Here is a 288,358-nt window from a genome sequence, read left to right as displayed (position 1 = left end):
CATCTACCATCCCAAGTTCCATACTTAACCAAGTTTGGAGTTCCATTATCAGAATGCATGTCTTTAAACCTTTCCTTGAGTTCTAGGTATGGAAATTTGTTAGGTAAGCAATTAATGATAGTGGCTGCTATGATATCCTTTCTCATTAAGATAGGTTGCCCTTGAACCTTAGCATAATATTCACATCCAAACACAATTTTCTTCACATAAATATCTGGGGTTTCTATATCAAGTTTCTCGAAGGATCCTATATTGGTATACTTGGAAAGAAACATTTTATTCCTGAAATAAACAATTCAAGGTCTCACTAACGATTTTCCAGCCAAAACATAAACAAGGTTCAGTAATCGATAAGTTTGGTGGAATCAAACAATTCTTTATGCACTTGTAAATGTAACACTTAAACAATTAGCACATGCACATACATAACAATCAATTTCTTATCATTGACTAGCTACTAATGTACATATAATTCTATCTTATATGCCCTTCTTATACTACCCATCTCTCATAAACTAAAGCATTAGAATCATTTATATAACGAAATAAAAGAACGAAAATATAATAAAGTTATAACGTAGCGAATAAATTCGAGAATAAAGTTATTAATTCAAAAAGATTTATATTTCCTAATTAACGAATTCTAACTCGTGAAACAACTTTAAAAAAAAATTGAACTCCTTTTTAAAAAAAAAATGTATTCATATGATTTTTATTTATTTGTTTGAATAATAAATAATAAAAAATAAATGTCCAAAGTATCACTTTAACTTGGAAAAATAATTTGATTTCGAACGTAAATAAGGAATATCGTATATTTTCAAACAAGGTAAAATGAAATCGGCCCCCCAAAAAAGTACCAATTTTTGAACACTATAATCCGTAGAAGCTCGATTTTTAAGAAATCTATTTTAAATAACTAGGTAGTTAGGCGCCTAAAAATTTATTAAAGTAAAACCTTAGCTTCTAGATACCACTTTGTAACACCCCGACAATTCTCTCTTTTCTAAAATAATCTTTTAATATAAAACGTAGAGAATTATCAAGGCATTATCGCCCGTGTGAAAACGTAACGGCTTATTCAGAATTTTGCAGCGGAAAACATAAAACTAACTTTAGGTTTATAAATAATCGATTACAGATTTAGTCCAAAACCCATTTAACTGAAATAAGGAAATACGAATAGTACGACAAATTTCAAATTTAAGTTAACAAACCAAATCACTTAATAAAGCAAATCTAACTACAAGCTCTCTAATCCCGATCCCCAATGATGCATCATCTTCAAACCTGCAGATGGACAATGCTTATTGATCCTTAGAGACTGCTCACCAAGATTGGGTCATCACAGGATCAATAAGGCATAGCCATGATCAACATGCACAAGCAAAAGCACGTAATCAGCAAAGCTGAGTACTACATACTAAATCAATAATAATCCTAACATGATTCTATTAAACGAACAATCCTAACATGGTACTAAATAAAACATAAGCAAGGATAATCAAGATATATTGACTTGAAGACTATGTTTGACTGAACTAGACTCTTGTATCATTAACATTATTTAAATTGAAATAGTCAATGGACTGAGTTGTCTACTAGAAACTTCTTCTTCTTCACTAAGGAAGACGAGGTACGGGCGCGACTCCGTAAACCCCAATGACCTGCGATATCGAGGGACTTTTAAATAAAAATAGAACCGGTGATCAATCCGGCCCCAGAAAAAGCCATAGGCTACCCATGACCCCAACTCCTGATTGTCCGTCACTTTAGACGTGCACAGTCTAAAGCTATTGCTACTCATTTTCACTTTACATGACTTAACTTTTAATACTTGGTTATGACTCATCAAACATAAATATTATATTCAACAAGTAAACACAACTTCTTTTATCTTTGAATTAAACCAGTGATCACAACGTTCAACCAAGAGCCAATTCCAACTATTTTAATCCTTTCTTTATCCATATTTAAAAACCTTTATTAGGTATAAGGTTCAACTACCAAACAAGGTCCTCGGCCCTTATAAGGTAGTGAAAATCTAAAGAGGAACAACGATCAATAAAGATCTAAACCAATATTAAATAATATAAAGTTCCACAAAACCAACATGCTTGCATCAATATTCCATGCTAACATGATTCAATTCTTATAAATAAAGTCCTATGCTCAACGCATTAATTCAACGACATTGAACATGAAATTCCAACATAAACAAGTTCATAAATATATTCATCATATTCTCAATACAACACACATCCAAGCACACAGGTATGTACGTACCTTGTGTAAACAAACTGGTAGGCCACTTTAACGAATTCAAAAGTCACCCACAAAGAATTCTCCGCCTAAAATAATCAAGAAACGTACCCAAATCAATTCCTAATCATTGGCTACCATAACAAAGCATTCTAAATGAATCCTAAACATATTTAGAACATTCCCCAATATCAAAACTTAAACCTTTGATTTCCTAGCATCATAACTATTGAATTAGTGATTGAACTTCGTTGAAAACTCTTTGCAAACATCGTACTTTAAATTTTCAGCAATATAACTAATTTCAAACTACTCCAAAACATAATTAACATTCTTAAAATCATACAAATAATAGCTTTGATAATGTATAATCATTCTATTATGATTTTAGAACATTAAAACCTTAAAAATCCATACTTTAATAATTAAATTCCTTATTTCAATTCAACTATGTAATCTGAAAATTAAATTATCAATTAAGCATAATGTATAATCTGAAAATCTAACTTAATCATAAAAACTTATAATTTATATTCACGAAACATGAATTAAATTAATAAAACTTCATTAAAACTCTAAATTAAACGCAATTAACAAATCTGAAAATAATTAAATTAATTCAACAACATATAATCTGAAATTTCATAACTTAACTATAAAAATCATAAATTTAATTCAAGAAACATAAATTCAAATTAATTAAATTAATTAAAACATTTAAATAACTTAGGGTTTAAGAAAATAACCAAGAATTGAAGAGGAGAGAGGAGGCTGGCCGGCGAACAGGTGGTGGCTCGCGGCGAGGGCTGAGCACGGCGGTTGCGTGCGGTGGTCGCTGCGCGAATAGGTGGTGGTCAGCCACGAAAATCGAAGAGAACAAGCAATAAAAGGAACGAAAATAAAAGAAAAAGGGAGGATAAGGAGAAGGGGATGTTAACGTGCTAGACGGCGGGGCTGCGGCGAGGTGGTGGACGGCGGCGAGGGTGCTTGTGACTGCTGCTGCTGCGTGCGAAACCGACACGGCAGAGGGGAAGCGAGAACGACGAGACTATGAGAAAAGAGGAGCAAGGTAGCAGGAACTCGATGAAGAGGAAGAGGACGAAGGAGAGAACACGGCTTACCGGCGGGAGCGGTGGTGGTCCGGTGGCTGGGCAACAACGAGGACAACGGCGTGGGGAGATAATGGAGTTCTTGAGGGTTTTGATATTCACGTGAGTTTGGGAACAAGATGAGGTTTTGATTTTTACGTGAAATAGAAAAGGGGTTATGGGTTTAAACTATTGGGCTTTCCCAAGTGGGCTAGGACTAGAATTGAGGTTGATCGAATCCAAAAATAGTTAGGATTGTTTTTCCGAATTCAACGAGTTTTCCTAATTCAAATTCTTTTCAACATAAAATTCTAAAATTATTCTTGATTGCACAAACCGTTAAAATATTTAGAATATATTAAATAAAATTAAATATACATTAAATATATAAATATAATAAAGTTCAAAAATCGTTAAATATTTAGAACGTACTTAAAATACGTTAATTATATATTTATTACTAAAATTCATAAGTTCTATTTAAATATAAATAATAAAAAATATATTAATAAAATTTATAAATTTACGGGGGATTACAAGTTGCCTATGTAGGATTCGAACCTACATCATTGTGCTATCGCACAAAGCTCTACCAATTGAGCTAATAGGCATTGTCCCAAAACATCAAGCATTTACGACCATCACTTGTATTAACACCACACACGCAAAACTTCTAGCAGCAACCAAACATAGCAGAACCACTGCCCACCCCAGACTGACCCGCAACAACCCTCCCTGCAAAAGAAATAGCGTGCACAAGCAGCTATGCAACCACTTAAGACAAAAACCATTCTCTACAACAACTATACTACCCCATAATGTTGTCCATGAAAACACATCATACCTAACATGACCCGAATTGTCATAAAAACAGGCCAAAAATCAGACCCAAATCACATTCAGGAACATGTTAGATACAAGAAGAGAACATTGGAACATACCTTTCTAGTTTCAGAACATCTTGTTATGAAATTTAGAACATAAAATATCCATAAATAATAGCTTCTCTACAGGAAGGAACAGTATAAATTATGTTCTAAAAGGTGAAACTTAATGTTCTTAAAAGTGAGGCTTCATGTTCTAAAGAATTGAGATGATGAAATATCAAGCAATATTTGAAAGGATGTCACCTAAAAGTGTATTTTCGACAATTGGACTACAAATGGACTCCGGCGCTGATGTTTTATCGCTTTATAAACTAGTAATACGTAGTAAAAAATTATGTTCTAAAAGGTGAAACTTAATGTTCTAACAAGAGAAATTATATGTTCTAACAATTGAATTTATATGCTCTAACAAGTGAAGCTATATGTTCTATACATTATTCCTATATGTTCTAAGCATTTAAGCTATATGTTCTGCAAAGCAATGTACACACAAGTAAGAAAGGCAATAGACTAAAAAAAATTATCCTTCTACTCTACCCAATATATTCTACCAATATATATTTTGATGCACCTTCTCTATATTCTGCCGTGCTTTAAAATATGGCATGTTGAAAACTCTTCACATAGTTTATGAACAAACTAAATAACGAAACTAAGATCCGTATATATTTGTTATATAAAACATCGAGTCTCTTTTCATTCTTCCCAACCTCTACTCCTATCCCAACCCTACCCTCAAAACTTCCCCTGCTCTACCATATGGTACGTGTAGTAAAAAAAGATATGAAAGATTTTATTTGAATGATTCGCATATAAGTGGAGAGAGGAACAAGAGCTTACACATATCTCATAAGTGGACCACATTGAATTGATGGTTAGTAAAGTCAGAACATGAGCCACAACTAGTATTAACCATTGCCTAGATCCAAAAAATCGATAGACTCTATGAGCCACGTACTAAATATATTTGTTCTAAACCGTGAACAATATAAGCTATATGTTCTGTACATTATTCTTGTATGTTCTGTACAGATAAGCTATATGTTCTAACAAGATAAACTATATGTTCTAACAAGATAAGCTATATGTTTTGTACATTATTCCTATATGTTCTAATCAGTTAAGCTACATGTTCTAATCAGTTGAGCTACATGTTCTAATCAGTTAAGCTACATGTTCTAATCAGTTGAGCTATATGTTCTACATGTTCTAATCAGTTGAGCTATATGTTCTAATCATTATTCATATATGTTCTAATCAGTTAAGCTACATGTTCTAATAAGTTAAGCTACATGTTCTAATCAGTTGAGCTATATGTTCTAATCAGTTAAGCTACATGTTCTAGTCAGTTGAGCTACATGTTCTAATCAGTTGAGCTATATGTTCTAACAAAAAATATAACCACTAATATAGACTGGTCAATAACAAATGCACTATAAGCATAAAACATGAGCCTACATCTTTGTACCCACATTAGTCTTCAGAAAATGTCATTAAAAACATAGATGCAGAAGCCTATAGAAGTAATCTCATCAAATTCAAAACATGTGTACTTATAATTAGAACATATGCAATTATGATGTTCTACACAGCGAGATATGATGTTCTACACAGTGAGTTATGATGTTCTACATAGTGAGCTATGATGTTCTAAATTCTTAACCTTCATGTTCTGAAGTATTGAGAGTATAAAATATTACTCTAAATTGTTCATTATTGCGTTCATAAGTGATGGCGGACGATTGGCTACGTTGCTTTGGCGTGTTTATTCTCATTTTCTCTGTTTAAAAATTCAGAACATATAACTATTACTTTTAGAACATCATAAAATATCAAAAATAACGAAATATTTTGAAATTCTCAAATTAATTCAAAACCAGAAATTAAATTCTTATAAAAAAATACTAAAAGTTCATAAAATTCAGAACATCCACAATTGCAACAAACATTAAATATATGGAACATAAAAATTCACAAAATCGTTAAAAACATCCACAATTTCACAGACCAAATAATTACAAAATCAATTTCGAAATATTTCGAAAATAATAACAAAAATTTCGAAAATTAATAAATAAGTTTCACTAAAATTAAGCACCGAATACTTACTCTTGTGGATTCTCTGGATTGTTTGCTAGTTTGTCGTGCTTTTTTTTTTTGCTGAAAATCAAAAATTAACAAAAATTAACTTCAATAATGTATGAAAACAAAGAAAGAAGTTTGAAATTAGGTTAACAGTTTGTGTATTTTTCTTATCTTCGTCGTTTATATTTTTGTTTGTGCTCCAGTCATCCTCAATTGAACAAATTAGGTTAAAATTAGGGAAATTTGTTTAAGGAGAGAAGAAATATAGAACAATTGATATTGAATTTACCTTAAATCAACAATACACCGGCGATGAAGGAGGTTGATCAGCGGTTCTTTGAGCTTCGATGGTGGTTTTGTCGAGAGGAGAGAGAAAACGGTGAGAGAGAACAAGGAGTCGCGAGAGGGAGAAAGTGAAGAGAGAAGTTTAGAGAGAGAAAGTGGTTGGGGTTTATGAAAGAAACGTGGTTTTTATTTAGGAAAGATGGATGGTTGTTTCATCATTTAATCCTAACCATTAGATCGTATCTAATCCTACGATTAGATTCATTCTCATATATAGTAGTATACTCACATAGGGACCTATTTTCACATGATCCCTCCCCTATATATATATATATATATATATATGGAGTACTTGCTAACACGTAAACAATAGAGAAGTTCATGGAAATCATTTGAAGAGTTGAATTAGTCATAACTCATAAGTAATGCATGACCTTGGACTCCCTTAGTGAGTAGCTAATTCACGTTTCACCTTTTGACATAAGTCGCACAAATCAATAATTGTTGCTTAATTAAACAATCTTAATTTTTTCTACTCCGTACTATTTTAATTCTAAACAACCCCGCCGCCAAATCTTTACGTACTACTCCCTCCATTTCTTTTTGATGTATTCATTTGGAATCTGGTGTGGTTTTTAAGAAAATTAGAATATTGGTTTGTATGGGTATAAGTGTAATGACTGAGTGTAAGAGAAATGATTGGGTGTAAGAGATTATAATAAATAAAGGTGTGAGAAAATAATAAAGAAATAAGGTAAGAGAGATGAGTGATAATGATGGGTGATAAAGGATGTGAGAGAGTGGGTATATGGGGAAGGGAAAAGAATTAAATATTATGGGTGGGGAAAATTAGGTGGGAATATGGGTAGAATCTTTAGGTATTTTGGTAATTAGATAGAAATGTAAGGGTATTTTAGGATAAAATGTATGTCTAAAAATAGAATAGATTCTAAATGGATACAACAATATGAAACGCTTAAAATGGAAACGGATACAACAAAAAGAAACGGAGGGAGTACTTCATTTATTCTTATTTATACGACATAATAATTTAGTCACGTTTGCCAATACACGATTTAAAACATTAATGTTTTCAATTATGGATAAGAAAAAATTATAAAAAATTGATATTTAAAAAATATTTATTGAGACGAATCAAACAAGACCTCACACGACTATGTTTTTTCTTAAGTATAAACCCAAATTGAAATCAAAGGAACTTGTGTGAATATTGTCAAAACCCCAATTGTGTCATATAAATAAGAATAGAGGAAGTATTTAAAAAGCAAACCATAGATGATTATATGAGACGTGTCATCCCCTCCTTTCATCCATCAATATGAATTTTTTTTTCAATTTTTCTTTTTGTTGTTTGCCATAATTTACAGCTCAACGTCACTTCCACCCTATCTTCCTCATTCAATATCCACTCACTATTTAATTAATACACTTCCTCCGTTCCGTAAATTTCGCACCATTTGATTTTTTACACTATTCGCACTACGACTTTGGCCATTTTTTGTAATTCATATGTAAGAAAATTATAGTCATGTGGGGTCATGTTAGATTCGTGTCGATAAATATTTTCTAAATATTATTTTTTTATAATTTTTACTTACACACAATTTAAGATATTAAGAGTCAAATTAATGTATTAGAGAAGTAAAAGTCAGCCATGGTACGATATTTAAGGAACGGGAGAAGTATATCTATTCAACCATCTAACACTTTCACACTCAATATTAATACACCCTTTCATTTACATATATATCCGTTCAACCTTCAAATTTCACATATATTTAAATCATATATTTTCACCAATATTTCAAGCCTTCCTATAAATATAAAACTTTAAAAAATCGTTAAACAATTAATATTTCATACAAAATAACAACTACACTTTTTTAAAACGAGGTGAAGGACTAGTTAACATAAAAAAAACCATAGAAAAAAAGTCCAACAACCCTTGAGTTGTCCTTGACAGCCGTTTATAAAAGGACCATTCAACAAAGCAAAGTGGGACCCTTAACACAGCAGCCACCGTTAACCGGTGTCGGGCGTTAAATCTCAACCGTAAGTTCTACTCCCCAGACGCATATTTATAGTCTCGGTTGATCAAAAACACAAATTTTAAGAAAAATGAAATATTGTACATGGAAAAATGGAATAAAGTACAAATGATGATTGAGTTGTATGGAAAAGTGAAATAAAGTAAATGAGAAAGAATATATAGTACATAAACAATTGGAACATAGTACATGGGTGAGGTTTTCAATGCATTACTACATCTATATTTATTTAAGGGACACATTTGTCTTTTTCGACCATATTTATTTAAGAGATACACTTGCCATTTTTAGTAACTTATCAACCCCACCATCTAATTAAATAATCTATCTACACCCCACCCCTTCCCCCCACTCCCTAGAATGACACGGTCCCCACTTGTTTTTCTTATTAAAATATCTACTCAACCCCACTTGTTTTATTACTTTATTTTATTCAATTCTTCTTCTTAATACACGTGTACGGCCAAGTGTATCTCTTAAATAAATACGAAGGGAGTATTAATTAATATAGTACGGAGTACATGAGAAAGTGGAGACATTAATAGCCAAAATAGGAAACAAGACTATAATATTAGGATGCCCTATTTTGTAAACAGGACTATAATTTTGGGACGGAGAGAGTATTCCACCAAAAAGGGAATTATAATTTACCAAACGAATGGACCCTGGAACTCTATTTCTTAGACCGTGGCATCCTTGACTTTCGATGAAGTATAAAATAATTTTTTCTCTCATCCTTCTCCTTTTTTTCATCTCATCTTTCACTAACTTGATGTACCTTTTACTAAACTCTCTTTATTTTTTCTATAATCTTGACTCAAGATCATTAGTTTCTTTTACCTATTTTTTACTTTTACATATACCCCACTTCAAATTTACCTTCCAACACAATTATTAATTTTAACAAAATAATAAATATGAAATAAAACTACCATACAAATAATAAAAAAAATGTAATGTGTCAATTTAGAAAAAAAAATCATACAAAATTTTCTTTTTAAAAAAATATTAATAAAACAAAATAATGCACGTTGGCAGCAACATCTTTAACATAGTCATATAAATTGGAAACCAAAACGCAAGTTGCAGGCTAAATTGCCCCACACAGTCACTTGATTTGGGGTCACATATCCGAGCCGGGTCAAGTTAAAATAAATTTGACCCTTGTACATTGTCAACATTGTAGTCATTTTGTTCTGTCAATTATCACTTAACCATAGCTAAATGTAAACATTGTGTGTGCTATTAGGGTCTATTCATATTCTATTTTGTTTGACTTATTTTTAACTTATATTAGACAAAATAAGTTCATATAAATATAAATAAATCCAGTTAAGTTCAGATAATATAAATTCAGAAAAAATATTTTTTTTTCATACATTTTTACACACAAAAAAGTTTATTTAAAAAAAAAAAGTTTTTTCAGATAAAACAAGTCCACGCAATAAATTCAGGCAAAATAAGTCGAATAGATCGGAGCCTCAATATCATTTTTTAATTTTGAGTTTCCACTTCTAAGAAACTTGAAAAGAAAAAAACCCGACTTTGACCACCTAAAACCGACAAATTGTATTTTACAATCTAACAAAATTACTTTACCCCTTTTAACAACAAGATGGACGAAAATGTTATATGGGTCATATTTCAACGACTATATTTCTAAGTTACTTCTCTTCTCCCACATCTACCATTTGCCCTTGCTTCTTATTAATTCACATAATTTGGTAATATTTCTCAAATTGATAGATGCATAAATCTTTTCCAGTTTTGCAAAGGAGAATAAGCTATTTTAAAGGTATAATTTATGTAAAAAAGGGGCCCATATAACGTTCTTGTCCATCTTTTCGTTAAGAGGTGGTATAAACCATTTTTTGTAGGTGGTTAAATTCAATTTAATTGTCACAAAAAACAACACCTAGCGGGGCTGTAGGTTTTTACCACTAGAGGGCACTTTGAGAGAGGGTTCTTCACTAATCTCCCCCTGTACCAAAATTATAGTCCCGTTTCTATTTTTTGCTATTAAGGTCCTCATTTTCTCATAAAAAATGCATTGATAACACAAAAAAAATCAAGTATTTTCTCCGATTCTTAATTGTTGCAACATACCCCTTTACACGGTATTTAAGAAATTGATACTTTGGTGTGTTGCAACAATTGTGACATTTCCATTTTAGGGAAGTGTTGCAACTATATAGAAACAGAGGAATTACTATATTACACTTCCCTTGTACTATATTTCGTACTTTATTCCACTTTTTTCATACAAATTAATCATAATTTGTACCTTATTCCACTTTCCCATGTACTATATTTCATTTTTCTTAAAACTCGAATTTTTGATCAAACGGGACTATAAATATGGGACGGAGGGAGAAGTCCCTTAACTTTTTTTGTTTTAATGAAATGAAGAGTTCTATGTGCCATTGTTATAAATTTAGATAAGTCCAATCTAGTAAAAACAAAGGGTACGACATAATCTACATATATTAAAGGCGTTCTTAAGAATGCATATGTGTCACGTATAACCTTTCTTATTACGCCGTTTCACCACTAATTAGCATCATGACATGTCATTTACAACCAAAAAAAACGTGTAGCAAAGATCGAGCACCAAACCTCATTTGTTAAAAGTTAAACTTACTGCCATCTTAACCAACTACAACTTATGTTGTGTCTTTCCGTATAAACTTATACTTCATCCGTTCCGGAAATATCGCACCATGATTGACTTTTATTCCTCTAACCATTACTTTAACTCTTAATATCTCAAATCTTGTGCAAGTAAAATTATAAAAATTAATATTTAGAAAATATATGTCGATATGAATCTAACATGACCCCACATGACTAAAATTTTCTTACGTATGAATCACAAAAAATGGCCAAAGTCGTACTGTGAATAGTGTAAAAAAATATTTCAGAAATGGAGGAAGTATATTTTTTTTACAACAAATAATATATTGAAGTGAATGAAAAAAAGGAAATGGTTAATTTTATAAATGTATAATTATTATTCTTAGCTTAAGCTTCAAATTACAAAAAAACTCGGGGTAATAGAGTGAGACAGAAACATTAACAGAGGTTAAGTATATATATTTTTTTTGACAGTACATAGGTTAATTAATTAATCCCACCAATGATGAAGAAAATGGTTCGACTTTGTTTATTTAATTTAATTTTATTTATTTAATTAATTAATTAATTTATTTTTCTGACGTAGGGTTTCAGATTGCGAAAGTTGTTGATCGGTCGCTAATTTTATGTCACCACCACCAATTAAATGACAACACCATCTATACGAGACATATCACACTAGTTTATGACTAAAATAAGTTGAGAGTCAAGGTCAAAATAAGTAAAAATAGAGTGAAAAGGGGAAAAGATGGGAGAAAAAGCGCGTCAGTTTCGGCGTCGCGCCCTTGTTTTGTACTAGTACTTTCCTGGCACCTGCTTACCAGTTACCCCCATAAAGTCTTACATCTCAACAATAGCAGTAGTAAGCAGACTTGACTGGGTCTTGTTCAACGTTATAAATTAGTTCCATTCCACCACATTACAATTAACAATTAACAATTTAACAATTTGTAAGGGCGTCAATTTCATCTCATCACAATTCACATCTAACATTGGAAAACGGAGAGTTCGCTTTCCATCATCCTCGGCGATGGCAGATATTCAGATGGCGGCGGCGACAGGCGGTCAATTTCCTGAGTTTCCGGCTGTTTTCTCTCATGGAGGCCAGTTCATACAGTACAACATATTTGGGAACTTGTTTGAGGTTACTGCTAAGTATCGCCCGCCGATCATGCCTATTGGTCGTGGTGCTTATGGCATCGTCTGGTAATTATGTTTGTCTTAATTTTGTGCGAAATTCATTCTAATTTTTGAGTATTTGTTATTGGTAATTTTTCTGATATGTTTCTGGGGTTTCTTTTTGGGCAGTTCGGTGTTGAATTCGGAGACGAAAGAGATGGTTGCGTTGAAGAAGATAGCAAATGCATTTGATAATTACATGGATGCTAAGCGTACTCTTCGTGAGATCAAAATTCTTCGCCATTTCGATCACGAAAATGTTTGTTCTTCATATCTTTAATTTTTTTTGTTTGTTAAAATCAGAGTTGACACATATAATATCAACAGTATATATTTATATTAGTCTTTTTTTTTTGTTTTTGTTATATTCTTCTATAAAAATAGTTGTGGTATTTGTTAATTTGTAATATTTTAAGTGATCTTTCCAACTTTTCAAACCCAAAAGCCAATAATATGCCATATCAGTTTTAGGGGACTGAAAATGGTTGTCAAGGTATGGTTATATTTACTTGAATAAGTTACGGTTACAGTTCATCAGTTCACACGGCGACCCGTCTACATAATTGTTCTTGTGGATCCGTTTAATATCTTAAACAAAATACTCTGTTTTGTGAACTTAGGTTACTTGGTAGTTGAATGAGTTGACAAATATTTTCAATTAGGAAGTTTGTGTTGTACGTAGTATTTGATTTGCAAGTGCAAGCCTGAATCCCACAAAGATGAGTAATTAAAATCCTACTCGTAATTAATAATCTAATATGGGTTACTGGTGTTTTGGTATCAGATCATAGCATTAAGAGATGTGATACCTCCTCCTCTACGAAGAGAATTCACAGACGTGTATGTTGCAACAGAGCTAATGGACACTGATCTTCACCAGATAATTAGATCCCATCAGAGTTTATCAGAGGAGCATTCTCAGGTATTCTTTTATAAATATAAACACCAGTGTTAAGTTAATGTGCATTAAAATTCAGTATAATACTGTATATCATTTTTGCACTAATCACTTGCAATTGAAATGGTGTTGTATTAATCTTAATCTGTTAGTCGCTAAGTGTTAAAAAAAAAGTCAGGAGACTGACATTCATGTGCTATTTCTGTAAATATGTTATGTTCATCATATGCTTTTCGAAATCTCTTTACCAAAAATGGAAAATGATAGTGATCATTGTTGTACTTTGACGCATTTTTGAGAAATGATTCGAGTAACTTTGACCTACAATTAAGCATTCGCATACCATTGTGTGCTATACTTTGCTTTGACATTGTGTTCAGAGCTAATATCTTTTGGCAAATATATCTAGCAGTTATATTCTTCTTTGTCTTCAACATAACAATTACTTGGTCATTTGTGTATTGATTTTGGAACTTCACTCACAAATCACAAAATTCCATATATGGTTGCAGTACTTCTTGTACCAGATACTTCGTGGGCTTAAATATATCCATTCAGCAAATGTGATTCATAGAGATCTGAAGCCAAGTAATCTATTGATAAACGCAAACTGTGATCTCAAGATTTGTGATTTTGGTCTTGCACGCCCAACCTCAGAGAATGAACACATGACTGAATATGTTGTGACTAGATGGTATAGAGCACCAGAGCTTTTGCTCAATTCATCTGATTACACTGCTTCAATCGACTTGTGGTCTGTTGGCTGCATATTCATGGAACTCATGAACAGAAGGCCTTTGTTTCCTGGCAAGGACCATGTTCACCAAATGCGCCTCTTGACAGAGGTCACATTCTTAAACTAGAATCTTATTACTTATTAACTAGTACATTGTTTTTTTGGGTACTGATCCAAGTATTCTCTTCTTCTCAGCTTCTTGGGACACCAACTGAAGCTGATCTAGGGTTTCTTCAAAATGAGGATGCAAGAAGATATATCCGTCAACTTCCACCACAACCTCGTCAGGAATTAAAACAAGTTTTCCCTCACGTTAATCCCTTAGCAATTGATCTTATCGAGAAGATGCTCACATTTGATCCTACACGGAGAATTACTGGTAAATTTATTGTCATTACATTAGGCTATTTTCTTTCTCCAAACAATGTTTTTTCGTAAGTCTATTAATTGGTAGAAATGTTGTTTCTGGGGGTTTACAATCACAAATGAGTAGCAGTATCATTTTGTATTTTGGTATCGATCAGTTTGATAAAAGGTTTTACTTTTTAATGTTATGCAGTTGAAGAAGCACTATCGCATCCTTACCTTGCTAGATTACATGATATCGCGGATGAACCTACATGTCAAAAGCCATTCTCATTTGATTTTGAGCAACAAGCCTTGACTGAAGAACAGATGAAAGATATGATCCATCAAGAAGCTTCAGCACTCAACCCGGGATATGTATAGCATCTGTAACCGAGGAATCAACTCTTCTCTTGGGTCTGCTTGTTAACAGCAGCAGCATGATGGCTACAAATTTATTGGTACAGTGATATGTTTGATTTTTTTATAATTTAGGTAAATATGACATGTAATACTATAAACATGTAATTCTCGATATATATCAGCTTCCTGTATTTTGAGTAGTTCAGTTTGTGTAAAGCTTGCTAGAGAAAATGTAGTGTGGTAAGTTGAATCAAATGTACCTTCTTTTTTTATTTTTATTGTAACAGCTTTATCAATAATGTTGTTATTTGATTGGCAACTTATATTGTACAAGGTACTGAATTCAGTTTCGTACTTTCTTATGAATTCACTTTTTCTGGATTTCTCTTGTGCTAATAGCCTTGATACATGGATGAATTTGAGATCTTTTGTCATAGGAGCAACTTCATTCACATCTTTATTTCATATGCATTCTATGAATCGGAGATTGGTTCGTGTCAACATCAATAATCCCCAGTCAAGCTAGCGCATAACATGAAACTGAGCATACGACATCATCTTACTTTCTCCATTTCACCTTTTGAAACTGGTGTTGCATGATATTTGCATCTGCTTTTACATATCCTTTAAAGGAAAAAACTACCATTTCTATGACATTATTTCATCCTCCATATTCCCTACTACTTTGGCTCTGTTCTGTTCACCTTATTTCCACTTATTTCAGGAAAAATAAGTTCAAATAAGTTCAGAGAATAAGTTCAGGAAAAATAAGGGTTGACCAAGTATAATTTATAACTACAGTAAATTTTGATAAGCTCTAATAAGTTCAGATAAATTCAGTTCAGATAATTTCAGTAAAAATAAGTAAAAATCAGGTGAAAAAAAACAACAGTTTGTGAACCTTCCTAATTTCTATTTTGAGAGCGCATAATATAACTTTTGTTGTGATAATACGAAAATTAGAACAAACTTATATGGTAGATGAACTGATTGATGAACAATTGTTGCGTCGTGGACACCCACTGTCCTAAAAGACGATCCCGCGCTACCTCCCGGTGCAGTAGAACATAATGAGGTCGCGCTCCAGGATTAGCCGACTTTGTGTGCACTCCTAAAATCAGATGGAGTCAGAACATATGCCCAAAATCGAGAGCAATTTTGTGTGAGAGAAAGGAACGTGTTTGAGTTTCTGTAAATTTTGAATTGTATTTTTATTTTGGAAGGAACCGAAATTCTGATTAAGTAATCAGAACTTGATAAAATCTTTTGAAAAATGTTGAATATAAAACGTTTCATAAAATTAAGGTGGTAATATGAAAAAGTCCTTATGAGAAGGGTAATATAATAGTTCGGATTATTCCATAATAAACTACATGCAATTGGGATTAAAATGAGAATACCACCAATAGTTGGGATTATTTGTATTAAATTTTCCAATTCTTTATTGCTTTTCTCATCATTATAAATAAGTTCACATAAATCTGACTATATTATAACGCATAATAAGATAATTTCTGGACAATATCGACTATTCTGCTAGGTTCCTTAAATCAACCTAAAGCAACTATTCGCCATGTTGTTTAGTCTAAATTATTTTGTGCATTGAAATCAATTCAGATTAGTAATGTAGCATAACGCATGTCCCTAAGTTGATTCATGACAAAAAGTTCCAGTCTAATAAAGACGTATGAGGGCTGATACTGGACACTCTCCATATTAGTAAATTTATCCACGAACCCAACCTCCACTTTACGGATGAATGTTGGGGCGATTCTCATTCGAGGTCACAAGGGAATCAATTGCTACTGTGATCAAATACTCGAGTCACGGTAGATAACCTATCTTGGGTACTATTTTAGTTTTCTCCGACAAGGCTAAAACTGTCTGGCAGCTACATTAAACTAGTTAAGACAAGATAAGCTTTCTTCCTTAATCGTTAAATGGCACAACATGTAGAGGGAATAGTTAAATATCAAGTACAATACACATCCCATTCTTGCAGTGCATTTGGAAGTTGCATCCACATCGCTACCAATTTATCCCTGTGCGGTACCACCATGTCCACTGTGGAAAAGCTGCGCGGTACTGTTAAAAGAAAAAATTGTAAACACACCCTATGACGTGACATGGATGTCGATGGAGGCGAAGTTATGGAGATTTTATGTGTCATTTCCTCCCTATCTTGACAGGGAACGAATATTATGACCGTTAAGGGATAATAAATACGGGTATATTTTCTTTTTCGTATATATTGAAGCAATTGACGTCAAAGGTGGAAATGAGGTAGACGATATTCAATACCATCGCATCAAAATTTTACCGACTAAATTAGGTGATATCCACCATTATTAAAGTTATTGAAATATATACACTTGAATTCTCCCCTTTTTGTTTGCTTGATCCTCTATTCTTCTGTCGTTACACCACAACAACTTCCATTTCAAAAATGTTGGACGTCGCATCATCAAATTCTCTCACCTCCTCCTTAATACCACAATTTAGAGTTCAATTTACGCAACCCAGCCACCACCACTACGCAACCCTCAATTTTCCCAAAACCCACTTTAAACGCTGCCGTAATCTCATTGATTCATCTCTTCATCCTACTTCTAATTACATTCCTCAGGCTATTTTGTCTCAGAAGCTTCCTGAAGATTCCCCCTCCGCCGCCGACGCCACTAATCCCCTTCCTAGTATGTTTTTTTTGTGGATTTTTCTAAATTAATGTTTATACAATTATGATAAATTTGATTTTGCATGTAACTTTAAATTAATTTTATTTCCTGGGGTTGCAGGGCCTTTGACGTCCACTGTTGCTTCAAACTCTGATGGGTCCTCCCTTCGCGTTGCTTATCAGGTACTCCCTCCTTTTCATAATGTTCCTCACTTTTCCGCGGTCTCCAATGTACTAATAATTTTAATTTCGTATTAATAAAAATTATAAAAAATTGATATTTAGAAAATTTATATTGAAACGAATCCAATGATATCCCACCAGTTAACGTTTATAATCTTAATAATACATATGAATAGTAAACATGAGGAACATTATGGAACAGAGGGAGTACTTTATTTCTACCTCTTAATATGGATATGGAGTTTTTTGTTTCTTTCTTTCTGAATAAGTGTTTGTTGTTTGTTTTGGCTAACTAAGTGAAATTAACAGAATGTTAACAACGAAATCATGCCCTGATTCGAATGCGTTACACGACTGAATATGGGTTTAGACTGTTAGAGGCATTGAGTGTTTTTTTTTAACAATTTTATTATGGCTAATTGGAATGTGGTAGTGAGCATGGATTTAGAAAACAAAATTAGCTACTAATGACCTTGCGATACCATATGTCAATGATTTGGAGAAAAAACCTTATGTTTCATTAATATATCACAAGGTGTATACCAATTGCTTGTTGGTTCAGTGGTGATTGGGGCTGAACTTGGTAGGGAGAACCCGTGTTCGATCTCCGCAGCAACAATTGGGAGGGGACCGGAACCTAACCACCCAGAACTCGCCCCGAATCCGGATTAACCCTAAGGGTGAATCGGGTGCTAAAACCAAAAAAATATATCACATGGGGTTTGGTTATTTTACTCTCTCTATTCGTGAAGTCGACCTTTTGAGAGGTAAGTGATGAATTGATATGGAAGGATGTTGATGTTTTTGTATATACTACTCCCTCCGTCCCATAATATAGTGCCTGTCTTCCTAAAATGGTGTCCCTAAATGATGTGCCTATTTCTATTTTAAACCATTAATTTTTACTTTGAAAATTGTATTTTTTGACTTTTATTCAACCCATGTGCTTGATTTTTGTCTTTTTTAGGCCTATTTATTATGTACACACCTTTAATCTCTAATTTCTCTCTCCATAAAAGCCAACTAACATGTACTTTATCTTGAAAGAACAAATAATTATTGTTTTTATTATCAATGTTATACTTTACCTTAATAACCGTGATTTTGGTCAAACGGGCACTATATTATGGGACGGAGGGAGTATAAGAGAACATATTATAAGAGATTTTATATATTGGACTTCTAAACACTTCTCAAAACGGATGGAAGCTTATTTTGTTGAAGTGTTGCTTGTTTAGTGAGCCTATTTATTTTATGTCCATGTTAACTTTCTCTATTCCCGTTATTTTGGCGTGTAAAGCGGAGATAATGGAGATAGATTTGGTGGTGTGGCAAGGAGACCAATAAAATTTTCATTGGCTAACCTAGGAAGAAGTTTTCATTGAAAGCAAGATATGGATTGAGAGTAGTAGACATCTCAATATTAGGAATGAAGTTTACAAGACAGTGGATTTTACGGGTTTGTTAATCACGTGCAAGTGCTTAGAAAGGATTTTAGTGTGATGAAATGTGATGTAAAGAGGTTAAAGTTGGTGCATTGGTGTAGTTAGAAGGTTTCTTCTTCTTTCAATGGTGAGAATTTTGAAGTTTATCTAGCGGGTTTTCAACTTTTCTAGCTTGTGGTGGGTTTTCAGGTGAATATTGGGTCTAGGATGGTAGTGACAGGATCACTCATTAAAGGATGTGAATGTGGATGGTGCCTTGGGATGGTTATACAGTGCTTGTCATATGTATCCTTTTGTGCACTCCTTGGAAGAAGTTCCTATTATGAGAGTGTGGATTGGCTTTCTGAAGTAGAAGTATAATTGAAGATGTTGGCTTGATATTTTGTTGGCGTGAGGGCAAGAGTGCAAGACATAAAATGTAAAGAATACCGTTTTGTTACTTGAAGACAACTGTGAATTGACTTCTTTTCAAAGGCTATTAGAAATCGGGAGCCAAAAGACTCCTTCCGAAGCTTCTTACGAGTAAGAGTTAAGATTTTGAAATGAATTGGTGTAGTTTATGCCAAGTGCATGAGAATTGATTTTGGTACACCACTTGCTTGATTTTGGAACACCTTGTGTGTAGAGCACAATTTTTTTTATTCTCTCACAAGTAGTGTGCCAAATTTAATTAAGTGGTGTACCAAAATCAGTTTCCCAAGTGGAGGTTAGAGATCGCATCTGTTTGTTCATTGTTTGTGTCAGAGTTGGATTCAAATTTATAAGACCAAATATTTGCTTCTTACTTTGATATGAATCTAAACCCCTTGATTTGATTAAGAGATCTAAACTCAAAGTTAACCACGAATTACTAAACAAGCTGATTGTTTGATTAGCTAAGTATCTGGATATTTCAATTAGGAATCCAGTCTTAAAAGTCTCCATTGAATAACGAATCTAATAGACCATTCTTGACCTAATAGTTTTGAAAGACTACCTCCTGAATCACTCAGTCACAGTGTTTAAAAAAGCGCGCTTAAAGCACGCTTAAGCCCTGAAGCTCAAAGCTCTAGGGAAAAACGCTTAATTAGGTCTGAGCGAAGCTCTTGTGATTAAGCCCGCCGAAGCGCACTTAAGCGCATGAAGCCCGCGAAGTGCAAAAAGCACGCTTTTGGCGCTTCATTGAAATCCTTTTTTTTTATTTATTTATTTATTATTACCTTACGTTGAAAGCTTTTTTATATGTTGTTATTGTGTTTTGGACCACTCCCTATTAATCCTTAACAATAGAAAATATACCAATAGTCCAAAATAGAAGAAAAGAGAAGACAACAGTCGCAATAGCCGACCCTAGCTTCTAGCTTCTGGATAAAAACTATGTTATATGCTTTATTTTTATTAAAGCAAGGAGTAATATATTTTTGTTAAAGCAAGGAGTAATATATTTTTGGAAGCAAATATGATGTTTATATATTTTTGTGGTTATTTTAGTGAGATATATATTCATAATAGTAAAAATCTTTAATTCTTAAAAAGTGCGCTTCACTTCGATGAAGCCCGCGCCTTGCGCTTGCGCTTTGCGCTTAAGTTCTAGGACTCAATCGCTTTAGTGCGCTTTGCGCTTTTTTATACTCTTGATTTCAGAACTAAAAAGTAAGTAAACTCACAAAATAATTTGAAAATAAATTTTAACAAGATTAAAATCTATAATATGTCTAATTGTGAACCCACGCTAAAACAACTTTCCCCTCAAGTTGGACTTGTTATTCAACTTGGCGGCCCAATCAAGCAAAACTGTTTAGTGTCGAATTCAAGCCCGCAACACGCAGAACATCAAACACTGCTGCCCATTAAATCACTAGATGACAAAACCACTTTATGATAAGCATTGGAAACCAAGCCCACTTAGCTCACAACCTCAAAAACACATTGAAGAGTTGCAACACATAAATCCACTAAAGACGAAACTCAACCTTTAGCATTTAATTCAATAGTCCCCATTGATTTCTCAATTGACGTAGCAGCTCAAAATAAGAAAAAAAATATTGCGCAAACATCAGATTTGTGCACCTGATGAAGCCAACTGCCCCCAAATCACTAATTTTTAAACTAATCTGTAAAATTAACCAAATCCAATAATTGAAAAGATCAATCAATTGAATTGTTTTTAGTCGTCTTGCGGCACTTTCCGTGAAAAAAAGATCGTCTTGCGGCCCTGGATGAGGCAAGTGTCTAGGATTGTTTGCATTGCAATCTTTGGAAATGCTTGTGAAATGAAAGACTGAAGCATATTTTTTTATAGGAAAAGCTTATTTTCACCAAGCTTTTGGATTTTTTTGAGCTGATGTATTTTTCGTGTCAACTCATGGTTCCCATATGAAATTATTGCTAATTAGGTGTTTTAGACCAATTTAACTTTTTCTTTTACATGGTTAGAGCTGAGAAGTTTTAGCTCCATGCAGTAATATAATGGATCCATGCCCAATTGATTAGACAATCGCCAAAATCCATACCATGATCATTAATAACTCATCTCATCTTATCAAATAGGAAACTAGTCCAAATTGATATACTCCCTCTGTCTCCTGTTACTTTTTCTATTGTGGAAAAACACGGGTATTAAGAAAAGGCAAGTATTAAATGATTGACAATAAATGTTCATTGTTTATTGAAAAATCAAGTTCTTTCACCTCCCTTCGACATTCCAACCTTCTCCCCCCTCCCTTTAAGATTCTAACCCAGAAAACTCAACACCAACACCACTTTTTCGAGGAGAAAGAAATTGAAACATAGGTATCGTTCCACTTTCAAAAATTGCAAATGCAGTTGCAATCTTGGTACTGGCCACGTTGTCGCGGAAACGACTTGTAACGGATAAATAGAACGGATTGCGGTTAACGCGGTGTGAGTTATTTCTACAAATTCACATTAAAATGGTTTAAGCCTATTTATACTTTTAAGTTAAAAATATTTTTTCAACTCAAGATTACCAAATCTATCATAATACAAGGGTTAAATATTTAATGAAAAAACAATCACTCAAAATATCATTTTTCATAAACTACTTATTAATTACTCCCCTCGTCCCGATTTACTTGCACCACTTTCCATACAGAACCGTCCCAAATTACTTGCACCATTTCTATAAAAAGGTATGAACCCACAAGTTGTTCCCAAAATTCTTAAGCTCAATTGTACATCTAATCATGGTCAGTTGAGGGATCCTACATAAGTGGGGATTATATATATATATATATATATATATATATATATATATATATATATATATATATTCAGCTTCTTTTGTACTAGTATACGGATACCTGAATTCCTTAAAGCTGGATACTGGTGGACTGTTGAAATAAACGGGCATGCAAACTGCGAAGTAAAACTCCAATTCAGTAACATGTATTTAATGATGTATCTGAATGACATTTTAAAGCTTTATTTGAGTTTATCTAAACATAACCTATCTTTTAGTTTTTGTTCATCTCTTCTCTGTTTCCAAATATAATATTTTGTAGTGGGAAATTGCATTTGTTACTGATTTAGTGGTCTTCTGCAAACCCAGGGGGTTAGTGGTGCCTATAGTGAGCTTGCTGCGGAGACTGCTTATCCAAATTGTGAAGCAGTTCCATGTGACCAATTCGACACAGCTTTTGAAGTGAGTCCTTTGACTCATTTATTCTGAAATGTTTGCATGCTACATTGCTGTGTTATTGAAATTGTGGATGACCTTGCATAGTTGTTTAGCTAATTTATTCTAGATTTTCTTTCTTGCATGCTATAATATTGGAATAATAGATGACTTTGCAGTTATGTGATAAATTTGTTCTTGTGAATGCTATTGCAATTGCAACTTGCAAGAAGTAGATGGTACAACATGTCTAATGGTGCTTGATGTAGGCTGTCAACATAAGATAGTAGCATATGATTTCCATATTTTGTTTTTGTTTCTTGGGGCGTTCCTCTGGTGTTATCTTGGTTGGATGTTAAATTTGTCACTAAAGTAACTCTTTATATTGGTTATCAGGGGGATAGGATTATTGTGGTTGCTTACTTGCTTCTAGACAAAGATCCCCTCTCGAAGTAATAATAACTATGTGGGACAAATTAGGGGGAATAAGAGAAACATGTACAATTATTATACCTAGTTTCCATATCTGCTCTGAACCATGAATTGTGTTGTTATAAAGTACGTTTATTTGAATAAATAGACAATTTTTACTTGTATTTTGCTAACATATGCACTTATATCTCATCAGTTCCTCTTATTTTATTTGCAAATGGCCATTATATGCATGGATCACAAAGTCATTTTATGAATCGGTAAATGCTGTAAATCCTCTAGTGTATCACCAAGAACTTCTCAAGCCAATGCTTTCCTGAAAATATTAAGTTATTATTTGGAGCCATGAATAGGGACACTGTTGGTAAAACAGTTCTGTTGGCTTTGCCTATTTAAATACTACAATAGCTTCAGTTTTAGTTAGGTTCATATTAGTAATAGAACACCTAGGATTTGTCATAGTTTGGTGCTTTCTTGTTTTACTTTTCTGTTTTGTCATTGTTATTGCTGTTTCAAGGATGATATGCCCCAAAACATGAAAAGGTTAGGGAGTTGAGTGGGAGGAAGGGATAGAATGGACTAATTTTCAAGAGCATCACTTCAACAATGACGAGAGAAATCTACTACGTATTCACTTTATGATAATCCCACGGACATTTCTTATCCTTTGTTCCTTAGCTGGAACTCAATTATCGACATTGTTTTTGAAGTTGTTCGTCAAGGTTCAGCTTTTTGGCTCTTGATGGCATGTTATGCGTGCATATGCAATTAGGCTCACTTGACCACTTCCCCTTTTGTATAGGAAGGATAATAGAAAATCATGGTTTGATTGTTTTTCTTGTACCTGTACACTTCAACATGTGTTGTGATTTAGTGATTGGATTTTTGGCATTCCTATATTGTTCTGGGAGTCAACTGTCTGGTTCACAAAGCATGGATTCTGTTTTTCATGACTTGTGCCCTTTGCTGTAGGCTCTTGAGCGCTGGCTTGTTGATCGAGCAGTTTTACCAATTGAGAATTCTCTAGGGGGGAGCATCCACAGAAATTATGATCTTCTGTTGAGGCATAGATTGCATATAGTTGGAGAGGTGAAGCTTCCAATTCGGCATTGCTTGTTGGCCAATCCTGGTGTCAAGATTGACGATCTGAAAAGGGTGTTAAGCCATCCTCAGGTATCTCCCAATACAAATGCGAAGTTTCTTAGTTTCATATGATATGTGGACGAGTTTTGAAAGCAAAAAGTTTTGCAGGCCCTTTCTCAATGTGAGCACACATTAGCTAAGTTTGGAGTGACCAGAGAAGCTGTGGATGATACTGCTGGTGCAGCAAAGGTGAAATTCTTTCTTTCTCTGGATGCGCCTCTACGGAGTTCTCACTTTAGATATTTGAGGATTAATGAATACATAAGGATTACTGGAATTGACATTCATTAATCTCTAATATTCTGTATGTTTGCATTTAGAATTATTTTTTATCACAGTTACCTGTTTCGCGGCACCCCCGCCCCACAAACCGCGAATTGGTTCGTCCGTACCAATTCACGGTACGTCAGCGATCCAATTCGCGCTGGTTCGCGATCTGAATTGCCTTCATTGGCGTACCAAATCTGTAACCCTAAATCAGGTAATTGAATGCTGGGAAGACGAGAATAGAAAAATTAAGCTGGGGCTCACTATTTAATTGTTGAATTCCTTGGTAAAAGAAAAACTCAACCATGGCTGCTAGGCAGTTCTTCTTTCGATATTTATTTTGTTCCTGTGGTTTGTCTTCGACCCACATTATGGCAAAACATTCTATTATTTTTTTTAAAAATCCTTTCATTTCTTTTGTTGTTTCAATTGGGCTATTGGGCTTTGTCATTTTTTTTGAGAGTTGGGCTTTATCTTCTATACCCATCAAACCAAAAATTAACCCACCCCGCGAACCCGTACCACGTACCAATACGAACCGCGAATGCGTTAACTCTGCAGTCTGCACGAGATACACAGTCACATATTCGCGCATATATATGTATGTATTTGTAAATTTACTTTTTTGTAGGAAAATGTAAATATACCTCTAAAAGTTGCTATTTCTGGGAACTATTTTCTAATTTCTATAATTTATTTCCTGGGAACTTCTTTCTATAACTTATCTCGTGGGGAATTGTTTTTCACGACGGTTTTGAAGAATTCTTGTAAAAGACTCAGATGTCCTGACAGGAAGTCAAGCTGGCGCAATAAGACCTTAATTTATTTTATGATGAAAAATTCTACTTTCCGCCTTTACGGTACTGCCGTAACGTCCAAGGTATTGGCGGACCCATGTTAGGACCAAGGGGAGGAACATGCCACTCCTAGGGGGCAAAAATCTGAAAACGTACCAAAAGAAGATGAGGTTTATACTTAAAACCTGAACGTAACATACACAAAAAGGAGTGTGTGGCAGTTGTCGTTGAAGGGAATTAGTGTCATAAATAATGGCGCAAGAGGTCAGGGGCTGAGGACCATCACCGTCAATTTTGGTTCATTTTCATCTTATTTGTTTCTTTCCTTTACTTTTTAATTCTTTTTTTCGTAACAAATTTCTTTTCTATACTTTTTAATTATTTTTTGTCTAACAAATCCGTTGGCTGTCTGTTTAGCCTTTTTTTTTAAATTTTTTTTTTAATTCTGCACCAATCGAAGCATTTTCTGCATATTTTTTTCCATCTTCATATTTGAGTGCACTACACTATATTGACAAAAAAAACTACTTTGGCGAGAACAAAATAATTTCCATCAATTAATGCTATATCCTAACATTAGTCATTTCCAATTTGCACATTTTTTACACTTTTTATAAAAAATTCTCAATAAATTTGATCTTTGCGCCGCCTACAATCAACTAACACAATTTAACGTCATGAAAAAAAGATACTTACGAGTTATCCGTTTTCACTACCCAAAGTTACAACACTGATATTTTTATATTTCAAAAATGCTTTGGTGCCACTGTTTACCCCCCAAAATCTTGTGTCCTCCACAGGTCTAAGATCATGGTGCATTGGTGCCCCTATGCTTTTTGTCGTTTTTTTTCTTCCCTTCCTGTCCCTGCTTCCTATCCTTTCTCTCCTCTCTTTAACTTTTTAAGCTGTTATTTACGATTCTCTCACCCTGAAGGCAAACCTTACTAACCCATTCAATCGGGGAAAAATAATCCGGACCCTAAACACAGGTTAAACAGTTCTAATTTCAAGAATCTTTGTATTTCTTTGCCACAATAAATCCCTTTCGTGTAGGGCGTGAAAGAAAAGGATGCCCGTAAATGCCATTGTGTTTGGGAACCTTGTTAGTGAGAAATTTATGGATGAGGAAAAGAATGGGTTCTTAATTTTTTGAAAGCATAACTATAGTAATTTCTATTTTCACATATTAAATGTTTTATGAGCATTTGGGTTTCTTAATGTGGAAAACTATTGAGGTGTAAGTAAATCACAAGAGTCTTTAGATTATCTAAGCTTTTCATAGTTATTCCAGTGTTACCAAGGACTTAGTACGCTTCAATACGCGGTACGAATACGAGTACACAATTCGCCACCTAACTATGTTAAATTAGTTCAATGTGTTCCACAATACTAGTATGTAATACGTGTGTACTCAGTACGTAATATAGGTGTACTCAGTATGTAGTACGAGGGTGTAAATCACCGTGTTAGGTAACTTATTCCCATTGATTTTGAAAGGAAAACTATGGGAAACCTACTTAAGAACCAAAATTTGTTACTCCCATTGTTCTTGAATGTTAGTTATCTTTCTGTATTGAGTTGTTTTTGTTTGGTAGTCCCTTTTGGAATATTTCTTTATTTGTCCAATATTTATCCTCATTATACCTTTATAAATATCCAAACGGTTCACTTGCTTATTCTCAAGTAGACCTTTATCCACATTAACCCCTTAATTATTTCTCTCTCTTGCCCACATGAGTTAGATTCTATCGAGATTCATGTGACAAGTGTACGTATGTTGGATTGTATTGAATTCTAAAAGAGATTAACATTCAGGAATGGAGGGAGTATAAGATTCCATTGTCCACGTAGTTCAACACTTCTATTGTTCCATTTTTTTCTCTCCCACTAAACAAACATGCTATTGAGGAATAAATTGATATCTACTTATGTAATAAAAAATTTCATTGGTTAAACACAACCTGGAATTCTCAATTCCTTATTCAGCCTTTGCAGATTAGGGCTTCAATTAATTGTTGCTAGTTTTATATGCACGCGATGCGTGCGAAGATATATAAAAACAAACAAAACTATATTATGTATAAAAAAATTATTCGCAGAGTTTCTCTACAGAAAAGTTAGACATCAAAATAATCGGGGGATGTATTTTTATCATAGAGTTATTTGTGTCACTGAATTTTGTTTAAATTTTTTTAATTAAAATATGATTTATTTGTTACAATATAAAAATGTGGCACTGTAAAATGCTTGAAAGGAAAAAATAAAGTATGTGATTAATAAAGATTATATTTGGTTGTGATTAAGTGTTTTATTGTTACTTTCTTTTTTTTTTTCTTTTTGACTTTGTCTTTTTTGATTAAATCTGATTGACTAACTAATTTTCTTGTACGCGTTTTAATTTTATTTTACAATTAATGTTAATATAATTGGTAAGTAGTATTAAATTTGATTGATTAATTTCCTTTTATGTCTTTTTTGAGATTGCATGAACCAATCCATGATTTACATTAGACTTTCTTAATTGATAATTTACATTAAATAATCGGTTTTTAAATTAATTAAATTCAATGTCATAAAACAATCCACTTGTTTAAGTAATTCAATTTGATGATGAAGTTATGGAGGGTATTTTAAACTATTCTATAGGGGGACACCAAAAGACCATTTACGAAAATGACCTTAGGAGTTCCCTTATAGATTAGAGATAAATTAGGGCATAAAAGATTGAAGTAGCAGTAATTTAAGGTTTAAAGTAACAAAGATAAGGTAGGACTTTACTGTGAATACAAACAAATCTAGTCGCTTGATTACTTTTGTAGCTATATAATGTATACCTATAGTTTCTCAACCAATTGGCACTTCCATTTACAGTCCCCGCAAGTCAGTATTGATATTTAGCTGGAGGTTTATAGCATCCAAGTGTTGTGGTGCAGCGAAGTTAATTGTAAGTTCATTAAGTGGTTTAGAGAAGAAAATGCTTGTTAGCTAGATGGGGTTGTTGAAGTCACATATGTACCAACTGCCAGCCGATAAAGATAAATAGAGGCTTATCTTTAGGAATTAGAAGTTAAAATTGAAAGGGAAGAGGAGAGAGCATAAATGCAGCAGCATAATTGGCTGGCCTGTTCGCCATAATATATATTTTTTTCTCTGTGTGCAAGAAAATCTACAACAAAACCCAAAATGATCGAACAAAGACTATTGGATTACTTTGACCCCCCCCCCCCCCCCAAAGGTGGGTGAAATTTGGGATTAGTTTTTACATGCAACGGCACACACATAGTAGCATGTATAAATTCATAAGCACCTTTCGTATCATTCGCGTGCATTCAGAAATATGACTAAACTTGCTTCCTGGTTCCTTTAGAACAATTGTATTCTGCAAATTGAATCTGAATTTTTTTTCTGAGCTTTAAGTTTCAAATAATGAATTTATAAAAAGGTGTTAACTTTTCTTTTATGCTTATCCCCCTTAATAGTTTGTTGCATTCAACAAACTCCAAGATGCAGGAGCAGTTGCAAGTGTTGCTGCTGCAAGGATCTATGGCTTAAATATACTTGCTGAAGATATACAGGTTCCTAATAACTTATAGTTGACCCAAATTTATGGGATATTTATGGATGTGTTGGATGACCAATGTTCCATTTGTAGGATGATTCTGATAATGTCACTAGATTTCTAATGCTAGCAAGGGAACCCATAATTCCAGGGAGTGATAGGCCCTTTAAGGTAAGTCCTTGTTTGAAAATAAAGTTTAAAATGTTGAACAACTTTGAGCAAACTTGAACAACTGACTTCCTGCTCTTTGCTGTTGACCATAAGTGACTTGCTGATTTAAGTATTGATTTCAACTGTAGACAAGCATTGTTTTCTCGCACACAGAGGGTCCTGGCGCACTTTTTAAGGCTTTAGCTGTTTTTGCTTTGAGGCAAATCAATCTAACAAAGGTACTCATATTTTTCTAAGATTTATGTTTCTTTTTTACTGTCTAGGATAATTGATTGGCTATCCTCTTTTAAAATAAAAAATTCTCTATCGGTATGGTTCTAAACATGGTGTGACCTTAGTTTAAAAAAGCGCGCCGAAGGCTCAATCTCTCGCGCCTTAGCCATGACAGGCTCAGGCACCTACAAAAGGCGCCGCCTTATGCGCCTTTTCTCAGGCTCAAGCTCAAGGCGCATATGGTATAAGGCTCGAATTGCTAACGAGTATTACTTTTTTTTTTTTTCAAAAAAGGCCCAAACCATGTGATTTAAATGTCTCCCCAATAGTTAGAATTTACTATAACAAAAAGAGGAGAGATTAAACCCGAAAATTTCTCCTTTTTTGTTCTTGTCTCTTTCAAACCCTTCCTTTTTCTATTTTAAAGTAACTGATTCATGTAAGGTGTGGAACACTTTTTTTGAGAGTCTAAATTAAGAGTCAGTGACTTAGAAAGTTACCTGAACCTTCATTAATTCCTTTTTAACAAGGCTTTAAAATTTACTCTCCCCGTATAGAATTAATTGGTGCACTTTGACTGACACAGAGTTTAATGAAGGTGAATTGATTTTATTAAAATAAGATGTAAGTGGGGTAAATGGAGAATAAACAATTTTAATAAAAAATAGTGGGGGTATTAAATTATTTAAAGGAAAGAAAAGATTAGGAATAAATGATAAAATATTACTAGTGGGTTCCTTGGGGTAAGAAGGAAGTTATAAAATAAGGGGGGACATTTCCATAAATGGAAAGTGCACCAATTTAAAAAATACGGCCGATTATGGAAAATGCACCAATTAATTATATACGAAGGGTGTACTATACTTCCTCCGTTTATTATTTATTATTTTATTATTATTGCACCATTTGCAATTTACACTATTCACACAATCCCTTTTATCAATGTTTTGGGATTTATGCATAAGGAATTATGTAATCATGTGGGATCTTGTTAGATTCGTCTCGATATGTATTTTCAAAGTAATTTTTTATAATTTTAACTAAGGCATAATAAGAGATATTAATGGATAAAGTTTTGCATTGGCAAGCGTGAAACATTAAATGGTACAATAATAAAAGAACCGAGGAAGTAATAATAATTTGATTTTTTTTACAGAAAAATAAATACCACAAAAAATTAAAAGAATTTTACCAGGGACTTTTGCGCCTTGGTGCGCCTCACTCCTTTTAAAACTAAGGGTGTGACATTGTGCAGAAGGCTCTGTGGATTGTCACTTGTGTGATGTTAGCTTGGTAATTAATTACATTTCTTGTTTTGAAATTCTTGTACCAGATTGAGAGTCGGCCGCTGCGAAACAGCAACAATGGTTCTTCAAAGTAAATTTGCAACTCTTTTCCATGTTCCTTCTGTTTTTTTAATGAATGACTCGAATGTGAATGTGATATAATATTTGCTATTTTATCTGCAATTTAGCAGGTGTTTTGACTATCTCTTTTACTTGGATTTTGATGCATCTATGGCTGATCCCAATGCACAGAATGCCCTTAGACATCTTGGGGTATTGTCTCTTAAATCATTCATTATCTAGGTGTGACAAATGTTTTAAAAATAAATAAATTAAATTCCAGTATGTAACCGTCATCTCATCATGGCAGGAGTTTGCTACTCTTCTGCGAGTTCTAGGAAGTTATCCTGCAGACACAAGTAGGAGGTGATCGCCGAGGTCTCAGGTCTGGTAAGGTTTCATCTTTTCGGAAAGCAGTGATGCTTAGAAGACTCTTTTTGTTATATTCAATTCTTGTCCTTGGTCTATAACTGTAAATTCCATACATCACCACCATATGCATGAGATCAGCTTCGAAAATTTTGCTGGATTTTAAAGAGTCCAACCAGTAGTTTGATCTTACACAGTTATAGTATCCCTTGTATGAATTATTGAATTACATTGAATCTAGTGGACTTGTAGTTATGCATGCCGGTTGTTGTAATTGGAAACATCTTTAATGGACAGCCTAAAGCAAGTTAGAATAGGCTGTGACATATCAATCTTTTGGAACTTCTCATATGCTTTATGAGTTGAGTCACACAATGGGGGTTGTCATTATTGTTGCATCTTGAGGGGTGTCACTAGAATGTTACCTATTAAACTACAACGCCTAAGCAGTCAATCACCAGGAAAGAAATAGATCATTCACTAGGCAGAATGTAAAGGTATTGTAATATAATCCTGGAGTTGCGTGTGGTGACTTTATGTACTCAGCATTGACGGGTGTAGATACCATAGCGGGCAGTTACTTAGCTGAGAAAATAAAAATGTAATCATGTGGATGAAACTAATGATGCATATGGAAACCTGATACGGGAAGTAGAGATCAAATATGTGAGTGAGGTTTTATGGGTGGTGCATTTGTTTATCTTTACAGTTAGCTTGATGGGGAAGTAAGCCTGAATAATTATTTTGTTTGTTGATAATCAATAGTAATGCTAACTACAATCAACTGCTGCCTTGATGATAATTACATGGACTAAACGAGTGAGCATTTTTTCCTTTCCTTTTCTTTTATTTATTTTTTTGGGAGGGGGGGGGGGTGTTTGGGGGTCAATTTTGATTGGTTAAAAACATTGGACAGAGGATCCAGAACCAAGAAACAAGAAACTTGAAGTATATGGAGTATGGACTGTGTAATGATGCTCATTTCAAACGCGCTTGTCTATAGTTTCCATGTGAATATATCTCTTATACAGTAAAGTCAAGGATGGGGTTTTTCTATTTTCTTTTTTCTTTGTTTCAACTTGTTGTGATACTTGATGCTGTAGTTGAGTCAGGTTGGATGCATATTTTGATGGTCATATTTTCTTTATGTCATTTATACTTAAATTTTCAGTTATTACGAGGTTCAGTATTTAAATTGAGAGGTGGTATCATACTATCATGGATGGCTAACTTGTTACTTTCTAACGAGGTTTATCTAGATTGAATCATCATTCTTTTTGCAATAATGAGTTTTGTGCTTAGTTTCCGAAAACCTAGTTGTAATAACGGCTTTGTCTTCTCAAGAACTGTCATTGTTTTTTGTTTTTTTTTTTTGACAACTAAGAACTGTCATTGTGATTCTTAATAAATGTTAGTTGAATCGACTGATTATTGTTTCCGACCTTGGTGTAATATTTTAATGTTAAAAGTTGTCAAAAAGGGAAATTTAACTCCTAAAAAAATACGGCCATAATTACTAAATAGTTTATGTACTCTTAAAAAATTACAGAGGGAGTATTAAATACCATTTGTTCGATTGTGCGTATTCGTTCCCTTGAGAATGAGACAGAAAATATAATTTACAGTCTGGAACTCTGGATACCTTTAATTGTAAAACAAAAATGGCTTTTCTGTGAAAAAAGTTTAAGCTTTCTTTGGATATTCACTGTATTAAATATCATTGATAGGCTGTAAGAAGAGAGGATAGGAAAATTGTAAAACGTAGACGCCGTTAATTGATTTTGTGAAAGTGATATGCATTGTGAAATAAAATTTATAGTTTGGAACTCTGGATACCTTTCATTTTGAATGAGATGTAAACTGACTGTTAATTCTGATTGTTCTTGTACCCTTTGATACAGGGTTTTTTACTTCAAGCTTACTTGATTCCACAACAAGGTTTGCCGATGTTGCAATTTTGACTTCTCTGCAGCAGATCGATATCCAATTCTCTAATCGATGGTCAGATGTGCTTGATGGGGGGAATTAGGAAAGCTTTTTGAGCTTTATTTTTATTTTTATTTTAAGTAGCTTATGTGTCATAATTTTAAGATAGAAAATGGAGGAAAATTAATGGAGAGGAATCAACAGATATGCAACACGGTTACTTATGGTGTTTTCACTTACTGAGATGAATTATCAAGTTTATGCGGATTAAAATGGAGATCATGTATTCACTTGGGCGTAGATGCTCGAATACAGTGTTTTTTTTTCCTCCTTTACATAGATCATGTATTCACTTTTCACTATGGTAGAGTGTAAACTTCTCGTGCCTTTTTAAGTTCAAATGAAAGCCACAGTTTTTCTAACACCAGGAACTAAAAAAACGTCGATTCCCTCCTTGAAAAGTGAAACGAAGGGTGAAGCTAAAACAGAGGATGCACGAATGAAGAAATCGACGGTTTCATGACCACTGAAGCATTTTGAGCACAAATCTATCACCATAACTCAAACCATAGATCAAATTTCAACTTGTTACCATTATAAAGAAAAAAGTACCTAATTATTAGGATAAATTGTTTTTTTACCACCTAATAAAATAATTTTTTTTTTTTTTTATCACATAATAAACTAAAATATGTTTCTTACCACCTAAAAAAAAAATTAAAACTTATTTTTTACCACCTGAAAAATGGAAAAGTGTATGAAAATGTTATGTAGGGGGCGGCAATAACGGTAATACTTATTATATGTTATATTCTTCCACGATTTCATGTTTTAACTCTCTTCATTTCCTCAACTTCCTTATGTTTCATAAATTTCATAAATTTTCACCATCATTAATTCACAAAATTGACAAAATTTAATGAAAGTAAAACAAGAAGGGTGAAAGAGTTAAAGAAAATCATATAAGGAGGGTAAAAAATTAAAGAAAACTTGAATTAGATAGTCACACATAAAGGATTTATCTAAATTTTCTCTTTCAAGTGGTAAAAAACAAGTTTTAATTTTTTTTAGTTCGTAAAGTACAAGTTTTATTTTTTTAGGTGGTAAAAAAACAAATTTTTGATTTTTGTATGTAGGTGGACAATTTGTCCTAATTATTAGGACATATATTTGACCAAGGCCACACTTTTTTTGCCAAACAAGACAATAAAAATGGGACCTACGTAGTATGGAGTACTTTATTACAATGGTGATAAGTCAAAATTACCGTAGAACACTCATTGACAGACTGCCGCCACTCCAGTCAAAGCTGTAACAGAACAGCTATAGCAAAAATTTGTCACTACATCAGAGAATAGATGGACGGAAACTTGCATCATTTTTTTTGAAAATGAGATGAGACCCGAGACAAAATAGTGCAAGGATCAATTACACTATGCAAAATTTTGGGGAACATGGTATACAACTCCAAACTCTCAAAAGACTCAAACCAATCCTCAGTGTCTAAAGTTGGGTGTGATGATCAACAACCTTTTGCAATATAATCGCCTCAAACTTCTCCTCATCAATCCACTCGGAGCTTTGCCTACGGATAAGTTCTTTTTTATCCTCCTTTTTCCCCTCAATTGCCTTTTCTCTCATTCTCCAGTATTCAAGCTTCTCTCTTCTTTCTTTCATCTGCAAAATTCAAAGTGTTCATTAGATATATGAAACACAGTAAAAATTATACAGAGCACAAAGAATTATGAAGTCAATGATCGCAAGGTAGTAGAAGAATATGTATCCATCCAGTCACTCAATTCCTTGTCAACACCTTTGTGTTAATCACAGAACGCAAGGATTGTGTAGCTATTGAAAATGAGACCATTGAAGATAAATTTGAATCACAATAGAGGTCTAAAATATCTACAAAGCACAGCTACACACTCTCTCTCTCTCTCTCTCTGAACATGCTTTAATGTACGCACCACTTGATTTCACCACGGCTCATTCATCATTCAAGGTAGAGAGTAACTTATTCTCGGCGGAAACCTGCCTTTAGTTGTAGATATCCATCAGTTACATTCAACAAGCAACAAAACTGAGATGAGGCACTAGTTTATTTAGCTCATTTTGAGTATAATCTTCCATTCCTGAAAGAAGTGATCTTATTATGTGTAATCAAACGAAGTTTTTACTAGAATCTTTATCCTCCAAAATTTCTACTTCTGGTTATGGAAATGACTATGTTTCACAAGTGTAAAAGAAGTCTTCATGTCATAAAATGACCTCATGCATAAAGTTCATTTTTACCATCCAACTTCTTGTTATTTTCTTTTGAATCCTATGAGCTTAAATTGACACTAAGGGCTTGTTTGGCCAACCTTCTAGGAAACAATTTTTGTTTCTCAGAAATAATTCTATAGAAACTGTTTCTAGAGGAACACTTCTCAGAAATAAATTTGTTTGCCCATTCAATTTAAGAAGTGTTGAGAGTGATGGATAGCTCTGTTGGTTAGAGCTTCCATCCCGGTTTCAGGATCACCTGGGATCGATTCTCATCCCCGCCCTTGTGGCTCATTTGCACCAAAAAAAATAATTTTTTTTTTTAAGAAGTGTTTCTAAGAAATAGAAATATTTTTTTCATTGTTTGGCCCATTTATATTTCTAGAGTTTGTGACCATTTATCCATTTTTAACAATAAAGTAAACCTTGCTGAATATGTTTAACAAAACATGGCTCCATGTAAGATTATTATTGACAAAAAAATATTTACAACAAAAAAATTGCAAAAAAATAATAATATTATTGACAAAAAAAAAGTTTATTAGAATAATGACACATGTTCTCTCATTACTTTTTTCATCAACATTCCAGGAGCAACAGCTCCTCAAACAAAAGTTAACCATGCAAAATAATCCCACCTTTCCCAATTCTTACTTCAAACACTAATTCCCACCTTTATCAACAATATTCTGAACGAAAAATGCTCAATTATCTCAATAATACAGCCAATTCACAACCCCAAAATTAGCCTCATACCCTCCTCCTCCATTAATCCCCTTATTGATGTTGTACTTTTCAATTGTGCCGATCTCATTTGTATTTATTGGTTGGACTGAATTATTTGATCAACAATTCAATTTGAGTCTCTTGATGGGGGGAAAAGTATATACGCATCATTCTCACAATTGAATTCAGATCTGAATACATCTACGCATCATGATCCATGTATATTACATCTCAACCATCATCTATGCAAATAGTCTGAAAATAACCATCAATTGCTCACCATCCTCAAAAAGAGTGGGTATTTTATGTTAATTACTACCTCCATTCCTATATGTTCTTTATGGTTACTGTTTTCAAGCGAATTAAGGTAAAAGGAAGGGTGAGCAAGTGGGGTAGTTATTTGCAAGTGGCTGAAAATTACATCTTGTTTAAGTGTGAGAGTAGATGAATAAAAAAAAATCAGAATAGAGGGTTTAATTATGCAAGTGGGCCAATAAATGTTGCAAGTGGATGGGGGTTGTTTGGTTAGGAGAAGTCGATTACATTACAATCCTACTTATGGGGGTTGTTTGGTTAGGAGAAGTTTGAGGGGAAAAGAGCTTTTTGGGGTGAATTAGAGGTTTGACTTTTAGAAAAAGCTAATTGGGAGTGTTTGGTTAGGAGAGGATTGAAAGAGAGTTTTGAGGTGAAAAGGCTAATTTTGAAAAAGCTCAATATAGGAGCTTTTTGCAATTAGACTATTAGAGGTTTGAGAAAGTGGATGAAAATGCCTATTTTGTCCTACTATTGCCTACAATTAAAACCACTATCAACCTTGGTACCCTACATATTTTTCTCCTAAAAACATTGCCCATACTTTCTTTTTCATTTCACCCTATTTACTATATTCGATTTTTGTTATAATAAATTTTATATTAGTACTTTGAAGCAATTGAAGTATATTGCAATCATGCTTAAAATATCATTAGTAATATTTATCTATTTGAAAAATATATATTATTAAAAAAATTAAATTAAGAATAATTTTTTAAAAAAAAACTAAATTTATTTTATGGAAAAATTGTTTTTTACCACCTACAAAAATCGAAAAATTGTTTTTTACCACCTAAAAAATTAAAACTTGTATTTTACCACCTAAAAAAGTATTAAAACTTGTTTTTACCACATGAAAGCGAAAAAGTAGATGAAACACTTATGTATGGCTACCTGATTCAATTTCCCTCCAATTTTTTACACTCCATGTGTGATTTTCTTTAATTCTTTCACTCTTCTCTCTTTATTTCCATTAAATTTTGTAAATTTGGTGAAATAATGATGGTGAAAAATTATGTAAATTCATGGAACATAAGGAAGTTGGGGGAGAGAAGAGAGTTAAATACATGATATCGTGGAAGAATAGAAAATACAAGAGGTATTACCGTTATTGTGGCCCCCTACATAACATTTTCATACATTTTTCCATTTTTTAGTGGTAAAAAACAAGTTTAAAATTTCTTTTAGGTGGTAAAATACAATTTTTAGTTTTTTAGGTGGTAAAAAATAATTTTTTCAATTTTTTTAGATGGTAAAAAACAATTTACCCTTATTTTATTTAGTCAATGTTTATTAGAAAAATGTAAAGAAAAAAAATTTAACACAATAAACTATTTGTCTAATATTAATAAGAAACAAAGTATGCCAATGTCCTTAATGGTCATTTTACATATTAAATAGCTAACAACTACTCCATCTGTTCCATAATGTTCCTCATGTTTACTATTCATATGGTCAAAGTTTAAAAACTTTGACCGTATTTAATAGTATGATTAAGAGTATAAATGTTAACTTGTAGGATATCATTGGATTCGTTTCAATATAAATTTTCTAAATATCATTTTTTTATAATTTTTACTATTACGTAATTAAAATTATTAACGGTCAAAGTAGTGCATTTGAGACCGCGCATAGTGGAAAAGTGAGGAACATTATGGAACGGAGGGAGTATCAGCTAATTTACCAAACACTTTTACCTAAACAGCTAATGCAACCAGCTAGTCAAATCAGCTAATATAAACAGCTAACCGCTAACAGCTAGTCAAACCAGCTATCGGCTAACAGCTCCTAACCAAACAGGGACATAATATAGTGTACAATTGTAAGTATTGTATTCCAAAAATAGAATAAAGCATAAGTGTAAAGAACTTTCTGTAACGGACTTAAACGAAAAGCGTAATGTGTTTTTCAATGGAAGATATGAGAGAGAGAAGGGTCTTGCCATGGAAAAATGAGAAAGCACGAAGGGTACAACTATGTCTTTAGATAGGATGAGGGTGTCTATACTTTTCCTATCAACGGTAATATTTGCAACAAAAACATTCATTAAATGGGAGCAAAATAGCTCCCCGAGAAACCAAAACTAGAAGCCGGGAATTGAACTCTGTATCTAAATCTAAGGGGGTTGGGAAGTGATTTTGGCTTCTACAGAAACATAAACTACTTCCTCATATACCCTTGTTTTCCCTATTTTCTACTTTTTATGTCTAGAAACACTTTGAGAAGCTTGGCCAACCAGGTAATATTTGCAACAAAAACATTCATTAAATGGGAGCAAAATAGCTCACCGAGAAACCAAAACTAGAAGCCGGGAATTGAATTGAAGCCTCTGTATCTAAATCTAAGGGGGTTGGGAAGTGATTTTGGCTTCTACAGAAACATAAACTACTTCCTCATATACCCTTGTTTTCCCTATTTTCTACTTTTTATGTCTAGAAACACTTTGAGAAGCTTGGCCAACCAGGTAATAAGACCGTTCAAAGCTTGTATAGGCATTGAATCATAAATTCATGATACTTAGTTACAAGGGTATTCAACCAACAACAAAGTAACAAGGATAGGCTTTTTGTATTCCATATCTTTCATCCATTTTGATAATCTAGGTTGACAAAAACCATAAAGTTAACAAGGGAGGCTAAAACACAGAAAAAAGATATTCCCTCCGTCCCACATTACTTGTTACACTTTCAAATTAAAAATAACCCCGCAATTATTATAATGTTCTCTCTTCCCACTAAATTTTTTTAGTCCCCAGCCTCTCTCATTCAATTAAAACCCCAATAACTCCTATCACATCTATTTTTCAATTAAATAACAAATTGATAACCAAACAACCACTTATCACCTAAAATTTTGTGCAAAGATGAGTACGAGTATTGTGGGACGGACGGAGTAACCCTCTTTATTCAAAAAAATCTTCTTGAAAATGCCTCCACCAGCCATCCGTAACTGTCAAAAGTTTAAAATTTTACTAATTCCCTACTCTATTTTATTTTCTTTAGTAAGCCTAATATGCTACTTCATGGGTTTTGTACTTTCTCTCATAAGATAAGACATGGTAAAGCCCATGATCTTAAAAATAAATTCATCATCAACACATTTACACAAGGAACGACATTTACTCTTACAACACGAAACTGACTCATTTACATCACCAACATTATTTTCAAAGACAGACAGCCTAAGCTTTCATCCGAGTCTACCACATCCACGGTGCCAGCGTGACCAACACCTCCACCAATTATGTTCTTTCTTATTAAAGTCCTCGGTCTTTCTCTGAAACTTTACAAACCAATCATATAAGGAGTTGTTTGGTTGGGAGGTTTCAAGGGAAACGGATACAATGTCGCTGATTCTCTTTGATGAAGTTTGGTTGGTGGCTTTCTTATTTCCCTATCCGTTTTTTCTTTTAAGAGTTCCAAAATATCTCTAATGTGATTCCTATCTCCCCTTGGGAAGTTGGGAGTTGAGTTCCCCCATTTCCCTCAAGAATATCAGCAACTTGGACCAACTTTGATAACACCATAATCCTAGCTCCAATAGTGTTCCAGTCAACCACTAACCCCCTACCCCACCATCGCAGCCGCCCATGCCCCACCCTCGGAACGCCCGTTTAATCACCAACTCCAGCAACCCGAAACTTTTCTGACCCATCACCCAATTCCGCCCACCCACCACAGATTTAAACGAGCAGTGGTGGCTGAGCAATGTAGGCAGCGGGTGATGGTGGTGAAAGGGGAAGATTTAGATCTAAACAGATTTCCTCTTGCCAGTAGATGGATTTTCTAGTTGTCAATAGTAATAAGAGGTTGGTAAGTAGTGGAGAAGAGTGTTGATTTGTTGGACGGTGGTGGTGGTGTTGTTGAGGAAAATGACCGACTTTCTCTCTCTTTTTTTTTTTTTTGAGCCGTCAAACACTTGAAAAAAAAAACTGCTTACCTTCTCCAACCAAACAAGACAGGTAATTGGGGTTTTGTTTCTTTTCCTTTTGCCTCTCTTTCTTGTTTCCTTTCCTTTCCTTTCCACACAACAGAACCAAACAGCTAAAAGTCTAGCAAATGACATATCAAGGGTTTTACATTGGACATCAATACATAAGTCCCGTCAAAAAAATGAAAGAGGTGGTGAGAGAAGCCATAAGGAAAGAAAAGAGACGGAATAATTGAAGAGAGAGAGTCATATTACATTTCTGAAACTGAAATTGTGGAATGTGTGTATTTCCTTACTGAGTTGGTGACATAACCGCGTATATCAGATGTTAAGATGTGATGTAACAGAAGGCAAGTCCAAAGTCCTTTACAAAATGGCTTTTACCTACTCTCATGTGAGATGAACTGTTTCTGCTGCGACAACTGACAATCAAGGGCCTATTAATCCACTGATGACAAACACCAATGAACCTTGAATGTATCACCCAACGTACCTGAGTACCTCTCATCAAAGCCCTCTGTTAACTAAGGTAGTCCTCCATTCAATCCATCGAAAGATAACCTTTATTAAACAAGTGTTGTTATTTCCCACAAAGTGAGAAAAGTCGGACTACAACGAAGGGAAGGGAAATGCTTTCACCCATGTCATCTCTCAACAACAACATTGAAAGATGACATTTTTTAAACAAGTGTTGTTATTTCCCACAAAGTAAGAATAGTCACTACAACAAAGGGAAGGGAAATTATTTCATCTACATCATCAACAAAAAAAGTAACAAATAACAAATACTAACTCCTTTCCTAAAAGTTCTTTATGCCTTTGAAATATGTGTCCAAAGTATGAAAATTTTGACAGTAAATTCTCACTATTATATACATCAAAACGTTATCATGTAAGACCTTGATAGATTTGTCTCGTTGTGCATTTTCAAAATATCAACTTTTTGTAATTTTTTCACATATGGAAATGGATATTTTAGTGGTTAAATAAACAAATAGTAAGTGTAAAGAATTTTCAGGAACGGAGGTAGTAACAAATAACAAATTACAAATAATAAATAATAAATAACAATAACGATACTCATGAACCCAAACTTAATAATAATACTCATGAACTGAAATGAACTTAATTTAACTTAACTGCATTCTCCTAAATTGAACCGAATGCTCCTTAACTTAACTAAACTTATTTATCCTGAAATTAGGGACTAATAAATTCAAAAGAACAAGGCCTAACACATTGTGACGACTCGTGTGTACTTATGGATACTTCTATTTTGTTAAAAGAAAACACTCAAGTTGCTTCACATTCTAACCCATCATGGAAATCACATGTGCAACATAAAGAAGGTATATACGGCTAGATAGACTATCAACTAGTCAGAAGTACCAAAAAACATCCTGAGGGTTAAGTGCAACTAGTTACTTTTATTTTTCAAAATAAAAGTCCTTTTATTAATTCAGTTTAGAAGTTTTCACCTTCAGATTTTTTCTACAAGTTAGTAAAAGAATATACTTCGTATCTATTATATTTGGCCCTTCGAAAAAAAGAAGCACAAATGAGGAAGAAAACAATCATTCACTGGCTCCATTTTTCTATCAGTTATATCTCTTATTAACAGCCGGTATGTGAGTTGTTTTGAGCGGCTAAGCCTTCATATAAGAGAGGTTCTAAAGTTATGAAGAGTATGAACTGAACAGAAAAGGGGGCAAGCAACAACAGATGATAGACATTGGCGTAACGTATTAGAATATTCATTCTACTTTTGGAGGACGTGGGTTGCTAACAAGATTGCTCGCTGCGCATGTCATTAGGGAGTAGTGCGACTCATACAACTTTATTAATTATGGGCTAGTAACCATGATTAGACCTTAAATAATCTACTTGACCACTTTTCTGGCCCATTTGACCCAGCATGATCCTTGGAGAGCCTAAACTGAAGGTTAAGAATTAAAACTGCAAGTTCTTGCACGTTCATCCTCCTAAAGGAAAGTTATCTTCAAATTTTCAATATGGTAGGTAAAATAAGTCTTTTACAAATAGAACTTCCTGTCTTTTTCTTTCTTGGTATGTTCCACAACCAACGGTTAAAATTAGCTCTACAAATCGAGCAACTCCCTGGAGTGGAAGGTATACTGAAAAAACCAAGAAAGACACAATTGAGTTTTTCATTATCTGCCCTAATAGTATGAGACTATGAGTAGTACTTTTCTAATCTAAGCTATTAGAATACAATAGGCTTAGCCTTCTGCATACCCTAAGCAACTGCGATTATATCCTCATCCATAGTCCCTAACTTAATTTTTCCTCTTTTCACTTGCTTAAACTCAATTGTCCTCAAACACATTTAATTCATAAACAACATTCTTTTACTGCATACCATTTCATTTTTTCTGAATTTTTGCGGCTCCGCAAATTGAGTTGTAAAACCATAAAAACCTATCATTAAGGGGGTCTGCATCATTTCAACACATTCACATATTCATAGTAAAACATTGATGAACAATCAGTCTCCGTATTTTCGCACCTCTGACTTAAAATCCATCCTCAAACTAAGAATTCCCAACAACAATTTGCAGCATAACCGCACAAATTCCACAAACAACATAAATGAAAATGCAATTGAGGAGAGGGAATTAAACATTACCAGGGTATGGCGAAACTCCTGCTCAAACGCCTTACGCTCAGTAGCACGAACCTGAGCAGCAGCAGCCTTATATTTGTCTCGCTCCTCCCTCTGCCGGAGAATCTCAACCTTGCGGGCCTCGTCTTTCCGCAGCTGCTCCTCCCTCTGCAACTCCATCTCGTGGATGTACTGCTTGCGAAGCACCTTGACTTGCTTCGCGTAGTCACGGCGGAGGAAGGCGAGTTTTGCTTCGGCTTCTTTGGGGGTTTTCGGGGGTTCCCAGCTTCCGATTGTGTTGTTGGGTTTTAGGTATACCTGGTTTTGGCTGTGCTCCTTGTGATGTGACGGTTTGATGGTGGTGGATACGGTGGAGGAATGGCGGATGATGGTGGCTAAGTGGTGGTTGGATCGCCCGCTTCTGACTAGCGCCGCTGCCATTTCTATTTGTTGGTTGTGGGAGAGTGCCGATGAGAAGGAGAGAGGGTTCAGAACGAAAATGCATTTATCAATTATCAATTGGGTAAATAACGTGATATCTATACTATTATTAAATGTCCAAGGTAAGAAATGTCACGTTGTCAAACCCATGACCTCTGATTCATAATGTAAAGTTCTAACCATCTCTACAATGACATAACATATGACTCTAAAGTAATGAAAAAAGACAAAAGTCATTCTTATAAGTTCTAAAACTTTAATGCCCAATATATATTTGAATAATAACCTATTATAAAAAATTTACTTCATCTTTCTTAATTAATCAGATCATACGTAAAAAAAATTAATTGTTGTACTATTTCTTTAGCTAATCAATGGTGTGTTTTTCTAAAAAATATACTACTTCCTCTGTCCCGGAAATATCGCACCATTTGTTTTTCACACCATTCACACTACGATTTTGGCTATTTTTTGTGATTCATACGTAGAGAAATTTTAGTCATGTGGGATCATTTTAGATTCGTATCGATATATATTTTTTGAATATTAATTTTTAGTAATTTTTAGTTGCACACGATTTGAGATATTAAGAGTCAAAGTAATTGTTAGAGGAGTAAAAGTCAATCATGGTGCGATATTTCCGGAACCGAGAAAGTATATTTTTGTTATTCAATTTATAACAACTGTTTCTTTAAGAAATTTCTTATGTTTATAAGTGAATTAGAAAAAACAAAGTTTATACGGAGAACCAATCAAGTAAGACTTGCAAAAATAAAGTATTTGATCGTATGAACTATTCTAAAAACCTTCATATATTTGGAGCTGTAATATTGGCAACAAATTAAATAGAAAAATACATAAAGGTTTGCAAAGAAAACAATCATCAATCGAAAAAAATCAAATAACAAAAATAATAAAATTCGGGGCATCGCCCGGGCTACTAACTAGTTTTAGTAATTAAATCGGCAAGAAGAATACTTGGTAAATAAAAAACATTGGAAATAAAAAAGACTGAAAAAAGATTAATGTAATGAAGAAAATTTGAGATTATGAAAAACATACGAATTCAAGGGCTTCGTTTGGTTTGACGTACAGAGTAAAATATTTACATTAAAATAAATAAATTATGGAGAATATTTTATAAGGAAATTTGTCCATTTTTTATGGAGTCAAATATTCATTTGTTCTTTTGGCCGTGAAATGTAATGGATTAAATCAAAATGCCTCTTAATATCCTCCACTTTCTTTCCATGAAGTAGAAGATGGTCGTTCCGTTGTCGTCACGTTGTCGTTTTTGAGTCAATTGGAAACAATATCTCTACAATTGCAGATGTAAGGTTGCGTACGTATGACCCCCTACCCCACTTCTTGCGGGAGCCTCTTTGAGGCAATGGGTAATTGATAATGAACATTGTATAAAGAAAAATATAATTCTGAACTAGTTTTTCTTTGGTTGGTTCCATACCAATTCAGAGAAAAAGGAAAACACAATTTTAAAGTGGGTTTCTCTTCTTTTCAAATAGAAAAAGGTTTTTTCTTAGTGAGTTATGGAAAATTCTCATTAATACCCTCTTATTGGCTTTTGTCAACGATACATTTACTTTTAATTATATTGTCAACGGTACACTTAAACTGTTAACTACCCGACTATCTTCACTTTTTTCATTAAACAGTTTAACCATAATTAATGATTAGGATTAAAAATTAAAAATAATAAACAAATAAAAGTAATAAGCAGTAGGGGAAAAGACCCAATTAAAAAGAACGGAAATTTCATGAAATACCCCCGAGTTTTGCAATAATTCACCAAACGCCCATCAAGTTTCAATAATTCATAAAATACCACCCACAAATGACTTATTACCCCAAATACCCTTCCATGACGTCATCATCCCTAATTAACTCAATTAACATCTAATTAACCCACCCATTTACCCATTTTCCCTAAGTAACCCATTTTTTCCTAATTAACCCTTCTTCCGCCACTACCCCTTCTTCCGCCACCACCCCTTCTTCCTCTCCCTTCTTCCGCCACCACATAGCCCCCGTTTTCTCCCTCCTCGGCCCCATCACCGCCGCCACCACCTCGCCTCTGTTATCTCCCTCTCCTCGACCCCATCACCGCCGCCACCAATTCATGAAATACACTTCTGATTGCGAATTAATTTCGACAATGTGAATCAGATTTGACTAAAATCTCGTGGATTGATTCTCTTTAATCTGAATTGCTCAAATGTATGAACCAGCAACTCCAAAAATTGAAAACCCAGTTACACACCCAATCACCTAAACACGAACCCAGATAAAAAATGAACCATGATAAACACGAACCCATATCAAAGACGAAAGATTTGAACACGAACCCAGATTCTAACACCAACCCATAACCCAGATTTTAACACCAACATTCAATCAATTTGTGCGAGAATCGACATTCAATCAATTTGGGCGAAAATCGAAAACCCATCAATTTGGGCGAAAATCGACAAGCAAATGGAACTCGACAAGCATACTGTAATCCCCCGTAATTGTATACATTTCATTTATATAGTTTAACGTATATTTAATATATTTAAATAAGAATTTATGAATTTTGGAAATAAATATATAATTAACGTATATCTATTTATTACATTTTAATATTTTCAACGATTTACGTAATCGAAAATGATTTTAGAATTTTAAGTTGAAAAGAATTTGAATTACGAAAATTGATTGAATTTAGAAAATGATCCCTATTCAGTTTTGGATTCGAATCATAAAAGCTAAATCTTAATTCTAAGCCACTTGGAAAAGCCCAAACAATAAAACCCAAAACTCAATCTTTCCCTTTTTCCTATTTCACGTAAAAATAAAAATAAAAACTCAAAACCAAAACCCTTGCAAAACTCACGTGAGCTCTCAAAGCCTCAAGATCTTGCTTCTCTTCACGTCACTGCCGTCATTGTTGCTTCCCAGCCGCCGGAGCACCGTCGTGTTCTCGCCGCCGGTAATACTTCCTCCTCTCCCCTCTCGTCGTTCTCCTCCCTTTTGTTTCTTGTGTTCATTTTCTCACTTCCTCAACTCGCCGCTTCTGTTTGCTTGAACCAACGACAGCCGCCGCGGCCCAGCCGCGACCTTCAAACCAGCTCCACCGTCGCTTCTCCTACCACCACCATCCTTGTTGTGTTGTGCCGCCCTCCTGCTGCAGCGCCACTGCACTGGCCGTCGGCTTCTTCTTCTTTTTCTTTTCTCTTTGCTTGCTCCTCTCGCACGCACCACCACTAGCACGCGCCGCCCAGGCTTCTCTCGACCACCTGCGCCGCCGTCGCGCTGCCTCCGCGACCACCTGTTCATGCTGTCGTGCAGTCCGCCGCCGGCCAGCTCCTTATCTCCCTCTTTGGTTAATCCTTAAACCTTAAAGCTAATTAATGTTTTAATTATACTTTATCACTTTAATTCATGTTTTGGTTGAATAAGTTTATGATTTTTATGATTTAGTTACGAATTTCAGATTTTAATATTTGTTTAATTAATAATTTAATTTTCAGATTATATAATTGGTTTGAAACGAGAATTTGAATTAATTTTAAGGTTTTAATATTTTAAGTTCATGGTAGGATGATTATAAGTTATTAAATTATTATTTTTATGATTTTAGACATGTTGAATATATTTTGGAGTAGTTTTAAATCACCTTATATTGCTGGAAATTTGTAAAGGGCATGTTTATTGAAGTTTATGATAATTGGTGATCATTAGTGTAGTAATCACTATGCTAGGAGGTTTAGTAGCTAAGTATTGACATTGGGGAATGTTCTAATTATGTTTAGGAAGGGTTTGAAGCTCCCTAATGTTGCTGAAAATTCAATGTGAATTGATATGAGTTTATATTGGTTGTTGTTAGGTGGAGAATTCTCCGTAGGCGACTTTTGAATTATTAAAGTGGTCTCGCAGTTTGTTTACACAAGGTACGTACATACCTGTGTGCTTGGAATGTGTGCTAATTGTTGAAACCATGTTGAATTGTTGATGAACTTGGTTATGTTGATATCGTTGATGAATTTAGTCAGGTTGAATATTGCATGTTTAATACTGTTGGTTAGACATACTGAACCTATATTGCATTTTGAGGATTATAGCATGTTAGTATGGATGATTGATACAAACATGTTTGATTGAGAACACTAGATTACTTTGTATATAATTCAGATCAGTGGATTGTTGTTCCCTTTTAGCTTTTCACTACTTTATGAGGGCCGAGGACCTCATTTAGTAAGTTGAAACCTTATACCCATATACAGGGTTGATCAGTATTAAAGGAAGGATTGGAGTTAATTGGAATGAGTCTTGTTTGATGCCTTTGTGATCACTTACTTAATTCCAAGATAAAAACAGTTGTAAATAAATGTGGATTGTATGCCTTATGTAATTGTTGAGTCATAACAGGGTGTCAATTTGTAAATCATGTAAAGTGAAACTGAGTAGCAATAGCTTTAGACTGTGCACGTCTAAATTGACGGACAAACAGGAGTTGGGGTTCATGGTGGTAGCCCATGGCCTTTAATTCGGACCGGATTGATCACCGTGTCCTATTTTTATTCAAACGTTCCTCGATATCGCAGGTCACTGAGGTTACGGAGTCGCGCCCGTACCTCGTCTTCCTTAGTGAAGCCTCTAGCTAGAAAACTCGGTCCATTGTCTATTTCAACTAAAATAATATTATTGTTATTAAAGTCCAGTCTAGCCTAGTCTAGTTAAGTATGGTCGTCAAATTATCATGTTTTGTCTGCCCTTGTTTATGTTCATTAGTATCATGTTAGGGTTGTTCGTTAATAGTATCATGTTAGGATTATTATTGTTTTAGTATGTAGTACTCAGTTTTGCTGATTACGTGCTTTGTTTGTGCATGTTGATCATGGCTATGCCTTATTGATCCTGTGATGACCCAATCTTGGTGAGCAGTCTCTAGGGATCAATAAGCATCGTCCATTACAGGTTTGAAGGTGATGCATCATGGGGTTCGGGATTGAAGAGCTGTGTAGTTATTAAATTGTTTTGTTTTAAGTTTGATGTTGAATTTGTTTGGCCTGTTTTAAAGAGACTCGAACTTTGTTTTAATTAATTACGTTGACTTTGTTTTGTCGGTTGGTTTTGGATTTTATTCCGTAGTTGACTTATTTAAATTATTAAAGTTAGTTATTATGTTTTCCGCTGCAAAATTCTGAATAAGCCGATACGTTTTCACACGGGCGATAATGCCTTGATAATTCTCTACGTTTTATATAAAAAGGTTATTTTAGAAAAGAGGGAATTGTCGGGGTGTTACAAAGTGGTATCAGAGCTTATGGTTTTACTTTAATAAATTTTTAGGCGCCTAACTATCTAGTTATTTAAAATGAATTTCTTAAAAAATCGAGCTTCTACGTATTTATAGTGTTCAAAAAAATTGGTACTTTTTTTTTGGGGGGCCGATTTCCTTTTGTCTTGTTTGAAAGTATATAATATTTCTTATTTAAGTTCGAAATCAAATTATTTATTCGAATTAAAGTGACTTTCGAAATTTTTATTCTTTTTCTTATTATTTATTATTCAAAAAAATGAGTACAATTTTTTTTAGAAATTCAAATTTTTTAAAGTTGTTTCAAGAGTTAGAATTCGTTATTTAGGAAATATAAATCTTTTTCGAATTAATAACTCTATTTTCAAATTTATTCGCTACGCATTTCCTTAATTTATTTTACTTTATTTATTTTACATTTATATTTATGTTATTATTTTATGTTATAATTTTCTTATATTATCGTTCTTTTACTTTGTCATTTAAATTATTTCAATGCTTTAGTTTATGAGATATGGGTAGTATAAGAAGGGCATATAAGATAGAATTATATGTGCATTAGTAGCTAGTCAATGCTAGCATAAGAAATTGATTGTTATGTACGTGCGTGTGCTAATTGTTTAATGTTACATTTAAATGTGCATAAAAAAATTGTTTGCTTCCACCAAACTTATTGCATTATTGAACTTTGTTTATGATTTGATTGGAAAATAGTTAGTGAGACATGGAATTGTTTATTTCAGGAATAAAATGTGTCTTTCCAAGTATACTAACATAGGATCCTTCGAGAAAGATCGATATAGAGACCACTGATATTTTTGTAAGAAAGTGGTGTTTAGATATGAATATCTTGCTAGGATTCAAGAGAAACTCAATTGTACTAAGTGATCATGAAAATGAAATGAATTATGAGTCTGACATTAATAGTTACACCAGCTTTGAACGCACAATGCGTCATATATTAAGAACAGGAGATCCTGATAGGGATGAGGAAACCCTTCGTGAGTTTGACCGTGCTAGAGGGCATACTAGTTGATATTTATAATGTAGTGATACTAAGATAGAGGATGACAGAGAAAACTAGCTTAATATTTTAATGCTGGGGATGAGGATTAATTTAAATACGAGCCCTTTTACTCCAGAAAGCTATAAGAAATCAAAGAACAAGATTGATAATGTTTCCCTCTAAGATTGTTTCATTATTTATTTATGTTGGGAATAATGTGGGACAAGTCGTCCAACGGTAGTTTAAATTTAGTGCATAGCGCTTTTATTTTATTTTGGGACAAGTACGTTACTATGGTTTAGAAATTGTTATTAATATTCTTTTGAGGAATAAAAGTTTCTTTTGAGGAATACAAGTTTCTTTTGAGGAATTAAAGATAAATATTTAATTATCCAAGTGGTCAATGATTTAGTTTGGGCACGCGAAGATGAATAATTTCTTTTATTATTATTTGTGATGATTGAATTTGATTTGTTTTCCCTCGATCGGATGTCCTTTATGTGAATGTCGTTCACGAATGATCGAGGAGGATTATTTTGCAATGATTATTGCACCTTCGTAAATGATTGTTGCACTTTCGTAAATGATTTTATGTGAATATTGTTTATTGAGGCGATCTCTATGGTCAAATCAAATATTGCTTGATATAGAATGACGTGTAAGTAGTGTTTAGAACCTAAGATAGAGTATATTAATTTTAGGCCGTGTTATAGAATGACCAACAATAACGATTTAGTTGTTGCTATTCGCCTCTTGGCGGAAAAGCTGATCCAAGAGAGAACTGAGCGTTCCGATTCTACTAGGGACGTGTTCGAGAGACTAGCCAAAGTTAAGTCACCATACTTTAAGGGGAAAACTGATCTTACCTTTTTAGAGAACTGGGTTAGAGAGTTTGAGAAACGGTTTGGGGCTGTGAACTGTCTTGAGAACATGAGAGTGGGTCAAGTTGTACTGTACTTGAAAGATGAAGCTGATTTATGGTTGAGAAAAAAATGGGGCTAGACTTAGCGCTGTTGAAAGATTCAATTGAAATTCATTTGTTACTGCCCTAAGGAAAAAGTTTTATCCTCCTTTTATGAGAAAGTAAAAGGCACAAGAATTCATAAATCTTAGGATGGAAGTATGACCATTGCCGATTACTATAGCAAACTTATAATATTGTCGAGGTTTTCACCTGAGATTGTAGCCACAGAGGAGCTAAAGGCTCTGAGGTTTAAGCAACGTTTGACTGAGGAGATCCAATTAGGATTAGGTAATGAAACCTGTACATCTTTGGATATTGTGTATGGGAAAGCTGCTCATATTTATGGTTTGCAGTCTAGAAGGGACAAGAAAAATATTGTTGTTGGGGAGAAAAGAAAAGAGTTTAATGTTGGGGAAAACCAAGGGAAACCAGGGTTTAACCAATCCGGAAATCGGAGTTCGAAGCCTATAGGGTCACAGAATAACCTAGGGAACCACAGTAAGTCTGCCAATGAGAACAACAACCATAATAAGGCACCGGGTAAACTATTCTTGATGAGTCGAAATGAAGCCGAACATTCTGCAGACGTAGTTCATGTTACTTTTCCTATTAACTTTGTGTTAGTTGAAACGTTGTTTGATTTGGGAGTAACTCATTCTTTTGTTTTGTCATCTGTTATTAAGAGTCTGAAGTTAGTAGATTTTGAATGATTGATTTACCTGTTATTATACCTACTGGTGTAACCATAAGGTGTATAAGATTATTTAAGAACTTGCCTTTGAAGAAAAAAAAAATTGCGTTTTCCCTTCTGATTTGATAAAAGTTTAATCAGAGGGACCTGGATTTAATTCTGGGGATGGACTGGCTAAGTTTGTACAAGGCTAAGGTAGACTGTGAAATTCAGAAAGTAAGTTTAAGGAACCCTATTGAAAGGTTGAGCTCATGTAGATGTTTTGAGAAGTCCAAGAACCTTAGTTATTTCTGTAATGCAAGTGAGGAAATTGATGAATAGAGAGTGTGAACGATTTTTCTGTAGTGAGCTAGATGTGAGTTAAGAAGTCGGAATGAAGATCAAGGATGTTCCAATTGTGAATGAATTCATGGATGTATTTCCTAGTGAGATTGCAGGTATGCCACTTGCTAAGAGCCATTGAGTCCCCTATAGACTTAGTTCCTAGAATGACGCATATATCTAGAGCACCATATAGAATGACACCTCCTGAAATGAGCTAATTAGGACACAATTGCAAGAGTTGTTTGGTCAAGGAATATATTAGGCCTAGTGCATCACCGTGGGGAGCTCCTGTGTTGTTTGTTAAGGAGAAAGATAAGAGTATGGAATTATGCATCGATTTTAGGGAGCTAAACACCATCAAGAACAAGTATCCCTTGCCTAGGATAGATGACATATTGGATCAATTGAATTGGGCGAGTGTGTTCTCGAAAACTGATTTGTGTTTGAAGTACCACCCATTGAGAATAGCTGATAAGGGCCTAAGACCTCATTAGCATTCGTCATTGTCATTATGGGTTTAGAGTAATATCTTTTGGGTTAACCCATGCACCTGCCATAAGTATGTATTTGATGAATAAGATTTTCCACGAATTCCGAATTAAGTTCATTATTATGTTATTGATGATATCCTGATTTATTCAAGGAATGAGAAAAATCATGACAAACACCTGAGGATTATTTGGAGACGCTTAGAAAGAATCTAGTTTTATTAGATGAGGTATACAAATCTTGAAGTCATGTGTGTATAAATGACACCGACGGAAAAGTGAAAGACTAAACTGATTGAAAACTATGTTACGTGAGGAAATAAATTTAAGAGAAGATTCGAGTGGTCCAGGATCGTTAGAAATCATTTGGCGTCTTGAAAAGAGGAAAGGAAATATATGAATTGGTGAAAGAGCTAGGAGCTGTGCCCAAAAGTTATACATCCATGAAAGGCATAATGAGGTTTTGTAAAAAGGAAAAGTTGACCATAAGGAGTTTTTGTAGATCCTGCTAAGATTCAAGCTGTGAGTGAGTGACCTATTCCTAGAACGTGTCCGATATTTGAAGTTTTCTAAGCCTAGATGACTATTATGGGAGGTTGTGAAAGACTTTTCGAAGAAAGCAAAACCAGTGACCAACTTGTTGAAAAAGGAATCGAAATTCAAGTGGAGTGAGAAATGTGAGAAGCTTTCCAGAGTTCAAAAGAACGTTTGACTTCCGCACTCGTTGTCGTGTTAGTTGAAACCTTATGAGGCTAATTAACCTACTCATGACCTATAGCTAGCTGCTATTATGTTCGCTTTGAGGTTTAGAGACATTACCTTTAAGGGAAAACATTTGAGATCCTTACCGACCATAAAAGTCTGAAATTTGGGAAAAAGGTCCAGTTGAATCTTGGGACGACATTGAAATGAGTATTTCTTTCCACCCTGCAACCGATAGACAGACTTAGATTACTACAAAATATATGTTGAGATTCTGTGATATTGACTTTAAGGGTAATTGGGAAGACCAACTAGAGTGATTGAATTTCTTGCAACAATAGTTACTATGTGAGCTTTAAGATGGAACCTGTTGAGGCATTGTGTGGAAAGAAGTGTAGAAATCCCACTTGCTACGATTTTAGTGGAAATATAGCTTTGGGGGCATGATTCGTTGAAGTAGAAATATCCAAAGTCATTCCCTGGGATGAGTTACGAGGGCGTAACTCATTTTCTTTTAGGGGGGTAGAATGCGATAGGAATTCGCGCTTTTTACCTATTTTTATGGTATTTTTATGCATTTCATGCTTATTTTTAGCAACCTTTACATGTTGATGCAAGTAAATAGATTCTCCGCATAAGAAAATTGTGTCCTTGAGTATAACAAGTAACTCTTATTTGGCAAAAGAATGCACAAGAGTGGCACAAAGTACTTCTACAATAAGAATAAGTTGAAAAGTTTGGAAAGATATGTGATTTTCGTGTCAAGTTTCGGGACGAAACTTCTTTTAAGAGGGGTAGATTGTAATCCCCCGTAATTTTATACATTTCATTTATATAGTTTAACGTATATTTAATATATTTAAATAAGAATTTATGAATTTTGGAAATAAATATATAATTAACGTATATCTATTTATTACATTTTAATATTTTCAACGATTTACGAAATCGAAAATGATTTTAGAATTTTAAGTTGAAAAGAATTTGAATTACGAAAATTGATTGAATTTAGAAAATGATCCCTATTCAGTTTTGGATTCGAATCATAAAAGCTAAATCTTAATTCTAAGCCACTTGGAAAAGCCCAAACAATAAAACCCAAAACTCAATCTTTCCCTTTTTCCTACTTCACGTAAAAAAAAAAAACAAAACTCAAAACCAAAACCCTTGCAAAACTCACGTGAACTCTCAAAGCCTCAAGATCTTGCTTCTCTTCACGTCACTGCCGTCATTGTTGCTTCCCAGCCGCCGGAGCACCGCCGTGTTCTCGCCGCCGGTAATACTTCCTCCTCTCCCCTCTCGTCGTTCTCCTCCCTTTTGTTTCTTGTGTTCATTTTCTCACTTCCTCAACTCGCCGCTTCTGTTTGCTTGAACCAACGACAGCCGCCGCGGCCCAGCCGCGACCTTCAAACCAGCTCCACCGTCGCTTCTCCTACCACCACCATCCTTGTTGTGTTGTGCCGCCCTCCTGCTGCAGCGCCACTGCACTGGCCGTCGGCTTCTTCTTCTTTTTCGTTTCTCTTTGCTTGCTCCTCTCGCACGCACCACCACTAGCACGCGCCGCCCAGGCTTCTCTCGACCACCTGCGCCGCCGTCGCGCTGCCTCCGCGACCACCTGTTCATGCTGTCGTGCAGTCCGCCGCCGGCCAGCTCCTTATCTCCCTCTTTGGTTAATCCTTAAACCTTAAAGCTAATTAATGTTTTAATTATACTTTATCACTTTAATTCATGTTTTGGTTGAATAAGTTTATGATTTTTATGATTTAGTTACGAATTTCAGATTTTAATATTTGTTTAATTAATAATTTAATTTTCAGATTATATAATTGGTTTGAAACGAGAATTTGAATTAATTTTAAGGTTTTAATATTTTAAGTTCATGGTAGGATGATTATAAGTTATTAAATTATTATTTTTATGATTTTAGACATGTTGAATATATTTTGGAGTAGTTTTAAATCACCTTATATTGCTGGAAATTTGTAAAGGGCATGTTTATTGAAGTTTATGATAATTGGTGATCATTAGTGTAGTAATCACTATGCTAGGAGGTTTAGTAGCTAAGTATTGACATTGGGGAATGTTCTAATTATGTTTAGGAAGGGTTTGAAACTCCCTAATGTTGCTGAAAATTCAATGTGAATTGATATGAGTTTATATTGGTTGTTGTTAGGTGGAGAATTCTCCGTAGGCGACTTTTGAATTATTAAAGTGGTCTCGCAGTTTGTTTACACAAGGTACGTACATACCTGTGTGCTTGGAATGTGTGCTAATTGTTGAAACCATGTTGAATTGTTGATGAACTTGGTTATGTTGATATCGTTGATGAATTTAGTCAGGTTGAATATTGCATGTTTAATACTGTTGGTTAGACATACTGAACCTATATTGCATTTTGAGGATTATAGCATGTTAGTATGGATGATTGATACAAACATGTTTGATTGGGAACACTAGATTACTTTGTATATAATTCAGATCAGTGGATTGTTGTTCCCTTTTAGCTTTTCACTACTTTATGAGGGCCGAGGACCTCATTTAGTAAGTTGAAACCTTATACCCATATACAGGGTTGATCAGTATTAAAGGAAGGATTGGAGTTAATTGGAATGAGTCTTGTTTGATGCCTTTGTGATCACTTACTTAATTCCAAGATAAAAACAGTTGTAAATAAATGTGGATTGTATGCCTTATGTGATTGTTGAGTCATAACAGGGTGTCAATTTGTAAATCATGTAAAGTGAAACTGAGTAGCAATAGCTTTAGACTGTGCACGTCTAAAGTGACGGACAAACAGGAGTTGGGGTTCATGGTGGTAGCCCATGGCCTTTAATTCGGACCGGATTGATCACCGTGTCCTATTTTTATTCAAACGTTCCTCGATATCGCAGGTCACTGAGGTTACGGAGTCGCGCCCGTACCTCGTCTTCCTTAGTGAAGCCTCTAGCTAGAAAACTCGGTCCATTGTCTATTTCAACTAAAATAATATTATTGTTATTAAAGTCCAGTCTAGCCTAGTCTAGTTAAGTATGGTCGTCAAATTATCATGTTTTGTCTGCCCTTGTTTATGTTCATTAGTATCATGTTAGGGTTGTTCGTTAATAGTATCATGTTAGGATTATTATTGTTTTAGTATGTAGTACTCAGTTTTGCTGATTACGTGCTTTGTTTGTGCATGTTGATCATGGCTATGCCTTATTGATCCTGTGATGACCCAATCTTGGTGAGCAGTCTCTAGGGATCAATAAGCATCGTCCATTACAGGTTTGAAGGTGATGCATCATGGGGTTCGGGATTGAAGAGCTGTGTAGTTATTAAATTGTTTTGTTTTAAGTTTGATGTTGAATTTGTTTGGCCTGTTTTAAAGAGACTCGAACTTTGTTTTAATTAATTACGTTGACTTTGTTTTGTCGGTTGGTTTTGGATTTTATTCCGTAGTTGACTTATTTAAATTATTAAAGTTAGTTATTATGTTTTCCGCTGCAAAATTCTGAATAAGCCGATACGTTTTCACACGGGCGATAATGCCTTGATAATTCTCTACGTTTTATATAAAAAGGTTATTTTAGAAAAGAGGGAATTGTCGGGGTGTTAAAAAGGTTACGTTTTCACTGCTCTAATTTGCGCGAAAATCCCTAGCCTAATTTGTTTCCCAATTAGAAATTGAAATTTGAATTTAGTGAGGAGGATGAAGATGATGATAGTGAAGATGGTGAAAGCAGTGAAGTAGGAAAGGGAGAGAGAAAAGAAAAAGAAATGGGTGGGTTAATGGGTTAATGGGTGGGTTAATGGGGAATTAGGTGGGTAATTAGGGATTAGGAGGGTTAATTAGGGATTATGTAGGTAATTAGATCGTAATTGGTTGATTATGAGGATGATGACGTCATGGAAGGGTACTTGGGGTATTAAGTCATTCGTGGGGGTATTTTATGAATTATTGAAACTTGATGGGCGTTTTGTGAATTATGGCAAAACTCGGGGGTATTTCATGAAATTTCCGTAAAAAGAATCACTCCTATATTTGTAGATATGCACGCATGTCAGCAAATGGCTTAGAAACGTAGTTCCTAGGCTAAAAGTATACTTAATAAAGAGAAGGAAAAATTGATATTATCGCTCTCAATTATGGCCGATTCACATTAAAATGTCTCAACTTTTGATTATCTTTGAGTGGTCTCAACTATAGAGAGTCCTTTTAAAAAATGGTCCAATCCCTTAGTTAAATTAAGTGTTATATAACTTAATTAAGACTCATATGTCTCATGCAATAATCATATTTTTATTGGTTAAATGAAGTTAGAGTAATAGTATGATATGCTTAAATCAACTTAATTAATTAACAGTTTAATTAAGTTAAAGGACCATTCTGGGAAAACAAACCTCAAAGTTGAGACCACTTTAGGATAATCAAAAGTGGGGACCTTTTAAAGAGAAGTGACCATACTTGGGACTATCAGTGTCGATTTTTCCTAATTAATTTGGTGGAGCGTTAAACCCCGCCCCATTAATACTCATCCGCCCTATTAAATGTCACAACTACCCCTTCCTATATTTACCCCTTCGCGTTTTACCTCTCACCTTACTTTTACTCACCATCTTACCTTCAATCTTACCACCCACCTTCAACCCTCCAACATTCCGACGGCCACCACTCCGGCCATACCTTCGACGACCCAAATTCCGGGCATCCACCACTCCGACGAGGGAAATTTCCGGCGACGCAAATCTCCGGCGAAAAAATACGTCGAAATTCTTACATGTACGAGTCATTCGGGGGAACATCCACGTCATCCTAAGAGGTAATTTTTTTTGTCCGGTAAAACTTACAGAGGCTTCTTCAGTTTGAGCTTCCACCATGGTAGAGACTTCTGCAGTTTAAGCTCGTACAATAGTAGGAGCTCAAACTGCAAAGTCTCCACCATGGTGGAAGCTCAAAATGAAAAAGTCTCCATATTAATTCAATTTTAATTATTGTTGAACTTGAAACAACTATTCCGGAAAATATTAGGTAGGCATTTTCGTTTTAAGCTCGCACCATGGTGGAGACTTCTGTTGTTTGAGCTTATACCATGGTGGAAGCTTAAAACAAAGAAGTCTCTACCGTGGTAGGAGCTTCAAACATAGAAGTCTTCATGCAAAAAATGTAATAGAATATTTTTATTTAATTAGTGTAAAATATATTAATAAATTAATCAAATAAATATATTAAAATAATTAATAAATTAATCAAAATAAATAACTAATATCAATTACAAATTCAATCGAATAAAAGTAAATAAAATTCTATGTAAAAAAATTAGTTTGACTTTTTCGTTTTGAGCTTCTCCTATGGCAGAGACTTCTTCATTTTAAACTTTTGCCATAGTAGAAGCTTAAACAATAGAAGTCTCCACCATGGTGCGGAATTAAAATGAAAAAGTCTAATTAATTTATTTCCGGAATAATTATTTCAATTCAACACTTAATTACCAAAACTATTTCGTATTTATTCACTAATTAAATAAAAAACTAGAATTATATTTTTTTTTTAGCAAATTGAGACTTCTACGTTTTAAGCTATAGACTTATCCCTTTACCTATGAATGACTTACCAGATGAACCTTGTTAAGGTTTTTCAAATAATGGGGAATTTACTTTTAAATCTGCGACTTGACTTGCACATCATTTTTCTTCTACTTCTAAATGGGAATTCTCTTGAATTGGGAAGCTAGACATTGCTCCAAAACTCAAAATATTTGTGTGGCAATTACTTCATAAAGGACTTCCTACCACACTCAATTTGGCTTACCGTAATATTGACATTCCTAATGTTTGTCCCCTATGTGTTAATCAAGTGGAATCACAAGATCATTTATTTTTGCAGTGTCCAATCACTAAAAAATATTGGGATGCTAATACAGTTGTCCGATGGGTGGGAAATCGTGTTCATGACTACTATTCTTGCTCTTTTAGCAACCTTCGTTGTAATTAATTTTAACCTTCCTGCTAAAATGATTATTAATTCACTTAGGAGTATTTGGAAGACCCGTAATAACCTTATTTTTAGACAAACTCTTGTTTCTTCTACGACTACTTATACTCGTGCTTTAAAATTGTTTAAGGAATGGGAAATTCGTACTTGTTTTGATTCGTTGGATAATTGTACTCCTAGTACTTATACTCCTCATGATCCTAAAACTACCCGTGTTGCATGATCACCCCCGACCCCTAGTTCTGTTAAAATTAATTTTGACGGTTTTGTTCGCAACAACTCAGGATCATCCGGTGTTGTAATTAGAGATAATCTGGGTAACAATATCATTAGTCGTACTTACAATCTTGGCAAATTGTCTTCGTTTCTTGCATAAGAAATTGCTATCCCCAACAGCCTGTTGCTAACTATGGAGCATAATATTCGTCATATTTTCATTGAAGGTGATAACTTATTAATTATTAATCTTTTGCAGGATAAATCAAATTGTCCCTGAAAGATTCATTTGCTAATGGATGATATCAAGTTGTTATCTCACTTTGAAAAAGTTGATTCTCGTCATGTGTATCGGAAAGCCAATCGAGCGGCGGATTATGTTACATACTTAGGTCATTAAGTTCAGGACACATCAAAATATTGACCCTTACGTAGAGTCATAGACAACAAGTTTTATTACTTTGTTTATTTAGATAAGTTAGGTTGCGGTCTTAGGAGAAGACTTGTCTAACTTCCGTATAACTTTCGCATTTAGAAAAAGAAAAAATGTATCGAGATAGAATGAAATAAAGGTTATGTTTGTAAGACATACAAAAAGGAAAAGGGCGTAATTTTTGAGAGATAAATATGTAATCCAATAATCCGGAGACACTGGAATCGACTAAATATTGTGAGGGAATGTAGTGTCAAAGAAAGTCAACTATTTTAAACGTGGAGTAGAAAAGTACTTAGCACATTGTACATTCTTAGTTTTCAAAGAGGGCGAATTAACAACAAAGATTTAAGCCCACAAACAAATCCTAATTGATGTTATCAGGTTGAGTGTTTGTGTACTTAGTGCAGTCGAAAGGTCCAATCGTCCGTTTCACCTAAAATCAACACAAAAAAAGTGTAAGAATAGTTTCAAAGGTCCTTGTAAAATAAAATCAATCATCTTTAGTCTAAAGGATGCACCACTAAGGTATAATCAACCTGTAAGAAGAAGAGGAAATATAAAAAGAGTAGATTCTAAAAATGTTTAAGCCTTTCTTAAAACAGCCATTGTGGCTTTTTCGAGTTGAACTGTTGAAGTATCCAAGCATGACTTCTCTTGATTTTGTTCATAATCGTCAAATGGTTAATAGTGACAATAAGTTGCAAAAGAGCTTAAGGAGGTGGAAGATTCAATTGGTTAATCCCATGGAAGGAGATAAGTGTTCTTAAATTCTATTCTCCGCAATTTAACCCATGCAGCAAGGAGGTTTCGAGTTATTCAGAGTCTTATGAGGTATGTACAGGTCAATCTTGAAAGAAATAAAGGATAAACTGGAAATGGGCAGAAATTACTAAAAATACTAATCCTGACAAGGACAAAATTCCAGGGATCAAAATCTCTAGAAATGGTCTTCAACCATGACTCTTTACATTGTGGGTAAGCTCCAACATTGTTGCCATAAACAGATATATTGCTGAATGCACAATTGTATTTGTAAGATTAAGGCTACTTTGTAACACATTTATCACCCGAGGCTAGCAGGATGAAATCTTATATGCTGGATCACGTGCTTTCTATAGGAAACTGGCTATTGCTAATTCTTGGACCTTGAACTTCTACTTCCACTGAATATAATTAAGCGAGCTATTCCCCTCTGGTTGTACTGTCAATTGGAGCACCAACTCATTCAGTAGAAATGGAAGCCTCCTAGGAGAACCTTTGTACGCTGATACATACACTTTCACTTCAAGTTTTATTTCTCTAGAATTTTGATTAAGATGGATGTTACCAAACCACTTCTTAAGCCTATCCTACATTCCTGTTAGAAGATCTTAATGGCCAGATATTGGTTCTAAAATTCAATTACCATTTTGGTAATGAGGTTACTAGTATTTCTAAATGTAACATTTAGCGGTTGAAGGTATGCATGGATATTAATGGTTTGAAGAACTTAAAAAAAAAAAAAAAAAGACAAAAAAAGAAGAAACTGAAGCATTTTCCTAGCTATTCATCATGTACGAAGTATATGCTATTGCAATTCTAGAAATTAGAGTGAAGCAACATAAAAATTAAAAACTTAAGAAAATATTTGGCAGATCACGAATTGGGGAAGTCCTCTATGTAGTATACTGCCATCTATGATTTTCATTATAATTAAAGACAGGAAAGGCTTATGGGAGGAGCTGAAGAAAATAGCTACTATGGTACATCAGGTTCGGCTGGAGATTTCAACTCCTTATTGTATCATGAAGATAGGATCAATGAAGCTCCTGACACCTTGTACAACTAAAAGACTTTTGGGTAACTGTGGACACAATTGGCCTTATCAGGATCAAGAGTTGGGATTTTTACTCTTCTTGGTATAAAAAAAGGTAATAAAGATGATAGAATTTCAAATCAAATAGACAGGGAACTGAGTAAATTTTCAATGGACCCAAGTTTCTGACGTGGAGATGGATTATTTCAGTTCATCGATATCAGACAGTTTTATCTTTTATCTGTATGGGTAGGGGTAGACCATTCAGGTTACTAAATGACATTGGAGACAACTCTCGGTTTGAAAAGGTGTGTCTTCTCAGTGGAATAAGCATAGAAAGGACACCACAAATTAGAGAAACTGAAGTTTGACAAAAGTGTTTTGATATACTTTGCATAGAGAACAATTTTCAGGAATCGTAGAGAGAATAGATTAGGCAAGATTTCAGCTTTAGTCCAACTTTGGTCAAATACAATTACTGTTTAAAGAGGGATTGTGTTGACGGATTGTGGGAATGACTCAAAGTGGAGGAATATGCTTCAAGTTGAAGGGGTTCAGTGGTTGGCCCTAGGTGACTCCATCCATCAAATTTTCTTTGATGCGGTTAAAAGGGTGTCAGTCGAAGTATTTCTTATAAAATGCTCAAGCCTCAAGGTGTTAAGCTTACTTATACACAAGATGTTAGAAGTGAAATTATTTTATTCTATACGTAACTCACTAGTCCTTTGGTAGCCATTTTGCCAATTATTGAGCTGCCAATCATGAGAAATGATCCCAGACGAAGTGCGGTAGCTTCTCAAATTTTGTGCCAGGGTGGCAGGATGTTACATAAGCGGAAATATAGATGCAAAGGCAGCAAAGCAGGCTCGGTTTGGTTTGGCGGAAAACATTTTAGTAAAAATGATTTCCCATGGGAAACATTTTCAAAATTGTTTTCCTTTGTTTGGTTACTTACAAAAAGTTAATAGAAAAGGGGAAAAAGAAGTAGATAGATGAGAATTGATGGGAAGAGAGGAGAGAAGAGAGAGGTAAGAAGGAAAAGTGGAAGAGTGGAAGAGTAATTTCCCTTCCTTTCAAATGGAAATGAACTTTGAGATAATTATTGGAAAATTGTTTTACAACCCCTGCCATAACAAACAACGGAATATGATTGAAAATGGGAAAATCAATTTCCAGGAAGACGTTTTACACCAAACCAAACACTCCCTTAATGATTTCAACTCATTAAGGTACAGTTTAAGAGTAATATGATTGAAAACACTCTACCAATGCATGCTTTTAAGGTACAGTTTCATTAGGGTGAGATAGCTACATCTGTTTTCAATTCTTTGATCAATCTGCTACAGGATGAAAATGAACCAAGTAGTAAAGAATAGAAACGTTATGCAAGCATTGGTAGAGTAGTACACTGAGAAATTAGAACGCAGATGAGGCCAAGCACCATGTCGGACACCTACTCATTATATTGCCAATGACTTGACATACCATGATAGTGGCATGATGTAATAAAAAAACACCAAACGTCATATATTTGCATGGTAAATAAAGAGGCATCAATCAGGAGACTCATACCGGAGACCATGGACTAGGTTCATGTACTGACTTGTCTGGAGGTGAATGTTTTACAGCACCAGTCTTCAACGTCAAAATTTCCTGCCACAATGAAGCAGCATATGATTCAGGATAACATGGAAAAAATTTGAGAGAGAGTTGAAGATGGATCAAGTGTCCCCTTGCAGAGACAAACAGAAAAGTAGAAAACAAGGACCTTCTCGTTGTTGTTTCACATATAATATACTTTCTGTTTAGAAATACAACTGAACTCCAGAGCATATAAAGGACCTGGGGAAGCCTATGTTGTACTCCTGGTATGTTAAATATTTTCTAACAATCCTGCTATTTACAAATTTATAGGAATTTACAGAAAAAGTTAAAACTTGTCGTGTTTGAACTGATCAACCCGCAAAAAATATAGTTTTGGGACAAGCCACATTTTGTTCCAAACAGCCTGAATACCCCGATCTACGTTGGGTTTCCAAAATTGTCAACAAAGAAAAAGAGAGCAAAAACATAAATATTTTTAAACCCCCAAACATGTACCAGCACGAGAAAGAGCAATGTAAAAAAAGTAGGAAGAAGAAGGAAAAAGGGTTCAAAACAAATACATATATATAAAGAAGGTTTAACCGAAAAGTTAACCATGATACTAAATTAAACCACACGGGTACTTTGGTGTATTTTATACGTGGAAGATTCCCTATCTGGAATCTCGAAATGACAAGATAGTTATTGATTAAAACTACTAGCTATAAATACATGTTACAGAAACTGTGACAGCTAAATGAAATTTTTCGAAAAAACTGCAATGAATACGTAAATCGTGGAAGACGAATGTGTAACCGTATCACTGGTCGGCGGTCGCCATGACTGACAAATCTCCCATGCCTGATATAACTTATTTCCAGGTCTAAATTTACAAAAGAATGGTTTACCTCTCCAGCAGATTCAATAGCAGCAAGCCACTCATCTGAGAATGGAACAACATTTGGTGGTGGTCTCGTCATTTTTTTATCATCTGTCCTCCTGAACATTGGACCAGTCAGTTGTGGTTCTGGAAATAAAAATGTACAAGGCGTCAAAAACTCTATGATACTTACTCTGCATCCTCGGCATCTATATTATTGTATGCACTTTCATCAATCAAACTATCAACATATTGGGAAACTTTCATCCTAGCTTCTCTTGGTGAGAGATGGCACCCAGGTTCTCCAGGTTCAATGCACTCTTCAAGAGTTTCTCTCATCAAAACAGCTTTAGGTGATATTTCATGTTTATTAACCGGACATAAAGATTCTTCTGGAACAGGAATGGTTACAGAAATTGCAACCTGATCCTTGCTTCTCATCACAGATGTTTGAAATCCTCGATGAGTAGTTTGAAGAGTAGAATCATCGCCATCATTGGAGAGACAGCTATGCAAATCAATTTGTTCCTTAACTTCCTCCGTGCTGTTGTTCACATGACTTATTGTGAAAGAACTGTCCAGTGGCAATATACTGTAATGCGAATCTGCCTCATTACTCTGGAGCATCATTTCCTTGACAAGCAATATATTATTCGAGACCTGCTGCTTGTCAGCTACAGAGCTTGTGTTTTTAGTAATTTCTGTGCATTGATTATAGGCTGTTGAAGCACCAAGAACAGAAGCACAGTTACCAGATATTTTATGTCTGACGAACTGGGATTGTCCTTCACCTAGATTCGAATTGTACAAATGATCAACAGGAACTCCATTCAACAATTCTGGTAAAGATGAAGCACAATGACTAGACATCTTCAACACGTCCAAGTTAACAGAAAAACTGTCTTTGGTATCATGAATGGAGTTTGTGGAGTTTCTTTGCTGCATATCACCATCCTCAATAGCTTTGTCTTGAACTTCTGAACTTTCACTGAGCTTCATGGTTGACAACATTTTATCAAATATTACTTCATCTTGTTCACAGTCTGTAAGCTTGTATTTTGACCCACCTGCTACACTGCAATTTGCACTGCAGCTTCCTGTTACCCCATCACTGTAAATTGTATCCTGACCAGCCATGACACCATTTGTGCAAACTGGAACAGCAGAGTCATCCACATCACATTTTCTTAAAGACTTTCCGTTGGCAACAAAATTTATTTCATCAACCTGCTCCTTCATGCTTCTTTGACTGTTGTTCTGATCTACACCACAGCTATTGCTTTCACCAGAAGTTCTATTATCGTCAATAATGCTGCTTGATGGGATGCAATCAGGGGCAAACATCAAATTGTTGCGAGGGCTACTTGATTTAGTTTGTAACTCAAGTATAGCATCATTATCCATGACTGTTAAGTTATATTCCACCTCTTCAAAATGTTCTGATTGAACTTCTGCATTTGACTCACAGGATTCATCCAACATACTTCGATTAGCAGTTATGTATTCTGGGAAGAGAATACTGGCTGTGTAGCTAGGTTCCTCAAGTTCTACACCACAGCTATTGCTTTCACCAGAAGTTCTATTATTGTCAATAATGCTGCTTGATGGGATGCAATCAGGGGCCAACATCAAATTGTTGCGAGGGCTACTTGATTTAGTTTGTAGTTCAAGTATAGCATCATTATTCATGACTGTTAAGTTATATTCCACCTCTTCAAAATGTTCTGATTGAACTTCTGCATTTGACTCACAGGATTCATCCAACATACTTCGTTTAGCAGTTATGTATTCTGGGAAGAGAATACTGGCTTTGTAGCTAGGTTCCTCAAGTTCTACATCAGAGCATATTAATTTGTTATCCTTACAATCCTTTTCTTCAACCTTCAAAGAAACTGGGACCTGATCTTGAGATTGATTTTCAAATCTATCAAGATTATCATGTCTAAATTTTGTGTTCTTTGTTGCTTCAGGATTCATGTCTTCTACTGGAACTCGGACTTCAAATGCCTGCTGATTGCATTTTTCTTGTATCTTGTTCGAATGTACTTTAGGGGTAACACTTGATGAGGTTGAGCATTCCTCTGTCTTCTGTGAGCACAACCCTTTGTGTCCCTTTACATCGACATTTAGGGCCCCATGTAATAGTTGTATAGGCTTTAAATCCTGGTTATGATCTGCAACTTCAGAATTCCTTGAAGTTGAGATACTAGGCTTGAGGAGGTCAGGTTGCATACAAGTAACCTGTGATACAGTATTTGAAACAGGTGTCTTGGTCTGCATTGGATTTATTGCAAAGTCAGTTGCATGAAGATTCGGGAGCACTTTTTTTTTTTTTTTTTTTTGTAAAAGTCTACCTTAAACAGAAAATGCATTCTAGGAACCTTTCTCATACCTCACTAAAGAATCTAAAGGATGGTGACGGCATCCGTAAACCTGATAGTTTTAATCCTTGACCTTGAACAATATTCCTGTTAAGACCAGCATTATCAAAGTGAACATGGGATAAGGCTTTAGTGCTGCGTGTCTCATTAATGGACATGACATCTGCCCCATCACTCAAACGACCCTGACTTGAACTGTTTTCTGAAAATTTGCTCCCTTTGGTGGTGTTTAGATCTCTGTGGCTCATCAGTGAATGCCTCTGCAAAGCTGAGTTAGCCTATTAAGAAGAAATGTGCTCAATTATTAATTGTCAATCTGATAATTTATGAATATCAGTACTACCCAAAAAGTTATCTGTACAAAACTATTACACATCAGATTCTCACCACGTTTCCCAAATCAGTAGAAGACTTGTTAGATTTAGGTACTGACTCAACCCTTGGTTTTGCAGCATCGGAAGCATGATTGGTTTTTGATGATAATTTTGAGCTTAGGCTTTTTCGTGCTGACGAATGAGAAGAGAGACTGTTAAAATTTTGTAGAATTTGAAGTATAAATTATCAAAATGAACAAAACGAAAACGGTGGCCTGTTGTAGCTTAAACAAAACTGAAAAATTCAGTCCTTCACGCAGATGTAGAGATAGAATTCAAAAACAAGTACTATGACAAAACTAAATGTGCAGAGTGAAAGTTAATAAACCTGGTTGAGGAATCCCAGTACCCTTAAATCTCTGTCCACTAGCTGCACTTGCACCATGCATAGTTGTAACAGAAGGCACAGAGGGGTTCTTATTTGAAACCGGAACTTTAGGGATTTTTGAGTTTCTTGTTGAAATTTGTTTAGTTCCTGTTATTGAAAGCCTCTTCTGAGTAATAAATTAGTTAAGGACTACTATCCTCACACCTGTAACCAGTGTAACATACGAAATAATACAAACATTGGCTCTCATAACAAAACAAGGATATGAAACAGAAGCCACTGGAGAAGAACAAACTTCTCCTTTACATACAGCCTTCTTAAGACCGTGGGCAGAAGGGGGAACCTTTCGTGCGGACTGTAGATAACACAATAAAAAATAAAAAAAACTGCGTTAGGATGCAATCTAGCATAAGTAGATAAAAAATAATGCGGAAGAATGGAAGATTAGAGACTGACTTTGGAGACTGGAGCTAGACAACCGCCACTTATGGAATCCCGTTTCATACTTGACTTACAGGTAGCATTTCTTTTATTGGGGTAACCAGATGGCAATTCTTTGAACAGATTTTCTTCAATAGTTTCTAGATTAGCTGAACCAGAGTTCACAGGCAATGAGTCTCTTCCTTGTTCATCTATGACAGAAAGACCATCTCTGTCACCTATGGTTCCGCCAATCAAAGATAGCTCTGTATCATCAAGGACACCTGAAAGAAAGCCAGATCAATTCAATTGCCCAACATTACTCTCTTCTAAAGGTACTAAAAACAAACAACCTTCAAGGCAAATCCAAAGATTACCTTCTTCGGTGAAAAAAGCCCTGTCCCAAGCCAAGCTTTTCCTCAAATTGTATCCCCCAACCTTTTTGCTCCTCTTCATTTTTTGTGTTTCAACACTAAGATTAGGCACTCCTAACTTGCTGTCATTGTTACTGAAATTTTCTGTCCTGCTGTAAGTTGAAACGCTCCCATGTACCTGAATTCCTGTGTTACTAATAGCTCCTGCAATTAAGATACAATGAGGCGAATATATAAATATTAAGGGACACTACTGTCTTTTTCATACTGCTGCTTCTGCTGTCCTAGATGATTAATGCTGAGCTGTTACTCCTCTTTATTTCCTTCCGTTATTTAGTAATCAGTGTAATAATGAGAGTTTGTCTATTCCATGTGACAGTTGTATAAATGCATCACACATAGTATTGTGCAAGGTAATGAGAATGCTGCAATCTTCCTCTCTCTCTTTTCTCTGCCTAACCTAATCCCTCCTTGCAACATCATATTATATCAGTCTTCATGGTATCAGAGCCACCGTTGCAACATCGAGGTTGATTACACATTTTTACTCAAAAACACAAACAGCATTTCTAACACACACACACAAAACAACAAATTTGTTGATATCTAGAAAGATATCTATAAACTTCTTTGAATCAGTAAAGATATCATCTTTCAATCCTGTTTCCAGATATTTTTTAAACCCTCAAACTCATATCCTTACATTCAGAAAGTTATTGCAAACATGGCAGCTAATACAGCAAGCCCACTGTATTTGCACCCTTCTGATGGATCTTATTCCATTACAGTTGATAAGTTGACTTGAGCTGCGGATTATAGATCTTGGAGAAGGTCTATGGAGATAGCCCTTTACATCAAGAGAAATATTGGCTTTGTACTAGGAACAGTTCTGAGGAGTTCATACACTGAAGATGCATAAAAAACCGAACAGTGGGATACATGCAACTCTATGGTAATTTCTTGGATTCATGCTAGCTTATCCCGATACTATTAAAAACTCTGTTTATACATAAACAAAACTAGAGAAACATGGGTGCAGTTGGAAAAACGTCTTTCTATGTCTGATAAGTTCTAGGAAATACAAGCTTAATAGGGATCTGTATAACCTTAAACAGAATAATGCTCCTATTAATGTTTATTGTACTGAAATGCAAAGTTTGTGGGAAGACTTGGATGCAATGAATGTGTTACCTACTGACTGAATCTAATGCTGAGGTTATAAGTTTTCTGAATACAACAACTTCAAAGTATCAAGAGGAACATAGACTGTCACAAATCTTGAATGGTCTAGATGACTGTTTTGGTCCTCAAAGGAGCCAACTGATGATGTTGACACCTCTGCCAACAATCGAGTCAGCTTTCTCGATGTTGCAGCAAGAGAAAAGTCAAAGAGAAGTCTTTCTTTCACCTAGGCAAGACCATGATCTGACTGCAATGTATAGTAAGAATACAGGCAACAGTGATTAAAACATGTAGTGTTCTGCTTGCGGCATGAAGGGACTCATACCCAGAGTAGATGTAGGACTGTGGTAGCATACCCTATGCGGCACTCGAGACACAAACCTCCAGAAATTTTCCTAAGCAAGATGGACCCAAAGAGGAACACCACAAAACCAAAATACAACAGCACACCTAGAATGGCTGTTGTAGCTCAACCCTCTTGGACTAGTGGAAGTTCATCTCTAAGTACTCAACTGTTTGGACAGTTTTTGAAAATCTTACCTCCTACCTCTCAAATAGATAAGAGTTTCTCAGGCATGGTTACATGTTGTAATGCTACTAGTGTAACGGGTGAACGGATTCTTGACTCTGGAGCATCTGATCACATGACAGCATATCTCCAAAACCTCTCAAAAGCAACTCCTACTCCATCTAATCTCAAAAATCAATCTCCCTATGGGAGCCACAACTGTCACTTTTCATGTGGGATATGTGAATCTTCACAATTCCTTATCTCTCTCCGATGTGCTCTATGTGCCAAATTCAGGCATAATTTGTTGTCAATTAATAAACTGGTTAAGGATACCAAATGTGAAGTGTAATTCAATTCTAATTACTTTCTCATCAGGGACTCTATAACCAGAATGATCAAGGGAGTAGGAAAGGCCAAGAATGGGCTCTACTACTTGATCAATGTGCCATTTGAAGACATGGCATCCATTTCTTCACCAACTGCAAACCATTCTTCTATCTCTATCTCCTCTGAACCTAGTTCCACTTCTTTCACTTGTCTGGCTGCAGAAAGTAAATCTAAAACCTCAAAAGCTTTACCATTTGCCATTTGGCATCATAGACTAGGACATGCTTCCCTAGGAAAACTCAAACAAATAGAATGCGTGAGAAAGTCCATTACAGATAACAGTCAAGAGTAGACCTGTCAAACGGGTCGGTCGGGTCGAGTTGTAAAAAATTATTTCCGGGTTCGGGTTAGATCGGGTCGGTCACTTTCGGGTTCGGGTTTACAAATGCTTGTTCAAGACCCAGAACTTTCGGGTTCGGGTCGACCCAACGGGTTGAGAGATTTTAAAACGCGCATTATATTTTCATTAATTTAGGTGATAAATATACAAAATATGGGCACAAATTAACAAATTTTCCTACACAAGTTTATATTTAGTCAAATTCAACCATAAAATGGCGTATAATTCAAATTAAAATCATATTACACACAATAATAGTAAAAACAGCGTGTTTATTATGCTTAAATTTTCTCATAATCGCATTTATTACTATAAATACAACGATTTTCAATCGGTCGGGTCCAAAACGGGTTCGGTCGGGTTTTGACCCATTACTTTTCGGGTTGCTCGGGTTCGGATAAAATCGGGTTACGGGTCACAAAATCTTGTTCAGGACCCAGTATTTTCGGGTCGGATTCGGGTCGGTTTTCGGGTCGGGTTGATTTTTGACAGGTCTAGTCAAGAGTGTGTGACCCAAAGAAAAAAGTCGCGGATGTTGTCGCGATCTCGGAAACGGTAGCGTCGGCGCGGAAACTGCTTGTAACGGATAAATAGAACGGATCGCTGCTAACGCGGTGTGAATTTTGTCTAAAAAATCACATTAACATGTTGTTTAAGCCTGCTAATACTTATAAGTTTCAAAAAATATACTTTCAACACAATATAACCAAACCTATCACAATATGAGTGGGTAACATATTTTGTGAACATAATCACTCAAAACATCGTGTTAACACATATTAATTACTAAAATATATTTGGCCAATTTGTACAAAAAAACGGTGTTACAGGGAAAAAACATTATAAAGCGGCGAGTTACCGTAACGTAATGGATGACGCGGGGAGAAAGGTATGATTATTATCCCACCGTAATGTAACGGAGTTTTGCGGAACCACAAATCCAATATCTGTGACAACATAACGGTCGTGTTTCAATTTCATGGGGTGACCTGTCTCTAGCAAAACAAACCAAGCTTCCTTACACTATCAACGAATCTCATGCTTCCACTCCTTTTGACTCATACAAATGGATATCTGGGGACCATTTAGAGAATATACAAGGGGAAACTACAGGTATTTTCTCACAATTGTAGATGACTACTCAAGAAGCACATAGATTTACTTGTTACAACAGAAATCAGAATCATTGAAAACCTTGGAAACTTTCTACAACTATGCTCAGACTCATTTCAGCATTTCAGCAGTAAAATAAAGTTCCTAAGGTCAGAAAATGCTTTAGAATTTCATGATGGATATTGACAACAATTCTTCGTTAAACTGGCAATCATACATTAGACTTCTTGTGTTGACCGACCACAATGCAAGAGTGGAAAAGAAACACAGACACATCCTAAAGAATGCAAGGGCTTTGAGATTTCAGGCTGGATTGGTTGAAATATTGGGGTGTGTGTCATGATTGTTGTACACATTATTAATAGGCTTCCCTCTCCTTTTTTAAACAACAAAACTCCTTTTGAAAGTTATTTAAATCAGTTCCTGAATATAGGCATTTGAAGGTCTTTGGTTGTCTTGCTTTTGCTACCAATCCTATCCTGCATCATCAGAAGTTTAAACTTAGAGGAGTCCCCTGTGTGTTCGTGGGATATCATGCAACTCATAAAGGATACAGGCTCCTAAACTAATAGATATGACACTTTGTATCTAGACATGTTGTCTTTCATGAAAGCATATTCCTCTTTCAAATGCGGCATATAAAACACTACATGCACCCTTTACCTATTTCCCTTCCTAACACAAAAAATCCATCTCCTTTCTCCTTTGATGATCTCTTTGATCCCGAAACTGAAATAGAGCCTATCATGACCAATGCCACACAAAATACAACTGATCCTATTCTTACTTCTCATCCTATCCCTTTACTTGATTCTACCTTTCACACATCCAAACAACAACAATGGGACACAACTCCAGACCATCCAACCCACCTAGTTGGATAAAATATTATGTTGTTCCTAAACAAAAGAAAGACAAGTGGATTTACAAGACAAAGCAGACATTGAGAGACATATGGCCTGAGTGGTAGTTCTAGGTTGTGACCAACAATATGGAATAGATTACGGAATAGGCACATGTGACATGGAAATCAAGAAATTGAATCAGTTGTTATCCTCTCAATTCAAGATGAAAGACCTAGGTCCTCTAAGGTACTTTCTAGGTCTTGAAATCGACAAAAAGTTTGATGGAATATTTGTTTCACAAAGGAAATACACCATTGATCTCCTGAAAGACTATGGCATGCTTGATGTGAAACCCCTGAAGTTGCCAATGGACACCCACATCAAGCTTGCACTTGATAAAAGTGATCTTTTGCCAAATCTCGTTCTTTATCAGCAATTTCTAGGCAAACTCATATATCTCACAATCACAAGGCATGATATTTCTTTTTCAGTCCAATTGCTAAACCAATTCATGCACTGTCCTACCACTGCTCATATGTAAGCAGCTATGAGACTACTAAGATGTCTGGCTAGCACATTTATCTATGGTATTCTCTTGGCTTCCTCCTCAAAAACTCACCTAAAAAGTCCTAGAACTAGAAGGTCAACTGCAGGGTACTGTATTCTCTTAGGTGACTCGCTTATATCCTGGAAAGCCAAGAAACAATCAGTTTTTGATAGAAGCTCTACTGAAGCAGAATACAGGGAAATAGCCTTGACTGCTTGTGAAGTGACATGGTTGCACACTCTTCTCAAAGACACATGGGTATAGCTCACCCAACTCCAATGCTACTGAAATGTGATAAACAAGTTGCCTTAGCCATTGCAACAAATCTCGTCCTCATGTTGAGAGAGATTGTCACTACGTTCGAGACATGGTAAAATCTGAAACTCTAATCCCTCAACACGTTCCCTCTAAGGATACTACCTGTGCAACAACAAAATGATCTACTACTCAAGTTGGGAGTTCAATTTCCTCACTCTCAGCTTCAAGGGGATATTAAGAGACACTAGTGTCATTTTCATACTTTTGCTTCTCCTGTCTTAGATGATTAATGTTGAGTTGTTATTCCTCTTTGTTTCTGTTATTTAGTAATCAGTGTAATAATGAGAGTTTGTCTTATTCCATTTGACAGTTATACAAATGCAGCACACATAGTATTCTGCAAGGCAATGAGAATGTTGCAGCCTTCCTCTCTCTCTTTTCTCTATCTAACCCAATTCCTCCTTGCAACATCATATTAAATCAGTCTTCAATAAATCAACCCACACCCTTTCAAATTTTAATGATTTCATTTTCATACAATTCATAAGCATTCACAGCCGTCATAGTGACAAACTTATTATACTAACATAAAATGATTAACTCTTTACCAAAAGATACTTCATAATATGAATACTATGCATTCTATCAGCAATAGCATACATCATTTTCTATAAAATGAAATTTAAGTCTAACTAGACTGATGTAGATCAGCAAGAGAATATTAAATCATCTATCTCGCGTATGTTATACACAACTAACACAAATTTCCAAAACCGAAATGGTTTATGTGACCGATCTAATCACTTCATATATGATATTCTTTGTATCAATTTTCTACGCGCATGAGAAACGCAAATATGAAGAATTTCCCAAACCAAAATGGTCAATGTGATCAATCTAAAATGTACAAGGCTCTTTTACATATACACCAAGATAAGTGAATTCTATGTTCTTTATTTCCTTGAAAAGATGTCTAAACCATCCTCATTAATACAAGGGACAGAACAATTTAGATGCACAAAAAAGAAATGTGGTTCGAAACCAAGTTTGAACGAAACACATTGACCTAAGAAGTCGTCCTTAAAAGGCTATGTTACCGGAACTCTTTATTTCCCTTGGCACACACAGAACACTAAACATTACACTTTAATCAGGCAAAAACATACATATTTCTAAAGTGGAGCTAAGTTTCTAAACAATGTACATAGTATCAAGCATCAAAATAAGTAGAAAGTATAATACATCAATGGCAGCCCGAAATCACAATCATAATCAATATTAATTCACACAAATGGAAGATATAATAATTAAAACATAAACCTAATTGTAACATAAAAATGTAATTGGCGTAATTAAGAACGAAAACTCAACTGTTGGGTGTGGAGGAGAGATGGAGAGGAGAAGAAGAAATGGTATGAGATTTGGGGATTTGGAGATGGAGAGGTGACAAAGCGAAAGTGAAGTCGTTGACTGGAAATTGTTGAAGAAGAGAATCTTCTACGCTTGAGATTTCGATCAGTGAGAGATCGTCGGAGTTCATGGTTTCTCACGGCGGACGAAGTGTGGCCGGTGGGTAATGGGCGTTGCCGTGGGTTGGAGAATTTAATTTGAATGGGCATTGCGTGGGAAAATGATTTCGTTTTCTTTTGATTTCTCAAGCACAAGTTTATGTCTATGCACTATTACTCTATTAGGAAATCTTTCCAATATAGGAAGAGTATCATACTAGTGGATTAAGTGGTGTGCACTGCACGCACCGATTATTACATAATCAGTACTCCCTCCGTCCCTTAATACTCGCACCGGTTTGACCGGTGCGGAGTTTGAATTGACTTATTAATTTAATGAGTGTTTGTTGATAGTGGGGTATTTTTTTAATATAGTTAGTGGGAAATGTGTAAAGGGTGGGGAGTGGTGAGTGAGGGGTGTTGATTTTTAAATGATTTTTTGTAGGGAATACAGGTGTAGGTGGGGTAGTAGGTAAGTGTGAGAAATAATATAATATTGGTAAAAGATTTCCATTTATAGAAGCGGTGCAAGTATTAAGGGACGGCCCGAAAAGGAAAGCGGTGCAAGTATTAAGGGACGGAGGGTGTAATTAATAAATTTTGAACATACTAATTTAATCGTATAATATACATTTTTTGTCCTACTACCTACGTATTACATGTATTTATATGCTTTATAACATGTGTTTATATGAGCGATTTCTGTCAATATTGCACAAAGATACAATAATTCCCAAAATACGTTACTTTCTATGTTAATTCCCATCATACCGTCCACGTCAGCAAGGGAGAGAGAAAGTTTTTTTCCGGTTCACCACTGAACCGCTATCTGATATAGCGGTTTGGTTTTAAACTAAACCGCTATCTCAGATTACGGTTTAATGACATAAACCGCAATCTGAGATGGCGATTTAGTTTAAAACCAAACCGCTATCTCAGATAGCGGTTCAGTATGTATCATGCACCAAGCCATTCTGATTCCAGTGTCCAGCCAGGAAATGGGCTGAAGTCTTCCTGCCAAATAGTAAACCTGCAAACAACTCCAAGATCTCCAACAACCTCTATAATCCAACTCCAACAACCTCCACAAAGCATACCACCCAACCAAACCATAACACTTAGGCAACAAAATAGAATAGTGCAAACAAAAAAATTCCAAAATAAAATTTCCAATCATTCCAAAATTTCGATCAATCGTTCCAAAAATCGTTCAAATAATGACACATGAGTTTCTGAAAGTACCAAAAGTTCCAATACTAGCAAAAAGAACAAAAAATTACACAAAAGTTTCTAATGTAGCTCAAATCTAAGATCTACGTTGTTTCTTTGCATGCTCGGACGATGAAAATGAGGACTCGTCCTCCTCGGCAATTGGCTCGGGACGATGACTATCACAGCAATCCTTTTGTCGCCGGTAAGTGAGAAGCTGCAAAGGAGGAGATGAAATAAATGTGATGTTGGCGGAGATGCAGTACGAACAGGAGGAGGAGGAGGAGTAAGTGGTGGAGGGCGTGGAGAAGGTGGTGGTGGAGGGCGTAGAGGAGTAAGTGGTGGAGGGCGTAGTGGAGTAAGTGGTGGAGGACGTGGAGAAGGTGGTGTTGGAGGGTGTAGAGGAGGAGTAAGTGGTGGAGGGTGTGCACGTGGTGGTCGAAAACCACGGCCTCGAGAAACGTACATATGAGGTGGAGGAGGTGTCGGGTGTACACTGAGACGAGGCTAAATCATATTGTTGAAGGATATGGTCTTGCCCCACTCTTGATAAGGTGTCAATGCAAGAGGAACTCAAATTGCGTAACATATCAAGAGTGAGAGGAAGGGCCAAACTGGGAGGTAGCTCTAGCGCAGAATCCACAGCTCGAGTGCATCTTGAGGCAAGATCAGCAAATGCATGTGACTACAAAAAAGAATGTGAAACAATAATTAGACTTCAACATTAGTTATGAATATAAACTTTATACATGAAAATGGAACAAGGATTAATTTACCAAAATAATATCAGAGGAAGACGGCTGATAATGAGTGGTGGGGGGTGATCGTGTAACAGGAGTAATGAGGAGTCTGGTGATGCTACAATACCAATCCATATACTCCTTCATCCTCTCACGATGACCGGCAAAAGGGGTGCCTTGAACAATCCGACTCTCACGATCACGCCACTCCTCTACATATTTGCGATGCATCTCTTCAAACTTCTTGTTTTTACGCCGTCGATCCACATTATGAAGATCAACACTCGTGTCACACGCAACGGGAACTGACTGTTCCAATCCAAACTAACGCATCACTCGATTTGGGTAGTGGTACTCAACAATGTCAAAGCAAATCAACGGTACAACTGGCGCCATATATCTCTATCACATTTACAAATCTCGGGTAGTAAACCAAGTACCGTCTCTGAATATGGCTGCCAAGTCATCTACAATAAGTAAAAAGTGAGTATTTAGGCTATTTTAGGTGAATTTAAGCCTTTTTAAGCTATATTAGGTGAATTTAAGCTATTTTAGGTAAACTTAAGCCTTTTTAGGCTATATTAGGTGAATTGAAACTATTTAAGGCTATTTTAAGTGAATTTAGGCCATTATATGCCATTTTAGGTGAATTTAAGCTATTTTAGCCTATTTTAGGTGAATTTAAGCTATTCTAGACTATGTTAGGTAAATTTAAGCTATTTTAGGTGTATTTAGGCTGTATTTGGTGGATTTAGGCTAATTAAGGTGAATGTAGGCTATTTAAGGCCATTTTGGGTGGATTTAGGCTATTTAAGGTGAATTTAAGCTATTTAAGGCTATTTTATGTGAAATGAAGCTATTTAAGGCGATTTTAGGTGAATTTAGGCCATTATATGCCATTTAAGGTGAATGTAGGCTATTTTAGGTGAAATGAAGCCATTATATGCCATTTAAGGTGAATGTAGGTTATTTAAAGCTATTTAAGGTGAATTTAGGCCATTTAAGGTGAATGTAGGCAATTTAAGGTGTAATTAGCCCATTTCATGCTATTGTAGTTGAATTTAGACGATTTTTGGTGAATTTGAGGCAATTTTTGGTGAATTAAAGGAATTGAACAGAGTTGTTTATGTTAAATTGTTTTTCACTGAACTTGGGTGGATTACATGTCTGTTGACTTGATGGTTCTTCATTACAAATGCGTAGAACCACTATTGAAGCAAGAAAGACTAGATCACAAAATAAACATACTCAAAAGATCTTATCATCTTATCTCGAAAGACATTCGATGAAAAAGATATTAAGATTGGCAAAGCATGATAACTAAACCTATGCAACAAGTGAGAAGCAACACTCACATTGTGGCACTGGAAATCAAGCATAGCTTTGAGTTCCATTAGTTGTTTTAAAGATGGGCTAGAGGCTCATGGTTGTAAAACATTCGGGTTGAACATTTAGCATATATGAAATGTATTTTCATATCCCATTCAATCTTGGTTTAGTATTAAATGATGAGTCCTTTCAATTTGACAATATATTCAAGATATACTGTCAGGACCAGTCCTGTGACTAAGAAATGTCTATCAAGTGAACTTCAATGTCAAAAGTTGAAAATGATCCCTGGTCGGAAGTTTTCTATAAAAGTGGACGAATAGAAAATGCTAGACGACTAGAATGCAAGATGGCTAGTAGTTATGTTTCTTGAACTATGTGGACATGGAAATGTCACAATCATTTGCATATATACTTATTTGACAAGATTAGTATCGAACATACCTATGAAACTTTACTGTAAGAGATGAAAATCTGTCATAAGTTAATTTCATTACATTATTAGACACTAATCCTCAATACATGAATGATTTGAGAATACTTGTTTGAGAACTGGTTACTTTGACGTTGTCAAGCGTCACACCGTAAAAGGAGACTATAACGACAATGCTCAGGTAATCACCTATCAAACGAAGTCTAACTTCAAGGTCACAAGATTGGGATTGTCCTCCCATAAATCGGGATGAGATGCCGAAAGTTGTACAAGACCACTCGGAGAGCTAAATAGGAAATCACCTACGGAGGAAGGTGCTGAAGGAAATAATGCCCTTGGTCCAAGTATGCATTCTATGTTAAGTCTAATAAATGCGGTTCAGTATTAATTAACAAGTTAATAATTCAGTGAGATCAAGTGAGCTGAATGCCTAGCTAGAGGCCGCTTCAGTTCAAGTGGAATTAATGATATTAATCCACAGCTTACTCTTGACTGAACCCGTAGGGTCACACAAATAGTACGTAAACGGATCAAGTATTTAATGGCATTAAATACTCCATCTATGAATATTCGGAACCGACGGATCTTGGTTTCAGTGGGAGCTAAGATCGTCACAGGCAAGAAATGAATACTCCGGAAACGATGATATTGCCGGAAACGGAAATATGGATCGTATCGGAAATATGAATATTATCCAAGTCGTAGATGTTGCCGGAAACGGAAACATGGTACGTATCGGAAAATATTATTGGAAATGGAAATATTACCAGAATCGGAAATATTGCCGGAAACGGAAATATTGTCAGAATCGGAAATATTGCCGGAATCGGAAAATAATTCCGGAAACGGAAATATTAAATATTTGTTCGAAACGGAAATTAATTCCGGAATCGGAAATATTAAATATTGTTCGTATCGGAAATAGATTCCGGAAATGGAAATTTAATCGGAAGCGTATCGTACGAATTAGCATCGGACGAGGCTTGCCGGACGAAGGCCCAGCACGAAGCCGGGGCCATCGCCCAGCAAGCGTGCGCGCCACAAGCCCAGCCAAGGCAGCGCCCAGGCCTACCGCAAGGCAGGCCCAGCGCGCGCCAAGGGCCACGGCTGCGTGGGCCGTGCTGCGCGGGCTGCTGCTCGCACGCATGGGCAGCCCTTGTGGCTGCCGTGTGTGTGTGAGTTTGTGCTCATGCATGATTCCTGAATCTGCAAGAGTCAGTGTATGATTAAATGTCTATTCCTAATTGGATAAATTAATTAAATAGAATTCATGTAGGATTCTAATTCCAATTAATTCGCATCCTACTAGGATTACGATTCCTTTTCCATAACTCTATAAATAAAGGCCTAGGGGTCATAATTTATACACAAGTTTCAAAGTATTCAAAAGTGAGTTTTTGAGAGAAAATTAAAACACATCTTGCTCATAAAAGTGCCGAATTTTCTAGTACCTTAAGGGCGGTTCTAGTTGGTCAATCTTAAGGCGGATCCGGACGTACTGTGGACTATCTACGGAGGGACGACACTTGGAGTCCTAAAAGACTTGTTCTTGTTCGGTTCGGGCGCAGCTAGGGAGGGCACGCAACAAAGAGTATGCATCTAAATTATGCTATATGATTATGTGTAAATAATATGTTGTCCTGGGTTAATGGTTGTTTCCGCATGATCTATGTAGTGTCATATGTATCATAACCTAACAGTGGTATCACGAGCCCCTTATTATTTTCATAATCTAAATTGCATGAACATGGTTAAATATTACAAATTTGCAAGAATTAAAAGGGGTGATTAATTTTCGTAATTGTTAATTAATTGCAAATTGCGTTTATTTAATTATATGTACGCAGTTTTTCGGCAGTTTCTTCATTACTCATCCGAATTGAGTGATTTTTGTGTCAATTCCGCATGTAAAAGGCATTCTAAAATTTTGACAAAAATAGTATTTTTCTGCCGAACCCAGAATTCTCAAATTCGAAGCCTAACTATGACTTTTCGAAGGTTTTAGTTTTTCGAATGCAAAATTTCGTAAATTTAAGATGTTAAATTAAATATTTGCGATTCTTGTTGATAAATCTTGAATTTTTGATTGACCTACTGCATATGTTTAACAAGTTTGAATGCCTAGTCTTGTTAATTATGCAATCTAATTTGTAATTATGATTAATTTGTTGAAAATTAGAATAATTTAGAATTAATTTGATTTTCATAATTAATTGTAATTTAATTAGAAACCTATGATTAAAAAACCACCATAAAAGTTGTAAATTTACGATAAATTTTAAATTTTTATGACCTAGACTTGAATCCATATCAATCGGAAATCAATTGGATAATAAATTTTCGATTTTTTCGCCCTAAAATTATGAAATTAATAATATTTATTAATTTGTCATTAATTTTAAATATAAATTTTAAATTTTATGCGATTCGTTCAAATAACTTGCACGCACGAAGCAATGGACGCTTCGTGTTACCCTTAAGGGGTGTTGTATAATGCGGGCATGCGACGACGAGCAAGGGAGCTCGTCGCCCGTGCGGCACGAATGCAATGAGCAAGGGCGTAGTGCACGAGCACAAGGCAGCAGCCCTGCCTTGTGTCGTGTGCCACGAGCAATGAACGAATGGGCATGGGCGAAGGGCGAGCCAAGGCAGTCGCGTGTGGGCAGCAAGCGAGCTGCGCCACAACGCGCGCTGCCTCGCACAAGTGCGCGCAGCCTCGCGCGCAGCGAGCGCAAGCTCGCGTGCCACGAGCGCTGCGCCCAGCACTGCTCGCGCGCGCAGCGCGCGATGTCGCTCGCCCAGCGAGCGATGTCGCGCACCAGCGAGCGATGGCTCGCGCCAGCGAGCGATGGCTCGCGCGCGCAGCGCGCGATGTCGCTCGCCCAGCGAGCGATGTCGCGCCCCAGCGAGCGATGGCTCGCGCGCACAGCGAGCGAGCCAGCGCGCCCAGCGAGCGATCTCGCGCGCGCACTGCGAGCGATAGCTCGCGTGCGATGGGGCGCTGTGCGGAGGCTTGCGATGAGACAGCAGCAGCTATGCGACGAGCGCATGGGCTGCGCGCACATGGCCAGCAATGGCTGTGTGCGTACGGCCCATGGGCGTGCAACGCGTAGGGTGTTTGCGTTACGATTAGATCGTTTTGAATGTTTAATTTGAAAATTTCAGTTCACGTAATTTTAATTAATTTTAAAATTAATAATTTGAATTAATTTCTTGGATTTTAATTTTGAATATTATAATTATAATAAATGGAATTTATTCTAATTATTTTACTAAAATTAAAATCATGAATTAATTTAAATGCGACTGAAATTAAATTAAATTTTTGGATTCAATTATAAATTTATATGAGCTTTAAATTTTAATTAAATTTGTATGTTTCCGGTTAGACTAGAAATACAATTTTATGTTTAAAATTAGTAAAGCATATGAATTTATTGGTTTGAGTGGGAGCGCTTTTTAATCATAAACTCTTGATTAGGTCTACAAATCCTTAAGGTTAAAACAACTTGATTAGAATTAATAAGGACTGAATAATTGGTAGATTATTGGTGCCCTTGATTAATTGCTGCAAATGTTTACGTGATGCATAATGTGTTTTACTAACCAGCTATGTGGGCCATTCATGATAATGAATGGGTGAATGGTATATATTGTATATGTACTGTTTTGCAGGTTATGAAGTGACTAGTATGGCCCAAATAGGATAGAAAATATGGTCTGCGTACCATTAATTTGAATGTAATTGGTCTAAAGTACCAAAGTTATTTTTCAATTCAAATATGGTCTGCGAACCATCAAATAGTTGTAATTAGTTATAGCTTATCCTATTTGAAGAAAATGGTGCCTCCCACGGAGATTTTCAAGACGGACTTTGAAGTCAAAGCTTCAAAATGAAGTCGGGCCATACTAGATCACAAATATCTTATGCATGTTTTAAGTTATTTATTGCTTTAAATATGTCTTAAAATGCATGAGATCAAAAGCTTGATTATGTTGCATGATTAAGGATTTTAGTTCACTTAAAATCTAACCAACATAGTAAGAGCCTTAAGTTCCAAACTTAAAAATTGAGTTAAAAGGTGCCATGCCAAAATATACACTTGCTTGGATATCCTTTACATCAATCTAGTAATAGTTTTCGCTCAGCGAGGTGTTACTTATTGGTCCTAAAGGGGCAAGGTACACAAATAATTGTGAGTACATGTTAGTTTTGGTGAAACTCAACGATATAAGTAAGGAGTCCTTTTATGTCGTGGCAAAATCGATAGGTTTACCTAATAAGTTCGTAGACGTACCTATCAACCAAGAGTAGTTTCTAGACTATTAGCAAAAGGCTTTTGCTTACCTAAAATGTTTTAGAATTGAGTCGACAAACTGTGCTTAATTCTTCAATGGTTTTAGGGTCTTGGAATCATTTTATTCACACCTGTCGGAACAATAAAATCGAATAAAATGCTAATAACTTGTTTGAATTGCATGGTTGCTTTAATTTCAAGTTATTATTCATGATAAATGTTTAGACTTTGCATGCTTCAATGTATGTTTTAATTATTGTTTATAATTGAATATCTTGCACTGCAATAAATCCTTTTAGAAAGGTAACAGTAAATTTCCTCGATTGGTAGTGAATCCAAGAACGATTCACGGAAATGAGAGAAAATGAGCAATTTAAAATGTACGTTTCTTATATAGACTTTTATGGTTGTTTTCGAATATCAAAATCGAATGGCAAACCAATTGGTGCTTGTGAATTCAAAATACAATGTAGTTTTGAGATCATAAAGCATTGAGTTTAAACGCTCAGCCTTACCAATGGTTAACAACCTAATATCTTTGTCCATTTATTTCTCGAATGAGTCTAGTCCCTAGACATTCGAATAGATCGATACTTAGAGAACTTTAGAAGCTTCTGGTAAGATCATCTAGTTGAAACAAAATATTCAACATAAATTAAAATGGTAAAGAACCTTGTTGGTGACATTGGACATGTCTAACAAAGTATAAAAGTCAACACTAAAGAATTCAATTCTTAAGACTATAAGAAAGGGTACAAGAAATAGGAAAACGAGGAACAAATGAAAGGAATTTACGATTCCGTTTCTACCTAAAAGTTAATGTTTAAAGAGAAGTGACCTAGCAATCAAACTTCCTTGGTATCATATACCGCTTGAGGTTCTTACTTCGGTAATAACTCAAACAATGGAAGCTAGGATACACTAATGACCTACAAGTGGGAAATGAAGCATGGCAATGCTACATTAATTGTAGGGTCATCTAAGTTTGTTTTAAGTCCTTTCAAAGGCTAGAACTTAATGGCTATTTTGATCCATAATCAGCATACCTAAATTTCTGCTTCAAACACAGAAAGACTCACATTCAAAGAAAAACAAAAACAATGTTTGTTTGTTTATTTGAATGAAATGGTCAATTACAGGTTGAGTCAATATGCTTGATTAAAACAAACAACTCTTTAAAGAACTTTACTAGGTTCAAATCAACCCCTTGATTTGAGTTCCACAAATCTTTGGCATTGTTGCTTAGACCATATCAACAAGTTAACATTCATAAGCTCTATTTTGATGGACTTCTGAAAGTTGATTGATTTCTAGATCATTTTAAGACAACTAGTCTTACTTGTTGAAAGTAACAAAAGATATGAACTATTGTTAGAACGCCTAGACAATGGAGTTCAAAGCTAAAGAAAGATTTTATGACTTTATTATTTCACATGGATTTGAGTGAATATAGGTTTATTTACTCAAATGTGATATAAGTTGAATCTGTTTGGCTAGTTCAAAGATTCAGAAGTATAAAATCCACTCGGCAAGAAATCATAAAGATCTAGGTTAGATCATGTTGATGATTACTTGAGACCAAATATGATCATCAATGATTGTGTGTTGTAATTTCACAATCTAGCTCCATAAGATATGGCATATCTACGTTGGAATGATCGAAGTCAATTAGTACTTGATTCGATCAATGATGAATCATAAAGACTTTTCCTATAATTTCTAAAACAAAATGCTCAACTACCACCAAACTAAACCAAATTCGTCAAAGCTATTGAAAAGTAATTTCAGGATATCTTTTCAATTATATATATCTAAAGAGTTGCTAAACTCAGTGGGAGCTTAGTGTTTGTTATTCAACAAACTAAGGCCCAAGTCTAGATATATGTTTCATTGTGATTTATTCAAATGAGACACAAGGGTATTGTTTCTACCACGAATTTTTGAGAACATAATGTTTGTTTGCTCGAAATAATGTCCTTTTGGAGATTCGTTTCCAAAATGACAAGTGGGAGAAAATAGACCTCGAAAGTTCTCGAGGCGAACAACAAACATAAACGGACATTCCGGAGGCTTTTCGAAGTGCTTCAGAAAATCCGAACTTATTCTTTAAGGACTTTAGAAGTGGCTTTAAAGAATAGACATCTCTTAGAAGACTTTACAAGTGCTTCAAGGAGAACAGAATATTCAAAGGACTTTCAAGTGGCTATTGATATTCTATTGTTTGATGTTCTATACCCAAGTAGGCATAGAATTCAAGTCACTGAAACTATGAGACTCTTCTATTAGATAGTGAAGAAACATAGAGATCAGGTCAATGAAACTATGAGATTCTTCTATTAAATAGTGAAGAAACCTACAACTTGCAGTCAAACTATTATCATGTAGATTAATTAGTTTGTGACTTGTAAGAAAGCTATGACGAAACCCAGATTCCCTAAAATGGTTAGAGGCCATATATAGACTCAAATGTTTTAAATGGTTAGAGGCCATAAAACATACTCAATGTTTTGATGACAAAATTGAAATTTTGTTGATTTGCAAGAATAGTTTCACACCTATTGGTTGCAAGTTTGTTTTAAGGATAAAAACCATCAAACGTGGAATTGTGTTCACACACAAAGCTAGATTAGTTGCTAAAGGTTACAAGAAAATTCATGGCATGGATTGTGTTGAAACCTCATGCAAAATCGTAATGCTTAAGTCTATAATTCAAGCAATGATTGCATATTGGTACATATGGCAATTGGATGACAAAACGTATTCCTCAATCAAATGTTGGAATAAACTATGTACATGGTATGTCATAGGATTTGTGGATCCAAATAAATGCTTTAAAAGGAAAGCTAGCTTATAAAATCTAAGTACAGATTTAAGCAAGCAATTGGGAGTTGGAACTGTATTTTAGTGAAGCTAATAAGTATTTTAGTTTCATAAAATATACATGATTCTTATAGATGTATAAGAAGTTTAGTGGGAGTACATAAAACTTAATTGGTCCTATATGTATCACACACATATCTCTCTATTGTAAAATAACATTCAAATGCTAATGACTTAGATTTGAAATTATTCATCAATGATGGACCATGGCGAAACTTAGTACATACTGGGTATTAAGATCTATTTACAAAAATCTTATGATATTGTTTTGGATTAAGTAATGGCATTTACTAAATCAAACACGAAAGTCTCCATTGGAGATATTCGACCCATGTGAATAAATCTAAGTAAAGAATGTTTGAACTATGTATAAGCATTTACTAAGTTAAACATCAATGAGTCTAAATGAGATTCTTAACCTATATTATATGTCAAAGAATTTAGCTGGATTCAGTATCTACTAAAATTGAATGAGCTAAAGTTACATGAATAGAATTCAATTGGGAATTATTCTGCAAAAGAATTTATCATGTATGATATAATATGAGGATCGCCAAAAACGTATCGTATGACTTTAGGCATGACGAACATATACCAATCTCTATTGATCTAAGTGAAGATCAACTAGATTGAGACCAAGAATACTTATGGTACTTGAAAAGGTACATAGGAATAGTTCTTGATTCAAGGAAATAAAGATACGCTAAATATTGATGCTACACGCATAAACACTGGCAAAGGATCAAGCAAGACCCTTTGGAGTTAACCATTGATAAGGACGAGCTATAGAGCATCGTGTTTTGAAATGGCAACATGGATTGGAGACCATGAGTTGTTGCGTGGGAAATTAAAATATTAATTTCTATATTCTAAGATATAGTTGGAGAGTCTTCCACATATCTATGAACTGCTTGGATAGGTAAATCCAAACAAAGCATCACTAGCAACCTATGCAGTTGAAGTAAAAGTAATTATTGCCTAAGAAGCAATAAAACAGGGTTGTTTAAAGTTCTTCACTGAACTTGGGTAGATCACCTATCTGCTGGCTTGATGGTTCTTCATTGAAAAATGCGTGGAACCACTCTTGAAGCAAGAAAAACGTCTGCTAACTTGATGGTTCTTCATTGCAAAGTGAGTAAAACCACCATCGAAGTAAGAAAGACTAGATCACATAATAAACAAACTCGAAAAGATCTTATCATCATATCTCAAAGAACATTCGATGAAAAGGATGTTAAGATTGGCAAAGCATGATAACTAAACCTACGCAACAAGTGAGAAGCAACACTCACATTGTAGCACTGGAAGTCAAGCATAGCTTTGAATTCCATGAATTGTTTTAGAAGATGGGTTTGAGGCCCATGGTTATAAAACATTGGGGTTGAACATTTATCATATATGAAATGTATTTTCATATTCCATTTAATCTTGGTTTAGTATTAAATGATGAGTCCCTTCAAATTTGACGATATATTCAAGATAGACTGTCAGGACCAGTCCTGTGACTAAGAAATGTCTATCAAGTGAACTTGAATGTCAAAGGTTGAAAATGGTCCCTAATTGGAGTTTTCTATAAAATTGGACGCATAGAAAACGTTAGACGATTAGAGTGCAAGATGACTAGTAGTTCTGTTTCTTGAACTATGTGGACATGGCAATGTCATAATCATTTGCATAGATACTTACTTTGGGAAGACTAGTATCGGACAAGACCTATGAAACTTTACTGTAAGAGATGAAAGTCTGTCATAAGTAAATTTCATTAAATTATTAGACACTAAATCCTCAATACCTGAGTGATTTGAGATTACTTGTTTGAGAACTGTTTGCTTTGACGTTGACCAACCGTCGCACCGTAAAAGGAGGCTATAAAGGCAACGCTCAGGTAATCACCTATCAAACGAAGTCTAATCTCAAGATCGCAAGATTGGGATTGTCCTCCCATAAATCGGGATGAGATGCTTAAAAGTTGTACAAGGCCACTCGGAGAGCTAGAAACTGTGAAATGCATGGCCGTGCTCGGATGAATCATAGGCTATGATTATCTGTTTATTTGATCAGTTGAACTCTGAAACCGAGGAACACCTCTGGACATAATAAGGATGACAACTCTTACCTTATGTTCAAGAGCAAGCATCAAGCGACAAAGGAATTAGGAAATGCACACTTGTCCCTAAGGACAAGTGGGAGACTGAAGGAAATAATGCCCTTGGTCCAAGTATGCATTCTATGTTAAGTCTAATAAATGCGGTTCAGTATTAATTAACAAGTTAATAATTCAGTGAGATCAAGTGAGCTGAATGCCTAGCTAGAGGCCGCTTCAGTTCAAGTGGAATTAATGATATTAATCCACAGCTTACTCTTGACTGAACCCGTAGGGTCACACAAATAGTACGTAAACGGATCAAGTATTTAATGGCATTAAATACTCCATCTATGAATATTCGGAACCGACGGATCTTGGTTTCAGTGGGAGCTAAGATCGTCACAGGCAAGAAATGAATACTCCGGAAACGATGATATTGCCGGAAACGGAAATATGGATCGTATCGGAAATATGAATATTATCCAAGTCGTAGATGTTGCCGGAAACGGAAACATGGTACGTATCGGAAAATATTATTGGAAATGGAAATATTACCAGAATCGGAAATATTGCCGGAAACGGAAATATTGTCAGAATCGGAAATATTGCCGGAATCGGAAAATAATTCCGGAAACGGAAATATTAAATATTTGTTCGAAACGGAAATTAATTCCGGAATCGGAAATATTAAATATTGTTCGTATCGGAAATAGATTCCGGAAATGGAAATTTAATCGGAAGCGTATCGTACGAATTAGCATCGGACGAGGCTTGCCGGACGAAGGCCCAGCACGAAGCCGGGGCCATCGCCCAGCAAGCGTGCGCGCCACAAGCCCAGCCAAGGCAGCGCCCAGGCCTACCGCAAGGCAGCGCCCAGGCCTACCGCAAGGCAGGCCCAGCGCGCGCCAAGGGCCACGGCTGCGTGGGCCGTGCTGCGCGGGCTGCTGCTCGCACGCATGGGCAGCCCTTGTGGCTGCCGTGTGTGTGTGAGTTTGTGCTCATGCATGATTCCTGAATCTGCAAGAGTCAGTGTATGATTAAATGTCTATTCCTAATTGGATAAATTAATTAAATAGAATTCATGTAGGATTCTAATTCCAATTAATTCGCATCCTACTAGGATTACGATTCCTTTTCCATAACTCTATAAATAAAGGCCTAGGGGTCATAATTTATACACAAGTTTCAAAGTATTCAAAAGTGAGTTTTTGAGAGAAAATTAAAACACATCTTGCTCATAAAAGTGCCGAATTTTCTAGTACCTTAAGGGCGGTTCTAGTTGGTCAATCTTAAGGCGGATCCGGACGTGCTGTGGACTATCTACGGAGGGACGACACTTGGAGTCCTAAAAGACTTGTTCTTTTTCGGTTCGGGCGCAGCTAGGGAGGGCACGCAACAAAGAGTATGCATCTAAATTATGCTATATGATTATGTGTAAATAATATGTTGTCCTGGGTTAATGGTTGTTTCCGCATGATCTATGTAGTGTCATATGTATCATAACCTAACAGGTGCGGGCACACCTATGCTAGAATGCTCAAAATGAACATTTCCAATAGCTACTGCAACTTTTCTTCACTTGGGTGCGGGTGCACCGAATTGGGTGCGGGCGCACCCTTCTGTAAAGCTGAATAATTCAGAAAACTCCTATGTGAGCTAGTGCGGGCGCACTACTTGTTTAAAGTCTCTCCTTTCCTTCGATTTCGTCCAAGTTCCTACAAAATTAAAATAAACGAATGAAAACTAAGAAAAATAATCTAAACTAAGAATCATTGAGAATTAAACTAAAACTAAGAATATAGTAAAATCACAGACTAGAATAAGAAATAAGAATGAAAACTAGATGAAGATGATAAGAAAATAAAGCTTTAGAGCGACATAAAGTCGCTCATCACTCCCCGTATTAGTAACTTTACCCCCAAACCTCTACTCTACGGATGTATATTGGGTTAACTATTCGAGATCAAAGGAACCACTTGCTATTGTGATCAAATATCCAGGCATTTGTAGATCTGGCATATACTCCTATATCATAACTACTGGATTTTGTTAGTTTTATCCGATAAGGCTAAAATTATTTGGAGACTCCATTACCTAGTTAAGGTAGGATAAGTCGATTTCTGAATCGCAAATGCCACTCCTACTTATTGAGGGAAAAGTAAAGTATGCACCTTGCCCCCTTAAAAGGGCTGGTTGCACATCTGCACCTTGTGACCCCCACATACTGTTCAAACTAGACTTTTGGTAATCTTTTGTGATTTGTAGGTATGAAAAGCTGTAATCATGTGAGATGTTGTTAGATTTATATCGACATATACTTTTTAAATATCAATTTTTTTACACTCCATAATTTTTTATTGATATAAAATTTGAGTTATTAATAGTCACCGTCAATATATTGGAGAACGTAAACTATAACAATTATGCAATACTCCATCCGTATTTAAATAGGAAATACACTTATCATTTCCGGCCGTATTTAAATAGGAGATACAATTGTCATTTTAATAACCTTTCAACCCCACCATCTAATTAAATAATCCTCCAACCCTACTATCACATTAAACAATTAATTTCATAAACCCCCGCCCCACACCCCTCCAAAATTTAATGATCCCCACTTATTTTACTTGATAATTAAAATATTTACCCAACACCACTTAATTTATTATTTTATTTCATTCAACTATTTTTCCTCAATACTTGCCTGACCGTATCTCATGGGAGTATTTAAGTAACATCTAATTTCCTCCCGGAGACAGCTGATGCAAACGGTAGTACTCATTCCCAAATGTTACTTTCTGTGCGGCAAGGTTTAGTAAAATCAACAAACACCATCAAGAACAATCACACAATTCACAAACCCCACTTCGAATGCTCTCCTTCACCTTTTTCTTTATTCTTTACCCATCTTGATTCAACCTCAAAATTCACTGTACTTGTATGCTCATCCAATTGAACTAACACCAAATCCCAAAGTATTCAATATCTGCTCATAATAAAATGTGGGCAACTTTGAGAAAGGGTGATGGAGATTGGTTTTCAGGAAGCTTGAATAGAGAACTGGGTTTAACTCAACCCAGAAGCTTCATTCGTCGCCTTTCGGCGTCTCAGGTAACATATTATTTCTTTGTCCATGTAATTTATCATCTCAATTATTTAAAAGATTCTCAGGGAATGATTACTTGTTGTTTATGTTTCTCAAAACCCTTTTTTTTTGCTGATTAGTTACTGTTTATGAATTGGGTGATTAAATTTACAAAAGGTCTTGCGCGCACAAGGTGTACAATAAATTTATTGTACACCAAGATAACTTTAACCCTTTTCTTTGTAACTTTAACCTAGTTTTGATTAACTTTTATATTAGTAAAAAAAAATTGATAGATAAATATTTTAAATGGTTAAATGATTAATTTTATACATTATTAGTGATTATGAAGAAATAAGTTTTACTAAAATGAAAAAATTTATCACTTAAAAATAGATAACTTTTACATATATAAGCTTAACTTTTAAGCATTTTGGGTTAACTTTTACTTTGGTGTACAATATTTATTGTACACCCATTGTAAATAAGAATTTGTGTTAAATTTAAGGGGAAAGAAGTTATAAATTGATCATTTTGAACTAGAATGACTTCATTTTTGATGTACTTATTATCTCAATCATTTGAAATGATAGTGAATGATTAATGTATTAATCATTTGGAGTTTTGATGTAATTCAAATTGATAAAACCCCGGATTGTCTTGGACCGCTTTCATCCTTAATTGCGCGCAGATACATATCCAGGATTTATGCTCGTCCTTTTATAAAATATTGTAGGATTTTGGTCCAAAATATCTAAACTTGAATTGATCTCTATGAACCTTTCAAATCCATAGGAATATAATATTCTATTATAATTAAACATATTCAAAAGTACTAAATCCCGTTCCGTGTTAAGGGTGTGAATTTCACTTACATGAACTTATTGGAATTTTTGTTATCTGGTTAAGCTAATCTAAGCTTATTAAACTAAGAAATTATTAGACTACTTGTTATAGTTGTGGATTGACCTTGGGTGTCTCTTAAAGTTTTAAAGGTGAAGAGAATAGAGCCTAAGTTATTTATCTACCATATTTAACTATAATATCCTACGTTTTCCTTTTACTTTTAGTAATTTTTTTTGGCAAATTTGTCAAAATAGACCTTTTATAACACAAATTTTGCGAGAAAGGACCTTATATAATTTTTTTTTGTGAAATCACACCTTAATGTAAATTTTTTTGCGAGAAAGGACCTAAGGGAAGTTTCCGGCATTGACTAAGCTTTTCCGGTCATTGACTTGCACGTAAACAGCACGTGTGGCTTAAGTTGGCTAAAGACACAGATTTTGCCGAGTTTGGAATTTTCAAACTTGATTTTATTTCGATTTTTTTTTCAACTTTAGGTTTTAAAGCTTAGAATTTTGGAGGAAAATTGGGCCTGGTTAGCAAAATAAAGCCACACGTGCTTCTCACGTGCAAGGCAATGGCCGGAAAAGCTCAGTCAATGCCGGAAACTTACTTTTGGTTGTCTTTTGCAAAAAAAAATTACATTAAGGTGTGATTTCACAAAAAAAATTATATAAGGTCCTTTCTCGCAACATTTTTTTACATTAAGGTGTGATTTCACAAAAAAAATTATATAAGGTCCTTTCTCGCTAAATTTGAGTTATAAAAGGTCCTTTTTTAGCAAATTTGCCTTTTTTTTCCTCTCAAGCTTTTCGCTACATAGTGCAAGGAACTATACCAAACCAGCTGCCATATTCATACATGCAAGGTGGAAGCCTTGGAGGAATTAAATAATTGCCTTTGAAATTTTGTTACCGCTAGTGGCAGGAAGAGTATTAGGCCCTGTCTGTTCGACTTATTTTGACTTATTTCAGACAAAATAAGTTCAGTTAAGTTAAGATAAGTTTACATAAGTTCAGTCAAGTTCAGATAAGTTCAAATAAGTTAAGATAATATAAATTCTGAAAAAATAAAGTTTTTCCGATACTTTTCACACACAAATAATTTTATTTCAGATAAAATAAGTTCAGTTAAATTCAGTTAAGTTCAGATAAGTTAAAATAATATAAGTTCAGACAAAATAAGTCGAATAGAACGGAGCCTTAGTGGTATATGGAAAACAAAATAGATGTGAGCAGTTGGTATTAAATAGGGAAAATCATTTAAGAGAGGATAATGTTGAAGCCAAGGTAGAAGGAGAAAATACTGAATAGGAAATTCTCACATCTCGAAGAGAGTAGATTGTAATACTGCTGAGATGATTTTGATCTGCTTACACAATTTAACCTTTCCTTTCTTACCACGTGTGATAGGGGATAGTGGATAATTTTATGTTGAGAAGAGAGGGAAAAAGAAGATATGTTCAGCGTTATTGGGTAACTTCTTATTGAGGGGAGAGAAAAGTAGTTATGTCCCAACCCAAAAAAGGAAATGGCAAAATATGTCTAGACATCCTAAATTGTAAAATGGGTGAAGTATTGAGAGACAAGGGGCGTAATATTTACTGATAAATTCAATTATGTCAAGTATAAGACAAGGTGATATATAGAGTTTGGAAACGTAACTCTTATCACATGCTTTTCAAGAAATGTTGGAACAATGCTGGAAGGGATGTTACAATTGCTATTTTGAAACTTTTTCTGGTGTAGTTTTTTTTTTACTCCCTAAAAAGGACAATGGTACCTTGGTACGGCCTATCATTTCATTGTTGCCAATTTTAGTAGAAAAAGTGATTTTACATGGCAAGAGAATGCTTTGCCTAGGGAAGAAGGATGTTTTTGTAAAGAATTATTTTCTTTCGTGGAATGAAGAGGCACATTTCTTAAACCTACTTATTTGATTCAAAAAACCAATTCTTATGGTGCAAATGGGTTAGAGAAAATCCTTCCGAAGGGAAGACCATTCTCGTTGCTCCATTAAAGCCACAAGATGACTGGAGTTGGAAAATGCATTTAGAAATTAGAACACAGTATAAATGGAGAAAGAGGATTTCTTGATTGATTTTCCGTGTTTTAAGAAAGAGGAGTCAAATTCAAAAATACAATTTCAGGCATCAAGGCCTATGAGTATATCCGAACCCTCTCCTGTGCCTTCAGGAAGAACTATTGAGGTGCATATAGTAATCCTTGCTGTTTATACGGTACTTTGCTAACCATGGCCATGGGACTATGGGAGTTTGCCTCTCCTCACAAACTGATGTATTTGGTAAGATGAAAAATGATATATGCAAGTTGTGTAAGCAATATGCCGAAAATGAAAGCCATTTGTTTGTTCGATTGTGAGTATTTGAAGTGTAACATTGCTTTGGGTGTGTTTTAAAATTGTTCTTCTATTTGATAATAGGAAAGTGAGGTTCCTTTGTTATGAAATACATTTTCCACCCTTGCCACCCCCCCCCCCCCCCCCCCCCACACGCACACACACACAAATGTTATGGAGAATGGATTACATTATGAATTTATGAGGGTCCAATACTCAAATAATGTTGTGTGAAACCAAGGCTGTTTGTACTTTATAGTCAGAGGAATTAGAGTTAGTATGAGCTTAGCTAAAACAAATTTCAAGCAATTGGTATTTGAAGAAAACTTCTCTCAACTCAGAGGGTAAGGCTGTAATGGACTTGTCCAGGTCTTGCTACTACCGGACTTTATACTGGGTTGTGGTCATCATTGTTGTATAAACTTATCTAAAGCTTCTTAAAATGAGCATGGATTTGCACTTATATAGCACTTTAACTTCGTAGTAGAACTTATGGCTAATAAAGGTAATGAAAATTGGATAAAGACATCATGCTAGTAGATTTTCAGGAAGAAGGACGTGCTGCAGATGAAATTGCAATGTTGTAATGCTGGAAACATTTTTGTTTGTCTTACTGTGTTGTATTTTGATGCAGGGGCTTGTTCAACAACTTGACTTGTATGCAAAGTTGGTTGGTCATGAGGGTTGCGTCAATACTGTGGAATTCAATTCAACTGGCAAGATGTTGGTGTCAGGTTCAGATGATAAACAAGTTATTTTCTGGGATTGGGCATCAAAAAAAAGAACATTTACATATTCGTCTGGGCACTTAGAGAACATTTTCCAGACCAAGATAATGCCGTTTAGTGATGATAGGATTATAGTCACTTCTGCAGCAGACGGACAGGTAATTCTAGCTCATCTTTGCATATTCTTGTTTCCTTGCTCTAAGAGTATCTTGTCTTGTTTAACGTAGTTTCTCACGCACTGGTAAGTTTGGCTTGTGTCAGTTGTGTGTTTCCATACAGCTTTTTCACTCTGTATTAAAAGCAATAAAAAGGAGGGAATATATGTACCAAGAGAAAGCAGGGATAAGTTGGGCTAGTTAACTCATTTATGATTTTTGTTTCTGTAACAACTCTATGGGTTGGAATAAGCTACATACGGGGTGCAGAAAAATTATGGTGGATCTAAGCTCCAATAAGTAAGGCCCTGTTCTCTTCGCTTTAAATAATAATAATTCAATAAAAATAATTGAAGTTATGTAAAAATAAGTAAAATTCAATAAGAATAAGTTATAATCAGTAAACTTCAGTAACTCCAATAAACAAATACAACAGCAAAACTAATTTAAGTTCAACGTAATTTAACTTCAGCAAAAAATAATTTAAGTTTAGTAAATATAATTTAAGTTCAGCAAAATTAAGGTGAAGAGAAAAGGGCCTAAACCTTTGCAGTGGTAAGCAACACATGTATGAAGTAATGTTGTTGTTAGACTACTTATTTAGATGGTGTTTGGCCTAGCTTCTGGAATAGTGTCTCAAGGCAAAATAGGAGGTTTTATGGTAGTAGAAGCAATTTGAGCAGAGCAGACCAATAATTAACCTTCTTGAAACTGTTTCTTGGTGAGCAGTCGGAGCACATATCCTCAATTGATGAAAGTTTTACCAATATAAGCTACAATGACAATTATTATTATCATCATTACCCCATTGCCTCAAAGAGGCTCCCACAATGACAGTCTGTTCACTAATAAAATCAATAAACACTTGCTCTCCTTCTCCCTTGTCTCTTTCAAGTTTCAACATCAGACATCAATTGGAACAGACGCTACCACAATCACCTGATTCCCACCATCTTAGTACCATCTTCATCCACCAACAAAATTGGCACAACATTCATTCTCTCAGCAGTGCACCACCACGATCACCATCACCTACATTCACTGCCACCATTCTCATCAACCACACCTTATTCCCACCATTATCCCACAATCACTTCCAGCTCTTCAACCACCACTTATTACACCTCATCGGCTCATCGCTGACCAAAGGTGATATTTTGCATGGTGGTGTTTTGGTAGATAATGTAAACGTAAAGAGTTAAAAATTTGAATGAGCGATACAAACTTAGTGGGGGGGGGGGGGGGGGGGTCCCACATCACGTAACAGAGGGGGAGGGGAGGGGGAGGGTGAATAGGCAAGATTTTCCGAGTTGATTTTCTTTTGCCTATTGGCCCGCCTTTAAGGTCCAATGGAGCTTTGGGCTGCTCCTCAGACTCATTTAGAGGGGGAATTAACTCTTATTCTGATTCAACCTCACCTGAACCTAAGGCAAGAGCTTGCTTTACCAACAACTAAGCTTTTGCTTCAAGAGATGCTATAAACGGAAGGGAGGGAGGGAGATTATCTATTGTTCTACAAGATAGCAAAATCTCCTATTTAGTTCATTTTCAATGACAGTTACAAATCAAATGGAACAAGGAATCATAATTAGAAAATTGGTAGAAATATGTACTCACTATCAACACTAAATATTTGAATGTGATACTTGATGTACTTAAGACTAAGTATAACAAAGACACTAAGCTAGAAACTAAGAATATATATAACTATTTAATTCGAGGCACTAATTCTGACACCCCCCCCCCCCCTTGCTTTAACTAGGTGCCAAATAAACTAAATTTTGCTTATTCTGTTTTCTAGTAATAACTTGGCTCAACAGTCATACTCCTTGTGACCAAACTTCTTGCAGTAGTAGCAATAATGCTACTCTTGAATTGACATTATCGTGCCAATTGACCAAGCCCTCTTCCTCCTTCACGGTGATTTCCACGGATGTCATCATTTTATATCCATAACCTTTTTCAGTCGCATATTGCCATTAATTGAACTTTTTCTCCGTTACTTGAAAAGCTTACTCTTCCACTTTCCGAGTAGACTGGTTAATCTTTAGTTTATGGGGTGAGAGGGAACCCTCTAATTCATAAAAATTGTATGTCGATAAGTCCTTAGGCTGTTTAGTTGCACCCACCACATGGTTAACATCCTTAGTTAAACTCCTCAACGTAACTGTTTGACTGTAATTGCTTCACCATAGGGCTTCATTGGATTTACAACTTTTGTCACTTAAGCAAAGTAGCTTTGAATAGAATATTTTCTTTCATGTTCAGTGTGTCTAATTCATAGCGTTGCCTAAGGATTGTATTTTATTGGCAATTACCTCTTTATCGCCGAAATATGCATTCTTGATAATCTCCTCTGGTATCTTGGGGTATTTCATCCGACAAAATTATCAGCATCCACCCAAGCTTGGATAAAAATATAATGGCTCCTGTTTGCAGATATCACACAGTTCTGATTAGGTTTAGTTGTCTCGGCCGGTAAACTAGCTCTCAATAATTTCCCACAACTCTTGGGATTTAAACATGGTCTGCATTGTGATATTCCAAGGATGATACTTTAGTAATTTTTCACCTTTGAAAATCTGAAGTACTGGCTGAGAACAGGGGCAATCCATTTTCCGCCCTGTTCCACTTTTCAAATCAACTTTGTGTTTCCCTCTCAATCTCTCGGCTATATTCAGATTTTCCGAAATTAGACATTGAGGCTATAAGATAATGAATTGCTACACTGTTGTCACTGTGATTTGTTTCTTAGCTCCTGGGATTTTTTTTTTCCTATCTTAGTTTACTGAATGTAGTTTGGCTTTTTTTCATAAGTACTATCCATGAATAAGAGACAAAATTACTGCATGTATATTTTCTCTCACTTGTTCTAATACAGATATGTATGACAGAGCCAACCGAAAAGGCAAAAGGCATTGTGTTTTTGGAACAAAGTCAACAAACTCACTGCATATATCCCGAGTTGAATTACAAGGGACAATGCCTATGAAATAGGCTAGACAATAAACTTTAACTCCTAAAATTTAACAGCTAAAGCTAACATGGAATAAGCGCTTCTAGTAGTCTAGCAAACTAACTTGACTAACAAAGTAAACAACTAGCTAGAAACAAGGATCTATAAAGTAGAGAGTGGATAGAGCCATGGACTCGTTAATCACTATCAACTCTAAATCCTTAACTACGACACTTGAACAAGTGAACCATGTTTATCAAATATCACTAAGCTATAAACTAGGAACATTAGCAACTAATTACTATGAAACCCTAATTCTATCACCTTGATGATGTAGCTGCCTTGCTTGATGTACAACGCCAAATAAGTTCTCATTTGCACAACGATCAACTTATTAAGAAAGAGAAAGAAATTTTGCAACACTTGGAGAAATGGAGTAGTATTGAGGAGAGAGTCTGGCAACAGAAATCAAGGGTGGATTGGATTATGGTGATTTTAGTGCAGATTTCATAAGACGAAAGAATTTAGGATCGTTTGGCACTTGCACGTTTTGTTGGAGCCTAAAACTAAGATTAATGATGAGAAGAATGTCAATTATATTACAGGAAGAAGAAAATACAAGAGCACAAGCTAATTTTCTTGATTAAGCAAGAGGAGGAGTAAGCATAGAAGAGAACCCCTTAAGAGACTTTTATACTACCTTTTCCCTTAAGACCATTTACGGATTTACCTTGGAGTAAGCAGTCTGAACATCTTTATTTAAATAATTAACAAGGAGGTGACACCTTGCAGGTTGTCATGTGGATTACAGGAAACAACTAGGATGATTAATTTAAAGCATTATCTATATTCAAAATATTTGTTTCCTTCAAACTTTGTGAATATCTTTCAAGGGTGGTGACATTTATGAAAATAAGGATTTGTTTATTGGCTGCATGATAAGAAAGGTTATGTGCCGTTCAGAATTTTTTATAACTTCCCAAAGATATTTCATCTTCGCGCGTTGCTTGGAAGATGAATGCTCCTCCTATATCATTCTTTTTTGCACGGGAGGAGTCAAGAAAAAGATTTTGTTAGCGCGCATATGTTAGAGAGGATTTTTTTTTTTTTTGATGAGGTGTTGATCACCTCCTACTCTTTTGTATTTTAGCCCTTATTCTTCCTCTTTATTTTGTGTTGGGTTAAGAATAATGAAGAAAGGTTGAATGTCTTAAATTGGAGGTGGGTTCCATTGTTGAGTTAGTGGCACAACTACATTGTGAAATGGCATGTTACTTATAGAGGAGATTGTTTGCTTTGTATCAAGAAGAATGGTTTACCCTTTGGCGGTGGTGGAATGGCTACAAACTCGTTTTGCTCATTTTTGGGGTTTGGTAAGGACCATAGATAAAAAATGCGGTATCGGTCACGGTCGCGGGATCGGTCATGGACTCTCGGTAACGGAAATGATGTGTTAGTCGTGGAACGTGTCGCGGTTGTCGCGTAGGAATTTGAAATTTGAAAAAGAAGCCCCATGTCAGCCCCATTCACTACCTACCCTAGTCCCCCTCCCCTAAACCGTACACGTGACATAATTAAAATGAATTCATTTGTCTACCTTCTCTCTCCTCTCTTGTTTTAGATTTGATAATGGAGTTCTCTACTCTATTTCAATGGAGTTCCTCCATTTCTTTCCTTTTTTCCCTTTCTTTTTGTCGAAAACATGGGGAGTTCGGCTGAAAACCGAGTAGATGTGAGGTTTATAACGCTTAATGCGGACAAAATTCGTTCGGATCGGTTGAACCGGCCGAGATCTCGCCGTTTTTAAAAACCCCTTTACAACTCGGGATATCTCGTATCGCCAGCCTCCAAAACCTTGTTAACTCGGGCGAGTTTTTACACCATGGTAAGGACGAAATGAAGTCGTTGTGGTGCAACAGTAGTATGGCACTTCTGTGTTGTATTTGGTTGGAACGGAATTCCCGTGTCTCATCCGAGCTTCGTTATTTTATGATTTTGGTCTGGGACAAAGTAACTTATCTAGCGTTTTGTTGGCCAATGGGGCTGGGGCCCTTAAGAGCTATTCAACTGGGGAGGAATTGGCATAAACTGTAATTTAGATGCTTAATCAGAGAACAACTTGTCCTTTTTCTCTGTTATCCTTTTCTTCAGCTGATATAATATAGTATTATTTTTTCATATAAAAAAAAGTTAGATATATTTTTTCCTTAATTTTTGTCACCGTGTTTCTATTAGTGGCTAATGAAGTTTTGACTTGCCCACATTATATGTCAGGGACAAATATATTCCTGTGAACTGTCCATTTCTTGCCCTTAAAAGTAAATAGAAGTATTACTTTACACCCTTTTTACCTGAAGAAAGGGGAAAAAGAAAAGAATCCTGTTGCCGACCTCAATTCCAAGTTTTAACTCTTCTTTTCATGCCTGGGTAACGTTTTCTTTTGTAAGGAACTTAACTGCATGCAATGAATTATTCAGGTAATCAGAGTTAACCTCAATGTCTTTGTCTCGAGTCAAATACGAAGAAACACAATGTGAACTTCATTCTAAAGCTTAGAATCAGTTAGGAATGTGTAAGATTTATGTAGAAGCTAGAATCCTTCTTGATCTTGTGCATTATGTTCCTAATTCATGATTTGCCTAGATTTATTCACAAACTCTTAATTACACCCGGTGTACAATGAATACAGTAAGGCGGATGTAAAGTTATATCAAAGAAAGAAGATAGGGAGGCCAGAATGATCTTTCCTTTTCCGTGGTTGCCACCCAAACCATCAAAGCTTTGGTTTTTTCAATTTCATAAAATCTGGTTCAGAAAAATAAGCTCCTAGCCAAGTGCTCTCCAACAGTGCACCGAAATGCACCCAGGGAGTCCAACAGACCCCTATTGCTTCAGGTTATTTCTTGAGTTCTGATTACGTAGTTGGGAAAATGGAATTTGAGACTTCAAAGTTGAAACCAAAAACTTGATAATTCATACAGATCCTTACGTTTATACTGTAGATTTTAGAGTTCTTAAAAAGTTATGGAGTAGTACTTATTGTGAAAGTTCCTGCTGTAGATTCTAAATTGTGCCTGATGTCAATCATTCTTTATCTTATCTTATTTCATTAATTGAGAGTGCAGAAAAATGGTATCGCCTCATTTAAGATAAAAGAACCTTGAAACCGCTTTTTCTGTAGCACAAACTGCTTAGGCCCTCGATATGACCTACATCTTATATATGCTTTGTTGTATCTACTCAGGTGAGGGTTGGTCAAGTCTTAGAGAATGGGCGTGTTGATACAAAAAGATTAGGGAAGCATCGAGGAGCTGTCTTCAAACTTGCTGTAGAACCTGGAAGTCCTTACATTCTTTACAGCTGTGGGGAGGATGGCTTTGTTCAACATGTATGGTCCAAAATACTAATAATAGTAGCTAATAATCTCAATAGCTGGCTGTTAGACTATAAATATATCCTCCTTTTTTGATTTGCAGTTTGATCTGCGAAGCAATTCTTCCACAAAACTCTTCTCTTGTTGCTCCTTTACAGAAGGTGACGGGTCTGATTTTTCAAGTAGCGTCCGATTAAATGGAATTGTGACCGATCCAAGAAATCCTAATTATCTTTCTGTGGGAGGCTCAGATGAATATGTGCGTGTATATGACATGAGAAAATGTCATTGGGATGCATCCAGTAATTTGGATAGACCTGTGAACACCTTTTGTCCTCATCATCTGAAAGAGAGTGGGAATGTTCATATCACAGGACTAGCTTACTCAAATTCAAGTGAGCTGCTTGTATCGTACAATGATGAGCTCATTTATTTGTTTCAGAAGAACATGGGAATGGGGACAAATCCAAAGTTACTATCTGCTGAAGAGCTACAGAAATTGGAAGAGCCCCAAGTTTTTTCTGGGCATAGAAATTCACAAACAGTTAAAGGCGTTAACTTTTTCGGCCCCAATGATGAATATGTTGTTAGTGGTTCAGATTGTGGACATATCTTTATATGGGACAAAAAAGACTCAAAACTTGTACGTTTGATGGTTGGAGATAGACATGTAGTAAATCAGCTTGAGCAACATCCAACCATACCTGTCCTAGCTACTTGTGGTATAGAAAAGACTGCAAAAATATGGTCTCCAGTTTCAAAGAAAGTTCAGCCCCTACCTACTGATGTAAAAGAGGTATATAATACTTGGCTTTTTCTTTATGTATTAAGTTTTAAATTCTCCCAAAAATGTTGGATATTACCTTGTTTTTTTAAAACTCTGCGTGTTGTGGGTTTCTTTGGGTGCAGATTATGGAGTCGAACCGACAAGGAAGAGAGGATCATTCACGGGTGACACTCACTCCTGATGTGATAATGCATGTATTACGGCTGCAGAGACGACAAACACTTGCATATGTTGAAAGGCGACCAAGGAGAGGTAATCGTGAGAGTGAGGACGGTGATGGTGATGGTGATGGTGATGGTGATGGTGATGGTGAAGGAGAAGCTTATATTTTGAGGTTTTCGGATAGGGATGCTGCCACTGATGGTGACCCTAGGGAATGCAACATTAGCTAGTTAGTTTTCACTTTTCAGTTGTTCTGTAATCTGTATCCCTGTATTGTATTTTGATGTTTTCCCCTTTCCTTTTCTCTTTCCCTGTGCTGGTCACTACTTACCTGTAATATAATGACTATGTAGCGCGCTTGTAATATATAAGAGGGGTTGTTTGGGATCCAATATATAATAAATAAAAAGGAAATATCGATATCTTGAGGGAACAAATTAATTGTATTATACAGCATCGAATCTGCTCATAAGGCAAAGTCATCTGCCTATTTTGTTGTACAAAGTAATCAACTTCTTATTCTCTATTTCTGCCTCATCGAACTCTCTGAAGAGCTGTCTGGCCAAGTTGTGTGACTTGCTTGAATTACCCGGGAGAGGAGTGGATCGCAGTATAAAGTCGCATTTTTTTGTTCTAAAACGGTCATATTTCGAGCCTTCTAAAGATGTCAAATCTATCTATAACTATATTAAAAGGGGTATTTCTAAATGCAGAAAAATAAAATTCTTAACACAAAATCGAAATTGTCCAAAATGCCCAACATAAAATTACGGAGTTAAAAAATTGTCAACGTTGCCGCTTCACAGCACCCATAAAATAAGTACTCCCTCCGTCCTGGAATACACGCACCGATTTGACTTTTTGCACTATTCACATAATTCACTTTGACCCTATTTTATTTCTAGTATATGAAAACAAAAGTTAGCATATAATATATTGTTGGCTTCATCTTAACACATATTTTCAAAATATTAATATTTCATAAGTTTTTATAATATGTAGTTAAAGATATTGGTGGTCAAAGTTGTGGCAATCGTGTCGACTCGAACCGGTGCGAATATTCTGGAACAGAGGGAATAGAACACAATCTTCATTTTAAAGACACCAAGTTGATTGGGCAATTGATTTTAACAACTCATTTTTAGCACAAAAATTATACTTCAATTTCGGGCATTGGAACTCTGGTTTCCAATTCGAAATCCTTCATTTTGTTAAAACATGGCAAAGAGGATGAAGGTTGAAGATATTTGTTTCCATGGAAATGGTTTTTCAGCCTTTCAGGTAGAAGAAAAAAGGCATATTAAAGGTTGCTAAGGAAATATTACAGGATTAGTACATGCGCCATGCGGTGGTTAATGATTTCATAGTTTCATCCTTTCAATTGGAATCTACCGTAGAAATGAAAAATAAGGTTATTTTATTTTTGTTTTAGTTTTTTTAATCAAGATATAAAGGGCAGTTTAGACCTTTTAAATTTTGCACAAAGAAAAATATTTTCTGCAATTAGAAACTATGTTTATAAACTATGGTAGAGAATAAATATAAAATCAAATAGATGCACTTTTTTTGGGAAAGTGATTTTTGGCGGGAAAAAAACGCACCAGGAATTGACACGTGTCATTCCTGGTGTCTCTTTTAGTATATAGTAATAGATAGATAGTTTCATCCTTTCAATTGGACTCTACCGTAGAAATGAAAAATAAGGATATTTTTTTTTTGTTTTTTTTTTTAATCAAGATATAAAGGGCAGTTTAGACCTTTTAAATTTTGCACAAAGAAAATATTTTCTGCATTTAGAAACTATGTGTATAAACTATGGTAGAGAATAAATATAGAATCAAACAGATACACTTTTTTTGGGAAAGTGATTTTTGGCGGGAAAAAAACGCACCAGGAATTGACACGTGTTATTCCTGGTGTCTCTTTTAGTATATAGTAATAGATATACTACTATGTCATTACTTAAAAAAAGTACTAAATGCTTTTGCATGAGGAAACAATTACAATTTGTCTATGCCTAAATAAAATAATTTAATAACATAATACTTCGTATTATCTTACAATGTTCATATATTTAAAATTATTCTGTCATATTTGTTGCATTTTATGTAGTATATTACCTCTATATATAATACGCCTGTAGAATCAACATTATTCTAAAATTAATTTATTCACATAAGAAAGATATTGTGCTTATTGATTCCCTAACGTGTAGCCAAAACAAATTTGTTCTACTAAAATTAATGCAAACGTTAAGCCTACAAAATTTTGCCAAATGAAAGGGTTTTTTTTAAGGTTTACAATTTGTGTAGTTATTTAAAATTATTTTATTCCATATTAATCAAAAAATCTTTTGAAAATATACATAAAATTGTATATTCTTCTTATTTTATTTGAATTATTTCTATCTAGATTGGCATGAAATATGATGTTGTATATTTAAAAATACATAGAGTGTATCGTATAAATCAATAACACCTGAAATTATATAAGTCCTTCAATATTATGCAAATTATGATTTTATCCATTTTAATCTTTATTGTCCAAAATTCATTCATTATTATTGCTCATTCATTAACGATAATCAATGGTCTCCCCTCCCCAAGAGAAAAATTAAAAGAAACGAGAATTGTCATTATTTGGGAAACTACAATTGACACATGCGACAGAGAAACCGAAGGAGATCGAGTAATTATAAATTATAAAAACCACATCCAAATAGTCCCACAAAAATGTATATTTAATTTCATCATATCATATCTTATTGAATAGTATTTTGATATTCTATGTTAACTTCCCGTTTTAAATTACAGGTCGAAGTAAATACTACATACTTAATATATTAAGCATCAAAGATATTGACCAGGCCGGGCGAATATTTACCAAAAACACAGGTTGACATACCCCTATATAATATCTCGTGCCTCAACTTTATATTATTGTCGAGGGAGCTCACTTACTATGATCGATGAGTCTACAGCTTAGACGTTGTTTAATAGGCTAATACTACGATCGACGATTATACTGCATAGACGTTGTTTAATACACACTCCGTATAATTTGGTTAACCTTTAACCTCGATCAAACTCAAGGAAACTAAAATAACTAACCATTTTTATGCATGTCCTAAATACTTGTAGACTATCTTTTCAACCTTTAAATACAATATAATGTCTTACGTGCACTTTGTGTATAACAAATTTATCATATGATGGGCTAAATGTTAATAAGTTTTTCACAATCTCTAACATGTTTAATTAACGTTTTACATTATGAATAAATTTTTAATGAGAATATGATTCCCGTTACTCCGTATACATTATGAATGATATTGTAGGGATAATTTTTATTAACGATAAAAAAATTATCTTTAATAAATCAACTAAACTTTACACATAACAGGACAACTTTTAAGTATTTGATCAGTAATTTTAAACCCGGCGTACAATAATCATTATACAATGACTTAATATTATTACCTTCCTAGAAGGTTTGCTTAGTGGAACTTGGTTTGCTTTTTTGTTCCAATCTATACTAATATATTAAAAGGCGTTTTGACAAACGTCTATGTGCCACGTATTCCCCTCTTTCTTTGCACTTGCATTCCGCCACGTCAACATCTACAAGTGTCGCCGCGACAACGAAGCATCTGTGCCACGTATTCCATCTAACAAAATTGTGGTATACTTACAACCAAAAAGGATGTTCTAAGGCTCGAACATCAAACCTCCGTAGTTAAGGAGCACAACTTTTACCACCTCAACCAACTTTTACTTGTGTTTCATTTACGATCTTTAATTCCTAAATCTGCTGTAAAGGGAGAATTATAATAAATGAGAGTACATTAATTTCACTGCTCACATCACCGACCCATCTTCTTCCTTGAAACTTTGAAAGCTTCTCCAAAATTTCATTTTCCTCAGATTTTCCAATCTCTCATCTTCATGATAATTGATTGCTCCATCTTCATGATAATTGATTGCTCTTAATTAAGTGACACATTAATTATGAGTTATCAATTACATCAGGAAGAAGAAGATTCGTCTTTGTGGGTCGCATCCCGCCTTTGTAGCTCCGAATTGGGCTACCTCCGAATTCCTCTTCATGATTAATTGATTATTCTTAATTAAGAGAAACATTGATTATGAGTACTCAATTAAATCACGAGGAAGAAGATTCGTCTTTGTGGGTTGATTTCTGCCTATGTGTTTTCACAATAAATTATAATTCAAGTCATGAGTTTAATTTTATCTTTTGAACCAAATCAATTTCTCAATTGATTGCCTAAATCTGTAACTGAAGCTGCGTAATTGAGCCCCTCTAAGAGGTTCCCATTATATATATTCCTATAGTCTTGCTGAATTCATCAGCCCCTATTTTGCTACCCCTTTGAAAAAGGTTTATGAGAAGTAATTAGGTGACTCACGCATCTAAACTATTACAATGATTTAATTCTTGTGTTTGTATATGTATTCATGGCATTAGGCTCTTCATTTACAAAGTACCATTTGTTTTTGTTTTGGGTTTTGTTTGCTGTAGGCTTGAGTAAGACAGGGGCTGCAGTCGATTGTTGAGTATCATATTGTCCTGCAACAAAAACTCTGGTTAGTTGTTCAATTTAGATTGTATTGGAAATGCCTCTATATATTGTGTAATTTAATATGGGAATTTTAGGAAATGTGACAATTTTGTCACAGAGAAACAAAATAGTATGTGAATATTATTTCTGGGAGGAGGGAGTAACTATTAAGAGATAGATAAAAGTCGGAAATTGTCATTACTTCTTGAATATTCTGCGAAGGTTGCTTGCTAATGCTTTGTCATAAGTATTATTAAAGCCCTTGTGGAAGTCCTCATCTCCAATTGGCATATTGAAATGGTTACACAGGCTCACAGTCCTCTGTATTTTCCAAAAGCTTTGTATAAGATAATCTCATCACTTACTCAGTATCATACGAATGTTCTATGATTAGGAGTGTCTTTTATGAGATCTCTCTTATGAGTTACTTTTATGTGGATGGGTGAGTTTCAAATGGATATGAGGTGACTTTAGGATTTATACTAGAGCATTGCTGAACTTGAATAATAACATAAAGAAAAGACCAATATGCAGATATGTTCAGTATAGCGAACCCAAGTGCTTACCTTTCTAAATATGTGGGTGGTCTAGCTTTATTTCTCCACAAAACAACATTTATTACCCTAAAAAAAAGGTAAGCACTGGTTGTGGGAAATGTAGAGAGTTTTCTGACTATAGCCAAGTTATTCAATTTCGTAAACAGTAACAGAAGTAAATGTCTAATGTATTTGATAGCACCGCATTAAGGTTGAATGTGATCATCTAGAGTTGTTCACTGTCAAGTACATCTCATTGGAGTCATATGGACACTTAAAAGTAGAAAATGTGAGTTTCAGGGTTGAGCACGAACTGCAATATGGGGCTGGCAATTTTTGGGAGTCTATAGAATTGTTATGCAATAACTGATGGGAAAATTGCCAAACAGTCATGGAAAATTGCCAAAATTGTGTAACAGTCTTACAAATAAATTGTGGCAACCCTAATTATTATGTTTAACCAACATTGGTGTGAGCTGACTCTTTTGAATCAGAATACTAGAATCAGAATACTAAGTTTTTGCCCTTTGTTAATCTCAATCAGGGAATTTCAATTCCATTGTATATAATGGTGACAGGACCAAAAATTCAAGCTTCATTCTCATTTATACAGAACCTTTTCCAAATAACTTAATGGTTCTGTTTTACTTTGTGGGCTACAGGTACTTTGTGAACCTTCTGAAGTTGTACTGTCATTTGGATAGCTGGCTCTTGAAAACTAAGGTAGTTCCTTTACTTTAAAATTTTATATAGTCAAATACCATTGAGCTACACTTAATAGAATAAGACTGACCATGCATCTCATTACCAAGATGCGATGGCCATTTGTCGATGGGCAGGACCACCTGATCTGTTCATAACATTCACATGTAACCCAAAGTGGCCTGAAATTACAGAATTCTTAGCAAACATACCTGGACAACGACCCGAAGACAGGCCAGATGTCGTGGTCCGCGTCTTCAAAATAAAGCTTGATGAGTTGATATGTGATCTAACAACAAAAGAACATTTTGGGAGAACAATAGCAGGTACATATTATTTCCTCCAAAGAAGTTAAATAACAACATGCATTAATCACTAACAAATCCTCTTTCTCTTTGCAGTAATATATACCATTGAATTTCAGAAACGAGGCTTGCCGCACGCTCATATTCTGCTGTTTTTACATCCAGATGACAAGCCACTAACTCCAGAAGACATAGACAGAATCATTTGTGCAGAGTTACCAGACAAAGAGGTAGACTTAATTGGATATGAAATAGTAGTCCAATCAATGATGCATGGGCCTTGTGGGTCAATGAACGAACGCTCACCTTGCATGGAAGATGGAAAATGCTCAAAACACTACCCAAGAAGTTTCCAGGAAACAACAACTGTGAATGATGAGGGGTATGCACTGTATACAAGACGTAATAATGGGCATACAGCAACAAAGAATGGTCAAGTTCTGGATAACAGGTTTGTAATCCCATACAATATTGATCTGGTGGTGAAATTTCAGGCCCACATAAATGTGGAATGGTGCAACAAAGATAGGTCACTGAAATACTTATTCAAGTATATGAACAAAGGCCCTGACATGGCACTTGCAAGAATTGAACAGGCTCGGGAAGGAAATAATGGCAACGAAGCACAAAACCACCAGGAGCAAGTTATAGATGAGATTCAAAATTATCTAAAATGTAGATATGTGTCAGCCTCTGAAGCATGTTGGAGAATATTCTCATTCATCATCCAATACAAAAACCCCCCTGTACAGAGGCTAACGTTTCATTTGGAGGGTCATCAAGAAGTCATTTTTGAAGACCATGAGCACTTGGACGATGTCCTGGAAAGAGTTGGGGCAAAGAAAACAACATTGACAGAGTGGATGACAGCTAACAGGATGTATCCAGAAGCGCGCGAACTCACATATGCAGACTTCCCAACAGAATGGGTATGGTTAAGCGACGAGAAAAGATGGAAGCCTAGAGAAAACGGGAGCAGCATTGGAAGGATATACTTTGCACACCCTGCCTCCGGGGAGAAGTACTACTTAAGATTGCTTCTGAATATTGTCAAAGGTGCCACATGCTTCGCAGACATCCGGACGGTGAATGGAATCATACATCCTACATACAAGGCAGCATGTCATGCCCTTGGGCCTCTTGATGGGGACAATGAATGGCACGAGGGATTAGTTGAAGCAGCCACATGGTCTAACGGCCCACAATTGCGGGAACTCTTTGTTACAATGCTCTTATTCTGTGAAGTGTCAGACCCAAAAGAGTTGTGGGAAAAGCATTGGACAGACTTATCGGATGACATTGTTTACCGACAACGTCAAAGACTGGGAATTGCAGACCTAAGTCTAGCAGAAGATCAGATTCAGAACTACACCCTCTATGAGATTGAACAACTACTAAACAGAGACAATAGAAGCCTCAAAGACTACCACGGCATCCCATTACCAGATGCAGCCCTACTTCAAGAAGCAGGAAATAGGATGCTACTGGAAGAGCATGACTACGACACAGAATCATTGGCTAGCGATGCTCGCGATTTAGAACAGGACCTTAATGATGACCAAAGACATGTTTATGACAACATCCTTCAAGCAGTGTACGAGAGTAGAGGTCAACTATTCTTTGTCTATGGTAGTGGTGGCACAGGGAAGACATATCTTTGGAGAGCATTAATATCCAAGCTTCGCTCCGAAGAACAAATAGTACTTGCAGTGGCATCATCAGGAATAGCAGCTTTACTACTCCCTTCTGGCCGTACTGCCCATTCCAGGTTCAAAATCCCACTGGTGTTAAGTGAAAATTCGTGCTGCAACATTGACCAAGGCTCTGACCTCGCAGAACTAATCCGACGAACAAAGCTCATAATATGGGATGAAGCTCCCATGGTACATAGGCATGGCTTTGAAGCACTTGACCGAACTTTTCGAGATGTAATGCAGCTTCATGACCAATCGTCAAAGGACAAAGTTTTTGGAGGCAAGGTAGTAGTCTTAGGAGGGGATTTTCGGCAAATACTACCTGTTGTTCCAAAAGGAGGACGAGTAGAAATTGTAGATGCATCTGTGAGCAAATCCAAGACCATATGGCCAGAGTGCATTGTCCACACACTAAGGACAAATATGCGAATAAAGCGGTCAAACCTAGACCAAGTCGATATAGAGCGATCAGAATTCAGCAAATGGGTTCTAGATATGGGAAACGGGCATATTCCAGCAACAACAAAAGAAGGCGAGGATGAACCGACATGGATAGAAATACCCGAGGACTTACTTATACATGGAGATGATCCTATTGCTGCATTGGTGGAAGAGGTGTACCCAGAAATTTTACACAGGCACATGGACCCAAAGTACCTCCAACAACGGGCCATACTTGCTCCAAAAAATGAAACAGTTGACAAGATCAATGGATACATACTCCAAATGATCCCAGGAGAGGAAATAACCTACAAGAGCGCAGACAGAATCTGCCCAGCAACAACAGGTGGGAGAAATGTGCAATCACTGTACCCTACTGAATTCCTCAACAGCCTACAATTTCCAGGTGTGCCCAATCATGAAATACAACTCAAAGTAGGGTGTCCTGTAATATTGTTGAGGAACATCAACCAAAGAGAGGGACTATGTAATGGGACACGCCTTATTGTCACCAGATTGAACCATAGAATCATTGAAGCACAAGTTGTCACTGGAATAAATGCGGGGGACATGGTCAGCATTCCACGAGTAGAAATGTCACAATCAGATTCAAAATGGCCATTCATCTTAAAGCGCCGGCAGTTCCCAATCAAAGTTTGCTTCGCAATGACAATCAATAAGAGTCAAGGACAAACATTCGACCATGTGGGAATATACTTGCCAGAACCAGTATTCAGCCATGGCCAACTATATGTTGCTGTATCCAGAGTCACTACACGGAGTGGACTCAAAATCTGCATCCCAAGAACAAGCACCGATGATCAGCAAACTGGAAAAACAAAAAATGTGGTCTACAAAGAAATATTCAATGATCTATAATCTGTTCAAGACATTGAAACTTCATTAAAAACAAGGCTCTGTTCAGAATGTTTGTTTTTACCTGTTTCTTAGTTTAGAAAAACTCCCTGATTTAGCATAAAAAAATAAGACTGCCAACTTACTAAATCATCACAGAAATGCATCATTGTCTACATTGCATCATTTGAATCATTGTCTCATTAACAGCTTCATTCCTTACATTATTGATAGAACTTTGGTTGTGAACTTCCGTGCATAACTAACTGATTATGAAATTTGTTCCAGGATCTAAGACTTTGAAAAATGGCAACAAATCAAAACATTGCTGACCTCAGGCCCACTTTGAGGGGAGGACCCTTGCTGGCACGAGTTATAAGAACATGGGATGTGGTATACAACTCGAGCGAACAACCAACCGCTTTTGATTTCCTTCTGTTAGACAAACAAGTAAGCTAAACTAACATCTATATCCTTTACACCTCTGCTTAACAAACTGCCTAATAATAAATTTGGAAAGTAACACCAAAATTAAAATACCAAATGCAGGGAGGGCTCATTCAAGCCACTATGAGGAAGGATTTGATGAAAACTTACAAGGATCAAATTGTGGAAGGAAATATACACACAATTAACAACTTTGAAGTGGCTAGAAACAACAAGCTTCATTGCCCGGTAAAAAATGACATGCTTATCAGATTCACCCCTTTTACAACTGTTTTTCAAGAACAAGAAAATGCAGCAACAATCCCGATGAACAACTTCCAGATACATCCATTAGATCGTTTGCAAGAGAGGAACAACAAAAGTGACTACGCCATAGGTACGTAAACAACAACTACTGCCAAATCATTAATATACCTCCTCAAATATATTACACTAATACATGTTCTATTTACGAACATGGCCATAAATTGTAGATGTAGTTGGCTTGCTAATTGGAGTTGAGGAGAAAACCTGGGTCAATGTTGGATTACAAAGAACCCCAATACGAAGGATTCAAATTGAAGATCAATGGTAAAATAGAAATTTAATGTCAACACACACAATACATATACAGATCCTGACAAAAACTTATTACCACTATATATGCAGCAACACCAAGGTTGTGGTTACTTTGTGGGGAGCAAAAGCTGACTTGATAGACACTCACATAACACAGGATTAAGACAACTTCAAAGTACTACTCATCACCTCAACAAAAGTGAGTATGTATCAAGGTAAGACCAACACCTAATACATAACTCCATAAAAATACACAAACTAAACAAAATGACCAATTGTTGGGCCAAGTACTTCTGCCGTGTATATAAAATACTGGTGTGTCACTCTCCTCTATGAGATGCTAACATTATTCTAAACATTGCAACTTGCAGGAAACTATCAGTTGAACTCTACAAATGCAACGCAGATACACATCAACCTGCCAATTCCAGAAATAGAAGGTTTCAAGCAAGGGTAACAAATTCATATAAACCCATATTCATAACCCAAGTTTATAACTGAAACATAATCACAAACTAACACATTCTACCAACAGGCCTGAACCGAGAACACCTATTAAACAACTGGAGGCTAAACCACACGAGACACTAGAACAAGCCATGTTCAAGAACAGAAAAAAGATACAAGATATTCTGCAAATGGATCCACAAACAAAGGTAAGATCCTAACTTCCCCCATACATCTGCACCTAGCGGAAATATTTAACCTTGAATCCAATTGCAAAAAAAAAAAAAAAAAAACGATACCAACAGTTAATTAAAACCTAAGTTATCAATTTAACTGAAGGGCTCAATGCTAAATCCACTAATCCAAGTATGAGGGTACCCTAATAGAACCTAATTTATTGTAAATATTGAAATTTTTAACAAAAATCTTAGAACCTCTTTTCTTCTTGGACCCTAGCTAATGTCTATTAAAATTTGAAAAGGATCAATTATTTATTTTAACATCTATTCCAGCAAATGATTAGAAGTTATTTTAATTCTCCAACAGAAAATATCACATGAGTACTGCTTTTCTTATGTATGAATCACAAACAATGATAAAAGGCAAATGTGTAAAAATCTAAATTGTGCATTATTTAGAAAACATAAGAAGTATATGTGATTGTTATTAACCTGAAACATAGACTAATGCAGAAAGTGAATCTCAATGCTCATTGGATAACATATATAAATACTATACAGGACATGTTCACCATCAGTGCCACAATCATGAGCATCCACCTTGACAAAAAGTGGCATTACAACTCTTGTGACGCATGTAAGAAAAAGATAGATGAAACATTCTACTGTACCAATTGCGAGGTGGTGGTCAAATACCCAAAAACAAGGTAAATAACTTTCTCACGCTATATCACAAGACAATGAAAAACTACTAGATTTATAACCCAGTAAGTTGCAGGTATCTTTTGACGGTTGATATAGATGATGGAACTGCATGTATCCCAATGGCATTGTTCGATAAGGAGGCTGAAATAGTCGTCGGAAGTCCGATACACAAACTTCTTGAACTACAGAAAAATGTATGACAATTGCAAAAACACAAGTATAAATAAGCTCTTACGAAAAAATACAAAGACTAACAAATACAAACAACAATACATTGTAGGACAATGGCAAAGATAACGTGTTAGATCGCCTACAACATTGTGTTGGGAAACAATTTGCATTTAAGGTGAAGCAGAGTACAAGAAGTGAAACAACAGAGCTCATCTGCCAAAAGACGTTCCACATAGATTACCAATTAGAAAAGTCTTACAAAGAACTACAAGGTGCAGAAGTGGTGGGTATACATAAACACAATACAACTTAGACTTTCTTAACTAATTACATAATCAAACCTATATAACAAAATGTCCTAATTGCAGGAACAAAATGTAGCAAAAAAGCAACTCATGGATAAAGCCTCAGACACTATTCAAGTAGAAACATCACTCTTGGATAATGCCACAGGATCGAAGCCTGAAGTGGAAAGTGACCTGCTAGAAAAAAGGCTACTCCTGGATAAAGCCTCAGACACAACTACTGGAGTAGAAACACCACTCTTGGATAACGCCACAGGAACGAACACTGAAGTGGCAAGGCACCTGCTGGATAACGCCTCAAAAAAGGACACTAGAGTGGAAAGGACTGCAAGGAAGAGAAACAGAAATGAAATGTAAGTACAATGTTCAACAACAAAATAAACAGAATATAAACAACAAAAACACAAAATGAAACAACTGTACGTACTAATCGATATCTTTATTGCAGGGAGACAGACAAAGAAACAACTACAACCGTCAACCGTGAAAACTAAAACAAGCATGGGTAAACGAAGACACAACCATGCCAAGTGGAGACACGGCCACATTAAGTTATGCACCAAATAAGAGGAATACCCTCAATAATTCCAACAAATACAATAATAGTTTACTTTATCATGTTTAAGATACAATTTAGAATTCGAGTAAAGATTCGACCAAAATTCAAAAGACAATTGTACGTCTCCAGGGAATTTCACTTTATAGACAAGTTTTACATTTTCGTTTATTAACCATCGTCCAATATATAACTCATTGTACATAATAAGAGTTATTGAGTACATTATAATTTTTAGTCAACTCATCACACCAACAACATTAGAAATATTCAATGAAAACACCATTTGAAACCTACTAACAGTAGAAACCCGGGGCATCGCCCGGGCTACACACTAGTTAAATATTAAATTGATGTTTTTTAAAAGAAAGTTTATGTGACACCTGGTGCTCTTCTTGTGGGTGGTTTGCTCAATGTAATCTTCTTACACATTAAAAAAAATAACAAACATGGTTTGCTTAAGGTTTGAACCCTTGACCTTGAATTTAAACAATAAAGCCTTTACCACTAAGCTATTACTTATGTTCATGTTATAATTGCAAAAAGAAAATATAAGTAAATGTGAATGTCATTAATGTAGTAACCCGGGGCATCGCCCGGACTCAAAAACTAGTTAAATATTAAATTGATGTTTTATTATGGTGAATTGGTGATAATGAATTCCTATTATTACTTGTCAATTTTTTTTACAGGAGTATAAAAGTTGGTCTCATTTTAATATGACCCCTCGTAATATTTTTTTTTTGTATTTTATTATTAACACTAGAGAAAATTTAGTACTACATTGTTTTAGAGCTTAATATATATTTTCTGTCACTCCTCTCCCGAAAGCTCGAAACATCTACTACATTGTCCATTTTCGTATAAAATATGGTGCTGGTGGTTAGAAACTTGGGAACTACATTGGGTATTCCCATCCCATTAATCGGATGCCTTTGATCAATGGATAATGTACAGGAAGAACTCCTTTTTCAAGAAAATATGGGTTGTTGTCAGAAATACATCATGCTCTGCCAATGAACTGCAAAATCTGGTTATAATTCGCCTAAGTTGGTGGATCAAAGGATGGGGGGTCCTTTTCTGTATTCTACTGAAGATCTCCTTAGAAATCCCTCTTGCCTCTTATGGTCTATATCAGTAGGCTCTCCGCATCTAAAACATGTCACAAGGTCATGTACTGAATAAAAATCGTTGGGTAGTAAATGTGGGATTTTTAAAAAATATGTCGTAGGTGTGACTAATAAAAGAAAATCGGCCAAATGTTGGATTAATATTACCAAATTTTCCTAAATAAAAAGAATATAGTAGTACATGTTATTCCAATTAGCAATTTTTTTTGAGGGAAAGATAGGACAAGCATTTTATTAATGTAAATTAAATTCCGCCAAAGTTATAAGACTTTGAGGGAAGGAACCAATACAAACATACTCTTAATTATTACTTGTATCCCACCTTTCCATTAGATGAGCTACAATATTACATGCTCGTTTAACATGAGAAAATAAAAATAATCGAAGACTAAGCTATCTTTCTTAATGTCGTCGTATATTAGTGTAGACACCAAATTTTGATCCCAAAATTTTTGTTATTATTCTTTGTTAAGGAAAATATATAACTTTTGATTGACGGTAATAGTAAGAACTGATGCGGTGGACTGGGCCGCGGGTGTTGTTGGGGGACTGCCAGTGTTGGGCTGAGGTGTAGGCTACATCACTGGACTGGACCTTGGGTGAGGGAGAAAGGTTAAGTGGGGGCTGGATTTGGGCCGTGGGTTAGAGTCTGGGTGTGGAGCGTATTTGGAGAAATGGAGATGTAAACCCATGTTGGGTTGCTTAAATTGGGCTCATGGATAATTGAACACGCTCAAGAGTCCCATTCAAACTATTCTGCTCATACCCCTAATTGCTATACCCATGTACAGCCATCTTGGCTGTACCCGCTGCCCAAAACGACGCTGCTTTCATAAACTACCCAGGTACAGCCAAGCTGGCTGTACCCCCTACCATTGTTAGGCGCGTGAATCCCACGCGCGGGTAGTTAATTTTAAAAAAAAATGGCACGTGAGGGTAATAATTTCGTGCAGGAATCGCCTATAAATACAAAAAAAAAAAAAAAAAAAATTTCGAAAACCGTTCAAATTCTCAGCACGCAAAAAATTTTCTCTCTCCTCCGCCCACTCATCTACGTTGATTGCTTTCTCTCTCCTAAAACCGCCATTAAACTTCCTGCAACCACCTCAATTTACTTTCTCTCTCTTCAAACGCTACTAATCTTCATTATTTAAGCTGAATTTGCAGAAAATATCAGAGAAGAAATCTGTGCCTTCTTTTTGGTGAAAAAAAAGGAGAAAAATGGATGTTCGAGATGAAATTGACATGAACAAGCTACAAAATCCAACGAAAAGCAAAAAGTAAGTAATTAGAAATGATTCTGATATTTCGATTTTATTTTCGAACTAAATATGAAATCTAATTTTGTTTATTTTCGTTCTATTTCAGAAAAACGAAGATGCCGAAAGAAAAAAAAAAAGAAACGTATGTAATTTAATTTCAGATTTCGTACATGCAACTGTTTAAATAGTTAAATATCTGTTTAATTTAGTTATTTTCAGTATTTTCATTATAATGGTCAATTTTTTTGGTTTATGATGTTAACAAACCCTAACTTCTGATTTTTTTGCTATAGTACTGGAAGATCTAGTGAAGAGCCAAAAATCGGCACTGAAAAGCAATCAGATATGACAGAGTAAGTTATTTTAAGTTTTCGTAGATAAAATTGATTTTAATTTACATATGTTCAATCAATTTTATGTTAATGTTCAATCAATTTTATGTAATGTTCATTTTCGTTGCGAAGTGTTTTACCAAACCCTAACTATTGGTTTTTTGGTCACAGACATGACGGAGTATGTTATTTTAAGTTTTCGTAGATAAAATTCATTTTAATTTACATATGTTCAATCAATTTTATGTTAATGATCAATCAATTTTATGTTAATGATCATTTTCGTTGCGAAGTGATTTTACCAAACCCTAACTATTGGTTTTTTGGTCACAGAACTGGACAATACCAAATTGAGAATGAAATTGAAACTGAAAAGCAAATAGACAAAGTCCAGTAAGTAATTTTTATGTTTTTGAATATCAATTTCTATTTAATTTACGAATGTGCCGTTTTAGACATTTGATACAATTACAAAATAATGATACATTGTTCATATTCATAGAGATTTAAGAATAATCTTATTGATGATTAAAATTTGGATTTGGAATGTCAATTATTTCAAATATTATTATAATAATGTAAATGTGATGAACTTTTGTTGAGTTTTTCTATCCTTATGTTAGATGTTCAATTTATGTGTAAATGTTCATATTGTTTAAGCTAAATATTCATTTTGGTCTACTGAGTTTTGTTCATTCCTCTGTAAAATAAATTAACTCGAGAACTCATGATAACTATCTTAGGCAAAATGTTCAATTGATTATAGCAGAATATTCAATATCTTTTTGAAAAATGTTCATATATATTCCAAACTGGATATCCTTTTTGGTCTACTGAGTTTTCTTTAGGAATACTGAATTATTTCGAATGTTATATATATAATTAAAATGATTTGAACATTTGTTCATTCCTATGTCCAAAAAACTAAGTCCAGAACTCATGATAACTGTCTGTCTGCAAAATGTTTAAAATATTTTGATAAAATATTCATTTTTCTTTTTATAAAATGTTCAATATATTTTTATAAAATATTCATTTTCTTTTTTTAAAATGTTCAATTTTTTTCTGGAATATATTTTGTTACTGAGTTTTGTTTTTGAATATACTATGAATTATTTCTAGAATTATATTCATAATGGAAATGTTCTTTGTACTAATATTCAATTTTTCTATCGTAAAATTTTAAAACTACACTCATTTTGGTAAAATATTCAATTCATTTTGGTAAAATATTCAATTCCTTTTTATAAAATGTTCGTTTACTTTGATATACTAAGTTTGGTTTAGAAAATGTTCAATTATTTCAACTGCTATATTCATAATTTCAATGTTTGAACTTTTGTTCATTTCTTCAGTCCTTTTTAATATTAAAACTCATGATAACTGTTTTTATGTTAAATGATCATTTTGTTTTCATAAAATATTCATTTCTTCAAACTGTATTTTGCTCTGGACACTCATTAGTTATACATTTATAAAATCTAGAGAACAACCACAAAGGTTAATACTCAAATTTAAGCGAAGACCAACTAAATCCCAGCCAGAGGTTCAGAAAGTATTAAGGTATAAGATAATATCAATTTTGTTTTAAATTTGAATAATTTTTAATATTATATAATATAATGTGTCCATTAACATCATATTAATAAAAAAAAATACAGTGAAGGAGATGGGAAGGCATCTACAACTTCTGAGACAGAAGTTCAAAAATCATTGAGGTATAATATAATGTCTATTTTTAGCTTTTTGAATGATTTTTTTATTAATTTTATATAAAATGATTTGTACGTTTACACCTTACTATTCAAATTACAGTGAAGAAGACGACAAATCTTCATCAAAATCCCAGCCTGAAGTTACTGAGAAATCTTCATCAAAATCCCAGTCTGAAGTTCAAAAAACATCAAGGTAAAAAATAATATGAATTTTCAATTTAGTTGAATCGTTCTTAATTTTATATAAAATAGCATGTATATTAACAATATCTTATTCAAAAAACAGTGAAGTAGATCAAGAAGATCCTTCAAAATGTATGGTACAAAAAAAGATTGCTACAAAAATAGGTACAATTTTACTTTTTTTTAACAATTCATTTTCTTCTGCATATTTGTTCATAATTGTTTCATTGTTTGTTCATTCATTTGGAATTGTTTGTTCTTTATTTTTTATGGGTTATTCTTAATTATTGAACAGCTCTTTCTTTCTTGTTTATTTGTAAGTTTATATTTAAATGATATTGTTCATACGTTTTCATATATATATGATCACACTTTTTTGTACTTTGTTTATCAGGGGAAACATGTTAGTGAAACAACTTTTAGCAAAGAGCATAAAGCAGAACAAAAAAAAAAAGGCTGCAGCAATGGTAGCTGCAGCTGCTGCAAAAGCCAGCAAAGAAGCTGAGGAGAGGATAGCTACACCTGCCGTAGCTGCACAAATAGGAGCTGAGAAAAGGGCACCTGCTGCTGATGCAGAAGCCAAAAGAGTCGCTGAGGAAAAGGCATCTGCAGCTGAGAAAGAAGCCAAAAGACTGGCTGAGGAGAAGGCATCTGCAGCTGATGCAGAAGCCAAAAGAGTGGCTGAGGAAAAGGCATCTGCAGCTGACGCAGAAGCCCGAAGATTGGCTGAGGAAAAGGCATCTGCAGCTGATGCCGAAAGAGAAGCTGGGAAGAAAGAAGCTGAAAACAAGAGGATGGAGGCTAATAAGAAAAAGGAAGAAGAAGATAAAGCTGAAGCAAAGAAGAAGGATATTGAGGAAAGAAAGAAAGAATATGAAGATAAAATGAGTCAGCTTATTGCTAAAAACAACAAAGAGTTGATAGAGGAAGCGCGCGGAAAGGAAAGAAGCTGAGAGAAAGGAAAGAGAAGCTGAGAGAAAGAAAAAAGAAGATGATGATGCCACAAAGCCAAGGTGGTTGAAAATGTAAATGCTTCAGAGAGTGCAGATCCAACCAATGGTGGTAATGGAACAAGAAAAGGAAGGAAGACAACTGCTAACAAGAAGAAAGCCATTCAAAATATATATATTGATGAAGCACTACAAAAGAAGTTGCACAACATATCAGATTCATACAATCCGAGAAGAAGTACAAGATCAATGGTGAAAGTGCAAGAAAATGTTTGTGCTGAAATAGTTACCAGAGAAGAATTTGATGGAAAAGGTAAATATTTACATTTTCAATCTTATTTCAATAAATGATCAAATATATTATTATGTAAGTTGTACTTAGTATTTGTTAGTAATGTAGATGTTTCTGAAGTTGCTTCCAAAGTAACAAATACTCCAAAGAAAAGGAAAGTGGCTGAGAAAGAAGTTGAGGATGAGCCTTTGGATGTTGAGATCACAAAAACAAAAAAGCAAAAAGGTAACTATACATACAAAAAAAATGTTAAACAATAATATAAGATATTTGATAAAATGTTAATATATTAAATACATTATTATCTTTTTTACAGGAGTTGAGAAAAAAGCATCTGTTAAAGGAAGAATTCTTCCTCTTAGGACTGCAACGAAAAGAAACAAGAAAAAGGATACTGAAGAAGTGAAAGATGAACAGAAAACAGGTTTTACATTTAACATTGTTCAAAGTTTTTTCATGGAATGTTAATTTGGTTATCATAAAATGTTATTTTTGTTTGCATAAAAATTCTTTCCGTTTTTATCTCAGTTATTCATTGTTTTTGGTTATATGTTCAAAGTTTTTTTCCATCATGTTCAAAATATTTCTATATTAAGTTCAAGTTTTCTGAATTATGTTCCAAGTTTTTTATCATATGTTCAAAAAACTTTGAACATGTGATAAAATAACTTTGAACTTAATAAAATTTAACATTGTTCAAATTTTTTTCATGGAATGTTCATTTATTTATCATAAAATGTTATTCTTGTTTGGATAAAAATTCTCTCTGTGTTTATCTCATACAGTTATTCAAAGTTTTTGGTTATATGTTCAAAGTTTTTCTCCATCATGTTCAAAAATTTTCTATATTAAGTTCAAAGTTTTCTGCATTATGTTTGAAGTTTTTTATCATATGTTCAAAGTTTTTGGACATATGTTAAAATTTACAATTATTCAAAGTTTTTTGGTCATATGTTCAAACAATTTTACCATTTTGTTCTATTGACAGGACTTGCAGAAGTCATAGCTAAAGGGAAAAGGAAAATGAAAGAAAGTTTGAAAAAAAAGAAAGGAACAAGAAGAAGAGGTTCAAGAAGAAGAGGAAGAAGAGGAAGAAGATGAGGAAGAAGAGGAAGAAGATGAGGAAGATGAGGAAGACGAAGAATGGGAAGAAGAAGAAGTGAAACAACAAAAAAAGATGAAAAAAGGTATATATATATTTAGTATAAAATGTTAAACATTGTATTACATATTTATCAAAACTTCTTAATTCTATGTTCTTCTCTAACAGAGCAAACAGTACCGGTGAAGGATAGGTTGCTTATGTTCGAAAAACAAAGACAAGAAATAGGTAAGACTAAAATTTATTTGTTTTCCATAAGATAAAATATTCTAGGATTGTTATTAAAACTCACTTATATGTGTTCCTTTTCCAGCATCAAAAAGAACAACACCAAAAGCAAACCTACCTGCTGAAAAGAAACGAAAGAGGAAAATAGCTGATGAGGATTGAGAAGGGAAAGAAGAGAATGAAAATGATGATATTCACAATTCAGAAAAAGGTAAAAATAAAAATACTTGAATGAATCTATGTAATTTATTTTTATTCTTATTATTCCTGCATTAATTTTTGGCTTTGTTAATCAGATTTAATTGTGAAACGTGAGGCTTCCCCTTTGGCGATGATTACCAAAGAAGTTCCTGCAAGAAAGAAACCAATGAAATCAATCGTTGTTTATAAGGAGAGAGTAGAAGAAGAAAAGGAAGAAAAAACCGGTGTTAGAGGAGGACACGGAAAATTCATCACATTCATTTCCATGATGAATGAACAGAAGAAGGAGGCCGTTCGAAATATTGGTCTAGGAGCATTGCTAGATTTCCAGCTACCTACTTCATCCCAACAATTTGTTACATGGCTGTGTAACAACTTTGAGGAAAACAGCCAAAATCTTTATCTGCCAAAGAATGAGAAAATTCTGATAGAATTTGAGGACGTGAAAAAGATGTATGGCCTTCCTATCGGTGAAGTAGAGATAGTTGAGGCATAGTCTGACAAGGCTAGTGAAGAATTTTCTTGTAATCCCCCGTAAATTTATAAATTTTATTAATATATTTTAACGTATATTATTTATATTTAAATGGAATTTATGAATTTTAGTAATAAACATATAATTAACGTATATTTATTTATTACATTTTAATATTTTCAACGATTTACGAAATTGAAAATGATTTTAGAATTTTAAGTTAAAACGAATTCGAATTACGAAATTCCGTTCGATTGAAATTGGGAAGCAATCCTAACCATTTTGGATTCAACAAACTAAATCTTAATCCTAGCCCAAGTATAAAGCCCAAGTTAAATAAACTACCAAGTAAACCCATAACCCTCTCCTTGTTTTTACTTCACGTAAAACTCAAATCCCAAACCCTCCTTATTCCTTCTCCTTCACGTGAACCAGCAAAACCCAAAACCTTGCTTCTCTCCTTGCTCTCAGCCGCCAGTCGGACCACCGTCGGACCACCGTCGTCCCCCACCGTTGTCCTCTGCCGCCAGTAAACCAATCCTCTCATTCCCTCTTCTCTCCCACGATATTACTCCTCCTCCCTCTCCTCCTTGCAGCCCTCCTCTCCGCCTGCATCAACCACCATCAACAGGCGCCGCCGCGGCCATCCGCGACCACCTTTCCACCTGCACGCCACCAGATTCTCTAGCCGCCGCCGGTAACTCTCCTCTCCCCTCTATTTCTTCTTTCTTCTCCTTCGTTTTCTCGCTCTCCTCCTCACCTATTTCTATTTTTGCGCAGCCACGCAAAACACCACCGAGCACCGCCATCAACTCGTTGTTCCCCTTCGCTGCACCGCCCACCTGCAGCGTCGCTGCCGCGCCGCCGTGCCTCCGACCGCCGGCCGCTCTCTCTCTCCTCCCTATTTGGTTGATTTTCTTAAACCCTAAGTTATTTAAATGTTTTAATTAATTTAATTAATTTGAATTTATGTTTCTTGAATTAAATTTATGATTTTTATGATTAAGTTATGAAATTTCAGATTATATGTTGTTGAAATTAATTTAATTATTTTCAGATTTATTAACTACGTTTAAGTTAGGGTTTTAATGAAGTTTTATTTATTTAATTCATGTTTATTGAACGTAAATTATAAGTTATCATGATTAAATTATATTTTCAGATTATATATTATGTTTAAATAATAAATTTAATTTTCAGATTATGTAATTGAATTGAAATAAGGAATTTAATTATTAAAGCATGGATTTTTAAGGTTTTAATATTCTAAAATCATGGTAGAATGATTATAAGTTATTAAAGTTATTATTTTTATGATTTTAAGTATGTTGGATATATTTTAGATTAGTTTGAAATTGTTTTATATTGCTGGAAATTTTAAAAGGGATGTTTTATTGGAGTTTAGAACGTTTTGGGATCATTAGTTTAATAGTTATTATGCTTGGAGGTTATTTAGTTAAGTTTCGATATTTGGGATGGTTCAAAATATGTTTAGGGTGTATTTAGAGTACTGTAGTATTGCTGTAAATTGTTGGATATTGATTGGGGAATTTTATTGGTTGTTTTAGGCGGAGAATTCTTTGTGGGCGACTTTTGAATTCGTTAAAGTGACCTATCAGTTTGTTTACACAAGGTACGTACATACCTGTGTGCTTGGATGTGTGTTGTATTGAGAATATGATGAATATATTTATGAACTTGTTTATGTTGGAATTTCATGTTCAATGTCGTTGAATTAATGCGTTGAGCATAGAACTTTAATTATAAGAATTGAATCATGTTGGCATGGAATATTGATGCAAGCATGTTGGTTTTGTGGAACTTTATATTATTTAATATTGGTTTAGATCTTTATTGATCGTTGTTCCTCTTTAGATTTTCACTACTTTATAAGGGCCGAGGACCTTGTTTGGTAGTTGAACCTTATACCTAATAAAGGTTTTTTAAATATGGATAAAGGAAGGATTAAAACAGTTGGAATTGGCTCTTGGTTGAATGTTGTGATCACTGGTTTAATTCAAAGATAAAAGAAGTTGTGTTTACTTGTTGAATTTAATATTTATGTTTGATGAGTCATAACCAAGTATTAAAAGTTAAGTCATGTAAAGTGAAAATGAGTAGCAATAGCTTTAGACTGTGCACGTCTAAAGTGACGGACAATCAGGAGTTGGGGTCATGGGTAGCCTATGGCTTTTTCTGGGGCCGGATTGATCACCGGTTCTATTTTTATTTAAAAAGTCCCTCGATATCGCAGGTCATTGGGGTTTACGGAGTCGCGCCCGTACCTCGTCTTCCTTAGTGAAGAAGAAGAAGTTTCTAGTAGACAACTCAGTCCATTGACTATTTCAATTAAAATAATGTTAATGATACAAAGGTCTAGTTCAGTCAAGTATAGTCTTCAAGTCAATATATCTTGATTATCCTGCTTATGTTTTATTTAGTACCATGTTAGGATTGTTCGTTTAATAGAATCATGTTAGGATTATTATTGATTTAGTATGTAGTACTCAGCTTTGCTGATTACGTGCTTTTGCTTGTGCATGTTGATCATGGCTATGCCTTATTGATCCTGTGATGACCCAATCTTTGGTGAGCAGTCTCTAAGGATCAATAAGCATTGTCCATCTGCAGGTTTGAAGATGTTGCATCATTGGGATCGGGAATAGAGAGCTTGTATTTAGTTTTGATTTGCTAAGTTAACTTGGGTTTGTTAATTGAGACTTTAAACTTGTCGTACTATTTATATTTCCTTATTTTCGTTGGATGATTTTTGGGATTAAACCTGTAATCGATTATTTATAAACCTAAAGTTAGTTTTATGTTTTCCGCTGCAAAATTCTGAATAAGCCGTTACGTTTTCACACGGGCGATAATGCCTTGATAATTCTCTACGTTTTATATTAAAATGTTGTTTTAGAAAAGAGAGAATTGTCGGGGTGTTACATTTCTGCATTCATGGCAAGGTAAATGATCTTAAGTCTATACTTTTATTTTTAATATGTTATAGAGTTCAAAAATCTAATTGCATTATGCATGTACTATAAATGTTCTTTTACTTAAAGTTATTTGTTCAATTGTGTATGGCTTAATATACATTCAGAATTTGAAAGTTTATCTCATACAATTATAATGAGAAAAAGTTTTTTCTGCGTTTATCTCATACAATTATTCATAGTTTTTCCTCCTTATGTTCAAAGTTTTTTCTGCGTTGTGTTCAAAACAATTCCCTATTATGTTTAAAGTTTCTGCAATATGTTCAAAGCTTTTCTCCAATATGTTCAAAGATTTTCTCCAATATGTTCAAAGTTGTTTTCCTTTATGTTCAAAGTTTTCAGTCATATGTTCAAAAAACAGATTGAAGAAGACATTAATACATGAAAAGTGGAATCCTAATTAAATTTTGTTCATATTTAATGAAATTTTGTTTTTCTTAATTAAATTTTGTTCATATGTATATGCTTGTTCTTTTTCTATAACCCTGATTCATATAATTGTTCATAATTGTTCATAGTTCTTGTTGCGTTTGTTCTTTCTTTTTATATTGTTTGTCCTTTCTATTTGGGAATGTTTATCTTAATTAGATTTTGTTCATTAAAAAAACAGTTGGAAAAAGATCTTTATAGATTCAAAGTGGAATCCTCTTGGGAATAAGGTCCCATCAGTTCAGAAAATTTTGAAGTACTACAGTCGAGAAGACCAAATTGAGGCTGGACCGGATGCAAATTTCATTACAAGCTTCTTGGTGGTGACTGTCAACACGTTGATCAAAAGCACATTGTCAAACCAAGCATACTTCAAATTTTTGTTCTCAATGATGGATCATGAGCAGATCCAGAACTTGAACTGGTGCAAGTATGTGTGGGAGGCACTGCTCTCAACTACTGCACAGTATAAAAAAAACCTGAAATTAAAGGACAGAGCAACATTTTTCACAGGGCCATTGCCGTTGTTGACGGTATAACATCATTTACACCTTCTAAATTTATGATTTTAATCTACTTGATCAATCATAGGGTTTTTCTAACACTTATACTTTTTATGTCAGATTTTCTATTTTGACAGAGTTCAAAGAATGAACTTTTTTCCTCCAAGACGAATTCCACTTGTGTCATGCTATACAAAGGAAATAGGACAAAAACGGAATAAATTGGAGGAAAGTGGCTTTGGATTGGGAAAGGTGTTACCCAAAATCAATATTGAAGAAAAAAAACTCGCAAGGTATTGCTAAATACATCACATTCTAATAGATTAAAGTTAATTCTTCTGCAAAATATAAATATGTGTAATATTAATTTTATGTTCCTTCCTTTAATATGTTAAAAAAATACTTTTAGAACATATATAAATAAATGTTCATAACCCTTTGCTTAAATGTTCTTTATTTTTGCATATAATGCTCATACCTCTCTAAGCCATATAATAACATAATGAAGAATTAGTGCATTATATACAGAAAGTAATAAAATGTTCAAACCTCTTTGGTTATTTATTCAAACTGTATCAATAAATGATAAAAATAAGTGTTTAAGCCTCTTTAATTATATATTGTGTATGTGCACAAGTGTCATTCAGTATATATAGTTGTTCATACTTTTACTTATAAATGTTCAAACTGAAACACCTAAAAGTTTACTATTCCCTAATGTATGTCAATGGGTTTTAAAACACAGGAGTTTATGGATGAGTTTGTGGGTATAATTCAAGCTGTTGGTGACAATTTGTCAAAGCTTTCTGATTCACTGAAGAAGGCGCAAGAATTCTTCCCAGGAAATGAGTTGGTATCTAAAGTGGAAGAGTTCTTGTCAAAAATGGCAAAAGAACCATCATTAAGCCAAGATGAGTGGTCTGGTGACTTCATTAAGGCTCTATTGGAGAAAGAAAAAGAGTTGTTGGATGCAATTGATCTGGAGAAAAAGAAAGCAAAAAAGGATAACAAGAGATATGAGTATAATATCAAGAAAGCTTTCGACTTGGGACTTACACCATCACCGATGGTAGATGATGACAAGTTGAAAGGTCAGAAAGCTGGTACATCCACCTCTACGCCAAGTTTGTCACTGAAAGAAATAGATGAATCTTTGGCTTCTGCTATGCTGAATCTAAAACAAAGAAGGGAGGAAGAGAAAAAAGAAAATGAAATTGCAAAAGCTAAGGAAATGATCCAAGCAGAATCAGAAGTGAGTGAACCAGCTTCAGAAGAACAAAAAACAACAGTGGAGAACATTGTTGTACAAGAAGAGAAAGATTGTGAGCTTGGATGCAGCTACAGTGGAGCCTGAGTTGCATGTATCAGAAATGATGCCTGTAACTAATGTAATTCAAGAGAAGCCTGCACCAGAAGTGAGAAATGAAAAGGATCCTGCACCACAAGTGATTAAGAAGAAGGTTACAACAGATGGGGTTGAGGAGCAGCCTGCAACAAATAAAACAAATGAAAATGCTGAACCACAAGTGCTTGAGAACAAGGTTGCAACACAAATGGTAGAGGAGCCAGCAGAACCTCATACTCCTACACAGTCGCAGGTGCAAAAAGCAGTGGAAGCTGAACAATCTGTTGGTGCAGAACAATCTTCTCTTCCTTCACCAAAAACTCCACTGAATGAAGTCTCAATATCAACATTAATTTCAAGCACAAAAACAGATTTGAAATTGGACGAAATTTTTGAAGACAAAGAGGAAAAAGAAGATGAAGGAGAAGGGTAAATTTTAACTGTATTCAGACTGAATTTGTATTTGTGAAACTTTGGTTATATTATGAAAACAATTTTAAAGACATAATAATGTTTTGGTTATTTAAAATGTCATGATTTAATTTTTTAATGTTTTTGTTTTTCGTTAATATTCATTCTTTTTATACGTTTTGTTCAAACGTGTTTAATATGTTCATACTCTTCTAGTTTTTGTTCTTTCTTTTTCAAACTTGTTAAATTCTTGGATCATTCTTCTGGAATGTTATGTTCTTTCTTTTTGTATTTTTTGTTCATTCTTTTACTTTATATGTTCATACTTTAAAATTATTTGTTCTTTCTTGTTCAAACCTGTTAACTTCTTGGTTCTTCTTCTGGAATTTTATATTCTTTCTCTTTATTTATCTTATATGTTCGTACTCTTAACCTTATATGTTCTTTTTATAATTATGTCGATTTTTTGTTAAATTTTTTGTATATACAGAAATGAGAAAGGTGACGAAGGAAAAAGACCTCAGAGGATTCACAAACTACCGGCTGCCTTCTTTTCTCCATATTTGGTCAAGTATCGAGACTTGTTCAAAAATCTGGACACAGTGCATCAAAGCCTAGCAGATTATGTCTTAAGTAGTCAGGACAACAAGTATTTTCTTTAATTTCACGTAAAAGTAATTTAAAATTTAAATTCGAATACTTCTTCCTAATTTACTTCCTGTTTGTAGTGAGGTTCTTTATTTTGATGGATATAACTACATCAATAGAGAAGACATGAAAACACTGGTTGATGAAGTGGAAGTGGTTGACTGTGTGATTGATTCATGGTCGAAGTATCTAAATGCAAAGGGCCATAAAGATAAACTCTTTCTTTCAACAGTTCCATATGTAAGTATAATAATTGATGTTATTTAAAATGTTCATTTTGTTTATATAAAATGATCAATTTTCTTACAAAGAATATTCAATATAAAAACAAGTAATGTTTAATATATTTAAATAGAATGTTCATAATTACAACACATAATGTTCAAAAGTTTGAAATGGAATATTCATTATTGAAATAATTAATGTTCAACAAAATTAAGATAAAAAGTACGAATGATTAAATTGAAATGTTCATTATCATTGTAACTAATTTTACATATCTTTTTAATTGAATGTTGATTATCTTTAAATGCAGCATATTATGTGCACAAACAAGGTATGTCCAGCAGGATCCTCCTACGAAAAAAGGCTTGATGATTTTAAAAGCAGGATTAACGAAGAACTGGATAACTATAATTTCAAAAACATTCATCAATTTAAACAGGTAAACCTATATAACTTCTAACCCATTCCTAAAACTTTAATGTTCATTTTAATGTATATTATTATTCATTGTTTTTAAGTTAAATAATTACCTCTTTTTCAGATATTCATCCCCGTTCTTGCTGCAAAACACTTATATCTCCTAGTCATCAACCATTACAATGCAACTGTGGATGTAATTGACAACAAGCCTCTACCAAGAAATGTAAAATTTGAAGCTAAATACGAGGGACACCCAGAAGTTGTGGTAAGAAATAAATCATTCATAAATGTATATTTGAAACATCGAAAGATAATTATCTTACATTTTTGAACCAAAATTCCAGTTGGATGCTTTTGCAAAATATATGGGCACATTTGGTTATGAGGTAGAACCAATGCAAAAGTATGAAATGAATTTGCTCAAGATGAAATGGAGAAGCATGAAGGACTATACAAACTGCGGTGTGTATGTCATGAAGCACATGGAGACCTATACTGGTGATCCAGAACATAAATGGATCTGTGACTTGAAGGCAAATGATGTAAGTTTAATTTTGTTCATTCTTCTTTCGTATTTTGTTCATTATTTTTATTGTTTTTGTCTTTTCTGTTTTATTGTCCTGTCTGTTGAATTTCTTTTATATTTCTAATTTTATAATTTAATATTTGGATTTCATAAAACATTTTTAATTTTTTTTTAATTTTTGATATACAGACAAATCAAATAAGGAAGCTTCGTGTCACTTTCTGTGGTCTCCTAATGCTTTCAAAGCAAAATGAAAAGCATGAGTCAAACATAAATGAAGCATGGAGGAGTTAATGAAAAATTAAGCTGATAGTAAGAAGGTTAACAAACAAAGATAGATTTTTAGTACAATGTAAAGTAAATATTTGGGTATTTTGGTGGTTTGTTCAAAAACATATAACTTAGTGTTCATTTCTTTTATGTTTAATATTCAGTTTCCTTTGCAGTATTGAATCAAATGCACAACAAAATTTGCAACTCAATAATGCATACAAAATAAATATTTATTAACTGCTTGATTTTATGAAAATTATATATAAAGATTAATATCGTTAAACAATGTTCATTGAGAAAATAAGTAATAATCAATATGAAAATTACTAATATTCATTGTATTTCAATATAATGTTCAATTTTAAAATTACTAATATTCATTGTATTTCAATAAAATGTTCATTTTAAAAATACTTAATGCTCAAAATTTTCATATAGAATATTCACTTTGAAATACGTATTGTTCAAAATCTTTAAATAGAAAACACATTGACAAATACGTATTGTTCAAAATCAAGTGGAAACAAAAGTAGATAATGTTGAATATATTTGACTAAAATGTTCATAAACTTCAGAAGGATGTCTTAAAAAAACATAAAATAAATTCAAAAATTAAATATTATGAAAAATAGTGATGTTCAAAATGTTTGACCTCAATATTCATTCTATTAAAACTAAATGTTCAAACACAATAAGAGCACGTACTACTTGACCTCAATGTTCATTCTATTAAAAATAAATGATCAAAACGTTTGACCTCAATGTTCATTCTATTTAAACTAAATGTTCAGTACAAATAAATGCACGTACAAATTTTCAACTCAATAATCAATAGTTACTAAATCCTTGACTTTTAATGGCTTTTTCAGCAGCCATTGATTCATCAAAAAGAGCTAAAAAAGCATCATACTTAAATTTCAAATAAGCTTGATAATTAGCAGATTGATGAGATCCTTTAGTACCCAACGGAGGTTTAGTAACCAATGAAACTTTAGGTCCTTGAACCTTAGATCCAACTTGAGTAATTTTTTCAGCCTGAATCGATCCTTGAACTTTAGGTACTACTTGAATAATTTCTGAAGCATGAATAGGTCCTTGAACTTTAGCTTCAGTTACAGATGGAGCTTTAGTAACAGATGAAACTTTAGTAACCATTGGTGATGGTGAAAGTCCCAAGTCAAATGCACTCTTGATATCATACTCAAATCTCTGCTGATCCTTTTTTGCTTTAGTAGCTGATGTTCCTTTAGTAGCCAATGGTGCTTTATTAACCGATGGTGCTTTAGTAGCCGATGGTGCTTTAGTAGCCGATGGTGCTTTAGTAGCTGATGGTGCTTTAGTAGCCGATGGTGCTTTAGTAGCTGATGGTGCTTTAGTAGCCAATAATGCATTAACTTTTGTACATGCATCGGTTTTAGTACTTCCATGAACATATGAATCATTTGAGGTTTCATTTGTTGAATTGTTTTCCTAAAATTGACACAAAATGTAAAGACATTCAAAAACAGAAATGTAAATATTCATTTTAAAGAATTAAATATTACTATCTACCTTGTCCGATGATTCTACATTTTTATCAACAGCAGCACCTCTTCTAAAATATTTTGGAGGTGGCTTCGGAAAAGAAGCATCAACCTGAAATAATATAGTGATCATTTATCAGATAATAATGTTAATATATTTATAACTAAATGTTCAAACTTTGCAAGGAAAACAACCTGAAATAGTGAAGGATCTAGTACAACTAGATCAGATGAGTCATTAAGAGAATTAGAGAAAATCACAGGGGCACCAACTTCATCCAACTCCTGCAAAAACCAAGCAAAAAAAAAAGAAAAAAGGAATGTTCAATTAGTTATGTGCAAATGATCAATTTATAAAACAAATATGTTCAATATTAATAAATATTTACCATGACTGCAGATTGAGCCTTAAACCTTGTTGCATCTGTAAATATTGCTTTTCTCTTCCTCCAATTCCCTTTAGCTTTATTGTAGATTTTCTCAACTGTACTCTTCAATCTGTCATTCCTCTCACCTTTTTTCCTTAAATTCTGTGGGTTTTTTTTACTAAGGGCACAAAGATATCTTCACCCTCTTTAGGATCAGAAAAATCAATAGTACCCCTAATACTCTCCACTTTTTCTTTTAAAAGACCAAAGGCAGAATCAACCTCAGCCCTAGCTTGAAGAGAATCTTGACTAGACATAACAAGCTTAACAAAATTCCTAAGGGTTTGTGCCCTCCAAATAGAAGCCGCAACTATATTGGACTTTTCACCATCATCTTCAACCAAATGACTGCACATAGCCGCTTTTGTCCACCTCTTCAATATATAGAGATTGGGAATCTCTGGGACACAATGCACATGATAAACACGAAGCGCATGAGAACATAAAAAACCCATTTCAGTAAAATACTGACAAGTACAATCCACTGCAAAAGTCTCTTGGTTAAACTGAACTTCATGTTTAATCAAGTCTTTTAAGGCCTCCACACATAATAACTTTTCTCTGTAGCTGTGTTTTCGCGTTTTTCTTCTTGAGAACATGCCATCCCTTTAAGAAATTGTTCTTCAAACAAAACATATGCTTCTATAGTGTAAATCTTTCTCGCATGAAGAAGAATTCCGCAATTTGCAGCTGCAACTTCTGGTCTACCTTTCCAATTTCTGTAGTCATGACCATTCTCTTTGCTCCTCCACTCAGAAATAACATCCAAAAAAACATGATAAAAATCACATAAGCCTTGTGTCTTATCAAGTCGATGGGAAACTGACTTGTGGGTAATTTCACAACGCTGTGATGATAACACACCACCAGACCAATAGTTCTTAGAATAAGCAGGACACCACATCTCTCTGATTGTATATAAATTCTTCAACCATGGATTTTCAACGCATTTATAGTGAGTCAACATTCTGAAAAACAAAATGTTCAATATAAAAATCAAAATTGTTCATCAGAATATACCTATTTGTTCAGAGTCAGAAAAAGCATATAACTTTGTAATAACATGAAATAATAAAACGTTCATTTCTTTATAAGTAAATGTTCATAAGATTACAAGTACATATTATTTATTAATTTGAAGTAAATAAGCAATACAAATTAATTACCTTGGCCAATGATATTCAAATTCAGCAGCAGTTTCACAATACTTCAGAAGATAATTGAATATGTCACAAAAACCATCTAAAGCTCTATACTGCCCAATATGCTTCTTTGAATTCTCCCCAATATGCCACGTACATAATCTATGTCTAGCATCTGGAAAAACATTCCTTATCCCAGCAACAATGGATGGAGCTTGGTCTGTCATAATGGTTATTGGAGGATTTCCACCCATTGATGTAAGGAAAGTTTGAAAAAGCCAATTAAAAGATTCTGTTTTTTCATTGATAACAAAACCCATTCCAAACATAACATTATTAGCATGATGGTTCATACCAACAAAAGGAGCACAAATCATATCATATTTATTGGTCCTATAAGTAGTATCAAAAACCAATAAATCCCCAAAATAATCATAATCTCTCTTCATCCTACCATCACGCCAAAAGAAACTTAAAAGTCCATCTTCTTCACTAAGCTCAAAGTCATAATAAAAACCTTCTTCACTGGAATTTCTCTGAGCAAAATACTTGATTAACTGATGACAGTCATGACCTTCAAGTTTATTAGCTTTTGCACGTGATAAAGCATTATAAGCATCACTAGCTGTAAAACCAACCATAGGAGATCCGCCTACTTCTTTCCTCAAAACCCTCAAGGTATCAGACACTTTAACACCACTAGCTTTTAAAGTAGACATAAAGTAAAGAGCCTCCTTACTAACCTTCCTTTGTGATCTTATCAAATGCCTCTTATTTAGAGGAACTATAGCATGATTATGAATCATATTATGATTCACAACCGTCCACACACCATCCTTACCAATAGAAAACTGAACAAAGCAGTACACCCAGTACGCGTATCCAATCTAGCATAAGACCTTGTTCTCTTCCTTTTTTCATCTTTAACCCCTTCGCAGCTACACAAGAACCGTTTCATAGTATAAAGTTCACTGTTTTGATGTTTCCGACCTTTCCCAACCCTAATACCAAAACCTTTACTAAAAGCATATTCATTATACATATCATAAGTTTCGTCTTCATTTTTAGCTTCCTTCATCATTAACATAGATTCTGACCCTTCAACAAAAAGACTTACTTCCTTATTCACTGCGAATGGAAGAAATGTTAAATGTTAAAATAGTGATTGTTCAATGTACGTTAATATAGTGAATGATCAATTTCAATAATAACTAACATTTTTAAATTTTAAATGTTCAATATCCTTAAATAAAATGTTCAATATTAAAATAGTAATGTTAAAAATATTAAAATAGAATGTCCATGTTTAAATAGGTGTTGTTCAATGTACTTAAGTAAAATGTTCATTACGAACATAGGTAATATTCAAAATATTAAATAAAATGTTCATTGTAAAATAGAAAATGATCAATAAATCTTAATAGAAAGTTCAATATAATACAATAGAATGTTCATTATCTAAATAAAAAAGACACAATATATTTCAATGCAATGTTCATTACTAATATACGTAACATTCAAAGTCATTAAATAAAATGTTCATTATTATTGTAGACAATATTCAATTTCCTTGAACTAAATATTCATAATTTGTTAAGAATGTCATAACTAAACAATGAACAATTTTTTCTTTTGGGACAGAACAATTCAAAAATTCATAACATAATATGTATTTTATCAAAATATATAATGTTCATAAGATCTGAGCTAAAAATTCATTAACATTATATACATTGATAATAAATAAAATTATGAATAAAAATCGAACAAAAAACTAACGTACAATTGCAAAAAAATAAGAAATTCTGCAGAAAACCAAAACAAAGATACAAATCAAAATCGAAATATCCACCGAAAACACGAAAAGTATCAAAATTCTAAACACATTTTATCCAAAATCAAAATATAAAATCGAAAACAATCAAAACTAAAAACATTGAAATCAAAACAAATAAATGAAAATAATAAAAATATAAACTTACATTCTGACATCAATGTACTTAAAATTCCAGAATTAGATTCGAAAAGAGCTTCAGAATTTTCAATAACTGCGAGCTCCATCGAAACAGAGGAGAGAGAAAATAGGAGAGAGAAAAAATCGAAATAAACCCTAAGAATAAAAATTGCGCAACTTGAAGAAGAAGTAACAAAAAAAAGAAAGTTAGGAAACTTAGGAAACTTAGGAAAAAGATGCTGAACGACGTCGTTTTCGGGGGGGTACAGCCAGCGCTGGCTGTACCCGCATCACACGACGTCGTTTGGTTAGGGGTACAACCAGCTTGGCTGTACCCGAGGGCAGCCAAAAAATTGCGATTCTGCTCAAGCAAAAAAGAAGAAGGTGCGGATTGGGCCGGAGCAAGCAATCCGGATTGGGCCACGATGGGGGCTTGCAACAACCAAGAGTTAAGAAACTCATAAGTATGAGGAGATGGTGTATGCACTTTTGCAAAACGGAAAGTGGATTCTTCAAACACTACATGACGGAAAATAAATGATATCATAAATACCCTCGATGATTAGAAGGGTTTCCCAAAAAGACACATGGAGTAGACCCAACTTGAAGTTTGTTAACAGAGCATGAGCATTTGGGTTGGAGATTTATACCCAAGAACCTTAGAGGGAAGGATGTTGAGTAAATAAGTGGCCATTTGAAGGGCATGATGCCAGAAAGAGGATGGCATAGAGGCATGAAGAAGCAAGGTACACATGAAATTATTAATGGTGCGAATTTTCCATTATGCTTTACCGTTTTGAGGAGATGTGTGGGGACAAGAAAAACGGAAAAGCATCCCATCTTCATTAAAGAATTTTTGAAATGTGCCATTATCATATTCTCTACCATTGTCATAGTGAAACACTTAATTTCCCGTTCAAATTGAGTTTTAACAAATGCACGAAAATTTAGAAATATGTCACGCACGTTAGACTTAGCCGCAATCGGGAATGTCAATAGAAAATTTTTATGTTCATCAAGAAAGAAGACGTAATACAGGTGGCCCGATGAGCTTAACACCGATGATGACCATAAATCACTATGATCTATATCAAACAACAAAGAAGTGAAGGATAAAGAATCATAAAACGGCAATTTAACTTGCTTCCCCAAGGGACAAGAATGACAAAAGAAAGAGTCTTTAAATTAATTACATTGAATAAAATTATCCTTTATAAAGGAACCTAAAGCAAAAAATTTCGGATGTCATAATCTATCATGCCATAAATTAAGAGATAATGCTGCAAAAGCTGATGGAAAAGAAGTTGTCCGATTTGGAGAAGTGGTTGTGATAGGATAAATGTAACACCCCGACAATTCTCTCTTTTCTAAAATACTCTTTTAATATAAAACATAGAGAATTATCAAGGCATTATCGCCCGTGTAAAAACGTAACGGCTTATTCAGAATTTTGCAGCGGAAATCATAATAAATAACTTTAATAATTTAAATAGGTTGTAATACATATTATGTTATGAATTTCGACACAATCAAGTTCATCAACAAATTTCAACTTGGTTTCAACAAATAACACACATTCCAAGCACACAGGTATGTACGTACCTTGTGTAAACAAACTGATAGACCACTTTAACACTTTCAAAAGTCGCCTACAGAGAATTCTCCGCCTAAAACAACCAATAAAGATTCCCAATCAACTTCTAATAATTCGCAGCCATAAACAAGCATTCTAAATACATCCTAAACATATTTAGAACTTTCCTCAACATCCGAACTTAACTACTAAATCTCCTGGCATAGTGATTACTTCACTAACGATCACAAATTATCACAAATTCCAATATAACACGCAATTTACAATTTTCAGCAATATGAAATAGTTTCAAACTACTCCAAAATATGTCCAACATGCTTAAAATCATAAAAATAATAACTTTCATAATTTATAATCATCCTACTATGATTTTAAAACTATTAAAACCTTAAAATTCATGCTTTAATAATTAAAATTCTTATTTCATTTCAATTATATAATCTGAAAATTAATAATTTAATTATGCAAACATAAAATCTGAATTTCATAATTGACTCATAAAATCTATAATTTAATTCAAGAAAAACATGAATTATATTAATAAAATATAAATTAAAACATTAATAGTTTTAAGGGTTTGAGAAATAACAAAAAGTGAGGGAAATAAGGCTGGCTGGCCGGAGGTGGTGCTGCGGCAAGGCGGCACGGTGGCTATGCGAGATCAGGTTGGCGACGTCGGTGGCCGGCTGGTGGTGCGGCTGACTTACGCAAAAACAAGTAGGGAAATGGAGGATTTCCACGCGAAGGATGAGAGAGAAGAGGGTGTCGGCTGAGCAGGGCAGCGACGACGATGAAGGTGATGGTTGTGGTTGGCCTGGTGGTCGCGGCTGTGCACGCGGTGGCTACTGTTGGTTCAAGAAAACAGAAACGAGATGAGGAGGATATAAAACGAACGCAAGAAAATAAAAACGAAAGGGAAGATAACGACGAGAGGAGAGAGGAGGTGTACCGGCGGTGATGGGAGAGTGGTGCAGCGACGTTAGTCCGGCGGTGGTTGACGGCGACGGCTGCAAAGAGAGGAGCAAGTTTTGAGGGTTTGGGTTTACGTGAGTTTGAAGGAGATGGTTGGTTTGTTTTTTTTTTTTTTTTTTGGTTTTTTTTGGTTTTACGTAATATTGAAAGAGAAGGAAGGAGTAAAGTGTTTTGGGTCTTATTATTTGGGCTTTGTCAGTTGGGCTAGAATTAGGATTTAGTTTTAGGATTTCAATCCAAAATCGATTAGGATCGTTTTCTAAATTCAATCGGTTTCGTAATTCGATTTCTTTTCAACATAAAATTCTAAAATTATTTTAAATTCATAAATCGTTGAAATATTTAAAACGTATAAAAATAAATATTCGTTAATTACCTTTTTATTTCTAAAATTCGTAAAATCTATTTAAATATAATTAACTATACGTTGAAATATATTAAAAGATTTATAAAATTACGGGGGATTACAATCTACCCCTCTTAAAAGAAGTTTCGTCCCGAAACTTGACACGAAAATTCACACATTTTTCAAAAGTTTTCAACTTATTCTTACTGGAGAAGTACTTTGTGACACTCTTGTGCATTCTTTTGCCAACTAAGAGTTACTTGCAATATTCACGAACACATTTCAACTCTTGTGGAGGATCCATTTACTTGCATCAACATGTATAATTTGCTAAAATAAGCATAAAAATGCATAAAAACACCATAAAATTAGGTAAAAAGCGCGAATTTATATCGCATTCTACCCCTCGTAAAGAAAACGAGTTACGCCCTCGTAACTCATCTCAGGGAATAACTTTGGGTATTTCTTTCTCAACGAATTATGTCTTCAATACAATATTCTCACTAAACTAATTCCAACAAGTAAGACTTCTACAATTCTTTCCATACAATGCCTCAACATGTGACATCGTAATGCTTGCATGGTAACTATTGATGCACGAAAATTCAATCGAACCTAGGTGGCCTTCCCAATTACCCTTAAAATCCATAACACAGGTTCTCAACATATATTCCGTTAGTAATCTTAGTATGTCTATCGTTTGCAGGGTGGAAAGAAATACTCATTTTCAATGTTGTCCCAAATTTAACTGGACCTTATTGCCAAAATTTCAGACTTTTGTGCTCGGTAAGGATCTTACATGTTGCCCTATAAAGGTAATGTCTCCAAATATTCGCAGATAACACAATAGTAGCTAGGTTTAGGTCATGAGTAGGTTAATTAGTCTCATAGGGTTTCAACTAACGCGACAACATGTGCAGAGATTAAATGTTCTTTTCAAACTTGGAAAGTTTACTCCCATTTCTCACTCCACTTTAATTTCGATTCCTTTTTCAAACAGGTTGGTCATTGGTTTTGCTTTCTTCCAAAATTCTTTCACAACCTCTTATAATGGTCATCTAGGTTTAGAAAACTTCAGATATCAGACGCATTCTTTGGAGTAGGTCACTCACTCACATCTTAAATCTTAGCAGGATTTACAGAAACTCCTTCTGCTCAACTTTTCCTTTTTACCGAACTTCATTACGCCTTTAATATATGTATAACTTTTGGCTTAACTCTTAGATCTTACACCAATTCATGTGTTTCCTCCCGTCCTTTCAATACAACAATGATTTTTAACGATCCTGGACCACTCGAATCTTCTCTTAAATTTATTCCCTTACGTAACATAGTTCTCAATCAATTTAGTCCTTCACTTTTCCGTCGGTGTCACTTATACACATATGACTTCAAGATTTGTATACTTCATTTAATAAAACTAGATTCTTTCTAAGCGTCTCCAATATAATCCTCAAGTGTTCGTCATGCTCTTTCTCATTCTTTGAATAGTTCGGCATACCATCAATAAATACAACAACAAACTTATCTAGAAATTCTTGGGAAATCCTATTCATTAAATCCATAAATATGGCAGGTGCATTGGTTAACCCAAAAGGCATTACTGTAAACCCATAATGACCAAAACGAGTCCTAAATGCGGTCTTATGTATGTCTTTCTCAGCTACTCTCAACTGGTGATACCCCGAATGCAAATCGATCTCCAAGAACACACTTTCCCCATTCAATTGATCAAATAGGTCATCTATCTTAGGCAAAGGATACTTGTTATTGATACTGACATTGTTTAGCTCCCAAAAATCGATGCACAATCCCATACTTCCATCTTTTCTTAACAAACAACACCTGAGCTCCCCACGGTGATGTACTAGGCTCTAAAATAACCCTTATCGAACAACTCTTGCAACTGCATGTGTCTTCAATTCGTTCATTTCAGGAAGTGTCATTCTATATGGTGCTTTAGATATATGCGTCATTCTAGGAACTAAGTCTATAGGGGACATAACGACTCTTAGCAAGTGGCATACCTGCAATCTCACTAGGAAACACATCCATGAATTCATTCACAATTGGAACATCCTCGATCTTCATTCCGACTTCGTAACTCACATCTAGCTCACACAACCGAAAAATAGTTCATAAGGCAAGTTCTTAAACAATTTGGTACACATTATGGTTACAACAGTAGGAATACTAACGGGTAAATCAATCACCTCAAAAGCTACTAACTTCAGACTCTTAATAAGAGATGACGAAACAAAAGAATAAGCTTTCCCTGAATCAAATAACTTTCTAACTAGCACGGAGTTAATAGAAATGTAACAGAAACTAAGTCAACAGGTCGTTCCGCTTCATTTCGACTTATCACAAACAGTTTACCCGGGGCCTTGTTATGGTTGTTATTCTAATTAGCAGACTTATGGAGGTTTTCTTGGTTGTTTTGTGACCCTATAGGCTTCGAACTCTAATTTCTTGACTGGTTAAATCCCGACTTCACCTGGTTACCACTCCCATTACCATTTTGTTCCCTTTTCTGATTAGTAAAGCACTCATACTTCCTATGCCCCTTTTTCTAACAATAGTTACAGTTCATTAATTCTCCCTTACAATTCCTACCAAGATGGTTGTTATTGCACATCTTACAGTGTTACACTCTCTCAGATTGGTTCCTATTGTTGTGACCCTGTTTGTTCCTTCCTTGAAAGTTTCAATTCTCATTCCCATTTTCATCCATATTTCTCTTGAAATTCCCTTGGTTTTCCCCAGCATTAAACTCTTTTCTTTTCTCCCCGACAACAATATTTTTCTTGTCCCTTCTAGAATGCAAACCATAAATATGAGCAGCTTCCCCATACACAATATCCAAAGATGTAAAGGTTTCCCCACCTAATCCTAAGGTGGTCATGCTATAAATCTGCTATAGTATTCATCGATGGTCATGCTCCCCATACTAAGGTTTATGAATTCCTAAACTTTTTGCTTTCTCATAAAAGGTAGGGTAAAACTTTCCCTTAAGGCAGTAACAATTGAATCCTAATTGAATCTCTCAGCAGCGCTAAGCCTAATTCTATTCTCTCCACCATAAATCGGCTTCATCTTCAAATACATGACAACTTGACCCACTCTCATATTCTCAAGATAGTTCACAACCCCAAACAATTTCTCAAACTCTCCAACCCGGTTTTCTAAAAAGGTAAGGTCAGCTTTTCCGCCAAGAGGCGAATAACAACAACTAGGTCATTATTGTTGGAAATAATATATATTCTACTTTAGGTATAAAACATCACTTAATAGTATCCTATACCACGTAATATCTCCCCAACAGACAGAATTCAAGTAAATCAAACAATCATTTACGAATGTGCACCAATCATCTACGAAGTTGCAACAATTATTCCAAGGTAATCTCCTCGATCATTCATGAACGATATTCACAAAAAGGAATTCAATTGAGGAACAAGGAACCAAATTCAATCATCACGAATAATAAGGTAGGATAAAAGAAGAAAACATTCCCCTTGCGTGCCCAAAATGAACTCTTGATCCTTTGAATAATCAATAATCTAACTTTTATTCCTCAAAAGAGTATTAATAACAATTTCTAAACCGTAATAACGCATTTGTCCTCAAAATACAATAAAGGTTCTATGATATAAACATAAACTGTTGTTGGCGAATTATGGAATTCCCAAATTGGAAAAAAAATACTTTAACTTCTATTGCTAACTCTATAAAGTTTTATTATATCCTTGAAAAGAATAAAGAATAACTCAAACTCTTATTGCTTTAACTTTAAACTATTGTAGCTATGCCACTTATTCTTTAAAACATAAAAGAACTAACGAACTATTACAACTTCAAATGTTTAAGGCATCTTGCCTATCTGTTCTTTCCTTGGAAACTTGTGGAGTGAAATCTAGATCTTCAATATTCGTCGAATTCTTCTTCCAAGTCTGAGTCTTTTTTCATGTCTTCATCTTGATGAGGCTCACTTGCCGCCTCACCATCACCTCAAAACTCCACATCTGAATCACTAAAGATCTCAATGGTAAGCTCATGGGCCTCTAGGTTAGGGTTTTCTGCCTCAACTCATATATTCTCATCCTCAACGGCTACATCATTTCCCTCTAGATTAGAACCCACTTTCTGCTACCTTAACAATGGTGGTCATAATCTCTGACTCGTATCTCCACCTACCTTTCCTAGTCTCATACTTGGCCAAATTTGGTGTTCCATTATCAAAATGCATGTCTTTAAATTTTTCTTTGAGTTCTAGGTATGGAATTTTTTTTGGTAAACAATTAATGATAGTGGTTGCTACGGTATCTTTTCTCATTAAGATAGGTTGCTCTTGAATCCTAGCAACATATTCACATCCAAACACAACTTTCTTCACGTAAATATCAGGGGTTTCTATATCAAGTTTCTCGAAGGATCCTATGTTGGTGTACTTGGAAAGAAACATTTTATTCTTGAAATAAACAATTCCAGGTCTCACTAACGACTTTCCAACCAAATCATAAACAAAGTTCAATAACGCAATAAGTTTGGTGGAAGCAAACAATTCTTTATGCACATTTAAATGCAACACTTAAACAATTAGCACACGCACGTACATAACAATCAATTTCTTATGCTAACCTTGACTAGCTACTAATGCACATATAGTTCTATCTTATATGCCCTTCTTATACTACCCATCTCTCATAAACTAAAGCACTGGAATAATTTAAATAACAAAGTAAAAGGACGATAATATAAGAAAATTATAACATAGAATAATAATATAAATAAAAATATAAAATAAATAAAGTAAAATAAATAAAGGAAATGCGTAACGAATAAATTCGAAAATAAAGTTATTAATTCGAAAAAGATTTATATTTCCTAAATAACGAATTCTAACTCTTGAAACAGCTAAAAAAAATAAATAAAAATAATAATAAAAAAATTTGAACTTCTTTAAAAAATGTGTACTCATTATTTTTGAATAATAAATAATAAGAAAAATAAAAATGTCGAAAGTATCACTTTAACTTGAATAAATAATTTCGTTTCGAACTTAAATAAGAAATATTATATACTTTCAAACAAGATAACAGGAAATCGGCCCCAAAAAAAAAAGTACCAATTTTTTGAACACTATAATACGATGGAGCTCGATTTTAAGAAATTTATTTTAAATAACTAGATAGTTATGAGCCTAAATTTTTTATTAAAGTAAAACCTTAGCTTCTAGATACCACTTTGTAACACCCCGACAATTCTCTCTTTTCTAAAATACTCTTTTAATATAAAACATAGAGAATTATCAAGATATTATCGCCCGTGTAAAAACGTAACGGCTTATTCAGAATTTTGCAGCGGAAATCATAATAAATAACTTTAATAATTTAAATAGGTCAACTACCAAAACCAACAAACCGAAGTCGACCTAATTAGTTCAAATCAAATTCAAGTCCATTAAAACAAGTTCAACAAAACCAAATTCAAATGAGATAAAATAACGACTACACAAATCTCTCCAGATCCCGAACCCTAGTGATGCATCATCTTCAAACCTGCAATGGACAATGCTTGTTGATCCCTAGAGACTGCTCACCAAAGATTGGGTCATCACAGGATCAATAAGGCATAGCCATGATCAACATGCACAAGCAAAAGCACGCAATCAACAAAGCTGAGTACTACATACTAAATCAATAATAATCCTAACATGATTCTATTAAACGAACAATCTTAACATGATTCTAATAACGTACATAAGGGCAACCAAAACATAATAATTTGAAACCACACTTAACTAGACTGGACTAGACTTTTGTAACATTAATATTATTTTAATTGAAATAGGTTATGGACCGAGTTTTCTAGCTAGAAGCTTCACTAAGGAAGACGAGGTACGGGCGCGACTCCGTAACCTCAGTGACCTGCGATATCGAGGAACGTTTGAATAAAAAATAGGACACGGTGATCAATCCGGTCCGAGATAAAGGCCATGGGCTACCACCATGAACCCCAACTCCTGTTTGTCCGTCACTTTAGACGTGCATAGTCTAAAGCTATTGCTACTCAGTTTCACTTTACATGATTTACAAATTGAAACCCTGTTATGACTCAACAATCACATAAGGCATACAATCCACATTTATTCACAATTGTTTTTATCTTGGAATTAAGTAAGTGATCACAAATGTATCAAACAAGACTCATTCCAATTAAACCCAACCTTTCCTTTAATACTGATCAACCCCTCTATATGGGTATAAGGTTTCAACTTACTAAACAAGGTCCTCGGCCCTCATAAAGTAGTGAAAAGCTAAAAGGGAACAAAGAACAATCGATCTGAATCAATATATATAATAATCTAATGTTCCCAACCAACATGTTCGCATCAATCATCTACTAACATGTTATAATTCTCATAACGAAATACATATGCTTAACATGTCCATCCAACAATATTAAACATGAAATTCCGACACAATCAAGTTCATCAACAAATTTCAACTTGGTTTCAACAAATAACACACATTCCAAGCACACAGGTATGTACGTACCTTGTGTAAACAAACTGATAGACCACTTTAACACTTTCAAAAGTCGCCTACAGAGAATTCTCCACCTAAAACAACCAATAAAGATTCCCAATCAACTTCTAATAATTCGCAGCCATAAACAAGCATTCTAAATACATCCTAAACATATTTAGAACTTTCCTCAACATCCGAACTTAACTACTAAATCTCCTGGCATAGTGATTACTTCACTAACGATCACGAATTATCACAAATTCCAATATAACACGCAATTTACAATTTTCAGCAATATGAAATAGTTTCAAACTACTCCAAAATATGTCCAACATGCTTAAAATCATAAAAATAATAACTTTCATACTTTATAATCATCCTACTATGATTTTAAAACTATTAAAACCTTAAAAATTCATGCTTTAATAATTAAAATTCTTATTTCAATTCAATTATATAATCTGAAAATTAATAATTTAATTATGCAAACATAAAATCTGAATTTCATAATTGACTCATAAAATCTATAATTTAATTCAAGAAAAACATGAATTATATTAATAAAATATAAATTAAAACACTAATAGTTTTAAGGGTTTGAGAAATAACCAAAAGTGAGGGAGATAAGGCTGGCTGGCCGGAGGTGGTGCTGCGGCAAGGCGGCACGGTGGCAATGCGAGATCAGGTTGGCGACGTCGGTGTCCGGCTGGTGGTGCGGCTGACTTACGCAAGAACAAGCAGGGAAATGAAGGATTTCCACGCGAAGGATGAGAGAGAAGAGGGTGTCGGCTGAGCAGGGCAGCGACGACGATGAAGGTGATGGTTGTGGTTGGCCTGGTGGTCGCGGCTGTGCACGCGGTGGCTACCGTTGGTTCAAGAAAACAGAAACGAGATGAGGAGGATATAAAACGAACGCAAGAAAATAAAAACGAAAGGGAAGATAACGACGAGAGGAGAGAGGAGGTGTACCGACGGTGATGGGAGAGTGGTGCAGCGACGTTAGTCCGGCGGTGGTTGACGGCGACGGCTGCAAAGAGAGGAGCAAGTTTTGAGGGTTTGGGTTTACGTGAGTTTGAAGGAGATGGTTGGTTTGTTTGTTTGTTTTTTTTTTTTTGTTTTTACGTAATATTGAAAGAGAAGGAAGGAGTAACGTGTTTTGGGTCTTATTATTTGGGCTTTGTCAGTTGGGCTAGAATTAGGATTTAGTTTTAGGATTTCAATCCAAAATCGATTAGGATCGTTTTCTAAATTCAATCGGTTTCGTAATTCGATTTCTTTTCAACATAAAATTCTAAAATTATTTTAATTTCTTAAATCGTTGAAATATTTAAAACGTATAAAAATAAATATTCGTTAATTACCTTTTTATTTCTAAAATTCGTAAAATCTATTTAAATATAATTAACTATACGTTGAAATATATTAAAAGATTTATAAAATTACGGGGGATTACAATAAAGATTGCCCAAATTATTACATCTCATGAGTTCCACCCCCATCCTAAAATGCTTCACAGAAATTCCAAAAGGATCAAACTCAACAGAAACCCAATTATCATTAACAAATTGACGAACGGAAATGAGATTTTTTTGATAAGTTTGAGAGCATAAAAGACATTTTTCAAAGATAAAGGCGTGTTTGGGGGCGGGCGGGGGGGGGGGGGGGGGTACAAGGATGATTGGCCGCAACCTAGAATTGGAATAGCCTGAACATTTCCGACAACAATATTACGATTAGTGCTCAAATTAAAATAAGAAGTGAGAGTACCTTGATTTCCGGTCATGTACTCATGTTGCCCGGTATCCATATAACATTGATCATCTGGTGGAGAAAGAGTGAGAGTGTGCATAGCTTGGTCAATATCCGTAGGAGTGTTCACCGGGCCGTAACCTGAAGACGGGGCCAAAAATGCCGCATGGGCCTGTGGTCGAGAGCTCTCCAAGAACTCTGGCCTGAAACCGATTTACAGTGGGCCTGAATCTAGAAGTGGGATAGGGGCATGGTGGCTGGCCTAAGGTTGCCAGGCCCACCCCTACTGTTGATTCTGCCAAGCAGGAGGAGGAGGAGGTTGTAAAGATGGTTGTGGGCCGGGTCGGGCCGAGCCCACGAGTCGTGGGCCTAATCGTGTCGGGCCCATGCCAGGCCCACATTGTTTCGTGCCGTGTCGTCTCGGGCCGAAAAGTTAAAAATAAGGCCCAGGTCCGGCCCAAGCCCACGTGCTTTCGGGCCGGGCCCACGTGCATAAGGCTAATTTGACTAAATTTAACGTGCTTTGTCGTACCGGGTCGAGTCGTGACATGCCTTGTCGTGCTTTTTGCAAAAAATTAAGGCCCAGGCCCGGCCCACGACTTCGTGCCCGTGCCGGGCCGTGCTTTTTGCGTGCTCGTGCCGGACCGTGCTTTTTTCGTGCCGGGTCGGGTCGGATTTCGGGCCAGCCCGGCCCACAGCCATCTTTAGGAGGTTGGGAGTATACCTGCTGCAGCCCACTACCCCCACCTGTGTTACCACCTGCATTGCCGCCGTTTCCAAGACCCTTTCGACCGGCCACTGCCGCCTCCCCCTTTTCCCTCTTCACCACCGCGATCACCACGATGCTAGTAATTATTATTCAACCCACAATTGTTGTTATTATGAGAAGCATGAGAGGAGTGAGAGGAAAATGAGGACGCACCACCGTCGCCCAGATTCTGGGCAAAGACAAGAGCATCGTTTGGTAGTGACTCATCATCGAAGGCGCGGTTGGCCATACGGGCTTGAGCAAACGGAGGAAGGGGATCCTTGTGTTCAATGAGAGGAACAACACCATTGTAGGCCTCCGTGAGACTACAACACAAGTGAAGAACGAGCCTCTGGTTTGACACTAGAGCACCGATGTCCGACAACTGATCGGAGAGTGTCTTGAGACGGTCGCAATAACTAGTCATATTAGGGTAATCTCGCAGTTTGATAGCCCTGAATAGTGGCTCAAGAATCACAGCACGAGAGCCCTTATTTTTAGTAAACCAATATCTCCTCCTCCTCATTGGGTTGTCAGGCTCATTTCATATTTTCTGAAGCTACTGGCCGCCCCTGCTTCCTTAAGCAAGCACGTAAATCTCGTTGTGTTTTTTATTCCTTTCCTTCTACAAATTCGTGTATTGCTCATTTCCTTACTTTGTTGATTACTGTTATTGTTTTCCACAAATGAGGTTGCCATAATCTAGAACATAACACTGGTCTCTTTTTTAACTCTTGCAAAGAAAATTAATGATCTCTATTTGAACTCTTAACAAATAATTAGAACACTCTAATTTTTCCGGGGAAGGAGGGGATCACAGGGAAGTAGCATGGCTATATAAAAGCTTCTGTACGGGATAATAATGTAACAGAGAAAAAGAATGCTAAATCATACTTGAAACTCTAAAATCACATAATTAATCATACTTGAAACTCTAAAATCACATAATTCCACATGTTTCGTTATGCACATGTAAGAAGTTGCAAATCTAATGGTAAAGCCGGTGCGCAGCCACCTGTGTTTGCTAATTTTGAAGATGTAGTTCAAACTAACAGGCCAGGATATTTCAAAAATTCACAATTACAATGAGATCTAACATATCTAAATTCAGTAACTAGATATCCAATTTTCTGATTGCATCGGATCCACAACGGAGTGGAAGGTAACGCCTATGCCTCAGCGGTCTCACTATCCTGGCAGGCATCAGATTGGTCGAGCTCCGAACTCAAGATACGATGGAGCAGTATATCTACTCTTTGGCTTCGTGATTTATGACTGAAACAAAAACAAAAATTATTAAAAATAAAACATACTCTGTCAGCTTATGAAGTGAAGAATAGAGGATTTTGTTATACGGCTCTTTTAAAACAATACATACCCAGTATAACGGCGATGATAATTTTTTCCTTTGCCCTGGAGACAGCAGTAAATGATGATAATAAGCTTCAACTAATATAATTATTGTAGGAGAATATAGCACAAATGTGAGAATAAATCACGCAATAGTATACAAAGTAGTAAGAATAAATCATGCAATAATATATACGAAGTAGTAAATCATGCACAAATGAAAGGTCAAAGAGACCTTTCAGGCAATAAGTCAAGTCCGGGAAGGAGGAATTGCCTTGTACAGTATGTATTCTCGTAACAATGACCAACTAATTTAAAGAACCCGTAATGGAGGATGTACAACAAAGCACAATTTACCTTGACAACTTCAGAGATGTGATCATAAGTATTGGGGCACGGGGACGGTACAGGGACGGGGACATTACGGCGACGGCTAGGAAACATTTCTAAAGTATTGGAGCAAGGTAGGTTTTAGCGGGGATGGCGTGGTTAAAAAGGGAACATCACAAGGACAGTAAATAGAAATTCAACCCGTCCCACACTCTTTTTTTAAAATAAAAGAAAAAACAAAGAAAAAGGAGGGGATAAGTTAGCGTTTCGCAGTGACAGAATATTAGAGGGACTGGGAGAAGGGCTATTTCCCCCCAAACCCCATAACGAATGACAAAACTATGGTCACTCTCCAACGGCTTCTTCCTTCTCTTAACATGAAGACTGCCATGTGGAACGTGCGGAGAACTTCCCGTGATGCTTTTCTGTCTCAGTGTAAGGATATATGTAACTTTACTCATACATCGGGCTTAGTTGACTTACATTATCGCAGAAATCCTTAAACTTAATACAATACTAGGGATGAGATTAATTTAATTAGGGAGAGATTAGGTAGTGGTCTAGCTAAATTCCGCCACACTTTCCTCGTACTTATTCTGATCATGCCCCCTTAATTGTGTGTATGGATAACCCTTTTGTTGCAGGCCCCTTTCCTTTTGGGGGCAAGGAAGTATGTGTGGAACACCTGGAATTTTCTAATTCTTTTTTGTTAATAACGAGGTCTCCTCTAATTGTTCTTTTGTACAAGATCATGATAAATTTTCTTCATAATATTAAGGATTGAAGTCATAACATCTGTGGAAATTTAAACCTGATCAGAAATCCCCTTTTAGCTAGGATCAATGGAATTCAAATCTCTTTGCCTAAAGGACATTCCTTTTTCTTTTTCTTTTATGGTTAATTTTGAAATTTTGTACTTTTGGACCTTAGTTAAGGGAAATTTTTAACTCTCAGGGACAATGGTGGAAATTAGGTGACGAATCCTACTATTTAAAAGACATGGCTTAATCGTATTTTCGGAATATTTTTCAATCATCCCTTGTTTTTAGTAATAGAATATGTACTTTTGAGAGTTCGGAATATCTCACCCGGGATCATATAGATACTCTAAATTAAATCAACCGGTTTCTTAAGGTCAAATTCAATTTGTTTAATATGGACCCCATGAAATTTCAAGGTCTTAATGACATTCAACCTTTTTTCTACCAAAAGTGTTTGGGAAATAATTGCGACACCTCATTCATGCTTATTGTTTGGATTGTTTCTCTACAGTTTAAGGGTGTGAACAATTCTTTTATTTCTTTGATTCCAAAAACTGAAAGTCCTGTGGTTATGTCAGATTTTAGACCAATTGGTTTGTGCAATACCGTATATAAGCTCACCCCTTAAGTTCTGACTTCTAGGTCGAGATCCCTAACGGACTATAAGATAAGCCCCTTATCATCTAGTTTCATCAAGGGCTGGGGAATTGAGGATAATGTCATAATTATGAAAGAAATTGCTCATATTTTTTACAAAGCAAGAAAAGGAAAGAATCTATTGGCTTAAAAATTTGATCTTACTAACGCTTATGATGCTTTGGAATGGAGTTTGGTTAGGGAAACCTTAGTGGGATTTCACTTTCCAGATCGGATGATTGACAGTATCATGCGTTGCGTAACCTTTTCCAGCATTTCTGTTTTGTGGAATGGAGAGATCACTTGCCAATTCTATCCTTCTCGAGAATTAGGCAAGGTGATCCCCTTTCAACTTACATCTTTGTGCTTTGCATGGAAATACTTTCTCTCTTAATTCAAGATAGCATTAAACATGGAATATGAAAACCTATTCATTTAACAAAGACTATTGAGATCTTCCACATTCTATGCTAATGATGTCTTCCTTTCAGGTCAAAGAAGTATTTGTAATATCAACACTATGATGCATGCTTAGTTTAAAAAAGCGCGCCTAGGCACAAGGCTCACCTAGGCTCAGCCTTCGGCGCCTTGAGCTCTCCAGGCTCACTGATGTCAACCAGGCGCGCGCCTTCGTGCGCCTTAGGTAAGGCGCAAGGCGCAGCGCCTTGTGCGCCTTCGGTCTTCAGGCGCAATAGGATGACATGGATCTTTTATTTACATTTTTTTTTCTTTTTTAATGATATAAACACACCCATGTGACCTATCAACGGTCATATCTCTACAACCTTAGCTTTTTGGGTAGTGGAAGTAGCATAATATGAGCTAATTTTCATATTTCAAGCTTGTAATTACCATGGAAGGTTCTAATTCTATGGAAGGTTCTAATTCTGGCACTCCATCGTCGGGATCACGCAATGCTTATGAACCGGCAAGAAAATATGGCACTCCAATAGAAATATGTTGTTTTGAGTATAAATTGTGTTAATTTTTTTCTATACCGAATTTTAAGGTTTATTAGAAAATTGTGTGCGCCTTGTATCCAAAAGGCGCGCGCCTGAGCCTTGCGCCTTGCGCCTAGGCTCCATGACCCTTGTGCGCCTTAGTGCGCCTTGCGCCTTTTTAAACTAAGGATGCATGTCATGTCTACTTTTGGTGATGTTTCTAGATTGAAAGTGAACTTTAATAAATCTTCTCTCATTTCCCCACCTAAGATGTTTTTTAAAGTTAAGTATGACATTTCATATGGTTATCCCTTCAAACTTCTTGTTCCTTTGGAAAATACGGTTAGACCTCATAAGCTAAAAGGTTCTCATTTTTTGGGTCTCCTAGATAAAACTTCAGCAAAGATGGTTGGCAAGCTAAACTTTTGAACATTGCTGGTAGAAATACTGTTGGATATATTTTAGGAAATAATATATTTTGTGTATCATTTAGTTTATGTTTTAGGAATGATTATATTCTGTGCATCATTCTAGTCAACCAGTTTCCTGATACATTAAGGTTTCCTAAGTGTAAAAGGAGTCTAGGGTTAACTTAGCTTTGTATATAAGCTGCCTCTTCACACTTTCTCCTCCAATATTTGTCATGGACAGTACGGTTTTGACCAGTTCATGCGGACCACACTCTTTTTACTTATCGTAAAGGGAAAGACATACTTTCTGTTTTAGTATATGTTGATGATATCTTAGTTGCTGGAAATAATTCTACTCTTTGCGCCTCTTTCAAGAAGTATTTAGATGCATGCTTCATATTGAAAGATATGGGACCACTAAAATACTTCTTTGGAATCGAGTGTACTCGTTCCCAGAAAGGCATGTTCTTATGTCTAGCGCAAGTACACTCTCGATATTTTGAGTGAGGTTGGTATGTTAGCTTGTAAGCCTGTTGAGACTCCATTGCTGCGAAATCATCATCTAGCATCTGCTACCGGGCCTTTTTATTCAGATGCTCCACAATACGCAGATTGGTAGGTCGCCTGATATACCTCACCATTACTCGTCCGGATATTTCTTATCCCGTCCATATTTTATCATAGTTCATGCAAGCTCCACGGCAAGAGCGTTTTAATGCAGTAATTCATGTTTTGTGGTATCTAAAGTCTCATCCGGGACAAGGTATTCTTCTTCAAGTTGTGATTAACCTAGTTGTCCTATTACACGCCGGTCTATTTCTGGATAATTTATCATGCTTGGGGCATCACCTATATCTTGGACAACAAAGAAGCAACACATTGTTTCTCGGTCTTCCGCAAAAGCCGAATAGGCGAATACCGCTCCATGGCTCATACATGTGCAGAGATAAAGTGGCTTCGAAGTTTTCTTGCTTCTCTTGGTATTTTCCATAGTCATCCAGTTTTAATCCAGTTTTCATGAACAAACTAAGCACATTGAAATTGATTGCCACTTTGTTCGAGAGCTCCTGGTTGCAGGGGTTATTTCTCGTGCTCATGTTCGCACTTCATTGCAACTGGCTGACATTTTCATCAAGGCCTTTGGAGCTACACAGTTTTCCTTTCTACTATCCAAGTTGGGTGTTTGGGATCCCTCAGCTCCAACTTGAGGAAGGGTATTTGGATATAGTTTAGGAAATAATATATTTTGTGTATCATTTAGTTTATATTATAGGAATGCCTATATTTTGTGCATCATTCTAGTCAATCGGTTTCCTAAGTGTACAAGGAGTCTAGGGTTAACTTAGCTTTGTATATAAGCTGCCTCTTCACAGAGTACTCCACCGACAGAAATACAGACACACTTTCTCCTCCAATATTTGTCAAATACTCACTAAATCAGCCATAAGCTCTTATTCAGTTTACGTATGCAAGCTTCCTTGCTTCCTTATGCTCAAATAGAAAAACAATTAGAAAGTTTCTTTGGAATAAAGTCGACAGAAGCAGATTCTCACCTAGAACTTCTTGGTCACAAATCCCAAACCAATGGCTATTGGAGGATCGTGTATAAGAAGTCTTAAAGGAATGGAGCCTTTCCATCTTGCCTTCATGGCAAAATTAGGTTGGACTATTCTTAATAATCCTACAAAACTTTGTGTTAGAATGTTTAATGAGAAATATCTTAGGAACTGTGCCTTTTTGGATTTATCCCCCGCAACTGCTGTTCTTATCCTCTTGCGATCAATCAGGTAAATCCTCTTTTTTTTTTCTTTAATTCCTATTTCCTTCTACTTCTCGAAGAAAAGAAAACCTGATGTTGCACCACATTTGTTAAATAATTTGATCTCTGTACTAGGAACCAATTGGATCAAAAAATAGCAAGGATGTTTTACGCAGCTGGTTTTCCATTTAATCTTGCAAGATATCCGCACTATCTTAAGCTTTTACATGTGCTGCAAACCCTAACTTCGGTGTGTATACTCCTCCTGGTGATACTAAGTTGCGAACTACATTACTCCATCAAGAAAAGGCCAATGTTGGGAAGTTATTAGAGTCTCTCAAAGCAACATGGTCTCAGAAAGGAGTGACAGTTGTGACTGATGGTTGGAGTGATCCAACAAGAAAGCCTCTTATAAACTTCAAAGTCATGGCTAATTGTGGAAAAGGTCTCATGATCCAAAAAGCGGTTAATTGTTTCCATGTAGTGAAATATAAATATTTCATTTCAAATTGGATGAAAGAAGCCATTGCTGAAATGGGTCATCAAAATGTGGTACAAGTTATAATTAACAATGGTGCAAATTGTAAGGGGGCAGGGAAGATTATTGAGAAAATGTATCCTCACATCTAGTGGACGCCATGTGTAGTTCACACTCTTAACCTTGCTCTAAAAAATATATGTGCTATGAAATATGTTAACGCACTCAGCAAAAGCTATGAATTGTGTAATTGGATCACTGACATTCATGGAGACGCCAAACAAATACAGAATTTCATCATGAACCACAACACAAGATTGAGGATCTTCAACAAATTTCTCTCCTCTGAGGTTACTTTCAGTTGCCGATACCCGTTTTGCTTCAATCATGGTGATGAAAAAAAGGTTTAAGCTTATCAAGCCGGTTCTTCAAGCAATGGCCATTACATTAGTGATGACTGGAGTTTTTACAAAGATGATGACACGGGAAGGGAATACTTTGTGAAGAAGAAGGTTGTGAATGATTGATTAGTGGGATAAAGTGGTTATATCATTGATTTCACAAGACCAATATATGACATGATTCGAGCTTGTCACGCCAACAAACCATGCCTTCACTTGGTGTATAAGAGGTGGGATTCCATGATAGAGAAGGTGAAGCTTGAGATCTACAAGAAAGAAAAACTCCCTATTTCAGAGCATTGTCCCTTCTCTTTGATGTAGTTAATTAGATCTTAGTAGCTTGTTGGACAAAGACCTATACTCCTCTTCATTGTCTAGCTCACTCCCTAAATCCAAGGTCTGTATTCTTCAAAGTTAGTCTTCTCCCATCCGGTGATACTTTCTTTGCGATATTATTTATTGTTGGGATTATACTGATGGATGGCTTCATGAGGATCCTACTAGAGTTGCTCCTCATGGAGACGCTAAAATATCTCGTGGAGGATGAAGTGCTTCCGTAGATTGTTTCCCGACATAGATTGTTTCCCGACATAGATTGTTTCCCGACAGTGATGACTTTGATAAAGTTTATGATGAAATATGCTCAATTATCACTGATGTTGGGTCTTTTTGATTGTATAACATCTCTTCAAAGAGATTCTCTTCTGATCCTAGGAATTGGTGGCCTAACTTTGGTGCTGAAACTCCTTTGCTCAAATCTTTGGCTTTGATATTGCTTGGATAACCAACTTTTTCCTCATGTGCTGAAAGAAACTGGGGTACATACTCTTTCATTCATTTACTCAGGAGGAACAAGCTATACTAAGTTGAGCCGAAGATTTAGTTTTCATCAACAATAAACTTCGCCTATTATCCATAAATGTTTCTGAGCAATATCAGAATGAGAAGACCAAGATGTGGGATGTTGGTGGGGATGCGTTTGATTCTCTAGGAGATGTTGGGTTTTTAAAGCTTGCGGAACTTTACTTGATGAGCTAGAATTGTAGAAAGAGTTGATCTCTAAGGGTGTTGAGAATGCAGAATGTTTTTATCTGTCTTATTTATAGTATTTTTACTTATGAATTTATTTTTCCGATTTTTTTGGAGTACCCGTGCCCTGAATTTTTTTTTTGTCGTACCCATCTCTATGCAACATAGTCCAGATATGTTTTCCACTCAACTTCAACCCTTCATAAAAAAGAAAAGAAAAAAGGACATGCCAGTATCTAAAGGCACACGAAAGCATAATTCATTTTTCCACCAAGAAAAAGAAGAAAAATAGTAAATTGATCCTTACACAAACTGAATTTTTCCGTTAAACATAAGTCCTAAAAATAAAGTACATACTTATTCTTCTAAAATTGATTGCTTCATCTAAAATAAGACAGCACAAATTTGGCCAAAGCACCACCCCTGAAAACAGCATTGACACTCCACAGGGGCAACAACTATAAGGAACTTGAGATGTCCATTAACACTTAACACGTACTCCGTATTTTTTATTAGCTCATAAAATAACTTCTATAAAGAATTACCAACGGTTACTGAAACCATTATTTCTCTGCAATTCTTCCCTCCCTCCCTCCAACCTCTCTTTAACATACCCAGGAAATATTCCCTTCAAGAGATGTATAATACTAAAAACCTTCCATTCAGTTCATTGCAAAAATGAAAAACACGATCCACAACACTTTAAAATATTAAAAGCCCGATCTGCGGTTTTGTCATACAATTAGATAAAAATTGGATTCGTTAGGATAGGCCCTACCACTCTCTTAGCTTCTTATTTAAGTTATAGCCATAAAAAAAGTAGACTGTGCCACAACATAAACGATGTTCCAATAATCAGTTAGTTTGTGAATGGCACTCACCTTTCCTGCTTCAGGTTCTCCTTCTGACTCCTCAAGCTCCAATTCCGAGAAGAATGCTTCCAACACAAATGCAATGATCTGAAAAATTCAATACATAACAATTTTCATTAGTTTAATCACAATAGAAGCTATTAATAAATGTCAACAAACCAATGATCAAAAGCCTCAGTATGCAGATGTGTAATAAGCATGTCCATGGTTAAAACATAAAGATAATTTCTTTTCATTTAAGTTTGTGTGATGAAGAGAGATATAGTAGTAAGACAAAGTGGGATCCACTTAACATGGGGGAAGGGATTATTCTTCACATGCTGGAGATTGTATCACACTTGTACAAAAAAGGTTTTATAAAATTGCACATCATTTTAATCATTGTTCTTGGTCAATAGGGGATGGGGAAGAAAGCGGAGCATAAGTAACTTCTGTGAGCGAAGAGTAAATAATAAATGGAATTTAAGGTACATTTCAGAAAAGAACCTAGGCTTACCAAATTCAAGATAAGCATCACTGTGATGAGGTAGAAGCTAACAAAGTACACAAGACTCCACGAAGTTCCTGTCAAGTCCCAGTATGTCTGGAAAAATTTGCAACAACAATTTCCTTTCATTAGTAGAGTAAGATTTGCCAACCTAATTATAAGTGGCTTCAGTTTGTATTTCTCATCCAATGATAATAAGCATGGTACATAAATGAAATACTACTCTAAATTCCGTAGAATTATCATAATCTATCATATGACCACCCACACTTTGAAAGGGGGAGTAGCAAAGTGCCATAAGATTACCCAGCAAATGATTGGTTTGATCATCCAATGATCTTCAGTTATCATATGATAGAGCTTAAGAGACATAATAAGCTTCAGCATAAAATAGCCTAGGGCAGGTTAAAACATAAAAAAAAATACATGACCTCATTTATTGCATTAACAGTGCAACTGAAAATAAGAAGATGATGAAAATAATTTGACATTTGTGTTTCTTTGTGCAGTAAACTGTAAGGAGTATTTCAACACAACTTTCTAATCATAATGATAATTATACAATAAGACTGAAGATTTAATCTTAGGTGTCCCTTGTGGAGGCAACTCACTTGCTGTTTGTCCATGAAGACATGGGGAATTGCTCTATGAAAATTATCTTAACAGTACTTCTAATAAGTATTCCTTCATGCTAAAGATCATGAGAGTCTAAGGCGCTAAAGATTATGAGAGTCTAAGGCACACTAACGTGCAAAAGGATTTTTCGGTTTTCATTTTGAGAATAACTTTCATGCTAATGCAATAATTACCTTCATAGAAACCACTAGGCATTGACTGTTATGATAAATATTGGAGTTATTCGTTGGGCATTGACTGTTAATGCAACAATGAGGTCATATGCTCAGAATATTATTAATGAAATAGAATATATTGGGTGGCGCAGGCGCGCAGCAGCACATCAATCATGAATCACTAGCACAGATTATAATTCTATTCCATTAATTTTATGGCTTCAATGTTATGATATACTTCCTCCAATTCTTTGTTGTTGCAACATACCCCTCTACACGGTATTTAAGAAAGTGGTACTTGAGTGGGGCCACAACCACTTTAGTCACATTACTTACTTCATCTTAGGTGTAAAATTGTAACTTTGGGTAAAAAATGTTTCCATTTTAGGTGTGTTGCAACTATTGTGACATTTCATTTTAGGGAAGTGTTGCAACTATATAGAAACGGAGGAAGTATATTGGAGCTATTTGTTAGGCATTTGCCATTATGGGAAAAGGGTTAATTTGTATATATTTGTTCAACATTTGAGTTCTATAGGTGCAATCTGCTTTTAATTAATATATTCTCCACCTTTTCCAACATAAGAAAAAAGAAAATTAACCTAATGTAATTTTTTCTTCAATTATTACCGTAAACATTCTGTACTTAAGATGCTAGAATATGATAACAAGTATGGAGGAGTCCTGTGAAGCTCCCTCGCAGTCAGTAGTGAGAAATTCTATGGTGGTAACCTAGAAAACATATTTTTTTTTGACGGATAACCTAGAAAACTGTTACGAACTTACGAAAGCGAATTTCAAAAAAATAAAAACTAAATAAAACTTAAAAGCCCCTTGATAATTCTAATTTGTAACTTTCCTCTTATTACCAATTTACCACCTCATGATACTCGACTTTCAAGTTCAACCCAAAACCTCTATGGTTCCCTTTTAAAATTTCCTTTTGTTCCTCAACGAAAAAAGCCCCCACTAGGACCAATCATCGACATCATTCGCACTACATCCTCCTCCATCTTTACATTTAATTTCTAGCTTTTCTGTAGTATTTAAGTTTTGTTGATAATTATTAAACGTATGACCTAGCATCCAATGAAGCAAAGTGCCACACCCGCCAAGATTCAGAATTTCAGACACATATACCCTATCCGAGATACTCACATCACATCAACAACAACAACAACAACAACAACAAAGCCTTGGTCCCAAAATGATTTGGGGTCGGCTAACATGAATCGACATAGGAGGTCGTCAATGTGACCAATCAAACAAGACAGAAACGAGAAGTTAAAAGAATAAACAAGGAAGAGGGGGAAAGTGAAAGTAATGAAAGTAAAATAAGAGGTAAATATACATAATACAGAAAAAATATTCTAAGGGATAGTAAAAATATGTGAAGTTTAAAACGAGAAAATTAAAAATAAATACAATAAGTATATTTGAAAATAGCATATAAAAGCGAGCCTTGAAAATAAAAAAAAACCGTCCACAAAAGGTTTGCAAAACACAAGAAGTAAACTAAGAGAGTCAAAGTGGAAGATGTATAAGCCAAATAACGTCATCAACGTCTATTCTCTCCCTCCACTTTGTCCTATCCAACGACATATTTTCCGCAATGCCAAGTAGACCCATATCGTGCTCAATCACCCTTACCCCTACCCCTTGCAATCCTATCACTTTGCCACCCTTCTAGCCTCTTAACTGGGGCATCACTTGATCTTCTTCTTACTTGTCCAAACCATCTTAAACGATTTTCCATCATCTTAAACTCAATCGGTGCAACCCCTACTTCTTCCTAATAATCTCATTCCTCAATCGATCCTTTCTTGTATGGCCACACATCCAACGTAACATGCGCATCTCCGCCACATTCATCTTATGCACGTGACAATGTTTCACTGCACAGCATTCCGTGCATATAACAACGCCGGTCCAATTGTTGTGCGGTAGAATTTTCCCTTCAATCTTTGGGCATGCCTGGATCCCATAGGAACCCCGTGTCACTTTTCCACTTCAACCAACCTGCTTTGATTCTATGAACCACATCCCCAACCAATTCCCCAACCAATTCCCCATCCTTCAGGATAATAGATCCTAAATAGCTGAACATCTCAGGACCTTTGATAATTTTCCCATCTAAGGTAATCGCCCCTGTCTCCCATCACATATGCTAGGAAATAACCCAAAAACAAGGATGGAATTTTAAGAGAACTGATTTTATGGAGAGGGGTAGTTTAAGGAGTTTCTTTGTGCTGTGTCGGGGCTAGAATATCGTTACAATTACAGAGCCCCTGTGCACTTTCTCAAATGAGACCCTCATTTTATTGTAGCCAAAAGGCAGATTGAACATCTAATAATCCTAAAGCTGATACAAAGAGGAGATTTAAAATATAAAAAAAGTGGAAGATGAATGACTTTGGAAATTAACAGACAAAAACTGAAAACTTGAGAAATTAGGGGAGATAAAGAGTTGTGACTTTGCTAGTTCCTGTCAATTTGATATGGAGTATTTCAAATATAAAAAAAAAGGAAAAAAAAAAAGAGAAACTCATGCATGTGTGTCCCAAGAGAGGCGAAAAAATCTATAAAAAAAGGGAAGGAAAGTGGCTGTCGTACTGTCACGTTAGCCAGCTGTCTGATAATGTTCAGTGTTTAAAAAGAAAGATATAGCTTGCACGATTAGAACACAAGACCACGCGTGTGGAATAATTATCCCTTAACCATTGCTACAATTCAATATATTCGAACATATAAGAAACTGAACAACCTATATTTAAAATCTGGAGGCCCTGTTCCATCGCTTACCTCGCACCAGCCCAAAACCACCTCCGGCTTTATGATTCAGTTATTAGTGGCTTCCATAATAAGTTAGCAAGTTTGTTAGGGGAAAGGCTAATATAGAGCATATTAGAAAGATAGAGAGGCATTTTGAATATTGTGGACTGATATTTTGAGCTTTTAAGAGGTCAATGGTAGAGAATCAGGCCTCTCAAAAGCTTGAACATCATTTACAACTGCTGTGATTTCCACTCTATTAATCAAATCTTCTTCCTCTGCTTCTTAATTTTCTGCAATTAAAATTGTCTAGCTATGTTATTCATAGCAGAATTCTGCCTATTGTTAGCGACATCGATGCCTGGGAAAGGTACACAAGTAAATTACAATGAAAATTACTTATGGAAGAGTAGTAGGGAGCAAGCAGCTAGCACTAATGTGTAATAAAGGGGGATGTAAACATTGTAATGAAATAATTCTGAACAGCTTGTGGGTGGATTATAACCCTTAGAGAAATGGTAGGTTGTAACTGCTTTGATTATACTGGTCATTCAATTTAAAATCCACCCGACCCGAAAACCGACCCGAACCCGACCCGAAAATACTGGGTCCTGAACAAGATTTTGCGACCCGTAACCCGATTTTATCCGAACCCGAGCAACCCGAAAAATAATGGGTCAAAACCCGACCGAACCCGTTTTGGACCCGACCGATTGAAAATCGTTGTATTTATAGTAATAAATGCGATTATGAGAAAATTTAAGCATAATAAACACGCTGTTTTTTACTATTATTGTGTGTAATATGATTTTAATTTGAATTATACGCCATTTTACGGTTGAATTTGACTAAATATAAACTTATGTAGGAAAATTTGTTAATTTGTGCCCATATTTTGTATATTTATCACCTAAATTAATGAAAATATAATGCGCGTTTTAAAATCTCTCAACCCGTTGGGTCGACCCGAACTCGAAAGTTCTGGGTCTTGAACAAGCATTTGTAAACCCGAACCCGAAAGTGACCGACCCGATCTAACCCGAACCCGAAAATAATTTTTTACAACCCGACCCGACCGACCCGTTTGACAGGTCTAGTCGCTTCCATTGTACTCCGTGAGAGAAAAAGGAAGGGTTTTATAATACTTTTTATTTAAAAACATTTTAGATTTCAAAATAACATTTGATGAACGGTTAGGACTATAGCAAACTTTAGATTATTACGAAATAACCAGGGGGAGCAAACTGATTAAAACATGCATATCAGCATTTTTATTAGAACCGAAGGGGATGTTTTTTTTTTCTCCTATCTTCTTTTCAGTAAATACCATCCACAAATATGTTGTTCCTGTAACAAACTTCTAAAATCAACCACTATTTGTGACTTATCCAACAAACAGACAAAATCAAAGCAGGTCTTCTAGCAGTAAAGTTTTAACGTTTTAACGGGTCGGGGGGAGGGGGGTAAAGAGAAGCAATTAAGAAATTCCTAAAATCTGCAGATGAAGACTCTTGATAAACCTACATCAAATTCTCTAGTGAAACTAAGCTATAGTACCATGTACGTTGCTCTGTTGTAAGTCTATCATCATAGTGGTCATGGATCACCCATAAGACACATAGACGCATCACATATAAGACACTTATTTTACACAAGAAAAAACTGAGAATAGGAAAATACGTAACCCTTTCTACGAGACTAAGAATAACGGAAGGTGGGTAACATATAAAGCATACATATATGTAAAGAAGAAATATATAAACTAGTGGTACCTGCATCCAGGCTTGCCAGTTCCCCATAACTACTAAATTGAACGTTGTCACCATTGCATTTGGATAGTCATTAAAGTTGAAGAGTAAATAACTATAGTTGTCAAGAAAATCGAAACATATAACTCCAAGGGAAAAGGCAAAAGAGTTAAAAGATAAAATGCTAATGATAAACAGACAAAAATATAGGAAAAGAGCAAACAACTAGTTCTTGTACAATTGACGTTGAGTGTTGTTCAGGCCCCCCATGGGACCCACATCCAAAAACCACTGAATTACCAAAACACCCATAGAGGTTAAAATTACCAAAATACCCCCAACGACAACCCCAAGATGGGCTTCTAAGTCAATCTCGGGGCCCAATATCAAGCCTCCATAGGCCAACCTGTTGTACACCCCTACAATGGCAAATATTTACCAACAATGCCATCACACATTTATATAAATTCTCAAGGGTCACATCATCTTCTCTTCTCACACATACTCTCTCTACTTTCTTTCTCTAGCTTGCAACACGCAACTGACTTGAGCTTTAGATAGAGAGGGTTTCTCGGGAACACCATCCGATGCAGCTCACTTGGACGAGCTCCCCACTCAATTCACTACTTGAATTTCTATGCAGAAACAAGTACCACACAACCTTTCAAACGGATAAAAAATATTTAGCATAAGTTAATCTACTTAAAAGGATACTCGTTTTCTGCAAGATCAGTTCCCTCTAGTAAAGCATTCCCTGCGTTTACCATCCCACCAAAAATCTGTCAAACAAAAAAACAGTTAACTGTTAAGGAACGCCAACAGAAGAATCTGCACTGAGGTGCAATGAAGGAAAACATAGTAAAGAAATGGAGACCATGGGAAAATAAATGAGAAAAAGAAGACAAAAGAATATACTACAGGATTGTAGCTGATTTTCAGTACGAAGAGGATAAAGAGAACTTTGTAAAAGCACCGTTAAGGAAAAGGATATTTATGGGTCTCAGTCATCAAGAAAGCTTACATTAATAATCTAAAAATGATGGAATACCGGTATTGACAAGATTTTACGACGCCATTTGCATTTACTTCTTTTGTTCTTTTTTACTTGCAACATTTTAGCGTTTCATATTGACCAATACATAACTTTGATTATTAAATGTCAATATCTTTAAATTAGCTTTTAGTAAAAAATTATAAAAGGTTGATATCATGAAACTCTGCATTGAGACGAATCTAACAAGATCTCCCATGACTATTTTCCTTATGCATAAATTAAAAAATATGGTCAAAGTGTGACTAGTGTAAAAATCCAAATGGTTAAAGTATTAAAGAGGGGGTGAAATTTCACTTATTAGAATAATTTGAATTAATGACTCAAACTCTTAAAGTATATTTTGCATTTTAAGACGTAGCAGACTTGAATGAAATTAATAGAAAAATACTTCAGAAAAGATATTATACTCCCTCCATTCCATTTTAGTTATCAAATTTTCCTTTTTGGGATGTCCAAAATAGTTGTCAAGTTTCCAATTATAACAAAATAAAGAATAAAATATGCTACAAAACTATATGGCTATTTGTCAAAAGTAACATAAATGGTGGAAACATCATTGAGACCAATGTGATGTTTCCTTAAAAAAAATTCATTCTTAAATATGACAACTAATACGGAACGGAGGGTGTAGACCTATGTTACTTCGACACTTTGGTTGACAGAGGGTGTCGGTGTCCGATCCTCCGACACTTCGACACGACATGACACCCAAATATACAGTGGCCTTGTATGAAATGTATTACATCTAGAGTGTCAGAGGATGTGGATCCTCCATCCCTTGTCGGACAAGACACCCCAATAAGAGTCTAAGCAACATAGGTGTGGACAGAAAATTTAAACATTAGATGAGATAAAAGAGATGAAATTTTAGTGAAGAAAGCATTACACACCTGAACACCAAGAGAGCTATAGATGCACATGACACAAAAAACAGTCCCCAGGTATGGCATCAAGCTTGGAATTAAAGTCAAGAATGTTGCAACAAAGGCACGATAACTCTTGACCCGCATCGACAGTCTTACTAATCGTAAAACTCTAGCAAGGATAAGATAGCGGATCCTGATCATATGTATGGAGGAGAAAAACAATGATATTATCAAAATTCAATATTGTGAAATGAATTCTTCAGCGAAAAATAAAAACATTTCACAAGTAAAAGAGGACACAAAGATTAGGAACAGAAGAATGGAATTGGAGTCCTTCACTTCTTTCAGCTACAATTAAAGCACTCAAAATACATGCATCATATATCAAATATTCACCAAAAGTGTACAAGTGAAAATGTGAAAATCAGCATACAGTAATACAGGTATAGAACATCCTAATGTGCGATTTTGGGTCAGGGGTGGCACTAAAGTAGACAAGTACGGAGTAGTAGTTATTGGAATATAAAAAAGGCTATCAGAAATTTGGGTATATAGAGAGGGAAACTCGTAGCTTACGAGTCTTTAAGTATCTTTTTATGATGTTAATTTTGTATCAATGATTGATTGTAGATGGCGAAAAGTTAAAATTGATTAAATATATCACTACAAGTGTAAAAAAATGTACAAAAATGTACTGTATTATTATGATAGGATAACGTAGTAATTGATGGAGATTATTTTGTTCTCATCAAATTGAAACTTTAAAAAAAAAAAAGTGTAATCCAATTAAATACTTTGATTTGATTTTAAGTGTAGCCCGAAAGTATGACGGTGGAAGAAAGCAAGAGAAATGCTTTTATTTGTGTAGAATTGACCTCCGGTTGCTGTTATCAAAGATAACAATTACTCAACCAACCACTCCAAAAAGTGATAATTTCGTGCATAACGCAAGCAGGTTTTAAATATAAACCTTACTTTTAATTTAGTTTTGTAAATTTATTTTTTTGTGGGGGTGGCACATGCCCCCTGGGTCCCAACATGGGTCTGCCACTGCGTGCGATCAGATGTTTCTTAATATAAATCGACTCATATGAAAGTCAATCGTAAGAACTTACTATGCCTGGTTCACAGTAGCATATGAAGATTCGAAAGAACATTAAAACAATGACCATAAAACAAAGACCAGATAAGCATGAAGCTGATCAGCAAACTTAAAAAGTATAGTAATGGGATATGGGGAAAAGATTTAAATGAAAGTAATGCATGTGTAAAACCACGTAGGTACTGTAATCCAAACATCAATGTGAAACAAGGGAATTTTGTAAAATTTTGCAAAATATTGTATTCACATTCTGGAAGCTAGTAGTGTTACCATTCTCCATTAGAAAGAACACTTTGACCTTCAGGTGAAAAAAGGGTTGCTGTTTCGCCAACAACTGCAAACATTGAAAAAATACTCAAGGGAAGGGAAGCAGAGTGGTAGAAGAAGTAGATGAAAAAAAACTAATAAAAATAGTAGATTTGGTCCAGATCCAAAATGTTGTAACACATCAAGAAAGTACTCTCTTTTTTCCTTTCTGGAGGATCTGCCCAGAAAGGTGAAAACTAACTATAGATGCTTTGCGATCTGTTACGTGAATCAAGAATGAAAAGTATATTTGTTCAGTAAGTCAAATTTCTAAATCTAAGTAACTGAGTACATTCTCAGGATCCAATGAGTAAAAATCTCCAGTTCCTGTGCTAACAGTACCGCGTGAAGGAGTACGATAGAGATTCATAATCAAAACATATCAGCTTGTTTTACCAAGAGGTAGGACCAGGTGGAAATTGATCAATGCAATGCCAGAAGATCAATAATAAAGAAAAATTATACGAATTTTTGATCAACAGATTACCTATCACACAAGTTATGACAAAATCGAAGCGATTTTGACCATCCCTCCAATAATTCAAAAACCCATGTGCATAGATCTTTAAACCCATTTCTAGCACATATATCCAACCTGCCAAAAGGGGTAACAAAATAACCAATTAGTTGGGAACAATAACAAAGGACGATAAAGTATATACTTCCCTTGATGTTTTATTCACTACTATTCATTAGTCAAAATAAAACAAAGTTTGACCATATTTTGTGACTTACATATAATAAAAATATTATCATGTGGGATCTTGTTAAATTCGTCACAATGTGCATTTTCAAAATATCCACTTTTCATAAATTTTACTATAACATAGTTTGTGTTATTAATGATACAAAATGTACATTGGAGACTGGAGTAGAACTTTAAGGGAGGGAGTAATTTGAGTAAACATGTTTTGGATAAAATAAAAGTTGTTGGTCCTGTTGAATATTATGTGATCAATAAAATAATAGTGAATATGTAGATAAGTGACGTAATTACTATGCAGAGTTACACTTTTCTTTACACGGGTTTGGCATGGCATATAAGTACAGTAATAGAAGTAGAATAATAAAAACTGGAAGCAGGAGGAGAGTTGATGAAAAGAGTTAAAAAAGCTATTTAGATTGCCGTCTTCAACTTAAAATAGAAGTATCACCGGATGACTTGTACTTTCACTAAATTTAGAAAACATTCCCATGAAGATCTTTTAGCAGTTTCTTTACCAGTTTACAAAGTTGCATAAATTGGTAACTAAACATGCTGCCACAAGGGTCTATACTCGCCTAGTGGCCCTAGTTGGCTTGTTGTTTGTCTCTATGGTGCGAAAAGAAAAATAATTATTAGTGCCTTGTACAAATATTACGTTTTATAAAAAGTTGAACTAGAATCATATTCTTATTGAGATGAATGATGCTCCTATGTCTACCTGTTGATCTCTAACTTCAACAATTTTCAACGCAATGAGTCGGCACTTCATAAGATACAAACAGGTTTCTAACAAAAGCTATACCACATCAGATTACTCAAATGACATTTGGCACTAGAACTTCATATCCTGTAACACAAATAATACATAAATTGAGAAGGATTGATAAGTCATTACCAAACACAAATTCTACCACTTGCCACAACTGCTGAGCTGAACTATCGGCTATATCAAGCTGCACATTTACCATACTAAGCGCAAATCAAACACAAATCATTGCCAAAAGAAAATTAAAGGAAGTAATAAAGAAATCAACTGAATTGAAGTTGCTCCAGTGGAAGGAATTATTTATACCGTGGTTTCAATGATCACAGCAATCAAATTAATCACAAGGATGATCACGACAATGTTTGCAAAAGTATCACTCCGAATGAATTTCTTCAAATTTTTAGAGAATGGAGAGTAGTAAATTGATGGAATTGACTCAAAACAGGATGGCTGCAAAAGAAGCAATATGTCATATGACCATAGAAGCCGTTAGTAGTTATATAAATATCCAATGCACAAAGTTTTGGCCACAGGATGAACAAACTTACACAATCTTCCTTCGCAAATTTTGTTGCAATTGCATGACAGAGATCATCAAATTCTTCTTCATTAATCTGCCCAAGAGCAACATGAAGCAAGGTTATGTTACTTTGAACAATTATTTTCCATCATAAAATATGACTCTTCTTAATGACAGCTGTTATTCAATGTAGCACAAATTAAACAGGGAATTTAAAACCATAAAATACCACCTTGAAATCATGACTATCATCCAACTCTTCAAATATCAATTCAAAATCTTCTTTTGAAATTTTTGGCAGTGACCTGAAAGCAACATAAATTCACACTGGTTTTATCACAATGAACAAATTCTGAAAACAGGCTAAGGACTATTCCAAAGCAGTGTATATTGTTTTCTCAAATACAGTCAGTTGATTCCAATCAAAAAAAACCACTGCAGACTTCAAAAGTGTTGACAAAGTAGGCCCTTGTGCTTAAATCGGTGAAATCAAGAAGAAAGACAAACAGGCAAACATTGCCAACAAAAAACGTTGCAAGGTCTTTCAACACAGTGCTTAAACCCTTTCTGTGAACAAAGACGCTATAGATGACACAGAACACAAATATATACAAATCAATCAAGTAAAACATAAAATAATACTTCACTACCATGAGTAAAGCAATCAGTAGCATATTTGTTATGTCAAGCACAAGGTTGGTGATAGATGACCAATCCCCTGCCCACATACCATGTGTTCTCTTCACCAAATGAGATATGCACTTATCTGAACTAAACATGTTTGCACTTATCTAAACTTATTGGAACTAATTAAACTTGATTAACATGATTGGAACTTATTGAACCTTATCAACCAGATTAGACTTGATTGTAACTTATCTGAAGTGATTGAACGAAAAACTTATTTTTGTAAGGTGAAGAGAACGCCCCGTATGTATCTGGATTCAGTGGTTTTTCATCCCCCCTGCTCAAGTTCATTGGTAGTAAACATATTTAATATATTTGCAAACATAAAGAATTCTTAGGTGAGATGATGATGCAATATCATAGTAGGGAGGACATACCCTCATTATCCAATACAAAAAAATTAAAGGAGATAAACTATACATGATTTTGCATAGAGATTAAGAGAGCCCAAGTAACTAAAATAATTGTTCAATTTAGTGGAATTTTCCCCTTATTATGTAGTATATTTTACTAGTAACTTCATCCCTTTTTACTTGCCTTGTTTTCCTTTTTGGGGTGTCCCCATTTACTTGCACATCTCCTTTTTGGTAACTTTTTCTCTCAACATTGTCTCTTGAGTTGGGTCCCACCCTCATCCACCCATTTCCTTCTTTACTTCTTCACTCTCCTAAAATTCTGTTCTAAGTGGCATGGAGCAAGTAAAATGGGACAGAGGAAGTATTAAATTAACAAGGATTGTAAGTCACTCATTTTTAGCACAGTTAATGGAGGGAAAACGACGATATGGGGCCCACCCACAAACAAATTGTTCTCACAGATTCCGTCATTAGGTATTGGTACCCAAATAAAAAGTTGAACTAAGGTAGGTGTTTAAATAAACAAGCTTAAAATGTAATACCTCCGTTCCTAAATGTTGGTTACACTTACTTTACATACAAAGACAAGGGTAATAAGGAGAGAGTCAAAACGTGGGGTATGTGTAAGAAAAAGTAGGAGAGAGAGTGTAATAATCGGGGTTTTTGTAAGAAAAAGTAAGAAAGACAGTGTTGTAAGGAGAAAGTCTTAATCTATACTGGGTATACCATTGAAATGGTACACTAATATTCTGCATTTTTATTTAGTACCAAATCACATAGTTGAGTATAAGAAAAGTAGTTGTATTTTCTCATGTAATACCAAACAACATAGTTTGGTAACATGGTTTCATTTTTATTTGGTTCCAAACAACATACTTTGGTACTCACAAGTCAAAGATAAATGTTATTTATCGTTGGTCAGACTCAATATATTACATAAACTTACCATTTAGCCCTTAATATACCAACCGAAGTTACTATTTTGCCCTTAGTATACCATTTTAATGGTATACCTAGTATAGATTCAGAAAACCTCGTGTTGTAAGTGGGGTTACACTTACTTTAGGTACACAGACAAGGATAATAAGGAGAGGTCAAAATGTGGGGTATGTGTAAGAAAAAGTAGGAAAGAGAGTGTAATAATTGGGGTTTTTGTAAGAAAAAGTAAGAAAGACAGTATTGTAAGTGGGGTTTGTGTAAGAAAGTTTGCCAAACTAGGAACAAAGCAAAAGTTATACCCACAAAAAGGAACACACGAGAATAGAAAGTGTGACCAACAATATGGAATAGAGATAGTGGTTATTTACAAAAGTCGTAAAGTAAAGTTGGTGGTTTACATAAAATTAGCAAAGGCCTTAAATGAAACACTAATTTGTACTTCCTCCATTTTTTTAGTTACACCATATGGATTAGGCCCAAAAATTAAGAAAAATTGTAAATATCAAAAATGTCCATAGGATAAACAAACAAAAAAGAGGGAGAAGTTTAGGTAACAATCGTAAATGTGAAATGTGAAAAAGGGTAAAGTGAGTATTTAAGTGTGTGAAAACTCTACCCACCACCTGAAAAACCACCCCAATCACCCTAAAAAATATCCTCAACCCCTCTAAAAAAAACCAATCCCAACACCCCAAAACACCACCCCAATCACCCGAAACACCAAGTCCAACCACCCCAAAAGACATCACGGCCTCCATGAAACCACCTCAAATAACCACATGTCCACACCACTAGGGATGGCAATCAAATCCGAATCGGATCCATGTCCGACCCGATACAACAACAACAACAACAACAACAACAACAACAACAACAACAACAACAACAACAACAACAACAACAAATACTTAGTCCCAAAATGATTTGGGGTCGGCTAACATGAATCGTCGTAGGAGATCGTCATTGTCACCAATCAAACCAGAAAGGAGCAGGAAGTAAAAAGAAAAAAGCAAGGAAGAGAAGGTGGAATTAATGAAAGTAAGATAAGAGAAAAATGTATATATATTATAGAAGAAATATTGCAAGAGATAATAAAAAATAAGTAGAGTTTAAAATAAATGAATAAGTAAAATAAGTACATTTCAAAATAGCATGTAAAAATAAAAATATTCAAAAGAATTTTAATAAAATAAAAAATAAAAATCCGATCAGACCCGATCTAAAGGAAAAAATCCGATCCAAATCCGACTCCGAATCCAAGGTCCGATAAAAAAGTCCGAATCGGATTAATATCCGTGTCGGATTTGGAGCCTACGCAAAGTCCGATCCGGAGGTCCGACTCCGACACATTAAAATAGCCTTTCATTTTTTATCCTTCACTCCTCTAGTCAACATCAAGCCCAATAGAAAAGCAAGCCCAATTATATATAAGAAGTGTCCAAAATAAAAATCACAAACCTAATTAACCATTCCCCCATTAGTGGCCAACTGCCCCACTTCACTCCAAACATTCATCTCTCTCTCTCCTCTGAGCAACTCTCTGAATCTATAATCTACTCCAAGATTCAAACTAATTTTATTGAAGACCCTTCTCTACAATTCTTCGAACAAAGTTTAACAGGAAGATAATATAGGCCGGAGGAAGTTGCTTCTTTATGATCAATTGTATATACAGGATCGACGAGCTTGACAAGCTTATTTGTTGGTTCTTCTTGGTAATTGAGCATACTGATTACAGTTGTTTGGTTTTGAACCAGGCTTTAAGCTTGATCATCGTTTATTGTTAATTTTGTGGTATTCAATAAGACGATGTACACTAACACTACCTTTTTTGGATCTCAATTTATGAATTTATTAATGGCCTTAGTTGAGTATTGTAATTCTTCTTTAAAATTACTCCAACTTTCCTACCATGAACCATAAAAATTTTGGGAAAAAAATTATTAATGAAAATTTGGCGGACGCGGATTCGGATTCGGATTCGGATCTGGAGGTCCGACGATCCGAATCGGATCAGACTCGGGCGTGGAATATTTGGAGTCGGACTCGGATTCGAAGGCAAACGTTAGGGTCCGTTTTCTAATCGGGTCGGATTTGGATGTAGTAAAGTCCGACCTCAGTCCGATCCATTGTCATTCCTACACACAACCCCAAACCCACCCTTAGGACAAACCCAACCACCCAAACCAACCAACCCCTAAGACAACCCTAACCACTAGATCTAAGAGATAAAGGAGAGAGAAAAATTACCTTGAGGTGAGGGAAGGAAGACGTCGGCGAAGGGAAGGGGAGGCGCGGGAAAAGGGAAGGGGAGGTGCCGGCGACGTCAAAGGGGGCCGGGGGGTGGTGGTGGTTGTCTGAGTTGTAGATGTAGAGAAGTAAAGCTAAGAGATTATAATGGTGGGGTTGAATTCTAACACTTTTAAAACAAACAATGTATTAATCAAACACTTCTGCTTTCCTTTCTCTTTCTTTCCCTTTCTTGATGTCATCTCTTTCTTTGTCAAACCAAACGCCCCCTTAGAGTAAGGAACTGAGTCTTTTTTAAAAATAAAAGTAAAAGACGTGTAAAGAAAAGCTTTATAAACTATATTAATTCAAAATCAGCAACAAAGCAATCTTCTAGAAAATTGTCTACACTGCAAGTTCCCAGCCAAACATAAGCTTAACCACCACAACAGGTTCCAATCTCAAAGGAGAGAGGGAGAACTACAAATCTTTCAAAAAGGGATGAAGATTTTACCTGTATTTGTTCAATTCTTCAAATAGACAAAGACATTGCTTTTGATCTAGATATCCAAGATTCTGCAAATATTAAAGAAGAACCTCCATAATTACATGTCCATTTCAAGATAAAGCTTTCTCAAAATATCTTTTACAATATAAAGTAAGTTGAAAGATATAACAATTACAGAGTGAAGGTTCAGGGAGAGACACAAAACTTCTTAATCCATGGACAACAGCCAGGAGATTTCATATGTTCATATGTTAATGATCCGGATGGTTAAAGACCAAATAACGTGCATAAATAACCTTATGAAGATAATGATCTAGATTTTTCAATAACCACTTGCAGGCACCACGAGGCATGCATATGGGCATGACTAAAAGAAAATGTAGTTATACAGGGATTGATAAACAGAAATTTACTTTAGCACAAAATGATTTGAAGGAAACTCTCATGATCACTTAATCCTCGTAGGGGTCATAAACCTTTATCAACAACCTAGTACATGATGTGATTTATCTGAAAGGCCTTTCTAACTTAGGGACTAAACTAATGTAGAAGGTATTCGAAGGAATAAATAAAAAAGGGCAGATCAGCCCCACAACTTGTCGTACAATCCACCCCCTTACATACTTAAAAGGGAAAAAGTGGACCCATCACTCTTGCTGAATTTGCCATCTTATCCTAATCCATTCTTTCGGGTAGAATCTCACCGTAAAAAGTAGCACTTTATCTGTAACACATTCGTGGATCAGCATGTGTAGAAATCTACAATAGTGCTTGCTTTATTGACATATAGTGATAAAACAGAGCAAGACTTTGAAACTGGTTGGAACATATGCAAAGAAGAGGTAAAGTGACAGAGATGGATAGCGGAGATGGATGAAACATTTTTAAAATATGTTGATAACATTATATTGAATGTCCGTATCATATATCTTCTAATCAGGACCAAGTAATCTTTTCAAGGAACTAACAGCCTCCATAACCAGAAATCTTTATTCTTGAAAGACCATCCCAATATTTTTTCTTTTTTCAAATAACACTGGATACTGCTCAATGAGTCAGTGTTCATAAGTAACACAAAACTCAGAACTCAGAAGGATAAATTAACAGCGAAACAACCTATATGATTACGTTGGCTGATTGACAGCGAAATAGCCTTCAAAGTTATTTCATGGCCAGAGAGATGAGAGTGGAAAATATGAAGTTGGACCCAAAATTCCAAATGATTTATACTGGCACGTCAAAAAGGAAAAACCACAGGTATCAGACTTACATATCTATCCATCAAACGGAAGGCCTTGAGCAATATATTTTTCCTCATATTGTCCATCCCAGAAACTTGTTTTGCAAGCTGCAAAAAATAAGTAAAATTAAAATATTACGGTCAACTTCAATTATACCATACGGTATGATTAAAAGCGGGGGGATACATGTCTCTAGAAAGAGATATGAAACATATTAGTAGACATCAGGAAAATAAAATGTAAGCAGGTTAACGCACCTCACTCTTAAAGCTGTCATACACAACAGCAAGAATCAAGTTTGTGACGAAGTAGACACCCAGTAAGATGTACAAAACAAAGAACAGGGAATACCAACGAGAAGCCCTGAGGTCAAAAAACACAATTTAGTGCTCATATAATATACACACACACAAATACACACACACACACACACACACACACACACACACACACACATATATATATATATATATGTTTAGATGAAAAGATGTAAACAAAAGTCTTACTGGCGTCGTTGCAGTTCTACAAACAGGTAGAATACCAACCAATCATCACAAACCAATATGAAAATATTGCATAACCAAATATTAAAAATCCTACGTGGGGGAAACTTCACTAATGCCTAAGCTATTCCCGTTATCATTTTGATTTTCTGTTTCAGTTGCTTTATAGATAAATACTTAAATTACCTGTTGACATTAAATCGATATGTTCTCTCTTCTATGAACGTACAATTTTCTCAAAAAACAGTTAGTATGAAGCCAAGGGATTCATTGGGAATCATGGAGAACGAACTCAATCTCTCCAACCAGTCGTGTATCCGGGATTTCCATGTAGGGTATGAAAAATATGACCATGACCATAACTTTTTTCTTTTTGAAAAATTAGACGTTGAATAATTAGAATTAAAGGTAAGCACTAAATTCAGGATTATTAATTCATTTGAGGTTACTCAAAATATAGTCGTGACACAAAAGATCGATTAGGGGTCGTTTGGTTGGGCACTTTTGAATGGATTAGAATGGAGTTAGAGTCCATTCCATCCATTTTATTGTTTGGTTGGGCCTTTTTAAAATGAAGTCTCATACCAAAGGGGTTCTATCTCCATCTCATACCCCTGAAATCTCATACCCACCTCCTACCATAGGATTCCCAATCCATTTCACCAAAGTTACTAGCCCCTAGTTGGCCACCATCTTCGACCGTGACCATAACCGACGAACTTCGATCCGTCGACCATCACCGGCGACCTTCGACCTTCAATCATCAACTAACATCCATCTTCTCCAGAGTCCACGCCCTTAACTCGGTAACCCCTCCTACAATCTCAACGCCGCCTAAATTCTGATGAGGTGTATGCTTTCTAACAAAATTCCAATAAGAATGTCTGTGTCTCGTGCATTATTTTGATAATCATGAAGCTTATGGCTTGATTTCAAATTGTCAAAGTATAAGTGGGAACTTAGTAAGAAACGATAATGGAGGATTAACGGCACCCACCACCTCCGCATTTCGCAACCAATCACCGGCGAACTTCCATCTTCTCCGGCGTGATAAATTTCTGTTGGTTTTTTTTTGAAATTCTTGCTTAGTGGTGAATTTATTGTTGAGTTAATTTATTGGATTTGGGGCTCCATTGTTGTTGGTGGTAGATTTGGTTTGGAATTGGGATTGAGATGGGGTTTCGGTCGGGGTCGGTCATGAGATTGAGATGAGAACTTTTTGATGAACTAGTACCTCCATTGTCCTTTTCAGTGCTTGATGAGTTGATGTGCTACAACTAATTCCTGGAATGGTAGCTTAGCGGCTAATCTTTATCTCATGTTTTAATTTTTTTTGGATGAATTTTTATTTTATTTTAATGGCATTGTATTCTTCGAATGGAATACTATTGTACTAGTACCAGTCCCTTTTTGAATTTAATAAAAATATATCTGGATACAAATTCCATTACAAGAATGAACCAAACAACATGATTGGGTTATACATACCATTCTAGGATTGTGCCAAACAGTTTCAGATTGGTATGGGGAATAGAACCCATACCACCAAGGTATGAGATTCTATACCAATCCATCCCAGCTTAGTGAACCAAACGAGTCCTTAGTTTTATTTGGAAGGTAAATAGAAAGTTTAAAACAATTTATTACAATATTTCCTCAACTAATATGAATAATATAATAAAACAACATAAATAAGGCTTTGAATATAAATAGGTAATTAATGCTATTAAAAGCACAGGTGTTGAGCAAAACTAAAAAAGTAAAAAAAACTAGTGTGGCTTAGGCATCGAACACAGGTCTAGTTAAACTCCTTCGTCTCCTTTTACCAACAAACCAAGGTAACCTTAATGATATAAAGTAGTTTATAAAATGTTTTAACCTCATCAAAACAGGGTATGCAAGTGTCTACCCTTGGTATACACTAGATCCTCCACCACAAAACCTATAACATACTTCGTCTATTTTTTTTTACTTGCACCATTTGGTTTGGGCACAAACATTAAGAAGGAAGTAAATATCAAGAATGCCCATGTGATAACAAACAAAGTAGGTATAAAATGCTATGTATTAATGGTAAATATAAAATATGTAAAAGGGTAAAATAGGTATTTGGTGTCTGAATACACCAAAATGCATATGTATGCATACCATAAAAGTAAATGGCGCAAGTAATATGCAACTTCCAAAAAAGGAAAATGGTGCAAGTAAAAAAAATGGAGGAAGTAAAAAACAAGGGAATCAAACAGGTTCAGTGAACCAGGTCCATTCTTGTAACTATATTTTATATGAAAACCAGCGGCCTAGCACAAGCTTAACCCTCTTCAGTACGTAAAATTTCCATATCCAAACTGTATATTGGGAATTAAAGGGGGCAACTGGAGTTTTTTTTTTTTTTACTACTGTATAAGACATGCTTTGTCCATTTCCGATGGAGTCAAAGATTCATTTGTTCTTTTGGCTGTGGGATGTAATGGACTAAATCAAAATGGCTCTTAAAACCTCTTCGCTTCCTTTCCATGAAGTAGAAGATGGTCTTCCCGTTGTCGTCCCGTTATCTCTTTTGGGTCAATTGGAAACAACCTCTCTGCAATTGTAGGGGTAAGGTTGCGTACACCCGACCCCCCCTTACCCCGCTTCTTGCGGAAACCTCTTTGAGGCAATGGGGTAATGATAATGATGACTGTATAAGACATGCTACTCGAGAAAACACTAAAAACCTTCATCCAAACAGTTTAGAAAACAGAAAACTCAAGACTTCCAGCAAAACATGTGAGTATCCCCACTTTCTATTCTTGAGAGCTATTAGAGTGGTAACAAGAAACACCCTTTAAGGTCCCACCTTGTAGCAGAACCAAAAACTGGGGACACAAAAGATAAAAATAAATAAAGCTTCTACCCTTCCCTACACCTTCTGAAAGACTGAAACCCAACTTTAACACCATTCCTACCTCATACTTGACCGTAAGGAACAATAAACAAACTCCTGGTACATCAAGTTCAAGAGTTAAGTAGAAGGGTAAAGTAGTAATGGTGCGTTTGGTAGGCGGTAATAGAAGGGTGGTAATGGTAATTTAAAATTTCATTACCATATTTTACTCATTTGGCATCTTTCAATGGTAATGCTAAGGAATGAAATCTGGTAGTCAAAATTCTCATTTACCCCATTTTCATTACCAGTTGGAACCCTGGTATTAGAGTGGAATGGTAATGCATTATTCCACTTTATTTATAAAAAACAGTGAAATTACACTTCTTTGTTACTCCGCCTTTTTCTTTCTCTCTCCTCAATTTCTTTCTCCTTTGTGCAAACATGAATGGAGATGATCAATTCACTTTCCTTCATCACATTTTCTTTCTCTCTCCTCTACATTTCTGGATTTCTGAATTTTTTTATATAATCAATCTCCAATATATGCTGGATAAAATGTAAGGAATCAATTTGATTTTGATTTTGATTATTTTCTTCATATATTTAATCATTTGTATGTACCACGTTGGAAGCCATGGTAGATGAAAGATACGAATGAATTTTTTTGATTCCATTACCATTCTTACTATTCCCATTACAGAACACCAAAGGAAAGATATGATTTTTTTTTCTTCCATTACCATTCTTTATTAACACACACCAAACAAATACAATTCAATTACCAAATCTCACGTCCATTCCTTCATTCCCATTGCCATTGCCTTATTTCACTCCCATTACTTTATTACCAAGTACCAAACGAGCCGTAAGTTCCAAGGCGACGTAGAAGGGTGCGGAAACAAGTTTAATACCTGCTAGAACAGGTCAATCATTCCTTTGAAAACTATACCTTCTTTACTTCAGTCTACACCAAAATAAGGTTAAAAAGAGGACAGCAGTAGCTATATGGCCATTTTCACAATTCCGCGTCAAAAAGATATTCCAACACCTCAAACTCTTAGCATTCCTTGATAAGATTGAAGTGAAAAGTCTCAATGTCAATGGATTTATTACACTTCCATACTAAAGATAGCAGATAGGAGACCCACTAAATGTTCAAATTAGCTAACCACTATTAAACCACGGATAAAATAAAATAAAAAATAAAAAAACAAGCTGCTGGTTCTTTTTTTTCTTTTTTTTTTTTTTTGAGGGGATGCTTATAAAACTTTGAGAGAGGAAAAAAGGTGTTACAGGCTGCTGCTTCATTCAAGGTAAACTATCAGCAATCATAATATTAAGAGAGGATATAATTGCGTAGGCCATACAATGAGTATCACCAAGAGAGTTAGGCTTAGGCACCAGAATATATGGAACAAAACCATTCTCAGAAGTCAATCTTACTTGTATGCAGGAATCCACACATCGGGACTGTTGGAAGTTGTAAACAGAATAAACATCTGATACAATGTAGTACCATATGACGTAAAAACTTCTGCTCCCTGTTTGGTGTCTTCAAACATAACATAAGCTATCCAGCTTGAGAACAAGAGAAACACAAGTGTAAGTGCCTGCATTAATTGATATTACACGTTAATGAAAATGACATGCGAAGAAGAAGTGATGAATTTATACAAGGCATTCAAAGAATTTGAGGCCGGGTAAAACCTAATAGAAAAATGAAGGGAGAGGGCGGGGGTGCCTGTAATAGTACTTTTGTGCATTAAATATTTTGAATCAAATCAATTATGCATGCTGTGCTATTCTATTACTTAAAAAGACAAAAAAAAAAGCAGAAATGCCAGATGGATCACTCACCCAGACATTGAGATAAGTAGGAAGCATCCCAGCTAGAACAATAACACTTCTTTTTAATTCCCTAAAAACAGATAAAAGGAGAAAGATCAGAATTTAGTGAACAGAATCTTGAATCTCAGAGACTCGGAGTACAAAGATTTTAAAGCATTAAGTAACATTGCAAGTAGGAAACAATCGGCTTCCAGTCTCATTATTATTTTCTATACTATTGATTACATGGAAGGACATTATGTTAAATTGTTAACAATAGCAAGATAAAACATTACGATTTCCACAATCTTTTAAAAACAAAACCTAATACTCTTACAATATGTGATACCATAGGTCCAAACCCATACAATCTATGTGTTACTATAGATCCATACCCGTACAATTTATTTACTTCACAATACCTTTTGTCTGCCCCGGGTTTACAGTATTTTTACTATACAATCTATTTACTTTACAGTACCTTTTGATAGATTGTTGAACTCGGTCGTTCATCACCCTTCATGCTCTATGTTGACTTAGTTTTTCGTCATTAAAAAATATGCTTCTCCATAGCTTTTGATTACGGAAAAACTGTTATTGATTATGTAACTTAATTTCTTGCAATTTTATATTATCCTTTTTTTTTTGCTAAGTTGCCAATATTCATGCAATCTCAATTTCTTGTGGCAGAATTTAGTTTTCTCCATTCGGTCCCATTGGTAACCATCATTGGATATTTTCTATTAACCGAGTTCTATTTCCCTATATGCATGTAATGCATGGATACCTTTAGTTATTGTTCTTTTCGTGATGTATGGATACCTTTAGTTATTATTCTTTCCATGATGCATGAGAGTACCTTCAAACCTATTTACAAACTTTTCTTTCCATGTATTTGTGCACGCAACGCGTGCAAATATGACAAGTGTGACGGTAGTTGAGCATAATAAGAGGTACTATTATAACCATCCCTTAAGCAAAAGATTTCAATAATATGCAGCATACCATGACACAACGAGTGCCAACTTCAAGTGCATACATTTGTAAACACAATAATCTCAAAAAATTATGTTGTGATGATAAACGAAGGAAATATTATGAACTCTGCAATGCAAGTGATACCTGATATATAGAATGAAAAAGAAGACCCGTATATATGGAGCAATCCTGAAAGGAAGAGAATTGAAAGCCAGAGGTGACAAATAGAGCCCATATATCAATATATCAGCCGCCAAGACAATTAGGAGAATAACCTGAAAACAAAAGAAAAATAATGCATTCTAGATCAGTTCATGACTAGGTAGCACCGATACGGATACGGGAACGGATACGGGTACGGGGACAGAAAACGGCAAAACTAAAATTTCTAAAAACGGGTACGGCATGGATTCGGCAAAAATAAAAATAATAATAAAAAAATATATATATGAAGCCCTAGATGAAAATTTGCGGAGTTCTGTAATTACGGAGTAGTAAGATAAAAATTGTGATGGGCCCAAATAAATAAACAATTAGTAGCTACAAAGTATTTAAAATTAATTTAAATAATAATAATAAATAAGAAAAGTGGACTTTGACCCACTTTCTTTTCTCTCTCTCCTCCTTCAATCCACCGGCAACGACCACCTTATTTTCTTCTTTTCTCTCTCCTCCTTCAATCCAACGACCAGCGACCACCTTCTTTTCTTCTTTTCTCTCTCTCCTCCTTCGATCCACCGACCACGGCGGCTGCTTCCTCAAAGATTCAAAGCTCGAAGGCCGAAGGCCGAAGGATCTCAAGATTTGTAGAAGAAGAAGCGAAGAACCGGTGAGTCGAAGCCTCGAAGGATCCGAGAACTGAAGAAGAAAACCGGCAAGGAGAAACGGCCGGCAGCGACGAACACCAGCTACCCCAAGTCGTCAGGTCCAGGCGTCCAGGTGAGAGAGAATTTGATGGGGACTTTGAAAAATAAACCCTAATTTATGAACTTGGGCTAACATAATACTCTGGGTACGTGATTTCAAGCCCGAATACGTACCCACCCGTCCCCAAAAACGAATCCAACCGTACCCATTTCCCACCCGCGTATCCACTATTTAGATTCGGCCCGGGGACGTATTTGGGGCGTACCCGTACCGTACCCGTACCGGGTACGGGATTCGGCACCCGGGCAATGTACCCGTGCTTCATAGGTTCATGAAGCCATCAAAATTCCATTATACTAATGGAGCCGAATTAAAAGTAAGGAAGATCTTGAACCAGTTCTTTCTGAGCAGGATAGTTCATAACCTTAGGAGAAGGCCACCAACATGTTTTTGAACTCCACAGGGAAAATTAGGTTTTGGAAGTATACATAACATAGAAACTGAAACTCTAAAATCCATAGTGTCTTGTGTCATTATTGACGAGATAATGGTCTACTTCTTCACATCCACCGTGCAATGCACGCAGTTATTGATAGACAGAAGAATCATGGTATGAGGATGGGCAGTTGGTCAGACCTAGTATGGATCGTACATGGATAGTAGTTGGAGTCGGCGGCTCTCCTGGTTCCCTAATCTTGGATCCTGGGGAAGAGGATCAAGTTGGCCCGTTCTCAATGTGCTTATGATGTAGCACCGGGCGGGCTGTTAGCTAAAGCGCATCATCTTACGAGAATAGAGTACGGTGTGGATCAACCGGAAGAGGTATGCATAAAAGTATTTGCTCCAAGGCGGAATCCTAGAATTCCATCCGTTTTCTAGGAACGAAGGATCCAGAAGAATCGATCTTTCTTTTAGTTGTTGAATCTCTCTTTTACTGATTAATGTGTGATATTCCGAATCCGCATTACTAATAAAATTCGAACGATCTCTAGATTGATCAGAAGATCCTTTTAGTTGGCTAGAATCCGCTACTTGCACAAAACTAAAAATAATGAATCATAAAAAAATATAGTTTTAGAGTTCGGGTTCGATTTCCATAGATAATCTAGAAAGGAGTGTCTATAATGATAGGCAAATAAAAGACTTTCTCGTGATTTTTGGTCATCCTTTAATATTTTGAGTAAAAAGGCGGATTGCAATTTCAAATTGACTTGCTCGTCTTCCAAAGAGAGATGCCGCGGTGGTGAAGAGACAATTATCTCACTTGCAAACATATCTGGCAGGGGCGGCGTAGAGGGGGTGCGAGCGGGGCGACCGCACAGGGCCCCCGCATCAAAGGGGCCCCCATAATGTCAATATCTGTATTATAACGCGAATATTTCTTAGTGATAATTCTTGGTTCAGTGGTTAATTTGTATATGTATTATAGCAAGGGTAGGAGTTCGAACTCCACCTACCCCCCCTTTTTTGCGTTTTTAGCTTTTAAACATTAATTAAGGTGGGGCCCATTACTATAGTTTCTCTCTCTTAAATTTCTGATTTTTATCCTTCCTTTTACATTTCTACTATATGACTTACCTTTTTAAAATTTTCAACTGTAATATTTCTAAAATTTAAGTTCTTTTATTTATTTTTTGTCTGTTTCACTCATTGTGCCATTGAAATTGATGAACTTTTTAAATACAAGTACAAAAATATGGATAATATGTCAATAGAAAAGATGAGTTTTTAAGTGTTATTAATATACCCGTAAAAATTAAGAAATACACAGCAGTAAACAAAAACGAAATTGATCATTTATTAGTTTGAGTTAAATAATTTCAATGTAATGTTTGAATTGTGAAAAAGGCCCTATTTTATGATATCGCACAGGGCCCCGATATCTTGCCACGCCCCTGTATCTGGGTGGGTATATTATTATTATGCTGAAAAATAACAAAGATGAGTATGCTGCAAGGAGATTTGTGAAATTACTACTTAATCTGCAGAATCTTGTTTGGCTGCGAATAAAAATTCAGCCATTATAAGAAGACGGATTAGCATTAATATTTTAATTGATTGTTAATCAATTTCAATACCTTAAAGAGATATGCATGACTTAAGAGTTAAGACTGCATTTTGTTTTACAACTAAACCACTCTGTATCAATCTTTTTCAATAGGGCAATGTTCTTTCTTAACTTGTCAATGTGCTGCTGCTAGCTTTCTGTCGAACACCAAAATTTGATGCATCATTTGGGGATATGACACTATGCTTATAAAAGATAAAAACTGAGAAAAGAAGGGTGCAGTTGTTTGTTTGATTGAAAGGAAACAAGTACAATTCTGGTCAAAGCGTGTATATTGGTAGCATGAAAGTTTTTTCATAGGAAAAATTCCACTCCTAAATCTTAACATCATCATTATCATTATCATTACCCCATTGCTTCAAAGAGGCTCCGGCACGAAGCGGGGTAAGGGGGGTCGGACGTACGCAACCTTACCCCTGCAGTTACAGAGAGGTTGTTTCCAATTGACCCAAAAGCGATAACGGGACGACAACTGGACGACCATCTTCTACTTCATGGAAAAGAAGCGAAGAGGTATTAAGAGCCATTTTGATTTAGTCCATTACATCCCACAGCCAAAAGAACAAATGAATCTTTGGCTCCATCGAAAATTTTAACATATTGCAAATGATTTGGAAGTGCCATGTGTTTTCAATAATTTCACATAGGTACCATGAACTTAACATAAATCAATCTACGATCCTAAAGAAGGCGCACAATACGCTTTTTGTCGTCCCCAAGAGTCTGAGACATCCACGAGAATGCCAAAATTCGGTTGCATAATCCTTGATGCTATACCAAGTTTTTTCAAGGTAACCGAATCACCAACACGTCTATATTTTGTTCCCCAACTGTTCCTGACTCGGAAACATTCTGGGTGCCAAGAGTCGTCCATGTGCTTCATATACTGAAATAAAAAGCCTTCTAATTGATTTCTCAAATTCAATCCAAGTTTCCAATCTATTACCTCATACATAACCTATACCCATTATTAATTTGAGATAGAGGACGAATAGCCAGCTTATTCATTGCTAGGCTTAATGAGTACAAGGACTTCAACAAATCTCCTTGTGTCATATGAAACTTAGGATATATGAGTTATATATTGGATACTTTAATCAGAGTGTTAGAGATTCTGTCCAATTTATAAATTATCTAGAAAGGGTTTATACTTTATAGACATTGTGAAACACCATTTTCCACGTAGGAGAAGAAATGGTAAAATCAAATTTTGATCTTTGCAATCAATCCATTGAAAATTTCCTTTCTTACCAAGAAACTTCTTACATTTAAATTATATGTTAGACAATATAGACTTATTAACTTTACCTCGCCAGTCTAGAAGAACTAAGCCTTCTGAATGAGAAAGAATAAAAAATGCTTTGTTTTATTGGAAAATCCAATGCAAATACAAATATCAAAGTGATTTTTTAAAAAATATTTCCATAATGTAGGGCCAATGGGCTAAAAGACTTGTGTAGAATTTTCATAGAAGTAGCATACTAGGTTTCATTCCTTGAACCTTTGAAAAAATGAAAGACGGCACAAGTGAATGAAAACAGTTCAAGGCCCATCAAGAATTTGATCATCCATGTCAATTTTCTGGAATACATTTATTAAGCTACTGTTTGAGGATACCATTCAAAACTAAAACCATTCTAAAGCTATGGAGACACTGAAAGTACTGCATGCAAGGACCAATAAAGCCCTTCACTTGGTATACGTGCAAACTTTCTACTCTTAATTGCTCTTCAAAGCAAGGTAATCAAGACCCTTGTTTCCCAGGATCTATACATTACATAGATAGAGTAAACTATGAGTGGAAGCGTCATCTCTATTTGTATGTCCAAACGCACAAGGGAATTACAGGGTTTTCTATTATTTTCCTTGATTTTCTCTTCCCTGATTAATTTTTGTTTGGCGATCCATCCTTATAAGGCTTATGCACAAGACAAACCCGAAAAGTTTCCAGGTTGAGTCGTTCTCTTTATCCTGGTTTTGAAACGCGTGCCTTGGGTGGGCTTAGTGTTAAAATCCAACCTTCATTTACTAGTATTTTGCTTATCTAAGGCTTTCTATGAATTTTATAATAGTTTTCTAGGGTTTAAATAGAATTATTATGTTACTGTCAATCATATGTTCACTAGTAATTTTTAGCTTAATCAATATAAACCTCTTTAGGGTGTATGCACCAATACTCCCTACTCCCAAAAGTTGTCTTGCTTTTACTAGCGTTGTTATATGTCTTTATAGATAGTGTGTTAGCGCTTGTTCTAAAGCTCCCCACACTCAACAAAGTCAAAACAACAGATAAATTATCGTCGCCAACCTCACTTGTGTTGTGCCTGATGTGCGCACACAAGCGCCCCGATTGACCCTCGACCCTCGCTCTTATCTCGAATAGGCAAGAGTGCCCGTTTTAATCAAACAATCTCTCGTGTACACCGAGCCCTAAGACACTCATTCCGCACAAGGCTTTCACCCCTGACACCAAAAAGCAGGAGTGCACCTAGGCTCTAGGGACTTTTGCGCCTTGTTGCACCCGCGCCTTTCAAGTTTCAACACTAAGATCTTATGGTCTAAGACGGGTTGCTACACAGTGGAATCTGAAATTAAGCAAGCATCTCTTGGTTGTTGGTTACACTCAGTCCAAACTGACTATTCTCTCTTCATCAAAATTGTTGCCGTAAGAAGTTTTACAAGTTTTACAGTTGTAGTTGCTTATGTAGATGACCTATTGGTCAATGGTAATAACGATTTAGAAAATCCGCGGCTTTGAAGAAGTCATTACATACTGCTTTCACAATCAAGGACCTTGGTTCCTTGAAATACTTTCTTGAGATTGAGGTTTCAAGAAGTGAATCTGCTATTCTTCTGAACCAAAGAAAATATATTTTGGATCTTCTCAGGGATACGGAATGGAGGATTGCAAACCTGCTCCATTCCTATTGCCTAGGAATCTCAAACTGAAAATGGCCCAACTTTAGATGATCCTAAGTGTACAGGAGATTAATTGACAAGCTTCTTTATCTCAATATGACTAGACCAGACTTCTCACATGCTGTACAGCAGTTGAGCACAATTCTTGCAACCTCCGCTCAAACTCATTCAAACTCTGCTTTACATGTCTTGCGATATTGGAGAGGATATCAACTGAGGGATTCTCTATTTAGCTTCTGATTATCTTGTATTGAAAGCATATTGTGATGCAGACTGGGGTATATTGTATATTTTTTACTCCATCGTATTACTTTGCAAAGATATATTAAAAAACTTGAAAATTGCGTAACATTGTATATTTGTAGAAGATCAATAGCAACTTTTAAACTGTTCGCAAAAAATTAGATTGAAAGGTTAAAGTTAGTCAAAGTATATATTTGGGGAAAAGAAACATTATACGAAGTACTAAAGCTTTGTAAATTTTGTGTTTTAAATTTATATTTTACTCAAAATTAGTATAATAAGTCATACAATATCATTTTAGTTACTTATTTTATCAAATTCGTAGGATCTTACGGTCTCACGATCTGATCCTACCCTTTCCACCGATCCAAAGTGGGATCCCGATCCTGACAACGGTATAGGGTACGCGCTTTCTATTTCGTTTATTACAGAGAATCCACCTCTTTGTCTGAGGAACAAACACAATTTCAATCAATCTAATTTCTAAGCTTTCTCTCTCTAAAACTCTATCTCTTTCTCTCTCTTAACCGAGATGTTTGTTCATCGGTTTTTTATTTCTATCTCTAAATCATCAGAACTTGATGATTTATAGTTTTCCTTCCTCCTCTCTCAACTATAAGTATTTTGTTGATGTTATAATATGAAAACCAAGGGCTTAATGGTAGAATTTTAATTCCATAATCTAGAATTAATGCAAAAACATTGAAATTCCATGTTTTTGTTTCCAGAAAAGAGCAGATGATGCGCATTAAAAGAAATATATATCCTAGGAAGTGCATATTACTAATGCCTCAGCCAACTGATCTTCCAGACTATTGTGTGTGTTGAGGTAATTGATGGTGGCATGGTGCCCATAGTGGGTTCATTCACAAAGACAGGAAGCCCGCATACTATGGGAACTCTATTTGTTTGGACTTCAAGTAACACAAAAACCTTATTAATCGCCAAAAAGAAAATATCAAAAATAGGTAAGACTCAATTAGTCAATCTTAATAATGAAAAAAGAGAGACATGAAAGCAGAATAGAGTATAACGTGAAAAGAGTGACGAACAGGTACCTGTAATTTATTTACAGACTTCTTCCAGTAGATAGTTGAACCTTCGTACACAATTGGAAACAAAATGTGGCCAAGTAGTAATAATAAAGTAATAACCTGCAAAAAGATAGAATTTTATAACAAGAACAAAAACAAAAGACAAAAACTTCCAAATAATAAAGTCCTTAATTTATGTAGACATCATAAACATCCAAGTCCGGCATCCAGAGAAAAATAAGATTATTTTGCAGAGTTTCGTAAAAAGACAGTGGACAGGACATGATGTTTGCCACCAAAACATTACAGACTCCCTGTAGACTGAAGTTTTCAAAATAATTCAGTCCCCCCCCCCCCCAATGCCATACGAAACACGACATTTCAGTTGATCGATCGTGATCCTCTAAGCCAATGCCTAACATGACAAGAAGTAAAAGCTAACATTGAAAGCCTGTTCTTGATACATATTGATAAGCACAACATGTTAAAACAAACAATACCTGGAATCTTAACCATTTGACGATGGAAACCTTAAATTTACTAACAGCTAGCCTAATTTTCCTATTATTTCATCCTGTAACGGCCACCCTTGACCCTATTTTGGGGGTCAAGGTTAGCGGAACTAAGAACTCAAATTAAATACATATCTTCCGAAAACTGGCATTACCAAACGCATATTTATTGTTCAAAAGGAGACCATTACAGTCATCTACTCTGCTTTAGACAACTCCAAATTCAAATGGGCTAAAATATTAGAAATATTTCTAAGAGAATGAAAGATATAACAAACTATGTGCACTCAACGAGTCAACGCCATGTTCATGTCTCCGGATGCTAATTAATCATTAGTGGAATTATATAAACAGAAACTAAAGAAAAATCGTTTTAAATAACCAAGCCTTACAGAAAGGTAACCAAAAAAGATTGCATACCTCAATTATAAGAGATTCAACACCGGTTAAGTATGGAAGTTGACCCAGGAAATAATAGTCCCTATCATTACAAGAATGTTCACTGTATTTCCCGCACCATAAAGGTCTCTGCAGAGGATTTGAGCACAGGAAAAAGGAAGATTTCAGAACTGAAAATCCTCGTCATTAACAGCCTTTAAATTGACAAAAGTTGGTCCCTACTCCCTAGTTCTTTAAAAGTAATATAAGAAAACAATAGATATGAGATCAAAGAAGAAAACAAAATCACCTCGATAAAACTGATGACTATCAACGCGAAATAGTTGAGCGTCCAAAGAAAATCGAAGCGAGTATAAACAAAATACAATTTTGCTGAACTTTCAAAGTCCGATCCATCAAGAATCTCTTCTGGTAGACCAACACCATCTTCTGCCTGCACAATGAACAATTCCTGAAGAGACTTGACAAACGTTGAACTGCAGATATTGTCACAAGTCTTAATTACTACTACTGAGTATTAAATTGATATAAGACATAGGATCTGATAGCTAGAGCCCAATTTTTAAGATACAAAAGATTGCACAATAGAAAACAGATATGATACACATACATCAAAGCATCTAAATTGAAAATCCCGTCAATCCTCTCACATTTACAAAATGGCAAATCACATAGTCCTTCATAAACAGATTGTTGCCCTCGCACCTTCTAAGGCAATGTGAGAATGTGACATGCGTCATTAAAGGTTATAGAAGTATGGATCCGATACCAACATACATGAACTATCAAAAATGTCTTTGAAAAATACTACATCCGTTCCCAAATGATCTTTGCGCTACTATTTGCACGGTAATTAAGGAACTTTGATGAGCATGTGTTGGTGGAGTAACAAGTGGAAAAATGAGTGGTTATATATTGCCTAACAATGCAATTAGATGAAATTGAGTGGCTAAGTTATGGTGGACTCCAACAATAAAATATTGCAAGTTGTATGTTGTGGTAGGCCAAAAGAGGGAATAAATGTAAAATTTATATGTCAAAAATGCAATAAAGTAGAGTGTAAAGAACTTTTAAAAACAGCCAGAAACGAAAAACGTAAAGAACTTTTAGGAACGGGGGAGTAATGAAATACCAAACCTATAAGTTTTTGTTGAAAATTTATGCTTTTATCATTTCTTACAATCAAAAAACTATTTGACTACAAACTTACTACCTCCAAATGTTCTTTACGATTACAATTGCACTTAAATTAAGATAAGATGATAGAGAGCGTTTGACTGGGTAGCATGAGGGCAGAAATAGGACTTTTGTGTGGGTAAGAGGATAAAAGAGTAAAACACCATACATAGGAATGAGAAAAGGAAAAGGTATTAAGAAAAAATAGGAACAAATAAAACAAAAAGGAATGGAGATAGTATTAATGACGACCCTTTTTATTAATTAAGAAAAAGGGCTTTTCAAAATCATGCAAGACTATGCTTAATTTAAGAGATTTGTTTGGTTCAACTTAATTTTTCTGGAAAAGCTTATTATGTCTGAAACTATCTAGAAAATTTATTTTGTTTGAACTCTGAACTTATTTTGTCAAAATAAGTATAAATAAATTGAAAAAAACAGGGTCTTACAGTCATTTGTATTGCTTTTTTGGTTGTCTCCAAGATGAATATTGAATATCTTTTCCAACTAATAACATACGAGTGCAAAAACGTTTTTATTTTTATTATCTAGGGAAGAAAATAGTATAGATGAATTTAAAATCTCTCATATTACATTATAGTTAATACACTTTTGACGACGTTTGATCACTCATTGAGTTTAAGCCATCACAGTCAAATATAGCATTTTCCTTTAAAATGAAAATAGAGACTTAACATAACGTGTGCGCACACATACACACAAATCGCAAACTCACTAGAAGAAAGGCAATTCCAATGCTGTGTAAACTAAAATTCTGTTAAGTAATTAGGGTTCTACCGTTGTACTCGAAGGAACTTGGCAAGGTTCACACTTTTGGTGTATTCGTTTGTCATGAAAATTTCAATCTAATCAGAAGATTCAGAACAAAGACCTGAACGTAACTTATGTGAACTTATTCGACTAGAAAATTAATTCATTTGTGATATAAGCTTGGAACTATTAACCCCACACGAAACTTATCCTTAACTCTCAAACTTATGTGAAATTGTAACTAATTTTAGTTGTGATATAAGCTCGAAACTTATTAGCCCTAAACTAAACATATCCTAACTTAATTCAACTTATATAAACTTATGAGCCTTATACTCCCTCTTTTCTCGAATGTTACTCTTACTTGGAATATTGACATTGTTCACAATTGATTATTCGTTTCGGTGTATAATTTTACAATATCAAATTTTATAATTTTTAAAATACGTATTTGGAGATATTTAAGTTTAAATAATTAATTGAAGCTGTGAAAAAGTCAAACTAAGACTATCATTTGAGAACGGAGGGAGTACTACTTTATCTAAACTAATCTCGATTCTCGTTACTCAATTCTTTCTCCGGATCTCCTAAACTAAATGGAACAAACCACGTAAAAAGAACACATCGGGAAGATTAAATGTGTGAAAGATGTTGATAAAAAGTTTTGGTGGGAGATAAGGAAATCAATGATAGATGGAGGTTCTACTTCGATAACTTGTTCAACGGGGATCAAGGGCGCGATATTGGAGATACAAATATCCCTCAGGATATGGTTAACCTAGACTTTATGCGAATAATTCAAAAGAGAGAATTCGAAATGGCATTGGAAAAGATGGGACGCAAGAGGGCAGTGGGGCCCGATGACATACCTATCGAAGTCTGGAGATGCTTGGGAAAGAGAGGGGTTGTATGGTTAATAACTCTTTTCAACAAAATTTGGGAATTAATAAGATGTCATTAGAGTGGAGGAAAAGTACTATCATCCCCTTGTACAAGAATAAGGGTGATGTCCAGGCCAACTATCGAGGAATCAAACTAATGAGTCATACTATGAAACTTTAGGAGCGGATTATTGAGCAAAGATTAAGGAGAACTGTGAAGATTTCGGAGAACCAATTTGGATTTATGCCTAGGAGATCGACTATGGAGGCCATTCATCTTATAAGGCAACTAATGGAGAATTATCGAGATAAGAAGAAGGATTTACATATGGTTTCATTGATTTGGAAAAGGCGTATAATAAGGTACCGAGGAAAATTCTTTGGTGGGCATTAAGTGGGAAAGGAATTCCGAATAAGTATATTTATATCATCAAGGACATGTATGAGGGAGTTAGCACGAGTGTGCGAACTAGTGTTGGTAAGACCGAAGAATTCCCCATTACGATTGGAGTGCATCAAGGTTCCTCACTTAACTCGTTTCTTTTTGCTATAGTCATGGACAAATTGACGAAATCAATTCAAGATGGTATATCCTAGTGCATGATGTTTGCAAATGATATTGTGTTGATCGATGAAACCAAAGGAGGGTGGAAAGTAAGTTGGAGTTATGGAGAAAAACTTTGGAATCTCGGGGTTTTAGGCTTAGTAGAAACAAGACGGAATATATGGAGTTTAAGTTTAGTGGAGTCCAAGACAAAGAGACAGGGGTGATTACCTTAGATGGAAAAATTGTCCAAGGTTCTGAAATGTTCCGTTATTTAGGATCTATTATCCAAAATGATGGGGAATTGGATGGCGATGTGGCTCATAGAATCAAAGCAGGTTGGTTGAAGTGGAAAAGTGCCACGAGGGTTCCTATGTGACCCAGGCATGCCCCAAAGATTGAAGGGAAAATTTCACCGCACGGCAATTCGACCGGCGTTGTTATACGGCACGGAATGTTGGCAGTGAAACATTGTCACGTGCATAAGATGATTGGCAGTGAAACATTCGACCAGCGTTGTTATACGGCACGGAGATGCCCATGTTACGTTGGATGTGTGGGCATACAAGAAAGGATAATTTGAGTAATGAGATTATTAGGAAGAAAGTAGTGGTTGCACCGATTGAGTTTAAGATGGTTTGGGCATGTAAGCAGAAGATCAAGTGATGCTCCGGTTACGAGGCTAGAAGCCTAGAAGGGTGGCAAAGTGATAGAATAGCAAGGGGTAGGGAAAGACCTAAGAAAACTTGGAGAAAGGTGAATGAGACGATATGAGCATACTTGGGATTGAGGAATATATATATATATATATATATATATATATATATATATATATATCTTATTTTACTTTCATTAATTCCACTTTCTTCCTTTTCCTTGTTTATTCTTTCAACTTCTCGTTCCTTTCTGGTTTGATTGGTCACAATGACGATCTCATATGACGATTCATGTTAACCGACCCCAAATCATTTTGGGTCTAAGGCTTTGTTGTTGTTGTTGGCGTAGAGACGTGAAATTGAAGGAGGAAGAGGCATGTATTTTAAATAAATATAAAATGGGAAAATGCTTTCGAGCAGGGACACGTGGTACTCTACATTTGTTGCAAACTTGTAAGCTATTAAATAGGGAGTATTAGTATGGATGTAATAGATATATAGTCATTGACTTGCGAATAAACACTATTGCCTTTTAATAACACATCAGCATCCGCAAAGTAAACCGTCAACAACTAGTATTATACAACTAGTTTTAAACCCGTGCGATGTACGGTTTGATGTTAATATCTTTTGTTTAAAAGCTTAAATTCTACTTCTTATATTAGTATACAAATAAGATAAATGTTTGTTCCACACCATTCTCTACTTTGACAATGATTTTCTCTAATCTATATCGTAGTACTACGTATATATTATCACTTATTTGATTTCTATGCATGGCCTAACTATAAATATATAAAGCATAATACTCAGTAGTTCAGTCCTAATTGAATTCTTCTTGAAATTATCTTTTTTATTTTTACTTTAATTATATGATACTCCCTCCATTCCTTTTTTATCTTCCTGTTTCTATAAATGTCGTTCCTATTTGATCTTCCTGTTTCTATTTTTGGACATGACTTTTTACCATAAATTTCCCCACCACCCCTTATTTAATTCATTCACATTTCCTCATTCACTCACCCAACCCCACTTTTATGATTTTTTATTACTTTCATAAAAATATACTCTCTCCTTCATTTTTTTATTATTTTTCTTCATTTTTTTTATTATTTTCTCTTACACTCAATCATTACTCTTACACCCAATCATTACAAGATTCCATTTTCTTATTTTCCACCCCAAACACCAAATAGGAAGATCATTTAGGAATGGAGGGAGTAATTGTCTGGTTTTTTTTTGCTTTTTTAAAAAAAAAATATATGTATCTTTATCTTATTATTAGATAATAAGTTTATCTTCCCATTAAACATATCTGTTATACTATCAAGAACTCATTTTATATGTTTTAATTAATTAAAAATATATTAATAATGATTTTGTGACTGGACAATCCTACGTGAATGCTCTAAATGCTATTGAAAATATATATATATATATAATATATATATATATATATATATATATATATATATATATATATATATATATCGGTTTTTTCATGAAATGCCCCCGAGGTTTCACGAAATTCACCAAATACCCCTGCGCGTTTCAAAATACATAATATACCCCTATGTAAACATAAAGTGCATCAAATACCCTTGGATTTAACGGCCGTTAGTGCTCCGTTAGTATTTATTTACGTTTATACCCTTATTTACCTATATTCTACATTTTAACTTTAAAAAAAAAACTCTTTTCTTCTCTCTCCTCTCATCTCCTCTGTTCTTTCTTACCCATCTTCAATCTCACCCCCAATTCATCAATAGCCATTGATTCACCTCAAATTACCCAGAAATACAAGTCTCTTCTTCCGGTGATTTGGTAGTGCAGGTGGTAGGAAGTCCGAAGAATCCACCATTGCCGCCGACGAAGGTTGAAGGCTGGCGGCGAGAGGAGATCGAGGAAGGAAAGAGAAGACGGCGCGGCGGCAGCTAAGGAAGGAGAAGACGACGGCGCCTTCTCAATTCTCTCTCCTCGAACCACCTCCTTCTCCCTACCAAACTCCAGACGCTAAAACTTCTTCAATTATCACAAAAATGGCGGCTTCATCCAATTCTTCTCTAATGTGGTTCCGAAAGGGATTCTGAATCCACGGTAACCCGACTCTTGAACAAGCTGCTACAGAATCGAATTTTGTGTACCCAATTTTTGTGATTGACCCGCAATATATGGACCCTGACCCGAATGCTTTCAGCAAGGAAGCTTGTTTAATGGACGATTGGCAAGCTTGCGAAGATTGGGTTGACGATCACGGAAAACCTAATCTCGTGTTCAACTCTAATCAATTTGGAAAATCACAAGTCCAGGTTACCTACAACCCCCCTCCTGTTTATTATGTAAAATTTGTGGAATTTGTGAAATTTAATTTGTGGAATTTGATGGCATCTGGCATGATAGATTTTGATTGTGGTGCATTATGATTGTAGTCTTGGTTAATTTGGAAAAAAGTTTCACTTGAACAAAGCGGGCCTTTGTGAAATTAGAGAGATAATCATTGTTGTGAAACAGGTGAATGGTGTAAATGTGTATGATTGTATATGCTTCATGACTTCATGAGTATTGAAGGTCTTAAACTTTTGATAAACCTTTGATAAATGATGACTACGGAGAGCATTACCATTAAGGGTCCTACTTTAAAGTTAAACACTCCTGAGAATGATGATAAGATATCATGGTTTGTGATAAAAACATTTAGTTATGGCCCAAACAGAATTCTGCTCAACCTCGAATTTTTACCTATTGTGTATTTTGCTTTCAAGTATATCTAAGGAGAATCTTGTCTGTTTGATTAAGTGTTGGGGTTGGTACCTCCAAAATCATGTCTCAAAAGCTTCTTGCCTATTCTCTTTAATAGTCATTGGTTTGCCATTGTATCTGAGTTCCAAGATATTGTTTGCAGTTGGCAGGGCAGCACCTAATCTGATGATCTCTGGTTTTGTCATTTTATTATGGCCATCTGATCTTGGTGCTGCTAATGAACTTCTTGGTGCCAACCAACTGCTGTCTCCACAAGCTCATGTCACACCAGTTCAATTTGCTGCTCTTTGTCTCTTGGGCCTAAGGCAAGCTAAGCAACTGACATTTTTCATGCATTTTTAGATTTTGATGTAAAGTGTAAACACAAAATTACTGATAGCATACACAGTTGGTTCAACGAGAACACTAAATTTGTAAGAATGATTATTTTTATTGTGACGAAGCCCACGAAGGTCATATCTTATGTAAGCAGGGCAATGCCTTGTAGTACAAGAGTGATTGTAAATGTTCATTGCAAGGGTATTATTATTCAGAGTATTTGTAAAGCTACTATGCAAATTAATCAGCTTTTTATGGAATATAATCCCTGTTTATTGCTGGAAATTTGTTACAAACTGCTCTACTTCATTGCTAGGAAATTTAGAACTGCAAATTAGCCGTTAGATTTAAATTATGCAGTTTAAAAGCAGTTTGGGTATTTGGTGCAAACAAGTTTACAAATAGGTGTATATTGTGTAAAAAGTTTATAAACATGTGCATTTGGTGAATTATAAACATGACTTAACGGAGGACTAACGGAAAGTCAAAATAGGGGTATTTGGTGAACAATACGAAAAAAATAGGGGTATATTATGTATTTTGAAACGCGCAGGGGTATTTGGTGAATTTCGTGAAACCTCGGGGGCATTTCATGAAAAAACCGATATATATATATATATATATATATATATATATATATATTAGATTAGGAAAATTTGTACCTTTAAGTTTGATGGTTTTGTGAATTGCTACCTTTTAAAAAGAAATTTATATTTTAAAACCTTATAAGTTTGGTTTGTTTGACTAACACTACCATTTGACGTTTTTCGTTAATGTTTCCGTTTTTGAACCCCAGTACAACAACAGTTATTTAATATAGAAAATGAACAAAACGGCAAATGAATAGAGCTATATAAAATAATAGAAGAAATATACGATGGAAAATATTAAAGGAAAACGTTAAATGGTAGTGTTAGTCAAACAAACCAAACTTATAACTTAGTTAAATTTTTTTTTTAAATATATATATATAGCAATTCACAAAACCAAAAAACTCAAATATAGTGTTTCACACAATTTCCATTATATTAACCCTGTTAATATAGGGCTGGCAACTACAAACATACCGTCAACAGCTATTATTATAATCCTCAAAAATATAAACCCAGAAAAAACAAAGAATTACTTATCTAGCAACAGACATATATTGCTAATATAGAAATCTTATGTACAAAATCCTACCAAACAAAATCCAACACCGAACAACAAACAAATAAAAAATCGGAGTAATGAAAATAAATAAGGAAGAATTAGAAAGTGAAAGTGAAAAAAATAAAGTTACCAAATCAACAAGAGCAGCAGCCCTTTCATAAACAGAGCCACGAGTGATTGCATCAGACCTGCGACTGAAGGTGGGCGTGCGATTGCTACTCTCTCCTCTCAAAAATGGTGTTTCCATCGTTCTCGTAGAAATACAGTTAAAAATGGGGATTTGCAATCTTGGAAAATGCAGGAACAAACTACTCCGTAGAAAATTGTCGGTAATGTGAATAATGTGATGGGAATATGGGAGATTTAGATTTAGATTTGGATTTGGACTTGAATGAGTATTTTTAATGTTTGTTGACTCTGTGGTACGAAAATGTCATGTGATGTTAAACTTTACGATAGGAAAGTTGACACCTGGGATGAAAATTCAATTTATTTAAGTTTTTCAAATTTGTCAAAGAGATATTTTATACGGATTTTTTTACAATTTACAAGAAATGACCTTATAAATTCTTTTTGATGAAGTCAGATATTAAAGTAAAAAATATTTGCAAGAGACAACATGTGGCACTTTCCGGCATTGACTTTGATTTTTCGGCCTTTGACCGTTGTCAAATTTAGCTATGTTCACCTTTTCACTCACTTTCCGGCATTGACTTTGGATTTTTGTTTTTTTGTTTTTAGCTTTTATAGCTAGGGATTTTGGAGGAAAAGGGTGAGAAAAGAAAAAAGTGAGACCATGTGCCCTGCACATGATGGTTAACAGCCGAAAAACGGAAGTCAGTGCCAGAAAATGGTATCAGGTTGTCTCTCGCAAAAAAATTAAAATTTAAGGTTTGACTTCACCTAAAAAATTGTATTCCTTATAAGGTACTTTCTCGCAAATTTTGAACTATAAAAAGTCATTTTTAGCAAATTTGCCTTTTTTTGGGGAAAAAGTTCTAAGGTAGTTGTCCAATATGTTGCGCGAAGCTTTTGGATTCGACGGGCCTGTAATGAGCGCAATTTAGAAGGTCCTTTCACAGCTATTTGCTTACTTAGAACGTGAAACGGAAATGGATACGAAAAAACGGGAAATCCTCAAACGGTAGGAGACGGGGACACGAAGTTCAAATAGTCAAAATACACAAGTAAAAGAAATTTAATATTTCCCCCCTTAAAAACAATTATTAATATTTTGTGGTCATATTTTAGTGCTAACTAAATAATTATAATAACTAGAAAACACAACTACACAAGCAGAAAAATCAATTTAGAAGAGTAAAAGATAAAACATCAAAAGTTTGTAAACTACTTGTATGTAACACCCGACAATTCTCTATTTTCTAAAATAACTTTTTAATATAAAACGTAGATAATTATCAAGGCATTATCGCCCATGTGAAAACGTAACGGCTTATTCAGAATTTTGCAGCGGAAAACATAAAACTAACTTTAGGTTTATAAATAATCAATTACAGAATAAATCCCAAAAACCAATCAACGAGAATAAGAAAATGTAAATAGTATGACAAGTTTGAAGTCCAATTTAACAACCCAAGTCACTTAGCAAAACAAAATATATACAAGCTCTCTAATCCCGATCCCAATGATGCATCATCTTCAAACCTGTAGATGGACAATGCTTATTGATCCTTAGAGACTGCTCACCAAAATGGGTCATCACAGGATCAATAAGGCATAGCCATGATCAACACACACAAACAAAGCACGTAATCAGCAAAGCTGAGTACTACATATTAACACAATAATAATCCTAACATGATTCTATTAAACGAACAATCCTAACATGATGCTAATGAAACATAAGTAAGGGCAAACAAAACATATTAATTTGAAGATCACACTTAACTAGACTAGGCTAGACTGGACTAGACTTTTATAACAATAGCATTATTTTAATTGAAATAGTCAATGGACCGAGTTGCTACTAGAAACTTCTTCACTACGGAAGACGAGGTACGGGCGCGACTCCGTAAACCCCAAAGACGTACGATATCGAGGGACTTTTGAATAAAATAGAACCGGTGATCAATCCGGCCCCATAAAAAGCCATAGGCGACCCATGACCCCAACTCCTGATTGTCCGTCACTTTAGACGTGCACAGTCTAAAGCTATTGCTACTCAGTTTCACTTTACATGATTTACAAATTAAACTCTGTTGTGACTCAACAATCATACAAACAACATTTATTCACGACTGTTTTTATCTTGGAATTAAGTAAGTGATCACAAAGGTATCAATCAAGACTCATTCCAATTAAATCCAACCTTTTCTTTAATACTGATCAGCCCCTCTATATGGGTATAAGGTTTCAACTTACTAAACAAGGTCTTCGGGCCTCATAAAGTAGTGAAAAGCTAAAAGGGAACCATGAACAATCGATCTGAATCAATTGAGTTATATGAACATAGCTGAGTTAAATTCACTTACAGACTTAAAATGTTGTAGTTTTAAATGGAAATTATTGGACCTGGCACTTATTTTATTAGACCTACAGACACAAGAAACATCACAGAGATGGTCAATGAACGTGCTCGATGAAATGCCATGAACTAACACAGTAGGTCGGAGCCTGGAAAACCACTTGAAACTGAAACCAGCCATAACTAAAACGTTAACTCTCACCACATACAATACATTGGAAGCGTGGAGATGGCGATGGTGGGATAATGACACCGGCAATGAGGCCTTACTATTGCAGATACGAAGAAACTCTTTGGTGATGGAAGATGATGAGAAGAGAAGAAAACCCCTGACGGAGAATGCAACCTGTTCAACAACAACAAAACACACAGACACAGAACATGACACCACTCCCAGAGGTCGAACAACCAAACGACCACCTAGAAGTCTCAAACCACTGCTCGGAGAGACACTTTCCTTGATGACTCTACCGTGAGAAACCTTGCATTTAAATGCAGGCCCTCTTCTCGCACCTCCTTTAAAGAAAGTAGCAAGAAACTGGAGGACATTGCTTACCCCAAACAAAGCTAGGGAGCCCCCTTCAATAGATCGATTAACAGCGATGACTAACAAAGTCATCACCAACAAACTAACAACGAACACAACAGGAATAACAACCCCGTACGCAGACGAAAATCCCCTCCTCTCAACCAAACCAGAGACAAACTCTTCCATCAAATAACCTCCTAAGGAATACCTAAACCTAACATCCCCAGGAATGGCACAACACTGATTTCCCTCCCCCACATAGGAGAGGTCCAACACCTTGATCAAACACCTTGAGCAAGGTGAAACTTCTTCCTGCAAACCCCAGTAAACCAGCACAACCCCTTGACTCGTCGAAAGCCACAAACCAACAATCCCCCAAGATGAGAAACTAATCCAGATCAACCAAGCCAACACAACACAGTAGAAAAACTACTAACTTGGCAAATTGAACTCAAGCAACCCCAAATCACCAACCAACCCATACACCCAACAGAACCCTCAAAAGGAAATTTATTAACCAGAGGATAAAGAAAGAGACGCATACCTATCAGAACGGACATATATAACAGCCGGAGAAACCCCTTGCAGATTGAACCTTGGCAAAGAGGAAGAAGAGTAGCCACAGAGGCGAATCAGCAAAGCCCACACACCACCCAAGACGGTGGCAGATGAGCACCGAAAGCCGATCAAGCCCAGCAAAATACTCCCAAACACGCCCAACTGACCGCCACCCGAACGATACTGACAGAAGACCCAAATGAACAACCTAACAACCGGCCGCCGCGAAGTTGAGGTGACACTAAGTATGAAAACCTTCGAGAGCACCAATCGGCCAAACAAAGAAACCAAAACTAAATTAAACTAGAAAAACAAACATAAACAACAATCACTCGCCGGCGATGGCGATCTAACGAAGTGAAAACCCCGATCGCCGGCGAGAAAGGGATTTGATGAAAGCAGTTGAGGCGGTGGGTTAGAGAGAAGGTAGAGGAAAAAAAATTAGAGAGAGAAGCGGTTAGCCTGTATTATCAATACCTGATCTTAATTGAACTTATTGGAACCGACACTTATTTTATTTTTAAGGTGAACATAACGCCCCTTAAAAGTACCCGTATTAAATAAGGTTATAAGGTTGTTGACAAGTGTTAGAGAAAGGATTTTGGTTGGAAATTCACTTGTTAATCTGAGGATAACTCCTGAAATCCAAAAACCCTAAAGACTCACTATGCAAGTGAGAAGAACACACGCAGATTTTTCTGAGAGGAAATTGACTGGGCAATTTGTCAGAGAAGTTAAATTGAAAAAGATTAATCTAAAATAAAACATCAGCACAATGGAGAGCCTTGACTTATTCTCCAAACAGTCAAAAGATACATATCAACAGGAAACAAGCAACAAGCAACACAACCAAACTGTATAATTTGGTTTTTTTTAATACTAACATAATCTGTCTTATACGTGTGAAAGTCTTCAAGACATGCCCCCTTTCTATCTTCTTTGACATCAACTTCCCCATGCTAGACTGGGCAATTTGTTAGAAAAGTTGATTTGAAAAGGATTAATCATTCTTCAAACGGGTAAAGATGTCTATCAATAGGAAACGAGCAACACAAGGGAGCCCTCTTGATCACCTAAAGAGATTTTTAGACAAACTCTCAACAGTAGTAAAGAGTAAATAAAGGACAATCTTACATGTAAAAAAAGCAAGACTGTCACAATCCTTCAAGCGGTCTGGGTACAGAAAGACAACGTGCAGCAAGGTCACAAATATACAATGATCTCGGACCTCTAAATCCAAATGCAACAAAATACCGTGCATATCATATTAGTCTTTTATTATAAACATGGATGATGAATGCAACCGCAATGATAATAGATGCAGTTGCACTAGACCGGGATTTACTTTCACAATTACCAGCTTCGTTGAGAACCCCCTAAGGAATGACCATTCAACCTGTCAAGCACAGCATTAAAATCCACAGCTTGCCCACTTTCTTCAAGCCTTTGAATCACACTCACAACATGATCACCCCTGTAACCCATGCTCACCAGCTTATCAATGAGATCATTATAAGGATGATTGCGAACATATTGTTGGGGGGCAGGGCTGCGAATCATAAGACTGTTACTTCCTGGAGGAGGCATGTTGGGAGGTGAAGGATTTGATGGAGGATAACCGCCGTGAGAATAGTTAGTTGATTGAGGAGCGTGATGAGATCGACCTCCTTCACTGTCATATAACATGTATGTCCCTGCAGAAGATGGTGGGTGAGATCCACCAGTTGGATATCCATCACCTGGTTGAGATGGAAAACCACCCTTCATGTGTGGAGGGGAAGGCTGGGGTTGAACAGGTCTACTGGTCCCTCCATACCCATAAGGCATTCCTTCTGGACGATTACTTCCTGCCTGTGACATTCCTGGAAACGGCATCTGCATCGGCATGCTGCTTGATATTGCCTCTTGAGGAGGCTGATTGGTAGATTGATTAGGCATGTACGGGGGATAGATACTTGACTGAGGAGTTAGAGCTCTGATCTGATTCTGTGATTGCATTGGTGGTTGCTGGGATGATTGCATTGGTGGTTGCTGGGATGGTTGTACTTGTACTGGTGGTTGCTGGGGCATTTGCATAGGTTGGGAAACTTGTTGGGGCCACTGCTGATACTGAGAAAATTGTTGGGCCTGTGGAGTCTGATTCACTTGAGTTTGTGATGGTTGGGAAGCTTGTGGTGCTAACTGAGGCACTCGATACTGAGCATCAGCTGTAACATATGAAGGATGTGATTGTGCTTGAGGGTTTGGTAACTGATTAGAAGGCAAGTAATAAGGGTGCAGCTGGCTATGACTTTGTGCTGATGGTTGTGTAGGTGCAACAGATTGCTGTTGTGCAGCGGGGTGAGAGGGTTGTTGGGCAATTTGATTAGGCAAGGCCAGAGCCAATTGGGTGCTAGGAGTATCTGATATATCATCATTCTTTGACTCAGATGCAGAACCAGTAGATCTTTCATCTTGAGCTCCAGACGAGGTTTCTTTCTGTGCAAGCTGAAGCTTGGCAAGTTCTTTTTGAGTTTCAGCTAATTCTTGCTTGTCCCTAAGAATCTGAACAGATCTGTGGACCTACAATTAGATGAAAAGAAAAGGATTTAAGCACAAAACTAAGAAACGATGAGACATAAGAGGCAAAAGGTTAAAAGACCAAGGTTTAATGAGCATCTTGCAAACAAGAGCGCGCACACACACATGCCACACACAAAAACCATACCTATTTAGGTACATCAAGATGTAACATCGACTTAAGCAATGTACAAAAATGGAAATAACCATCTCCACACTAGAAAAAGTATACTCCCTTCGTTTCTTTCTAATTGTTCCATATTTGATTTTTTCACTGTTTCGTGTATTACTCGACTATATTTTTTCTACTAATACTTCCTCCATTTGTTTGTAATTGCACCATTTGGTAAAAGCAAAAGATGTAAGAAAGGGAGTAAAGGGTGGAAATACGAAAATGGCCATTTGACTACAAACAAAAGACAGAAAAAGTGGGGTAACAACGGAGGGAAAAAATGCGTACAAGGGTACAATGGGTATTTGGTGTGAACAAAATCAAAAAGCATGTAGAACATTAAGGCATACCATAAATGGAAATGATACAATTAATATGCAACTTCCAAATTAGGTAAACGATACAATTATAATTTATAAACAGAGGAAGTGTATAAAATAAATGTAACTAAGTAATACTTCCTCCGTTTAGAAATAGTTGCACCACTTTGACTTTCACGTTCGCCAATGCAATGCACAATTTTGACTGATAATATCTTTAATTATTTATTAGTAAAATATTTTTATATATATACATTTTGAAAGTAGACATTGCCACAATCAAACAACTTTTTTATATGAGAATATTTATTTTTTATGTATGTGTAAAAAGAGAGTAAAAGTTAATATATGAATAATGTACAAAGTCAAAATGGTGCAACTATTTCTAAACGAAAGAAGTATATAACTTTAAATCATGTTCACATTTTAACCAAAACAAATGTTGTTCACATTAAGCTCTATTCTGTTTGTTCACCTTATGTTCATAGATAAGATAATATAAGATAAAAGAAGGGTCAATAGGTTCAGATAAAATAAAATAACATAAGATAAGTTCAGATAAGAAAATACTTCGTATAAGATAAGATAAGGGTCAATAAGTTCAAAGGACACATTTTTTATAACTTCCAATAAGGGTCAATAAGATAATATAAAACAAGATAAGAGGTAATAATGTTGCGTTCTATTCACCTGATTTTCACTTATGTTTCCACTTATCTTATCTGAACTTTCAAAATATATTTTTAGTTATAAATTATACTTGGCCAACCTTTATTTTTCCTGAAATAAGTGGAAATAGGGTGGACAAAACAAAGCCTGATAAGATAACTTTAGGGCCAATAAGATAAGATAACACAAGTGAAATTCAGGTAAGCAACAGAATTTCAGCAATCAAAACCCCAAATTTATTAAGAAGCATTTGTCCAAGGAGAACAAGTAGAACTAGCAGTCTAGCACCAATCCTAACAAAACACTGCAGAACCCACTCCCCCAACATGACAATCCTACTTTATATTTTTGTCTGTGAACATTGAGCATCTCAGTGTATTTACTTGAGAAAGTCCATTTACAACAAACTGTGATGCCTATGCTATGCCTATATGTTACTAAAGCTGGAGCCAGGACTTTTTTTGTTCATCTAGTCATGATACATGGCCGAAAGCGGAAAATATAGATATCTTAAGATCAAAAAAGTTTTGCCAACGTAAGTGCATGAGGCACAAGACTTTGGCCCAACTAAACACTAAACTCCATCAAAAAGTGACCTCCATAAGTAAATGCCAAGAGGGTAATCTTTGCACCATAATATTAGTTCCTTAATGCTTTAGTAGATGTTCGATGAATTAAGACACGTGGTTGGCAGACCAAGGCAACTCAGCTAGACACCTAAAAGATCAAATGAAAGTATCTTACTTCTTGGAGATGTTTCTCCAGAAATTTCAACTTTGAATCTGCTTCCCCATGATCACGGACTAAGTCAGAACGCATTTCCCCAATTGACTTGTCAAGGTTGTAGCAATACAATTCTAACTGAGAGAGCCGGGAACTAATTCCCTCCAGGAAACGCATGAGATTGTCAGCATGCTTTTTCATGGTCCTTTCAACTACTGAAATCATTTCTTGATTCAAGGATTCCTCTGGCTGACTGTAAGCATTAGTTGCTGGGAACACCGACGACCTTGAAATTCTGTTTTTCTGAAAATCCTGCTAAAAAAGGGAAAAAACCGCTTATCATCAAGGACAACTAATATTGCTCCTTATTAACCTAACAAGAAAAAGGGTGTTGACAAAATCAAATCAACAATAAGCTACACTTATTACACTACTGCACATAAGTTACATTGAACATTATTGCAGCAAATGAAAAATTACAACTGACACAAATTATAGTATAGATCAGCTCCTCATAACCCAACTACATCCGTCTTTTCTCTTTCTTTTTTTTGGCCGATGAGGAAAGCCTGGGGGAAGAGTGTAAAACATTAAGGTGTTTCATTTTACACACTGCAAGCATGAAAAAAGGTGACATCTATAGCTTTGAGATTTCCATACAAAGAGATTATGGTACTTGTCATTTGTCAAACAAAAGAAGAAGAAAAAAAACCACTGCCAGCGCCGCCACTACGACCAATGGTTTTGTTCACAGGTCTAGATATGTGAAGCTTTACCAGGCCGGCCAAAACAAAATGAGGGCCATGTGCTAATATTAAAAAATGCCCCCTAAGCAAAACTAATGCACCATTATTTTTAAAAATCTGCAAAACTAACAGTGTAAAAACAGTAAAATTATGTGGAGGCCTCACTCACTTCTCCTCTGACTTGGAAAGGTAAAAAAAGAAGAGAGAGAATTTGCTTATGTGGACTTCACTTTTTAGGCTTTTACTTTCACCTATTCACGTGTGTTGCTTGTGTGGTTTTTTTTCATATATATATAACTACAGTAAGATTTTCAGCAATTTTGGGCCCTTATTAATATGAGGCCCTGTTCTGTGTCCCACTTTGGAACGGTTCAGGGCCGGGCCTGCTTTACCCCCTACACTCAAATACACAAAGACTGAGAGAACGACAGTTTCAAGATAGCAAAGCATAGCCTTAGCTTAGGTTACTTTCACCTGATGGAAAGAAACAAAGAAATAATATCAATTTTCATTTTAACAATAATAAATCCAGAAGCAATATGCATCACCAAAAAGTATATCATAAACAGAAATTTAACCCATCAAGCATGGAAACCAACACTGTGATGATTGCTTAACTTGGTCAATTTAATAATGTTTCAGTTAATTCATCTTGATCATAGAAGCAAAGCACCATTATCTCCTATGAAACTCTTCATTAGATCATAGGGGCTCAAAAGGAGGAAAATGTTGCTAAAGAAGAGCCCTATTAGACGAGTTATCAAAATTGACAACAATTTTCATTTTTCATAACTCTTATCAAAGGGGTATTTCCCCTCTTTAAAGGCAAGTATATTCATTAATAAATGAAAAAATACTTTTTAAGAGTCTCACCATTGGATGTCACCTTTGGATGTTTGAGTCTCAAAAGGGGTTTGAAAAATAAGGATTCACTCTTGTAGAAAAAAATAATTGTGAAAGGTTTATGAGCCCAAGTAAAGGATCACCCATAGTGATACGCTTATACTACAAATTAATCACTTTCCATGAGTAATTTATCCGTTTACTATTCACAAAGGAGCAGTATATTGAATCCCGCAAAACTACAAAACAGACTAAGCTATTATCTTAGTCAAACCAACAAAGCGCAAATCAGCGAACTAATAGAACCGGGTACAACCGGGTAACAGAGAAAAGCCTACAAAAACACTACACCAAACACATCCTCTCAATACCCTCAAATTCTAACCTTTTAGCCCAAATCAGAATTCCCTCTAATACTGACTTGTCTTTTATCTGTTGCAACTTTAAAGGAATTGAAAACAAAGTATATCAGATTGCCAATCTCAAAGTTTATGGCTTTATAACCAGATTCCTAATATCTTCACGCACACCAACCATTATATTCTAATTCGACCACAAATCAACGAATTAATACATGAAGAAAACCTCAACACAACTTTTCAAATAAATCGTAATCATAAATCGCCACAATAAACTTTGCAACACAAATTTCATACAATAGAGTCAACAAATTTCTAGATTATTATCGGATCAAAAGCTAATACACCAACTAAAAACTGGATAACTAACCCTAACAAAAACTCAAAATACCCGTAAATATCAAAAGCTAAACAAATACCTTGCTAGAATTAGTTCCAAGAGATGGATCAGAGTGACTTCCATTTGAAGGTTCCTGATTAGCAGCATAATCTTCGTAAGAACACAATATATCATCGGAAGCAAAATCGAACCCTTTCGAGCCCGAGCTAGGTCGACCAGAAGATCCAGACGCCATTAAAACACAGAAGAGCTAATTGAAGGGAAAAAACAGGATGAATTAAAAAAAAAAGAGAAGAAAAAAACGATAGGTTAGGTTTTTTTATTTTGCAGATAAGGCGGAAAGGAAAAGTTGGGGAAGGAGATCGATTACTTCAGCTTGAGAGCTCGAGAAGATGCTTTTTAAAACGTTTTAAAAATAATTCGACACGGGTTTTTTTAATGGGATTAGGAGTGAGAAAGATGTGGAGGTTGGCCGGTTGGGTTAAAAGATTGATTAAGGCTACCTTATTTAAGAAACAAACTTAATTCAGATTGCATCAGATTGAATAAAAAATAACATCAGAAAAAATAAGATCAGATCAAATTGTTATTATTATTAGGAAAATTTGTACTTAATAATTCAACATTTGCCCGATTTTCTTTAAAAGCCTACCTATGCGATATTTTTAAGTAATTCAACCTTTATGACCCGACTACTATTATTAAGTCTGGATGACCGGTTACCTGCTACAAAGTCAAGGAAAATTTGTAATTATTAATCCAACATTTGCCCGATTTTCTTTAATTAAGTCTACCTGTGCGATATTTCTAAATAATTCAACCTTTATGACCCAACTACTATTATTAAGCCCGGATGACCGGTTACCTGTTACAAAGTCAACGTTAAAAATGTTGACAAGCTAGAGTTGGTTTCCATGCTAAAATATTGGACACGTCATCATCACTTGCCACTTAAACAAGGGTTTCATTTTTTTTTCAAAAAATCCTTAACCCTTCTCTTCTCTGTACCGTGTTTCAATTCCTCTCTCCTCCATTACTGCTACTTCAACCACAATTGTACTGGTTCATGACATCATCAACGATTTCTTGTGGAAATAGGTGACTTCATCCACGCGCATTCAAATTTCGTCTCCAAAATCGTACAATTGAAGGTGAACTTACGAACCTTAGCGTTTTTGTTCCTGTTTTGGTAAATTTTGAATTTCGGGCTTCCTTGATGGTCAGTTCGTAAAAACCCGAGCTGTTACAATAATATAGTTTTTTTTATGTTTTGGGATGTTGGTTATTGTGGTCTTGTTGAAAATTTAGAAAGAAAAAAAAAACTTGAATTTGAAGAAGATCCAGATCCAACAGGCAATTGCTTTACCCCAGCCATAGCGATTGCTGATTATTTTTGATGAACTTCGAATGGAGAGGTATGAGGGATCGACAATGATGGAGAAGAGGTAGAAGAGAAATAATGGAGAGGAGTTCAGAGATGAAGCAGAAAATCGCAAAGGAGAGAGGAACGAAAATTAAAATAGCAATTAAAGAAAATAAGGGGAAAAAATTATAATTGTTATATGCCACGTAAGGGTGAATACCGCCTATAGCAGGTTAGTAACTTGTTAGGCTTAATAATAGTAGTTGGGTCATAAAGGTTGGATTATTTAGAAATATCGTATAGGTCGTAGGCTTAATTAAAGAAAATCGGGCAAATTAAGGTTGGATTAATAATTACAAATTTTCCTTATTATTATTATTATTATTGTTATTATTATTATAATAATAATAAATTAAATGCTAACAAAGTCAAATATTTTACAAAAAGTTAGTGGGAATCGTCTGCCCTAACACAAAACATAGGAATCTCAAGGCGATAACACAAAACACACCTGAATTGTCTTGGGTGAATCGTCTTCCTTAACCCCTCAATTGGGAGTGCTCTCAAGAAATCTAAGGAGTGTGTCGCTCGGTTACTAATGAGTATAGCCTTTTCCCTAGGACTCGGGTTGTGCTGTGCCATCATCTTCTTCTCTACCATATCAAAGTACACTGTAGCCAACTTTTTCATAAACGGGGGGGCTGGTACCACACGGCAGAGATCGAGAGGATCAAAATTACACAAATCCCGAAAACTATTTAAAGCTAAATCACAAGCAAGGCCCAAAACAGAGTCACCACCATGCCCAAGCAGTCTGTTCTGGAAACCAAGAGACTGGAGAGGCAAGGCAACAAACGCATATACAGAAGAATCCTGCGCGGTGTAGACCCCAAAATCACCAAACCAAAAAGGTAGAGTGGCACAACGCCACTGCCAATCTCCAAAGCCAGCACCACCATCCACAATAATATCTTGAAGAACCTTCCTTAAGGCGAGATCGAAGGAAATAGGAGCAGACCCGAGCATATGCGGCGGACAAGTCCGTAAAGAGAAGTACAAACGACTAACCCCCACACAACTCCGCAAAAGAAGCAGCTCCGATTGAGGATCATTAAGCTCAGCCACGGCCTCCATCAAACCCACAGTCCTAACGACCCTGTCCTCTATCAAGCGGCTGCAAAATTCAGCATCCAAGCTAACTGGCCCACCCAGAAGCTTGATTCCATCCCTGGGGCGGGCAATACTAGGAGGGAAAAGTGTGGAATCGTAGCTCCTCGGATCAGGAGTAGGCCAAAAGATTTCCGTTTTCTCAACATTTAAATGCAACCCCATTGCCGGACCCTCAGTAGTGATCACCTGCAAAGCCGAAGAAAGCAAAGCAGTGTCCCCAATAATGGTACCGTCGTCGAGGTACCAAGCCATGAAATGAAATCAAGATTGCATTTTTCGTGGATCAGAAGGACAAGTGGATGCAAGGTGAGCGCAAAAAACAGGGGGCCCAAAGGATCACCCTGCTGAACCCCCTGGGAAGATAACAAGATAGAACCCTCATAATACAACCTAGCAGGCCGTGCATAACAGAATTCAACCCAAGGAGCGAGCGAAGGACACCGACGTCGAACTTCTTTAAGCATAGTACTACGGTCTATCATGTTAAATGCATTGCTAAAATCAACCAGAAGCATAGACATGCCGCTCACATCCCCCTTGGCCTCGACCAACCTGTTGACAGCATGGAGAACAACCTCACTCCCGTTAGGCACCCCTACACCAAACTGAAAATCCTCAAGATAACTGCCAACCTCCTTCCCGACCACGGCAACAGCAACCTTGGAGACAAGTCTCCTCCAGACCGTCCCAACAACAATGGGCCGAATACCTCCCCCAGGCTTAAGTAAAGGCGTAAGTGGGGCGCTAGCAATAAACTCGCCCAAAGAAGCGGGACACTTACCAGCGAGTAACAGATTAACCACTGCCGCAATAGAGGTAGCTAAATCACCAGCCACTGCAATGGCATCCTTCCCAAGCGCATCAACGATATGCTGGGCCCGTAAACCATCACGCCCACATGAGGTCCCCTTGGGGAAACTACGAACCTTGCTCAAAACAACTTCTTTGGGGGCCAAAACTGCCTTGACATCAGCACTACAGGGAGGCAGGATAGGATACGGCGCATCTGGGTGCTTCTTCTCTAACTCCCGCAGATGTAGACACCTACTTTTGTCCCCATTCCAGAAAGGGAAGGTTCGATGATGAAAGCATAAATCTCCACTTGACAACGCATCTCCTATAAAATAAGCGAATCTCAATTCCCCTTTTCATTTCACCCGAAACCTGCTATTTATGGAAACCTGCTAAAAATAGTAGCTGCCGTAATGGGCAGCTGTTAAAAGTGGCAAGTCATAAAAGATAGAAACCTGTCAGAATTAGGTGTTGCACTCCAACATAAATCCTAAATGAGATAAAAAACTGCGAGAATCCTATTCCTAATATGATTCGGAAATAAGAGTTACGTATTAATTAAAATCCTAACGAGCCTAGAGTTCGTAACGGGCCCAGACGCATTCCGTCATAAAATTGATACGCGCTAAAAGACTCGAATTAATCTCAAACTCTACGGATTTCAGGAATCCGAATCTGACTAAAGAAAACAGCCCAGACCCTATTTTCAACGCCCGGCTCTGGGCGCCGAAATCTTCGGCGCCCAGGCCTGGGCGCCGAAAATACCTGGGTACATGTTTTTTCCTAATTCTTTGTGGATTAGAACTCTGCAATTCTATCTTTCCACGAACTCTTCCCTATAAACAGACCCCTAAATTCGACGTGAAAAGAACACACACACACAACACATAGTTATATTCTGAGTATTGACTCCAACCCTTAGCCTAAGCCTCTCGCTGCGAAATTGTTCACGCGTTCTGTCGCAATCGATCCATAAATCGAACAGAACGTATCCTGTCCCATAATTGAGATTCGTTAAATAAAAAGGAGAAATAGCAAAGTCAAAGTGGTTAGTTTTCTGATAACCGTGACGCACCTCTCAAGGGTGCGTCGTAATGTGTCCCTTTTCGATGATTTAACTGCTTTCCTCGCCCTTTTTATAAACTGTTAAACTAACTAAATCTGATTGTTCTATCACGCCTAACAAATATAATATTTTTGGGAAATTGGATTATCATGCTAGGTCCCTTAATGCTATTTAAATCAGATAATCGCGATCGATCTAGTATTATATGTTGCATGTTGCTAAAACCAACTCAGATTAGTTTAATAAGTTAACGCATGTCCCTTCAATTATTTATGCTGAGCTAGTAAGGATATCCTGCCTCTGGAGTTAACGATGAGCGAAGTACTCCTCTCGGTAGTTACAGTCCCCCGAACCCTCAATCTCTACCTTGCGGGTGTATGTTGAGAGATCCCCACACCAGGGATCACAAGGGAACCTACGGCCGTCGTGGTCAAACATAATTGCACTCCCTTTATGTCACGATAACCGGGTTTTGTCAGTTTTTCTCATTGTCGTTAAAAACTGAATGGCGACTCCTATATTACTAGTCAATTGGGTGTAAACTCACAGGAAATCCAATTACACTTGATTGAATAAAAGAATCGTCACACCCACGAGGGACGAGGTCACGCATTAGCCTCGCGCTTTTTTGACCCCCTCACAGTGGCGACTCAACTGGCTAATGCGTGACCTTGTCCCTCGTGGGTGTGACGATTCTTTTTATTCAATCAAGTGTAATTGGATTTCCTGTGAGTATACACCCAATTGACTAGTAATATAGGAGTCGCCATTCAGTTTTTAACGACAATGAGAAAAACTGACAAAACCCGGTTATCGTGACATAAAGGGAGTGCAATTATGTTTGACCACGACGGCCGTAGGTTCCCTTGTGATCCCTGGTGTGGGGATCTCTCAATATACACCCGCAAGGTAGAGATTGAGGGTTCGGGGGACTGTAACTACCGAGAGGAGTACTTCGCTCGTCGATAACTCAAGAGGCAGGATATCCTTACTAGCTCAGCATAAATAATTGAAGGGACATGCGTTAACTATTAAACTAATCTGAGTTGATTTTAGCAATATGCAACATATAATACTAATTCGATTGTGATTATCTGATTTAAATAGCATTGAGGGACCTAGCATGATAATCCAATTTCCCAAAAATATTATATTTGTTAGGCGTGATAGAACAATCAGATTAGGTTAGTTTAACAGTTCATAAAAAGGGTGAGGAAAGCAGTTAAATCATCAAAAAGGGACACATTATGACGCACCCTTGAGAGGTGCGTCACGGTTCTCAGAAAACTAACCACTTTGACTTTGCTATTTCTCCTTTTTATTTAACGAATCTCAATTATGGGACAGGATACGTTCTGTTCGATTTATGGATCGATTGCGACAGAACGCGTGAACAGTTTCGCAGCGAGAGGCTTAGGCTAAGGGTTGGAGTCAATACTCAGAATATAATTGTGTGTTGTTGTGTGTGTTTTCACGTCGAATTTAGGGGCCTATTTATAGGGAAGAGTTCGTGGAAAGATAGAATTGCAGAGTTCTAATCCACAAAGAATTAGGAAAAAACACGTACCCTGGTAATTTCAGCGCCCAGGCCTGGGCGCCGAAGATTTCGGCGCCCAGAGCCAGGCGTTGAAAATAGGGTCTGGGCTGTTTTCTTTAGTCAGATTCGGATTCCTGAAATCCGTAGAGTTTGAGATTAATTCGAGTCTTCTAGCGCGTATCAATTTTATGACGGAATGCGTCTGGGCCCGTTACGAACTCTAGGCTCGTTAGGATCTTAATTAATACGTAACTCTTATTTCTGAATCATATTAGGAATAGGATTCTCGCATTTTTCTATCTCATTTAGGATTTATGTTGAAATGCAACACCTAATTCTGACAGGCTTCTATCTTTTATGATTTGCCACTTTTAGAAGCTACCTTTTACGGCAGTTACTATTTTTAGCAGGTTTCCATAAATAGCAGGTTTCGGGTGAAATAAAAGGGGAATTGAGATTCGTTTATTTTATAGGAGATGCGTTGTCAAGTGGAGTTTTTATGCTTTCATCATTGAACCTTTCCCCCATTCAATTGAGGCAAAGCGATCTTTTGAGTCTTGGCTAAGTGCCTAGGAGTGTGAGAGCTCCTTCTGGCAAGGGTACGTTCCCTTATTATTTTTCGATGTGTGCTCATTAATTTTGGCATCTTGGTGACTTGGATTCTTCCTTTGGCTAAAATTTTTCTTTCGACTTGGGTTGCAAGTAATTAAATTTCAATAAGGGACTTCTATTTTTTATTCTTGTTTTTCTATAGGCTTTAATATTTTTGCAAATTGGTTGGACCGAATCATGGATTGCCTACGTATCCGCCTTAAATAGATTTAATTTGGAATCAGGTCTTGCGTAGTTCTTAGCCTAGAAAATGGTTTCTTAGAATGCCGAATTCGATAAGTATGTTCTGAGGTGAAAACATATTTTTTGAAACGGTGGAATAAATGAAGTTTATTATTATTTTAATCTACTGCTTTGCCGTAAGCCAAAAATTTGTTTTATATATTTTTTTGAGTACATGTATTTTTTGGTGGTACGTATGTCTGAATACGTGTTGTACCCCCCAAGTGTTCGTTATTGTTCCGTGTATGTGCGGATAAAATGACGAGCACTTCTGGACAAATTTTAGCAAGCAGAGAGATTCAGCGCCCAGGCTGGGGCGCTAAAGATTTCGGCGCCCAGCTGTGGGCGCTGAAAATTATTTATGGGCGGATCTTTTTTGGTGCGCTAAATGCTTCTTTTCCTTTTTAGCTAACTTTAGAGGCGCTTTGCAAAGTTCTTTTTTTTTTATTATTCACATTCTTTAAATTTTTTTAATTTTCATTTTTGAGTGTAGAATGTACTTTTCATTTGTCTTTTTTTTATTTGTGACTCGAGACGGTTTGAAAGATGGGTTGAATGAGATAGGGTAATTTGTATAGGTATTGGTCAAGCATAAGGATTACATCTTCTAGGATTCACATTTTACGGCCTCAGGCTAGTGTCACGAGTTTACATCAATCAAGGCCAATGAGTAGCATAGGGACGGCTCAAGGGTATATCAACAGGACGTATCCAAACAAGTTATATGGTCATTATGCTAATGGTGGTGTAAGAGCAGGTTTGGACTTTGGAAATAATGGGCATGACGCACGTGTCAATGGCCGTGCATGGTTTGCGGTTGATAACAAGTTCAAAAACAAGAGTTGAGGTAATGGTTTCTTGGGTTATGGCAATGAGAACATGGATGGGTTAAATGAGCTGAACAGGGGCCCCAGAGCGAAGGCGTCTAAGAACATAAGGATTGGAAAGGGTAGACATTGTAGAGCTTTATGATTTGGATTGGTTGACTCAATTCTTTTCCTTCTTTTACTTAGGTAAATTTCGCACTTTGGGAGGTACGGGCTATGTATTTCATGGCTCGCTCTTTTCGCTCTCCCTTTTCTCTTTCTATTTTTTCTTTTCGCTCGGGATTTCTCCCCAACATATATCCTTCAATCAATTTGGGCTAAAAGGTATATGGTTGTTGTCTTTGAGTCACGAGGTGAGACTGAGTGAGCCTCGTTTGGTAGGCCTATAGTGGACCTCTAATTTTAGTAGGCCTAGGGTGGACCTTTAATTTCAGTAGGCCTAGGGTGGACCTTTTAATTGTCTTACTTTGCAAGCGTATTTAGTCGTTTCTTAAAATGTGCAAATAGCGTAGATTTAAAATCTTGTTTTTACCTTATTGAAATTTAACGAAAGAATTGCATCGAAAATAACTTTTGCTTCTTTTCAGATTCCAGTTTCTGGGATTTAAATTGGAAGTTGTGATTTAGACTCGAACTTTCATTAATCTTTCTGATTATAACCCGTGTATGAATACAAGGAGGTGGCCTAGACTCAAAATAATGACGTGGCGTAAGCCTATAATACTTGACCAAGCGACTCTCAGACTTAGGCTAATTGGACCATAACTTTCGTTGGTTGACACTTTAGATTTTAACCCTTGGGTGTTCATTTGTCACGCGCCATTTTGCTTAATGTTGGCAAGGTAGTTAATTGGGGAGATCGAATTTTTATTTTTGCAAGACTAGAATCATTAGTGCGGCTTCTCTCTTAGTGTGTATTGCTTTACCCCAATGGTAGCCCTATTGGTATGCCGATTTGGGTATTTTCATGGTTGGTCATGTTGCATTCATGGAAAATCTTTTAGTCCGTACTTAATAGTATTTCAAGGAGTGAGTGACTCGAGAGGACTATGATAGTCGTGACCCAATGTGATTATAAGCCTTGAGGCCATTAATTTTTCTTGCCAATGGTATTGACACCTTAGGTTCACTTTGGGGTTGTGCGACTATGGGGGATGATTTCCAGAATGTGACTGTTTCCATTTTGCAAATACTATAGTATATTCTTTTTATTGGTGAGAGAGTATTGAGGCTGTGGATTCTTAGCAAGGGATGACAATTACATATGGGTGCTTATTGATTTAAATGTTAGGAAGGGAGACTCAATATGGTTTAACCTTTTAACTTGCAGAACGACACCAAGCATTAGGACCGATTCTATGGATAAGACAACTAAGACTTAGGATTTGGATTGTATTTTGGCATAGCCTAGTCTAGACTCGGATTTATTTGAACATTTATTTTATTTGAAGACTTTATTCGAACATTTATTTTTTGAATACTTCGCCCATGTGACATTCAAGGTTTAATTAGCATGCTCGGCTTTGGTGCCGAACATCGTCGTCGTAGGAGGCCTAACAACGACACAAAGAGTTATTTATTTTTTACAAGTCGCTTTTAGAATCGAGTGCTTTTTCATACGCCCTCGTAGAAATTGTTTTTACGAAAAGTTGTTTTTTTATTTGCTACGTATTTTCTTCATGCGTGGGCACCGAGGCTGCTGTGCCTGACCAAAAGGCCAGGCAGCAACTTCAGCGCCCAGCAGTGGGCGTGAGAAATTTTGGCGCCCAGCCAGGGGCGTTGAAAATGCGTCCCTGGCTGGTTCTCGTTTTCTGTTTGCGTATACTTTTGTTTTTGCGACTTTAATTTTGCGTGCTTGCCTTATAACGTCCTTTACGCGTTGTGCAGCATTTGTGGGATTCGTTACAGGCCATCCCGAGCGTCGCTTATTTTTGTGGCGATCGTTCGGGCATGCGGAACACGTATTTTGGTATAACTCTTTGGAAAATTAGTTTATGAATGTTTGGGCAATTTTTAAGGTCGTTGGTTTTCTAGGATAGTTTGTCGCACACAATCACATATTTCGCTACACATAACTACATTACAAACAGGGATTTGAAAATTAAATTTGCCACGTAGTTTATGATAGGCTTCTATGGGTAGTTTATTTGCGCCTGGCTTGGTACCGCTTCTATCGTAGATCCAACACATGCCCCGGTCGAGGTAGTGTCTTCAACAGACGAATTTCGCCCAAGAGGCCAACCCGCAAGTGCAAGCCAAGGGGGCATGCAAGCGAGAGGGGCCTAATGAGCGAGCGATTGGGTTCGGGATAGGTGTACTACCTGCACAAGTACCGAGTGGGCAACATGCGCGGCGTATGCACCCCCCTATTGGCGAAAAAAGGTATCCTTAGTCCCAACTCCCGAGGGAGCCGAGATTCGTAATGATGTTCTGCCCGTTCACATTAATATGCTGATTTTCAGGTCGTCCCAACTTGATGGGGAAATAAACGCGGGGTAGGATCGTTTCACCCTTCGGCTATTTTGATTACCTACAAGCACGAGTATTTCCTTCACTATCCCCAGTTGAGTCGCCACTGTGAGGGGGTCGAAAAAGCGCGAGGCTAATGCGTGACCTCGTCCCTCGTGGGTGTGACAATTCTTTTATTCAATCAAGTGTAATTGGATTTCCTGTGAGTTTACACCGAATTGACTAGTAATATAGGAGTCGCCATTCAGTTTTTAACGACAATGAGAAAAACTGACAAAACCCGGTTATCGTGACATAAAGGGAGTGCAATTATGTATGACCACGATGGCTGTAGGTTCTCTTGTGATCCCTGGTGTGGGGATCTCTCAATATACACCCGCAAGGTAGAGATTGAGGGTTCGGGGGACTGTAACTACCGAGAGGAGTAATTCGCTCGCCGATAACTCCAGAGGCAGGATATCCTTGCTAGCTCAGCATAAATAATTGAAGGGACATGTGTTAACTATTAAACTAATCTGAGTTGATTTTAGCAATATGCAACATATAATACTAATTCGATCGTGATTATCTGATTTAAATAGCATTGAGGGACCTAGCATGATAATCCGATATCCCAAAAATATTATATTTGTTAGGCGTGATAGAACAATCAGATTAGGTTAGTTTAACAGTTCATAAAAAGGGTGAGGAAAGCAGTGAAATCATCGAAAAGGGACACATTACGACGCACCCTTGAGAGGTGCGTCACGGTTCTCAGAAAACTAACCACTTTGACTTTGCTATTTCTCCTTTTTATTTAACGAATCTTAATTATGGGACAGGATACGTTCTGTTCGATTTATGGATCGATTGCGACAGAACGCGTGAACAGTTTCGCAGCGAGAGGCTTAGGCTAAGGGTTAGAGTCAATACTCAGAATATAATTGTGTGTTGTTGTGTGTTTTTCACGTCGAATTTAGGGGCCTATTTATAGGGAAGAGTTCGTGGAAAGATATAATTGCAGAGTTCTAATCCACAAAGAATTAGGAAAAAACACGTACCCAGGTATTTTCAGCGCCCAGGCCTGGGCGCCGAAGATTTCGGCGCCCAGAGCCAGGCGTTGAAAATAGGGTATGGGCTGTTTTCTTTAGTCAGATTCGGATTCCTGAAATCCGTAGAGTTTGAGATTAATTCGAGTCTTTTAGCGCGTATCAATTTTATGACGGAATGCGTCTGGGCCCGTTACGAACTCTAGGCTCGTTAGGATCTTAATTAATACGTAACTCTTATTTCTAAATCATATTAGGAATAGGATTCTCGCAGTTTTCTATCTCATTTAGGATTTATGTTGAAATGCAACACCTAATTCTGACAGGTTTCTATCTTTTATGATTTTCCACTTTTAGAAGCTACCTTTTACGGCAGTTACTATTTTTAGCAGGTTTCCATAAATAGCAGGTTTCGGGTGAAATAAAAAGGGGAATTGAGATTCGTTTATTTTATAGGAGATGCGTTGTCAAGTGGAGTTTTTATGCTTTCATCATCGAATCTTTCCCTTGCGGGAACGGGGACAAAAGTAGGTGTCTACACATAGAACTTCCAAGTGAAATAAGCGAATGAACAAGGCGCCGAAAATGATCACAGACCCCAAAAAAAAAAAACAGCTCTGACTTCTATAGGGCCCTGCGATATTCATTCGACTTTAAAATTGCCGAAAGTCGCACCTCACGGCTTTGTTAAAAGTAGCACGCCACTACAAAGATCGCTCGCACTTACGAGCGCAATCCCAAACACGATCAAGGACATTACGAAATGCGTATCCCCAAGGAACCTCTTCAACAAGAAATGACTGTCAATCACGAATTCTTGGGGGCTCGAAAGAAAATATAGAGTATACAAAGTTAAAAACAATATTCCCAGACTACGCTATACGAAGTCCCGTGTTTGGATGTCTCAAAAAATAAAAAATAAACCGGTTTACGACCTCAAGACAAAGGTCGCCGTTGATACCTATACATAGTCCCCTAATCAAGGACCCAGGTAGTGGCAAAATTGAGCCGTAAGGACTAACTCAAAACCATAAAGGATGATGACCACAAGACAATGGTCCGTCTAAGCATGTTGTCAACCCACATTCAGGTTGCAACTAAATCCGAGCATCCCTCGAAATAATTCGCTCCTGCAAGAATAAATGAAAAGAAATTCTCAAAAGAAATCACAAGAAAAGAAATGAAATAGGGACTTGCCCACCTCAATCGGGCAAGATCGCGGCACACGAATCCCAAATCAAAAAGACGAATTCAGGTTCGCTCACCTCCAGCGTGCGGGGCGTCCACCCTTAGCGGACAGGGCTCGCCCACCTTCAGCGGGCGGGGTCTGCGTCACTAGCCGCGCAGGTCCTCAGTTTTCGAAAAATAAAGTCTTAAAATTAAAAATAGGCTCGCCCTCTTCAGCCGGCGGGGTCTACGTCACAAACCACGTAGGTCCTTATTTTCAAAAAGCACAAACAAATTTTAAAACAAATTCGTCCACTTCTATCGGACGGGGTGTCCACCCTTAGCAGACAGGCTCGCCATTTTTAGCCGGCGGGGTCTACGCCACAAACCGCGTAGGTCCTTATTTTCAAATTTCAAAAACAGATTCGTCCACTTCTATCGGACGGGGTGTCCACCCTTAGCGGAAAGGCTCGCCATCTTTAGCCGGCGGGGTCTACGCCATAAACCGCGTAGGTCCTTATTTTCAAATTTCAAAAACAGATTCGTCCACTTCTATCGGACGGGGTGTCCACCCTTAGCGGACAGGCTCGCCATCTTTAGCCGGCGGGGTCTACGCCACAAACCGCGTAGGTCCTTATTTTCAAATTTCAAAAACAGATTCGTCCACTTCTATCGGACGGGGTGTCCACCCTTAGCGGACAGGCTCGCCATCTTTAGCCGGCGGGGTCTGCGCCATTAAACCGCGCAGGTCCTTAGTCGCTACAGCGATAACCTTTGCTGGATTTTCCTTCGTTTTACGTCCTATAAAAACAAGGGGGTTTTCTCGTTTAACTAGCCTTGAAAATGAGAATTTTTAAAAACATTTTACCTCGTGAGTGGGCTTGGACAGGCCCAATTACACTTTACAGCTTTGATTTCGAAAAACTCTGTAGCTACTCCCAATGACAAAGTGAGGGAGTTTCTGCGCACCTTTAGATCCTTCTAATGACAAAGTGAGGAAGTTTCTATACTATTCGTTGACAAATCCCAATGACACGTGAGGGATATGTCGACACTTCAAGTGATGACCCTTAAGTCAAATGTTATCACTCGGGGGCTCGTGAGACCCTCGCCAAAACAGGTCATCATGGCTTGTGCGACGCACTCCGTCTAATACTTTGACCATCGTCTTATTCCAAGACTCAGTCAAAGTGGGGGCTAACTGTAGACACCTACTTTTGTCCCCATTCCCGAAAGGGAAGGTTCGATGATGAAAGCATAAATCTCCACTTGACAACGCATCTCCTATAAAATAAGCGAATCTCAATTCCCCTTTTCATTTCACCCGAAACCTGCTATTTATGGAAACCTGTTAAAAATAGTAGCTGCCGTAATGGGCAGCTGTTAAAAGTGGCAAGTCATAAAGTATAGAAACCTGTCAGAATTAGGTGTTGCACTCCAACATAAATCCTAAATGAGATAGAAAACTGCGAGAATCCTATTCCTAATATGATTCGGAAATAAGAGTTACGTATTAATTAAAATCCTAACGAGCCTAGAGTTCGTAACGGGCCCAGACGCATTCCGTCATAAAATTGATACGCGCTAAAAGACTCGAATTAATCTCAAACTCTACGGATTTTAGGAATCCGAATCTTACTAAAGAAAACAGCCCAAACACTATTTTCAACGCCCGGCTCTGGGCGCCGAAATCTTCGGCGCCCAGGCCTGGGCGCCGAAAATACCTGGGTACGTGTTTTTTCCTAATTCTTTGTGGATTAGAACTCTGCAATTCTATCTTTCCACGAACTCTTCCCTATAAATAGACCCCTAAGTTCGACGTGAAAAGAACACACACACAACAACACACAATTATATTCTGAGTATTGACTCCAACCCTTAGCCTAAGCCTCTCGCTGCGAAATTGTTCACGCGTTCTGTCACAATCGATCCATAAATCGAACAGAACGTATCCTGTCCCATAATTGAGATTCGTTAAATAAAAAGGAGAAATAGCAAAGTCAAAGTGGTTAGTTTTCTGAGAACCGTGACGCACCTCTCAAGGGTGCGTCGTAATGTGTCCCTTTTCGATGATTTAACTGCTTTCCTCGCCCTTTTTATGAACTGTTAAACTAACTAAATCTGATTGTTCTATCACGCCTAACAAATATAATATTTTTGGGAAATTGGATTATCATTCTAGGTCCCTTAATGCTATTTAAATCAGATAATCGCGATCGGTCTAGTATTATATGTTGCATGTTGCTAAAACCAACTCAGATTAGTTTAATAAGTTAACGCATGTCCCTTCAATTATTTATGCTGAGCTAGTAAGGATATCCTGCCTCTGGAGTTATCGACGAGCGAAGTACTCCTCTCGGTAGTTACAGTCCCCCGAACCCTCAATCTCTATCTTGCGGGTGTATGTTGAGAGATCCCCACACCAGGGATCACAAGGGAACCTACGGCCGCCGTGGTCAAACATAATTGCACTCCCTTTATGTCACGATAACCGGGTTTTGTCAGTTTTTCTCATTGTCGTTAAAAACTGAATGGCGACTCCTATATTACTAGTCAATTGGGTGTAAACTCACAGGAAATCCAATTACACTTGATTGAATAAAAGAATCGTCACACCCACGAGGGACGAGGTCACGCATTAGCCTCGCGCTTTTTCGACTCCCTCACAGCAGAGTCTCCTCATTACCAGGTGCAACCACCGACGAAGTCAAGACCCTAACAGCAGCAGTGAATTGACCATCACTGACCTTCCTCATACATTGCCTCCTATTCAACGCAGCAGAACTAACCTTCTTCCTCCCCCCCTCCTCATCCTCCTCTAACATTGGTGAACGACGAACACCCTCCTTAAGAAGCTCTTTTTACCAGAACCTCAGGACCGCCCGGCTCTCTCCATACCCGAACAGCCCTCGAAATACCATCAACCTGACAACAACCCTTCCTCCCCGACTTCTTATCATCACGAGACCAGATAATCCTAAGTGTGCACAACGGAAAAATGAGCAAAAGGATCCAAGAAACCAGGTCGTGAGGGGAAGCTACCACCTTATCAAGAGAAGCTTTGAGACACCGGGAAAAGCCAAATCGATTAGCTCTGGGGATACTTTTAACAGTACGACACTTGCCCGCCAGAACCTCATGCAGCAGAACAACATCAAAAAAGGAAGGAGAAGTGGCCACCATGCAGCCAGCAGAAGCATCGGCCAACCCGACTAACGAAACAGATCTAGGAGGCTCGGGGATACCCAAGATCGCCACCTCCTCAAAAGAAGGAGCACATACCACCAAACTATCAGCATGCTTACAATTCTTACTAAAGGTGTGAGTGCAAAAACACTCACCACAGAGCCAAATGCCAGCCTGATGAAGCGCAGAGTCTAAAGCAGAGAATAAAGAAAGATCCCTCCCGACATTAGCTTTGTGAGTAGCCTTCAAAGCATCATCTTTAAAATGACGTGTCCCCAGATGATCAATAAAATACTTTTTCGACAATCCCTTTCCTCTCCCACTATTACACCCGTCACACCCTATAAAAGGGCACGAGATACGCAAAACCATAGGAGACAACCCAAAACTCCAACCGACAGCCCCACTGCAACAATCCTACAAACACCAACAATACACCCACACACACTAACACCAAACACCAAAACCGGCCGCCAACACCGCAAACCAAACAACAAACCACAAGATAGCGGGGTACAAAAATGTGAAAAACAAGCAATAAACAACCAGTGATAAACAACAACAAAACAAAGCAGCAACAACAACTGGACAAAACTGGATCAAAACAAGGAAGTAACAAAGCAAAACAAACCACCAAAGTACCAAGGGGTTTGTTGTACTCGAAACCACAAAATGAACTCAAAAACCACGCAGAACTGAGTTGACAGGCTACTGCTACTGAACACAAACCTTGCAAATGAACACAAACCACATGCTGCAACAAAATGAATAACACAAACCGACGTTGCACCACCCGCAAAAGTTGATTCGATCCCCACCGAAATAACCCAAACAACCACCTTAATAACACAAACAACCACCTGAATGCCACCCAACAATCACCTGAAAGCCGCAAAACAACCACCAGCACCGCGCTTCACGACCACAAGCACCACGCTGAACTGCGATTTGGTAGCACTAAACTGCTGCCGGAAAACGATCGAGGAACCTACACCGGAACACAAACCCCGAACGAACCAAAACGCTTGAATTCCGCCGGGAAATGATCGAGGAACCTGACCCCTGAAACTCATCTCGAATGAGCCAAATAATGCCGCCTGAAACTGGTTTTGGAACCGACCAAAACCACATGAAACCGCTCCCAATACCATCGCAAATGCCACCCAATAATCGCCCGAAAAACGCCGCCTGAAGAGATACCTGATAAGTTGCCTAGAAACACCACGAACACTGCCTGATACTGTCGAAAACTGCCTGATAAGTTGCCTGAAAACTGCCCTAGAAACGTCGAAAACTGCACCAAGGAGGTCGAATTAACCGCTTGAGAATAAGCCTGACACCCGCGCCACCGCCGTGACCCTTCGCCAGCCCAGTTTGCAGCAATTCGCTTCACAACAGCAAGTACCAGCTGCCCATTCTCGTCCCTGATGGCCACCCCAAAGCTCACTCCATTCACCCCCGAAACATGAGCATCCACATTCACTTTAACACAACTAGGAGGGGGCAACATCCACATAGCTGTTGAAGGGAAGTGACAGGCACGAGGACCCATACTTACCTTAGAATTGTAGCCAATGTAGTTAGCATTCAGGGACACAAAACCAATAGCAATGCTCACAGGCTCCGCTGCAGAACTTGGCTCAAAAACCCCTTTATTACGACAAAACCACGCTGCCCAAGCTAGAGAGGAAAACACGCGCAACTCATCTCTCCCCAACTTCCCTGCTACCCACCTGAATCTCTCGGCAAAAGAGGTACTTGGAGCCTTATCAATCAGCCCACCAAACACACTATGAGACCATATTGGGGCAGCGTATTTACACTCAAAAATAGCATGAAGCACTGTTTCCCCCACCACCCCACAGATTGGGCAGTTACCACTCTCGCGGATATGTCGTTTATGTAATACATCCATAGCCCCTAAATTACCCTTGCACGCACGCCACAGTAAGTGGCAAAGCTTCGGCGGTCCACCAATATTCCATATGTAATCCCCAGTAATTTTATAAATTTTATTAATATATTTTAACGTATAGTTAATTATATTTAAATAGAATTTACGAATTTTATAAATAAATATGTAGTTGACGAGTATTTATTTTTATACGTTTTAAATATTTCAACGATTTATGAAATTAAAATAATTTTAGAATTTTATATTGAAAAAAATTTGAATTACGAAAACACGTTCGAAATTGAAAACCAATCCTAATCGGTTTTGGATACAAACATTAAAGCTCAATCCTAATCCTAGCCAACCTCGATAAAGCCCAAAATAAGTAAACCCAAAATAAACCCAAATTGAAACTCCTTCACGTGAACCAGCCAAAACCCTCAAAACTTTGCTCCTATCTTTGCAGCTGTCGCCGCCAACCACTGCCGAACCGCCGTCCCTGCGCTACCGCTGCCCAACCGCCGGTAACTCCTCCTCCTTCTCCTTCCTCCTCTTCTATTTCGTTTTTCCTTTCTCTCTTGTTGTTCTTTGTCTTCCCCCTCACTTGTGCTCTGTTTTGCACACAACCACCGCCAGCGCACGCAACCACCGTCACCAATTAATCACTGTTGTTGCGCCGCCCCTTGCCGCGATGCCAGCCCGTCGGCCGTCGCTGCAGCCTACCAGCCAGCATTCTTCCCCGTCTTTTCTTGTTTCTTCATTCTCACAACAGCCACCAAGCACGACCGAAACCACCGCAATCACCACCTCTAGTCGCGTCACTGTTCCCCGCGACCACTGCCTCGTGCCGCGCCGCCTGTGCTCCGCCGGCCAGCCACTCTCTTCTTCTTTTTGGTTAATTCTCAAACCCTAAACTAAATTATGTGCTAATTATGTTTTATTAATTATGTTTCAATTATGTTTTATTAATTTAATTCATGTTTCTTGAATTTAATTATGGTTTTATTATTAAGTTATGAATTTCAGATTATATACTTTGCATTATTAATAATTTAATTTTCAGATTTATATAATTGAATTACAATAAGGGTTTTAAGTATTAAAACATGAACTTTTAAGGTTTTAATAGTTTTGAAATCATGGTAGGATGATTATAAATTATTAAAGTTATTGTTTTTATGATTTTAAACATGTTATTTATGTTTTGGAATAGTTTCAAATGAGTTTATATTGCTGAAAATTAAAGTATGATGATTGCGAAGAGTTTTCAATGAATTTCAAACATTGATTCAATAATTATGATGCTAGGAAATCAAATATTCACGTTTTAATGTTGGGGAAGGTTCTAAATATGTTTAGGATGTATTTAGAATGCTTTGTTATGGTTGCGGATGATTAGAAATTGATTAAGAATATTTGTTGGTTGTTTTAGGCGGAGAATTCTCTTTAAGAGACTTTTGAAAGTGTTAAAGTGGCCCATCAGTTTGTTTACACCAGGTACGTACATACCTGTGTACTTGGAGATGTGTGTTATTTGTTGAAACCATGTTGAAATTGTTGTTGAACTTGGTTATGTTGAAATTTACATGTTTAATATTGTTGGATGGACACGTTGAACATATATTTCGTTATGAGAATTATAACATGTTAGTATGATGATTGATGCAACCATGTTGGTTGGGAACACTAGATTATTTTATACATATATTGATTCAGGTCGATTGATCGTTGTTCCCTTTTAGCTTTTCACTACTTTATGAGGGCCAAGGGCCTTGTTTAGTAAGTTGAAACCTTATACCCATATAGAGGGGTTGATTAGTATCAAAGGAAAGGTTGAATTTAATTGGAATGAGTCTTGATTGATACCTTTGTGATCACTTACTTAATTCCAAGATAAAAACAGTTATGAATAATTGTGGATTGTATGCCTTATGTGATTGTTGAGTCACAACAGAGTTTTAATCTGTAAATCATGTAAAGTGAAACTGAGTAGCAATAGCTTTAGACTGTGCACGTCTGAAGTGACGGACAAACAGGAGTTGGGGTTCATGGTGGTAGCCCATGGCCTTTTCTGGGACCAGATTGATCACCACGTTCTATTTTTATTCAAAAGTTCCTCGATATCGCAGGTCACTGAGTTTACGGAGTCGCGCCCGTACCTCGTCTTCCTTAGTGAAGCTTCTAGCTAGACAACTCGGTCCATTGACTATTTCAATTAAAATAATATTGTTATAAAAGTTCTAGTCAAGTCTATCCTAGTCTAGTCAAGTGTGGCCTTCAAATTAATATGTTTTTTTGCCCTTACTTATGTTTTATTAGTATCATATTAGGATCGTTCGTTTAATAGAATCATGTTAGGATTATTATTGATTTAGTATGTAGTACTCAGCTTTGCTGATTACGTGCTTTGTTTGTGTGTGTTGATCATGGCTATGCCTTATTGATCCTGTGATGACCCATTTTGGTGAGCAGTCTCCAGGGATCAATAAGCGTTGCCCATCTACAGGTTTGAAGATGATGCATCATTGAGATCGGGATTAGAGAGCTTATATTTATTTTGTTTTGCTAAGTGATTTGGGTTTTGTTAAGTTGGACTTTAAATTTGTCGTACTATTTACGTTTCCTTATTTTCGTTCATTAGTTTTTGGGACTAAACCTGTAATCGATTATTTATAAACCTAAAGCAACTTTTATGTTTTCCGCTGCAAAATTCTGAATAAACCGTTACGTTTTCACACGGGCGATAATACCTTGATAATTCTCTATAGTTATATTTATAAAAAGGGTTGTTTTAGAAAAAGGAGAATTGTCGGGGTGTCACCATACCACCCTCCACAACTCGTCTTCCCTTGCTCCAAAGGTCAACTCCCATGTTCGAGTATGCCCCAACCTACCAAGCCAGTAGCCTTATCGTACTGTATACACACCATTTGGTGACGGCCACCAATACCTCCTATCACCTGGCCAAAATTTTGATAGTGGTAAATCCATAACAGCTCTCCTGTCTACCTCAGTAAAAGTGATAGACACCAGATCACTATCCCGGCAACCATTATCATAGTCAATTAAGTCACTTACCCGTAGCTCCTTATTACTGTCAGGTTGGGGTGTTGGAACAATAAAAGTTCCCTTTCCTGGTTGCCAAGAGTCATCCCACACCCTGATGGAAGTATCATTCCCCACTCTCCATCTCATACCATCATGGAGAAGGGCATTCGCACCCCATATACTCCGCCATGTGTAACTCGGGTCATGGCCCCGTAAGGCTGCCATAAAATCCAAATTCTTGTAGTATCTGGATTTCAAAACTCCCTGTAACAGATTGTTAGTCCCATTATATAGCCGCCATCCTTGTTTGGCCAATAATGCTTGGTTAAAGCATTTCAAGTTCCGAACCCCATCCCTCCCATGGACTTTGGCAAGCATAGTAGTTCCCACCTATTCCAGTGAATCTTCCTCTCCACCCCATTCGATCCCCACCAAAATTTTGCCATAATCGAGTGCATTTCATCAATAAGACCATCAAATATCCTAAAAATTCTCATCATATATTTCGGTATAGCCTGTGCCACTGCCATAATTAGTACTTCCTTCCTCGCCCGGGACAATAACTTCTCTTTCCACCCTTGTGACTTCTTCCATATTCTTTCTTTTAGGCACGCGAACACCGCCTTCTTCGACCTCCCGATAATCGTTGGTAACCCCAAATACTTCTCATGCCTATCAACTTCCCGAACACCCAAGGTCTCGATAATTTCCAGCCATAAAAGCATCCAACTGCCTCTCCCCATGAACCACACCCCCCTCCTTTTCATGCATCCCCAAAATCTCATTAAAGTCCCCACACATTAACGTAGGAAGTGAACTTCGAGCCTTAATAGTTCTCATTAACTCCCATGTATAATGCTTATTTTCCGCCTCCGGCCACCCATAAATTCCAACCACCTTCCATACTGGCACGTCCTCCTCGTTGCACACCTCCGCCTCGTTGTGATGAATTGAGTAGGAACGTACCGTCACCTTAACATCTCTCCACCACATCCTCAATCCCCCCGACCTCCCATTACTGCTCAAGCAAAACCCATTCTCAAAACCACAGCGATTACGAATTAACTCCAACCCCCCAGCGTCCATTTTTGGTTTTATGACAAAAACAAAATTCGACTTGTCTCTCCAACACCAGTCTTGGAGAGCTTTGACTGTTAATGGGTTGCCAAGCCCATTACAGTTCCACACTAAGGTTTTCATTGCTCTTCGCGGGGTTGGGCATCTCCAACCGCCGCTACTTGAAGTTCATTCGAGACTCCATGCCTGCCATCTGCCAATTTATGTCTCCTAATACCTTCCTCCCTATCTACCATTACTACATCCCCATACTCCCTTGTCTTCCTTTTCTCCCCCACCACGTCTATCCCTTCCACCCTCACCCCACTCCCCCCTACAGCACCCGTCGGGCGAGTTATTTTCTTGATCTTTCGAAGCTGTGGTTTTGATGCAGAAGTTGATACCCCTACCACAAACACGGGTTGTGAAACCGCCTATCACCAACATCTCCTTCCACCTCCCTCAAGAACCCCTCCCCTGTTTGTGAACCCACACCCTTCTCCACCCCATTTCCTACCTCTCCCCCATCCTTTTCCACAATCTCCACCCCCTTACTTTCCTGCTTAGAAGTTTGTGGTGCCCCCCCTACGATCTCCACTACACCTTTCTCCTCAGCCCCAGCTTCTTCCACATTATGAACACTTAAAATAGGAGTTTGGGTATTAGGCTTAACCACAAAGCATACTCTCCTTGCGGCATTGAGTTCTTTCACCTCCTCCAAGTTGTTTAACCTTCCCCTCCTTGGCGAAGCCTTTAATTCCATCCCCCACCATGGCCCTCGTTTTCGCAGCTCCTCTGGTACTAGATACAATCCTTTTCACCGTGACCCATAATACCACACATGAAGCAGAAAAATGGCAGACGTTCATATTTAAGCTTCACCTTTACCGTATGACCTTGCCTATTTACCACGTCTAGGAAACGTCGTAATGGTTTTGTTACATCCATCATAACTCTCAGTCTGCGGTCTTTACCAATCCCCATCACATCCTCCTCTATCTCCATTAATGAATCGAGTTTAGCAGCGATAGCTTTCACGTGCGCATCAGAACGACAATTAAAAGGAAGATTCTCAATTCTAACCCAGAAAGGGGAATGAGTTAGGGCAATATCATATGGTTGCTCGTCCCCAGAGATGTCCTTGAGAAGTAAGAGATTTTGTTCGAAGCACCATGGCCTCCCCGCCATCACTTTTTCCTTATCACGTCAGTGAAAAAATTGGAACACAAAGGAAATTTCCCCAATTGCACGAATGGCAACCTTACCCACCATCTACCATGCATGCATCATGGTTCTCTTGAATGCTTCTCCATTAAAGCCCCTATCCGTTAGCAGTATGCCCACAAGCATGAGAGATACTCTATCGTCCAGTTTGCTCGCATCCACCGCTCCCAAATTCACCACATCTGCGTTGTCATCATCCAAGTTTAGGGTATCCCACTTCTCAGAGAGCTCGTCGGCCATAATCACCGGAGAAAAAAAGTCACCGTGGTGTCTAGGGTTTCCTTTTGTTCTCAAAGGGGTATCGCCCTCTCTTTCAAGGGAGTTTCTCGGACAATTTTATCTTGGATCATTATTATTATTATTGTTATTATTATTATTATTATTATTATTATTATTATTATTATTATTATTATTATTATTATTATTATTATTATTATTATTATTATTATTATTATTATTATGAATCAAATGCTAACAAAGTCAAACATTTTACAAATAATTAGTGGGAAACCGAGATACAATCTGGGTCCCCACTCCTCTGGCTATAGCAAAGCCTATCCTGGTAAAAAATATGAGCAGCAACACGAGCCCCAATGTCCTGAACCCTAGAGAACTTAAGAACCCGTTTCAGCAACGCAACAACATCCTTATCCAGCTCCCCCAAAGAAGAGAAAGAGAACGGAAGAAAGCCATAACCAATTGCTCGACAACATGCTTCGTACTTGAGCCGCTTCCGAATTGCCGCATCAGTCACAACCCTGCCCGGGACTAAGCCAGAAGGCCAGATTGTGTCAAAGGAGAAGATCCCGTCAAGTCAACACACACATCACAGCCTCGATCCCAATAGTAGAGCAACACGTCTGCAGGTCGGAGAGCTCCATCGTTCCCTCCAAATAGACCAATATCAACCTTTTTTCGGCCGAAATCCCAGACCGATAACAAACATCAACAAGGGTATCCCGAACCACATTATGCCGATGTTTAATACCCACAATGCCAGCACATGATACCACATGATCACAGAAGATATCTCCCGCAAAGACCCTGGAGCAAGCAGAATATGGTGCCGTAACATGGAACAAAGGAACCCCCAACCGGTAACACAACACACATCGGTAAGACTTAGCATTCATCGTCTGTCCCAAACCTGATATGGGGACCGCATGAAGCCAAGCAGAGGTGTGATCTCCCTGCTGCGATTTCCACAATGCCGATTGTCGAGGAGATAAAGAGAAGGTGGATTCTGCAGATGCAGTAACCTTTGTGAAATATATATCTGCCAATTTGTTCATGAGTTTAGGGGCAGCGACCTCATTAGGGTTACTCAGAATGTCATACTCCACCGTACTACTAAATAGACTCAACGCATCTTCAAATGCTCGACCTGGACCAACAATTCCAACATGTCGTAGAAGCTTTGACTGCAAACCAAAAGACTGCAATCGAGAAGCAAGAAAAGCATAATGACGAACATTACCTGCGGAATAAACACCAAGCCCGCCAAAAGAAAAAGGTAAGTTGGCAAGTCGCCACTGCCAATCGCCAAAGCCAGGCCCCGAAGCAGTAACAATACGCTTCAAGGAAGATCGAAGAGCCTCATCGAATGTGCGCTTAGCCACCTCAAAGATACCAGGAGGACAAGTACGCAAAGCAAAGTAGAGTTTAGAAACTCCGGTACATGCCCTAAGTAACAACAACTCACACTGAGGATCATCAAGCTGAGCGACCTTATCCATAAGCCCAATGGTCTTGGTTACCCTCTGCATCACAAGCTCACCACTAAAAACACGATTGGAACTAGCGGGCCACCAAGCAACTTAACACCATGCAAAGGACGAGCAATATCAGGGGGAAAGACTCCCACAAGCCTGCTTCGAGGGTCCTATATAGGCCATAAAACCTCAGTCTTCTCCACGTTAAGATGTAACCCGAGACAAGGCCCTTCCTCCATAATCAACTGCAGAACCTTCCCCACCGCCAAGGTGTCACCAATAATAGTGTCGTTATCCAAATACCATGCCTGAAGACATACATCAAAAACATCTTTGATTCTACAAACCAGGGGTAGTAAAACCAAAGCAAAAAGTAGAGGACCAAGGGGATCACCCTGCTGCACCCCCTGAGACGACCATAAGGTGTGCTCTCCATAATACAATATGGCTGGAGTAGAGTAGCAAAATTCAACCCATCGCAAAATACCCGGACAACGAAGACGAACTTCACGTAACATGGCCGCACGATCAACTAAATTGAAGGCATTTTGAAAATCCACCAACAACATTAAAAGACCCACATCAGAACCCCGATCTTCTATCAACCGGTTCACTGCGTGAAGAATTGCCTCACCACCCACAGATACCCCGACACCAAATTGAAGACCATCAAAGTCCCAAAGATGGACCAACCATAACAACACCAACCTTTGAAACCAGACGTCGCCAAACAGTACCACGGCAATAGGACGAATACCACCACCGGGCTTGACAAGAGGTGTGAGGGGAGCACTAGCAATATACTCTCAAAAACCCATAGGACATTTTCAGCCAAAAAGAGATTAAACACCCCAGAAATGGAGTCAACTAACTCATCTAAAATAGCTACAACAGCACCACTCAAGCAGTCCATAAGGTGTTGAGCTCGCAAATCGTCCCTCCTACAAGATGTGCCACGTGGAAAACTCCTAATCCGGTCCAAAGAAACAACAGAAGTAGCGATGAGATGATGGTGATCAACAGGAATATCAGGCAAGGACGAAGCTGGAGAAGAAGGGTGTTCTGACTGCAAATCCGCAAGAGTGGCCTCATTATAAGGCGCAACGCCAGAAGAAGAAAGAACACGGACTGCGGTAGTGTAATGGCCATCACAAATCTTCCTACGACACTGCTTGATATTACGCTCTGCCAAATCAAGATCCTCATCAGCATCCAGCAAAGTAGGGGATCCAGCTGCCAAAGCTTCCCGCAAAAGAAGCATATTACCCCCCCGACGTACTCCAAGTACGAATAGCATTAGCAATGCTCTCTTCCTGCCGTTGCCGCCTAACGACGGATGAGCACTCGCGATTACTCCTCGGACTAAAGGTCTTAAGGATGTTATTATTGTTATTATTGTTTATCATTATTATTATTATTATTATTATTATTATTATTATTATTATTATTATCATTATTATTATCATTATTATTATCATTATTATTATTATTATTATTATATGTCTTGATCATGTCCATATCAAAATCGATCTGTACATATCATGTCCATATTAGAACCGATTTGTACAGATCATGTCCAGATCTTTACTGATATGTAAAAATCATGTCCAGAGCAAGACCGGTATGATTAGATCATGTATAGATCATAACTGATCTGTACAGATGATGTCAAGATCAGTACCGATCTGGAGAGATCATGTCCAGATCAGGATCGATCTGTACAAATCATGACCAGATCATAACTGATTTATACATATCATGTCCATATAAAAATCGATATGTATTCATCATGTCCGAATCAGAACCATTATGCCCAGATCAGAACCATTATGTCCAGATCAGAACCTTCATGTCCATATCAGATCCGGTATGTGTAGATCATGTTTTGATGAGAACTAATCTGCATAGATCATGTCAAGATCATAACCGATCTATACAGATCATGTCTAAAACTGAACCAATTTGTCCAGATCAGAACCCATATGTCAAGATTTGAACCGGCATGTCCAAATAATGTTCAAGTCAAAACCATTATGTCCATATCAGAAACGGTATGTCCAGATAATGTCTAACTCAGAACCGATCTGTCCAAATCATAACCGATTTATTCAAATCATGTTTAAGTCTATCTAATATATGGAATAGTTAAACAATGAGTAAAGTCAAATAAATAATATGTAATTTATAATAACAATATTATAAATTTGAATAAAATTTATTTTATTTGTAAATAATTTCATATTAATAATAGTAGTTTTTGTTTAAATGTTAAATATGAAAAATCAGATCAAATCAAATCATATCAGAAAAATAAGTTCAGATCAGGCTAGTTCAAATCATATCAGATTAGATAAGGAGAAATAAGGTAATCGAAATAGACGGGGCCTAAGGATGCTTACGCAAAGTGTGAACCTGTTTAACATGGAAATGTGAGTAAAATTAAAATTGTGGAGATCTAAAGAAAAGTAAATGTTAATAAATTTTTGAAAGTCTTCTAATTTCACTTGCATTGTGTATTATTATGGAAACGAAAACTTTTGTATAAGGTCTCCTTACCGAAAAGACGGCTTTGAAGACAGTCTTGTTGGTGTGTGCGCTAACGTCATGGTGATGTCATCTTTTTTATTAAAATGAAAATAAACTTGGGTAGGAAATAAGGAATTTGAGTCTTACTAGGAATAGAATTACCAAACCTACTAGGATTGAAATTCTTATTCAATTAGAATTGCAACATTAATTAAACTCTTAATTAGATCAATTACAGTAGGAATAGGAATACTTAATCCAAGGTTACTTGGGAATTAAGCAATCGGACCTTTCTTGGAGCCCAAGACGAAACAACCCAACGCGGCCACAACAGGCCACGTTGGTGCGTGTGCCTGCCTAGGCCCAGCCACAGCAGCAGCTGGCCGAAGGCCCAACGCATTGCGGCCATGGCCCATGGCTGCTTCCTTGCTCGCTTGCTTGGCGCGCCCCATGGCTGCTGCCTTACTCACTTTCTTGGCGCGACCCATGGAGCTGCTGCCTTGCTCGCTTGCTTGGCACGGCCCATTAGCGCTGCTGCCTTGCTCGCTTGCTTGTCGAGCGATGGGCCGGCTCGCTTGCCGGCTTGTCGCTCGTTGAGCTTCCGATTCGTTTTCCGATTCCGGAATCCATTTCCGTTTCGAACAAATATTTACGTTTCCGTTAATATTTTCGATTCCGGAAATAATTTCTTTTTCCGATAACATTTCTGATTCCGGTAATATTTCCGTTTCCGGCAATATTTCTATTTCCGATAATATTTTTCCGATACGAACCATGTTTCCGTTTCCGGCAACATCTACTACTTGGATAATATTTATATTTCCGTCATGAACCATATTTCCGTTTCCGGCAATATCATCATTTCCGGAGTATTCTTTATTTTTCCTTTTGATGATTTCAGCTCCCACTGGAACCGAGATCCGTCGTTTTCGAATGTTCATAAATGGAGTACTTAATGAATAATATGTTCACCTAAATACTTGATCCGTTCACGTACTTTTTGTGTGACCCTACGGGTTCAGTCAAGAGTAAGTTGTGGATTAATATTATTAATTCCACTTGAACTGAAGCGGCCTCTAGCTAGGCATTCAGTTCACTTGATCTCACTGAATTATTAACTTGTTTAATTAATACTGAACTGCATTTATTATACTTAGCATTAAATGCATACTTGGACCAAGGGCATTATTTCCTTCATGTCTTCCCTAGCTGTTCCCGAACCGAACAACAACACGTTTAGGGCTCCAAATGTCTCCCCTTCGTATATAGTCAACTCACGTTCGGACCCGCCTTAAATTTGACCAACTAGAATCTCAGTATAAGGTTTTAGGATTATCGGGATCTCACTTTTAGGTGATAGGCAAAATTATATTTATCCCTTTGAATTTTAAGTCACATGTGATATTGTGTATAAATAATTTTGTCAAAGGCCCTTATTAATAGTGATAGGAATATTATAGAATTTCCACGAACCCTAAGATACTAGGATTAGGAAACTAGAATTAGGGTAAAATTAGGAAACGAGCCCTAAAGTCTATCAAGGACTCAACAGTCGTGAGCAAGACTTGTGGCCCAAGTAACTATCTTAGCAATTTTACTTTGCGCCCAAGCCAAGCCAAGCAGACGTTTGCACCCAAGCCAAGCCAAGCAGGCGATGGGTTGGCCCCTGCATGCTCGCACGCGTGCTGGTGCTGCTTTCTTGCATGATGGGCGCTGGCCCTTTGGTATTGGCGATGGGATGGCTTGCGCTGGCCCATGCGCTAGCGCTTCGTTGGCGCTCGTACTCTCCATAGGCCGTGATGCACGCGACCCTTTGGCCTGTGCTTCCTTTAACATTAACTCTATTTTTACCATTTTTTTTTCCGTTTCTTTTTCTTTATTCTTGCCTTAACATTAAGCTTCCTTGCTCCTCTTTCCCCATGCTTCCCTTCGACCCACGACTCACTATCTCCATCGTCATCCATGGCTCACTCATCATCGGTCAACAACATCGAATGCCTTCAATAGCTTCTCAACGTAACTCCACCACATTAATTCACTAAAATCACCACCAGAAACAAACATTGAAGCTTCCCTTCAATCCCATAACCACATCATTACCTCATCCCAAACCGAATATCCACCTAATACCTCACCCACCCTCGGCGCGACCCACCAACCTCCTCAGTTCGCTATCGCCGATGTCGTAACTCTCTGTCATTGTTGCTTTGTTTGCGGCCGCCGGAGTTGCTGCTCCTCTCCCTTATCTTGATTTCATGGAAATTGGGGTGTGTTTTGTTGCAAATTAGTGGATTTTTTCACTGGATATGATGATAATGTTTAGGGAGATTTTAACAAAAAAAATTGGGTAAATTAATGGTTGCTTTTTTATGGGTTTAATGACTAGGATTTGGGGTTTTAAAAAAAAGCAAGAAGAAGAGAGAATTTAGGGGCTTCATGGTAGTTTTTGGGGGTGATGGATACGAATTTTAATGTGATAATGAGTGAAGAAGAAAAGAGAGAAAGTTGGGGCGGTAGGGTCGGGCGGTGATTGGGCGAGAATGAGAAGGGGAAAGGAGGTGGGATGGTGGTTGGCAACGCCAAGTGGATGCGAAACGAGGTTAATTAGGGCATTGGGTGGTGGTGGTGGCCAGGGGCGGAATTAGGGGGCTGGTGGGGGCCATGCCCCCCCCCCCCCCCCACATCAGCTTAAAATATCATGAGTACCGCCACATAAACTTCGCCTATATGTACTCTAGTTGAGTTGGGATTGAATTTGACTTAAATCCTAAGAAGTTGGTGCTAAGGATCAGGGAAGTAGTAGTACTTAACTAATTTTTATTTTCTTCTATTTTGCAATAACTATTAACAGTTCGGATTTTCTTGGGCAATTTTTTTTACAAATACCTATATATTCGATGTAAGTGAAATATTGTTAAAAAGTTTGGTGTAAAATTAAGTTTTTGTAATAACTATTAACCGGTCATATTTTTTTTGGGCATTTTTTTTTTCTACGGATGCTTATATTTTCGAATACTATTTATACAAGATTCTAAGTGTTATAAAAATATTGTTAAAAAGCTAAGTGTAAATTTAAAATGTATAGAATACTCCGTAATAATTTTGTCTTGGCTCCCCCTAATGTCAAAATCTTGGTTCCGCCACTGGTGGTTGCCATGACTGCCAAGGTGGTGAGAGATGAGAAGAAGAAGATGGCATAGCATAAATGAAGAAGCATCAGCAACATACGTTTGGGTTAATATTTTTTATAATTGTTAATTATACTTTTTAGGGGTTTAATTGGTTTGATATATTTAATTAGAGGTTAATATTAATATTAGTAGAGAAAATGGTTGATTAGAGGTTAATTTGGTTAACGGTGTTAACATCCATTAGTCAATAGGGATATTTGGTGCATTTCTACAAACCTCGAGGGTATTTGCCTATTTGGTGTATTTTGGAAAAATTGAGGGTACTTGGTGCATTTCGTTAAACCTCAAAGACATTTCATGAAAGAACCGAAATAAATTTGAAATTAAATAAATAGCACCGACTAGAGGTGTTAATGAGCCGAGCCTGCTGACGAACTACTCGATGCTCGGCTCGACAAAGCTCGTTAAAAGCTCGGCTCGAGAACTTAACGAGCCAAGCCTGAGCTATCAGTAGCTCGGCTCGAAAGCTCGTGAGCAAGCTCAGGGTCTTTTTAAATATATGTATAAAATATGTTTTTGCATAAATTAACGTTAATAAATATTTATTTTTAACATATAAAACATGAAAAAATTGATAAACAAGTTTTTAATTAAACATTTGATGATCAAGATTGAGTGTGTCTATCGAGCCGAACCGAGTCCGGTTTTCATAATTCGAGCTCGAACTCGAGCCCAATTTCCCAGGCTCGACGAGCTCCGAGTCTGAGCTCACGAGTTTCGAGCATATAGGTTTGGTCTCGGCTCGTTATCACCCCTAGCACCGACACATCCAAGCAGCCCACCGACAATCATTCTTCAGAACAAATCAACTTGCATGAACAAATCGAAATCCCTCCTTTATTAAGAAAAAATAAATAAATAAAATGTAGACAACAAACGAAAGCGAAAGATAAATGTATTTCAAAAATGACTAGGCAACAAGAGATTCTCACTATTGACAATTATACATTGTGATATCATGTCTCCAAACAGCTCCTAGTCCTAGTTTCTTTATAAGCTGTAGCTCATAGATGATCATTGTTCACGGCCACGGGCAACATAATCCAAGAGAAAGAGAACATATAAACTATTTTCAACTTCCTTCCGTACGTAGTGTGAATCCGTGTTACTGTCTTCGATCCTTTGTCCTTATGAATGTGAGAATATGGTGGCACAACTCTCTACTCATGCAATGATCTTCATCTGTGTACATTGTAATACCAAAAACGAACACACTTTCTGCAACTGTAATAGTTAAGCTATCAGTAACAACATTCTGATCTCTCTTTCATGCACATTAATTATCTTACTTAGATCACCGGCACAAATCTCTTAAACTTCCATGCAAGTTCAAACGCTGATGCTTTGCAGCCAATCTACATGACTGTCCTGTTATCAGGTCATAAGTTGATCGCTTTTTCCATGGGATTAAACTGAAATCATCATGAAAATCATCCATTCCATCTACAAAGAGTTGCCATATAAGTGAACCAGCACCAGACCCGTTCTTTTTTGCAGACTTGTATATGATATCAAAAACAAGTTTGAATAACCTATCTCTGTGTGCAGGATCAAAGTCCTTGTTCTGGCTTGACAGCCCGAATTCAGTCAACATTACAGGCTTCTTTAGTTCTTTATCACCATCTTCAATGTGAGATGACACCCACTTCTGGACAAATTCTAACTTTTCTTCAAGATTATCCACAACAAGCCTAGCATATGAAAAAGAATAAGCTTATTTCACGAAAGTTGTACCATTCAAAGGGGATGGGCAGTTGAAATAAAGTATTTTATGTATAATTTGGCGGGGGGTGTTAGCAGGGTATACTCACCATTGGTCAGGATACATATGAACTGAAGCAAAATCAATTGTTGGTATATCATTGTTGCGAACGAAATCAGTTCCAATAGTAGATTCCCATTCTGACGGGTTTAGAGACGATTTTGCACTTTTTGGACCATAAAATCCTTCAAGGCCCACTGTAACCAAATGTTTCTCATCAATTGCTTTTATAAATTCAGACATTTCCTTGATCCACTCCTGCAATACAATGTCATGTCATCATTTTCAAATTAGTAATATGGCATCGAAGATGTTATCATTTGAGATTGTTTTCAGCGGAAAAGAAAAGCGATTAAAAAGTACTTGAAGAGCATTTATCTTCAGGAAAAACATTGTTGCAAGGACTCAAAAACTCACTTGAAGAGTGTCACCTGACGGGTCAGACATGCAACGTGGTTCATTGATCAATTCCCAAGCAAAGATTACAGGATCATCCCGGTATTCAATTCCATTAATGGTATTCTTCCTCGTAAGCACTGTCTGGAAATTTTCAATAGGAAGAAGATTATTCAAAGCATAAATATTAATCATGAATTGTCTACAAAAGAAAAATGACTGATGAAAGGAAACTACTAACTCAAAATAAGCCAGTAAGGTTGCTGCGACTTATTTCAAATAGTCAATAGACTTGACCATGCAAAGAACGCTAAAAAACATATTGACACGGTGAACCGCTGGGAGAATTTTCTACCCTCACACAAGATAGAGGAAATTAACCAGTAAAGCCATCCACAATGTGTCATTCATATTCATGTAAAGCCACGGACACTATCCCCATTCTCAACCTAATATATTACTAAGAGTCCACTTCAGAGACAAGCTGATTTACCTGACAAATTCACAACGCCTTCACATTGGTTACCACATGCCTTACACAGTGATCTTTATATGTTTGCAAGAACAAGTTTCATTTGGGCTCCGTTTGGTACGGCGTCAAATGTTTTCATTGTGAAATGATTTTCCATGGAAAACATTTTTCAAGGGAAAACACAATTCCAAACTAGGATTCCTTTGTTTGGTACCTTAAAGGAAAAATGGAGAAGATGGTGAAAATTGAGGGGAAGAAAGGGGAGGGAGGTAAGGAGGAAAGAAGAAAAAGTGGTTTCCCTCCCTTTCAAATGGAAAAGGATTTTCCACCTTTGAGGGAGTCATGGAAAATTATTTTCCATCCCTTACCCAACCAAACAAAATGATTGAAAAGGGAAAAATCGTTTTCCATGAAAACGTTTTACGCCCTACCAAACGGAGCCTTAGTAATCCTACAATGGCAACTTAAGTTTACCCTTCAAGTTCTTATACTATCTCCTTTGGCTTTCAACAACACAAAATTTTCTAGGCATCACAAAAGAAACATACTTCCTCCGTTCTTATTTACATAACACAATTGATTTTGACACACATATTAAGGAGAGGTAAAAGAAAAAGTGAAAGGACAAAAGTGCCCCTTAACAACAACCAACCATCACTTTCACCTCTTTAAAAGTAAGGAAAATATGACAATTCATCAAAAAAACTTTCCCATAATAGAATTGTGTCAACTAAAAAGGAATTTCCCTAAAAGGAATGTGTCATGTAAATAAGAAAGGAGGAAGTATTTCAGAATAGCAGTCAATATCTCCATTTGTTTCCATAGAAAATTTTCTCATCCCACCTACATGAAAGTAGAAGAATGGTTTTCGTAGAAAGATTAAAGTTCGTTCCGGCCTTCCGGGAATTGCATTACCTTTATACTCAGATATTAGATATTGCATCAGTAGCCCTGGGCCTAGCGTGTTTTTGTCGAGCATAGATGACAGATACATTCTAAATTTCTAAGCCATTTAAACCTCAATTCCTATGAACTTTAGTTTGTCCGAAATGAACCCAAGACAACAAGGTCCACATTAAGTCTAGGTCTAGCAACAGAATTATCTATTTGGATTTCAGAAAATCTTGGAGAGGGGTCCTTTTTCTTATTCTTCATCATAATATAACAGCAGATTTCAAAGGTTAAAAAATAGAGTAATATACATCTCCCAGATTTACCCGATTTTCCATTTGCCCTTTCTTCCACATAGAAGGTGCAAAAGAACCAGTCTGGTCTCCATAATAACTAAACAATCAATTCATGAAGCAATCAAACCCCACTCCAGGGGAAAATAAATGAAGTTCATATAGTAAACTGACCAAGCTTGAAGACCACATTTTGAAGCTCATTAACTAGTTAATGTAGGTGAGCCAGGCATTGATGTAACTTATATATAATTTACATAAAGGAAAGTAGTTTCCACCTATTAGACTTGTTCATTTCACCTTAGGTACCTAGTACCCATGTCATTCCTCAACACTCCAGCATGGGTACAGAAATAACACTTCCTTTGGACATAAACCATGGGAATTTTATATAAAATAGATTTTCCGAAACTTTATTTCCCTCCAAAATAATCAATAGTGGGAATTAGAGTCACAGAAAACAAGAAAAGTTACAAATCCGAGGAATGGGTAAGTGGATGGTAACAAGAATTGTTTTTCCTCCACGAATGCAAAATGATAAGCCAAAACTTAGTTATTCACTACTAATGCACTACTACTAAATTGCTAAGGAAAACTATTGGTCTTCCACTTAATCTACCAATATGAGTAATGATATATTCTCCATTTCCCAATCCATGCATCATTTTTACTTTCATGTTTTTCAAAGCACAACTTTAACCACTAATGTCTTCATTGTCTAGTAGAAAAAATTATAAATTTGTAACAAATTAAATCATGAACATTTTACCCGATAACATTAATTTTTAATTATTAGGAAAAATAATATCTAGCCAACATAAGAATTTTGCAAAATGTTAAAATGTTGCAGGTGTTGAGAAGCAGAAGAAATGTAAAATTATTTATACAGTTTATGAAAAATGGATTTGCTAAAAAGACTTTCAGTCTTAATTTAGACAAGTGGTGGTCCAAAAGTTTGATCCATGGATACTGATTCGAATTTGCATGTTGATAACACTATAGCCTCATGCAATGTGATTTTCGTCATAATTTCTCCTCTATGTCTACAAGCTTGGTATCATTCATTCAATTAATGACAGAACTTAAACATAAATCAAGCTTGCAAAAATTTCAAGCTCCAGTTGGTCTTGCTTTTAAATTAAATGACAGATATGAGCACTCTAAAACTTGGCTGTTGACAGCTTACACTGCTTATAGAAGATAAATGCAGTCTTAAGAAAATCACAATCAACCATGTCAATGTATAATGCTTTTGCCTATTCTCTGTCGCTACTCTATCTCACATTCTCAACAAGTCACCTAATCCTGACCATAGAAGCCTAACATAAAACTCAGACCCTAGTTCCTCTATATATCTGAAGATCATTTTCCCTTAATACTCTAAACAGAACATTCAACAAAACCATTGTTGCAGTCTGCAGATCACACATACTACCATTAAGACTCAGTTATTGTATTCGTCAATAAAAAAAGTTAAACATTCAACTTATCAACGTACTTAATACAGAAATAAAAAGAGAGATAGGAACTACCTTGATATAATTCTTGAAATAAGTCTGGATAGATGGATCATAAAAGAATGAATCATTAGAAGAGCTAATCCCAATGCCTTCTTGCCATGCCCATTTGACATACTGAGTTTTCCCACCATATGCTTTCAAATTGTTAACTAAACTTAGCATCAGCCTGACCCCACTTTTTCTTGCTTCTGCAATCACATAATCCAAAGCCTACAGCAGACATCAATTACTTAAAGTCCCGCTGAAATTCGCTAAGCAACAATTTGTATATATAACAGTCCAATGATTCTTCATAGTTTAAGAAAAGTTGACACAATTATTTCTTCTTTTCTCTATTTGTTTTCCATTTCTTTTCAACCTCATAATAATAAAAATGTCATAAAGATTAAAAACCCATGATTAACTTTGAGTTTCCTCATGGTGCAACAGTAATGATTAACCAGCACATCTATGAATAAAATTTTATAAACATGCCATCATTATAATAACTTTACAATTTGAGAGCTAGAATCTATCCTTATATAATCTAGCATATTAAGAAAACATCAGATCATGCTCATTCACAACAAGAATGCCAATTTCTTAATCCGAAAAAGGATGGGGTCGGCGGCAAAAACAGCATGCTGATTGACAACAACAACAACAACAACAACAATGCCAATTTATTAATCCGAAAAAGGATGGGATCGGCTGCACAAACATGAAGCTCATTCACAACAACACTAAAAAGTATGATAAAAATCGGGTAATATACCTTAAAAACTTGCTCATCAAACACACCAGGAGAAAGCTGGAGAGCATGATAGGTACCATCATTAAAAGCCCAAGTTCGACAAACGGTAAGACCCATTTTAGATCCAGCTTGAAGCATTGCTTTCACTCTTGGCCTACTGAACCCATCAACAGCATGGTCCATCAACCAATAAGAGTTCCAACCATTAACATAAAAGGGTTTTCCATCCAACATAAACTGATTCCCAACCCTCTCCACAAAACTATAATTAGGCTCCTTGATCGCACTAAATCGAATGTTAATATCACCACCAAATGACATGTAAATGAAAGTAACTAATGTTGCAATACCCACTATTGGGTAAAACCATCCATTAGTTGCAAACATCTTTCTTGTAGAACTATATGATTTCGACTTACTGGACATGCAAAATCTTGGTAATCAACCCTAATGAAAAAACCCCCAATTCTTTTTTGATGAGATTAGCGGTGATTTGTGTAATTGGATCTTTGTGAAAACCCCAGATCCCAAAATGTGTTCAAATGTGAAATACTAACATCAATTTTTGTAATGAAATTGACCAAAATCAAACAACAACAACCCAGCAAAATCAACTGTTTTGGGGAAGTTTTCAGCTGAGAGCTGCAATCATAATTTACTGAAATTGGGTAAAAGATATTGAGAAATGATAAAGTAGTCAAAGCTATTTGCTTTTTAGATTGGATTCTAATCTAACAATTAACACAAAAATAAGGAAGACAATTTACCTAACACTGGGAAAAACAAAACCAAATCGAGAAATAAGGGGAAACGTATGTATGTCAGTAAAGGACTGAAGGTGGGGGATGTTGGACGTCGGTTTTCAACCTGGATACTTAGCTTCCATATATTTTAATACTGTGATGCCCTACCAAAAGAGACAACCAAGATTTTTATAAAATTATCTATTTAATACAACAGACATCGAGATCTTCGGTGGAGGAAATAAAAATCGCTTGCTATGAGTTATTTGCAAAAACATAACAGCAACAAAGTGACAAAATAGGAAAAAAATGACAAAATTTGTTGCTATTATATTATAAATGTGTTTGTTTTATCAAAAAAAAAAAATATTATAAATGTGTTTGTTAAATAAAAATGGTATGTTTTGAATAAGAATGGTACGGGAATTAAGAAACTTGAAAAATAACATTATGAAATATTAATGTTATTGTACTTTAAAAGAAAAGTACATAATTTTTTTTAATTTTTATACAAAAAACAAAAACTAATAAATTATTGGATCACATTTTCACGATAGAAACATTAATGATAGGACCACCCCATTTCTAAGTACAAACATTAAATATTGGACCACATTTTGGGACACCCAAAATGGAAAACATGCATAACATTTTGAGACATCCAAAATAGAAAACATGCACTATATTTTGGGACAGAGGGAGTACTTGTTAAACAAAAATGGTACTCCTACTTGTTTCTTAAAGATATGGTACGTTTAAAAGAAATGATACTGTTTTAAAAGAAAATTACACTTTTATATAAATGGTACCTTATGTCACTTTCTCTCTCCTCTTTTTTCATTTCCTCTCTTTTATTTATTACTTTTGTCCTTTTTCCGTTTGTCCTATTCATTTTGTCTTATTCCTAGTTTGTTTATTTTTTGGTGCGAAATTACAAAAATGTCCTTATTATGTGTGAGCAAATAGCTCACAGCATGCCGCCTCTCCATTCTCATCTTTGGTGAGCAACGTAGATGTTAATGAAATTATAAGTCCCTGAACTGCTCGTGAATAAGTTTGTTTAAACTTCGTCCAAAACTCGTTCATTAACAAACAAAATAGTCTGAACAAAAATTTCAAGCTCGTTTAATAAAGGATACAAGCTCGAACAACTTAATTTTCGGCTCGTATAGGCTTGTGAATATTCTGTTTAAGTTCATTTATATGCTCGTTTGTGTTCGTTTATAAGCTCGTTTACAAGCACGTTCAACCCCAAATTTTAAATTTTAAAAAAAGATTTTTTGGTATTTACTACATTAAAAATACACGGCTTTTGTATTAATTACCTTATAAAATTTTATCAATTTTTTCATGAAATGCCCCTAAAGAAATGCACGAAATACCCTCAACTTTTTAGACATACATCAAATACCTCTTAGGTTATATAAAAATGCATAAATTGCCCTCAATGACCATTTTGTGTTAGTGCCAGCAACTTTTCCGTTAACCTTAACTTTAAAATTTTTTGCTTTTTCTTTATTCTTTTAGTCTGTCTCTTTCTCCTTTCCATGGATTCTATCTCCTACCTCCTAACCTCTTTCACCTCTCTATTGATGTCGCCCACTACGTCCCTCCTCGTTTCCACCGCCACCCACCTCGCCACCACTATCCACTTTCCCATCTCTTTCTCTCCATTATCTCACCAACTCCGTAAAAAATTTCAAATTAAATTCGATTATCGATTTCCATATTTAATTTAATGAATTTAAGCAAATTAAGTCAGAACCAGTTAAAATTTCCGCAAATTTGAACAAAAAGTCAGAAATGGGTGTTCTCAATCGAACATCGAGAACGAAGAAGTAGTGTCAACAATCAAGTGACAACCAAAGATAGGGTCCATCCACTTCAGGTCCTTTTTATATGCAAAGAAAGAAGGTGCCCACGAAATCAGCCTTCACCATGGGCAGCGTCTTCGTCGCTGCCCAGGTATTGATCCAACACCATGTCCCTCAAAATAACGGTGACATCCCCATCGACTTCACCCATGGGAGCTTGTAATCAGATATACGTGTCGCCTCTATCGGCACCTGCAACTAGGAGCGTTCAAAAATACCCGACCTGCTTAACCCGACTCGCAACCCGCTCCAAATTAATCGGGTATTTTTTTAAAAAAATTGTTGAATTCACGGGTCGGTTACCCAACCCGCTAAATGTTGTGGGAATTCGGGTCGGGTATGGGTCTGGTTTTGGTATAATAGGGTACCCGAGGATCCGTCAATTTTTTTTTAACTGGAAAAATTTGGATAGTTAGTTATTGCCTTACTGGATACTTGGATAGTTTAGGGTTCCTTTTAATTTTCATTGTCTTCTTCGTCTCTCTCTTTCTCTAGGATCCCCAAGGCCCAATCTCTGCCGTTTCGACCTCTCCTCTTCGTCTCTCCCGGACTCTCAGTCCCGCCGGTGCCTTATCTCCTGCTCTGCCAGTTGGTCTCCTCTCAAACGGTCGTCGCCTCTCTTATATCATCGGCATGTACCATCGTGATTATTTTTATTTGAATTTTGTTAATTCTATTAATTTATACGAATGTTAAATGAAATCTGTAATCCTTATCGATTAATTGAGTTTTTTTATGATTTTTGTTCATTGTCGTGTTTGTTTGATTTGATTCACACAACCGATTTGATTTCCAAAGATTCTTGATGTTTTGTCGATTTATTGCTTTAATGTTTAATTATTATGCATTTTTTATTTAATTTCCGCTTGTTCTATTCACCTTCCTGTTGTTTGTTGTATACAAGGATTTTTTGTTTATTTATTTGTCAATTTGGATAATCGTTTGAAATTAAGAGAGATTTGGCATGAATTTGATGCTTTTTTGGATTCATATTTCTTTTTTTAGGAATTGGATTCATATTTTAACTTGATGTCATGAAAAGATTCCTCTCCAAACCAAAATAGCAAAAATATATTACAAGCTACTCCCTCCGTATTTATTTAAGGGATACACTTGTCTTTTCCGGCCGTAATTATTAAAGAGATATACTTACCATTTTTGGTAACTTATCAACCCCGCCATCTAATTAAATAATACATATAATTTACCTATGACCCACCATCCTATTAAACAAATAATTTCATAAACCCACCCCACCTCCCACCTACCAAAATGACATGGTCCCCACTTGTTTAATTATTAAAATATCTATCCAACCCCACTTGCTTTATTATTTTATTTCATTCAATTCTTCTTCTTAATACACGTGCCCGACCAAGTGTATCTTTTAAATAAATACGGAGGGAGTAGTATGAGTTTTCATATATTATTATAGACGACGCTGACATTGAAATCAGGCTGAAGAGAATGCAGTATATAGTTCTTATATCAGTTGCATATGTACTTTCTTGTTAAATTTGTTGTTGCCTCTACTTAAATTGTCGCTTCCCCTGCATCTAAAAATTATGGCAAGAAACTTGTTGAATTACTTGTTAAAATTATGTGGTAATATACACTATACAAGGAGTCGGTCGGGAAGATGTGCTTGTTAAGTGTCATCGATTATTAATTTATTATGTTACATGAGCTGTCTTTTGAAATTGAAAATAAAAAGTTAAAGAGGTTGGGCACCCTATTACCCGACCCATGATAATGGGGTACCCGTTAAGCCGGGTACCCGGTTTTTGCGGGTCGGGTCACAAGGCGATATTTTTATTACCCGCAAGTGCGGGTATCCGTCATTTCGGGTACCCGTTAAGCCGGGTACCCGCTAATGAACACCCCTACTGGCTGCAACCACCATCTACACCACCATTGCGATCCAAAACAGCCTCCTTTGTTTCTCTCTCCTCCACATTCAAATTGTTTGAGGTTAGGGATTTGTAATTTTATTTTGCAATATTTGGGGTTTGGAATAATCTAGATTTTTAATGATCCGAATTTGCAATTTTCCCTAATTTGATATTTTTGGGGTTTGTAATAATCTCGGTTTGCTAGGCCAAGTTGGAGGTTTGTAATATGCTGCTTTGCTCGGCCCATGCGCGCTGGGCGTGGGAGCAAGCAGCACGCGGCCCACTCGTTGGGCGCTGCTGTCCTTGCTCGGCCCATGCTCGCTGCTCCGCGTGCGGGCTTGCTTGGCGCTGGGCCTGGCGCTTGCGCTGGGCCTTGCGTCTCGCAAGCTCGTTCGTCGAGCGTTCGCACATCGCGCCTTCGATTTTTTTTCCGTTTCCGGAATTTATTTACGATTCAGACAATATTTCCGATTTCGGTAATATTTCTGTTTCCGACAATATTTCTATTTCTGATACATACCATGTTTCCATTTCCGGCAACATCTACGACTTGGATAATATTTATATTTCTGTCATGATCCATATTTCCGTTTCCGGCAATATCATCATTTCCGAAGTATTCTATATTTTGCCTTTTGACGATTTCAGCTCCCACTGGAACCGAGATCCGTCGTTTCTGAATGTTCATAAATAGAGTATTTAATGAATAATATATTCACTTAAACACTTGATCCGTTCACGTACTATTTGTGTGACCCTGCGGGTTCAGTCAAGAGTAAGCTGTGGATTAATATTATTAATTCCACTTGAACTGAAGCGGCCTCTAGCTAGGCATTCAGCTCACTTGATCACACTGAATTTATTAACTTGTCTAATTAATATTGAACCGCATTTATTAGACTTAGAATTGAATGCATACTTGGACCAAGGGCATTATTTCCTTCACCGCCACCTCTGATTGCATCTGACCCGGATTTTCCGGAGATCGTTCTCACTAGCGAGGGTCAACGTGATCGGCTCGCTCACCTAAAATTGAAGGAGGTAATTCCCACTAGATTTATTTGTCAAAATTCTTTGCATGATATGGGAATAGAGAATGATGTGAAACACCTGTTTTATGGTGTCGGTATGAAGTCTATGTATAGTATGTTGCTTTTGACTTTTAAGAGGTTGACACTTTAATTTTTGAGTTCCTTTGAAGTAGAAAGAAATGGCTATAAGGACATAACTTATGTGTTTTTTCGATTGATGAATCAAGATGTCCAAATGAGTACTAGGGACTTTGGTAGGATTTTTGGATTATCAACTAAACCTAGGAGACAAGCCGGGACTGCTCATAATAATTCTGCTGTGTGGGCCAAATTGACTGGGAATGATGCACCCCCTAGTATGCAACATTTACATGCTTCCCATGTTCAGCACCCCCGTCCCCATTGTTTTCTTCAGGTTTTTAGGCTTTACTGTTTTTGGGAGGGAAGAGCCCTAGAATGTTAGGAGTACGGAATTGGAGATTCTTGGTGGATATGTGCTTGAGGGGGAGGAAAGATACATGATGAATTTGGTTCACCACATGGCTTCACACTTCAAATCGGTGGCCATTAGCCCATATAAAACTCGCATTACTCTTGGTGGATTTGAGATTTGACTATTTTTTATGCCTTAACATGAGTCAACTTTGACCAACTATTTGTGGACTTGGTGCTTGGCTAACTGATTTGGTTAGGAAGTGTGATAGCTTCCTGGTATGTCATTGATTTTGACTATTGATCTACAACTTTTAGTAATGTTTCATGGCTCATATACATGCACATTGAGGAGGACGGAGGCATTTTTTCTACTTAGGTAGCCTTCGGATGAATTTAGATACATTTGTCCTCTTCTTGCTACCCATGTTGTTGCCTGTGCCCCTTTTATTCGGTGACTAGCCATATTACAAGCCCGTTGAAGCCCCATTGGTTACTAGTCCCAAGCTAAGCTTGGGGGAGCTAAAAGTAAGTGAGGTGAGGGAGTTGTAGCGTGCTACATTTTGAGCACAAATTGGGTGTTGAAAAAGAAATAAGAGAATTCTTCTTATCTTGTTTGTTGTTTGAAAAAAGAAAAAAAATGAAGAGTGAAAGAGATGAGAATGATGGAAAAGATGAAGGCCTCCAAAAAGAGAAAAAAAATGAAAAGAGAGTAATAATTCGAGCGAGAAAAAAAAAGAAAAAAAAAGAGAGAATAAAATTCATTATGCTCGAAAAATTTCAAAGCATGAATTCACTCAAGTACTGTAATTTTGTTTATCTTTGTGAGTGATTGGTTATAATTTTGAAAGAAGGCAAGAAAGTATGGTGTAGTTCATTAGTTGTTTCATCCATGTGTTGAGTGGGAGAGTTGTGGTCATCACTTGTGATTGATCATGGGTTTTGCTAGGATTTATGATCCCCAAAGCCAAGGCTTTATGCTCACATTTTACCCAAATTTACCACACCATTACCTAAGCCTAACATTACAATCTTTGAAGACCTTCCGACCTTTGTGCATAGAGTCGTGTTAATGTGAAAGTAGTTTCTTGTCAATGCAAGTTATGACGTGAAATATTCTGAGTCAATTGTTAGGTTGAGTGCATGTCCTTTTAAACACACGAGTGTTGTGAGTTTGGGAGGGATTTTTCACAATAAATTGTTGGGAGGGGAGTGAACGGGTACATATTTTACTCACCACATAAATGAGTGAAGAGTGTGTAAGCACTAGTCTTGAATTCCATGTACACTTGTGGTTTTCTCTGCGTGACAATTGTTAGGGAAGATTGTGGTCAATTGGATTTGATCGGTTGGCATTGATGCATGCTTGTTGGATTTTACCTTGAATCATATCCTTTGTTTTGAAATGTTTTTGGGGTGAAGTTGATTTATGTATTCATCGATGATTTCCTTGCTTATGGACAAGCAATGATCTAGCTTGGGGGAGTTTGATATATATGTTTTATATAGAGTTTTTACCCCGTCCCTTAGTACTTTTCTGTGTTAAATGAGCTCTTAGGAGCCATCTTGAGTACTAATCTGTGTTATTGAGTGTGCCTTGAGCTTCAGGTTTGTTTAATGAGAAATTGGCCTTTTTAGGCTTGTTTCATGATGATATGGGCCACTACACGATGGCGAGGATGTTCGGGGCGATTATTGTCGACTCTTGGGGGCCTAGGATGCTTACAATTGATCCCCAAGGGTTAGACTTGGTGATAATATTGATGTAGGATGCGTTTAGCCGTTCGCCCCATGACTGGAGGGCGAACGGAGATAATCGGGCAAGCAAAAAGAACACTAATTGCTTAAGCACGCGCCCGATCAGGCGGACTTCGCCCGATGCCCATCGGTCGCCCATCCTGCAGCCACTGTGAAGCCTTTCTCATCCGCCAGATCGGGCGGAATTTTTCCCGATCGACTTGATTGCGAGCCAAAAGCCCGATCGGGCGGGCGTCTGCCCGATCGGGCGACGACAACCTCAGCGCGCGTTTCATTTAGTTTATTTCCGGTTTTTCCTAACTTTGGGCAAGACTATATATATGAAGCCCTTAGTTCATTGTAATCACTTTATTTTCTAGCTTTAAACACTTAGTTTATTTTGAGTGCTTGTTTTTATTGTCCTAAATTACTATCAAACAGTTAGTTTATTTTTAATCAAAGTTCTGATTTTTCATTTACTCATTTGTTCTTCGTTTAGGTATTAATTCTTGCCTTGCTTTATTCTTTTGTTTGAATCATCTTTTCAATTAATATGTTTGCATTGGTTATTTCAATCATGCGTGAGTAGTTCCATTCTAGGGTTTTGGGAATCCATGAACTAATATGAAGGGATGATTGAATATTGTTGATTGTTGGTAGTATTGGTTAATTCCTATTGATTGTTTTCATTTGCTATGCGATTGGATTTGCGCAGGTCTAATTGTATTAGTCTAGCAATATCAAGTTAAGATTCGAGAGATGCAATTTGATATCAAGGCTTGTTTCAATAGGTAGAATTGGGATTAATACGTAGCGAGAGCCCGTTAATTCCAAGTCTATGATTAGTATCGATTCGAGAGAGTATGCTAGTCTAATTAACTGTTTTATTGATTATTAATATTGTTGTTGATTGGTGAACATATACCCTAGACCTTTTAATATATGAATTCTTAATTGTTTAATTATTGTCGTAGTTTAATATTCAACTCAAACCATTTTCTTGTTTCCCAATAGTCTAGACCTTAGTTTTAGTAATAGAAAGAACGCCTGCTTCCCTGTGGATACGATCCCTACTTCCCTTACTATCTTGTTAGTGGACTTAGATTTATCTTTGATTAGGTGATACGACTTTAGCCTGTCAGCAACCCACAAGGCCCAGCACCGGCGCCTAGCCCAGTTCCCAACGCATGGGCTACGAGCTACGTGTGGGCAACAGCAAGCCAGCGAGCAGCCAGCCAAGCACAAGGCAACAACAACACCTAGCGTGGGAAGCAAGCCACACGTAGGGAAGTAGCAGCAACTACGAGCTTGGCTTGGGCGGCAAGAAAGCTTGGGCGCCAAGGCTACTTGCACGACAAGTAACTTGGGCCATAATCCGTCCGTTTAATCCTACATACTTATGAGTTTTATGACTATCCTAATACCTAAACAGTTTGGGATTATCCAAAAGACTTAAGAGATTGTGATTAACCTAAATCCTAATTCTACGGGTTTTGGTTATCCTAATTCTAGCAGGATTAGACTATATATTCTCCTATAAATATATGACCCATGGTCATAAGTTTAATATACAATTGAATAAATAATATTCAATACTCTTACCTATCACTAATAGTGAGTTCCCGAGTGCATAATACCTTAGACGATATCCTAGTTGGTTGAACCTAAGGAGGATCCGAATGTGATGTGGACTATCTACGGAGGGACGAAATTTGGAGCTCTGTACTTGTTCTTGTTCGGTTCGGAGCAGGTAGGGAAGGCACGCATCACATAGTATGTATACTAAATTATGCTAATTAATTATGTGTAAATTAATTTGGATTCCGGTAATTTATGGTTTTTTCGCATGTCAATTAGATTGTTCATAACCTAAGAAGTTGTTCGCTACTTCTGGAGACACCTCAGATAAATCACGAAGCGGTTTTACGATATCAAAGGAAAATATAGTAAATGCATCCAATACCTTTTTGAAATAATGGCTTATTGTAGATATGGAATGCATGAATTTATCGGCAACATCACGAGAAGAAGCCCCCTTAGCCAATATGTATAAAAATATTCCTACTTGTTCGTTAAATATTTGCCATCTTGTAATAAATTTATGTCAACCATCAATTGAACTAGTTGTAGAAACATATCTCGGTCAAGTCTTAGTTGCACTTTACACGTTGTAGGATTATTATATAACAATCTATGTATGTATACAACACCAGTTTCACCTCTTTCTCTCGCATGATGCCATGTCGGTGGTTCACTTGGTGGATGAAAGTGATCTCCTTAATTCTTATTGCAATAATTACAGATGCATGTCTGATATTATCATCCATCTATGTGGGAATAAACATTAATATAAGATAATTAAATGACCAAATAAAGAATGAAAATACATAAATGAAAATAAAGAATTACATAAATGCAAACAAAGGATCAACATATTATAAAAAATAAAAAACACTTAGAAGGTTCAATGTGTCTTAGCAAAGTTTGCTACCAAAATTATTTCCGATTAAAATACAAATTGCAAATAGAATTAACGAAATCTTAGCGTCATACTAGAGTTTGAACAACAACTACATCAAACTACTAAACAGTGCATCAACCTTCAAGCCCACCCTTCAATATATATCCATTTATGGTTATCATTTTGGAGGGATAAAAAAAATGTCAGCAAGTTTATCATCACTCAAGTTCCTAATAGCAATCACAAAGTATTGATCACCATTTTCTTCAAAACTCCCATTTTTATGAGAGATCTATGTACCATCTGAGACTTTGTAGGACCACTTCATGATGAACCAATATCAGCTCCCTTCAACAAGGCTTACACCATCAAATCTAGAATTTCTACATTGAAGTTCAGCAGAATTAAGACATCTTCTCTTTTTCTCTTGTTAGTACGAGAAATTTTCCGCACGACAGACCTTGGAAAGGACCTACTTTCTTCAACTAAAGGGAGACTAGTAGTACCTCCACCATCCTCATTGCCATTTTCATTATCCCCGGACCCTTCCAATGCATCGACATATTCTTCATCAATGGGTCCTCAATGTTGATACTCAAGTATGAATTCCCCAATGCCATTCCCGGAGAAAAGCAACCACCAACTCCATGAGCAGTTGTAACATCAAAGAGTTAAATAACAACTCCTGATTTGGCAAATTCTTCTTAGGCATCGTCAAAACATACCTTTTATTCTTCTGTAATAAAAAATTAAAAGTTCCTACTTATATTAGAATCCAATCATATAACAAATGTAAAGTTTAATATTCGAAGTTACGAGCCCATCAACTCATACCTCAAAGAAAGCTCTCCCCTGTCCAAATGCTTTTCTTCAACATCCATCTTATTAGACCTATGGTTGAAGGGAAAACCACTTAAACCTTGAAATTCCTCCCAACATTTGAATTTATTCCTCAATTAACCATAATGATTTTGCACTTGCTTTCTTGAACATTAGACTCAGTTCGTGCATTAAACATCTTGTGATGTTTGGCCAATTAGACTTGCTACATCCTTTGTCCTTCTCATTCGTTAAATTGGTGAGAAAGAGTTTTGATGATCATCTGTCCAACTTATCCTTCCCATTATCTAATATGGGCACAACAAATAAGAAGGGAGATTATACGCCATTATCTACCTTAAATGTCATCTTATTGAAAAGGGAACTCTTCCCTCCTGTCTATTATTGAATATAATGTAGTCAGTTAAGCTATTAGAAGATCATAAAATTGTTTCTTTTGGTTATAATAAACCCATTATTTATCATCTTAGCTGAGTAAAGTCAACCCACTCGTCATCGTCTTAGCCATAGTCCTCATCTTTTGGTTAAATCTGATGGTCCTAAATACTCTACACTAATATATTTCAAAATCAAAACATTATGTATGTATCAAGCACAAAATATGTCGTCGAATCTAGTCAGAATTAATAATCAGATCAACGTGGAGATGTAGCATTCAAATCAGACACTTGGACAAAACCTTGCATGTTCTCTCACTATAACTCCTGGATACTTCGGCATAACACACGCAAACATAAAATTGCAGACAAAGGTAGCAAATTTTAGGCTTAGATTACAAGAAAAAAGCCACTGGCTAGCTAGTTCGGAAGTAACATGAAGAGTTCAGTAATGCTTTCACTTTTCCAAGTTTTATATTAAAAAAAAGAAACAAAAACACACACAAATGTTTTTTTTCAACGAGAGTAGTAAAACTAAATTGAAGCAGATTAGTAAAACCAAATTAAGGTATGAATCGAAGAAATATAAGCAGTCATATACATAAATCACCACATGTTAATGATTAATTGAAGAAATACAAATTATAATTGCAAGATTAAAATCAAATAAAAGATAACTTTACCTTGGTATCTGTTAGGGGGGAAAATACCCTCTTGGTGACGTGGACATACGTGGCAAGTGAAGCCTATGTGGCTGCCAGCAAGGCGTGTGGTAGCACCTTTCAGACTCGCCCTCAACGGCTGGGATCAGTGCAGCGGTTACAAACCATTGATGGGCAAACCATCATTACGCATTCATTGCTCAATTATGTGTATTTAAATACGAACGTTACAATCCTCCTACGAAAGCCCATAAAATGGCTTAAATATGTCAGTTTGTATATACGAATGCTAAGCAATAACAATACTCTCATTCCATGCTCTTAAACCTTGCTCTCGTTACTCTAAATTATCTTACTCAATCGATTGTTAGCACCATCATCAAGGCAAGTTCGTCTCTAATTAGAATTTTCCCAAAACAATTTGGCGCCCACCGTGGGGCTGACAATCAAAAGCAGCTTGATAATACCATTCCAATCACCATGGCCGGAAATGCTAGCTCATCCGACGATATCACTCGTCGCTTTGAGGCCATGGAGAAGCGCATCAACATCCTCCAAAAGGAAAACGAAGCGTTGCACTCCCAGGTCAGATCCACCGCCTCCATCGCCACCGGGTCAAGGTTCCAGTATCGGCGAGACACCTCTGGTCTAAACCGCCGTTTAGATCTCGACGCTGCTCCGGACCATCCCCTTCATGTACCCTTTGGCGAGCCAGGAGGCCCAATCCTCGAACAGATCCGTGAGTTCGACCCATTGCCAAATCAGCCCTGCTCTAACCCGAGTTGGCTTCCCCCGCCTCTATCTCAATCATCTTCTGCAGGTACATCAGTGACCTTCGTCGCTACAACGGCTGCCCGGGTCGCCCCATCTCAGGTCGGCATGACGACATCCACCATGATGTCGGCTCCCGCCTCCAATCCGGTATCTCGTCCGTTACCACCCCCAATGGTAACCATGTCGATGCCCCTACCCGTCTCAGTCCCAGCGCAAGGACCCACATCGACGATTCAAATATCGTGGGATCAACTCTTCTCTCAGCAAGTCGTTCAGCCTGTTGTCAACCTAGTCACTTCGGCACCAGGAGCGCCCCCCAGATGATGACGGTTCCTTTAGCCAGCCAGGCACCGCAAGTAGTGTTCCCAAACACTCTAATGCGCCCAGATTCTTCTCGAAACTATTCTCCATATACTCCTCTCAACAGGTCAGTCGTTCCAGTTAGTCATGGTTTCGTAACTCCTTTCTCCTATGTTGCAGGTACCCATGCTACCCAAGGAACGCCCCCTTGCATACAACAAGTGGTGCCACAGTTCACTCCTCACCAACCTCACATCATATACCCACAAAACACCTACTACCAACACCTCCAAGCCAGCATCCCCGAAACATTCAGTCCCCTCGTCCCAGTGCTCAACAGCATCTGTGAAAACACTAATCATCAACTCCAACAAATTATGACCATGATAAACAAAATCCCAGGAGTACCAACACCAACCAAAGAAGCCAGCCTAGACAGCTATGCCGACTCACCGTATGCTGACCCCATCAATGCAATCGACATCCCGAAGCAATTCAACCCACCTAATATGCCCATGTATGACGGAACGACCGACCCAAGGGAACATATCTTGACCTACAAGCATCGGATGATGATAATTCCAGTTCCCAAGCACATGAGGGAAGCTAGTCTCTATAAAGGGTTCGGTTCGACACTGGTTGGACCCGCCTTAAAGTGGTTAACTAGCCTGCCGAATGGATGCATCACCTCTTTTGCTCATCTCGACAACATGTTTAATCAGCAGTTCGCCATCAGCAGGTGTTTGGAGAAGCAAACAAGCGACCTGTATCGTGTGGTTCAACGACCAGATGAACCTCTGAAGGATTATATAGCTCGATTCATCAGGGAGAAGGTAACTGTACCTGAATGCGACGTCCCGACAGCAATCGAAGCGTTCAGACAAGGATTGTATGGTGAAACCGATCTTTGGAGGGATTTGATCAAATACTCCTGCAAGACGTTTGAGGACGCTCAAGCCAAAGCAATGGCCCAAGTCAGGTTGGAAGAAACTCTCTATTCTAGGAAATGAGCTAATGACTACACCAAGACGGACAAGCGATTGCCCTACCCCAAGAGAAACAGTGATCGTGTTGCCCCTTATTCTCGACCTCAACATGTAGCGGTGGTGGAAGAAGACGACGACTCCGACTGGAAGAATAGCCCAGACTTGCCTCCAAGGATTAACGAATATTCTTTTGTGTTGACACTGTAGGGCTGATGAACCACCTCTCGAAGATGGGGAAAGCAGTGCAGTGGCCACCAAAGTCCAGCAAACCCGAATCAAAGAAGGATCCCTCAAAATGGTGTGATTTCCATGTCGACATCGATAACACCACCAACGACTGCGTTGCATTAAGGAGAAAAGTAGCCTACCTGTTGAAGAACGGATACCTCAAAGACGTCATGTCAGACAAAGCCTGTGGCGTTGTCAACAAAGACAACTCTAATTCTCCATCTCGACCTCCTCCACCTCCTCCTCATACTAAAACTGTAAATTTTATTGCTGGAGTTTCTGACATTTGTGGTTTGACTTATTCTGCAGCGAAGAGGCATGCTCGAGAGAATGAGATAGACAGACCGGCCGCGAAGTATCTAACCCCTATATCTTTTGATGAATCTGATGCAGGGGACATCTCGGACAAACATCACGATGGCTTGGTAATATCCATTCCTATTGGAAACTGCATAATCAAGCGAGTCATAGTCGACAACGGCAGCTCAACTAATGTGATGATGCTCGACGCCCTCAAGGAGATGGGGCTCAACCCGGATACATATGTCGTCAAAAAATCCACCGTGCTGATAGGATTTAGCGGCGAAGCAAAGACCACCTTCGGAGAAGTCACCTCACCTGTTTACGCTCAAGGAATCAACCAACAGGTAAAATTTTGTGTTATTGATTGCCCTTCATCTTACAACATTATCTTGGGCAGGCCCTGGATCCACGACATGAAGGCCATCCCCTCGACATACCATCAAACCATCAAATTCCCAACTCAATGGGGGGTTCAGGAAATCAAAGGAGACCAGCAAGAATCCAAGGAATGTTACAAGGCAGCTCTAAAGCCCTCAGCCATTAATAAATCCTCATTATAGCAACTACAGTCCAATTCCGACCCAGCAGGCTACAAAGAGCCCAAGTCCGAGCAGCTTGACGAAGTCATCTTAGATCCTGCGAAACCAGAACAAGTCATTTTTATTGGATGCGACGTGCCCGACGACATCAGGTCGGAACCCATCACATTTCTCAAAGCCAACGCAGATTGCTTCGCATGGTCCCACGAAGATATGCCAGGCATCAGTCCAGACGTCATCACTCACAAACTAAGTGTTGACCCATAACACAAGCCCGTTAAACAGAAACGTCGGAAGTTCGCTCCAGAACGCAACCAAATCATCAACGACGAAGTTCAGCAACTATTGGATACCGGAAAAATCAGAGAAGTCAAATATCCCGATTGGTTGGCCAATGTCGTCGTAGTCAGAAAGAAGAACGGGAAATGGCGTGTCTACATAGATTTCACCGACATCAACAAAGCATGCCCCAAGGATTCCTTTCCCTTACCCCACATCGACGCCATGGTTGATGTTACCGCATGGCATGAAATGCTCACATTTATGGATGCGATCAGTGGGTACAACCAGATTCTGATGCACCCGGAAGATCAGGAGAAAACCGCCTTCATCACGGAGCGAGGAACCTATTGTTACAAAGTCATGCCGTTCGGATTAAGAAACGCTGGTGCCACCTACCAACGCCTAGTTAACAAAATGTTCAGAAAACAGCTAGGCGACACGATGGAAGTCTACATCGACGACATGTTGGTAAAGTCTAAGAAAGCCTCAGATCACATCTCACGTCTCCAACAAGCCTTCGACGTACTACGAGAATACAGCATGAAGCTCAACCCCACCAAGTGCTCGTTCGGAGTCTCCTCTGGGAAGTTCTTAGGTTACATGGTTACTCAAAGAGGCATTGAAGCTAGCCCTGACCAGATCCGTGCGATCATCAATCTACAATCACCTCGAAATCAAAAGGACGTACAAAAGTTAGCAGGCAGAGTGGCTGCTCTTAACCGCTTCATCTCCAGGTCATCCGACAAGTGCAAATTATTCTACGACATCCTCAGGAAGAACGAGAAGTTCAGTTGGACCGATCGACATGAAGCTAAACTACAACAACTCAAGCAGTACCTGTCGAACCCTCCGCTACTGTCCAAGCTAAAAGCTAATGAAGAACTACAAATATATCTTGCAGTCGCAGAGTCGACCATCAGTGCAGTACTAGTACGAGAAGAAGACGGCAGACAGTTACCTGTTTATTACATCAGTAAGTCTCTCCTTAGCGCCGAAACGAGGTACTCCCATCTTGAAAAACTTATCCTTGCATTAGTTGTTGCTTCCATTAAATTACGCCCTTACTTCGTGAAGGAAATAATGCCCTTGGTCCAAGTATGCATTCTATGTTAAGTCTAATAAATGCGGTTCAGTATTAATTAACAAGTTAAGAATTCAGTGAGATCAAGTGAGCTGAATGCCTAGCTAGAGGCCGCTTCAGTTCAAGTGGAATTAATGATATTAATCCACAGCTTACTCTTGACTGAACCCGTAGGGTCACACAAATAGTACGTAAACGGATCAAGTATTTAATGGCATTAAATACTCCATCTATGGATATTCGGAATCGACGGATCTTGGTTTCAGTGGGAGCTGAGATCGTCACAGGCAAGAAATGAATACTCCGGAAACGATGATATTGCCGGAAACGGAAATATGGATCGTATCGGAAATATAAATATTATCCAAGTCATAGATGTTGCCGGAAACGGAAACATGGTACGTATCGGGAAATATTATCGGAAATGGAAATATTGCCGGAATCGGAAATATTGCCGGAAACGGAAATATTGTCAGAATCGGAAATATTAACGGAATCGGAAAATAATTCCGGAAACGGAAATATTAAATATTTGTTCGAGACGGAAATTAATTCCGGAATCGAAAATATTAAATATTGTTCGTATCGGAAATATATTCCGGAATCGGGAATTTAATCGGAAGCGTATCGTACGAATAAGCATCGGACGAGGCCTGCCGGACGAGGGCCCAGCACGAAGCCAGGCCATCGCCCAGCAAGCCAAGCGCGCCACACGAACAGCCAAGGCCACGCCAGGCCCAGCGCAAGGCCAGGCCCAGCAGGCCGTGGCAGCGCGCGCAGCTGCGAGCAGTGGGCTGCGAGCATTGCTGCAGCTCGCGTGGGCTTGTAGCTCGCGTGGGCCGTGCGGCCGTGTGGGCTGTGCGCGGGCATGGCCTGCACGCTTGCGGGTCATGCTCGCGTAAGTGTTTGTGTTCGCATACGAAACCTAAAACGTGCAGAATTCGGTTAATAATTAAATTCCTAATTCTATTTGATAAATTAATTAAATAAGAGTTTTATTATAATTCTAATTTAATTAATTCGTATCCTAATAGGATTCCAATTCTCTTTCCATACCCCTATAAATATGTGGCCTGGGTTCACAATTTATAAGGAGTTATTCAAGTATTCAAAGTGAGTTTTTGAGAGAAAAATTCAGTCACACATCTTCCTCAAAAGTGCCGAAAATTTATAGTACCTTAGGGGCGATTCTAGTTGGTCAATCTTAAGGCGGATCCGGACGTGCTGTGGACTATCTACGGAGGGACGACACTTGGAGTCCTAAAGACTTGTTCTTGTTCGGTTCGGGCGCAGCTAGGGAGGGCACGCAACAAAGAGTATGCATCTAAATTATGCTATATGATTATGTGTAAATAATGTGTAATCCTGGGTTAATGGTTGTTTCCGCATGATTTATGTAATATCATATGTATCATAACCTAACAGTGGTATCACGAGCCCCTTATTATTTTCATAATCTAAATTGCATGAACATGGTTAAATATTACAAATTTGCAAGAATTAAAAGGGGTGATTAATTTTCGTAATTGTTAATTAATTGCAAATTGCGTTTATTTAATTATACGTACGCAGTTTTTCGGCAGTTTCTTCGTTACTCATCCAAATCGAGTGATTTTTGTGTCAATTCCGCATGTAAAAGGAATTCTAAAATTTTGACAAAAATATTATTTTTCTGCCGAACCCAGAATTCTCAAATTCGAAGCCTAACTATGACTTTTCGAAGGTTTTAGTTTTTCGAATGCAAAATTTCGTAAATTTAAGATGTTAAATTAAATATTTGCGATTCTTGTTGATAAATCTTGAATTTTTGATTGACCTACTGTATATGTTTAACAAGTTTGAATGCCTAGCCTTGTTAATTATGCAATCTAATTTGTAATTATGATTAATTAGTTGAAAATTAGAATAATTTAGAATTAATTTGATTTTCATAATTAATTATAATTTAATTAGAAACCTATGATTAAAAACCACCATAAAAATTGTAAATTTATGATAAATTTTAAATTTTTATGACCTAGGCTTGAATCCATGACAATCGGAAATCAATTGAATAATAAATTTTCGATTTTTCGGCCTAAAATTATGAAATTAATATTAATTTATTAATTTGTCATTGATTTTAAATATAAATTTTAAATTTTTATGCGATTCGTTCATATAACTTGCACGCACAAAGCAATGGACGCTTCGTGTTACCCTTAAGGGGTGTTGTATAGTGCGGGCATGCGACTACGAGCAAGGGAGCTCGTCGCCCGTGCGGCACGAATGCAATGAGCAAGGGCATGGTGCACGAGCACAAGGCAGCAGCCCTGCCTTGTGTCGTGGGCCACGAGCTATGGACGAATGGGCATGGGCGAAGGCAAGGCACGGCAGTCGCGTGTGGGCAGCAAGCGAGCTGCGCCACAACGCGCACTGCCTCGCGCAAGCGCGCGCAGCCTCGCGCGCAGCGAGCGCAAGCTCGCGTGCCACGAGCGCTGCGCCCAGCGTCGATCGCGCGCAGCGAGCAATTGCTCGCGCACAGCGAGCGATGGCTCGCGTGCATCGAGCGCTGGAGCGCGCGCAGCAAGCGCTGGCGAGCGCGCACAGCGAGCGATGGCTCGCGTGCATCGAGCGATGGCTCGCGTGCATCGAGCGCTGGCGCGCGCGCAGCGAGCACCACTTGTGCGATGGCTTGCGATGGGAAGATGCAGCAGCTATGCGACGAGCGCATGGGCTGCGCGCACATGGCCAGCGATGGCTGTGTGCGTGTGGCCCATGGGCGTGCGATGCGTAGGGTGTTTGCATTACGATTAGATCGTTTTGAATGTTTAATTTGAAATTTTCAGTTTACGTAATTTTAATTAATTTTAAAATTAATAATTTAAATTATTTTCTTGGATTTTAATTTTGAATATTGTAATTATAATAAATTTTATTTATTCTAATTATTTTACTAAAATTAAAATCATGAATTAATTTAAATACGACTGAAATCAAATTAAAATTTTTGGATTCAATTATAAATTTATATGGGCTTTAAATTTTAATTAAATTTGTATGTTTCCGGTTAGACTTGAAATACATTTTTATGTTTAAAATTAGTAAAGCATATGAATTTATTGGTTTAAGTGGGAGCGCTTTTTAGTCATAAACTCTTGATTAGGTCTACGAATCCTTAAGGTTAAAACAACTTGATTAGAATTAATAAGGACTGAATAATTGGTAGATTATTGGTGCCCTTAATTAATTGCTGCAAATGTTTACGTGATGCATAATGTGTTTTACTAACCAGCTATGTGGGCCATTCATGATAATGAATGGGTGAATGGTATATATTGTATATGTACTGTTTTGCAGGTTATGAAGTGTCTAGTATGGCCCAAATAGGATAGAAAATATGGTCTGCGTACCATTAATTTGAATGTAATTGGTCTAAAGTACCAAAGTTGTTTTTCAATTCAAATATGGTCTGCGTACCATCAAATAGTTGTAATTAGTTTTAATTATAGCTTATCCTATTTGAAGAAAATGGTGCCTCCCACGGAGATTTTCAAGACGGACTTTGAAGTCAAAGCTTCAAGATGAAGTCGGGCCATACTAGATCACAATTATCTTATGCATGCTTTAAGTTATTTATTGCTTTAAATATGTCTTAATTATGCATAAGATTGTGGCTTGATTATGTTGCATGATTAAGGATTTTAGTTCACTTAAAATCTAACCAACATAGTAAGAGCCTTAAGTTCCAAACTTAAAAATTGAGTTAAAAGGTGCCATGCCAAAATATACACTTGCTTGGATATCCTTTACATCAATCTAGTAATAGTTTTCGCTCAGCGAGGTGTTACTTATTGTTCCTAAAGGGGCAAGGTACACAAATAATTGTGAGTACATGTTAGTTTTGGTGAAACTCAACGATATAAGTAAGGAGTCCTTTTATGTCGTGGCAAAATCGATAGGTTTACCTAATAAGTTCTTAGACGTACCTATCAACCAAGAATAGTTTCTAGACTATTAGCAAAAGGCTTTTGCTTACCTAAGATGTTTTAGGATTAAGTCGACAAACTGTGCTTAGTTCTTCAATGATTTTAGGATCTTGGAATCATTTTATTCACACCTGCCGGAACACATAACTTGAATAAAATGCTTAATAAACATTGAATTATGCATGTATGCTAGAATTTAAGTTTATTAAGAGAAACTGTGAAAGGTTATTTATTTGTTTATTCTTTTCAATTGTAGTTTTTCATATGGCAAACAACAATTCATTCAACATTCGATCAATTCTCGAAAAGGAGAAGTTGAACGGGAAAAACTTCCTTGACTGGCAAAGGAACTTGCAAATAGTTCTTATGCAGGAAGAAAAGGAGTATGTCCTAGATGAGGCGATGCCCGAAGCCGCAGGCGACGGGGTCACTCAGGCAGCCCTCAATCGTTGGATTGATGCCAACAAGGATGTGAAATGTCTAATGCTCGCCACCATGAGTGCGGATCTGCAGAAAACGTTCATCAACTCAGATGCTTTCACAATCATCAGTGAGTTGAAGAACATGTTCCAAGATCTGGCTCGAGTCGAAAGATTAGAGACTCATAGGCAAATTCTTGAGACCAAGCTTAAGAAAGGCGAGCCCGTAAGTCCACATGTTCTCAAAATGATTGGACTCATTGAGAATATGAGTCGGCTGGATCAGCAATTTTCTCAGGAAATGGCTATAGACACCATCCTCCATTCTCTTCATAGCGGGTATGATCAGTTCAAACTGAACTACAGTATGAATAGTCTGGACAAAACGCTCACTGAGCTTCACGGTATGCTGAAGACCGCTAAAAAGACGCTCAAAAGTGATAAGCAGGATGTGCTTATGGTGCGTGGGGGCAAGTTCAAGAAATTTGGAAAGAAGAGGAATGCTAAGAAAGGTGGCAACAAGGCCAGCCCAACTAAGCAAACTAGCGCCAAATCTGTAAAGAGGAAGGTCAGTCAACCCACTTCTGAATCCGAATGCTTCTACTGCAAGAAGAAGGGGCATTGGAAGAGAGATTGCTTGAAGCTAAAGGAAGATCAGAAGAACGGAACAGTCGTTCCATCTTCAGGTATTTTCGTTATAGACTGTATACTTGCTAATTCAACTTCTTGGGTATTAGATACAGGTTGTGGCTCACACTTATGTTCCAATCCACAGGGACTAAGAAGAAGTAGAAAGTTAAGCAAGGGTGAAGTCGACCTACGAGTGGGAAATGGAGCACGGATTGCTGCATTAGCTGTAGGAACTTACTTTTTGTCGTTGCCCTCCGGGCTAGTTTTGGAACTGGAAGAATGTTTCCATGTTCCAAGTCTTACTAAAAACATCATTTCAGTTTCTTGCCTAGATGCTAAGGGATTTTCCTTTTTAATAAAAGACAATAGTTGTTCGTTTTATTTTAAAGAGATGTTTTATGGATCTGCTAGATTAGTCAATGGACTTTATTTATTAGATCACGACAAACAAGTATATAATATAAATACCAAAAAGGCCAAAAAGGATGATTCAGATCTCACCTATCTGTGGCATTGTCGATTAGGCCATATAAACTTAAAACGCTTAGAAAGACTTCAAAAGGAAGGAATTCTAGAACCATTTGACTAAGAGGATTATGGTAAATGCGAATCATGTTTACTTGGCAAAATGACAAAGCAACCTTTCTCTAAAGTTGGAGAAAGAGCAAATGAACTATTGGGTTTAATCCATACAGATGTATGTGGACCAATGAGTACAAATGCTAGAGGTGGTTTCAGCTACTTTATCACTTTCACTGATGACTTCAGTAGATATGGTTATGTCTACCTAATGAAGCATAAGTCTGAATCCTTTGACAAATTCAAGGAATTTCAGAGTGAAGTAGAGAATCAATTAGGCAAGAAGATTAAGGCACTGCGATCTGATAGAGGCGGTGAATATCTGAGCTATGAATTTGATGACCATCTGAAAGAATGTGGAATTCTATCAGAATTGACTCCTCCTGGAACACCACAATGGAACGGTGTGTCGGAACGGAGGAACAGAACCTTGCTAGACATGGTCAGGTCAATGATGGGTCAGGCCGAACTTCCATTAGAATTTTGGGGACATGCACTAAATACAGCTGCACTCACTATAAATAGAGCTCCGTCTAAAGCTGTCGAAAAGACTCCATACGAATTATGGTTTGGAAAGCCTCCAAATGTGTCTTTTCTTAAGATTTGGGGATGTGAAGTATACGTCAAACGATTAATTTCAGACAAACTTCATCGAAAATCTGACAAATGTATCCTTGTGGGCTATCCAAAGGAAACAAAGGGGTATTACTTCTACAATACATCTGAGAACAAGGTGTTTGTTGCTCGAGATGGTGTCTTTTTGGAGAAAGATCACATTTCCAAAATGACAAGTGGGAGAAAAGTAGACCTCGAAGAAATTCGAGTCGAACAACAAACTCTAGAGAATGCTCAAGATGACATTCAGGATGAAACTCAGAGATCTTTAGAAGAATCTGGTGAGAATCATGGTCAATCTAGAAATGTTACCCCGCGTAGATCGCAAAGATATAGATCTCAACCGGAAAGGTACTTAGGTATTTTGACGAACGAGAGCTATGACGTTCTATTACTTGAAAGTGATGAACCTGCGACTTACAAACAAGCTATGACGAGCCCTAGCTCCAAGCAATGGCAAGAAGCCATGCAATCTGAATTAGACTCCATGTCTGAAAACCAAGTATGGGATTTGGTCGATTTGCCAGATGGCTACCAAGCCATTGGAAGCAAATGGGTTTTCAAACTGAAAAAGGACAAGGATGGGAAACTTGAAGTTTTCAAAGCTAGATTGGTTGCAAAAGGTTACAGGCAAGTCCACGGTGTGGATTACGATGAAACCTTTTCACCAGTTGCAATGCTAAAGTCTATTTGGATAATGTTAGCAATCGCTGCATATTACGATTACGAAATATGGCAGATGGATGTCAAAACTGCTTTCTTAAACGACGTTTTAACAGAAACTGTGTTTATGACACAGCCTGAAGGTTTTGAGGATCCAAAGAATGCTAAAAAGGTATGCAAGCTAAAGAAGTCAATCTACGGATTGAAGCAGGCATCCAGGAGCTGGAATATACGTTTTGATGAAGCAGTCAGTGACTTTGGTTTCATCAAGAACGCGGACGAATCTTGTGTATACAAGAAGGTCAGTGGGAGCAAAATTGCTTTCCTAGTATTATATGTCGACGACATATTACTTATCGGAAATGACATTCCTATGTTGAACTCTGTCAAGATTTGGCTTGGGAAATGTTTTTCGATGAAAGATCTAGGAGAAGCACAGTACATATTGGGCATCAAGATTTACAGAGATAGATCTAAAAAGATGATTGGACTTAGTCAAAGCACTTATATCAATAAGGTGCTTGATAGGTTCAAGATGGCGGACTCCAAGCGAGGCTACCTACCCATGTCTCATGGAATGACTCTAAGCAAGACTCAGTGCCCAAAATCACTTGATGAGCGTAGACGAATGAATGGGATTCCATATGCATCATTGATTGGTTCAATAATGTATGCTATGATATGTACACGCCCGGATGTTGCGTACGCACTCAGTGCTAGGAGCAGATACCAGTCAGACCTAGGAGAGGCGCATTGGACTGCTGCCAAGAACATTCTGAAGTACCTGAAAAGGCACAAAGATGACTTCCTGGTCTATGGTGGAGATGATGAATTAATTGTTAAAGGCTATACGGACGCAAGTTTCCAAACCGACAAAGATGATTTCAGATCACAGTCTGGGTTTGTCTTCTGCCTCAACGGAGGAGCAGTAAGCTGGAAAAGTGCTAAGCAAAGCACCATTGCGGATTCTACAACTGAAGCGGAGTACATTGATGCACATGAAGCAGCAAAGGAAGCTATATGGCTAAGGAAGTTCATAGGTGAACTCGGTGTAGTCCCCTCCATTAAAGGACCAATAGCCCTGTATTGTGATAATAACGGAGCTATTGCACAGGCAAAGGAGCCTAGACACCACCAGAGAGTCAAGCATGTACTTCGTAGATTTCACCTTCTACGAGAGTTCGTTGAAAGAAAAGAAGTCGAGATAAGCAAAATTGGTACTGATGACAACATATCAGATCCATTGACTAAACCTCTGCCGCAGGCGAAGCACAACTCGCACACTGCAGCTATGGGAATCAAGCATATTGGAGAATGGCTTTGATGTCTCTGTTTAATGTTTTAAAGTTTTAGAGTTTAAATCTTTGTAAAACATTATTGGTTAATCATTCACAATAAATGAAAAGAATTCATTTTTCCATTTAATTTGTGGTTTATTAAATGATGAGTCCCTTCAATTTGACGATATATTCAAGATAGACTGTCAGGACCAGTCCTGTGACTAAGAAATGTCTATCAAGTGAACTTGAATGTCAAAGGTTGAAAATGGTCCCTAGTCGGAGTTTTCTATAAAATTGGACGCATAGAAAACGTTAGACGATTAGAATGCAAGATGACTAGTAGTTCTGTTTCTTGAACTATGTGGACATGGCAATGTCATAATCATTTGCATAGATACTTACTTTGGGAAGACTAGTATCGGACAAGACCTATGAAACTTTACTGTAAGAGATGAAAATCTGTCATAAGTAAATTTCATTAAAATTATTAGACACTAAATCCTCAATACCTGAGTGATTTGAGATTACTTGTTTGAGAACTGGTTGCTTTGACGTTGACCAACCGTCGCACCGTAAAAGGAGGCTATAAAGGCAACGCTCAGGTAATCACCTATCAAACGAAGTCTAGTCTCAAGATCACAAGACTGGGATTGTCCTCCCATAAATCGGGATAAGATGCTTAAAAGTTGTACAAGGCCACTTGGAGAGCTAAAAACTGTGAAATGCATGGCCGTGCTCGGATGAATCATAGGCTATGATTATCTGTTTATTTGATCAGTTGAACTCTGAAACCGAGGAACACCTCTGGACATAATAAGGATGACAACTCTTACCTTATGTTCAAGAGCAAGCATCGAGCGAGAAAGCAATTAGGAAATGCACACTTGTCCCTAAGGACAAGTGGGAGACTGAAGGAAATAATGCCCTTGGTCCAAGTATGCATTCTATGTTAAGTCTAATAAATGCGGTTCAGTATTAATTAACAAGTTAATAATTCAGTGAGATCAAGTGAGCTGAATGCCTAGCTAGAGGCCGCTTCAGTTCAAGTGGAATTAATGATATTAATCCACAGCTTACTCTTGACTGAACCCGTAGGGTCACACAAATAGTACGTAAACGGATCAAGTATTTAATGGCATTAAATACTCCATCTATGGATATTCGGAATCGACGGATCTTGGTTTCAGTGGGAGCTGAGATCGTCACAGGCAAGAAATGAATACTCCGGAAACGATGATATTGCCGGAAACGGAAATATGGATCGTATCGGAAATATAAATATTATCCAAGTCATAGATGTTGCCGGAAACGGAAACAAGGTACGTATCGGGAAATATTATCGGAAATGGAAATATTGCCGGAATCGGAAATATTGCCGGAAACGGAAATATTGTCAGAATCGGAAATATTATCGGAATCGGAAAATAATTCCGGAAACGGAAATATTAAATATTTGTTCGAGACGGAAATTAATTCCGAAATCGAAAATATTAAATATTGTTCGTATCGGAAATATATTCCGGAATCGGGAATTTAATCGGAAGCCTATCGTACGAATAAGCATCGGACGAGGCCTGCCGGACGAGGGCCCAGCACGAAGCCAGGCCATCGCCCAGCAAGCCAAGCGCGCCACACGAACAGCCAAGGCCACGCCAGGCCCAGCGCAAGGCCAGGCCCAGCAGGTCGTGGCAGCGCGCACAGCGCGCGCAGTGGGCTGCGAGCATTGCTGCAGCTCGCGTGGGCTTATAGCTCGCGTGGGCCGTGCGACCGTGTGGGCTGTGCGCGGGCATGGCCTGCACGCTTGCGGGTCATGCTCGCGTAAGTGTTTGTGTTCGCATACGAAACCTAAAACGTGCAGAATTCGGTTAATAATTAAATTCCTAATTCTATTTGACAAATTAATTAAATAAGAGTTTTATTATAATTCTAATTTAATTAATTCGTATCCTAATAGGATTCCAATTCTCTTTCCATACCCCTATAAATATGTGGCCTGGGTTCACAATTTATAAGGAGTTATTCAAGTATTCAAAGTGAGTTTTTGAGAGAAAAATTCAGTCACACATCTTGCTCAAAAGTGCCGAAAATTTATAGTACCTTAGGGGCGATTCTAGTTGGTCAATCTTAAGGCGGATCCGGACGTGCTGTGGACTATCTACGGAGGGACGACACTTGGAGTCCTAAATACTTGTTCTTGTTCGGTTCGGGCGCAGCTAGGGAAGGCACGCAACAAAGAGTATGCATCTAAATTATGCTATATGATTATGTGTAAATAATATGTATTCCTGGCTTAATGGTTGTTTCTGCATGATTTATGAATTGTCATATGTATCATAACCTAACACTTCGAACATCCTATAACTGTTAGAACTAACTATCCCATGAAGTCAATCATGAGGAAACCCGAGTTATCTGGCAGGATGTCCAAATGGGAAATACAATTAGGTTGTCATGATATCAGGTACGAACCTCGCACAACCATCAAGTTGCAAGCTCTAGCAGATTTTGTGGCTGACTTCAGCCCAAGCCTCCAACACGAAGTTGACCAAGAAATCAACATACTAGTCGATGGTGGACTCTCATCGACATGGACTCTGCATACTGACGGCTCCTCCAACATACGGGGGACAGGCCTAGGAATTGTGCTAAAGTCACCACAAGGGGACACCATAGTACAGTGTGTCTGTTGCGAGTTCAAAGCTACCAACAACGAGGCGTAATACGAAGCCTTGATCCTGGGATTATCACTAGCACTCGACATGAGTATCCGCCGACTCGAGGTACGTTGTGATTCATTATTGATTATCAGTCAGATTAACGATTCGTATGCAGCAAAGGACTCAAAGATGCAGGCTTACTTGGAAATTGCGAAAAGGCTCGTCAACAAGTTCGACTCATGCACCCTACAACAAATACCAAGAGATCAGAACACCCAGGATGACGCCTTAGCCAACCTTGGCTCAAATATCAAACCCAAGCTCACCTCCATTCCCGAAGTCCACTTAATGTACCCAGCCATCACCAAAGATAACCTACCCATCACCGAACAAGCTCCACCAACTCAAGTGCCTTCATGGCGCGACCCCTACATACACTGGCTCAAACACCATACCATCCCACCTGGAGTCACCCACGAAAAATCCTTCCGCATGAAAGCTTCCTGATTCACCTTAATCCATGGGATACTGTTCAGAAAATCAGTTGCAGGACCGTACATGAGATGCTTAGATCACGACGAGGTCATGTCGACACTGTGCAACATACATGATGACGAATGTGGAAACCACGCCGGAGGAAGAAGCTTAGCCCATAAAACTCTTACTATTGGATATTATTGGCCCACCATGAAGAAAGACGCAATTGCCTTCGCCAGGAAATGCGACTCTTACCAACGGTTCGCATCCATCTCTCACCAACCTTGTGAAGTGCTCCACCCCATCTTGTCCCCTTGGCCCTTCATGGAGTGGGGGATGGATATAGTGGGACCCTTACCACAAGCATCAGGGCAGCGCGTCTTTCATGTTGGCAATGACTGATTACTTCTCCAAGTGGATCGAAGCGGAAGCATTCAAATGAGTTCGAGATACTAAGGTCATCTCATTCATAAAGCGAAATGTCCTTAGTCGGTTCGGTATCCCTTCCGAGATCGTCCGCGACAACGGTTCTCAGTTCATCAACAACAAAACCAAAGAATTCTGCAGCAGGTACAACATCACCTTGCACACCTCAACACCAAGGTACCCTCAAGCAAATGGCCAAGCCGAGTATAGCAACAAAATCATCATCAACAACCTCAAGAAGCGCCTTGACGACGCCAAGGGAAGATGGGCAGACGAATTACCTATGATCCTTTGGGCTGACAGGACGACACCCAAGACGGCGACTAATCATACTCCTTTCTCCCTAGTCTTTGGTTGTGAGGCAGTCATCCCTCCCGAAGTCGAGCTCCCCACAGCAAGAAGCAGTTTCATGGCACCAGGAATGAACGATTCAGTCTTGGCCTACGATATCGATACCGTCGACGAACTCAGAGAAGCGGCATTGGTCAGAATGGCGTCCTACCAACAAGCAGTTGCGAGTAGTTACAACAAGAATGTGAGAGTTCGAATATTTCAACAAGGAGATTGGGTTCTGCGCAAAGTCTTTCCAAATAAGAAGGATCCTCGACATGGCAAGTTGGCTTCGACATGGGAAGGTCCTTACCAGATCGTAAGACAAACAGGTCATGGCGCATATAATTTGGTTGACAGAGACGGTACATCTATCCCAAGGAGCTGGAATACGACGCACTTGAAACTGTACCATTTCTGAACACTTGAATCTTTTCTTTGTCTAGTTTTTCCTAACACACAGGAAACTTGGCATTCACCGCCACTATGTCAACACCCCTAAAAACGGTGTGGGCATGACGTATTACGTACCCGAGAACATCTCGGACGCCACTATGGTGAAACACAATTACAAAAACAAAAGAAGTTAAGTCCTCATCTATTATTATCATTACTAACTTAGGCATCGGAGGGCTGTTGGCTCCACCAACGGCCAACCTTCACGTCATCATCTCGTTTTGCAGGTAACGACATTATGCCCGCAAGAACGCACATCCAGAAGGAATGGCAAACACATGTATATGTCTCGACGTCGTCTAGTACTCCTTCTGAACCTTTTTTATTTTCTCCTCCTCGTCGTAATTTCGTTTCATTCCATGTTACTCTATACTGACTTAAGCATCGGAGGGCCATTGGCTTCACCAACGGCCAACCCTCACGCTCTGGTATGTTGACAGTATGATGTTTGCATGATGACGAATTCGATAAGGAAAGGATGGATGAACTGAAGTATACAACACAGAATACAGGAAAGCAAAACTCGGAATCATACACACATGTTCAAGGAAACAAATGCAAAGAAACATTGTCAACTTTATTTCATTCAAACATACTTGTATACATTACATATTACAATTTTACAAACTACAAAACACAAATTAGGCCATGACAAAAACGCCTGGTACACTACAATGTACATTACATACACAAATGGAATACAGATCTCCACTTTTTGTCTACAGTATACATTTCGCAGCATCTTGCGGACAGGCTGGAGACGTCGCCAAAGTCAAACTCGAGGTATGTGCCCAACCTGCAAAACAAAACACAAAACCAAACACATTTTTTCCAAACACAAGCAATTCACACACACAAACCTGGAAATTATAGAGTCCACAAATTTTACATGACTTGTCCCCTTGGACAAGCCCAAAACACACACAAAAGGCTGCCGCCATTAAGACGAACACAGCCCCAATATTTTTCGACCTCTTCAAAGGCCAAACACAAAAAACATTGTTTAAACGAACCATTGTTTAAAACACCATTGAAAATTTTAAATTTTTAAGGAGGGGGGACAGAGCTACTCCTGAGGGTCTGTTGGACCTGCATTCTCCCCTTGTTCGCCATCGCTTGGTGCCGCCACCGTCTCGGCATTGGGGCTGGTTGCTGTTGCACCCTTCTCAACGTCCTCCTCATCGCTAACTGTTAGGTTATGATACATATGACAAAACATAAATCATGCGAAAAACCTTAATGCCAGGAAACATATTATTTACACATAATCATTTAGCATAATTAAGATGCATACACTTTGTAGCGTGCCCTCCCTAGCTGCGCCCGAACCGAACAAGAACAAGTCTTTAGGACTCCAAGTGTCGTCCCTCCGTAGATAGTCCACAGCACGTCCGGATCCGCCTTAAGCTTGACCAACTAGAATCGCCCTTAAGGTTCCTAGGATTTTCGGCTAATATGGGTTGCAAGTGTTTGGCTGATTTTGTTCCAAAATCTTACCTTTGAATACTTCAGTCTTGTGTATAAACCTGTGACCCTAGGCACCTATTTATAAAGTTATGGAAAAGGAATTATAATCCTATTAGAATACTAATTTAGTTTAATTAGAATCCTGCTAGGACTCTATTTAAATAAACTTTATCTATTAGGATTAGATTTAATCATATGACGAATCCCGGTAGCTTTAGGATTCCAGTAACACGCACATGCGCAGCGCACAAGCACCGCACGCCCGCACGCAGGCCTTACGGCCCACGCCGAGCGCACAACGCGAGGCCCACGCTCGCAGCCTGCCTTATCCGTGCGCGCGCCCAAGCCTTGGCTGGGCCTGGCTTTTGCGCTGGGCCTGGTCGAGGTTTGGCGTGTGGATTGTTGCGCTTTGCCTGCTGGGCGATGGCCCGGCTTCGTGCTGGGCCTTCGTCTGGCGGGCCTCGTCCGATGCTAATTCGTACGATACGCTTCCGATTAAATTCCCGATTCCGGAATTCATTTCCGATACGAACAATATTTAATATTTCCGATTCCGGAATTAATTTCCGTTTCGAACAAATATTTAATATTTCCGTTTCCGGAATTATTTTCCGATTTCGATAATATTTCCGATTCTGACAATATTTCCGTTTCCGGCAATATTTCCGATTCCGGCAATATTTCCATTTCCAATAATATTTTCCGATACATACCATGTTTCCGTTTCCGGCAACATCTACGACTTGGATAATATTTATATTTCCGATACGAACAATATTTAATATATTCGATTCCGGAATTAATTTCCGTTTTGAACAAATATTTAATATTTCCGTTTCCGGAATTATTTTTCGATTCCGATAATATTTCAGATTCTGACAATATTTCCGTTTCCGGTAATATTTCCGATTCCGGCAATATTTCCATTTCAAATAATATTTTCCGATACGATCCATATTTCCGTTTCCGGCAATATCATCGTTTCCGGAGTATTCATTTCTTGCCTTTGACGATCTCAGCTCCCACTGAAACCAAGATCCGTCGATTCCGAATATCCATAGATGGAGTATTTAATGCTATTAAATACTTGATCTGTTTAAGTACTACTTGTGTGACCCTACGGGTTCAGTCAAGAGTAAGCTGTGTATTAATATCATTAATTCCACTTGAACTGAAGCGGCCTCTAGCTAGGCATTCAGCTCACTTGATCTCACTGAATTATTAACTTGTCAATTAATACTGAACCGCATTTATTAGACTTAACATTAAATGCATACTTGGACCAAGGGCATTATTTCCTTCAGTCTCCCACTTGTCCTTAGGGACAAGTGTGCATTTCCTAATTCCTTTGTCGCTCGATGCTTGCTCTTGAACATAAGGTAAGAGTTGTCATCCTTATTATGTCCAGAGGTGTTTCTCGGTTTCAGAGTTCAACTGATCAAATAAACAGATAATCATAGCCTATTATTCATCTGGGCACGGCCATGCATTTTACAGTTTCTAGCTCTCCGAGTGGCCTTGTACAACTTTCAGCATCTCATCCCGATTTATGGGAGAACAATCTCAATCTTGCGATCTTGAGATTAGACTTCGTTTGATAGGTTATTACCTGGGCGTTGCCTTTATAGCCTCCTTACGGTGCGACGGTTGGTCAACGTCAAAGTAAGCAATTCTCAATCAAGTAATCTCAAATCACTCAGGTATTGAGGATTAGTGTCTAATAATTTTAATGAAATTTACTTATGAAAGATTTTCATCTCTTACAGTAAAGTTTCATAGGTCTGTCCGATACTAGTCTTCCCAAAGTAAGTATTGTTAGGCTATGATACATATGACAATTCATAAATCATGCGGAAAAACTATAAAGCCAGGAAAGCATATTATTTACACATAATCATTTAGCATAGAATAGATGCATACATGTTGTAGCGTGCCTTCCCTAGCTGCGCCCGAACCGAACAAGAACAAGTCTTTAGGACTCCAAATGTCGTCCCTCCGTAGATAGTCCACAGTACGTCCGAATCCGCCTCAAGTTAGACCAACTAGAATCGCCCTTAAGGTGCTTAGGAATTTTCGGCTATGTGTTTGCAAGTGTATGGCTGATTTTTCTTTCAAAAACTTACCCTTTGAATACTTCAATCGTGCGTATAAATTATGACCCTAGGCCCTTATTTATAGAGGTTTGGAAAGGGAATTGGAATCCTACTAGGATGTGGATTTGCTAGTTAGAATCTTATTAGGAATCTAAATAACAAAATCAATCTATTAGGATTAGGATTTAATCTTTGCACGAATTCTAATAGGATTAGGATTCCCGCACAAGCGTTGCACGAGCCGTGCACCCGCGCAAGCCTTGCGGCCCACGTCAGGCGCACAGCGCTCGGCCCACGCTGCTGTGCTCTCGCGTGCGCGCGCCCTTGGCTGGTCCTGGCCTTGCGCTGGGCCTGGTCGAGGCGTGCGTTGGTGCGTGCGGCTCGCTGGGCGATGGCCTGGCTTCGTGCTGGGCCTTCGTCTAGCGGGCCTCGTCCGATGCTAATTCGTACGATACGCTTCCGATTAAATTCCTGATTCCGGAATTCATTTTCGATACGAACAATATTTAATATTTCCGATTCCGGAATTAATTTCCGTTTCGAACAAATATTTAATATTTTCGTTTCCGGAATTATTTTCCGATTCCGATAATATTTCCAATTCTGACAATATTTCCGTTTCCGGCAATATTTCCGATTCTGGCAATATTTCCATTTCCGATAATATTTTCCGATATTTACCATGTTTCCGTTTTCGGCAACATCTACGACTTGGATAATATTTATATTTCCGATACGATCCATATTTCCGTTTCCGGCAATATCATCGTTTCCGGAGTATTCATTTATTGCTTGTGACGATCTCAGCTCCCACTGAAACCAAGATCCGTCGATTCCGAATATCCATAGATAGAGTATTTAATGCCATTAAGTACTTGATCCGTTTACGTACTATTTGTGTGACCCTACGGGTTCAGTCAAGAGTAAGCTGTGGATTAATATCATTAATTCCACTTGAACTGAAGCGGCCTCTAGCTAGGCATTCAGCTCACTTGATCTCACTGAATTATTAACTTGTTAATTAATACTGAACTGCATTTATTAGACTTAACATAGAATGCATACTTGGACCAAGGGCATTATTTCCTTCAAGTATCTATGCAAATGATTACGACATTGCCATGTCCACATAGTTCAAGAAACAGAACTACTAGTCATCTTGCATTCTAGTCGTCTAATGTTTTCTATGCGTCCATCTTTATAGAAAACTCCGACCAGGGACCATTTTCAACTTTTGACATTCAAGTTCACTTGATAGACATTTCTTAGTCACAGGACTGGTCCTGACGGTCTATCTTGAATATAAACAACCCTGTTTTATTGCTTCTTAGGCAATAAGTACTTTTACTTCAACTGTATAGGTTGCTAGTGATGCCTTGGTTGGATTTTACTTATCCGAACAGTTACAGATATGCGGAAGACTTTCCAACTATATCTTAGAACATAGAAATTAATATTTAATTTCCCACGCACGCAACAACTCATGGTCTCCAATCCATGTTGCCATTTCAAAACACGATGCTCTATAGCTCGTCCTTGCCAATGGTTAACTCCAGAGGGATCTTGCTTGATCCTTTGCCAGTGTTTATGCGTGTAGCATCAATATTTAGCATATCTTTATTTCCTTGAATCCAGAACTATTCTTATGTACCTTTTCAAGTACCATAAGTTTTTCTTGATCTCAATCTAGTTGATCTTCACTTAGATCAATAGAGATTGGTATATGTTCGTCATGCCTAAAGCCATACGATATATTTTTGGCGATCCTCATATTATATCATACATGATAAATTCTTTGCAGAATAATTCCCAATTGAATTCTATTCATGTAACTTTAGCTCATATAGTTTCAGTAGACACTAAATCCAGCTAAATTCTTTGACATATAATATAGGTTAAGAATCTTACTTAGATCCTTTGATGTTTAACTTAGTAAATGCTTATACATAGTTCAAACATCTTTTACTTAGATTTATTCATATGGGTCGAATACCTCCAATGGAGTCTTTCGTGTTTGATTTAGTAAATGCCATTACTTAATCCATAACAATATTATAAGATCTTTGTGAATGGATCTTAATACCCAGTATGCACTAAGTTTCGCCTTGGTCCGTCATTGATGAATAATTTTCAAATCTAAATCATTAGCATTTGAATGTTATTTCACAATAGAGAGATATGTGTATGACACACATAGGACCAATTAAGTTTTATGTACTCCCACTAAACTTCTTATATATCTATAAGAATCATGTACATTTTATGAAACTAAAATACTTATTAGCTTCACTAAAATACAATTCTAATTCCCAATTGCTTGCTTAAATCTGTACTTAGATTTCATAAGCTAGCTTTCCTTTTCAAGCATTTATTTGGATCCACAAATCCTATGACATACCATGTACATAGTTTCTTCCAACATTTGACTGAGGAAGATGTTTTGTCATCCAATTGCCATATGTACCAATATGCAATCATTGCTTGAGTTATAGACTTGAGCATTACGATTATGCATGAGGTTTCAACACAATCCATGCCATGAATTTTCTTGTAACCTTTAGCAACTAATCTAGCTTAGTGTGTGAACACAATTCCATGTTTGATGGTTTTTATCCTTAAAACCAATTTGCAACCAATAGATGTAAATCATTCTTGCAAATCAACAAAATTTCAATTTTGTCATCAGAACATTGAGTATGTTTTTATGGCCTTTAACCAATTAAACATTAAGTCTATATATGGCCTCTAACCATTTTAGGGAATCTAGGTTTCGTCATAGCTCTCTTACAAGTCATAAACTTATTAATCTACATGATAATAGTTTGACTGCAAGTTGTAGGTTTCTTCGCTATCTAATAGAAGAATCGCATAGTTTCAGTGACCTGAACTTTATGTTTCTTCACTATCTAATAGAAGAATCTCATAGTTTCAGTGACTTGAACTCTATGCCTACTTGGGTATAGAACATCAAACAATAGAATATCAATAGCCACTTGAAAGTCCTTTGAATATTCTGTTCTCCTTGAAGCACTTGTAAAGTCTTCTAAGAGATGTCTAATCTTTAAAGCCACTTTTAAAGTCCTTAAAGAATATGTGTTCGGATTTTCTGAAGAACTTCGAAAAGCCTCCAGAATGTCCGTTTATGTTTGTTGTTCGCCTCGAAGACTTTCGAGGTCTATTTTCTCCCACTTGTCATTTTGGAGACGAATCTCCAAAAGGACATTATTTCGAGCAAACAAACATTATGTTCTCAAAAAATCGTGGTAGAAACAATACTCTTGTGTCTCATTTGAATAAATCACAATGAAATATATATCTAGACTTGGGCCTTAGTTTGTTGAATAACAAACACTAAGCTCCCACTGAGTTTAGCAACTCTTTAGATATATATAATTGAAAAGATATCCTGAAATTACTTTTCAATAGCTTTGACGAATTTGGTTTAGTTTGGTGGTAGTTGAGCATTTTGTTTAGAAATTATAGGAAAATTCTTTATGATTCATCATTGATCGAATCAAGTACTAATTGACTTCGATCATTCCAACTTCAATATGCCATATCTTATGGAGCTAGATTGTGAATTTACTACACACAATCATTGATGATCATTCTTGACTTAAGTAATCATCAACATGATCTATCCTAGATCTTTATGATTACTTACCAAGTGGATTTTTATACTTCTGAATCTTTGAACTAGCCAAACAGATTCAAACTTATATCACTTTGAGTAGATAAACCAATATTCACTCAAATCTAGGTGAAATAATAAAGTCATAAAATCTCTTTCTTTAGCTTTGAACTCTATCGTCTAGGAGTTCTAACAATAGTTCATATATTTTGTTACTTTCAACAAGTAAGACTAGCTTGTCTTGAATTGATCTAGAAATCAATCAACTTTCAAAAGTCCATCAAAATAGAGCTTATGGATGTTAACTTGTTGATATGGTCTAAGCAACAATGCTAAAGGTTAGTGGAACTCAAATCAAGGGGTTGATTTTGAACCTAGTAAAGATTTTATTGTTAAAGAGTCGTTTGTTTTAATCAAGCATATTGACTCAACCTGTAAATGACCGTTTCATTCAAATAAACAAACAAACATTGTTTTTGTTTTTCTGAATGCGAGTCTTTCTGTGTTTGAAACAGAAATTTAGGTATGCTGATTATGGAACAAAATAGCCATTAAGTTCCAGCCTTTGAAAGGACTTAAAACAAACTAGATGACCCTACAACTAATGTAGCATTGCCATGCTTCATTTCCTACTTGTAGGCCACTATTGTAGCCTAGCTTCCATTGTTTGAGTTATTACCGAAGTAAGAACCTCAAGCGGTATATGATACCAAGGAAGTTTTATTGCTAGGTCACTTTCTTAAACATAAACTTATAGGTAGAAACGGAATCATAAATTCCTTTCATTTGTTCCTTGTTTCCTATTTCTTGTACCCTTTCTTATAGTCTTAAGAATTGAGTTCTTTAGTGTTGACTTTTATACTTTGTTTAGACATGTCCAATGTCAATCCAACAAAGTTCTTACCATTTAATTTATGTTGAATGTTTTGTTTCAACTAGATGATCTTACCAGAAGCTTCTAAAGTTCTCTAAGCATCGATCTATTCGAATGTCTAGGGACTAGACTCATTCGAGAATTAAATGGAAAAATATTTTAGGTTGTTAACCATTGGTAAAGCTGAGCGTTTAAACTCAATGCTTTATGATCTCAAAACTACATTGTATTTTGAATTCACAAGCACCAATCGGTTTGCAATTCGACTTTGATACTCGAAAACAACCATAAAAGTCGATATAAGAAACGTACATTTTAAATTGCTCACTTTCTCTCATTTCCGTGAATCGTTCTTGGATTCACTACCAATCGAGGAAATTTATTGTTACCTTTCTAAAAGGATTTACTGCAGTGCAAGATATTTAATTATAAACAATAATTAAAACATACATTGAAGCATGCAAAGTCTAAACATTTATCATGAATAATAACTTGAAAATTAAAGCAATCATGCAATTCAAACAAGTCATTAGCATTTTATTCGAATTTATTGTTCCGACAGGTGTGAATAAAATGATTCCAAGACCCTAAAACCATTGAAGAATTAAGCACATTATGTATTTAGACTCAATTCTAAAATATTTTAGATAAGCAAAAGCCTTTTGCTAATAGTCTAGAAACTACTCTTGGTTGATAGGTACGTCTAAGAACTTATTAGGTAAACCTATCGATTTTGCCACGACATAAAAGGACTCCTTACTTATATCGTTGAGTTTCACCAAAACTAACATGTACTCACAATTATTTGTGTACCTTACCCCTTTAGGATCAATAAGTAACACCTCGCTGAGCGTAATCTATTACTAGATTGATGTAAAGGTTATCCAAGTAAGTGTTATTTTGGCATGGCACCTTTTAACTCAATTTTTAAGTTTGGAACTTAAGGCTCTTAAATTACTATGTTGGTTAGATTTTAAGTGAACTAAAATCCTTAATCATGCAACATAATCAAGCCACAATCTCATGCATATTTAAGACATATTTAAAAGCAATAAATAACTTAAAGCATGCATAAGATAAATGTGATCTAGTATGGCCCGACTGAAGGAAATAATGCCCTTGGTCCAAGTATGCATTCTATGTTAAGTCTAATAAATGCGGTTCAGTATTAATTAACAAGTTAATAATTCAGTGAGATCAAGTGAGCTGAATGCCTAGCTAGAGGCCGCTTCAGTTCAAGTGGAATTAATGATATTAATCCACAGCTTACTCTTGACTGAACCCGTAGGGTCACACAAATAGTACGTAAACGGATCAAGTATTTAATGGCATTAAATACTCTATCTATGGATATTCGGAATCGACGGATCTTGGTTTCAGTGGGAGCTGAGATCGTCACAGGCAAGAAATGAATACTCCGGAAACGATGATATTACCGGAAACGGAAATATGGATCGTATCGGAAATATAAATATTATCCAAGTCGTAGATGTTGCCGAAAACGGAAACATGGTAAGTATCGGAAAAATATTATCGGAAATGGAAATATTACCAGAATCGGAAATATTGCCGGAAACGGAAATATTGTCAGAATCGGAAATATTACCGGAATCGGAAAATAATTCCGGAAACGGAAATATTAAATATTTGTTCGAAACGGAAATTAATTCCGGAATCGGAAATGTTAAATATTGTTCGTATCGGAAATGAATTCCGGAATCGGAAATTTAATCGGAAGCGTATCGTACGAATAAGCATCGGACGAGGCCTGCCGGACGAGGGCCCAGCACGAAGCCAGGCCATCGCCCAGCAAGACAAGCGCGCCGCACAAACAGCCACGCCAGGCCCAGCGCAAGGCCAGGCCCAGCAGGCCGTGGCAGCGCGCACAGCGCGCGCAGCGCGCGCGGGAGCTGCGTGGGCTTGCAGCTCGCGCAGGCCTCGCTGCGTGGGCTGCTGCTCGTGCGCACGCATGGGCGGCCCATCGTGGCTGCCGTGTGTGCGTGTGTAAGTGTTTGTGTTCGTGCACGTTTCCTAAAACGTGCAGAGTTCGGTTAATGATTAAATTCCTAATTCTATTTGATAAATTAATTAAATTAGAGTTCTTGTAGGATTCTAGGTTTAATCAATTTGTATCTGAATAGGATTCCAATTCCCTTTCCATACCCCTATAAATATGTGGCCTGGGTTCACAATTTATAACGAGTTTTCAAAGTATTCAAAGTGAGTTTTTGAGAAAAAAAAAATTCAACCACACATCTTGCTCAAAAGTGCCGAAAATTCTAGTACCTTAAGGGCGATTCTAGTTGGTCAATCTTAAGGCGGATCCGGACGTGCTGTGGACTATCTACGGAGGGACGACACTTGGAGTCCTAAAGACTTGTTCTGGTTCGGTTCGGGCGCAGCTAGGGAGGGCACGCAACAAAGAGTATGCATCTAAATTATGCTATATGATTATGTGTAAATAATGTGTAATCCTGGGTTAATGGTTGTTTCCGCATGATTTATGTAATATCATATGTATCATAACCTAACAGTGGTATCACGAGCCCCTTATTATTTTCATAATCTAAATTGCATGAACATGGTTAAATATTACAAATTTGCAAGAATTAAAAGGGGTGATTAATTTTCGTAATTGTTAATTAATTGCAAATTGCGTTTATTTAATTATACGTACGCAGTTTTTCGGCAGTTTCTTCGTTACTCATCCAAATCGAGTGATTTTTGTGTCAATTCCGCATGTAAAAGGCATTCTAAAATTTTGACAAAAATGTATTTTTCTGCCGAACCCAGAATTCTCAAATTCGAAGCCTAACTATGACTTTTCGAAGGTTTTAGTTTTTCGAATGCAAAATTTCGTAAATTTAAGATGTTAAATTAAATATTTGCGATTCTTGTTGATAAATCTTGAATTTTTGATTGACCTACTGTATATGTTTAACAAGTTTGAATGCCTAGCCTTGTTAATTATGCAATCTAATTTGTAATTATGATTAATTTGTTGAAAATTAGAATAATTTAGAATTAATTTGATTTTCATAATTAATTATAATTTAATTAGAAACCTATGATTAAAAACCACCATAAAAATTGTAAATTTATGATAAATTTTAAATTTTTATGACCTAGACTTGAATCCATGTAAATCGGAAATCAATTGAATAATAAATTTTCGATTTTTCGCCCTAAAATTATGAAATTAATAATATTTATTAATTTGTCATTAATTTTATAAATTTTAAATTTTTTATGCGATTCGTTCATATAACTTGCACGCACAAAGCAATGGACGCTTCGTGTTACCCTTAAGGGGTGTTGTATAGTGCGGGCATGCGACGACGAGCAAGGGAGCTCGTCGCCCGTGCGGAACGAATGCAATGAGCAAGGGCGTAGTGCACGAGCACAAGGCAGCAGCCCTGCCTTGTGTCGTGGGCCACGAGCAATGGACGAATGGGCATGGGCGAAGGGCGAGCCAAGGGAGTCGCGTGTGGGCAGCAAGCGAGCTGCGCCACAACGCGCACTGCCTCGCGCTAGAGCGCGCAGCCTCGCGCGCAGCGAGCGCAAGCTCGCATGCCACGAGCGCTGCGCCCAGCGTTGCTCGCGCGCCCAGCGAGCGATGGCTCGCACGCACAGCGAGCGATGTCGCGCGCCCAGCGAGCGATGTCGCGCGCACAGCGAGCGATGGCTCGCGCGCACTGCGAGCGATGGCTAGCGTGCGATGAGCGCTGGCGCGCGCGCAGCGTGCGATGGCTTGCGATGGAAATGCAGCAGCTATGCGACGAGCGCATGGGCTGCGCGCACATGGCCAGCGATGGCTGTGTGCGAGCGGCCCATGGGCGTGCAATGCGTAGGGTGTTTGCGTTACGATTAGATCGTTTTGAATGTTTAATTTGAAAATTTCAGTTCACGTAATTTTAATTAATTTTAAAATTAATAATTTAAATTATTTTCTTGGATTTTAATTTTGAATATTGTAATTATAATAAATGTTATTTATTCTAATTATTTTACTAAAATTAAAATCATGAATTAATTTAAATACGACTGAAATTAAATTAAACTTTTTGGATTCAATTATAAATTTATATGAGCTTTAAATTTTAATTAAATTTGTATGTTTCCGGTTAGACTAGAAATACATTTTTATGTTTAAAATTAGTAAAGCATATGAATTTATTGGTTTAAGTGGGAGCGCTTTTTAATCATAAACTCTTGATTAGGTCTACAAATCCTTAAGGTTAAAACAACTTGATTAGAATTAATAAGGACTGAATAATTGGTAGATTATTGGTGCCCTTAATTAATTGCTGCAAATGTTTACGTGATGCATAATGTGTTTTACTAACCAGCTATGTGGGCCATTCATGATAATGAATGGGTGAATGGTATATATTGTATTTGTATTGTTTTGCAGGTTATGAAGTGACTAGTATGGCCCAAATAGGATAGAAAATATGGTCTGCGTACCATTAATTTGAATGTAATTGGTCTGAAGTACCAAAGTTATTTTTCAATTCAAATATGGTCTGCGTACCATCAAATAGTTGTAATTAGTTATAGCTTATCCTATTTGAAGAAAATGGTGCCTCCCACGGAGATTTTCAAGACGGACTTTGAAGTTAAAGCTTCAAGATGAAGTCGGGCCATACTAGATCACAAATATCTTATGCATGTTTTAAGTTATTTATTGCTTTTAAATATGTCTTAAAATGCATGAGATCAAAAGCTTGATTATGTTGCATGATTAAGGATTTTAGTTCACTTAAAATCTAACCAACATAGTAAGAGCCTTAAGTTCCAAACTTAAAAATTGAGTTAAAAGGTGCCATGCCAAAATATACACTTGCTTGGATATCCTTTACATCAATCTAGTAATAGTTTTCGCTCAGCGAGGTGTTACTTATTGGTCCTAAAGGGGCAAGGTACACAAATAATTGTGAGTACATGTTAGTTTTGGTGAAACTCAACGATATAAGTAAGGAGTCCTTTTATGTCGTGGCAAAATCGATAGGTTTACCTAATAAGTTCTTAGACGTACCTATCAACCAAGAATAGTTTCTAGACTATTAGCAAAAGGCTTTTGCTTACCTAAAATGTTTTAGAATTGAGTCGACAAACTGTGCTTAATTCTTCAATGGTTTTAGGGTCTTGGAATCATTTTATTCACACCTGCCGGAACAATATAATCGAATAAAATGCTAATAACTTGTTTGAATTGCATGGTTGCTTTAATTTCAAGTTATTATTCACGATAAATGTTTAGACTTTGCATGCTTCAATGTATGTTTTAATTATTGTTTATAATTAAATATCTTGCACTGCAATAAATCCTTTTAGAAAGGTAACAGTAAATTTCCTCGATTGGTAGTGAATCCAAGAACGATTCACGGAAAAGAGAGAAAGTGAGCAATTTATAATGTACGTTTCTTATATCGACTTTTATGGTTGTTTTCGAATATCAAAATCGAATGGCAAACCAATTGGTGCTTGTGAATTCAAAATACACTGTAGTTTTGAGATCATAAAGCATTGAGCTTAAACGCTCAGCTTTACCAATGGTTAACAACCTAATATATTTGTCCATTTAATTCTCGAATGAGTCTAGTCCCTAGACATTCAAATAGATCGATGCTTAAAGAACTTTAGAAGCTTCTGGTAAGATCATCTAGTTGAAACTTAATATTCAACATAAATTAAATGTAAAGAACCTTGTTGGGGTGACATTGGACATGTCTAACAAAGTATAAAAGTCAAAACTAAAGAATTCAATTCTTAAGACTATAAGAAAGGGTACAAGAAATAGGAAAACGAGGAACAAATGAAAGGAATTTACGATTCCGTTTCTACCTATAAGTTTATGTTTAAAGAGAAGTGACCTAGCAATCAAACTTCCTTGGTATCATATACCGCTTGAGGTTCTTACTTCGGTAATAACTCAAATAATGGAAGCTAGGCTACACTAATGGCCTACAAGTGGGAAATGAAGCATGGCAATGCTACATTAGTTGTAGGGTCATCTAGTTTGTTTTAAAGGCTGGAACTAAATGGCTATTTTGTTCCATAATCAGCATACCTAAATTTCTGGTTCAAACACAGAAAGACTCACATTCAGAAGAACAAAAACAATGCTTGTTTATTTGTTTATTTGAATGAAATGGTCAATTACAGGTTGAGTCAATATGCTTGATTAAAACAAACAACTCTTTAAAGAACTTTACTAGGTTCAAATCAACCCCTTGATTTGAGTTCCACTAATCTTTGGCATTGTTGCTTAGACCATATCAATGAGTTAACATTCAAAAGCTCTATTTTGATGGACTTTTGAAAGTTTATTGATTTCTAAATCAATTTGAGACAACTAGTCTTACTTGTTGAAAGTAACAAAGAATATGAACTATTGTTAGAACGCCTAGACGATAGAGTTCAAAGCTAAAGAAAGGTTTTATGACTTTATTATTTCACATGGATTTGAGTGAATATAGGTTTATTTACTCAAATGTGATATAAGTTGAATCTGTTTGGCTAGTTCAAAGATTCAGAAGTATAAATCCCACTTGGTAAGAAATCATAAAGATCTGGGTTAGATCATGTTGATGATTACTTAAATCAAGAATGATCATCAATGATTGTGTAGTAAAATTCACAATCTAGCTCCATAAGATATGGCATATCTAAGTTGGAATGATCGAAGTCGATTAGTACTTGATTCGATCAATGATGGATCATAAAGACTTTTCCTTTAATTTCTAAAACAAAATGCTCAACTACCACCAAACTAAACTAAATTCGTCAAAACTATAGAAAAGAAATTTCAGAATATCTTTTCGATAATATATATCTAGAGAGTTGCTAAACTCAGTGGGAGCTTAGTGTTTGTTATTCAACAAACTAAGGCCCAAGTATAGATATATGTTTCATTGTGATTTATTCAAATGAGACACAAGGGTATTGTTTCTACCACGAATTTTTGAGAACATAATGTTTGTTTGCTCGAAATGATGTCCTTTTGGAGATTCGTTTCCAAAATGACAAGTGGGAGAAAATAGACCTCGAAAGTCTTCGAGGCAAACAACAAACATAAACGGACATTCGGAGGCTTTTCGAAGTGCTTCAGAAAATCCGAACTTATTCTATAAGGACTTTACAAGTGGCTTTAAAGAATAGTCATCTCTTAGAAGACTTTACAAGTGCTTCAAGGAGAACAGAATATACAAAGGACTTTCAAGTAGCTATTGATATTCTATTGTTTGATGTTCTATACCCTAGTAGGCATAGAGTTCAAGTCACTGGAACTATGAGATTCTTCTATTAGATAGTGAAGAAACATGGAGTTCAGGTCATTGAAGCTATGCGATTCTTCCATTAGATAGTGAAGAAACCTACAACTTGCAGTCAAACTATTATCATGTAGATTAATGAGTTTGTGACTTGTAAGAAAGCTATGACGAAACCCAGATTCCCTAAAATGGTTAGAGGCCATATATAGACTCAAATGTTTTAAATGGTTAGAGGCCACAAAACATACTCAATGTTTTGATGACAAAATTGAAATTTTGTTGATTTGCAAGAATAGTTTCACACCTATTGGTTGCAAAAGTTTGTTTTAAGGATAAAAACCATCAAACATGAAATTGTGTTCACACACAAAGCTAGATTAGTTGCTAAAGGTTACAAGCAAATTCACGATGTGGATTGTGTTGAAACCTCATGCAAAATCGTAATGCTTAAGTCTATAATTCAAGTAATGATTGCATATTGGTACATATGGCAATTGGATGACAAAACATCTTCCTCAGTCAAATGTTGGAAGAAAACTATGTACATGGCATGTCATAGGATTTGTGGATCCAAATAATGCTTGAAATGAATGCCAGCTTAGGAAATCTAAATACAGATTTAAGCAAGCAATTGGGAATTGGAATTGTATTTGTATTTTAGTGAAGCTAATAAGTATTTTAGTTTCATAAAATATACATGATTCTTATAGATATATAAGAAGTTTAGTGGGAGTATGTAAAACTTAATTGGTCCTATGTGTATCACACACATATCTCTCTATTGTGAAATAACATTCAAATGCTAATTACTTAGATTTGAAATTATTCATCAATGATGGACCATGGCGAAACTTAGTACATACTGGGTATTAAGATCTATTTACAAAGATCTTATGATATTGTTTTGGATTAAGTAATGGCATTTACTAAATCAAACACGAAAGACTCCATTGGAGATATTCGACCCATATGAATAAATCTAAGTAAATGATGTTTGAACTATGTATGAGCATTTACTAAGTTAAACATCAAAGAGTCTAAATGAGATTCTTAAACCTATATTATATGTCAAAGAATTTAGCTGGATTCAGTATCTGCTGAAATTGAATGAGCTAAAGTTACATGAATAGAATTCAATTGGGAATTATTCTGCAAAAGAATTTATCATGTATGATATAATATGAGGATCGCCAAAAACGTATCGTATGACTTTAGCCATGACGAACATATACCAATCTCTATTGATCTAAGTAAAGATCAACTAGATTGAGATCAAGAATACTTATGGTACTTGAAAAGGTACATAGGAATAGTTCTTGATTCAAGGAAATAAAGATATGCTAAATATTGATGCTACACGCATAAACACTGGCAAAGGATCAAGCAAGACCCTTTGGAGTTAACCATTGATAAGGACGAGCTATAGAGCATCGTGTTTTGAAATGGCAACATGGATTGGAGACCATGAGTTGTTGCGTGGGAAATTAAAATAATAATTTCTATGTTCTAAGATACAGTTGGAGAGTCTTCCACATATCTATGAACTGCTTGGATAGGTAAATCCAAACAAAGCATCACTAGCAACCTATACAGTTGAAGTAAAAGTGATTATTGCCTAAGAAGCAATAAAACAGGGTTGTTTAAAGTTCCTCACTGAACTTGGGTAGATCACCTATCTGCTGGCTTGATGGTTCTTCATTGAAAAATGCGTAGAACCACTCTTGAAGCAAGAAAAAGGTCTGCTAACTTGATGGTTCTTCATTGAGAAATGCGTAGAACCACCATTGTAGCGAGAAAGACTAGATCACAAAATAAACATACTCAAAAGATCTTATCATCTATCTCGAAGAACATTCGATGAAAAGGATATTAAGATTGGGAAAGCATGATAACTAAACCTATGCAACAAGTGAGAAGCAACACTTACATTGTAGCACTGGAAATCAAGCATAGCTTTGAATTCCATGAAATGCTTTAAACATGGGTTCGAGGCCCATGGTTGTAAAACATTGGGGTTGAACATTTATCATATATGAAATGTATTTTCATATTCCATTTAATCTTGGTTTAGTATTAAATGATGAGTCCCTTCAATTTGACGATATATTCAAGATAGACTGTCAGGACCAGTCCTGTGACTAAGAAATGTCTATCAAGTGAACTTGAATGTCAAAAGTTGAAAATGGTCCCTAGTCGGAGTTTTCTATAAAATTGGACGCATAGAAAACGTTAGACGAT

General features: G+C 36.6%; 13 protein-coding genes and 3 long non-coding RNA genes across 19 annotated transcripts; 7 read left to right on the top strand and 9 right to left on the bottom strand.

Annotated features, from left to right (window-relative positions):
- Nucleotides 1-3,979: 3,979 nt before the first annotated feature.
- LOC130467068 (uncharacterized) lies at nt 3,980-6,743 on the bottom strand. Its single transcript, XR_008927233.1, has 3 exons — nt 6,612-6,743; nt 6,347-6,397; nt 3,980-4,113 (listed from the first exon to the last, which is right to left on the bottom strand). It is a non-coding gene; the product is annotated as an uncharacterized lncRNA (long non-coding RNA).
- Nucleotides 6,744-12,143: 5,400 nt separating this feature from the next.
- On the top strand, nt 12,144-15,212 carry LOC110790240 (mitogen-activated protein kinase 3). The gene is made up of 6 exons (XM_021995025.2): nt 12,144-12,516; nt 12,619-12,748; nt 13,274-13,411; nt 13,900-14,232; nt 14,319-14,502; nt 14,683-15,212. Exons 1-6 carry the CDS (start codon nt 12,341-12,343, stop codon nt 14,850-14,852), a joined length of 1,131 nt encoding a protein of 376 aa, XP_021850717.1. The 5' UTR covers nt 12,144-12,340; the 3' UTR covers nt 14,853-15,212.
- Nucleotides 15,213-17,214: 2,002 nt separating this feature from the next.
- LOC110790241 (arogenate dehydratase 2) lies at nt 17,215-33,394 on the top strand. Of its 2 annotated transcripts, none has more exons than XM_021995026.2 (12): nt 17,215-17,524; nt 17,627-17,688; nt 22,684-22,776; nt 24,154-24,354; nt 24,433-24,513; nt 28,868-28,963; nt 29,041-29,118; nt 29,247-29,336; nt 30,665-30,708; nt 30,806-30,890; nt 30,988-31,067; nt 32,948-33,394. In XM_021995026.2, the coding sequence occupies exons 1-11, from the start codon at nt 17,278-17,280 to the stop codon at nt 31,045-31,047; spliced, it is 1,137 nt and encodes a 378-aa protein (XP_021850718.1). In that variant the 5' UTR covers nt 17,215-17,277; the 3' UTR covers nt 31,048-31,067; nt 32,948-33,394. The 2 variants fall into 2 exon arrangements, with proteins under 2 accessions (XP_021850718.1, XP_021850719.1); XM_021995027.2 differs by having other exon boundaries at nt 17,216-17,524; nt 30,809-30,890.
- An 802-nt stretch (nt 33,395-34,196) lies between these two features.
- LOC110790242 (uncharacterized) lies at nt 34,197-43,339 on the bottom strand. Its single transcript, XM_021995028.2, has 2 exons — nt 42,853-43,339; nt 34,197-34,649 (listed from the first exon to the last, which is right to left on the bottom strand). Exons 1-2 carry the CDS (start codon nt 43,267-43,269, stop codon nt 34,476-34,478), a joined length of 591 nt encoding a protein of 196 aa, XP_021850720.1. The 5' UTR covers nt 43,270-43,339; the 3' UTR covers nt 34,197-34,475.
- A 2,864-nt stretch (nt 43,340-46,203) lies between these two features.
- On the top strand, nt 46,204-47,267 carry LOC130467067 (uncharacterized). The gene is made up of 3 exons (XR_008927232.1): nt 46,204-46,258; nt 46,366-46,651; nt 47,156-47,267. It is a non-coding gene; the product is annotated as an uncharacterized lncRNA (long non-coding RNA).
- A 6,506-nt stretch (nt 47,268-53,773) lies between these two features.
- On the top strand, nt 53,774-124,780 carry LOC130467995 (uncharacterized). Its single transcript, XR_008928211.1, has 4 exons — nt 53,774-54,040; nt 54,148-54,433; nt 54,938-55,001; nt 124,590-124,780. It is a non-coding gene; the product is annotated as an uncharacterized lncRNA (long non-coding RNA).
- Nucleotides 59,580-74,373, bottom strand: LOC110790243 (uncharacterized). Of its 2 annotated transcripts, none has more exons than XM_056837260.1 (11): nt 74,078-74,373; nt 67,527-67,727; nt 67,186-67,433; nt 66,997-67,084; nt 66,730-66,900; nt 66,415-66,533; nt 66,039-66,305; nt 63,840-65,920; nt 63,675-63,765; nt 62,755-62,835; nt 59,580-59,820 (listed from the first exon to the last, which is right to left on the bottom strand). In XM_056837260.1, exons 1-11 carry the CDS (start codon nt 74,244-74,246, stop codon nt 59,752-59,754), a joined length of 3,585 nt encoding a protein of 1,194 aa, XP_056693238.1. In that variant the 5' UTR covers nt 74,247-74,373; the 3' UTR covers nt 59,580-59,751. The 2 variants fall into 2 exon arrangements, with proteins under 2 accessions (XP_056693238.1, XP_056693240.1); XM_056837262.1 differs by lacking the exon at nt 74,078-74,373 and adding an exon at nt 70,803-74,071.
- LOC110790245 (uncharacterized) lies at nt 89,908-102,079 on the top strand. Its single transcript, XM_021995032.2, has 5 exons — nt 89,908-90,303; nt 94,116-94,367; nt 100,565-100,708; nt 100,797-101,489; nt 101,603-102,079. The coding sequence occupies exons 1-5, from the start codon at nt 90,193-90,195 to the stop codon at nt 101,870-101,872; spliced, it is 1,470 nt and encodes a 489-aa protein (XP_021850724.2). The 5' UTR covers nt 89,908-90,192; the 3' UTR covers nt 101,873-102,079.
- On the top strand, nt 107,621-111,888 carry LOC130467994 (uncharacterized). Its single transcript, XM_056837263.1, has 5 exons — nt 107,621-107,785; nt 107,861-111,204; nt 111,304-111,577; nt 111,675-111,771; nt 111,850-111,888. The coding sequence occupies exon 2, from the start codon at nt 108,031-108,033 to the stop codon at nt 110,776-110,778; it is 2,748 nt and encodes a 915-aa protein (XP_056693241.1). The 5' UTR covers nt 107,621-107,785; nt 107,861-108,030; the 3' UTR covers nt 110,779-111,204; nt 111,304-111,577; nt 111,675-111,771; nt 111,850-111,888.
- LOC110805312 (uncharacterized) lies at nt 111,588-114,297 on the top strand. The gene is made up of 8 exons (XM_022010904.2): nt 111,588-111,974; nt 112,131-112,212; nt 112,295-112,415; nt 112,947-113,092; nt 113,164-113,284; nt 113,371-113,544; nt 113,630-113,919; nt 114,015-114,297. The coding sequence occupies exons 1-8, from the start codon at nt 111,965-111,967 to the stop codon at nt 114,058-114,060; spliced, it is 990 nt and encodes a 329-aa protein (XP_021866596.2). The 5' UTR covers nt 111,588-111,964; the 3' UTR covers nt 114,061-114,297.
- A 7,468-nt stretch (nt 124,781-132,248) lies between the features above and the next one.
- LOC110790233 (protein FAR1-RELATED SEQUENCE 5-like) lies at nt 132,249-147,280 on the bottom strand. Its single transcript, XM_056836180.1, has 7 exons — nt 146,957-147,280; nt 146,763-146,851; nt 146,025-146,209; nt 139,752-139,835; nt 133,735-133,986; nt 132,883-133,642; nt 132,249-132,684 (listed from the first exon to the last, which is right to left on the bottom strand). The coding sequence occupies exons 1-7, from the start codon at nt 147,278-147,280 to the stop codon at nt 132,249-132,251; spliced, it is 2,130 nt and encodes a 709-aa protein (XP_056692158.1).
- A 365-nt stretch (nt 147,281-147,645) lies between these two features.
- On the bottom strand, nt 147,646-195,692 carry LOC110790246 (two pore calcium channel protein 1A). The gene is made up of 23 exons (XM_021995033.2): nt 195,407-195,692; nt 187,308-187,451; nt 187,040-187,147; nt 186,132-186,227; nt 179,121-179,251; nt 178,029-178,089; nt 177,615-177,781; nt 173,057-173,162; nt 172,829-172,906; nt 171,565-171,626; nt 167,072-167,144; nt 166,868-166,933; nt 166,626-166,769; nt 166,449-166,506; nt 165,335-165,442; nt 164,812-164,875; nt 163,464-163,632; nt 162,234-162,298; nt 161,544-161,634; nt 156,218-156,304; nt 155,731-155,808; nt 148,133-148,167; nt 147,646-148,029 (listed from the first exon to the last, which is right to left on the bottom strand). The coding sequence occupies exons 1-23, from the start codon at nt 195,521-195,523 to the stop codon at nt 147,924-147,926; spliced, it is 2,214 nt and encodes a 737-aa protein (XP_021850725.2). The 5' UTR covers nt 195,524-195,692; the 3' UTR covers nt 147,646-147,923.
- A 4,263-nt stretch (nt 195,693-199,955) lies between these two features.
- Nucleotides 199,956-206,053, bottom strand: LOC110790247 (uncharacterized). 2 transcript variants are annotated; one of them, XM_021995035.2, is made up of 3 exons: nt 205,659-206,053; nt 203,313-203,606; nt 199,956-201,410 (listed from the first exon to the last, which is right to left on the bottom strand). In XM_021995035.2, exons 1-3 carry the CDS (start codon nt 205,812-205,814, stop codon nt 200,202-200,204), a joined length of 1,659 nt encoding a protein of 552 aa, XP_021850727.2. In that variant the 5' UTR covers nt 205,815-206,053; the 3' UTR covers nt 199,956-200,201. The 2 variants fall into 2 exon arrangements, with proteins under 2 accessions (XP_021850727.2, XP_021850728.2); XM_021995036.2 differs by having other exon boundaries at nt 203,313-203,603; nt 205,659-206,005.
- Nucleotides 206,054-225,819: 19,766 nt separating this feature from the next.
- On the bottom strand, nt 225,820-226,490 carry LOC130467618 (uncharacterized mitochondrial protein AtMg00310-like). Its single transcript, XM_056836179.1, has 2 exons — nt 226,309-226,490; nt 225,820-226,207 (listed from the first exon to the last, which is right to left on the bottom strand). Exons 1-2 carry the CDS (start codon nt 226,488-226,490, stop codon nt 225,820-225,822), a joined length of 570 nt encoding a protein of 189 aa, XP_056692157.1.
- Nucleotides 226,491-227,817: 1,327 nt separating this feature from the next.
- On the bottom strand, nt 227,818-228,204 carry LOC110790235 (uncharacterized). Its single transcript, XM_056836178.1, has one exon. The coding sequence runs from the start codon at nt 228,202-228,204 to the stop codon at nt 227,818-227,820; it is 387 nt and encodes a 128-aa protein (XP_056692156.1).
- Nucleotides 228,205-236,479: 8,275 nt separating this feature from the next.
- On the bottom strand, nt 236,480-242,692 carry LOC110790248 (mannan endo-1,4-beta-mannosidase 2). The gene is made up of 5 exons (XM_021995037.2): nt 241,758-242,692; nt 241,016-241,213; nt 237,849-237,971; nt 237,481-237,689; nt 236,480-237,360 (listed from the first exon to the last, which is right to left on the bottom strand). Exons 1-5 carry the CDS (start codon nt 242,160-242,162, stop codon nt 236,964-236,966), a joined length of 1,332 nt encoding a protein of 443 aa, XP_021850729.1. The 5' UTR covers nt 242,163-242,692; the 3' UTR covers nt 236,480-236,963.
- Between the last annotated feature and the right edge of the window lie 45,666 nt (nt 242,693-288,358).

This window comes from Spinacia oleracea, chromosome 2, assembly GCF_020520425.1.
Source record: "Spinacia oleracea cultivar Varoflay chromosome 2, BTI_SOV_V1, whole genome shotgun sequence".
NCBI classification, from domain to species: Eukaryota; Viridiplantae; Streptophyta; class Magnoliopsida; order Caryophyllales; family Amaranthaceae; genus Spinacia; species Spinacia oleracea.
The sequence above is the reverse complement of the archived record's forward strand: the minus strand, read 5'-3'. Positions and strand labels throughout refer to the sequence as shown.

Excerpts from the sequence above, each read along its gene's own strand:
- LOC110790240 (XM_021995025.2), top strand. The coding sequence starts at position 12,341 with ATGGCAGATATTCAGATGGCGGCGGCGACAGGCGGTCAATTTCCTGAG. Across the intron at positions 13,412-13,899 it reads TATCAGAGGAGCATTCTCAG|TACTTCTTGTACCAGATACT; the intron begins GTATTCTTTTAT and ends ATATGGTTGCAG. Across the intron at positions 14,503-14,682 it reads TCCTACACGGAGAATTACTG|TTGAAGAAGCACTATCGCAT; the intron begins GTAAATTTATTG and ends AATGTTATGCAG.
- LOC110790241 (XM_021995026.2), top strand. The coding sequence starts at position 17,278 with ATGTTGGACGTCGCATCATCAAATTCTCTCACCTCCTCCTTAATACCA. Across the intron at positions 17,689-22,683 it reads CCCTTCGCGTTGCTTATCAG|GGGGTTAGTGGTGCCTATAG; the intron begins GTACTCCCTCCT and ends CTGCAAACCCAG. Across the intron at positions 30,709-30,805 it reads AGCAACAATGGTTCTTCAAA|CAGGTGTTTTGACTATCTCT; the intron begins GTAAATTTGCAA and ends TCTGCAATTTAG.
- LOC110790242 (XM_021995028.2), bottom strand. The coding sequence starts at position 43,269 with ATGGCAGCGGCGCTAGTCAGAAGCGGGCGATCCAACCACCACTTAGCC. Across the intron at positions 34,650-42,852 it reads AGGAGTTTCGCCATACCCTG|ATGAAAGAAAGAAGAGAGAA; the intron begins GTAATGTTTAAT and ends TGAATTTTGCAG.
- LOC110790243 (XM_056837260.1), bottom strand. The coding sequence starts at position 74,246 with ATGAACTCCGACGATCTCTCACTGATCGAAATCTCAAGCGTAGAAGAT. Across the intron at positions 66,901-66,996 it reads TTCTCCAGTGGCTTCTGTTT|CTCAGAAGAGGCTTTCAATA; the intron begins CATATCCTTGTT and ends ACTAATTTATTA. Across the intron at positions 62,836-63,674 it reads CTATTGAATCTGCTGGAGAG|GAAATTTTGACGTTGAAGAC; the intron begins GTAAACCATTCT and ends TCATTGTGGCAG.
- LOC110790245 (XM_021995032.2), top strand. The coding sequence starts at position 90,193 with ATGTGGGCAACTTTGAGAAAGGGTGATGGAGATTGGTTTTCAGGAAGC. Across the intron at positions 94,368-100,564 it reads CTTCTGCAGCAGACGGACAG|GTGAGGGTTGGTCAAGTCTT; the intron begins GTAATTCTAGCT and ends GTATCTACTCAG. Across the intron at positions 100,709-100,796 it reads AGGATGGCTTTGTTCAACAT|TTTGATCTGCGAAGCAATTC; the intron begins GTATGGTCCAAA and ends TTTGATTTGCAG.
- LOC130467994 (XM_056837263.1), top strand. The coding sequence starts at position 108,031 with ATGATGCATGGGCCTTGTGGGTCAATGAACGAACGCTCACCTTGCATG.
- LOC110805312 (XM_022010904.2), top strand. Across the intron at positions 113,545-113,629 it reads AACTACAAGGTGCAGAAGTG|GAACAAAATGTAGCAAAAAA; the intron begins GTGGGTATACAT and ends TCCTAATTGCAG. Across the intron at positions 113,920-114,014 it reads AAGAGAAACAGAAATGAAAT|GGAGACAGACAAAGAAACAA; the intron begins GTAAGTACAATG and ends TCTTTATTGCAG.
- LOC110790233 (XM_056836180.1), bottom strand. The coding sequence starts at position 147,280 with ATGAGGAGGAGGAGATATTGGTTTACTAAAAATAAGGGCTCTCGTGCT. Across the intron at positions 146,210-146,762 it reads AAACGGCGGCAATGCAGGTG|GCCAGAGTTCTTGGAGAGCT; the intron begins GTAACACAGGTG and ends AATCGGTTTCAG. Across the intron at positions 139,836-146,024 it reads GTACATGACCGGAAATCAAG|ATGTGAGTTACGAAGTCGGA; the intron begins GTACTCTCACTT and ends TGTGTGAGCTAG.
- LOC110790246 (XM_021995033.2), bottom strand. The coding sequence starts at position 195,523 with ATGGAAACACCATTTTTGAGAGGAGAGAGTAGCAATCGCACGCCCACC. Across the intron at positions 177,782-178,028 it reads CTACTTATCTCAATGTCTGG|GCACTTACACTTGTGTTTCT; the intron begins GTGAGTGATCCA and ends CAATTAATGCAG. Across the intron at positions 148,168-155,730 it reads GAGAACCTGAAGCAGGAAAG|GGCAAAGGAAAAAATTATCA; the intron begins GTGAGTGCCATT and ends TGCTGTCTCCAG.
- LOC110790247 (XM_021995035.2), bottom strand. The coding sequence starts at position 205,814 with ATGGCGTCTGGATCTTCTGGTCGACCTAGCTCGGGCTCGAAAGGGTTC. Across the intron at positions 203,607-205,658 it reads TTGGAACTAATTCTAGCAAG|CAGGATTTTCAGAAAAACAG; the intron begins GTATTTGTTTAG and ends TCCCTTTTTTAG. Across the intron at positions 201,411-203,312 it reads TGGAGAAACATCTCCAAGAA|GTCCACAGATCTGTTCAGAT; the intron begins GTAAGATACTTT and ends ATCTAATTGTAG.
- LOC130467618 (XM_056836179.1), bottom strand. The coding sequence starts at position 226,490 with ATGGCAGTGGCACAGGCTATACCGAAATATATGATGAGAATTTTTAGG. Across the intron at positions 226,208-226,308 it reads AAGTCCATGGGAGGGATGGG|ATACTACAAGAATTTGGATT; the intron begins GTTCGGAACTTG and ends TTTGAAATCCAG.
- LOC110790235 (XM_056836178.1), bottom strand. The coding sequence starts at position 228,204 with ATGGCGGGGAGGCCATGGTGCTTCGAACAAAATCTCTTACTTCTCAAG.
- LOC110790248 (XM_021995037.2), bottom strand. The coding sequence starts at position 242,162 with ATGTCCAGTAAGTCGAAATCATATAGTTCTACAAGAAAGATGTTTGCA. Across the intron at positions 237,690-237,848 it reads CGTCAGGTGACACTCTTCAA|GAGTGGATCAAGGAAATGTC; the intron begins GTGAGTTTTTGA and ends ATTGTATTGCAG. Across the intron at positions 237,361-237,480 it reads CATATGTATCCTGACCAATG|GCTTGTTGTGGATAATCTTG; the intron begins GTGAGTATACCC and ends TTCATATGCTAG.